Genomic DNA, 288,358 nt, shown 5'->3' on the forward strand with positions numbered 1-288,358 from the left:
TTTGCAGGGCCGGTTTCTGTTCCCAGTCCGGCCCTGAGTAGCGATAGCCTTTCAGGGGATAGCATGTTTGCCTCTTTGTATTGCTTATCAAAAGTACCTAATACAGAACTGCTTCACATGCAAATAATGTTGTTTCTTTCTACAGTTTTGCATCCTCAAAGTTCATGCCATCTCTAAAATAGCCTTTTCTGTATTGCCATGCAAATTGACCATGGCATAAAATTTCCAATTTTTGCTCCCGCCTTTGTTTCAAATCACCCTCTACTTACTTTCCATCCTCTGCATGGCCCCACTCTTGGAGCACAGCTTATTCTAAGTCACATATGTGTTTGCCTTAATATCTGTTATTGTATTTCTGCAAAATGGACTCACCTAATTTCAAAGAGCAGCAAGCTATCATTAAAAAGTCATAACCCTGCAACGTGAAATAGTCTCCTGTTAATTAATACTGCCAAAAATGTCATGAATTCACATACCGCCTTCACCCTGGAAAAAACCTAACTCCTATAGATTTAATTGAAAAGAAACAGGAATAAATACAGGAATGGTGTTTCTTAAGAGCACAAGACTAGTCTCAAAAACCAACATTAATCACAGAAAAAAAGAAACAAAAAATCCACTAACTTTAAGTTCTGAAGCAGCGTGTTGCCCATTTGCAATTACACTACAGTACACTATAAGACCCTCCTGACTCACACTAATACTAATACCAATTGGTCAGACAGTTAACTGTAGTTTATACAAACTGCATAATAATTCCTTTATACTGCTTGACACTCTTACACACTCATCAGACAAAACTGCCTTGGGTCATTTCTATTGCCCAGCAGTGTACTAGTCCATGGTAATAATCCACCCATAACTAATTGAGCAAGCATGAAATAGCTGAAAACATATGCCCCATGCCGCTGGCCAACGGACGTCTTTAATTTAGTCCACCACTGCAGGTTCCCACAAGCAACATAATATGACCACTTCTTAACATCTCACAATGACAATCAGATATGGGATGATATTGATTAGTATTAAGTCTGTCCTCCCTTCAATCTATGCCTGCTCAGGACCATCAACGTTAAACAAAATATCTCAGTATAGACAATCCAATGAGGTGACCAGCTAATTGGACTATGATCATAAACAATACCATAAAGTGACCTACAGACTGCAGCTTACTGAAAACAATAAACCGTGCACCTCTCTCTCACACTTCTTGATCCATCACATTTTTAAGCGCTGCAATAACAGCCTTGGTGGTCATCATGCATGACATGGAAACACCTCCCACACTGGGTCAAAACAAAGGCAACACACTGCTAACCACACGCCCTATGCAGTATAGATTGCTACCCATGTGGCAAGCGCTACAGCTCCCTACATTGGATAATAAGTGTTATGTAAATATTGCAATGCAATACATCTACCAGATATCACCATGTGGAGGCTCTGAGAATATGGTTTGGTAAAGTACACATCTTCACACTTAGCATTGCCAAAGACACTAGCTCACTCTTAAATAAAAAACAAGCATTGGCAAAGCCTATTGGTCTGGCTTCTGTCTGCCAGCCTTTTGTCTTTAGCAATGCTCATCTTTCAGTTGCTGATTTACCTAGTTAGGTGTTAAACTGATACTAACGAGGTGTAACTTTGGAGCAGATAATGTTAACTTGTGTAAAAATAAAAACAAAATAAAGTACTACTGCCACAAATTGTGCTGCACTAGGCCACATAATTTGCATTTTCTTGCAATATAATTGAGCCCTGCCACATAATTTGGACCTCCATGCCACATAAATCCAGTGGCCCTGTATATAGGCAACAAATACCCTTAAAAACACAGTACTGAATACAGGAATAATAGAATAAATGAGATATGTTTGCAGCACGTGTAAAAATCCACCTTATAAACTGGGGACATTTTAGTGACTTATGCCCCCAAATCTGAGTAGCAGCTGCACATGGGCTGTGGACAGTTGTTTTTCTGTGGTTCTATATAGGGTGAACGTGGCACAATGGCATTAAAGCATTTAGATGGGCACAAAGATATGTTACACGTGTGCTTCTTAGGCACAGAGATCAGGCGATTTGCCCAGAATTACAGGCTGTTGAGCTGAGGCTGGGATTCATTTCAAAGTCAGCAGCTTTAGTCACAAGGCCTCCTCTCCTCCCCGTGACAGTGATGTGGCAAAACAAGTTTCCCTCTGAGGAACCCTCTGAGAAACCCAGCTTTAGAGCTTGTGCAATTTGAAACAACGGGCTCACTGCATGCCTTTCTTTTAGATCAGCATTGTAGCAGTGCTTTCCAAAGCGGCACAGGCCAATTTCTGTTGATATAAAGTCAAGTGAATTATGCTTCTGACATAAAGCCTCGTTTGCAGTAGGACACCATTTCAAGACCACACATGAAACACATTCTTATTATGCATTCCAATGGTATGGTGACCATGTTGCCTATTTTTGGGACTCATTTGATCTTCTTTGAAAATGAAATGCATTATTTTAATTACCTTTAAATAAAGGTGGCAAACGTTAATAAAAAAGAACATTTTGGAACGTAAGTACCACGCGTTGCCACGTTCGCTGCAGTATGATAGCATCAATGGTAAACATAAAAGCATGTTGCACTAGTGAAGGCACATGCCCACAGAGGGCTAAGCCTTACTTGTGATAGGTCCCCATTAAAAAAAATCTGGATTAAACATACATCATAGTAGTGTATTTCAAAGCAATGCCGAACATCATGTTTAAGGACACTGAAAGCTTAAAAAGAAAGATAACTATATTTTTCGAAAAAATCAGAACACATTGCCAACCTCTATGTCATGTCAAGTCTCTCTCTTAATAGTCTGGTATTTTGAAGAACCACCATTCAAATTCATGTAACTAGACGTTCTAAAGCAGCTTCGGCCATTTTGCATCTGTCTAGTCGGAAAGTCAAAAAATACATTTGTGTAAGAAATCAATATTTAAAAAAAAAGGCAGGAAGTTTTGTCCCTCTGCAATCCACACATATTCATGAAATAAAATTGGTTCCCCAAAGTCCACACACTGATATGGACTGCTCTTTATGTGGATGTTAACATGCAATGGAGAAATGCTGTCACTAAGAGTGAGGTAAAACAGAACCAGAAGTGGGCTGATCCCTTACTTGATGCTGTAGTTTGTGTGAAAAAAATGTGAATACAAATAATAGATGGAGAGGGCTGGCTGAAAGCCGCTATATGTAAGTGTATTGTGTTAGAAATGGGGTTTCTAGCTGGCAGAGGTTTGCGCCCTATCTAAGTAGAGACCCTCACTCTAGTCAGGTAAGTAAGTTACACACCTAAGATAAACCTTGCTCACCTTCTTGGCAGCTTGGCACAGAGCAGTTATGCTTATCCCAGAGGCAAGGTGTAAAGTATATGTATCCACATAGTGAAAACACAACAAAAGGACTTCGCATCAGTTTAAAAACGATAACCAATATGTATCTGATTAAAACAAGACCAAAATGACAAAAATCCCACTTACACAAGTCCTGATATGAATTTTCAAAGATTAAATAAATGTGTAGTTCTTAAAACTCAATGGTTGTGCTTGATCAGGACAAAGCACCTTAGGCGCGTCAAAAATCAAAGGCAATGTGCTAGGCAGAGGAGGTGATGCGTCGTTTACAGACACGATACATCAGTTCCTTACTGTGGTGCAGTGCAGATGAAGAAATCGGCACCCTTGGACAATATGTCAAATGTCAAGTCACGCTGCGCTGAATCCACAGCGTTGAAGCATGCGCTGCGTCGGAGCGATGCATCACAGACTTCAGTGATGCAGTGCTCGAGACTCATGCAGCAGTGGTTCTTCGGACGCGCTGCTACAAAAAGCTAGGGCCTGCGTTGTAAGCCGCAGTCGTTGTATCAAGCGGAGACCACACTCTGGTGCAGGCAGCGGTGATTAATCGAGTTTTGGCAGTGATGCGTTAGTTCCGAACAACGCTTGGATTTGATGCATTCATTTTCTTCTTTGTGTCACCAGAACTCACTTCCAAGGGCCCAGGTACTGGTTTTGGCACCACTGGGCAGAGTAGAACTCACAGCAGCAGAGTTCAGGTGATTGCAGATTAAGTCTTTGAAGGAAATGATGCTTCTTAACAGGAGGCAAGCTCAACTCAAGCCCTTAGAGAACCTTGGAAGCCGTATGTAGAAAGCAAAGTCCAGTCCTTTCACTACCATGACAGAGCAGCAGGCCAACACAGCAAAGCAAACAGCAAAGCGGTAGTCCCTGCTGAAAGCAATTCAGCTCTTCTTCCTGGGATTTTGTCATCAACCCAGAAGTGTTCTGAGTATATGGTGTCAGAAGTCCAGTACTTATACCCAATTCAGCTTTTAAAGTAGGCGCATTTCAAAGAAAGGTCTTTGTAGTGCACAAGAACCTACCCTTCCTTGCCCCGGCTCCAAACACACTACTGGGGGTGGAGACTTCTTTGTGTGGGGACAGGCAAAGCCCTATTCAGATGTCAGTGTTACCTCCTCCCATCGCTCTAGCTCAGGAAGGTCATCAGCCTGATGATGGGCCATCAGGATATGGAGGGCTCACCTCAGCTCCCTTTTTGCGACTGTCTAGAGTGAATTCACAAACAGCTCAACTGTCATCTTGACCCAGACATCTATTCAGAGTCAGGCAGAGGCACAGACTGGTTAAAGTAAGAAAAAGCCAAGGTTCTAAACTGGGGTGGCATGGTAAGCAAAAGAACAATGGATTTAACCTAGATCTATTGAGGGGGGGGAGAATGTTTGATTTGTTCTGTATTCCGTCCATCATCTGTGTGCCTTTTGCTTTTTCGCCCTAAGTGCGCCGGGTATGCCCAGACGTGGGTCCCGGACTCACTGTGCCACTAGATTGAAGCTAGCCTGGCTGATGAGGGGTGATGCCCCGAAACCGGTCCCAGAATGCTTGTTTGTTGTCCAGGGAGGACCTGGCTTAGAAGTTCGGTCTGGCCTGTTCCCATGAGGCACATGTTCAAGACTGGTTTGTATATGGCTGGGTCTAAACTGGGGTGGCATGGTGAGAAAAAGAATGATGGATTTAAACCAGATCTATTGACTGGGGAGAATGTTTGATTTGCTCTCCATTCCGTCCATCATCTGTATGTTTTGCTTTCTTGCCCTAAGTGTGCCGGGTATGCCCAGACGTGGGTCCCGGGCTCACTGTGCCACTACATTCAAGCTAGCCTGGCTGATGAGGGATGAGGCTCCGAAATCGGTCCCAGAATGCTTGTTTCTGGTCCACGGAGGATCTGGCTTGGCAGTTCAGTCTGGACTGTTCCCATGAGGCACAGGGTCAAGACTGATTTGCATATGGCTGGGTCTAAACTGGGATGGCATGGTGAGCAAAAGAACGATGGATTTAACCCAGATCTATTGACTGGGGGAGAATATATGATTTGCTCTGCATTCCGTCCATCATCTGTATGTCTTTTGCTTTCTTGCCCTAAGTGCGCCGGGTATGCCCAGACGTGGGCCCCATGCTCACTGTTCCACTAGATTCAAGCTAGCCTGGCTGATATGGGGTGATGCCCTGAAACCGGCCCCAGGATGCTTGTTTCTGGTCCAGGGAGGACATGGCTTGGCAGTTCAGTCTGGACTGTTCCCATCAGGCACAGGGTCAAGACTGATTTGCATATGGCTGGGCCTAAACTGGGGTGGCATGGTGAGCCAAAGAACAATGGATTTAACCCAGATCTATTGATTGTGGGAGAATATTTGATTTGCTCTGCATTCCATCCATCATCTGTGTGTCTTTTGCTTTCTTGCCCTAAGTGTGCCGGGTATGCCCAGACGTGGATCCCGGGCTTACTGTGCCAGTAGATTCAAGCTATCCTGCTGATGAGGGGTGATGCCACGAAACCGGGCCCAGGATGCTTGTTTCTGGTCCTGGGAGGACCTGGCTTGGCAGTTCAATCTGGACTGTTCCCATGAGGCATAGGGTCAAGACTGATTTGCATATGGTTGGGTCTAAACTGGGGTGCATGGTGAGCAAAAGAACAATGGATTTAACCCAGATCTATTGACTGGGGGAGAATGTTTGATTTGCTCTGCATTCCATCAATCATCTGTGTCATTAACTTTTTTAAAGTGGCATTTTTAGATCTGAAATATAAAAACCGTCACTAAAATATGTATTTTTAAATTGTGAGTACAGAGATACCAAACTCCAATTTTCTATGAGCTCCCAATTGAAAGATGCACATGTAAAATGTTACAAGGCAGCTCCAATGCTAACCGATGGGAGGGATAGGCCATGCTGTAGTAAAAAACAAATGTAGCACTTTTTCACTACTAGGACATGTAAAATAGAACAATACATGTCCTACCTTTTAAACACACTGCACCCTGCCCATGGGGCTACCTTGGGCCTACTTTATGGGTGCCTTACATGTAATAAAAGGGAAGGTTTGGGCCTGGGAAGTGGGTGCAGGGGGCCAGGTTGAAATGCCAGTTTAAAACTGCACACACAGTAACTGCAGGGGCAGGTCTGAGACATGTTTGCACGGCTACTCTTGTGGGGCACAATCAGTGCTGGAGGCCTACTAGTAGCATTTGATTTACAGAACTGTTTAACGGTAAAAAATGTATTCTGTTAAGTTAGCCTCTACTCCTCTTCCATTTGTCTACCAGCCCCCATTTTTGTGTTTCTGCTGGGACTTTCATCAAGTCAGAAGTTACGTGTTCACTGAAAGCTGGTTGTACTGATAATTCTCACGTGTCAGAGTAAGCAGCCCTCCCCAGCCGAAGGGCCTATGTGCACAGATGTCTAATCTGTTTGCCCACCAATGCCTGTAACCTCCCTTGCCTATCTACAAAGATGATGTGGGTAGGGGTTTATCAGGATTCAACAGTTCAGCATGTAAGCATTATACAAAGGGGTTGTGTAAGCATTATGTAACAATGACGAAGTGGTTTCAATGTGTTTAACGAGGCACCGAAAAGTATAAATGCCATGTGTGAACCTGTACTTGTTAGCCCCCTCCCTCCGGCACTTGCAGTGTCTGAGTGATGAGTCTCATCTCATGAGATATAATAAACCTGTGTTTTGTTCCACTCCAGTGTTGATCCTCATTTTGTGAACCCGTAGACTAAAGGGTGTCCCTACACCAGTGAGACTGATAGGAATCTCACTTCTACAGTCCCCGAGCAGACCTTATGCACTGTATACTAGGGGCCTACTAGTAAACCAAATACGCCAATCATGGAGAAACCAATTACGATTACCTTTTAGACAGAGAGCACATGAATTTTAGCATTGGTCAGTAATGGTAAAGTGCCCAGAGTCCTAAAGCTAACAAAAAGATGATCAGAAAAATAGGAGGAAGAAGGCAAAACGTGTGGGGCTAACCCTGCAAAAAGGGGCAGGTCCAACATACTGTATATATAAAACAAAGTTTAAAGTGATGTTATGGTTAGGCCTTGTAGTAAAAAAAACCTGAAAATTGCCATGTTTTGGGATTGAACTATAACTATCACTCCTGTCACACACTGCTTTTAATCCCACGTATTACATCGCTCATGATATGATAAAATGGCTTCACTGATGACATCTCAAAAGACATCATGCTGTTATTGTGACAGTGTATTATAGGGTCCTTAAACTTGATGAATTTCTGGGCATTTTTTTAAATGTAAGCTAAGATCTTATTACCATACCTAAGTATAACGTCACTTTAACAATTGTTTTTTCAGTGAATGACAGTTTTTTTTTTTTGTTTAAATCTCTATTATTGGATTTATAATCAAAGAGAAAATATGAACAAACACCAGGCAATAAGCAGTAATAGTCAGGCAAATATGCAGGGGGTACATCAGCGGAGACATAAAAGATACAACACTCCACTTAGCCCTCAAATACAAAAAACAACAGAAAAATTTGACATGGCCAGATGGATGGACGAAGCCCCCTTGCCACTCAGAAATGCCAAAGCCAAGCGAACATAGGGGAGTCCCACAAGTGCCCAGATCTAGGACACCGGAGCGATTGTAATCATGCCTGCTATAAACCTGTGGAGAGCGTGGTGTACTGTTGGCGAAGTCTGAAGAGACAACAGTGCATCACCAAGCAATAGGTACAACAAGTGAATTGGAGCATGGAGAACAATACCAATCATAACAAGAAAGGGAGGAGGATCAATCTGACTGTGGAGTATCACTGCAAACCCTAATGGTGAGTAACATGTCATCAACATCATCCTAAGCTTGACGCATTCCAGTAGTAACCAGCTTACCAGGGGCCAACAGCTGCTAGCGGCCCAAAAAGGCAGCCTGTAACAAGTTATCGGGGGGAAACCACCCCTGTCTGCTTGCCTGCGAAGAGAGGAAAGAACAAAAAACGAAACCCAAACAAGAAATGGAGACTGTTTCTTTAAAAACAAAATTCCATGATTAACGTACTCCCACCCCCCTCTGGCAACCAAAGGCCAACCCCCTGCTGCATAAGCAGGCCTTGAAAAATCCACTCACAATTGCCAGTAGCATTTTATTAGGTTGAGCTATTTTTAGCAGCTACTAGCCCCATCTGGTGAGTAAACTCAGGCTGGAATGGAACGGTTGTTCTGTTTATTCAGAAAGAGAATGAGCAATACAATCTTGTTTTTATCTTTACACAATTGCTGTCTGTTCAAGGAAAGAAGTCAAATGTCAGTTTGTCTTTTAACTAATTGCTGCTTGAAAAATTAGGTTTATTTTTCTCTCACTAGAGTTAGAGAAAAATAACTGACATTTTCAGACTGCTCCCTTGACAAAAACACATAACTTTTAAATAAATAGCCTGTTAATTAATATTACAAATATTTCAAAATATATCAGGATTTGTGATTAGTTAGAAAAATGATTCATGGACTATATTTAATAGTAATTCAAAATCCAACATAATGGCCGAGTTGGATTTAAAATTACTATTTTCAAAACGCCACTTTCAGAAGAAAATTGATGGACGGAATGCTTGAATTGATCTCAGCCACTGATAATGACTTGAGCTGCAACCCAATCGATCATTATTTTGCACACCACAAACCTTAGGGACCCAGCCATATGCAAATCAGTCTTGACCCTGCTCCAATGAAAACAGTCCAGTCCAAACTGCCAGGCCAGGCCCTCTCCTCTCTGATCTGGAACAGAAACAACCTATGACCGGTTTTGCCCTAGTTAGGGCTCATCAGCCAGTTATAGCATGGCCTGTATTACACCACCAACATAGAACCAGAATTCCCCTTCTGGTCATTTCTTGAGCTACTGGCACAGTATTTCAAAACTGGAGTCCTCTGGAAAGGAGTTAAATATGTCTGCCGGAGGCACTGTAAACCAACATAGATATATCAGCTTACATCACTGTATTTAGACACTTATTTACCCATGTCTTCTTCCATTAATCTTTAGCTATACATATATTACAAATATTTATTTTTCATAAAGACACATATGTCATCAGTGATGTAATATCTGACGTCATCAGCAGAGGATTGCGGTCGCGTGAGTTATAGTTGCCTACAGTAACAATAACGGGGGAATTTCATAGGTTTCTTACGAGTGAAATGTCCAGCTAACTATAACATGTGTGAAACCTATGTTTTTTTAAGTGAATTTGCAAGGTTTTTTAAATGCTAATTCGTAACTATAACATGTGTGAAACCTATGGTTTTTTCAGTGAATTTGTACGTTTTTTTAAATGCTAAGTTATGTATACATTTTTTTTTTTTCAGGTTTTTCACCGTGCGCGCACCGTGAAATGTATTATTTTTTTTTAAATCATGACGTGCGCGCACCCTGCGCGCACGGTGCGCATCACGCACCGTGCGCCCGCTGTGGGCGCTCGGTGCGCTTCGTGCACCGAGCACCCACGGTTCGCAGTGTGTGCCGTGCACGCGCGGTGCGCGCACCTCGCGATTTTTCAAAAAAAAAAAAAAGTGTTTTTCTCCCTTGGGGGTCCTTCTGTGACCCCCTGACCAAGGCTAGGGGGTCAGGAACTGTCCACTCTGCCCCCTTTTCACGTTCTCCTCCTTTTTTTTTCACCCCCTCAGACTGCGAAAGACAAAATGGCGGCCGACACTTCCTGGTTTCGACCGATTCGAATGTTTACCGACATCTAACAACCAATCAGAATTGCGCTCGCGCACGGCAGGGTGCGCGCACAGTGCGCGCACGGTGCGCGCGTATATATATTGACATGCTTTTAAATGCTATTTTCTCAGGAAATACTGAACAGATTTACACCAGACCTGCAAAAGGCACTTCCTTGACCTTATGGCTACCTTTCTGCCAAATTTCACGTAATTCTGTTCAGCCGTTCGGGCTGTAGCTGTGTCTAAAAGTCCTATGGAAAAATGCATGGGGAAAACGTGTTTTGGGACCCCCCTTTTTCTCGGCCCCCGCTTGACGAATCACCCCGAGACTTTCAGGGTAGGAGCTGAGCGGAGCGCCCCATTAGTTTTAAAAATTTCGCGAGGATTCGTCTACCGGCCCCAAAGTTATTCAAAATAGAATTTTGAGATTTCCTATGGAAACCAGGTTGTAACTATAACTATCTACTGGCGACCGCCAGTAGATAATATATATATATATATATATGTATATATATATATAGAGCACAACGACACCCGAAATGTGTGCTTAGGGGCCCTAAATCAATATAAAATCTGTGGTAACAACATCAAAATCCAGCTTTACAAGAGTGGTGAATCAGATACTGCACGGAGGCAAATGCAATTCATGACTCAAGGAAACCAGACGACTGGGCTTGGATCTCAGCAACACTGCAAACAAACGGGCGGGCACACTCCTAGCATAGGAAAGCACCCGACCCCTTATGGACATCAACCTCACCGGATCGTGAGGGAAACTCAAACAACCCTATTGAAGGACCAAAGAACCAGCCTACAAGATCAAGGATTAGAATAATAAGCTGGAATGTCGCTGGGCCCAAAACGATCACAGCTAACAAAGATGCTATGGAACTCCTCCAAACAAGAGACATCCTATGCTTACAGGAAACATGACTGACATCACCAAGCTTGATCAAAGGCTTACAGGCGTTTCATACATTGGCTCACAGGGAAAACCTTTTTGGAAGACCCACCGGTGGGATCTCGATCTTCATAAAACTAAACCTGCAAGTACGAGCTAAGGAACGGCCCACGCATTCACCCTATGTCCAGATTCTAAATATAAAAGGATTGGCCCTAAATGGAATACCAATTACCATCGCAGTAATTAACCTTTACGTTAATCCAAAAAAGAAGAATATCAAGACAATCACAGACCTGATTAGAGAATATCTCTAAAAACACCCGGACCATGAGTTCATCGTGAATGGGGACTTTAACCTGAGAGATCTTTTCTGCCTAGAACAAAACAAAGGTGCGAGTGGGCGGAGAATCATGGAGGCCTGCATCAACAAATTTAAGCTGGGGAGCATGAGCCAAACAGGACTGCCGAATTGTAAAACACAACCCACCTTTAAAAATATTTCCACGCTAGATTACATCTTTATGAGTAAAGCCTTATTGAGGAGGCACGAAGAATATAGAGTGCAACACTCTACCGCGAGTGATCATCATCCACTATCTATCCTTGTGAACGTAAGCTATAAAACGCATAAGGTGCATCTTCCAGCCGGCCAAATACTCGCTGCATCCAGCGACTCAATATCAATAAAAAGAATCAAATGGGGACTCTCCTGGCGGGTCAGTTATAGCCAATGGAAGCAGGTTACATCCACAACTGGTATTGAGACAAGCTGGACAGAAACAATAGATTCGCTATTCAATGATCTGAGTGCAGGAAGTGCATCCTCACATAAGGAAGACTCATAGGAAAGGGGCCCATCCCCCACTTTGAGAACAAAGAATTCAATGAGAGGAAAAAGGGGTGCCGTCAGGCAGAGTCACAGCATAGGATCAAAAAGTGTGCATGGACAAAACAAAATCTACAAACTGTTAGAAAATCGCAAAAAAGAATTATCTGGTAGCTGAAACACACTTATATAGAGGAGAGATGGAAACACATCTACGCCCTACTAACACCCTACAAAAACTGGGAATTTTGGAGATATGTGAAAAGCCTGCACGGCGTAGTCCACACAGAGAATGCTGTACCCACCAGGGAATGGGCAGCCCATGCAACAAAGCTCTATGTCGATCCAAATCAAATCATTAGATAATCCTATGGAGGCGGAGGGCAATCACCCAGGTGAACCCAAGGTAGACTATATGGTGACAAAAGAAAAATAAACCCTTTCCATCCTGAAGGGCATCCGGAAGGATGGGGCTCCAGGACCAAATGGCCTACCGGGTAGTATCTTCAATGAAAACTGAGAATTCTGGGCCCCTCACATGCACAGTTTGTTTAATCAATGCTTTTTCACATCGGCAGTCCCGGAATCATGGAAAGGCTCCATCTTGCACCCCATCTACAAAAAGAGGGATGCATCACAACCAGAGAACTACAAACTGATCGCCTTGATGGATATTGATGGTAAAGCGTTTGAACAATTGCTCGTGAAAGAACTAGAGGTCTGGATAAATAGAAATCACATTATACCTCAATACCAGACAGGATTCCGGCCCAATTCATCTATGCTGGACAATGCCATCGCCCTGTCATATCTGGCAACACGAGCCACAGAGGTTGCCTCCCCACCGCTCTACGCCTGCTGTGTAGATTACAGCGCCGCTTTCGACGGCATCGACCACAACATACTCTGGGCCAAACTTGCAAAGTGTGGCATCCTGAGGAAGCTTTTGGCAGCCATCATGACACTCCAAGTGGGCACATGGGTTTGGACCCAGCTCATGCAGACTCATGTGACAGCCAAGATCTATACCAACAAAAGGCTAAAACAGGCTGTGTGATAGCTCCTACCTTGTTTAACCTATACACTGCGGACCTGGGAGAGGCGCTATTGAAAGTCAACATCTTTCCACCCAAATTAGACCATCTTAGAATCCCCATCATGCAATACGCGGATGACCTGGTACTACTGGATCATACCAGAATTGGTATGAAAAGGGCATTGGAGGTATTACATCTATACAACATGGAAAACAAACTCCAAGCCAATGCCACAAAAACAAAGGTCCTGGTCTTCGGCCACACACCTAAAAAGCACCTGCTGGAATGGCATCTTGGCTTGCTAAGGAGCACCACTACGTAGAAATACAATTACCTGGGAATACAATTTATAGGCAATGGCAGGCCGAATTTGCAGGCTAAGGCACTTGAAGCAGAGGAAGCCAAGGTTACATATGGGCTATGCAAATTAAAATATAAGCTCCAAAGTCATTCTGCAGAGGGTATTCAACGGGTCATGCAAGCAAAACTAATTCCTACACTGAGCTACGGCCACCTCGTCTTTCCGGGTCAACTCACTGAAAATCTGGAGCGACTGCACTTAACGGCCTACCGAAAGGTATTTAATCGTCCTTACTCAACTAGGCGCACACTGATTTGGTTGGAGTTTAATATTTCAACGATGGACATCGACTGTAAAAACGATATCATCAAATTGCACTACCGGGTGACCAAGGCAGGTCCTGATATAATTAGGGAAGTTCTAAAAGCAGTTTTTTAGGACAACAGCAGCCATTGGGCTAGGTTCCTCTCAAAGGCAAGTGAGCCACTGGGCTGGCCCCAGACACCATAACCAACACATCTTTAACAATGGCCAGCCTGAAAAGCTTGCTAAAGAAACAGGGCAAACGCATCTCAAGGCTACAGGACCTCGAACGAATCTGGCATGTCCCTGGTGCAGAGGGCCTCGCCTACTCATACAAAATTACAGTAAGTCAACCATATCTGAAAGCAGGGCTGGGAAGGACAGCCCTATAGAACATACTGAGACCTAGGCTCCTTACACTGCCAATATGGGACTACAGGACCCACTGGAAACATAGATTGCATGAATATAAGGGATGTCGCCAGGGTCAATATCACACAGAATTAGCCAAGCACATCATCTGCTGCTGCCCAGTTCTGCTGGGACAAAGGCGACTATATCTAAAAACACTGCTTTTGCAAAATGGCATGCAAAGAACATGCAAAGAAGCCCTAAAACTTATCCTTACCATCACGGCACTGAAGGCCCTCGCACAAATCAGCAAATTCTACACAGAAGCAGCAAGGATTTTAAGAACAACCTAAGTAACAACCTAAGTAACGGAGACAAAAGTCTGCAACTTACAAGCTGCTGATCATCAATCAACGCAGTTACATCTTCTGGACAACCATCCCATAGGAACTGGCTACAATGATCTCACTCATGCACCGCACACTTTTGATCTTCAAGGTGCACAGTGGCACGCATGAAGGACGCACCACTCTAGGGACCTGTATACGGTTCTGACTCTCCATCTAGCACCCTATTTATTTCTGGGATAATCCTCTAGTGGGGCCCTTTGCACTTCCATGCACCACATAGACCCATACCTTATGTAGCATGCAATCGGCAGTTCTAATATCAGACTTTTATTGACCCAGGTGCAGTATCACTTTCTATCTGTCACAAATGTTGTACTAATCTTGACACTTGCCCATGCATAACTTAACCCCAGGCATGCTTGCGCGACACAATATTGCACGCCAGCGCACTCCACAACCTTAGCCTTGCGTAGTGTCGTCTCACCCTGTAATCGCTATACAAATCACTATTGACCCCACATCTTGGGTGGCAGCACCTCCTGGTGCTGTTATCCTTGCTTGGCGATCAACGCTGCTACACATCAAACGTTTATATGGACGTCATTTTACGGCACAATTTATATTGTCTTTTTATATTTAGTGACTTTTTATGCGAAGAATGTATTTTATGTCATGGTGGTTTAATAAACTCACCGTCAGAGCCCGTACATTTTGTGGAGCAGGTTGTGGAGGTTATATGTTGGGAGCAGCCGGCGCTTTAAACTGGCACGCCTCTTGGTCTGGTGCACTGCGTCTGCTGCCAATACGTGGAAGGTGTATGAAGCTACACAACGCAGTGTCCCCCCAGCGGTGACGATCATGGTGCAGTGGAGAGAGAGAAAGGCAGTATCATTTCTTTAACGGGACACGGCCGATGTGAGTATGGCCACCATAGACAATGCCCCAAGTGTGGTTTTGTGACAGAACTGATACCGAAAGTCAGGGCATTATTATGTGCACGAGCGGGGGCTACTGAACCCATGCTAGCAGATTTGGATTGCCAAACACAAATTTTGTGGCTTAATACGAGGCGCATCAAGTTGTTTTATGTGGGACGAGTGACTGTTATAGACTGAGAGGACTATATTTAAGATGCTGATTGATTTAGTATTTTACTTGACACCGCACTCCTCTCTCTATGACGTTTAACATCCTCCAATGGGAGTCACCAGTGAGACTTTTGAAATTCCCACAGCTGTCAAACTGCCCACTGGAAACTGGCATTGAAAAAGGCATTCCACCGAAACACGTCTACCAGGTGGTTTAGCGAACTGCGCACTGAGAAGAATGTATTTTATGTCATGGTGGTTTAATAAACTCACCGTCTGTGTACCTGTAGTGTCAGAGCCCGTTCATATTGTGGAGCAGGTTGTGGAGGTTATATGTTGGGAGCAGCCGGAGCTTCAAACTGATACTCCTCTCGGTCTGGTGCACTGCGTCTGCTGGCAACAGGTGGAAGGTGTATGAAGCTACACAACGCAGTGCCCCCGCAGCAGTGAGAATCATGGTTGCAGTGGGAAGAGAGAAAGGCAGTATCACTGCTTTAACGGGACACGGCAGATGTGAGTATGAACACCATAAACTTTGCTGCAAGTGTGGTTTGGCAACAGAACTGCTGACGAAAGTCGGGGCATTATAATGTGCATGAGTGGGGGTTACTTAACCCATGCTCGCAGATTTGGACTGCAAAACACCCATTTTGTGGCTTAATACGAGGCGTATCAAGCTGTTTTATATGGGACGAGGGACTGTTACGGACTGAGAGGACTATATTTAAGATGCCGATTGATTCAGTATGTTGCTTGACACCGCAATCCTCGCTCTATGACGTTTAACATCCTCCAATGGGAGTCACCAGTGAGACTTTAAAATTCCCACAGCTGTCAAACTTCCCACAGGAAACTGGCATTGAAAAAGGCATTCCGACGAAATGCGTCTGCCAGGTGGTTTTTACGAACAGCGCACTGAGAAGAATGTATTTTATGTCATGGTGGTTTAATAAACTTACCGTCTGTGTACCCATAGTGTCAGAGCCTGTTCATATTGTGGAGCAGGTCATGGAGGTTAGATGATGGGAGCAGCCGGCGCTTCAAACTGACACACCTCTTGGTCTGATGCACTGCTTCTGCTGGCAACAGGTGGAAGGTGTATAAAGCTACACAACGCAGTGCCCTCCCTGCAGTGACGATCATGGTTGCAGTGGGAAGAGAGACAGGCAGTATTACTGCTTTAACGGGACACGGCAGATGTGAGTATGAACACCATAAACTTTGCCGCAAGTGTGGTTGTGCAACAGAACAGCTGAAAAAAGTCGAGGCATTATTATGTACACGTGCAGGGGTTACTTAACGAATGCTCGCAGATTTGGACTACCAATCACACATTTTGTTGCTTAATACGAGGTGCATCAAGCTGTTTTTTATGGGACGAGTGACTGTTATGGACTGAGAGGACCATATTTAAGATGCCTATTGATTCAGTATTTTACTTGACACCACAGTCCTCTCTCTATGACGTTTAACATCCTGCAATCGGAGTCACCAATGAGACTTTAGAATTCCCACAGCTATCAAACTGCCGACAGGAAACTGGCATTGAAAAAGGCATTCCGCCGAAACACGTCTACCAGGTGGTTTTGCGAACAGCGCACTGAGAAGAATGTGTTTTATGTCATGGTGGTTTAATAAACTCACCGTCTGTGTACCTGTAGTGTCAGATCCTGTTCATATTGTGGAGCAGGTTGTGGAGGTTATATGTTGGGAGCAGCTGGCGCTTCAAACTGACACGCCTCTCGGTCTAGTACACTGCGTCTGCTGGCAACAGGTCGAAGATGTATGAAGCTACACAACTCAGTGCCCCCCCCCCCAGCGGTGACAATCCGATCATGGTTGCAGTGGGGAGAAAGAAAGGCAGTATCACTACTTTCACGGGATACGGCCGATGTGAGTATGACCACCATAGATTCTGCCACAAGTGTGGTTTTGCAACAGAACTGCTGACGAAAGTTGGGGCATTATTATGTGCACGAGCGGGGGTTACTTAACCAATGCTCGCAGATTTGGACTGCAAAACACCCATTTTGTGGCTTAATACGAGGCGTATCAAGCTGTTTTATATGGGACGAGGGACTGTTATGGACTGAGAGGACTATATTTAAGATGCCGATTGATTCAGTATGTTGCTTGACACCGCAATCCTCGCTCTATGACGTTTAACATCCTCCAATGGGAGTCACCAGTGAGACTTTTGAAATTCCCACAGCTGTCAAACTGCCCACTGGAAACTGGCATTGAAAAAGGCATTCCACCGAAACACGTCTACCAGGTGGTTTAGCGAACTGCGCACTGAGAAGAATGTATTTTATGTCATGGTGGTTTAATAAACTCACCGTCTGTGTACCTGTAGTGTCAGAGCCCGTTCATATTGTGGAGCAGGTTGTGGAGGTTATATGTTGGGAGCAGCCGGAGCTTCAAACTGATACTCCTCTCGGTCTGGTGCACTGCGTCTGCTGGCAACAGGTGGAAGGTGTATGAAGCTACACAACGCAGTGCCCCCGCAGCAGTGAGAATCATGGTTGCAGTGGGAAGAGAGAAAGGCAGTATCACTGCTTTAACGGGACACGGCAGATGTGAGTATGAACACCATAAACTTTGCTGCAAGTGTGGTTTGGCAACAGAACTGCTGACGAAAGTCGGGGCATTATAATGTGCATGAGTGGGGGTTACTTAACCCATGCTCGCAGATTTGGACTGCAAAACACCCATTTTGTGGCTTAATACGAGGCGTATCAAGCTGTTTTATATGGGACGAGGGACTGTTACGGACTGAGAGGACTATATTTAAGATGCCGATTGATTCAGTATGTTGCTTGACACCGCAATCCTCGCTCTATGACGTTTAACATCCTCCAATGGGAGTCACCAGTGAGACTTTAAAATTCCCACAGCTGTCAAACTTCCCACAGGAAACTGGCATTGAAAAAGGCATTCCGACGAAATGCGTCTGCCAGGTGGTTTTTACGAACAGCGCACTGAGAAGAATGTATTTTATGTCATGGTGGTTTAATAAACTTACCGTCTGTGTACCCATAGTGTCAGAGCCTGTTCATATTGTGGAGCAGGTCATGGAGGTTAGATGATGGGAGCAGCCGGCGCTTCAAACTGACACACCTCTTGGTCTGATGCACTGCTTCTGCTGGCAACAGGTGGAAGGTGTATAAAGCTACACAACGCAGTGCCCTCCCTGCAGTGACGATCATGGTTGCAGTGGGAAGAGAGACAGGCAGTATTACTGCTTTAACGGGACACGGCAGATGTGAGTATGAACACCATAAACTTTGCCGCAAGTGTGGTTGTGCAACAGAACAGCTGAAAAAAGTCGAGGCATTATTATGTACACGTGCAGGGGTTACTTAACGAATGCTCGCAGATTTGGACTACCAATCACACATTTTGTTGCTTAATACGAGGTGCATCAAGCTGTTTTTTATGGGACGAGTGACTGTTATGGACTGAGAGGACCATATTTAAGATGCCTATTGATTCAGTATTTTACTTGACACCACAGTCCTCTCTCTATGACGTTTAACATCCTGCAATCGGAGTCACCAATGAGACTTTAGAATTCCCACAGCTATCAAACTGCCGACAGGAAACTGGCATTGAAAAAGGCATTCCGCCGAAACACGTCTACCAGGTGGTTTTGCGAACAGCGCACTGAGAAGAATGTGTTTTATGTCATGGTGGTTTAATAAACTCACCGTCTGTGTACCTGTAGTGTCAGATCCTGTTCATATTGTGGAGCAGGTTGTGGAGGTTATATGTTGGGAGCAGCTGGCGCTTCAAACTGACACGCCTCTCGGTCTAGTACACTGCGTCTGCTGGCAACAGGTCGAAGATGTATGAAGCTACACAACTCAGTGCCCCCCCCCCAGCGGTGACAATCCGATCATGGTTGCAGTGGGGAGAAAGAAAGGCAGTATCACTACTTTCACGGGATACGGCCGATGTGAGTATGACCACCATAGACTTTGCCACAAGTGTGGTTTTGCAACAGAACTGCTGACGAAAGTTGGGGCATTATTATGTGCACGAGCGGGGGTTACTTAACCAATGCTCGCAGATTTGGACTGCAAAACACCCATTTTGTGGCTTAATACGAGGCGTATCAAGCTGTTTTATATGGGACGAGGGACTGTTATGGACTGAGAGGACTATATTTAAGATGCCGATTGATTCAGTATGTTGCTTGACACCGCAATCCTCGCTCTATGACGTTTAACATCCTCCAATGGGAGTCACCAATGAGACTTTAAAATTCCCACAGCTGTCAAACTTCCCACAGGAAACTGGCATTGAAAAAGGCATTCCGACGAAACGCGTCTGCCAGGTGGTTTTTACGAACAGCGCACTGAGAAGAATGTATTTTATGTCATGGTGGTTTAATAAACTTACCGTCTGTGTACCCGTAGTGTCAGAGCCTGTTCATATTGTGGAGCAGGTCATGGAGGTTAGATGATGGTAGCAGCCGGCGCTTCAAACTGACACACCTCTTGGTCTGATGCACTGCTTCTGCTGGCAACAGGTGGAAGGTGTATAAAGCTACACAACGCAGTGCCCTCCCTGCAGTGACGATCATGGTTGCAGTGGGAAGAGAGAAAGGCAGTATTACTGCTTTAACGGGACACGGCAGATGTGAGTATGAACACCATAAACTTTGCCGCAAGTGTGGTTGTGCAACAGAACAGCTGACAAAAGTCGAGGCATTATTATGTACACGTGCAGGGGTTACTTAACGAATGCTCGCAGATTTGGACTACCAATCACACATTTTGTTGCTTAATACGAGGTGCATCAAGCTGTTTTTTATGGGACGAGTGACTGTTATGGACTGAGAGGACCATATTTAAGATGCCTATTGATTCAGTATTTTACTTGACACCACAGTCCTCTCTCTATGACGTTTAACATCCTGCAATCGGAGTCACCAGTGAGACTTTAGAATTCCCACAGCTATCAAACTGCCGACAGGAAACTGGCATTGAAAAAGACATTCCGCCGAAACACGTCTACCAGGTGGTTTTGCGAACAGCGCACTGAGAAGAATGTGTTTTATGTCATGGTGGTTTAATAAACTCACCGTCTGTGTACCTGTAGTGTCAGATCCTGTTCATATTGTGGAGCAGGTTGTGGAGGTTATATGTTGGGAGCAGCTGGCGCTTCAAACTGACACGCCTCTCGGTCTAGTACACTGCGTCTGCTGGCAACAGGTCGAAGATGTATGAAGCTACACAACTCAGTGCCCCCCCCCCCCAGCGGTGACAATCCGATCATGGTTGCAGTGGGGAGAAAGAAAGGCAGTATCACTACTTTCACGGGATACGGCCGATGTGAGTATGACCACCATAGACTTTGCCACAAGTGTGGTTTTGCAACAGAACTGCTGACGAAAGTTGGGGCATTATTATGTGCACGAGCGGGGGTTACTTAACCAATGCTCGCTGATTTGGACTGCCAAACACACATTTTGTGGCTTAATATGAGGCGCATCAAGCTGTTGTATCTGGGACAATTGACTGTTATGGACTGAGAGGACTATATTTAAGATGCCGATTGATTCAGTATATTACTTGACACCACAGTCCTCTCTCTATGACGTTTAACATCCTCCAATGGGAGTCACCAGTGAGACTTTAAAATTCCCACAACTGTCAGACTTCCCACAGGAAACTGGGATTGAAATAGCAAATTCTGCCGAAACGCGTCTGCCAGGTGGTTTTACGAACAGCGCACTGAGAAAAAATTATTTTCTGTCCCGTCTGTGTACCCGTAGTGTCATAGCCCATTCATATTGTGGAGCCGGTTGCGGAGGTTATATGTTGGGAGCAGCCGGCGCTTCAATCTGACAGGCCTCTCGATCTGGTGCACGTCGTCTGCTGGCAACAGGTGGAAGGTGTATAAAGCTACACAACGCAGATCCCCCCAGCTGTGACGATCATGGTTGCAGTGGGGAGAGAGAAAGGCAGTATCACTGCTTTAACGGGACACAGCCGATGTGAGTATGACCACCATAGACTTTGACGCAAGTGTGGTTTTGTAACAGAACAGCTGACGAAAGTCAGGGCATTATTATGTGCACGAGCGGGGTTACTTAACCCATGCTCGCAGATTTGGACTTCCACACTCACATTTTCTGGCTTAATACGAGACGCATCATGCTGTTTTATATGGGACGAATGACTGTAATGGACTGAGAGGACTATATTTAAGATGTTGATTGATTCAGTATTTTACTTGACACCGCAGTCCTCTCTCTATGACGTTTTACATCCTCCAATGGGAGTCACTAGTGAGACTTTAAAATTCCCACAGCTGGGGGGAGGAGCCTAGCGCTTGACCAAGATGGCCGCGTGAGCCTTGAGCTCCCGCTACCCTCGCGCCCTCCTGCAATTATCTTCTCCTAAATCCTGATTTTCATGCACGGCATCCTGCAGATGAGTCACAGCTGGGGCGACTGACGTTATCCGGGCTAAGATCGCCCACCGGGGACCGAAGTTGTGCGTGGCGGAAGATTGCGGCCTACCTCCGAAGGATGCCAGGGGCTTGCGGTGGCAGGATGCCCGGCCACTAATTGAACAACAACGGCCTTGGGAGGAGTGAACTGACGGACGGACGCCGCTGCACTTTCACTTTCGCTTTCTCGCCCTTTGTTCGCTCAGGGTGGGGAGTGCTGCGTGCAGGCCCTCTATTGTCTGGAGGACCTCCACACGGTCCTGACTAGCTGCTGCAGTCCTAGTTGACCCTGTTTCCTCTAGCGGAGTGAGGGACGTCCTTTTGCGACTGACCGTCCTGCTACTCGAGATGTCGACCAAATCAGAGGCGGACAGGTCGAAGTCTAAGACTACCAGGCGAGGTGGCTATACCCAATCCAATAATATGGATCGTTATGCCCAGCAGAAGGGGTCGCCTAGTGGATCGGGACAGTCGCTGGAAGCACAGAAGGCCGATTCATCCCCGGCCTCGGAGTTATCATTGCAGGATATCAAGGGGGCGATAGATGGGATGCAATCTTCGATTGGCCGGCAGTTCGAGACCCTGGCGCACAAGGTGGACATGATCTTGGTTGATGTCAACCTGATTCGCGTGGACCTGGGCAAAACCAACGAGCGGGTCAAGTCCCTGGACCTCCAGACCACTGGCCTCGCGGACGATGTCTCGGAGCTTCAGGCCGAGGTTCGCAAGTTACGAACCGCGAATGACCTCTCCGCCCGCCGGCTCGAAGACTTTGAAGGTCGGGCCCGGCGCAACAATGTGCGCCTTATTGGGGTCCCGGAAACTTCAGAGGAGCTCTCCGTGGATTTACTCGTCGAAGACTTGGTGGTGAACCATCTTGCGCCTAAGGGCCTCGGCAAGTTTTTTGCGGTGGAGCGGGCTCACCGAGTGCCTGGCGGACGGCCTAAGGTGGGAACCCTCCCGCGGCCGATTGTCGCCCGGATTTTCCATTTTCGGGATCGGGACGCTATCCTGCAAGCATCGAGGGTGACAGGCCCGGTGCCTTTTCAGAATGCCTCTGTGAGCTTTTACCCTGACTTCACCCAGATGGTGCAGAAACAGAGGCAAAGTTTCCTGGGGGTGAAGCGGCGGCTTAGGGATATGGACCTGAAGTATGCCATGCTTTTCCCCGCCAGGCTGCGTGTGGTATATGAGGATCGGACTTTCTTCTTCGAATCACCGGACATGGCAGGGGACTGGTTGGATGCACTCCCTCGGCGACAGCCCGGCCGGGACAGCGTGGATGGGGCGGAAGGCGACCGGGATGGACAGAAGTGATACCTCTGGTGTCGGCCTGTTTTGATTCAGCCCCGGACAGTGACTCGCACCTTATTGCAGTAATGGGAGGGCGGCGGGGGGAAGATAGGGGCTCTTTCCTCCCTTGGGGTACTTTTTGTAGATTTGTTTTTGATAGGGCGACAGGCACACTGCAAGTTGGGGGGGCTTTGTAAGCTGACGCAGGGGTGCAGGGTGGGGGGGGGGGATTCAGGATGTTGGGGTTGTTGTTTGGGGCTGTTTTTTTCTTGCAAGGCGTAGCAATGACTGTCAGAATTGTCCGATTGTGGTTCTCCGGGGGGGGGGGAGGTCTCTTTGTGTTCAGGGATGGGGGATAGGGGCTTAAACATAATTAGCTGGAATGTTAATGGCCTAGGGGATCGTATCAAACGGGGGATAGTCCTGCAATTTTTGAAACGGACCTCACCAGATGTGGTCCTCCTGCAGGAGACCCACCTTATAGGGAGTATGTGTTATGCACTTAACAGAAAGGGCTATAAATTCATTGCTCACTCGGGGTTTTCCTCGGGATCCAGGGGTGCGGGCATACTTGTCAGAGCTTCCCTACCATTTGAGGTTGACTCCACCATTGCTGATGATAGGGGGCGCTTTGTGGCCGTGGCGGGGAGGTGGGAGGGCAGAACGTTGGTATTGGTTTCTGTTTATGTCCCTCCTGCCCTGCAGGCCTCCACGTTTGCTGATCTGGGCAAGGCCTTGTTGGAACTCCCCGAAGGGATGCTAGTGGTGGGAGGAGACTTCAATGCTGTTGGTTCTGGAATGCTCGATAGGTACCCGCCCAGAGACACCGGGGGTGCTCAGAAGTGGCTTCCCGACTTTATTGATACTTTTGGTCTGGTAGATTGTTGGAGGCTGCGGCACCCCACTCAGAGACAATATACCTTTCATTCCGGGGCCCACGGGAGTCTCTCTCGTATTGATTATTTGCTCACTCTGGCGGCACACGCCTCTTTGGTATCTGAGGCTAGACACATGGCACGGGTCATATCTGATCATTCACCGGTGTGGGCCCGTCTGGACATTGGCCGGGTGGTGGGGGGCAGGGTGGCTCCCATTAACCCCTGGTACTTTCGTGACCCCAAGCTGCGCAGCGCGTTACTGAAGACAGTTGACCACTATTTTCGAGATAATCAGGGCTCAGTTGAATCTGCGGTGTCCTTGTGGGAAGCTTCTAAGACTGTACTGAGAGGGGAGGCTTTGTCCTTGGTAGTGGCCGCCAAGCGGCGGAGAGACGCAGAGGTGATACAAGTAGAGGACGAGATAGCGGCTTTAGAAGTGGCCTTGGAGGGGGATGTTGCGACGTCCACACTGCATAATTTGAGCCTGAAGCAATTGGAATATAGGGACCTGGTGACAAACGCCGCCAAGACCCTCAATAGGGAGCAGCAGGGTCGGTTGTATGACGTTGGTGATAAGGCCGGGAAATTGCTGGCATGGCTGGATAAAAAAGAGCGTGTTAATCGTGTGGTGCCGGAGTTGTTGACGGATGGGGGAGAGGTTGTCACTGATCCCGACGGGATAGTTCGGTGTTTCTCGGACTATTTTCGTACGGTATACACCTCGGTCTCGGATAGGCCAACTGAGGACTCGTGTGATCTTCTGCGTGACATCGCTCTGCCCTGCCTTTCTGCCATTGATAGGGAGGACCTCGATGGTGATATCACTGTAGACGAAGTGGCGTGTGCTATCCGTGCGTTGCGCTCCGGTAAGGCTTCGGGCCCAAATGGTCTGCCGATAGAGCTGTACAAGCTTTGTCCGGATAAGTTGGCTCCCCACCTGCGCGCCATGTTCGTGGAGGCGCGGGGGAATGGGTTTCTTCCGCTCGATCAACGGCTGGCGACGATTGTAGTAATTCATAAAGACGGAAAGCCCCGGGATAAGTGTGGCTCCTATCGGCCGATCTCACTTCTCAACGCCGAACCGAAAATCCTTGCTAAGATCCTCGCTAACCGCCTGGTCCGGGTGCTTGGCGACTTGGTCCACCCGGATCAGTCGGGCTTCATCCCGCACCGTAACACTGCACTGAATCTTAGACGCCTCCATGGAGTGATTGCTAGGACGGGCACGATGCGAGAGCCGGCTATTGTGGCGTCTCTCGATGCCACGATGGCCTTTGACACGGTGGAGTGGGCATACCTGTGGGCTGTGCTAGCCAAGTTCGGCTTCGGGCCTGGATTTGTGGGATGGGTGAGGTTGCTATATGAGGGGCCTCTTGCAAGCGTCGTGGTGAACGGGCGGGCGTCGGCACCGTTCGAGCTCGGGAGAGGCACCCGGCAGGGTTGTCCCCTGTCGCCGTTGCTGTTCGCCCTTGCTCTTGAGCCGTTAGCGGCGTGGATACGATGGCACCCGGACATACGTGGAATTCGTTGGTCGCCTGACCACGAAGACCGTATTTCACTCTACGCTGACAATATTCTGCTATACCTTGCCTCGCCCAAGAAATCTCTGATAGTGGTTTGCGACGTCTTGACCTCTTTCGGTAGAAACTCTGGCCTAGTCATTAATTGGGGGAAGTCATACTTGTATGTCCTGTGTGGGGATGTCCCGCCCGTCCCGCGCAACTGCTCGATCCAGATAGCCCAGCAGGGCTTTTTGTATTTGGGATCTATATTTCCACCGACCCCATTTTACGCTACGAGAAGAACTTGTTCCCTCCCTTGGCGCGTTTGCGGCGGGATGTGGCGGGCTGGCGGCGATTGCCGCTTTCCCTCCTTGGCCGTGCCGCACTGTTCAAAATGATGTCCCTTCCCCGTTTCCTCTATGCTCTGCAGAATACCCTTGACTTGGTCCCGGCCAGCTATTTCCGTGAGGTCGAAAGCCACCAGCGCGCGCTCTTGTGGGACGGGCGTCCGTGTATAGCGATCGCTAAGTTGACGCTTCCGTGGTACGACGGTGGTATCGCGCTTCCAGACATTCGACGTTATTACTGGGCCACCCAGTTGAGCTCGATAAACCATGGTGTATATGGTCCGGCGCTTAGCCCCGGCTTCGCCATGGACCGATGGTTGCTCCGTGGGGGTAATTACCACAGAGCGTTGTACTCGAAGTCGTCGGACTTCACCCTTACGGGGCCCACCAGAGTGGCCGTTCATGTATGGAAGGTGGCGACGGACTCATTGGGTTGGAAGGGTAAGCTTACCCTTGCCACCCCTCTGTTTGATTCCGATATTCTGGGGAAGCTTTGGCATACAAAAGGGTTTGAGAAATGGGACCTGATCGGCATATCCAGGGTTGGAGACCTTCTGGTTAAGGGTAGGATAAAGTCATTCGAGGAGTTGCAGAAGGAATACGAGCTGGGGAACTCGGAGTTCTTCCGATATGCTCAAGTGCGCCACGCCTTGCGGTCAGTCCTTGTAGAAGGGGAGAAGGTGCCCGAGTCCTCTCCATTGGAGGACCGGATCCTGGATGGCCATATGCCAGAGAGCACGATTTCGCTCATTTATAAGAAACGTATTAATGTTCGGGCGGATCTTCTTCTAGGGTTGCGCGATCAATGGACCAGGGATGGCCTTGAACTAGATGATGAGGATTGGCAGTATGCAGTTTCTTCTCCCAAAGAGGTCGCTATCCCCGCGCGCCTGCGGCTGGTGCAGCTTAAAATACTCCATAGGGTCTATGTGACGGGGCCAAGGTTGGTCCATATGGGTTTCTCTGAGGAGGGCTTATGTAAGAGAGGCTGTGGTATGGTGGGCACCTTCCTACATATTATTTGGGAATGCGGTGCGATTATGGAGTTTTGGAGGCGAGTCCACGAGGTGATGGGGGAGGTGATGGGAATTGCCATGCAGCCTGAGGCGCGATGTTGTCTCCTGAATGTCTGGAGTCCTACTGACCACAACGCGGCACAGACTCAGTGGGTGACCCTAGGGAACATGGTAGCCAAGCGCGACATTGCTCGGCTGTGGGGCTCTGATAGGCCTCCCACATTGACAGCGTGGATGGAAAACATGGATTGGAGCATGTTTAGGGAGAAGACAGTGTATTGTGCTCGAGGGCGCCCTCGGAAATGGCACTCTGTATGGGGGCCATGGAACCAGTACAGAGGGAACATATGCCTGCCCCCAGACCCGGACCCGCCTGAGGAGCAGCTTTCCCCTTAGCTTTCTTTCCGGCTTTGAATTCCTTGCTGGTATGTGTTTGTCTTCTTGAGTCTCTGCCTTTCCCTCCTTTCCCTTACTATAGATCTGTGTCTGTTGGACGGGATAGGGCTCGTCCCCCCTGATGGGAACCTCTTTTGGTGCTTACAGTACTTATCGCCTTGTTTGTGTTTAGGGTTGGATTTATGTTTATTTAAAACAGAACCTTTGACTCTCCTGTCGGTAAAATGTGGACGCAAGCATGTGTTGAGTCTCTAAAGCTGCCGTACCTCCGGGTTGTCGGCTGAATAGCTGTGTCACTGATTTAAAATAAAGGTTTTAAAAAAAAAAAATTTAAAAAAAAAAAAAATTCCCACAGCTGTCATACTTCCCACAGGAAACTTGGATTGAAAAAGCCATTCCGCCGAAATGCATCTGCCAGGTGGTTTTAGGAACAGGTCACTGAGAAGAAAGTATTTTATGTCATAGTGGTTTAATAAACTAACCATCTGTGTACCCCTAGTGTCAGAGCCTGTTCATATTGTAGAGCAGGTTGTGGTGGTTATATATTGGTAACAGCCAGCGCTTTAATCTGACACGCCTCTCGGTCTGGTGCACTGCGTCTGCTGGCAACAGGTGGAAGGTGTTGAAGCTACACAACGCAGTGCCCCCCAGCTGTGACGATCATGGTTACAATGGGGAGAAAGGCAATATCACTGCTTTAAAGGGACACTGCCGCTGTGAGTATGACCAGCATAGACTTTGCCGCAAGTGTGGTTTTGCAACAGAAAAGGTGACGAAAGTTGGAGCATTATCATATGCACGTGCGGGTTTTTTTTAACCCATAGTCGCAGATTTGGACTGCCAAGCACACATTTTGTGGCTTAATACGAGGCGCATCAAGCAGTTTTATATGAGACAAGTGATTGTTATGGACTGAGAAGTCTGTATTTAAGATGCCGATTGATTCAATATTTTACTTGACACTGCAGTCCTCTCTCGATGACGTTTAACATCCTCCAATGGGAGTCACCAGTGAGTCTTTAAAATTCCCACAGCTGTCAGACTTCCCACAGGAAACTAGGATTGAAAAAGCCATTCCGCTGAAACGCATCTGCCAGGTGGTTTTATGAACAGCTCACTGAGAAAAATGTATTTTTTGTCATGGTGGTTTAATAAACGTATCGTCTGTGTACCCGTAGTGTCAGAGCCCATTCATATGGCGGTCGCCAGTAGGTAGTTATAGTCAGGACCGCGCTTCTATTCAAAAAGCGTTTTTTATTTTGCCAATATCTTTGGTGCCGGTTGACGAATCTTTGCGAAATTTTCAAAACTAATGGGACGGACTGGTCAGCTCATGTGTTGAAAGTTTCGGTGTTGATTCGTCAAGCGGGAGCCGAGAAAAAAGGAGGGTTCCAAAGTGCATTTTCCCCCATGTTAATTTCCATAGGAGTTTTGAAACAGGTTACAGGCCGAACTGCTGAACGGAATTACACCAGATTTGACTAAAAGGTAGGTCTTGGTCTAGAAAGCGTGCTTTTTTAAAATGGTGTAAATCCGTTCAGTAGTGTCTAAGAAATTCAAAAATAAAAAAATATCGATATCTGGGCGGAGCCTAATCCCACATCTCATCGTGAGATCTGATTGGCTGTCAGCACTTTATCCTGGAATTGCTGGCAGCCATCTTGGGACCAATATACATTATAACACCCCATTGAAATGCATTGTAGTGAATAGAAGGTCTTCAGGGTCACCAAAAGGAGAACTATAAAGAGTGATAACAGACTTTAGTTACATTAGAATTCATATGTTGATGGTACCATACTAATTTTAGGAATTGTGGTGTGTTCTAAGGTGATTTTACCCTGTGAAAAACCTTCTGCTGGGGTATCATGAATCATGTTTGAGAGAAAATATTTTCTCATGCTTGTCCCATAGAGGTTTGGAAGGTGCTGCCCACCCTCCAGAAGTCACCACCAAGACCGCAGAGGGTTAGGAGTGTCTCGGAGCTGGCAGTACTTGACTCGTTCCTTGAGAGGACGTGGTGGCTGCTACCGATGTCAAACCACTCCATCATCTGGCATCAACAGATGTGGTGCTGTAACGAGCCTTTGTATTTGTAGCGATGCACCTTTCATATGCTGCTACACTTTTTATCTGTTGGCAGAGTGCTTATATCTGTTAATGGTGTACCTTGCATCTATATCTGTTAGCACAGTGCCTTGCATCTCTTTGGAGCCCCCTGCACTGAACATCTCCGAATTTATTATCCATTTTCAGCTCATACACACTCCTGGAAACTATGGTTGGATCTTTGTCAACCCTCTTCCTTGACCAGCCTCTATCAGGGCCCATTCCTGGAACAAACAGCCTCTCTGGTGGCAACAGAAAAGCCAAAAGACTAGGGGCCTTATGTAGGTGGGCTGGCATTTACCACTTCATAAATACCGAATCATACCGATTCGGTATTTAGGAAGTGGTAAATGCTATGTAGGTAATTGGTCGGTAAATATAACCGATTCGGAAAAATTCGGTAATTACCGAATCGGTATTTACCGATTCGGTAATGAGGCATACCTTCCCATTGATGGGAAGGTATGCCTCATTACCGAATCGGTAAATACCGAATCGGTAAATACCGATTCGGTAATGGGGGAGCACATGCAAGGGTGGCAGGGTGTCACATTGACACCCTGTTGCACCCCTGATTCGGCCATGTGTGCACATGTGGCACACATACATGCCCTGAGGGCATGTGTGTCTGCCACATTGCACACATCTACGGGCAAAATATTGCATTTACACACATATTCGTCATTTACCACCAACTATTAGTTGGTGGTAAATAACGAATCCCCACACACACCACACAGTCCCCCTACATCTCATTTCTGTATTCGGAATTTACCGATTCGGTAAAATTACCGAATCGGTAATTCTATCGATTCGGTAATTTTACCGAATCGGTAATTTTACCGATTCGGTAAATTCCGAATACAGAAATTCTCCCCCTACATCTCAAAAGCCAAAATACCGGTCGGTAACGGTATAATTACCGAAAATCGGCCGTTACCGACCGGTATTTGGCTACCTACATGAGGCCCCATATGTTTGAACAAGATAGCTGGTGCCTCACTTGTGGGCCTGTGCATAGAGTGAGTGTTTTTATGCTGACTGCAATCCTGTCTCAGCTCTATGAGGAACAAGGATTTTAAGTCAGGTGGAACTAGATTGTGATCGTACCAACCTAGTCATGGAGAGATCATATAATGTCGCTTTGCACAGTACTTTGACACTTCCCGTACCCTCGGGCCCTACATTGGCGATGTGGTCTCCAGCAGGAATGTGTCAGAAAAGCAGAAAGACTATTTATTTATTTATACAATTTATAGAGCGCACAACTACCCGTGGGTGTCAAGGCACTGTAGACTGAGCCTGCAGGCAAAAACAAATGGCTATTGGTTAAAGAGCAAAGTCTTTATTTGCTTCCTAAATGTAAGTAAGGAAGGGCTTGTCTTGATATGTTGCGGGAGACTGTTCCAAAGTTTGGTGGTGGCGACTAAAAAAGATCTGTCACCCCAGGATGCTTTCTTTGTCCGCGGTACCGTCAGGAGGTTTGCTGTTGAAGAGCGTAAGCATCTTAAGGGAGTGTAGGGTCATAGTGATTTTTTTGAAAGAACTGTGATCCGGTGGCATGAACTGCTTTGAAAGCGATGCAGAGGGCTTTGAACTTGGCTCTGTTTCTGACGGGCAACCAGTGGAGCTGTCGCACCACGTTGGAAATAGGTTTGAATTTGGGGGTGCCCGTCAGCAGTCTGGCGACTGCGTTCTGCACCAGCTGCAGTTTGTTTAAGACTCTTTCCTGGGCATTGATGAAGAGGCCATTGCATTAGTCAATCCTGGACATGACTAGGGTACTGATAAGGGTCTTAGCCGCAGTGGTGTGGAGGAAGGGGAGGAGTTTCTTTATCATTTTGATGATAAAAAAAGATGAGGAGACGACTGCATTTGCGTGGTGCATAAATGATAGCTTATTGTCAAAGATGACCCCAGGTTTCTTACCTTTGAGACGGGTAGCAGAGGTGATCCCAACTCTGATGGCCACCAGATAGGGGACCAGGTAGGGAGGAGATTGCCAAAAAATCATAACCTCCGGCTTGTTGGAATTTAATTTAAGGCAATTATCTGCCACCCATGTGCTAATTGCAAGCATTCCCTGTTGGAAGTTGTGTGCAATTTTGGCACCGTCATTGTGGACCGCTAGGACTAGTTGCGTGTCGTCTGCATAGGACGTTAGGCCCAGGTGGTGGAATTTAATGACCCTCATCAGGCATACATTGCTGATTGTTTTTTTTGCCTGCTGCACTCACTGAGCTGCCTGGGACTGCTATTCAGAGTCAGGTAGCACTACGCTGTGATCTTACCGGTCTGGCAGCAGCTCTACAAAGATGATGCAATCACAAAGTGAGCACAAAATGCCAATTTCCACTGAACATTAAGAGGCATATGCTGATATTGCTCTTACAAATTCAGCATGTCACTGCAATCGTGCTGCCATAGCGCTCGCCAACCTCTTGTAGAGGCCCCAAGATGCTTTCTTGTTGGTCGAGTAAGTAGCTACTCTGTTGTGTATGACCGCAGGGTTGGTAGAGGTGCATGCTGTAGACAGAACCTACTGAGGCCCTAATCTACAGTTGGGCGTTAACTTTGGGGGATAGGGCCCCCAGCAGTAATAATGTTACTGCAATCAAGAGGTGAATTGAGAATTCGGGAGCAAATACTTTTAGTAAAACATGCACAAGAGCTGTCGCTAGAGTAGGGCTGCCGTATGGTGCTCACTGAGGTCCTCTCCTTGCCTCTGCTGTGGATGAACCCTTCCCATGTGCCCTGGTATGAGCCATGATCTGGCCACAGCCTGCTGCGGCCCTGGTTCGATGGTTTGGAGCACAGGCTCCTTCCTGTGAAACAATCGTGCATCCGTAAATGTTGAGAGGGCCTTTTCACAGGTAAAAGTTTACATGGGAAGGAAAGAGTGAGTGTGCATGACCAAAGACTCACTGAAGAAGGTATTTTATGGTGTACTACAATAAGTTTGCTTTGTAAAAATGTATTTGGACCTCACATACACTGTGCGTACACTTTCTATATGTCATGCATTATCAGTGCAGAAAGCAAGCAATAATAAAAGCAAAATGTTCCATAAACACCGGAAAAACACTGTTTCTGTTGTTGTTAATGGCGCAAAAATGGGTAACCACTGATAACCACAGTTTTTTTAGGTATTGAAATCACTGGAAAACACAAAAAACACCACCAGAATTTACCAAAAATAGAAACTGAAAAAAGGAAAGCCTAATTATAATTAAATAGTTGTAGAATGGTTAAGCAGTAGCCTGAAAGTGAGGTTTGATATGCCTGTAGAGTTGTTATTTATTAGAGTAATTTGTATGATGTGAAAAAAGTTATATTTCATATATACCGCATACTTTTCAGTGTCTGTTTGAAAATTGAAGTGTACTCTGTACAGTTTTGAGCTGTGCATGGTGTTGTGACTGAGATATGTGTCTACATCAGAGGTCTTCAAACTTTTGGATGCCGAGACCCCCCTGTCAACATTTTGAGGCGTAAGGATCCCCTCCTGACAAAAATGTCTAAACCTGTTGACTAAATTGCGTGGGATGAAAATGTAAATGAGGTTATGTGATGCAGCGTATTTTGGGATAGCGTTGCTTCATTATTTTGACATTTGTTACACACAGTAGCCCTGAGGAAAGATTTCACCCAATCAGTACCCATTTATAACCAAAATACAGCAATTATCATCAGAAAGATTTCAAGTCAACCTTTGTTAAGGGCCTTCCACTCTGCAGCAATACGTGCTGCCACATTAGAAGCTCACCTGGCCCTGACCGGGAGAAGCAGGGGTCCCTTAAAAACCTGGCGGTTTTGTGCAGAGTTAAGCAGTTTACCCATGCAGCATTCCTCTCACCCCCTCCCTTCCAACCCTATCTCCTCTCCTAACCCGGATCCCTCTCTCACTTTGCAGGCCATTTTCTTTCACCCCTTTTTACAACTTTTGAATTCTCCCCATTCAACCTCTCACTTCACCTTTAATCACCTCTTGCCATTCTGTCTTTTCACTGCCCTCATCTCTAACAGTCTCTCACATTTATCTCATGGCCTCTCTGGCCCTGTCACCTCCCGTGCCCCTCAGCACTTCTCATTCACCTCGTCTCTCCATTCAAATTTTTGTCTATTTCTATCTTACACCTCTCCAGTCCCCCCATTCCTCTTTCACATCTCCCCTTGGTTCTAACAGAAGCCCTCACCTTTAGATCACACTCACTTCTTGTGTGTCCACACTTCTCTTCGGCAATTCACATTTCTCCTCATCCCTGACCTCTTCAATCAAATTCTCTCACTCCCTTGCTGTCCTCTCTCATCCTCTCATCACCAAGCATACGGGTCGGACCCGTATGCTCCTCTCGGCAGGTGCCACTCTGCTTATTGTTCCCTAATTCAAGAAGGCATGAATTGTCTGTCTCGCTCTTTTGGTGTAGGCCGCGCAGTTATGGATCGTGCACCCTCCTTTGCTTCGCTCCACCAAGAATCTATTATCCTTTAGGAAGATATAAAAACCTTTCTCTATGCTCTGTAGGTTACCCCATTTGGCTGGTTCTCCTTCTCCTTCTGTGTGTTTCTCATTTGCCTTCAGGCAGTAGATGGTTATTAGCCCCAGGACATCTTTTTGTAACAGTAGTGCACTACAAATGTAAATAATAATAGGCAGAAGCAGGGGAGCCACTAGACCAGAACTTCAGAGGGGGGGGCTAACACTCCCAGTCAGGGCTGGTCCTAACGCTGGTCGCACCCGGTGCATCAGTCTTTTTTGATGCCCCACCCCCGTTTCCTCCTTCTCCATGAATTCCTTCACTGCCACTCACCAACAATGCACTGCAACTCTCTATAGCACCTTTCTGACAAACATTTCATTTTTTATAGCACTACTCATAGTTTACTCACACTAATTTCTGGGATCTGCATGGTACATATTCTTTGTAGCAGGCACATTAACCCTCTGCACTGTGTGGGTGACAAGAGTGCCCATGTGAGTGTACGGTGAGCGATGCAACAGTGAGAGTAGGACAAGAGGAGTGACTGCAGGGTGAGTGAGGTGGTGTATGAATTTGGGTGCGGATGCAAGTTCAGAATGGGATGAATGAATGTATGATTACTGATGGGCTTGTTTGAGTGAGTTGCATATTGAGTAGTAGGGGGACAGGTGAGTGAAGTGTCACATGAGTGCAGGATGAGTAGTGTACTCATGTGACTGCATGTTGAGGTATAGGGTGAGCAGCACAAGGGCATTGTGAGTGCAGAGTGATCACTGTGAGTGCAAGGTGAGCGGGTGAATGGTGCGAGTGCATGGTGATCAGTGTGAGTGAATTGTGATCTCTGTGAGTGCAGGGTGAGCGTGTAAATGAAGGGCGTGAATGAGGAATGAGTTGTCTGAATGCAGGGTGCATTCCCAGACCCATGAAGTAACTCAGCATGTTATTGACGGCGGCGTAGAGTTTAAGATCTAAGTTAAACTATTGCGGCAGTAATCGAGGATCGAGGGTGAAGGAAATAAATAATGTGCTGATCCTGCAACAAACTTCCAGTCCTATGGTTAGGGTTGCCAGCAGATTATTTTGATGGCCCAGTCGGTACAAAAAAAAGCAGTCACCTAAAGCTGTATTTTCAGTATTTATCTGTGCATACTTCCAACAGCAAATATAAATAGAAAGCACTTTTAATTGTGTTCTAGGGCTGCCTCAATGATCCATGACTGATAATTAAAGAGAACAAAGACAGAAAAGCCACATAACGAATGCATACATACTTTTTTTTATTTCGAAGTCTATTTAGTACCAAGAGAAGATATTTGCAGGCTCTTTAAACAAAACACGGCAGGCATTTTTCTTTTGGCAAGCCTACTTTGTATTCCATTCCATGAAATGCATTCTCACACTACAGCAGTAAATGTAAAATACAAATGTAAGGAATAGGCTGAGTGGGGACCCAGGGGGTACTGGAACCAGGAAAACAAGCATTTGCAATGCAATAGGTCTCGCATTTATAAGAGTTTGAGCTATTGGCATTGTAAAATTACAATGCCTTTTATTTATGTTTTGGTTTTAAAACAAATAAAAGGCATTGTCATTTACAATGTCAGTAGCATAAACTCGCATAAAAGCAGTGTGTGGAGTGCAGCAGTGTGTGGAGTGCAGCAGTGTGCGGCGTGCAGCAGTGTGCGGCGTGCAGCAGTGTGTGGTGTGCAGCAGTGTGAGGCGTGCAGCGGTGTGCAGCAGTGTGCGGCGTGCAGCAGTGTGCGGCGTGCAGCAGTGTGTGGCGTGCAGCAGTGTGTGGAGTGCAGCAGTATGCGGCGTGCAGCAGTGTGTGGCGTGCAGCAGTGTGTGGCGTGCAGCAATGTGTGGTGTGCAGCAGTGTGAGGCGTGCAGCAGTGTGAGGCATGCAGCAGTGTGCAGCGTGCAGCAGTGTGTGGCGTGCAGCAGTGTGTGGCGTGCAGCAGTATGCGGCGTGCAGCAGTGTGTGGCGTGCAGCAGTGTGTGGCGTGCAGCAATGTGTGGCGTGCAGCAGTGTGAGGCGTGCAGCAGTGTGAGGCGTGCAGCGGTGTGCGGCGTGCAGCAGTGTGCGGCATGCAGCAGTGTGTGGCGTGCAGCAGTGTGTGGCGTGCAGCAGTGTGTGGCGTGCAGCAGTATGCGGCGTGCAGCAGTGTTTCGTGTAGCAGTGTTTCGTGTAGCAGTGTGAGGCATGCAGCACTGTGTGGCATGCAGCGGCATGCAGCAGTGTGCGGCGTGCAGCAGTGTGCGGTGTGCAGCAGTGTGCTGCGTGCAGCAGTGTGCTGCGTGCAGCAGTGTCGTGCAGCATGCAGCAGTGAGTAATGCAGCAGTGTGCAGCAGCGTGTGGCGTGCAGCAGTGTGCAGCATGCAGCAGTGTGTGCCATGCAGCAGTGTGTGGCGTGCAGCAGTGTTTCATGTAGCATTGTGCGGCATGCAGCAGTGTGTGGCGTGCAGCAGTGTGTGGCGTGCAGCAGTGTGTAGCGTGCAGCAGTGTTTCGTGTAGCAGTGTGCTGCGTGCAGCAGTGTGCTGCGTGCAGCAGTGTGTGGCGTGCAGCAGTGTGTGGCGTGCAGCGGCATGCAGCAGTGTGTGGCGTGCAGCAGTGTGCAGCGTGCAGCAGTGTGCGGCGTGCAGCTGTGTGCGGCGTGCAGCAGTGTGAGGCGTGCAGCGTGCAGCAGTGTGAGGCGTGCATCAGTGTGTGGCATGCAGCAGTGTGTGGCGTGCAGCAGTGTGTGGCGTGCAGCAGTGTGTGGCGTGCAGCAGTGTGAGGCGTGCAGCAGTGTGAGGCGTGCAGCAGTGTTTCGTGTAGCAGTGTGAGGCGTGCAGCAGTGTGCGGCGTGCAGCAGTGTGCGGCGTGCAGCAGTGTGTAATGCAGCAGTGTGTAATGCAGCAGTGTGCGCAGCAGTGTGTAGCGTGCGGTAGTGTGCGGCGTGCAGCAGTGTGCGGCATGCAGCAGTGTGCGGCGTGCATCAGTGTGTGGCGTGCAGCAGTGTGTGGCGTGCAGCAGTGTGTGGCGTGGTTTGTAAACAACAAGAAAAGCGGACATCAAAGGAAGCGTGGGAGGGAACGAGCATATGGGGTGTGAGTTATAACGAAAGTTAATTGTTGTAAGAGGGGATGCAGGAAGTGAGGCCGAGCGCGCGCTGGCGAAAGCAGTCTGCTGCTTTCAAGTCCGATGCCAGATGCTGCTTCGCGCTAGAATGCCTCACATGCACTGGCCATAAACCGCATTCCTAAGGTCTTGTGCCCCTTACTAAATCTCTCTGAATGCGTGAGGCGGCGCACACCCAGGAAGTAGCTGGTGGCAAATGGAATGCGCGTGGTTGTGCGCGTAACCACCACCCGATCCACCTGGGAAGCCTTTGGGAGCATTTTCTGAAGCCCCTACATAAGTCTCGCTGTGCGATCGCTTACGCGATAGCCAGGCGAGACCTAAAAACCTAAGCCTCTGTAACCAGTTTGCAAAGGTATGTAAAAATGCAAATGGTCTTTAAAGACCTGTGAAAAACACGGGGTTGCCGGAGATATGACTCCAGACACTACCCAGCTGAGCCCCCAGCAGCTCAAGTTTCACTGCAGCAGCCCAGGCTGAGACACAGGATGGGGGAAGACGGGGAGGGGGGTCGGGGCTGAAGCCCTTGGTCCTGGGCAGAAGTGTGACTGGGAAGGTGCGACCCCCTTTGCATCACTCCACGGACCCCCTGGGGGTCGCGCCCCACAGTTTGAAGAGCCCTGGTCTACATGCTCATACACTTATAGAATCACCCAGGCACTACCTTTGCACTCCTGTAATCACCCAGACAGTACCTTAGTACTTCTGTAATCACCCAGGCAGTACTCATGCACTTTTAAAATCACCCACTCACTTTTTATGTATTCCAGTAATCCCCCGATATTACCCCTGCAGTCATGCAATCACCAAGGCACTAGTTATGTACTACCCCTTCAGTTATGAAATCATGCAGGCTGTACCTATGTAGTCATATAATAACCCACACACTATCCTTGCAGCCATAGAATCCCCCAGGCCCTTCTGTTGCATTCATCTATTCACCTAGGTATTACTAAAAAACTAATCTATGCCTTCAGGTGCTATTTATACATTTATCTATGCACTCAACATGTATATTTGCACTCATGCAATTAGCCAGTCACTATCCATCTTTTCCTGCAATTATCCAGTGACTACCCTTCATCTCATTCAATCACCCAAGCACTACACATGCAGTTTTGGAATCACTCTGGCAGATCTATTACATTTCTGCTTTTAACAATATGGAGAGATTTATGGTTGAATCATGTAATAGTGTGCTGCTTTATATTTGGCTAGGCTCAACACTCATGCAGTTGTAAAAACACTCAAGTACTACCCATGCAGTCTTCGAATGATCCAGGCACTACATATGCACTACTGTAATCACTCAGGTATTACTGCTGCACTCATGCAATCATCTAGGCACTACCTATGCACTCATGCAATCACCAAGGTATTAGTCATGCACTCTTTCAGTCATGTAGTCAGTACTCATGCACTTATATAATCACCCAGGCACTACCTATGCACTCATGCAATCACCCAGATATTACTCATGCATTCTTTCAATCACCCAGCCACTATTCATGCACTTATATAATCACCAAGGCCCTACAGTTGCACTCCTTCAACCACTGAGGCACTACCCTTGTACTTATATAATCACTCAGCCAGTAGTCATGCTGTTATGAAATCACCCAGGCACTACCTTTGCACTTCTTTATTCACTCAGGCTCTACCTCAGTTGTCCTGCAATCACCCAAGAAGTACCCATGCACTTATAAAATCACCCAGTCTCTTTCTAAGTAGTCATGTAAATTCCCAGATATTATCCCTGTAGTCATGCAATAACCCAGGTGTTACCTATGTACTCCTTTAATTCCCCAGACGTTACTGCTGTACTCATGCAATCACCAATGCATTAGCTATACAGTGCTTCATATCACCCAGGCACTATCCTTGCAGTCTTTCAATCATGCACACACTACTCTTGTACTTATGTAATCACTCAGCTAGAACTCATGTACTTATAAAATCACCCAGGCACTATCTTTGCAGTCATGTAATCACTCATGCAGTACCTTAGTACTTCTGTAATCACCAAGGCAGTACTCATGGACTTATAAAATCACTCACTCACTTTTTATGTATTCCAATAATCTCCCAGATATTACCCCTGCAGTCATGCAATCACTCAGGCACGGGTTATGTACTACCTGTACAGTCAGGTAGTTATGCAGGCTGTACCTATGCAGTCATGTAATAACCCACACACTACCTTTGCAGTCATAGAAGCACCCGGGCCCTACTGTTGCAGTCATCTATTCACTTAGGCACTACTCCATGACTCATCTATGTCTTCAGGTGCTATTTATACACTTATCCATGCACTCAAACTCTATGTTTGCACTTATGCAATCAGCCAGTCACTATCCATCTTATTCTGCAATTACCCAGTGACTACCCTTGCAGTCATACAATCATCCAATCACTACCCATGGAGTTATGCAATCACTCAAGCAGATCTATTACATGTCTCAGTTTCTAGGTTTCACTATATTCCAGAAATATAGTATACATATTATTTTTAGGTATGATGGTGATTTGAAAAGGTAGATTCATATGTATGTGTGCTTGTAACAATATGGAGAGACTTATAGTTGAGTCATGTAATAGTCTGCTGCTTTATATTTGGCTGGGCCCAACACTCATGCAATTATAAAAACATCCAAGTACTCGCAATGCAGTCTTCCAATGATGCAGGCACTACATATGCAGTGCTGTAATGACTCAGGCATTACTGCTGCTCTGATGCAATCATCTAGGCACTATCTACGCACTCATACAATCAGCAAGGTATTACCCATGCACTCTTTCAAACAATTAGCCACTACTCATGCACTTATATAATCACCCAGGCACTATTGTTGCAGTCCTTCAATCATGGAGGCAGTACCTCAGTAGTCCTGCCATCAGCCAAGTACTCATGCACTTAGAAAATCACCCGGTCACTTCCTATGTAGTCATGTAAATCCCCAGAAATTACCCCTGTAGTCATGCACTCACCCAGGCATTAGCTATGTATTTCTTTAATCCCCCAGACATTACCCCTGTACTCATGCAATCATGAATGCGCTAGATATACAGTACTTCTATCAGTCAGCCACTATCCTTCCACACTTTCAAACATGGAGGTACTACCTTTGTACTCATGTAGTCACTCAGCCAGTAGTCATGGTGTTATGAAATCACCCAGGCACTACCTTTGCACTCCTTTATTCACTTAGGCAGTGCCGCAGTAGTCCTGTAATCAGCCAAGAAGTAACCATGCACTTATAAAATCACCCAGTCACTTCCTATGTAGTCATGTAAATCCCCAGATGTTACCCCTGTAGTCATGCAATCACCAACGCATTAGGTATACAGTGCTTCAATCAGGCAGCCACTATCTTTCCACTCTTTCAATCACGCAGGCACCACTCTTGTACTTATGTAATCACTCAGCCAGTAGTCATGTACTTATAAAACTACCCAGGCACTACCTTTGTACTCCTGTAATCACTCATGTAGTACCTTAGTACTTTTGTAATCACTCAGGCAGTATTCATGGACTTATAAAGTCACCCATTCTCTTTCTATGTATTCCAGTAATCCCTCAGATATTACCCCTGCAGTTATGCAATCGCCCAGGCACTACTTATGTACTATCCCTGCAGTCATGCAATCATGCAGGCTGTACCTATGTTGATAAGAATTTACCCAGGCAGTATGTTAACACTCCTTTATTCACTTAGGCTCTAACTCAGTAGTCGTTCAGTCACCCAAAAAGTACTCATGCCCTTATAAAATCACCCAGACATTACCTTTGCACTCCTGTAATCACTCAGGTAGTACTTTAGTACTTCTTTAATAATCTAGGCAGTACTCATAGAGTTATAAAATATTGTATACATATTTCTTTTAGATATGATGTTGGTTTGAAAACGTAGAGACATATGTATGCATGATTCTAAGAATATGGAGAGACTTGTATATCAGTGATGTAATAGTCTGCTGCTTTATATTTTGCTAGGTCCAACACTTATGCAGTTATAAAAACAGCCAAGTACTACCCATGCAGTCTTCTAATGATCCAGTACATATGCACTGTTGTAATCACTCAGGTATTACTGCTACACTCACGCAATCACCTAGACATTAACTATGCACTCATGCAATCACCAAGGTATTACCCATATCCAGCCACTACCGTCCTCTATTTCAATTACGGAGGTACTACCCTTGTACTTATGTAATCACTCAGCCAGTAGTCATGCTGTTAAGAAATCACTCAGGCACTACCTTTGCACTCCTTTATTCTCTCAGGAGCTACTTGAGTAGTTCTGCAATCATCTAAGAAGTACTCATGCAGTTATAAAATCACCCAGTCACTTCCTATGTAATCATGTAAATCCCCAGATATTACCCCTGTAGTCATGCAATCACCCAGGCGTTACCTATGTACTTCTTTAATCCCCTAGACGTTACTTTTGTACTCATGAAATCACCAATGCATTAACTATACATTGCTTCATTCAGCCACTCTTTTAATCATGCAGGTGCCACTCTTGTACTTATGTATTCACTCAGCCAGTAATCATGCACTTATAAAATCACCCAGGCACTACCTTTGCACTCCTGTAATCACTCAGGTAGTACCTGAGTACTTTTGTAATCACTCAGGCATTACCCATGCACTCTTCCAATCACCCAAGTATTACCGCTGCTCTCATGCAATCACACAGGCATTGACCGAGAATTTACAAAATCACCTAGGCTCTACCCATGCACTCCTCCAATCACCCAGGCACTACTCATCCACTCATGCAATAACCCAGGCACTACCCATGCACTGCTCCAATCACTTATGCACTACCCATGCACTATCCTTGCACTCATCCAATCACGCAGGCAGTACCCATGCACTCATGCAATCATCCAAGCATTACCCATTAACTCATGCAATCACTCAGGCAAAACCTATGTACTTACAAAACCATCCAAACAATACCTATCCACTTACAAAATCACCCAGTCACTACTGATACACTCAAGCATTAACCCAGGCCCTACCCATGCACTGCTCCAATCACCTGTGCACTACCCATGCACTCCTCCGATCACCCAGCCAGTACCTATGCACTTAGCCATTCACTCCACCAATACCCAAGCACTTATAGAATTACCACACACTACCTTCGAACTCTTATAATCACCCAGGTACTGCAGATGCACTCATGCAATCATCCAGGCATTATCCATAACCTAATTTAATCAGTCAAACACTACTCATGCACTCTTCAATCACGAATACATTACCTGTGCACTCATTCACTCACCAAGGCAGTAACCAATCACTTACAAAATCAGCCAGGCACTACCCAAGCACTCCTCCTATCACCCAGCCAGTACCTATGCACTTATCCAATCACTCTGCCAATACACAAGCACTTATAAAATCACCATGCACTATCCTCGCACTCTTACAATCACTTAGGCACTACCCATACACTCATGCATTCATCCAGGTATTACCCATAAACTCATGCAATCAGACAGGCATTACTCATGCACTTTTCCAATCACCCATACATTACCTCTGCACTCATGCAATCACCCAGGCATTAACCAAGAACTTACAAAATCCCATAGGCACTACCCATGCACTCCTCTAATTACCCAGGAACTACTCATCCACTCATGCAAGAACCCAGGCACTACCCATGCACTGATCCAATCACCTATGCACTACCAATGCACTCTTCTAATCACCCAGACAGTACTTATTTACTCCTTCGATTACCCAGCCAGCAGCCATGCACTCCTCCAATCACCCAGTCACTACCCATGCACTTATAAAATCACCATGCACTATCCTTGTACTCCTCCAATCACGCCGGCAGTACCCATGCACTCATGCAATCATCCAGGCACTACTCTTGCACTCATGCAATCATCCAGGCATTACCCATAAACTCATGCAATTATTAGGGCAAAACCTATGCACTTACAAAATCATCCAAACAATACCTATCCACTTATAAAATCACTCAGGCACTACCAATGCGCTTCTGCAATCACCCAGGCACTACTCATCCACTCTTGCAATAACCCAGGCACTACTCATGCACTGCTCCAATCACCCGTGCACTACCCATGCACTCTTCCAATCACCCAGCCAGTTACTATGCACTTATCTAATCACTCCACCAATATCCAACCACTTATAAAATTACCATGCACTATCCTTGCACTCTTACAATCTCCCAGGTACTACCGATGCACTCATGCAATCATCCAGGCATTACCCATAAACTAATGTAATCAGTCAAGCATTACCCAAGCACTCTTCAATCACCCATACATTACCAGTGCACTCATGCAATCACCCAGGCAGTAACCAAGCACTTACAAAATCAGCCAGGCACTACCCATGCACTCCTGCAATCACCCAGACACTACAATTGCAGTTATACAATCACTCAGCCATTATGTATACTCTCCTTCAATTAGTCACGCACCATAGGTTTCAGGGACGTTATACTTAGAAATCTGCATTTAAAAACCTTAGAAATTCACTGAAAAAAACATAGGTTTCAGGGACATTATAGCTAGAAATTAGCATTCAAAAAACCTTAGAAATTCACTGAAAAAAACACAGGTTTCAGGGACGTTATAGTTAGTTGGACATTTTACTTGTACAAAACCAGAGAAATCCGGCCGTTATAGTTAGTCGAGCTAACTATAACTCACACCCCCGTAATGCACTGTTGATGACATCACATATTACATCATTTATGACATGGTCAGTGACATCACTGATGACATCTCAAATGACATCACTGATGACATCACTGATGAGATCATCCACGTGAATATCTGATGTACCTCCTCACACCCTAATTTAACCTTTGATACACCCACTCTAAAATACAGACTACCATTTTCGAAACCATAGACACATCAATACCAGTTACTACATACCCACTCACTGATTCCTAGGTCTACACACACATCCACTCATTCACCCATAAAGTCACTCATACATGCAGTCACTCATCAATACAACACTATCATAAGCACTCATACACCTATATAGACACTCACACACCTCCACTCATCCATGGAGTTACCAACACAGCTAGTCAGTCATGCAAAGAATCAATCACACTTCCATTTACTGACCTATACGGTTATACACAGACCACATCACTTATTCAAACAGAAACAAACGCATACGTATTCTCTTATACAATCACTGATACAAGTACACACTCATCCATACAGCCACTCTCACAAACACTGACTCTCATGTATAGTGATTTATATACTCCAACTCTCACATACACTGCCTTTTACATATGTAGTTACTTGGACATGTACCACTGAGACATCCATTCTCTCACCAACACACCTATACACACACTCACCCACCCATACAGCTGTTTGCACATGCACTCTTGAACCCATACACCCAATGAATCAACCACTCACACATCTATGCACAGAGTCACATACCTCCCACCCACCCACACACACACTCAGGCACCCATACAAATACTCAGGCAACCAATCAGTAGCCCATATAGACACTCATGAAGCTACTCACCAACCCATGCAGCAACTTACACAACAACAGACAGACTGATACAGACATTCACACAGTTTAGTCACTAACCCATGCATTCAGTAAGACAACTTTAATCACTCACTTATACAACCAGTCATGCACCTACAAAATCCTCCATCCACACACTTATACACCCACTCATTCTTCAATACACCTTGGCTTATATATATATATATAAAACATATTTAAATTTTACAGAAACACACAGTCACTGGATGATGCCATCCGTGATGTCATCAGTGATGTCATTTGAGATGTCATCAGTGATGTCATCAGTGATGTCACTGACCATGTCATGAATGATGTAATATGTGACGTCATCAGAAGTGCATTGGGGGTGCGCGAGTTATATTGTCTTACCTTCATGATATTGTGGTGGTCGATATTTATATTTTGATATTTGGGAAGAAAAAATCAAATGAGCATCTGTAAATGTCTATTCATGCTAGACAAATGCATGCAAGGTCTTAGGCTCCTTTGCGCATTTATTGTACACTACTATGAAATGTGTTAGTGTTAAGTAAATGGAAATGTCGGTAATATTTAGAAAAATAGAGTTTATTTACAAAGATAATATACAGGCACATCAAAGTTTACTATGTTTCACCCATAAGATGATGAAGCCAACTACAAAAATTTCAGAAGCTTAAAAATACAGCAAACCATTCAGTGATAATCACCAATAATCAAAGTTTTCATACTGACAAGTATAGTCAAGCACAAAGAAACATTACGACCACTTGTAATTCACCCTATCTTCATATTATCATTCCCTTTTACTGTGGGTATATGGAGTGAAAACCTTAAGTTTTCTTCCCTTTTTAGTAATGTATATCTTTCACAACTTTAATTGGGCTCTCCCTGTTCACGCGTAACTTTAATAAAAAATAAGTCCTATGATTGGTTTTGGGAAATTATTCTGTGTTATTTGGTGCCAAGAACTCTTGACAGCAGGTAAAATAGGACATCCTTACATTGCTCACTTCACTGACTCCAAACAGAGCACGTGTTTATGACAACGGAGAATCATGTAGTTAGAGTTAAGCATAGCCGGCAATTAAGCTATTAACATTTTATGAATAATTTCTACACCTGAGTAAGGCTTATTAGAAGCTATCTCTATGTAATCAATAGAACAAATCTCCAACCTCCAGGTGGTTTCAACACGTTTTTGGGTCCCTGTCATTGGAAGGGGGATGCTCTGTCTTCATACTATCACTGGTGCTTACAATAATGTGGACTGCTGAAGAATGGAAATTTTGCCTATCGTTAGTTTAGTTGGACATATATATGCCCGTAAGGGTTTCTTGGCAGCATTGAGACTGCTGCAGAAAAGAGAAGAATGAAAAAGAATGAAAAAGAAAGGGATTATATAGGAAAAGATCTACACTTTCAGCAACTTCCTAAAAGGAAGATGGTCAGAGATGGTTCTCAGCTTGAGGGTGGAGGGGGGTTAGCCGAGTGGAGGGGTTTGGATATTCCAGAGGGAATGGTCATGCACCAGAAAGGCTAAATAATTTTCTCTAAGGTAAACTAATGCATCATTATCAACAAGTGTATACAAGTCATTGATAAAATTTTCCTCACACCCTGACAGCGAAGCAAAGCATCTGTTAAATAGCAATCTAAGAGCTGTGATATCAGAAAGGCAGGCTTTGTGTATTATTTGTAGTCTGAATCTTCCGAAAATGTTATTGAGTGTTCCCTAACTTTAAAACGTTTCCATGATGATTTGATGCTGTGAAAACCAATGTTCCACTTTTGTTTAACTACATATATTTATTTATTTCCGTTCAAACAGGATAGGCATTGTACTCAACACAGTGCTGACCAAGTAAAAAAATATGATAAAAAAGAACTGAATATGTGAACATCTTGACAGGAACGGTGAGTTTAATTGTCCAAAGCTACAGGATAAAACGTACGCTGCACTAGAAAGGCGGCAGGCTATTAAAAATATTGACATACAAAAATGTCAGGTTGGAGTATTCTGTGATGTCCTATCATTAAGTTTATGTTTCTTTGTATAAAAAAAATACAGGGTGTGTCCAGCAGTAACAAACAGGATAGAAATTATAACTAGCAATCCAAACTGTTGTGGCTGAGGGGCCATGATAACCATAATGAAATGAACAAGATCCATCAGGTAATTCAAAGAGCTCTGCACTCCGTTGACCACGCCACGTTCAGATTCTGGAATGTTCTCCTGAAGGAGCTGCGTGACAGTCAAGTCAAAGGACCAGAGGCCTACGAGTAAATAGAAATTAGAAAAATATAAGTATGTTTTTCTTTGTTTATATTGTCATCCTTTTCCATAGTTGGAAATTAGTTGATGTAATCATTTACAGAGTAGGGCAAAGAATCTGTTCCAAAGAGATTGGCCAAAAACAAAGGCAAGTTAATGATGCTGTTCTTAAAGTTTGCTTTTAAACGAACACTACTATGCAGATAAATGAGGTGTCCGTCTTCATAGGAACCACATAAATGAGCATAAACCACATCAGATGTACAAAACTGGACACTCTAGACAGTAAGTGAGTCTAACAACTTAGGAAGCACCCAATGTTGGGTAAACCACTTGTTGCCACTAGTCATCAACTGCTCGAAGGAGTTGATGTTTGCACGTTTACAAAACACTGAAAAACCTTTTTGCATCTTGCATCAAAAAGGCAAAGAATTCAATTGTTGTGCTCTGCAAGGAACTAATCATCATTGACCAAAATTCTACAAAAGACTGAAATGATATTCAGCATTTAAGGAGTCATCATTACATCTTTATTGCCAAACTTCCAGTCATAGAAATCATCATATTCCATTCTTAAAAATGCATTTAAGCTTCAATTTGGTATAACTGTATATGCACAAATTACCTATAGTGGAATAGGACCTAACTCAAAATGGTATCAGATCTTCTGCCTTAATGGTAATCTAAACCTATTTCGCTATTGCTTACATGCACAGTGGCACGATGGATCAGTATATATCCGTAAACAAATCAAATCTATTTTTATAGATCCCACTTTACTTTTGTTTGCACAGGTTCCCTTCGTGTATTCTATGTTTGCCAAATGAACATGAATATCAGTGATAGCTAAGTGAGTTGCCATCATCGATTATCAACTTGACATGACCTAGAGCAACAAAGAGTCAATTGCAAGATTACATCACTGGAATAGAGTGACATAGCATGCATAGTTACCAAAATGTACATTGCCATGCCAGTAAATATACTTCACGTGACTAACTGATTAATTATTATTATTAAAGTCTAGTATAGTTTCCAGCGCTTGGAGATGAATAGGGTGCAGCCAGATCCTACTAACTCAAAACATCCAGGTCTTCAACTGTTTCAGAAAAGTATTCAGTGATGTACAACTCTCAAGGTTTGTGACAGGTAGTTCCAGAGCTTAAGGCCATAGGATTATTGGATAGTTGGATAATTGAAGATAATATGAAATTAAGCACACCACCTGGTGTCTCTCTGGGAAGGGGGCAACCTCTAACTCCAAACCTGGGGGCTTTGTATAACATTCTTATCTATTTCATAAATGTTATACGTTTGCTTCTATTAATGGCCACTGTAATGAACATCTGATATATCGTTTTTGGGCTTTTTTAGGATGAAATCCCTCTAGAATGAAATCAGCCACATTCCTATGGACTTTGTCTATCACCCAAAAAATCTACATACATTTAAAGTGGTGTTTGTCAATCAGGCACCAACTAGGCTTGAGGTCAAATGCCAGGTTATGTCTTCTGACAGAATGATTGCTTATTCTTTCAACATGGGCAATGGCCTTTACTTTTCTTTCCTTGACTTCACAGTGAGACCAGTTTTTAAAGCAAACTATGTGACATCTTGCTGGGGTACAGGGAGTGTGAAAGGAAAGGCTGGAGGAGATAATGTTTGTGATAAACACAAAATAATGTGAATAACTGTTAATGAAGTATGAACATACTTCAGAATATATCAGTAGTTAGGTAAGTAAAATGTAAGCACTTTTTTGTAATTCTAAAGTGTAATGGATGTAAAGATTTTAATAGGATCAAAACAAAGTAAGACATTTTTTCTTGGTGATGCTCAAATGATAAATATTGACTGAAACCCGATTTCCACAAAGATCATTTGTGTGCTATATAGTTTTATCAGTACAACTCTTTGTGCAAATGTAGTGGTAATTTCAATGGAAAATGTGCTGTCTGCAAATGACAGTGCGCTACCGTACGATGCTTTAGTAATACATTAGTGACAGTGTGCTCCAAAATCCACCACCAGCTACATACTACACACGTACAACTCTGCTGCTGAATACATTTGCTATACTTTGTGTGAAGCTAGGATTTTTAACAATCCCTATGACTTCAGTTATGCTGAACTATGTTCTTAAGTCCAGTTTTAGAACTAATCCTTGTAAGTATTCCCAAGCATGACTCTGAGTGAACCTTCCAATATTTTATTGCTATTTTTTTACCTCATAAAACCGTTTCAAAAGAAAATTTGCTCACTATACCTGATCATACACAATCATCCCACTTGTGTATGACTTTTACATAACTTTATATAATGAAAGCTGGTGCTCATGTAAAGTGCTCCAATGCCCTTGGGCAATGTTTGTGCCATAAAAAACTGCATATTTTTATTCAGTTTTTTTCTTACATTTGATAAAATTAATCCTACCAACACCATGATTTTTCATAAGCCTTGAGATTTTAGTGAAAAGTTGCCACAGGTTAGCTTCTATTTTTACGTTATTTATTTATTTATAGAGTGCAAACTAATACCTGAATGCTTCTAGGCACTAGATGAAAAACTTAAGGTGATAGCCAGGTCATAGTATCTCACTTTGAAAAGTGTTCCTGCCCCAGTGCAGTTCACCATCTGCCACTTTTATGGGCAGATCAATATGTTGGCAGCAGTCCGATAAAATCATATTGGAGGAGGTTGTGACAGTTACAAGCAAGTGCTGCAACAATAGTAAAGAGTGTTATTTTTGTAATTCACAGCATTTGAAAGCATGTTTATTATTAAATAAAAAAATTGCCCCTTCTCATGTCCTTTAAAGCTAGGTAAGTTGCAAAGGTTTTCGTTCTAAAATTGGGTAGTCTCTTTAAAAGGTTTCGGAAGCACTTTTCTAGGCGATGCTTTCTTGTCTTCAAAAGTACAATTTTGAGAGACCACCCATATCAAGATCAGCAACTTCTTATTTCTAAGACTTATTTTGATAAGATTGATTAGTAGTTAAGAAGAGAGAGGGTTCATAAAGCTCACCAGGGAACGCCTCATACCCTCACACTGGTAGCAGCTGGCCCCCAGGACTATTCTTTACATTTAACATTGTAAGCCTTCTCTATGCGCCATACATGTTCAGTTAAATAGTTACGAATCTAGTATATAAAGAACAAAGAAACATGCATTTCTGATTAAGGTTCCCATCAGAAAATAAGCGGAAGCATAGGCAACAAATGACACACAGTTTGCCTATTGTGTGATTACATTATTAGGTTTCCATTAATTTATTATTAGCAAAGACTTTGGGCTTAGCAGGCAGGGTACTCTGTAAAAAAGGCAACAGAATACCTTGTCCACCCAGCCCTCGGTCCACCTGCTCAATTATTTACGAGCCTAGTGGACTGTCAGTTCCCCACTGGGTCTGTTGTCAGAAAACTTTCTTTGAACGCCCAATAGAGTGGGTGCCACTGGAGTAAGTCAACCCGCCCTATTAAGAGCAGACGTTCTGATTTCTTTTTTTCTGCCCATCACCACCACCAGGTTTTACCTGTGCTATGTTTTCATAGCACAGGTAAAACCTGGCAGTCACAAACAGAAAAAATAATGCCCTCCATAGTCTGAGAGAAACTTCCCAGGGTGTGGGGGGCCAGTAGTTGTTTTGTATGTTGAAAACTAATTCCTGCTTTGGGGGTTCGTTTCTGAAAAACAAAGTTTGGTGCATGGCTCCCTAAAAAATAGTAGCCACGTACCGAACTGTCAGTGCCTTCAGAGGAGATGTCATGGTCGCGGCTCCTGTGAAAGCACAGAGATCACAGTAGGGCTGGCAGTGATCTCTTAATCTGGTGGGCAGCAGACAGGCCGGGGTGACAGAGGAGATTACCTCTGCCACCCTAATCAACGTCAGGCCACCTGTCAAGGTCTAAATCAGGCCCTTTGTCTAGAAGCTGAATTGTAATGCAGCAATGAATACAGACAACTAATATGAGAAAAATAGACTCACCAACTCTTGCTAAAATGACTCCTGTGAACAGCAGGGCAATAGAAATGTAGGATTCAGGATTATCACCAGCACCTACATTTTCAAAAAGTAGGGTGTTGTTAGTCCAGTGGATCGAAGAGCGGTCTGACAGTATGGGTTGGTTGATATTTCCTTGGGATGGGTAAAAATGCATCTGCTTCTGTTGCTGGGTATCGTTGTGTATGGACAAGTTCTTGCTTGTGAAAACAGAGAAAATGCCCAAGTCAAAAGGGCTTCCAGGGGCGAAGACAGATAAAACACAAAGCATTAGACAGCTTACATGGAGGCAGCTGGATATGATTCCTGTGACTGCCAGTCCATAACGTCTCCTCAGCTTGGTGAAGAGAAATGTACCTACGAGACCTGAGATGGCGGAAATGGCCATGAGGATGCTGAGGAGAGAGCCACTTATCCCCTGAGTGTAGGCATAACCTGTGGTAATGCAGTCAAAGCCAAGGACTGTTGTGTACAAGAATGCTAAGCCCAACCCGCACAGGAATACCGATTGCCTGTAGTATGCTTTCCAGCCATCTCTGTATGTTCGAAGCATTCTGTGTCCATTCCGCAGGCAGACCGGAAGTTTACTATTAGCCTCTGGTTGCAGTTCGTTACAGGATCTATTTGGCTCCAATTGCATTTCCGGGTTGGAGGTCGGCTCCTTTGGTGTGTCAAAATGTCCGGAGATGTGGATAAACTCATCAACGGGTGAGCCAATGGGAAGATCCCCTGCAATATTAAACAATAAAATGCTTTAGGGATGTTAAAAAACATCAGACCTGTACACATCAGTTTCTTCTAAGTAACTTCAGTTTTTAAATTCAGGAACGAGGGCGTTTAACACAGGTAACAGAATACAATTAATGTTACCAAATAAACTAGGTGGCTGGCATTTCAACTAACACTGCCTCATCTCACTGCCCTTCTACACCCGTAACTCCCTGCCCATACCCCTGGTATAATACTACCACTCTCTTAATACAGATATCTTCATTCTTCCACAAAACCTTGCAAGAATAAAGAAATAATAAGAAATTGTAGATATTCCACTTCAAATTGAAGAGATTTTCAGTTTATGATTCACACCCTTGAATGCTGCAAAGGTTACCAGTTACTTCTAATTCAGCTATCGAAAAATCATTGCATGAAATGCATGGATTCTGACCTCACACGACATCACAGATAACTTCACAAGTGACACCACCTATGACATCACTGATGTTGTAACACATGGTATATCCTTTAGAATTGTTTTTAACGACTCTAACCATCCTAGATTCTTCTTCCAGCAGGTTCTACAATTGCTGTCTGCCTTCATGACCTATACCATTAACATATACGAGACATATGCTGCTGGTATTGTCTCTGACCTATATTTAGGTCCTGTGTGTGTCACATATACTGCTTTTGTGCAGCACACTGTTCATTGTTGTGCGCTGTATATAACTCTCAGGTGCACCTACCACTTTTCACGACCGTTGACTGCACACAATATTTATTCCGTGTTGGGTACTCATGTGCAATTTGGCTGTCCCTAGCACAATCTGCACCTGTCAGGTACTGTCTGTATGTACTGCATACTTGACGTGCATTGTGTGCTCAGCTTACAACCGTCCACTGTGGGTACCACTCACATACACCTACCACAACATATTACCTTTGACTGCAGAATCCATTTAGTGGCTGTAGGCGGTGTGCAGGTCAGCACACGTTACCCATTTCTGTAGTGCAGCCATTGGTACACATTAACATTTCCGGTATCAATCCATGTAGCAGGTTATACGTTTAGATAATTTCCCCATTGACACCCATCCCCAGTTTGCACACTGCACCGTTTGGTTCACAAAAACACCTTAACGACCCATAGAGCAAAAATTACCAGTTTCATTAATGTTTTAGTCAACACACATTTTTATTTTTCATAAGGCCCAACCAAGTCCAATATACTAACAGTGTCCATAATTCCGGAGATAGCACACATTATCATTTTCCATAATAATCGGGTTAAATGAATTACAAGTTAACGTTCTTTATCACTGCCCCTAAAAACCAGGTCCCAGGACTAACTGTACTTACTCTCAAACAGCTGCCAAAGCACACTGCACTTCAATTAAGTCTCCAATGTGGACGCTCCCCAGATGGGTCCCATTGCTCACTCTGTTATTGAGGTCTAATGATGCATCTCAAACTCCTCTTCCTGGCACATCTCAGTCTCAGCATCCTCTACCAGACTCCCCATTGCCCCCTCCCACATCAGAACATCAGTATTCTTTTTTCTCCATCACATCTCCTGAGCCTCCCCTCCCTTCTATGCCCATCATCCTCCATCAGGCCTTTCATGTGGCACCAAGCGCCCTCAGTATGAGAAATTGGATTGATATTTGGGGTGTGACTGCGCTATTCTAATACAAAAAGGGTATCCTCTTAACAAAAAGAGGAATGGTCAAGGAAAGAGGAAAAGGTTAATTCGTACTTCCACCGCACTCAGAGATGGGAAGAGGAAAACCTATTTTTTTATTTGTTGATAAGATACCTTTTTTGTATTAGACGTTTCCAGTAGGAGTATGTATCCCCTCGCCTTTCATATTGAAAGGATCTCTCTACCCTCCCTAGGCCTTTGAGGTTTCCTCTAAGCCTACTTGTTAGAAGGGTGTGACTGCACACCTCAAGAAATGAACACAAATCTTGTCAGGGTGAACTCTCAAAGTTATTAAGTTAACTTGAGCTCAACCTCCCGAGTAGCTATACCATAGGGCAGTCAGGCTTAACTTAGGGCAATGTGTAAAGTATTTATGCAGTGCCAAAACTGCAATAAAGTCAAAACACCAAGCAATAAAAATCCCAAATCAAACTGGTAAATGTTAATAAACAATATGACACCAAAACAACAGAAATACAATAGTAGAAATAGCTCCATAATGCACAAAGTGCCAATGATATTCAATGGTCGCAGTAGACCAGGAACTAGGCACGATTTGAAGTCATCCAGGATGGAGCGCAGATCGTAAACACTAACTAGGTTCACCCCCATTATAGATGTTATCTTCTGACTAAGGGCCTCATGTAGGTAAATAAATTTTACCGGTTCGTAAATACCGAGCCGTACCGAATCGGTAAATTAGAATCGGTAAGTTATATGTAGGTAAAAATTCGGTAACAGTTACCGATTCGGTAACATTCGGTAATCACGAATCGGAATTCACCGAATCGGTAAATACCGAGGTGGTATTTACCGAATCAGAAAATACCGAGGTGGAAGTTACCGAATCGCAAAATACCGAGGTGGTAGTTACCGATTCGGAAAATACAGATTCGGTATGTACGGAGTCGGTAAAGAAAATCACATGACTTGACGAAACAGCGAATCCAGTGCAACGACAGCCCACCCAACCTGGAACTGCCCACACCCAGGCAGGTGTACTCAATTAGCCGAAGTGGCCACACCCAGGCAGGTGGACATAATTAGCCGACCCTGGAGAGGCTTGGAGTGCAGAGGAGAGGCAGGGAGCAGTTGCATGTGCGAGCGGGTAAACGAACAGCATGTCCAGCCAGAGAACACAGAAAGACGGAGGGGAAAGGAGGAGGAAGCTGAAATTTAGCCCCAAGGAACTCCAGGTGCTGGTGGAGGAGGTCGTGAAGCAGCACCAGAAGCTGTTCGGCAGGCAATCCCTGCAAGTGCCTGAGGTGGAAAAGCGCAACATATGGCTGGCCATCCAGGCGCAGGTCAATGCTGTGGGAGTGACCCACAGGGACATTGAGGTCCTCAAAAAGCGCTGGTATGACCTGAGGATTGTAACCAAGAGGAAGATGGGCGACATCCAGAAGGAGGCCAGCCAGACCGGAGGTGGAACCAACAGGGCACCTGCCCTCACCGAACTGGAGGAGCTGGTGGCGGCCACAATCGAGCAAGAGAGCGTCGTGGGTCTTGGGGACGCCGACAGCTCTGCCAGAGCCGCAACACACCAAGGTAAGACGAAAGCACAGCAATGTATCCCCCCCTACCCCATCCCACATCCCCCAAATGTGAAACGAGAATCACACTGCAGTCCACACGTGTCAGTGCAGACAGGCAATGCATTTCGGGAGATGTAGTCAGGGCAACACTAACCATGACGTAAATGTTACAGGGCAACAAGGCATGTCACGCACTCGAGGCACAAGGAGACAGGGGACATGTTGGAATGTGAAATTATTTATTGTGCCGCTTGCAATGCAGCCCTTTGGGGACACTGAGCCAATGTTGTATTTCTGTCCACAGATGTGACATCATGCAGGACAGGGCATGCTGCAGGAGAGACGGCACCACGGCAACATCAAACACCTCCAGCCAGCACAAGTACAGACCGGGGAGCAGGCCCACTGGCAGCCGCACCACCAACACAGCCAGCATCGCCGCACACAGAGCCAGCATCACCTCACCGTGAGCCAGCATCACCACCACCAGAGCCAGCCTCGCCACTCATGTTCAATTCACCGGCCACATCTCCGCTTGCATGCGTGAGACAGAGGAGGCGTCCAGCAGCCAGGCTACGAGCCTTGGACACCTCGTCAGACGACAGCATGGGCCCTGAAGACCGCACCGGGCCCCAGGAAGGGAGCCATGCCACTGTGCCCCACACCTCACAGGCAGCACAGACGGAAACAAGAGGGCGCCGCAGGTCGCGTGTCCAGAGTCCACCAGCACCCACTGATGGCCATGGTGTCTTCTTTGGGCTCGAGGGCCAAATGTTAAAGCAACAGCGCCTGCAATCAAAGGCAGTCATGTCAGTCCAGAGGCACATGCGGGTGATGAAGACAAGCATAGTCAACATGGACACAAACATTGGCGGCATGGCTGCGGGCATTCGGGACATGTCCCAGTCTATCCAGCAGTTGTGCAGCAAATTAGATGCTGACATCGAAGCACGGCGCCGGGAACGCCAGAGAAGGGACACTACCAGCAGGGCACTCAACCGTCTGGCAACTGCCACTTCCCTACTGTGCCGGCGCTCTGTGACGATGCAGGAGGGCCTAACACAGTGCTGCAGCGACCTGTCTCGGGGGATGGTGCAGGTGACAAGTGCACTAGGGGTGCTATTGACGAGTCAGGCGTCGACAACTGCTGCAGGGGATCCTGCGGAGAGCATCGACACCACCAGCAGCATCACACCCCCCGTCCCAGAAACACGCAGGAGCAGCAGGCGGCTTGGGGTTGGCTCTAGTGAGGATGCACAGGCCGTGCAATCCACCACTGCAGCGCGTATGCGCAAACATTGATGTCGCCCTGCCTAGCCACTTCACAATGGGTGACGTAACCCTGGACATACTCCTTGTATAGATGATATATTGCCAGATTGGCCTGATCATGTGTTCATGGCGTGGTGCCACATTAAACTACGTCATGACTGCTCACAACTCGCTGTGTCCCCTTACTTACTCAGAAATAGTTGGATGTGATCTCTGCCCGTCTCTCTCTCCCATCGATTGCAGTTGGCACTCTAGCTGCGTTGCCCTCTGGCTGGCCTGACTCATCCTCGTTGTCCTCAAAATATGTTAGTTCCACATCTGTACCTTTTTTCGTGGCAAGGTTGTGCAGCATTGCACAAGTGGCAATGATCTTGCAGCAGGTGATGGGTTTGTACTGGCGTGCGCCTCCGCTCTTGTGCAGGCAGCGGAACCTGCTCTTCAGTAGTCCAAACGTGCGCTCCACCACATTGCGTGTTGTTTTGTGTGCCACGTTGTATCGTCTCTCACTCTGGGTAGCTGGGTGTAGGTAGGGAGTGAGGATGAATGACCGGCATGCATATGCACTGTCGCCTGGATGGGTGAAAGGGAACCATCAGTAACATGCCTCTATACACTATGTTTGCATGTTTCAAGGGGCGTCACTGTTACTTACCTAGCAGGTATCCCTCTCCGAATTCTCCGGCACTCAGTCGTGTGTAAATCCCACTATTCTGGAAGATGTAAGAGTCGTGGGTGCTCCCAGGAAACTTTGCAACAATATCTGTGATGATGTTCCCTGCATCACAGATCACCTGCACGTTGATGGAGTGGGTGGACTTCCTGTTCCTGTAGATGTGCTCTGTATCTGCTGGTGGACAGATTGGGATGTGGGTACCATCAATACAGCCGAGGACATGGGGGAACTGTGCCATGTGATAAAAGTCAGTTTTTGTTTTCTGCAGTGCAGCCTGTGAGTTCGGGAAGCTTATGTAGTGGTGCATTCTCTGCATCATGGCATCCAGGAACTTCCTGAAGAAACGGGACAGGCAACTTTGGGATACCCCACCCACCGCAGCTATCACCACCTGATAACTGCCAGATGCCAACAGATGTAGGCTGCAGAGCACCTGCACATGTGGGGGTATGGCATGCGCCCTTCTAACTGGCTGGTCCAGGAGTGGGTGTAGGTCCCTGATTAAGTCCATGATGGTTTCGGGGTGTAGCCTGTACCTCTCATGTATCTCTGCATCAGTCAGCTGGAATAGTGTGATGCGCTGTCTGTAGATTTGTTCCTCCCGTCGCCACACCCTCAGTCCTGCTGCCTGTAGACGTAGGCGCCTTGCAATGACGTACATAGCGGCCATGTTGTCCACGCTGTTGAATTTTGGGTTTGCTTTTATCCATTGTTGATGGTTACCACCTGCTTTTAGTCCATGTTAATTACCGACTCTTAATTACCGATTTTAATGGATTTCTTAATTACCGACTGCTCCTACATGTCATTTTAAATTTTTACCACTTCATATTTACCACTTCATGTTTACCGATTCGTTAATTCTGTATTCGGTAAGTATGAATCGGTATTTTAGAATTCGGTAACTATGAATCGGTATTTACCGCCTCATATTTACCGAAAAGTGGTTTTTGGACTCCTACATCTCACTTGTCTGTATACCGGTCGGTAACGGCATATTTACCGAAAATCGGCCGTTACCGACCGGTATTTCGCTACCTACATGAGGCCCTTAGTCTTTTAATTCCAAAATAATGATAATACGTGTCAAAGGTCCTCAGGACTTCAGGGGATGGCCCTTAGAGGCTCTCAGGGAGGCCAATTGAAAAGTCCAGTCCAAGTCCATCATATTCTGATACCCTTGTGGAATACCTCATGATATAATTCGATTCTACCTTTAGGGCCACAGTGGGAATATTGACATTGAAAAAATAAATTAGGGATATTTTTTTGCCATACATTTTAGAACACAAATTATTGAAACAGCAATGACAGCACCGCGAACTAAAGTTGCAATAGAAATACCTGAAAAAAATAAAATACCTTACTGTTTATTTTAAAGCTTTTTTATATAGCAAATCCAGCTTTTGTGTTTTGTTTGCCTTATGAGGTTTGATTTATCTGTGGTTGGGGCTTGGGGAGGACTAGATGAAGGTCAAATATATATTAATATGTAAAACCACAAGAATCCTGAGAGTGCAGTTTCTTTTTCACATCACTACATATTATGCTATATTCTATGCTGAAAAATGTGTCATTCCAGTCAGCTATTGGGTGAACATCAGAATTTAAAGGACTTTCTTCTGAGATGTTTTGGGAAGGAAAGCACTGCCACTTCTGCTTAGACCTACAGAGCTGTTACCTACCTTGGGGTTTCTTGAATCTTTGACTCACAAGAAGATAATGTCAAGTTTACTGCAGGGACCTTGAGAAATGGTAGAATGTGAACATGGTCTGTAGAAAGAGTGGTCCCTGTGAATAGGTAGCATATTGGTCTAGAAACAGGGCTCTGAAGGGGACTCTCTGCTAAATAGGGAGCCTTTTGTCAAAACCAACAGAGAGCTCCTACCATGGACTTGCACAGGAACAGAAGATGCTAGTTCCCAACTCCCTCTCAAGGATACTCCAGAGTCCGATTATAATCTAGACTCTAAAAGACCCCCAAGGGGGAAGGGGAAGTGGATAAAATAACAAACAACAGAAGAGACTGGTTCTGGAACTGTTCTTTCAGCTTCTCTTGGCTTTCATCCGTCCCGCAGACTGAAATTCCGAGAAGACCTGAGGACACTAAACACAGATACTACTGTACTTCCTATTCTACTCTAAACTAGTCTAAATACCTTTCCTAGCTCAACTACATACCTAACGTTCCAGGTATTAAGCTTCTCTTCTTTCCTTTTTCTTTTTTGAAACAATACTCAGGAGGTTTAACCTGTCAAGCAATAATATTATTACTATGTTTTCTACTCAATTCTACTCTAACTATATAATTTAAGTCTAATGCCATACCAACTTTCCTGTTAGACACTGTTTTATCTATTCTCATTAATTTCTCTTCTTATGGATAACTATATAACTATCTAAATGCTTATCTGAACAGTCTTTTCTACTGATAGAAACTTAACTTCTTCTGTATTTCTTTCTTACAGCATTCGTGAGTATACAACAAGATAAGTTACTCTCTTTATATTTTTAACCCATATACATGTTTCTTCTTTGAGTTTTCAAGTCTTAGTAAATATTGCTCGATAGAGAAACGTGCAGTCACTTAGCTTCTCTCCTCTCTTTTCCTTTTCTTGACTGCCGGTGACTGGAAACAGCAATTAACGGGTTAACTGACAATGAAGCCTGTCAGTATTCTGCTATGAAGGGAGCGCATCCCGGATAGGAACGCCTCCACACGCCCCTTTCTTCAGAAGACTGCCACTGGGAATCTTGCTCAACAAGACAAAAGGGGACTACTCCTGATGAGGATTTAACGGGCGCATTAACCGGGAGAATGCCCAACGCAATATTCTAAGGAAACTAGGATTGACATGGAGCTCATGCACTGAGGTACTAACTCAGGAATTTCTCTGGTGAAGTGCGCATTTGTTTTTGAGCGCAGGCTTCATCTAGATTCCAGGCACCTATGGGGAAATAAACTAGACTGCTAAGGTAGGTTTGGAATCGGCGGCCATCTTGGAATTCCGCTCGCGACATAACATCTTCCACTTGTTAATCAAAGGGTGTTTTCTCCTTTTAACCCAATGTCTTTTATTCCTTAATGCACACACTGCAGGTGCTAGGTGACCCAGAGGTCTGACAGTACCCCCCAACAAAGGAGGTCCTTCCAATCTTGGTTTCATAGGGAATCTTTGATGGAAAGATCTCACCAATCGGGGAGCATGAACATCTGACTCAAGCTCCCAAGATCGTTCCTCTGGACCATGACCCTTTCAGTCCACCAAAAAATACAGTTTTCCTTTAACCTTTTTAGAATCTAAGATTTCTTTTACTTCAAATTCTACTCCAGATTCTAATTGGATAGACCTTGAAGGTGAGTCTTTCAGTAACTCTGGTGATGCCTTTTTTAAGATGGAAGGCAGGATGGATCTTCAGCTTGGTAGGCAGTTTTAACCGATAGGTAACTTGATTCATTTTCTTCTCAATCAAGTAAGGCCCTATAAACCTAGATTGAAACTTTCTATTACCTTTAATCTCAGGTTCTTTGTACTTAGCCAAACGCTATCTCCTTCTTCTAAAAGGGAACCTTCTCTTCTCTTTCTATCTGCATAGACCTTATACTTCTTTTTGGCCTGCTCTAAGTTTTGTGATCAGTTTGATTAACTTGTTTCAAGTGGGTTACTAAATCTTTTACTGCTGGGACTGAGAATTCAGTTTGTCTTACTGTGGAATTTGGGTGTCTGCCATAGTTTAGGTAAAATGGAGAATATCCTGTGAAACCATTTCTAGCATTGTTGTGTGCAACCTCTGCTGCCCATAAATAGTCTGGCCAATCCCCATCTTGCTTCAAAAGGAACAACCTTAGATACTGCTCTAATTCTTGGTTCACCCTCTCTGTCTGCCCATCTGTCTCGTGGTGGTAACTCGTGGAATATCTGGCCTCAGTTCCTAAACCTTCAATTAAGGCCTTCCAAAAATGGGACAAGAACTGTGAACTCGATCTGAAACAATGATTTTGGGGATTCTGTGAATCTTAACTATATGAGTACTGAAGTGACTATCTAGTTGTTTCGCAGTTGGAACCCCTATTAGTGCAAAAAAGTGTGCCATTTTTGAAAATGCATCTACTACCACCAAAATCGTATTGTAACCCTGGCTGGAAGTAAGTCAACTATTAGATCTAGAGTGATTGTATGCCATGGAAAAGGGGGGTAGGCATTGGTTGCAACAGCCCTTTCGTAGCCTGCCATTCTGATTTTCCCTGAGCGCAGATTTCACAGGTTTTAACATATTTTTCTATATCTGTAGTCATTCGAGGCCACCAATAATGTCTCTTCACCAATTCTTCTGTCTTGTATTCTCCCTTGTGTCCTGCTAAAAGATTATCATGACATTCATACATTACTTGATTCTGTAATTCCTTGGTAGGTAGGTACAAGGCTCCTTTGTGGTAAGGTAACTGATGTCGAATTTCTCTTCCGGCTTCTTTCTTGACCCTTTCCTGCATATCTTCTGAGCTTATGGCTTGAGTGATTTGCTCTTCCAAATCATTGGGCGTAGTGGCACAAATTATTTTTGAGTTTGGTATTACTGTTTGAACTTCCATCTGACTCTTTTGGTTGTCAGTTCCTAATCTGGACAAGGCGTCTGCTTTTCCATTCTGAGCCCCTGGTCTGTAAGTGATTACGAAGTCATATTCAGCAAAATACAGTGACCACCTGAGTTGTCTTGCAATTAAGGTTTTAGCTGATTTAAAGAATTTCAGATTTCGATGATCAGTGAAAACTGTTACTTGATGCTGGGCTCCCATGAGGTAGTGTCGCCACTCTTTAAAGTCGTCCTTGATGGCCAACAATTCTTTCTCAGTTATTGTGTAGTTCACTTCAGCGGGTGTTAGTTTTCTCGATCTGTAGGCGACTGGATGTAGTTGACCTGTTTCTTTGTGTCTTTGGGATAGTACGCCACCAACCGCTTCATCTGAGGCATCAGTCTCAACGTGAAATGGTTCCGATGGATCAGCATGTAGGAGTACAGGTGCAGAAGTAAAACCTTTCTTTAAGGATTTAAAGGCTTCTTCTGCTTCTTCTATCCATTCAAAATGAATTCCATTTTTGAGTAACCTTGTAAGAGGAAGTATCTTTTGTGAGAACTCATTGATAAATCTTCCATAGAAGTTTGCAAACCCTATAAAGCTCTGAACCTCTTTAACACTTGCAGGAGACTTGCAATCAACAACAGCTTTTATCTTTCGCTCATCCATGTTCATGCCGGTTGGTCAAAGGATAAAACCCCAAAACTCCACCTTGGAAACATTTTCCAGTTTTACAAACAGTTTGTTCTCCTTGAGCTTCTGCAACACTCCTCTCACCTGTTCTTGGTGCTTGCTCTTGTCAGTGGAATAAATCAGAATTTCATCAATGTATACAATTGCACATTGATCTATGTATTCACTGAGAATGTCCTTAATAAAATGCTGGAAGGCAGCTGGGGCATTACACAGACCATACGGCATAACTTGTTATTCAAATAGCCCAAATCTTGTTCTGAAAGCTGTTTTCCATTCGTCACCCTCCTTCATTCTGATTAAATGGTAGGCCCCTCTTAGATCTAGTTTTGTATATATGTGCGTACCTTTGACTGGATCTAACAAGACTGAAATGAGGGGGAGCGGATAACGATTCTTCTTCGTGATTTTATTAATGGCACGATAATCTATGCAAGTCCTCAAATCTCCCTCTTTCTTCGGCATGAAAAACAGAGGCGACGATACTGGAGATTGGGATGGCCGTATAAAACCATTTGCCAGGTATTTGTCTAAATATTCCTTCAAGTGCTGATGTTCTTTTTGGTTAGAGCATAGACTCGACTGCATGGGTTTGAACCGGGCTCCAGATCTATTTTACAGTCTTATACTCGATGGGGAGGCCGCTGCTCAGCTCCCTTTTCATTGAAGACATCTTCAAAATCTTGGTATTCCTGGGGTATTTCCTGATAATTGATGATGCACACAGATGCTCCAGCCATGCACAAAGAGTGAGCAGGATTACTCTCACAGGTTCTTTCCTTTTCTTCAAAACAATTTTCTTTACAATAGTTGGAATCCATTACTATCGTTCTGGAGCTCCAATTGATGGTGGGGTCATGCTCTGTAACCCATGGTAGTCCTAAAATGAGCTGGAACTGGGGTACGTCAATTACATTAAATTGAATCACTTCTTCATGCCCATCACTCTAAATCATTTGAAGTGGTTCTGTATGGCTCACTATGGGCCCAGATGAAAGATTAGTGCCTTCCACCACTCGAACTGGCTCACTTTTGGATTTTTGTATAGCTCGCAACCCTACCTTAGCTGCAAATTTAAGATCACAAACATTTCCGGTGGCTCTGGAATCTATCATTACAGAATTAAGGTTTCTCTTCCTGAACTAAATGGTTGTCCCAATCTCAAGGCTAATTCTGCTATTTCTTTTCTTGAATTTACCATCTCCTGTCTAAGACTCTAATTATCCTCTCTAACAGCTACTAACTCCTTTTGAATCCCCTCTAGAACTGTTCCCAAGGTCTGCAAATTAATTTCTTCGGCCATTCTGTTCGGGTGCAAGTACAAAACGTGGGCACTTCACTCTGTCAAAACCAAAAGAGAGCTCCTACCATGAACTTGCACAGGAACAGGAGATGCTAGTTCCCAACTCCCTCTCAAGGATACACCAGAGTCCGATTATAATCTAGACTCTAAAAGACCCCCAAGGGGGAAGGGGGAGTGGATAAAATAACAAACAACAGAAGAGACTGGTTCTGGAACTGTTCTTTCAGCTTCTCTTGGCTTTCATCCGTCCCACAGACTGAAATTCCAAGAAGACCTGAGGACACTAAACACAGATATTACTGTACTTCCTATCCTACTCTAAACTAGTCTAAATACCTTTCCTAGCTCAACTACATACCTAATGTTCCAGGTATTAAGTTTCTCTTCTTTCTTCTTTTCTTTTTCATTTTTGAAACAATACAGGTTTAACCTGTCAAGCAATAATATTATTACTATGTTTTCTACTCAATTCTACTCTAACTATATAATTTAACTCTAATGCCTTACCAACGTTCCTGTTAGACACTGTTTTAACTCTTCTCATTAGTTTTTATTCTTCTTATGGATAACTATATAACTATCTACATCCTTATCTGAACAGCCTTTTCTACTGAAAGAAACTTAACTTCTTCTCTATTTCTTTCTTACAGCATTCATAAGTATACAACAAGGTAAGTTTCTTTCTTTATATTTTTAAACCATATACATGTTTCTTCTTTGAGTTTTCAAGTCTTGGTAAATATTGTTCTATAGAGAAACGTGCAGTCACTTAGCTTCTCTCCTCTCTTTTCCTTTTCTTGACTGCCGGTGACTGGAAACAGCGGTTAACGGGTTAACTGACAATGAAGCCTGTCAGTATTTTGCTACGAAGGGAGCGCGTCTCAGATAGGAACGCCTCCACACACCCCTTTCTTCAGAAGACTGCCGCTGGGAATCTTGCTCAACGAGACAAAAGAGGACTACTCCCGACGAGGATTTAACGGGTGCATTAACCAGGAGAATGCCCGACACGATATTCTAAGGAAACTAGGAGTGACATGGAGCTCATGCACTGAGGTACTATACTAACTCTGGAATTTCTCTGATGAAGTGCGCATTCATTTGGGAGCGCGCGCTTCATCTAGATTCCAGGCACCTGTGGGGAAATAAACTAGACCGCTAATGTAGGTTTGGAATCGGTGGCCGTCTTGGAATTACGTTCGCGACATAACATATTCCAATTGTTAATCAAAGGGTGACTTCTCCTTTTAACCCAATGTCTTTTATTCCTTAATGTACACACTGCATGTGCTAGGTGACCCAGAGGTCTGACACCTTTGCAGATATCTGATGAAATGCATTGCCCTTGCATTTTAGACCCAGTAGTAATCTGGTAGCAGCATTACATAGCCTTTGTAAAACCAACATGAGGCAGCTTTAGATATACAATGTTAGAATAAATTGCTGTGGGTGTGAAAATGACTGAACTGGCATGCACTCACTGAGACAAGTTCAGTAATGGGAGAACCTTCTTCAAAATCCTCAAATTGTTATCTTAATCACATTTGCTATTTACAGCACCTTTGAGAACTGGGCGTTCATGACTACCCCATATTCGTGGATTGTGACACGGCGGGAACCTGTAGTGCTATCAACAAGGACCTCAGTTTTAGTTGTGTAATTAAAAAAATATATATTCCTAGCTTATTCTGTGGTTGATCACCAAGACTTACTTTGCAAATTTAATATTTTCCTCTTCCTGCTACAACTCCATTTCTCTGCGTAATACCTGCCAACTGTTAGAAACACTATCGCTCATAATCTAGGTTTGGTACTTTCCGAGTTTTTTTATTTTGTTGCCTAGTAAAGAGAGTTTTGCTCATACACCAATGCCAATTACAGACAACCAAAGAACCTCTCCTTTATTTAGAAAAGGCCCTACTCTCAGTGCTGTAGATGCAAGCAGTTTCTCTCAATTACTGAGCTTGCAATTTGTTAGCTCTTAATTGGGGAGGACAGGGCATACAGGGCCTCCTTGGCCTCAACTGAGTTGGTTCAGGTTTTTGCCGTTGGTGTCCTGGGGTCCATCCTGCAATGATTCCACTAATTGGGCAAGGTACAACCCTTTCGGCACTTAGCTGCTGTCATTACTTATTAGGTTAATGTACTCGCTTAAGTGTCTGTGTGACTTGCACAGCAAAGGTTGGTGTTCCACCTGAGTAAAGTGATTCCCACCAAGTGAGTAATCTTAATGGATGTTATGCATAGATCTCTGAAGACATGAAGCCTTACTTCCATGGCAGCAAGCCTTTTAAGTAAAAATAGTTATTAGAAACCGAGAGCAGTTTATATTGGATAATACAGCAGAGCTATAAAACTAAGGTATTCTGAACTAATTTGAGTTTACGCTTTCCTCGTGTACGGACAAGTTCTCCTGACATTGTATGGAACTGTACTATCTTATTCATTTGTCTTTTGTCCCTGAAACTTCTGATACCTTTTTTGCTTTTTAGCTACTATAGAGTCCCTGATCCTGAGAGACCAATAATCCTGAAAACTGTTGCCCATCAAAGACACTTCCTTGAGTTCTTCCCTAAGAGGAAAACCCTCTATTTGTCCTTTCACCCTTTTGTCTCAAGGACAGAGCCCACATTAAACTGGGGAGGCATGGTGAGCAAATGTATGATGGATTTAACTCAGATCTCTTGACTGGGAGTGAATGTTTTGATTTGTTCTGCATTCAGTCCATCAAATGTGGGTCTTTCACATCAGGTATAAAGCATCACCTCAGGCTCTAAACACAAAGGCAACACTAAAGGAATTATAAAGTAAAAACAAAAACATTGGCACTGAAGGGAATCACCTTGCGTGCAGATGTGCTCATTGTGAGAGAGCAAAATACAGTCATTCAAAGTGAAGTTAACCAGTGGCTTAAGCAGGCTGACCCATTTCCCTATGCTGTATGCTGTAGTGGGTGATAGCAAAATGTGAAGAGTGGTGGTTGAAAGGACATTTAATTAAGTATATTATAAATATACGTTTTGTAAAATCAAAAGATCTTGGCTAATGCCAGACCTGAATAATATATATTTAGATATACCAAGCCAATTTAGTTTAAATTAATAACATCTAATTAATCAAATGACTTCAAAATAAAGGTAGCCGATGTAAGAATAGGGAATTATTAAATAAAAACAAAAAACTATCCATAGGAAACAATGTGATATAAAAATCAATGTAAGCAACTGGGCTGTGGTTGACTATGAGTTACGCTCCCTCCCAGCCAAGCAGCAATTGAGGAAGATCAAATAAAATCTTTTGGATCAAGACAGTCAAAAAATCATGAATGAATGAGAGAAACTGAGGAAGCCTTTGCAGTTGACTGTTGATGAAGCGAGGTTCGGGAAGGATTAATGTTTTTTCCTGTTAAAAGTTTTACTTTAGGACTTAAAAACTTTGCTGAAGGTTGCAAGGTTGCAAATTTTCAGCATGGCAAAGCTGGAGGCAGTAGCCAAACAGCGCTCCACAAGATAAAGTGCATGTTTTTCGCGGTCCCACAGTAGCCTAAAACCTAATGGACAAAAGTGTGGGTATGAAAACATAGACGATGCAATCGGTAAGTTAGATCTTTTAGGAAAGAATTCTTTGCAATTTGTCCAAGTTCTCTAGAAATTAGAGGTTTCTAAGCTCCAACTTTTAGTAAAAGCTCCGGACCTTCTTCCCTGGTACTCCAAAAGTCTCCATATGCCCATTAAAATGTAGGCTTAAGGCCAGAGGTCCAGGTTGTGGGAAAGTTCCCCATCTTTCCCACTCAAGTTCAAAGCAAAATGCCCCATTACAACTAGTTCCTGAGGGTTCTTTTCCTCCATTTGCAGGGCCTTCTCCATTCCAGAGCAGGGCCTTTTCAAGTCCCCAGAAGAAGCAAAAATATTCTACATGTGCTACCCAAGAGATGGTGCATTTCGACTCGTCTACTGGTTCTCTTTTTGGTAGGCACAACTTCTTCTGTATGCAGGACCTTTGTACTCACCCACTTCATCAGGAGAGGCTGTTCTAAACAGGACATTGATCACTTTTCCTACATCTGTAAACAAGAGGCTATCTATCTTAGTTGATAAAGCATCTCGGAGTTCCCAAGGTGCAAGATAAAGCTGGACACATTTCTCTCCATAAGATTCTCAGGCAGCTGAAAAGTCTTCCTTGTTTCTCCTGTTCCAGTCATGTCTTATCTTGAAAAAGTCTGTGCAGCGGTTTATAATACACAAACTAAAGCTCTTGCTGTATCTCTGCGTAATTTTACCGCAATGTGACCAGGTTCCTATAAACACTGCCTAATTTGTGAAAGAAAGAGTGTCGGTGCCCGAAGCTCTGCTCAAAAGTCTGCGGCCGCTGTAATTAAATGTCTGCACACGGAATACCCAGGCCGGTAGACTGTGATCTAGTACCTAACATTCCCTGACCCCTTTTCTCACTCTTGCAGGTTACGGCTTTCTGTTTGTGACTGGTTTGCCATCCTTTTTCCCTCTGTCTTTCCGATCTGTGTGTTTTTCCTTCTCTTGCACCCACAAATAAGTGATGTTGCCCCCCCCCCAGCATCCACCGGCTCAAATTTAGCAGTGCCTATATTTTTCAAAAGGTGCTTTGCTGCTAAGGTTTATTTAAATGATGGCTTCTATTGCGAGATGACAACCCCATATGTTCTCAAACTTATATGCCGCTCTCCCCAAACTCCACTCAAGGATAGCCTACTGTTGTCTCAAAAGATGAAGACAATTCCTGCCCCTCTAGGACACACCTGGTCCCTACACCATGAGAGGCCTAGGTTTGTGGTTTTACTTTCCTGGAGTCCATTATACTGCACGCGTTTGAATCTTAGGTTATTGACCACAGGGCTCCAGTGATAATGAAGTGTAAAGTAGGAAAATGTTAGTGGTTAAAGTATCTCCTCAATTCTTGCATTTCAAATTGAAATGCTACGCAGCTGCGCAAACTAGGGGCATTTTTAAAGCTGACTTATCAAAGTCTGAAATCTGGCATTTTAATTACAAATAAAATTTCTTTTTTGTTTGAACACAATCCTACATCTTGTTGCACCAACATGTGCTAGTAAGCGTGTTACATTTATATCTAAAACAGTGAGGAAACATCTCTTTCAGCCTTACTTATGATATTTGATCCTTGTGCAGCTGGTGCAAATTTTGGTGCACATTTTACAACTAACGTACTAAATATTACACTCTGGTCTCTGAATTGGGTACACGGCAGCAAGTAGGACCTGGCCATTTTCAAGTTACTGATCAGAAGGTAGAGACAGCCAGGCATCAGTTCCCTGCCAAAGGCAATCAGATAGTGTGTAACCTCCAGTGTTCCTGCAGCGTTCCTGCAGCAGGTTGCCTGGAGCCACAGTACAAGCCCTCTAGGGATCTCACTTACCAAGTGGCAGGGCCCTTTCCCTTGGTGGTGTCTCTGTTGTTCTTGACTGGCTTGTGCTGGTTTTCTGGGTGGAAGCCTGATGTCACCTACCTTGCACTGCTGGTTCTGAATAGTGGGGTATCTTCTCCTTGGTCTGCCTTTCACCAAAGAGGTTTTTTTCTGTAAATAATTTTTCTAACCAATGAAATTAAGTTTCTTTTCCAATTTGCTTTCTTAGCAATTCTATTCTAGTGGCCAAGTTGTTCTCTGAAGTGGAAAAGGAGAACAGCAGACCCTTTCTTAACGCAGAGAAATTCCTGCCTGCATCACCGAGGAGACTCCCTTGACGCCAAAGGGTCTTATATGGCAGGTAATGTATAGGCCCCGGCTGCTCAGAAGTTAAAATACTAGCTGTCCAGAAATCAAAAACATCAGAAGACTGAAAACAAAAGGAGAGATTGCCAACAATAATGCATAACTTAGGTGGGCAAATAACTTTGTGAATCTACAATGAGCAGTAGCATAGAACAACTTCTTGACCTCTAACAATATTGTCAAGCCACCCAAAGCAAAAAGTTTAAAAATACGTTCAGTTTTATGATACTTTAATTTCCGATTAAACACACCTTACCTTGCATATTGATATGTTCCAGCTGCCTTTCTATATAATGCTCCCCTATAGAGTGCGAAGCCTTTACAGCCAACTGAGGAACCATTTGATAGACTCTGGCCAAAAATATAAACTCCACCAGAAGAGAGACCACATTCCATCCAAGAATGAAACCACAACCAATGACATTGGATGCCCAGGTCATGACCTGGCCGACAGAAAGAGGTGCAAAGATATTGATGACTTGATCCATTCTTCTTACAGTTGCATTCATTCCTAGGTTGTAAGGACAAAAAAGTCTTAAACAAGCTATGTTGATAACATTAACCAGCTAAAAATGACAATCCCATACCCTGGGTAAACCATGCTGTTAGGATTCCTTGTTTGTCCTATTTATTTCTGGTAAATTAAGTATAGTTGTTTGCATTATTGATCATCGTGTTCTACCTCTGGTATTTATGACATTTTATTGTACTAAGTTTTAATTACATTTATGTAACTTATGAGGTCATGAAGATGTTATAAAGTGGCATCAAGTTTACAACATTACAATATATGTGGGAAAAGTAATTTGCCAACATTTCATCCTTACTAAGCAGTACGCACAAAGGTTATCTTAAAAACTAGTCTAACATGAGCCTAAAGCTGTAACTTGTGATTATCGCTGTTACCATTAACAGCTGGGGCTGGAATGAGGATAAAATAGAGCTTATGTCACTCTATCTGTTGATAAAGGCAAAACATTCCTCCATTTCACATTTTATTTTTCCTTGCTTACTTCTCACATTGTATACTCCAGTATATAATGTACTTGACACATTGTTACAGATGTGATGTAAGTTTATAGGATTTTACTTTTGTCGCACTATGTCTCTCCTCCCATTTCTTTTCTATTGTTCTATTAATAGTATAAATTTAATATAATATAATTACATTATGGGAGAGTATATAGCGTGACGGCCAGAGTTGCCAACTTTGGAACTACAGAACCAGGCTCTAGTCTTAACGGCAGCTCAACATCCTGTGATTCTGGGCAAATCACTTAATCTACCTGTGCCTAAAAAATAAATAAATGTGTCCATGTGTAATGTAACTGGTGCTCATGTACAGCACTCCAATATCTTCAGGGCAAGTTTACGCTATATAAAAGCTGCATAACAAAAACCCCACACATTATTAACCGCATTCCCCAGCCATCTGTGCACCGCCATATAATGTAGATGTGAGAATAGAAGCATGAACACGGGCAATATCCCAATCCTGTAGGGCAGTATGGGGCCTTGTATAGTCATGGGCATGAGAGTTATTATTTAACCTTTGAATCACTTAATTTCTTTTTAATTTGGATGATTTGTGCATGGTCTGTTATTTGCCTGTGACTTAGCGAAACTGATTGTATCGGATTTAATGTTTTCTGTTGTTTGTTTACCACAAGTGAAATAGATTATTTGCATCCTTACAATTAATGATTGCAATTTGTCTTCTTTAGTATGATAATTTAAGTAATTTTTTTGTATTAAGACTTATTCTGAAATCACTTAGTAAAATTATTTTAATGAGCATTCCTATTTCACAAAATCATAAATGGTGTGTTCTGCCTGTCATTACCAAATGTATTCACACTTACATTTTATCAATATGGCAGAGTTCCTGGTTGAGGGATATGTGAAAAAGGTGGTGAACAGCAAAAATGTTGTGGCTATAAATACATTTATTGCAAGTAGTGTCCCACCCTAAAATGGTTTGGAGATGTATTCCTGTCAAGTGCACGAGTAAATCTGTTTTTGGGGCCGGGAAGTAGCTAACACACCCCCATAATTGGTTTGCGTGAAAGGTAAATGATAGGCACACTAATTTCTGGAAGAGGATGGTGATCAAATCCCCTGTATCTTTCATCAAACCTAAATTGTACTCTGATGACTGAATTCTTCTGACACAACTTGGCAACAAGAATCGAGGCAAAAAATATGTAGTTTGTTGGGGGGGGCATTAAAATTTACATCAGGTATACAACAATAACACCTCAATTTAGATACAAATGTAATTGTGTGCATTCAACGTTCACATAACAATGAGACTGACATAAATGTGTCTATCTCTCAGTAACCTCCTGTTCTGGAAGTGAGTGATTGTGCCACCATGTTCTTCATACCAAACGGGTTACCTTTTGCAGTAGTGCAGAATTTTAAAAAAGCAGTGTGTAATGCTAGTGACTTACCGGCCAGTTGTCCTCTGTTGTCCCCAGTGATAACCACAATCCAGTCTTTCTGAATGGTAATTGTAAGTGCGGTACTTGCAAGATTTGCCATATTTGCCAAAATAATCACAACTCCATAGCAGAATACCTTGTGAGAAGACAGTAATAACAAAAGAGCCGATTGGTAACATTTTAAAGCACATATCAGAAATGTAAACATGATGTGATTCTCAGTAAATAGGTGGGGCTATTAAAATGATTCCTGATACGCTTTTGGGAGGTCAATGTAGCCCTACTGCAGTGACACACGCCTATTTCTGCTGACATGAATAATCACCTCTATGTTAAAATCAGGAAAATTATTTAGAAATGCTCAATCAGGATGCACCTTTTGCACTTTAACTAACCACTATGCTATAACTGGCTGGACAAGGGTGGAAAACCAGAAACCACTGCAGGGTGAATATAATTTGAATCACAGTTTGGCCCAAGGAAGCATTAGCCAGTGGCAACAGTCGATGGGTATTATCCTTCTGTTGGAAAGTGCATTATTTGTAGTGATAAGTAGTGACTTATCACCAGTAATAAGGCCACAAACACAATAAAAGGGTTAATCAAGTTGTCAATAAATTATTCACTTGCTCAGTCCTTGGTAGCTGTCAACGTGCAGGCAGGCGTAAATTAGGAAACAGGTGTGTAAAGCACTTAAGAACACCAATACATTACCTATGAAAGACACAACACACAATAAAACTCCAACTCTAATTTATAAAAAATGAATTATATTTTTATGAACAAATAGATACCAAAATGACAAAAGTCCAATGTAGGGAGCCTGAGGTATGAATTTTTAAAGAACAAACACTTTGTAGTGCTTAAAAACATATAGCCCCACTTTGGGACATCTGGTCGCGCTTTACCGGGACAAAGTCAAAGTTTGAGGTTGACCTCGATGGACCCTTGGCTGGACCCTTTACTGGACACACTAAGCGGGAGGCTACGGTCAAAATTTTACCTTCAGACTTTTCTCGAGGATTTTTCTCTTAACGTCCAGCGATCCCCTCCAGCAGGCTGATATCTATGCAACATCATCGGATTGCTTCTTTGCGGGACACCGATTTAATCCTGGAAGTCTAGACCTCCAGAGCTTTCAGCAGGACGAACCTGAAATCCAGGCCAGGTCGCGGTTGAAGATAGCCTGCTTGACTCTGGATGTGGTGCCAGTCCCCTTACGGAGCTTTTTTCCAAACGTTGCTCCAAACTTCTGGAATGTCTTCCTGAAGCTCCTCTTGAGGGTTCAAAGTGTCCAAAACCCAAATCCAAGTGTCTGGAACTTCCTAGATGTTCCTTGGGATGTCTAGACTACAATTCCTACAATGTACCTGGTCAAATCCTTAAAAGTCCACTGGACATACTCCAGGTTGAAGACTCTTGGTAGAGATGATGCAGGTGGGCTCTGTTAACCTGTAGCTTACAGGGAGTCCACTCCTCAATCCTTCTTATAGCAAGGCAAAGTCTTCAGGGCTGTAGTATCAGATTGTGGAGCAGGGGCAGTCCTTCAGAGAGCAGTCCTTTGGGTGCAAATCCAGATCCCAGCAGGACAGTCCTTCTTCTTCTTGTAGTTTCAGGCAGCAGATCTGAGGAGCTATGCAGCTCTTCCATATTTATCCAGTATTCCTGGGCGTCAATCTGGGGGGCAACCCTGACCAATGGGATGCAGGTTGCCACCCAGGTGTATGTCCACTTCCCCCAAAGTGTGGCATATTCTTGTCCCAGAAAGGGATTCTCTCTAAATCAAAAATGGAGAAAGTCTCTCCAGAGGAGCTGGATCAGGCCAACCCAACCTACTAATGTGGCTAATTTTCCTAAACACTCCCCACCCAACCCTCTCCCTAATCTAATTACAGAGGCTCCTGAGTGGCTTGGCGGCAGGATGTCGAGTGCAGTCCTTAAGTGTCATTCTCCCTTGGAAGACCAGTTTTGCTACGCCCCTCAACCCGTTCCTGCCATCTGCTCTGCAGCTTGTACTTCTGCGCCCACAGGAAACAAATTGTTTCTCTAGCAGGGCTTTTCACACCTTATTAGAGTAACATGGGCTGAGTCTGGACAACAGGAGAGAGCAGCTGAAACTCAGGATTTTTTCTCACAGAAAATAAAGTTTAATAACATATTTTCTGTCATGGTTATTATGAATCTAACAGTGGCAAATTGTTGAATTTATCTTCTGTATAAATTAGATACCTTGAAGTATATTTTTAGGTGGTTCCTGTCAATATTTATACTTAAATAAAATATTACAATGTTAGCCTATAGGGCTGTTCACTATATTGGAGAAAATGAAATGGGTCAGTTTTTCCCTCACCAGGGCTTATAACACATCGTTTATAATGTCCCTGTGTATAGTTACAAGGCACCCTACAACTGGGGCACCTTAGGGATGACATATGTAAAGATTAGGCAGATTAATACTTGGGAAGTACTTTTTTCAAATGTGCATATAATTTTAATTTAAAAGCAGCCTGCAAGGCAGGGATGGCTTTTAAAATGACAGCAGGCACTTCAGTAGTGCATACTCCAGTGCAGGAAATCTACTGGGCCTCTAAACCTCCATGTCCTATCATACACTAAGGAATTATAGGTAGTTTGAAACCCCCCTGCCATATTATATACTAGGGACTTACAGGGTCTGTCATTGCCAACAGTATTTATACCAAATTACCATGTACTTTTTAAACGGAGCACAGGCCCTGGGTCTCATTAGCCGAGCCTAAGGCACAGTCAGAGTCAGAAAACCAGCACCTAGTAGTCAAAATGGAGGCATAAAGTGGGTGGCGGGGGGAAATTGCAAACAGGTCCTGAACTCCTGATTTCTCACACCTTCCAGTACTCCCATGTTAGTCTCTGAAAAATTTCCGCATTCTATAGCAACCACTCTCTGTTTATTAAGCTGACTGATTAAAAGTATGAAGTTGGCCACCACTGCCAATTTATCTTGAACACACTATAGAGGCTGCAACAACTCATTTCTTTCTGATTTTCAACAACGTAGACATTGCTTTGAATTTGCACTGAACTCTTATCAATGAAACACATAAATAAACAATCATATTTAAAAAACACATACAGCAATTACATGGGGTAGGTTTATAAGATAAACATGCCTGTTTTCATCCTATCAAAGAAAGTGCATTTTTACAATAAAACAGTCCATAATAAATTGCTATAAAAAACCTGGAAGTATAATTGATAAAACACACAGATTACATTATTTGTAATTAAATTATATTTTGAAAAACATAGGAAATTCAGGGAAATATGGTGAGAAGTACTTTAGTTTGGATAGAAGGGTTTCACAGAACCATGCACAGAGGCATTGGTGGAATTTAAAGGGTGGGTTTGATTTAGATTGTATAGTATTACTTGTTAGTTCCCAGGCAAGCTAATGTGCTAATTGACTGTAATGAACATTTATTTATATAAGTATCACAATTGTTTAAAAGAAACTTAATTGAACAAGGTGCCTTTATTAAATTTGGGTTTTAGTTAGCTTACCTTTGCCAAATTGATTTAGTTGTCTTACAATGTCCACTTAGAGAAAAAAAACCTATGTAATAAGGAGTTACATTTGATAAAGAACACAGGGTTTAACAGTAAATAAAATGTAAGCGTTTGTCCATTTTTGAAATTGGCACATGATCCGCCTGCTGAATTATTTTCCTTCATTTCTGCGAAATCCAATCTTCTCGTTTCAAATTCAGAAATTCCTCGAGACTTGGCTGTTTATCCTGTAAAGCCTTTTTGGTGTCTCTGTCCTATGATTAATTATTTCCTTCTGCACCAAGAAGCCGTTGCATCAGCGCGCTCTACAAATATAAATTAACACAATGTAACATTATCATGCCCTGTTACTTCCTTAGTTCCTTGTCCAAGAACACGCTTGGTGGAGAGCAGCGGAGGTGGCCGGTGCACGTGATAACCCCCTAGCCTTGCGAAGGACTTTTAACATGTTACGAAGGACCCCAATAAGACATTTTAAAGCACAGGTGTTCAAGGCAGGATACATGCCGCGTTTTCAGGCTGACTGACTGTAAAGTCATGTATGCCTATTGATTCTATGTCAGGACCGGAGGCTCCGATTATGCTTCTCAATCTTTACTAGGAAGCTCACAGCAGCCAATAAAAACAGAGATAAAAACCACGTGACAACCATAGAGTCTCGTCCATATAAGGTCCCTGTCAGCACATAGAGTCCTCTTTCTTTGCTGCTCCGCAGCCAGTTAAGTACCTTATGTATATTATCTCTTACAGTGTGGTATTACTTGTTTAATTATTTTGATTGGTATTAATTGTTTGATTATTGAACGCTTGCACGCTGCGGCTGTTGTTTGTTTTATGATGCGCTGCCTTTGATGCGCGATCGCGGTTAACGCGATTTGTTGGGTACGAGGGTCTTCACCTCGTCGAGGTTACTTTGCCGGTTGCCTTTCACCTAAAAGGATCTTGAAGCGCTGCGAGCGCTTTCCGTGTAGCCCGTCGGTGAGTTTGTTTCCTCACGTCACTCGGGTTCGTGGAGCGGGAGGATTAAGGGAACGAGGACGCGCGTCTGTCTGACGCGCAGTCCTCTTTTACTGTGTGTGAGAGCCTGGGCCAGCGCGCATGCGCGGCGGCCATTTTTGCCCGCGAAAGTCATTCGGGCTTAAATTGAACACCGGAGCAGTGTGTTGACTGCTTAGGACCCGTATTTGTGCCGATTTTCGGCGAAAAAGGCTCGTTTTGGCTCCCCATACGCCCTTCTGTTCTACAGTCAGTGGGGCTGTATAATTCAGCATAGGCTTTGCCTAGAGTGGGGTTTTGTTGTGCAAGCCCTCCCTCCCTCCACATCTAAACATTATCATTTTGTGTCACCATTGGTGGCTGTATTGGGGGCTTGCCTGGGGTTACCACTCCCCCTGATCTCCTGTGTGGGACTATTGATTGTGAACTTGACGGACATCACAAGCAATCCTCAGGGTCGTTAATTGCTCACTGTGTGGCAACTATGTCTGAATACTATGAAGAGGATTATTATTATTATGATGATGAAGACCCTTCAGGGTCTATGGAATATGACCACGTAGAGGCATTGGACGCAGGTGTGCAGCATTCAGTCAATTCCGCGTTGGTGAGGGCGATTGCGCCATTGAAGCGCCATCTTTGCTCTTACGCAAAGAAACAAGGCTGGGTTCCAGCCTCAGCTTCCCGTCCTACACCTGGGGATAAGGGAAGAGCGAATCCCCATGCTGCAGATTTCGCTAAGCTCGCAAGATCGATGGCGGAGCAAGAGCGTTCTACTCCTAGTAGAGAGGCGACAATTACTGAAATCTCCCAGGAGGATGATGGTCAAGACACCACACCTGACCCTACTACGGACGAGGATGAATCCCCTCGCCCTTCCAAGAAAGCAAGGAAGGAAAAGCATTCTGGTCCGTCCACATCACCTAAGGTGCTCACGTTTGAGCCAGCGGACATTATCCACCCTAACTCCTCTTCCTGGCTGCCACCGCAAGAGGTGGCGGAATATGTCCAGACCCACCTACGTCAAGCGTTTGACACGGACGTGCGGGCACGACTGCGGTCGGAATGCCCTCGGCCGGAACTGGCAGATAAGGTGGCGGCTACCCCGGAGGTGGATCCGTCCATGTTGACTTACTTGAAAAAGTATTCGAAAGATCCTAAGAAAGGTTTGGACAGGTCCTGGCGATCCTGCCAGGATAAACTGCTGGACGTCATAGGCCCTCTGACCAAGATTCTCGAGATCGGCTTTAGGGCCAAAGAATCCTCCATTGCAATTAGCCCTGATGAGTTGATTGGCTGGGCGCAGCGGGCAGTGTGCCAGCTGGGCAATGGTAATTGTGCATTGTCAACGGAACGACGCAGGTCCATTCTCTTAAAGTTGGATCCCAGGCTGGCTGAATTATCTACGTCTGAATCGGGTCCGCTAGCCCCAGGCCTCCTGTTTGGTCAGCCTTTTCTCAAAGAGCTGACCAAGTTTGTAGCCACATTTAGTGGGCTTGACAAGGCCCAGGGTTCTTTAAAGCGGGCTTTCCGCCCGGTTTTTGGCAGGGCCGGACGCTTCCGGGGGCGCTCGTTCGGCCGGGGATATAACCAAGGCACCCAACGTGGTCAACAAAGAGGAGGTTATCAGGACAACTCAGCCAACACCTCCAACTTTTACCCCTCGCGACGTTCCAGAAACAGGTTCCGCAAAGGTGGCAGATTAGGAGGAAACTCCAACAACCAGCATGATGCCGGAAACTCAGGTGAGCCTCATTCCCGTTTCGGAGGTGACATTGGGGGGCAGAGTGGCATGTTTTCTAAACAAATGGCGCAAAATTTCGCAAGATGCATGGGTGTTGCAGACGGTACAGGGGTACAGGCTGGAGATGTACGCCTCCCCTTTGCAACACTCCCGCCCCCCCCTCTGTATTTTTCCCGACAAGATCAGAACTTTATCACGACAGAAATCAATTCCTTGTTGCAGAAGGGCGCGATTGCGCCCTCCGAGGTCCACCCTCACGGTTTCGTGAGCACTGTCTTTCTCGTAGACAAGAAAGGGGGCGGTTCCCGCTTGGTGTTAAACCTCAAAGAATTCAACTCGTGGATTGTTTACAGACACTTTAAGATGGAAGGGATCCATCTACTGCGCGACCTTCTCCAATGAAGGAGACTGGATGGTCCGTTTGGACCTGAAAGACGCGTACCTCTCCGTTCCCATTTTTCCCCCTCACAGGAGGTTCCTGCAGTTTGTCTGGGGAAAGGTATGCTACGAGTACAAGGTCCTCCCGTTCGGTCTGTCGTCGGCACCGTGGTGCTTCACGAAGCTCCTGAGACCAGTGGTGGAAACTCTCAGGGCCCGGGGAGTCCGCCTCATAATATACCTGGACGACATAATTGTTTTGGCGTCCTCCCCTCAGACGGTCCAAACGCACCTCAATTGGGCGATCAACCTATTGCAAGGCTTGGGGTTCATTGTCAACCCGCAGAAATCAGTGTTAACCCCCTCTCAGTCCATCGAATTTCTGGGGTTTACGATCAATTCAGTAACGTGTCAACTCTTGCTGCCAATGCCAAAGGTCAGGGCAATCAAGAAAGAGTTGCGGTCCACCCTGCGCAAGCAGACGACGTCCTTGAGATCTTTAGCCCGCATAGTGGGGCTCCTGGCTTCTTCCACCCAAGCGATCTTCCCGGGCCCCCTTCATTATCGGGCCCTTCAGAGGCTCAAGATCCGCCATCTCCGGAAAGGTCTCAGTTACTCAGAACAGATACCTCTCTCAGAGGAGGCGAGACTGGAGATGGATTGGTGGTTAAACCACATGGAGGCCTGGAACGGCCGGGCGCTATTCGGATCGACCCCGGATGTGGTAATTGAATCGGATGCCAGCCGGTGGGGTTGGGGAGCCCGGTGCGGCACGTTGTCCACGGGTGGTCGCTGGTCGCCGGAAGAACTTCTATTGCATATCAACTGCCTGGAACTGTTGGCTGGTTCTTTTGCGATCAGATGTCTTTCGCCTCAGAAAGCAGATTGTTGTATCCTCCTTCGGATGGACAATATCTCGGCGGTACGTTACGTCAACAAGCTGGGCGGTACCAGGTCGCGGATGTTGGCGGAGATCGCCAAGGACTTCTGGCACTTCTGTCTGCAGAACAGAATTTCGGTGGTTGCGGAATACCTGCCCGGTTCCAACAACCAAGTGGCCGATTGGAATTCCCGCCATCTGCAGGACTCCAGCGACTGGATGCTGTTGCCCACGGTGTTTCGGCGCCTGACCCATCTTTGGGGCCCTTGCCAGATAGACCTTTTTGCGTCCCGACTGAACAGACAGGTTCCCCAGTTTTTCAGTTGGAGGCCGGATCCGGAGGCGTTAGCCACGGATGCATTCCTGCAAGAATGGCCGAGGTCCCTCTGCTACGCGTTTCCTCCGTTTCTCATGATCCCACGGGTTCTAGCGCGAGCAAGAGCCTTTCAGGCGGAACTCATTTTGATCACTCCTTTATGGAGGGCTCAGGCTTGGTTTCCGGTGTTGCTGGACATGAGTTGCGCGATCCCGATCCTTCTTCCCCAGTTGCAGAACCTATTGCTGGACCCTCTTCAGAATCCTCACCCTTTGGTGGCGTCGGGCCAGCTTCCTCTCGTTGCTTGGCGGGTTTCAGGGACAGGTGGAGTGTCCCGGGCCTTTCACGGGAAGCTAGTAACTTCATCAAAGAAGCTTGGTCGGCCAATACCCACAAGCGATACTCCTCATCTTGGAAAAGGTGGTGTGATTGGTGCGCTCAACGGGACGTGGATCCCGCTAAGGCACATGTGTCTTTAGTGGTCAACTTTTTGGCTTCTATGGCGTCCTCCGGGTTGGCGTACAGGACGGTCAATAACTTTCGGTCAGCCATATCGGCGGGACATTTACCTGTAGAAGGTAAGCCCATTGGGGAACATCCTTTAGTATGTAAATTACTGAGGGGAGTCAGGATGGTGAAACCCCCTTGCCCAAAGTACTCTCATCTGTGGGATGTTTCTCTTGTCCTCCGATTCCTGGAATCCTGGCCATCCAATAGGTTCTTGTCTCGTAAACAACTCTCGGCCAAACTGACTATGCTCTTGTGTCTCGTTTCTTGCAAACGGGTTTCTGACGTCCGAGCGCTTGATTTAGCGGGGCGTAGATTTACCCCTGAGGGGGTGTCCTTCACTTTGTCCAGGAGAAAGAAGTGTAACACTACTTCAGTCACGAACCCGGTTTTTCCTAACAATCCTAAACTGTGTGTGGTGCAATGTATTAAGGATTACAAGGTGAGTACTGAGGAATTTCGTGCTAATATGCAGGGGCAATTACTTATTGCTTTGCAGAAGCCTTTTCGCCCAGTGACTCCAGCTACCTTATCGCGGTGGATGCGCTGGCTCATGGGCGAAGCAGGGATTGATATCTCCAAGTTTGGGGCACACTCTGCGCGCGGAGCCATGGCTTCCAAAGCATTTGTAACGGGTGTCAGCCTAGCAGATATCATGAGTGCGGCTGACTGGTCTAATGAGAATACTTTTAAAACGTTTTACTATAAGCCGATTGTCAATGTTGCTTCAATGGTGGTGGCTCAGCTTTGAACAAGCATAATCGGAGCCTCCGGTCCTGACATAGAATTAAAAATTTGCGAACATTCGTGACAAGAATTTTCAATTCTATTAAGGACAACGGAGGCGAGGATTATCCCACCCAGAGATACACATTGTTTGATGTACTGCTATAGATTGCATATTCGCATTCGAGATTATGATGCTGTATGTATTTGATCATGCTATATACTTGCATTGCTGTGTATTTTTCCCACCCAAATTTCTCGTGATGTACTGCTGTTGTTTTCACAACCTCAAACGGTTTTTACGGGGTGTTTCCTTTCTTTCAGGAAATGACAGCAAGTAACCCTGATTATGGTTTATCGGCGATGGGACGCTTCGCAGTTTGTTGTTCCGCTCTCAAGCAAGTTGTCTGGATCGGGATCCAGTGAGAAGTTCGGCCCCGTTGGGCGCACAGTTCGTTGGTGGGAGAAGGCCCTAGCTATCGGTGATCCTCAGGAACAGGTCGTGCATGGACTTATGTACTGTTACAAAGAAAGAGGACTCTATGTGCTGACAGGGACCTTATATGGACGAGACTCTATGGTTGTCACGTGGTTTTTATCTCTGTTTTTATTGGCTGCTGTGAGCTTCCTAGTAAAGATTGAGAAGCATAATCCTCGCCTCCGTTGTCCTTAATAGAATTGAAAATTCTTGTCACGAAGTTCGCAAATTTTTAATTGTAAATGAACAACACAACCACCGCTGGGAAAACCCTTCTTCAAATGCAGTTTTAATTGCATGTCAAAAATATTACAACACTGTAGTGCAGTCATCTCTCAAGTATAGACTGCAAAGCCTCTTTTGATGGTGAAATATCCTTCAAGCAAAAGCCACTTTCAGCACCAAAATATGCAAACTTTCGAAACATTTTAGGTAACTGCCAAGCATGCTTAATTCCACCCGCAAAATATCAAAGCAATTACAAGAACTCCACCTCCCGCTTATCATGGGACATTGATCCCATGATTTGACAAAATACAAGAAACTTAATACAAGAAACTTGATATTTTAATTACATTGTAAAAATGGCCTTTTACTGTACACATTTTATACACTATCTAGAGATAATAGATTGCCTTCCTTGTTACCACTCAAAGCCAGTAGATGTCACCCCATGGCCATGAGAAATCTTGAGAATTTTAACAAAGTGCATGACGTGTAACAATCCCTAAATTTATGCTCGCAAATACTAAGGGCCTGATTGTGAGTTTAGTTGATATTTATCGCACCTGACAAATAACGATACCATGAGATAAGTTATCTATTGGGTTCGATAAATAACACCTATTACAAATTAGGCCCTGATTATAAGTCAATGCGTTATTTATTTTGCCTTATAAAATAACAATAAGATACGTTATTTATCGGGTACTATAAATAGCACCTATTATGGGTCCGTGGGGAATAACATGCGGATTTTGGTGTTTAATGCACCAAAATCCACATGGTACGGTAAATACAGTACAATTTCCCCTGTTAAATTTCAGCAGGTTTAACCTGCTGAAGTATAACGACAGCTGAGGTATTTACCGTATCCAATAATTATTGGATGTGTTAAATACAGCCAAACTCATAATTCAGACCTGTGCATAAACAAGGGTTTGCACATGGGTCGGAATTTACGGGTCCATTCGTAATCAGGACCTAAATTTCGACAGGTTTGATCTGGCGAAATTTAACGAAGCTTGAGTTATTCAATGCGTCCGATACCTACAAACTCGTAATTCCCACCCATGTGAAAACAGTAGTTTCTTTACGCATGGTTCAGAATACTACGAGCAACTCGTAATCAGGCCCATTGTGTGGAATAACATACCAATAATATGATAAATGCCACATGTTTTTTCCCCATCTAATTTTGTCAGGTTTGACCTGCTGAAATCTAATGAACATTGAGGTATTTAACACATCCAGTGGCGTAGGTGTGGTGAGGGGATGTTGGTCTGCCCGGGCGGCACTGTTTTTAGGGGCAGCAGGAGTTGTGTCTGTCGACTACCACCATCCTCCCCACCCCGAGAACAAGTCGTCCATCACCCCCCTACATCCCCCCCAGAACAAGTTGTCCATCGGCCACCACCCCTTAGTGACAGCCCCGGATGGCAGTTCATCTAGCTATGCCACTGATCACATCCAATAATTATCGGATGTGTTAAACACCTATACACTCTTAACTTTGACCCATGAGTAAACAGTAGGGGTGGGCAAAATATTCTTTTCCTCCCACAGAATTGGCGGAATCTAGGCCAGTTCACATTACTCTTTAACACGGAGTTCTGGCCAAATTCTGCAAGCAGTCGCAGTTCAAGAGAGCTGCGGTTCAAATAGATTTGCTGTTGCTCAAACACATTTTCTACTCGGGCAGCAGCAAAATCAACTCGAATGGCCATGCGCTCTTGCGCAACGCATGGTGCCATAAACGCTGATTTTCAGCGCTACTGTTGATACCATTGCAGCTCGAGCTGCATACTTTCTGCCTGTTGGCAGAATTGTGCAGAATCTTGCAGAGTTTTTCTGTAACTCTATGAGTTCTGCCCATCCCTAGTAAACAGTAGTTTACGCTAGGGGTGGGAGATAAATTCCACTCTGTCAGCAGAGGTTTGCACACTCCACACGCTTATAAATTCAGAACGAGCAGCTCGACGTACAGATTTCTACCCACGTGTGGAACTCCATGGATTTTCACTGAGTTTTTATGTGACTCCACAGAATTTCACAGAGTGAAACTCTAGAATACACCAACCAACTTGTAATCAGGCCCTCATTCTATTTTCTCTTTTGCAGTGCAATGGAGGAAGCTCCGTCGTAATTGACATTAAGACATCAGAACTTTTGGCCTGATAGATTCCTCACTAATCTGGTTTGAAAATATTTATGTTGACTGACCACCAGGCTTGCGAGATGCTCCACTTTGCTTGTTGATTCATTTTTTTTCCCATTGGTATAAAGCAAACTGCTTTAGAGACATTTTATTAAATAGCAGCAAGTAGCCAACAACATCCTGTGATTCTAGGCAAATTACTTAATTTACCTATGGCTTTAAATTAATCTGACCTTGTGTAATGTAACTGGTGCTCATGTAAAGCGCTAAAATGCTCCTGGGTCGAGCTATATAAAACTGCAAAATAAAAATAACAAAATAAATAAATTCATCCCTTTCTAATATATATGGGTACGACCCCCGTCCCTTCTCTGATGTACCCTTAGGATTGTTCCCCCACCTTAGCCAACTAGGAACTTCGGCCTTCCACTGTCATTTATTTTGTGCGCTCTTACTTTTCCACAATAGCTCTTCTTGGAACCAATCAAACCCTGGCATTCCGGACAACCTCCACCTCGATGCCAGCTCTATAAGGGCATACATATCAGTCGGGAGTGAGTTTACGGAAGGACGCATCCAAAACATATGTATGAGGTCTGCCTCCGCTGCTCCATATCTAGGATACTCGTTTAGTTAGCTTTGTGTGAAATGTTTAGTCCATGCATCTTGGTGTTTGATATGTCTAGAGTAACACTTTCTTATGCATCAGTTTAAATCTGGCACTCTATGATGCTCTTTTTGGGTACCTTTTAGAGGAAATCATTTTATATCCTTTAATTTTGCCCCCACATCTACTGACCATTTAGCCCGCAATGCCTTCAGGTTAATATTCCACATCCTTAATACTGCTAAATACTGCAGTGTTACCGCTCTCCTACTCTCTCCCAAGATTAGCAGTGTCAAAAGCATGTCTAATGGAAGCCTGTAGACAAATCCCATGTATTTTTAAATATACATGTCAGCGCACTGAATACCGAAAATTTACCAGCGGGAAATGGGTTAATCAATCAAAGACTATGAAATGTGTATAACACCTCACCTATCATCACTTCTCTCAATATTACTACTCCCATCTGCGTCCATACCTTCATGTAGGTCCTGTTGCTTATGTTTCTAATTGTTGGCATTGCCCTGAGGATTAGATCTGACCCACACAGCATTCTTGTGTCTGTAATAACATAATCTCAAGCCAGCCACATCTAGCCAACTTTTAGACAAACATGGAGCTTCAGGTGTAGTTAGGCAGCTGCTCCAAGACCACTGTGGTTTCCAGCCTCATGCATGTATTTATACAGAAATGCTCAATTTTTAGACCCACTCAGCCACCATGCCACCCATTGTAACTGATTTGGCAGAAAGTACAATTCCATATCTGGGACACTCAGCCCACCTTCAGAGATAGACAGCTGCAGCTTTCACAGCGAGGTCTTACACTTCATTCCTCCCCCAAAAACATTTATATCACTTATGAAGCTCAACAAGAAAGCTTCAAGGCAACTGGAGCAGGGGGTTCCAAAATTAAGTAAGCGTGGCAAAGCCAACATTTTGATCTGAGCTATTCTATCCACCACCGACAGCCGCAGTCACTTTCAGAACCTCGCCAACATCCTCTCTGTACAGATTACCCAACATAAAATCAGCTTCTGAGTGGTAAGGCTTATCTACGTGTATTGGTGATAAAGGAACCAAAAAGATTTTTCCATTAAATAGTAAATGTATGTTCATATAACTCGGTGATGTACATGAACTTGGCATTGTGCCCTCCAGGAAAATGCTGTGTTGCTTTTTTGTGCTTTGCCTGCTTTAGGCATACAGTACATGCATACGACTCGTACAGCTGTTAACAGGATTTCTCTTAGAGTGTAAGGGTCTGATTTAGAGTTTGGCATTTACAAACGTGACAGATATCTCGTCCTCCATATTACAAATGACGTAGGATCTAATGTAAATCTGTGGATGGGATATCCAACACGTTTCTGCCGAACTTTAATTCAGGACCTTAGTCTAGAGAGCGGTCTAGTTGTTTTTTTAGACAAAGGAGGGGCTATAAAAAAAGAAAGGTGGTGCGACCGCGCCACACAAACTGCACCTTTTGCACAGCGGAACATGGGACAAATCTTTTTTTTTAGAAAACAACATTTTTTAAATAACAATCCATATTTTTAAGTATATTGACAAACGTATTTTTAGTGTGGCAGTAGGAAAAAGTAATACACCAAGGTGAGAGGTACTTGTTCGATTTTAGAGCCACTTGACAGCCACCATTACCGCCATTATTGTAGTGAACAGTCTAGTTGTTTTTTTGGTCGAAGGAGGGGCTATAAAGAAAGGAAGCTGGCACGACCGTGCCTCACATCTGGCAGCAGAAGTTGAGCAAGAGGTCGCTAAGCACCACCGGGAGCACACACCAGAAACCGAAGCTGCAAACATTGAGGAATACTCCACAGGCGAGTTATCGGCCCTGGTAAAGACACTAAAAAACGGCAAGGCACCAGGAAAGGACAGAATATTCAACCAAGCCATCAAGATGCTCCCAGACGCTGCAGTGGATCACCTTGCTGAGATATTCAGGCCTGTATGCAGCACCAGTATTTCCCTAATGCCTGGAAAGAAGCAAGAGTCATCGTATTCCCCAAGGCGGGGAAACCACTACGAGATCCTGCAAATTACCGCCCTATAAGTCTGCTATCTGGCCTATCAAAGCTCTTCGAAAAAGTTATCCTTGCCCGCCTTGTGGACTTTGCGACAAGCGAAAACCTCCTCGCCAAAGAACAGTTTGGGTTCCGGAAAGACCACTCGACAAATCACCAACTCCTCAGAGCCATGGATTCAACATCAACAAGTCCACTGGAGTAGTCTTTCTGGATGTAGCCAAAGCATTTGACCGAGTGTGGCATGAGGGACTGCTTTGCAAACTTATCAAGCTCAAGTTTCCAAGCTACCTGATTAAACGGCTGTCTAGCTACTTGTAAAAACGGACCTTTCTCGTGGTGGTACGAGACGAATGCTCAACGCCACGCCCAATCCTTGCTGGAGTGCCTCAGGGATCAATCCTAGGACCATTCCTCTTTAACATATTCACAAACGACATCCCCACGGACCTAAAGAAGACTGATCTGGCTCTTTACGCCGATGATGCAGCAGTCATCTCCCAATCCTTCAGCGAACAGGAAGTGGCTAAGAACCTTGAGTCATCACTCAGCAGACTCTCCGAATGGTACAGCGACTGGCAGATCACCCTGAACACTAGCAAAACCACAGCAACACTATTCACCAGGAAGCTGAACAGAAAACACCCAGCGATCCTCCTCAATGGGGATGAGATCAAATGGGAAAACAGCAGCTCCTACCTGGGGGTGACTCTGGACTCTAAACTCACATGGAGACACCACATAGAGAAGACCTGCCAGAAAGCAGCAACAAAACTGTCTGCACTATACCCACTCCTGAAGACCAAGTCGATGCCATTGCAGAGCAAGGTGCGAGTAATCACCGCAATAATTCGACCAACCATGACGTACGCTGCACCAGTTTGGAGTAGCTGCCGCCCGCAGCTTCGGAAAGACCTGCAGAGACTACAGAGCAGGGCCTTACGGATTGCAGCAGGTGCTCCAATCTTCACAGGAACAGCAGACCTCCACAGAGACCTAGGCGTTGAGATGTTGGACGACCATCTCCGCAAACTCAACAGGACATTCTACAAAGGACTGGATCAAAAAGATAACCCACTGATGAGGAAACTTGTAGACATTTCTACAAACCCATTTGACCGCTACCCGAGGCCCATCGAAGCGCTAAACTTGTGAAACTGAAACAGCAACACAGCATCCAAAAACCCATCACTGCCTGAGGGCAAATCGCCCTGGCAGGTACCCAAAACTCATCACTGTCAGAAGGCAACCGCCGCGGCAGCCATCAAAATCTCATCACCGCCAGAAGACATTTGGCAGACGAATACAAGACTCTGCGACAAAACTTGCTGACACTTCCGCAACCCAAATTGACCGCAACCCGCTGCCTATCACAGCGCTGACCTTGTGATCCACCCTCAACTGTGACAAAGCGTCACACATCAATAAGACAACCTAAACAGCGACTAAAAAAACTAAAAATGAATGTGGAGTAATGAGGCTATCGCCTCGGTATCCAAAAACTCACCACTGTCAGATGGAATCTGACAGGCGAAAACAAGACGCACGGACCGTGCCTCACTTGCCGGTAACACTGCACAAACTGCTCCGTTTGCACAGGGGACCTGAAAAATAATATTTTAAAATAACGTACCTTGTTTTTAAGTGTGTTAAGAAATTTATTTTTAGTGTGGCAGTAGGAAAAAGTAATACACTGCGGGATATCTACTTGTTTGATTTTAGTGCCACTTGAGAGCCACCATTACTGCAATTATTGTTGTGAGCTATAAAGAAAGGAAGCTGGCACAACCGTACTTGGTGTGCCAAAGGCAAGCACGTCTGCGACCGTCCATGTACAAAATGCACCCAGCACCAGCCCTGCTGACGGTTTGGATGCATAGTGGCTGAGGCAGCCAGAAAATATCACTTCCTCAAGTAAGTAGCTACAAAATCTTAGGGCAACAGTAATTAAGGAAAGGAGGAAGGTAGGAAATCTGGAGTACAAGGAGGACACCACAACAATTCAAATTAATATCAAGACAGGAGGGAAGGAGAGCAGGTGTGGTTTGTTAAACACACGCTCATTGGTAAAACACATACCTGAGCTAAGTGTCCTCCTGGAGTCGAATGCATGAGATATTCTGTTTGTCACAGATACATGGATCCCCCAGACCCCGATGCCGATGTGGGAATACCCTACCACCCAGGCTTTAAAGCTATTCAACAACAAAGAGTATGCAAAAGAGGACGAGTGATTATTTTAAAAGAAAAAGGGAGATAGCAATCATACAAACTGACAAAATACAGGGGTGGTACTGTTGGGCTTCTTCCTCAAAGTTTAAAGTGGGAAAGCCTTTTCAGGAGTCCTATGCTATCGGCCGCCAGGGATAATAAATCATTTTATACAACCATTCATGAAAATGATTATAACACACTCTAACTTCTTTGTGCTAGGTGATTTCAGTATATTGGCTGAAAATAGTACACTCACCCAGTGTAGAGAACTCTTAGGTTTGTGTGATATTATAGGACTGGAACAGCTCGTAAGTGGCCAAACTCATCCAGGGGGGCCACGATTTGATATTTGCATAAAAAGACCAGCTCTCAGTAAGAGACATGATCCCAGTAAGCTGGTCAGATCATGTACTGATAGTTTTCAAAATGAAAAGCTCAAAGTCACTAAGGAAGAGAAACTAGCCAAGAAAGCAGTTCTGGGTAGAGCATGTTATAAATTAAAGAAGTTTAAAGAAGAAAAGATATTTGAAACCACGGCGTGCTACCAGGAAGGGGCTTCAATCGGCTTCAATCGAGGAAAATTATGAATATCAACAGCAATCAATCAGTCAATGGAACCCTAGATAAAATAATAATTATTAAAAAAATTAATACAGCGGCACAAACCTTAAGCATATTGATACATGGAAACTCTAAAAGAGATTAAAACTAAATGTAAGAAACTTGAGAGGTAGTGGTGGAAGCCATACTCAAAAATGATGCAACTGAAACATACACTCAATAAATGTAAAAATGAAATTAGAAAAGCCAAAGAAAATCACTACACTAAAACAATCACAGAAGCTACGAACAGGCAGAGAAAAAAATTCAGCATGATAAGGGATCTAGCAAACCCAGACTGCATGAAACAAACAATAAAACCCTTGCAAGAACTATGCGACAATCGGTTGGAATTCTTTTGTAAAAAAAAGTAGAGCTAATCTTAGAAGACATTAACTCATATACATTAGTGAAAGACCCACTCTTAGAAGAGGAGACCACTAAAGTGATACTAACAGAAGCGGTTAGCACAAAAATGGGAAATATAGAGATAATGAAAGAGAAGAAATTTAAATCTATGGCCCTGACGATCTCCTTATGCTCCCTACTGAAACCAATACCACCTAATATGTGGAAAGAATGTGCGGATTAATTAGATCTGCAATCAATCCCTGGTAACAGGCATAGTACCACAAGCCTGGAAGAAAGATTTAATCACCCTGCTACTAAAAATGCAAACAGCAGACTTAAACGATCTCAGTAATTATCACCCAATCTCACAACTACCCTGTCCAGTAAAAATAGTGGAGAAATATGTTAGCAAAAAATTAGCAAGCTACCTGGAAAACCACAACATCCTCGAGAATTAACAAACAGGCTTCAGACCAGCGCATGGCACAGAATCAGTGCTGATTCTGGCCATGGATGTGCTGAGGATGACGGTGGACACAAGGCAAACAGCAGTTCTGATATCATTAGATCTGTCGGCTGCGTTTGACACTGTCAACAGCCAAATAATGATTTTAGACTGAGAGATAAAGGGGTGGAAGGAACACTATTGGAGTGGATTGAATTCTATCTATCAAACAGGTACTAAGCAATCTCCCTCCCTCCATTCCACTCAGAGTTTAAGAAAACAGAATGCGGTGTACCCCAGAGATCAGCATTGAGCCCTATCCTCTTCAATATATATTTGCACTGACTGCTGACCCTCATTAGATCATAGGCGATCACTTTTGTAAACTAGGTAGATGATACACATTTTATTTTGTCCCTGGATAACAATAGTCACACACCAGTAGAATGGTTTCACACATGCTTAAAAGAGATAGCAAGCTGGCTGAAAAAGAACCCATTAAAGTTCAATGGAGGAAAAAATGAATTTCTATGTTGCTCACTCTCCAAAAGCCTTTTTCACTCCCAAATAACTTCTGGCCATGGACGAGTACAGTTAATCTACAGATATCTCAAGTAGTACGAAACCTAGGAGTGTATATGGATGATAAGTTATCCATGGAGACACATATTAATAAAACTGCCACCACATGCTTCGGAATACTCCGGAACCTCAGAAAAATTGTACCACTATTACCCCAGCCATCAAGAAAGCTAGTAGTTCAGTGTAATGTTCGTAGTAGAATTGACTACTGCAATGCACTGTTACTGGGTGCACCAGATTATCTCATTAAATGACTATATATAGTGCAAATAATGGCAGCAAATCTCGCACTGGATAAACCCAGATATGACTCATCTTCAAGCTCCCTGAGAGAGCTTCACTGGCTTCCAGTAAAAGAGAGAATAGTTTTTAAATCAATGTGCGTGGTCTACAAAGCTCTAAATAACACAGGACCTTTGTTGTTACAAAAACAAAATTCAGATATTACAGGCCACAGAGGTACCTGCGGTCCTCCTCTGCTAACTTAGTCTGTGTTCCGATATTCAGGAAAATGAGGTCTGGAGATTGGACCTTCCAGATAAGAGCAGCTCAATTGTGGAATAAGCTCCCAGCTCCCCTCAGAGCCAGAGCAAATCTCACCTACTTTAGGAAAAACTTAAAGACCTGGCTCTTTCAGAAAGACTAGCAAGAGTTATAGCTATGACTGGTCAGGAAAGATGATGCAGAAGTAAATGTATTTTTGGTTGAGGATCTGGCAAGGTTGTCATAGCGCCAAGGTACCTGCAAGGTGTCACTGTGCTTTATAAATATTTGTTATTTACTTATTTACTCTATCTCTGCATGTAAGCAGCCATTGTGCAGCAGCAGCTAAACAGCTAAGGGGAAGAGGAGATGGTGATGTAAATCCACGTCAACCCCAGATTAACAATTTTTACTAACGGTTGGGATAAAGGAGAGGCCATCAATGTACCAGACAGATAACTTAATCTACCTCAGTCAATGTATAACACCATCAGAGAGGAGTGGTGGCACAAAAACCACACATATTCTTTCCTGGTGGTTGAGCTTTATACCAGGGAATGAAACTAAGCCTCAGGGCTGCTATTATATTATACATTGAAGGATGTGTTTGAACTGAATCCAGAATATGCCCCATAGAGTCACTGTTTTGAATTTCTCAGCATTTTATACTTCATAGGGTTATTGTTCTACTTTTATCTAAAATCAACTGCTGTTATCAGTGTATTGTGATCTCAGTTTATTGTAAAGCACACTGATGTGTTATTGGGCAGGAGTACCACATACACCCAATAAAATATAAAATACACAAATAAATAATAAAAACGATGTGGGTATTATGTTAATGCTGGAGACATTATGACAGGCCAGTAACTCCAAGTACTTGTTTCCTTTCATGGTATGGTTCTGTTTGCTAACGCAGACTCTTTGCAATGCAAGAACAGAATCTAACCATGATCCCTATTGAAGACAGATCATTCAAAAGCAGAACCAAATGAGTTAAGGGTGTATGCACATTCTCAACTAATCCAGTCGTGAATTTGATTTCTTCTCACTAATAAACATGGGGATAACTTGTATTTTCTTGCCTGCTTTTACAGCATGTACAGTTTTCTCTGAGTTATAACCCGAAGAGCTTTGCAGACTTTCAGTAACTTTTTGAAACAATTTTTTGTTGGATTAGCAGGAGCTGCAGGTCAGGGCTGAGTTTTTTTAGGAGCCATCATACCCTTCCCGTAGGCTTGTAATACTAAGGAGCATAGGAGACACTGGAGAGTTTGTGTGGCATAATGGCTATAGAATCTGACTTTAAAACTGGGGAACCAGGTTCAAGTCCCATCATCGGCTCAACATCCTGTGATTCTGTGCAAATCACTTAGGGCCCGATTACAAGTTTGGCTGTCTGTGATGATGCTCCCTGGACCATCAGAATACGGCAGTGGGACCACCACAGGACTCCTGCTACCTCCAGGATCCTTGATACCCTGGCTGTGGTGCAGCTGCTGCACCATAAAGCATATTATGATTTTCCTCACCTCCACAGTTTTTATGGCGGTGAGCCTGAAATGAAAACTGTGTCGATGGGGAAAGGGCTTCCTAATACCTCAGGACAACGGGGATGCATGCCCATTTCCTGCACGGCAGGGACTTAGCAGTCCATGCCATGCAGGACCTTGCTTTGGCATTCCCATTGCTGTGTCTTTCTAAGGCTCACTGCCTGGGACAGCCAAAGCACTGCACACCAGACCAGGAGAAAACTCATAACCTGGCGGGTGGTGTCAGCATGACTTTGGCAGTGTGGGAGCAGGGCGGTGGCATGGTGGCCCACTCCCACACCACCAAAGTGATAATTAGGCCCTTAATGTCCCCATGCCCCAAAAATGACCTTGTGTAATGTGACCTGGTGCATATGTAAAGCACTCTAATGCAAGTAATGTAAGTTTGTGCTATTTAAAATATATTCAATTCCTCTTTCTGTTCATTGGCAGTCGGCAGCAGAGTTGGCCAAAAAGAGCTTTGGAGTAACTAGCCTCATATTCACATATAATCACACAATGGAGTTAAAAACAGTTTCAAAACAAAATAGTTCTAAAGATCCCCTTTTGAAGGTTAAATGTTGTATGTAGTGTGTCAAATGTTGGATACCATTTAGCCATCATACCACAATAGACTGATGTAGTTTATATCCAAGCTATTCCAATGTTTTCAAAATAGATTTTCTATGTAGCTTAATGTGTGGATTGTACCAGATGGGTGCCGAATTATAAAGAAAAAAATCACATTCTTTGTTTTTTTTATGTTCTCCAGCAAACTTGGTTGGTGATGCTAATAGTGGTATGTAGTATGGGATTATCTTTGAGGATAAAAAGAGTTGAGCGTTTGATCCGAGACAGAGTGTATGTGCTGTATGTGAAACCACTGGAGAGATTCTTCAGGTGCATCTAGATTCAAATACTAGGATTGGTGCTGAATAAAATGTCATGGTATTTTCGATTCTGTACAGAGAGATAGGCCAAATCATGTTAGGACTAGATTTTGTGACCTCACTCTAAAGGAACTTCCCAGATGCACTAGTTAAACTATAATCCACATATAATATATATATAATGCCACATATTAAAAATAGAATAGAATAATAATGGAGTCAGCACGTACCCCTACTTTAATCCGCGGTCAGTGGCAATTTTTTCAGTGGGTGACTCCCTGATGAGTTTGACACTAGCCCAGGTTTTGGAGCATAGTACTTGATGGCACGCAGTAGTTTCGTGCAGATGTTCCACCCCTCCAGTTTCTGTCAAATGTTGGGGGGGGGGAGAACGTGTGACAGCTTGTTGGGCAAGGTGTGGAAGGACCGTGATGTCGTCGACTGTCGAGCCCCCTGTGCGAAAACCTGTCTGATAGAATGGTAGGAGGCCCTCGCTGTTTGCTCAAGCCTCTAGTTCCAGCAGAAGGGTGCTGGCATAAGCCTTCCCCTTGATGTCCAATAGGGCAATCATGCGATAGTTTTTTGGGTCGATGGATGCCCCTTTCTTAAAAATAGGTTGTAACAAAGAGCCCCTCCATAAGTCTTGTACTTCTTCTGGTAGCCTGCATTCTGCTTAAAACGGTGTATGGGTTGCTGTCCAGAAATTTGTGTCCGCTCTTAATAGGGGCACCATCTGTTCGGATCTTTTTTAGAACGGTGCACACTGTTGCTTTGCTTGGTCCAGCGTGTGACTCAGTTCACATATCTTTCGATGTTCTCCATGGTCGATGTTCCTTTAGGCCTGTGTTTTTCTAATTTCTGACATAGAGTGACTTTCTTTTGATGGGTAGTTACAAGTTTATTATTTTTGCTTCTGTCGATAATTTTATTACTAATCAACTGTTTCAGCTTATGCACTTGGTGTTTTCCTCTTCTCCAAAATCCTTCCTAATGCTCTTGGTCCACCATGATGGTAGCATCTTTGGCTTTTATTTAATCCATTAATTTAAGGGTGTATTCACAAATGTCTGAAATTTAGATTCAGCCTCAAATCCCTCCACTTTCTTTCATATGAGGCTAATTTCCCTGTCTCAATCTCTCCTGATCTCTCACTTGATCTCTCTCTCTCTCTCTCTCTCTCTCTCTCTCTCTCTCTCTCTTTCTATAGCATTATATTTTCACTGAAAAAACAAAAGTTGAAGTGAATTATGGTTTGCTTTAGATATAGCATCTCAACATACTTTTTTAAACAACCTTAGAAAGGCAACTTAAACAAACACAGTTAAAGTGTAGAAATGGCTAAGAATTGAAACCAAAGAACACTGAATTTCACAACTTATGGTTAAAAGCACAAACCACAACGTGCACAACAGCCATACAACTAATACCTAATGCACAAAATGCACCCAACTACTGAATGTTGAGTCACAGAATCTAGCCATTTGCCAGGTCCAGCACCCAACACTTAGGGCCATATGTAGTTAACATACTATTTACCGATTCATAACTACCGAATTTTACCGATTCGGTATTTATGAATTGGTAAATAGTATGTAGGTAAACAATCGGTAATTATTACCGATTCGGTAAATATCGGTATTTATGAATAGGTATTTCCCGAATCGGTAATAATGCATCCCTTCCCATTCCGGAATCGGTAATAGGGGAAGCATAATCATGGGTGGCAGGGTGTCACATTGACACCCTGTTGCACCCCTGATTCGTGCATGTGTGCACATGTGGTGCACATACATGCCCTAAGGGCATGTATGTCTGCCACATGGCACTTTTAAAGCAGCCAAATTTAGCTTTTTGAAAGGTATTCGTCATTTAACATCAACCTGTAGTTGGTGTTAAATACCGAATCCTTACTACTGAAATTCACTCACTTGAGTGCTCCCTACATATGATTTAAGAATTCGGTAATTTACCGAATCTGTATTTTACCGATTCGGTATTTTACCGATCCCTTACCGATTCGGTAAATTACCGAATCCTTAAATCATGCCTCCTACATCTCAAATGCCTAAATACCGGTCGGTAACGGGATATTTACCGAATTTCGGCCGTTACCGACCAGTATTTAGCTACCTACATGAGGCCCTTAGCGAGCAGCCAACCCCTGATGCGCACAGTCTTGCTCCCACCTCCTTGTGTGCAGCCAACCCTCACATGAAGTCATTGGCCAAGTGCAGAATTAGTGAACTGAATAGATTTTTACATCATTTACAAGGCTGGATTTGGGCCTCCTGAGGCCCATGAGAATAAAAGTAGATGTACTTATGTTGTTTTGAAAATTTCATACAGATTCATTGAGCAGCACCAATCTCATTAAGAAAACAAAAAAATATTTTTCAAGGAAAATTATTAGATAGTGCTACCTCTGTAATATATAACATCACATAAACCAAATGTTGAAGTGAATTTATGGTTAGGCTTGGTTATAACACATCACCATATTTAAATAAACCTAAAAAAATCACTGAAAAATATTCAGTTAAAGTAGAGTTATGGTTGTGAACTAAAACCGGAAATCCATTAAAATTCACTAATTATGGGTAGGACTGCACATAACTCACATAACAGACATGCATACTATAACTTGCAATTTATTAAAAATATGTATCAATTGAAAGTATGACTTAATCACAACAATTGCCACTTCCATAATATAGAATGGACATAAACCAAAGGTTAAGTGAAGTTATGGTTCTCTTTTTTTGATAAGATGCTATCATATGTTTACAAAAGACACATAGAAATTCACAAATTAATTGTTAGGACCACAATCCACACAGCAGACATGCTAACCACAGTTGACACTTCATTAAATTGTGTATTTATCGCATTAAACACTTTTTTCATTTCTGGGCCATTTTTCCATGCCTCTGAGTGCCCCTCAGCACTCACCTGTGTCAGGCACCTCTCATGGCGTTCCCCCATTACTCTGGAAAAGTATTTCCCCTGCGCAAATTGAAAATGTGAAATAACCAGAATAAACTGAATCCTCTTTATCAACTAATCATATTTGATTAAAAAGAATTCTATGTGATTGACAGGATTTGTGATTTTTCCATATCACAGTTTTAAATGGGACAGATATATATGTGTTAAACATTTAAAGCCAACTTTCGACTTTTTTATACACTTAACTCTCAAAAACTACTGAACATATTTACATCAAACCAATTAAAGCAAATTTTCTGAATAAATTTCTATTTTCATGTCGCCCGAACAGGGACACTTTCTCATCTCACGCGCCGGAGGTGCGTTGCAGGCCCGGTCTCCTGCCACAGCTGGACGGACAACAACGCGTACCCACAGGATTTCCTGTATCTCCCTCCTGCCGAGCGGGGGTAACTGAGGCTGCGATCAACACCCAGACGAGGCGGTGAGAAGTGCGAAGTATCGCGACCAGAGCCTAGCTGAGAGAGCAAGATCCGAGGTATACAGAGGCCCACCAGGTTCCGAAGTTTCGAGTCGAGTCCAGTCCGGTCCGAGTCCAGTTCAGTTCAGTTCCGAGGCCTTCCGTTCCGAGCTACCAGGTGAGTACCATTGTCGGGGAGGCGTTCTGATGTGCACATAGGTTGTGCCGGTCAAGACGGGTTTGGGTACACAAATCCGGTCTGCACTGTTTCAGCAGTGTATCTGTACTGTTCAGCAGTATATCTAGTATGTCTAGTATATAATTCAGAATTACCTAGTTAGTGCCGAGTATTATGCTTAGTGACTAGTTCCCTAAATGGCCATCATTGTTGTTCATTAAATGTTAAATGTTAAAATGTTTTAAATACGTTCTGCATATTGTGGTGTGAATGACTGTTCATTATTGTGTTTTGTTGTATTAAAACGTGTTCAGAATTAGGTATCAGATCAGTTCTCAATATGCCGCTCTTTTCGAAATTAAGACAGATCAAAACTAGAAAAGGGGTACTCGAAGAAGCTGTTCCCATTCCTCCTAGGGACACTCCAGGGTACTTCATGTATCATAAACATGGCCTAGACGCCATATTATTTCTTGATTTATGGGCAGACTACACCAAGGAATTACCAGAAAGTCAGAGGTGGCCCGCAGCTGGGACCTGGGATGCAGATTGCATCATGAAAGTAGAGGAAGAATTATGGAAAAAGAAAGCTAGACAATCACAGAAAGATGCCATTGAATTATGGCGTAAAGAATAGTATAGACGTACAGAAAAAGCACGCAGACAGGAAGAGAAGAGTAAGGAGAATTCAAATAAAGTTCGAGAAAATCTATTAATTGAAGAAGGTACCAGAGCAAAAGCAGAACAAGTAGACAGACAAAGAAATGCCCTTATGAATGGTATGTATCCTCTTCTGGCCGAAGGGTTACCTAAGGCTACTCTGGAGATACCCAAAGACTTGCCACCCCCATTGTTTCCGATAAAAGCACATCCCAAAGGGCATCCCAGAACCGCAGAAGATGTTTTCCTTTCCTCTTATTTAGACGACGCAGCTCCCGAGTATGCTAATACTGCACCACATAGACCGCCTGCCGAGGGGGTTCAACGCCAAGACCATCTGTCTATACCTCCACAACAACAAACTCCGATACAAGTTCCGGCAAGCACATCTGTTTCTACAGCTGTACCCACAACTATGGTTGCTATATCACGTTCAACGAATCCTTTCACATTCAGCACCCCAGGCGGTGCTACAGGAGGTACAACAAACATTTTTTCCACGCCACCCAGAGTAAATAAACTTTCCTTTCAAGAATTAGCTCTCCAACGTACGCCCAAACTAGTAACTACCGACATGCTTAAGGAACTTCTAATAGATTGTAGATATGATCCTGTGCCCGGCAAAGAGGACGAAATGCTGCTGGCATCATTACGTATCCGACGAGCTGCAATATATTTAGGGAGGCTACCAGGAATGACTACACATTTAGAAAATATATATCATTTTGTCCAGTCAGGGCGAGATTCTGAAAGTATTAATAGAGCCATGGAGTACCAGAAAGTGGAGATACAGGGGGAACTGTTACGTTTCCTCATAAATTGTGTGGTCAGAAATAAAGACCGACCAGGAGTAAATCCGGAAGAAATGCAAATTCTTACCACATGGAGTCGGAATATATCAGAAGGGAGACATGATAAACGATTAAGTATAATAGCTATGTGCCGAAAAATCAGCAAAGAAGTAGAACGAATACACGAAGAAAGATTAGCAGTAGACCAGCCTGAACAAACCGAAGAGGAGGAAGAATTAGAACTGCCCACAGGACAGTTAGAAACAATGGCCTATGTAGGTAGAGGAAGATCTTGCAATAATACTAGATGCTTTACTGATCCGATATGTCCGATACGTCCAGATAATAACAGAAATTTCCAAACACCTATAATAAATATAAGGTCCCCCGAACATTCGTTCCAAGCAGCTGACAAATTACTCCGAGAACGAAGGGGTTATCATATACTCGATTCTATGGACGAACAAGAATTAGCCAGGTCAGCCGTTCACTGGGTTGACAGTCCCGGAAAATATAGTGATGATACACTAGCACACACGTTTTTGAACCTCAACCCAGATGAACAGCGTTTAGCTGGTATCTATATGATTCAACAACTCCTCGTATTATATAAAAGCCAACACTCCGATCCTGGTCCCTTACCTGATATATTGACTGAATTACTCACGAATAAATGGAGAGGTTCAGGTACTGAGTTAATTAGAGAAATACTAGAATCCAGAAAGCAGTACATTCTTTTTGTATGCCCCGAACATGTCTCACTGCCCATCAAGGAAAGAACGACGTATTATATGGATAGACAGAATCCCTTACGCGAAGTGCACCCGATAAAAGGTGATGACAATCGGTTTAAACGTGTGTTTGTATACACACCCATATCCAAAATGGAACTATTAGAAATTAAGAAAGTGGTACCCAGTCATGACAAAGACCAAGCGGGTTTCCACCGTGAAATTAAAGATATGTTGCTCATGGGAGAGTATACCTATCCCGACATTATGAAAATATTAAAGGTATTAATGCCTGCGGGCATTTACGAAAAACTAAAAGAAAAGGATTGGGAGGTGGGAGACCAAAAGATAGATTGGACAGCATTAGAAAACGAAGAAACAGCTCGAGGTCCAGGTTTAGGGCTTGGGGAAAAGACCAAAATACTACCAGGTTTATTAGTACAGGTACTGCCACGTTTATTAACTACGAAAAAGGAAGAGTGGGGTGCAATCTCAGCCTGTAAACAAAAGCAAGATGAAGACACTAGTGATTTTTATGCCCGATTCGAAAAATGTTTTGGTATAAATAGTGGAATAAAAGCAAGTAGCGAATCATATCCACATCTGTTTGTGACAAAATTAGTTGAAAATGCCCTGCCCCAAGTTAAGAATAGAGTATTGAAATTCGAGAGTACCTGGCAAGGTAACACTCCGTCACAAATGTTACAAATGCTACAGTACCATCACAATAGAATTAGAGAGGAACAAGAACATGAACAAAGACGCATGAAAGACACGAAAATGAAAATGCTAGTTTCCCAGACAGTTCCAGCTGACGGTCATAAAAAGGGTATGACACAGTCCAGTGTTTCAGCAGTTTCTGTAAAAGGGACATGCAACTATTGTAAACAGCCAGGTCATTATGTACACGATTGTCCAGTTTTAAAACATAATATCGCCATAGGTAATACAAAAGAAAGACCACGACCACTTAGACAGGATCAGAACCAACAAGGAGCTCCGCAGCATGCACAGGCCATGCCAGCTCCGCAACAGTCTATGCCAGCTCCACCACCGCAGCCTATTGCTGCCACACCAACAACGACACGACAGATGTACCAGACCGCACAGTATGACTATCCTGATTATCAACGATACTCATGAAACAGCCTAGAGAGGGAAGTTGGCTTACCCCTTATCGAGGTCCCTGTAGATCAAGAAGGACCTTATGTACACAGTGAACTATTAGGCCAAGATAGAAAAATTTTACTTGATACAGGGGCAAGCCGAACAACCATAAAACGTAGTGAAGTTCCAGGGGCACCCCTCTCAGGCTCACAGAATATTTCCCTTGGTTTTTCAGGAAAACCTATCATTAATGAGGTATCACAGCCTCTTCCCCTTACGATTGGTCCTTTGACACGAACTACAGATTTATTGCTTACTAAATCATGTCCAGAAAACCTGTTAGGTATAAAAACATTGAAAGCTCTAGGAGCTATAATATGTTGTTCTCCGGAAGGAGTAAGATTGTTTTTACGTGATTTCAAAGGACACTACGTGTCCCGAGACATGGATCACCGACTGCAGACTTTACCCGCACATTTATGGGCACAAGGCCCTACAGATGTTGGTTGCATGAACATTACACCATATCGAGTCACACTAAAGACAGGAGTGGTACTACCACGTATGCGACAATACAAGTTACCACCAGATGCTGTAGTGGCTTTACTGCAAATCATTGACGAGCTCATTGCACAAGGAGTGGTTGTGGAAATCGACTCCAATGTATGTAATTCCCCGATAATTCCGATTCTTAAACGAACTGATCCAAAAGCACCGCCAGTATATCGATTGGTTATTGATCTGCGCGAATTAAATAAATGTATTGTACCACAATACCCCGTAGTTCCAGATATTTCTTCATTACTGACAGCCATTGATTCCGAAGCAACATTCTTTACTGTAATTGATCTCAAGAATGCCTTTTTCAGCGTCCCAATAGATCCGGAAAGCCAATACTTGTTCGGATTTAGTTTAAATGGACGAAGCTTTAAATTCACACGCGCACCTCAAGGATTCACAGAAAGCCCCAGCATCTATAGCCAAGCACTGAAACGAGAACTTGACAGTATCCACATGCCAGTCAACACTGCCCTGCTTCAATATGTCGATGATCTGCTGATCACCGCTAGAAGCGAACCTGAATGTGAAAAAGCTTCACTGACGGTTTTACAATTTTTGGCCGAAAAGGGGCACAAGGTGTCCCCTTCTAAGCTGCAATTCTGTGTTCAGCGAGTTATTTACCTTGGTCACTCGCTGTCCAAGGAGGGAAGGCAGCTTACACCCGATCGCATCCAGTTAATTGCTAACATGTCAGTACCCAAGACACAAAAGGAGGTGCGAGCTTTTATAGGCCTCACTTCATATTGTAGGCAGTGGATCCCTCAGTATGCATTTCTAGCAAAACCACTCATTCAGTTGACAACACAGGAGGCGGCCACATCGACTGTCCTCCCTTGGACTCAGGAACATACACACGCCTTTGAAAGCTTAAAGAAAGCTTTATGTCAAGCACCTGTCCTAGCAACACCATGTTACAGTAAACAGTTTACACTCTTTGTTACAGAACGCGAAGGTACTGCTTTGTCAGTACTCACACAGGAACAAGCAGGAGCACACAAACGATGTGCTTATTTTTCTAGTACATTAGATCCCGTAGCTCAGGCTCTGCCTGCGTGCCTGAAATCAGTGGCAGCGACAGCTTTAGCAATCAGACAAAGCGATGCCATAGTGTTAGGACATCCATTGACAGTACAAGTACCACATGCAGTAGAGGTTCTTTTGAACCGCACGCAAACACAACACTTGACTATAGCAAGACTCACCGGTTACGAATTAACATTGTTCCAGCCACACATAGAAATCAGACGTTGTAGTACATTGAATCCTGCCACACTTTTGCCAGTAAACGGAACAGACCCACTAGCACATGATTGTATTGAAGTTATTACTATCACGACGAAACCCAGACAAGACTTGACAGACGTCCCATTGACAGATCCAGACCTGACGTTGTATGTAGATGGTTCATGTATGAGAACAAGTACAGGAGAGCTAGTGGCTGCGTATGCAGTCACAACAGACACTGAAGTCATTGAAACAAATCGTATTAATACCTTGTCAGCTCAAGCAGCAGAGCTCATCGCTCTGACACAAGCCTGTATTCAAGCAACAAATAAGAAAGTCAACATATACACTGATTCACGTTATGCATTCGGAGTTGGTCATGACTTCGGCGTGCTGTGGCGAGAGAGAGGTTATTTAACTTCTCACGGTGCCCACATTCAGCACGGACCCCTCATTCATGCCTTATTAGATGCAATACATCTACCAGCTGCAATATCAATTATGAAATGTAAAGCTCATACGAAAGTTACTGATATCATTTCCCAAGGCAATGATCTAGCTGACAGAACAGCTAAACAGACTGCTCAAACTCACACATCTGACAAGACAAAGACAATAGTTCCGACACCAACACATTGCATGATGGTTAAGGATCCCGCTCTTGACGTAATTGACATACAGACACATGCTACACCAGAAGAAATAAAGAAATGGACTGAATTAGGAGGGATCCAAACCGATCAGGGATGGATGACGAAGGAAAAATATATATATTTTCTTCCCGACTCAATGGTCCAAGTTATCATTAATACAATACATAGTCCAGCGCACCTAGGAGAAAAGGCTATGCTAGACAGCATTCAACACATTTACGAGCAGCAGCTAACCAAAAAGTTCGTACCTGTATGATCTGTTGTCAGTTTAACCCAGGTAAAAGCATTCCCGTAGAACAGGGTGGATTTCAGCCTCCTGATCACCCTTTTGAAGTCCTCCAGATGGATTATATCCAGATGGAACGATGTCGAGGATTCAAATATGTTCTTGTAGTTGTTTGTGCTCTTTCCCGTTGGACAGAAGCATACCCGGTCTCAGATTACACTGCCCCGACTACTGCCAAACAGTTAGTTCGAGAATTCTTCCCACGGTACGGTTTACCACGTGTTGTCTACTCAGATAACGGCCAGCCGTTCTCATCCGAACTAATGAGACACGTTTCACTTTTGTTAGGCTATCAATGGAGATTTCACTGTGTCCGACACCCCGAGGCAGCAGGTCTCGTGGAACGACATAATCAAACTCTGAAAATTAGATTGTGCAAAATATGTAGAGAGAAAGGTGTCGACTGGGTAGTAGCCTTACCAGTTGCACTCTTTTACATGAGAATGGTAGCACATTCTCGAACAGGGCTATCCCCTTATGAGGTGATCTTCGGTAGACCACCAAATATGTGGGGGACGCCTATACCACGCAAAATCACTGACGTTGTTTTGATTCTAAATGCAATATAAGTGAGGTTGTTGTCATCAAATTGTCACCATTATCAGAACTGAGAAACACCTTTAAGTAAATGGGTCTAATCCTCATATTGTTATCAGGATGAAAAACAAAGGAACTATTGGAATGTATTTCAATTTTGAGTTGGACAATTTGTGCAATATAAATGAGGTTTTGGTGAAGTACATATGAGTTAAAATATGATGGCAGGAATGCAAAACAGAAAGTATCCAGGCCGGAGGGGAGTGTCATCATTAACAATAAGAGGGAATTGAAAATAACAGAACTTGAACATTTTCATCAAACATGTTTGAATTGAATGAATATACATATAAAATAATGAAATGCTGAAAGCATTAAATATAGATGCAATGAAATAATGAAGACGATGGTCACACAACTGGTGAGCTAAACAGCTATGGTCTAGTTGTTAAATCATAATTGAAAATGTAAGGAAGGACTCTTTTTAAGGAAAGACACTTGTGGGTCTTGTGGTTCAATGGAAGGCAGTCATGCCAAAACCCGTCTGCCATTTTTCCATGCTTTCAGTCATTTTAAAATATATATTTTGTGATGACAAGGATGTAAAATAAAGTTTTGTCTTTTTTGTACCCCAGAGTGCTATAGACATTAATTCTTAAAAATGCCTGGGGTAGCTGAAGTGACATCACACGCCTTTAGACCTGAATGGCATCACAGGTTTTGATATCATTTCACCTCTGACACTGAATTTTCCTGGTTAGTCATGTTACATGACCTTAACCCGGATGTCATCACAATAAGTGACATTGCTAAAGTTCCATTATAACTGTATGATTAATATGACACAACACAGACAAATGTGTTTTAGATAACACCTATAATAGGGTGCTGACATAATCTTTGAAAGTCCTGAGGGGTATACTACTAGCCACTGAATTGTAGGGACGACTCAAGCCAGTGAGTCAGGCCGTTTCCAAGAGATGTGGGGGTCCATTCCCTGAGAGCATTTTGAAACAATGTAGTCAAATAGTGTATTTTAAAGGACAAGTTTTGCATAAACAGGCTAATCAGCCATGGGCTCTGAAGAGAAACTCATTAAATATGCCTTTCATGGTGTGCCAAGCCAGTGAAACCTGATGCTCCCCAGGAGTTGACCCAATTCTTTAACAACAAATGATTTGGATGCCCCCATGTGCTAAAAAGTACATCCATTTTGCCAGGGCCTGCTTTGTGTCATGGGTGGTCCTCTAAGGCCAAAATGTACATGCACTGTACCAGAGACAGCATTTTGCTGGTAATTACATCCATATACCTTGATGACACTTATGTCAAAAATTTTCTCAGTTTGACAGGGACAGCATTTGTCATGGGTGGCCCTCAAATACGCAATGATTGCCTTCTCTCATACCAATAATTACCTCCAATGTGCTAGTGCCAGCATTTTGTCATGTGTCCACCATGCCAAGAATGTCCTCAAGTGGGCCAGCTCAAGTATTGTTCCAGGGGTGCCCATAATGCCAAGAATTAACTCCAGAGTGACAGTGCCAGTATTTATTGACAGGTGCTTGTCATAGTAGAGGCAATTATTATGAATGAATGAATAATGAATGAATAAGACACTTATAGGACGCATGGCTACCAAAGGCCTCCCAGCGCTAAAAGAGACACCTAAAACTGCAAATCTAAAAATGCTCAAGAAAACAAGAAGGTTTTAAGATGCTTGCGGAAAAGAATATGATTGACCTCAAGACGAATAACATCAGGCAACTGATTCCAACTTTTAGCAGCAATGAATTAGAAGAGACGGCCCCCGCTCCGGGCTCACTTGAATCTAGGAACAATAGCAAGATGTTTCGACTCAGAGCGTAGAGGTCTTCTAGGGACATACAGAGAAATAATAGATTGAAGGATCAGGGGAGAGCTAGCCACCAGAGATTTATGAGCAATACACAAGGCCTTAAATTTAATTCTTTTATCAACTGGCAACAAATGGAGTGCCTTAATGTACGGTTTAGCGCATTCTCTATTATGAACCTGCCTATGAAGTTGTGCTGCACAATTTTGGACCGTTTGAAGTTTTTTTTATAGTCGAACAAGGGGAGCCCAAATAAAGCAAAACACACAAGATGATGGACGGAATGTTGCACATTGGCAAAACATTCACCCCCAGTCACAGATCTGGGTTTAATCCATCGTTATTTTGCTCAACGCGTCACCCCAGTTCAGACATCCCCATATGCAAATCAGTCTTGACCCTGTGACTCATGGGAAAACACAAGCAAAACACACAAGATGATGGACGGAATGCTTGTTTCCAGTCCAGGGAGGACCTGGCTTGGCAGTTCGGGCTGGACTGTTCCCATGAGGCACAGGGTCAAGACTGATTTGCATATGGCTGTGTTCGAACTGGAATGGCATGGTGAGCAAAAAAACGATGGATTTAAGCCCAGATTTCTGTACTGGGGTGAATGTATAACACTGTTCTGCCTTCTGTCCATCAACTGTTGTTTTTGCATTTGTCACAAACGTTACTAAACGCGGGGAGATACAATTTGCGACTCATTGATGTACTCGTCATGAGAGCGACATCGGCTTAACGTCGACGTACTGGTCAAGATAAACTTCCTCATATTCTCTTTTCAACAATTACTCTGGAACGATTGATTTGTTAGGACCCACTGGGTCGGAAATATAACCAGGCGTAAGGTCTGACGTGTTTGACTTACAAAGTGAAGCCCTGAAGAAGTCAGGGGTTACTGTGCCCCGTGACGAAACACGTGTTGGCTGGCTGTTAATCCGGACATATCATAAACAGAAGGATAAAACAAAAATCAGAACATTGTGGTCCTTCATTGTCTTTTATTGCTTAATCAAATGGATTTGTTGTTAAACTAAACGCGATTACGCTTGTTACACAGTTTTGTGAACGTGTGCACAGTTTTGATTTGTTTGTACAGTGGGCCTTGGTCCACTACTAGAGGGTTTAGGGGTTTTTTCCCTCTCATGTAGCACCGTTTCGGATATACACCGAGCTAATACCATACACATTAACGTATTATAAAGAGAGCGCCCTGTACAACCTGGCAGGTAAATAATACCCCCCCCCACTTTTTTTGAATGTATGACATTGTTCTGCATTCTGTCCTTCAACTGTTGTTTTTGCATTTGTCACCCCGAGTGGGACGGGTATGCTCAGACGTGAGACCCGTGCTCTCCATGCCACTGGAATCAAGCTATCCTGGCTGAAGAGAGGTGAAACCCCGAAACCGGTCCTAGGATGCTTGTTTCCAGTCCAGGGAGGACATGGCTTGGCAGTTCGGGCTGGACTGTTCCCATGAGGCACAGGGTCAAGACTGATTTGCATATGGCTGGGTTCGAACTGGAATGGCATGGTGAGCAAAAAAACGATGGATTTAGGCCCAGATTTCTGTACTGGGGTGAATGTATGACATTGTTCTGCATTCTGTCCTTCAACTGTTGTTTTTGCATTTGTCACCCCGAGTGGGACAGGTATGCTCAGACGTGAGACCCGTGCTCTCCATGCCACTGGAATCAAGCTATCCTGGCTGAAGAGGTGTGAAACCCCGAAATGGTCCTAGGATGCTTGTTTCCAGTCCAGGGAGGACCTGGCTTGGCAGTTCGGGCTGGACTGTTCCCATGAGGCACAGGGTCAAGACTGATTTACATATGGCTGGGTTCGAACTGGAATGGCATGGTGAGCAAAAAAACTATCGATTTAGGCCCAGATCTCTGTACTGGGGTGAATGTATGACATTGTTCTGCATTCTGTCCATCAACTGTTGTTTTTGCATTTGTCACCCCGAGTGGGACGGGTATGCTCAGACGTGAGTCCCGTGCTCTCCATGCAACTGGAATCAAGCTATCCTGGCTGAAGAGGAGTGAAACCCCGAAACCGGTCCTAGGATGATTGTTTCCAGTCCAGGGAGGACCTGGCTTGGCAGTTCAGGCTGGACTGTTCCCATGAGGCACAGGGTCAAGACTGATTTGCATATGGCTGGGTTCGAACTGGAATGGCATGGTGAGCAAAAAAACGATGGATTTAGGCCCAGATCTCTGTACTGGGGTGAATGTATGACATTGTTCTGCATTCTGTCCATCAACAGTTGTTTTTGCATTTGTCACCCCGAGTGGGACGGGTATGCTCAGACGTGAGTCCCGTGCTCTCCATGCCACTGGAATCAAGCTATCCTGGCTGCAGAGGGGTGAAACCCCGAAACCGGTCCTAGGATGCTTGTTTCCAGTCCAGGGAGGACCTGGCTTGGCAGTTCGGGCTGGACTGTTCCCATGAGGCACAGGGTCAAGACTGATTTGCATATGGCTGGGTTTGAACTGGAATGGCATGGTGAGCAAAAAAATGATGGATTTAGGCCCAGATCTCTTTACTAGGGTGAATGTATGACATTGTTCTGCATTCTGTCCATCAACTGTCGTTTTTGCATTTGTCACCCCGAGTGGGACGGGTATGCTCAGACGTGAGACCCATGCTCTCCATGCCACTGGAATCAAGCTATCCTGGCTGAAGAGGGGTGAAACTCCGAAACCGGTCCTAGGATGCTTGTTTCCAGTCCAGGGAGGACCTGGCTTGGCAGTTCGGGCTGGAATGTTCCCATGAGGCACAGGGTCAAGACTGATTTACATATGGCTGGGTTCGAACTGGAATGGCATGGTGAGCAAAAAAACGATGGATTTAGGCCCAGATCTCTGTACTGGGGTGAATGTATGACATTGTTCTGCATTCTGTCCATCAACTGTTGTTTTTGCATTTGTCACCCCGAGTGGGACGGGTATGCTCAGACGTGAGTCCCGTGCTCTCCATGCCACTGGAATCAAGCTATCCTGGCTGAAGAGGAGTGAAACCCCGAAACCGGTCCTAGGATGCTTGTTTCCAGTCCAGGGAGGACCTGGCTTGGCAGTTCAGGCTGGACTGTTCCCATGAGGCACAGGGTCAAGACTGATTTGCATATGGCTGGGTTCGAACTGGAATAGCATGGTGAGCAAAAAAACGATGGATTTAGGCCCAGATCTCTGTACTGGGGTGAATGTATGACATTGTTGTGCATTCTGTCCATCAACAGTTGTTTTTGCATTTGTCACCCCGAGTGGGACGGGTATGCTCAGACGTGAGTCCCGTGCTCTCCATGCCACTGGAATCAAGCTATCCTGGCTGCAGAGGGGTGAAACCCCGAAACCGGTCCTAGGATGCTTGTTTCCAGTCCAGGGAGGACCTGGCTTGGCAGTTCGGGCTGGACTGTTCCCATGAGGCACAGGGTCAAGACTGATTTGCATATGGCTGGGTTTGAACTGGAATGGCATGGTGAGCAAAAAAATGATGGATTTAGGCCCAGATCTCTTTACTGGGGTGAATGTATGACATTGTTCTGCATTCTGTCCATCAACTGTTGTTTTTGCATTTGTCACCCCGCGTGGGACGGGTATGCTCAGACGTGAGTCCCGTGCTCTCCATGCCACTGGAATCAAGCTATCCTGGCTGAAGAGGAGTGAATTCCCGAAACCGGTCCTTGGATGCTTGTTTCCAGTCCAGGGAGGACCTGGCTTGGCAGTTCGGGCTGGACTGTTCCCATGCGGCACAGGGTCAAGACTGATTTACATACGGCTGGGTTCGAACTGGAATGGCATGGTGAGCAAAAAAACGATGGATTTAGGCCCAGATCTCTGTACTGGGGTGAATGTATGACATTGTTCTGCATTCTGTCCCTCAACTGTTGTTTTTGCATTTGTCACCCCGAGTGGGACGGGTATGCTCAGACGTGAGTCCCGTGCTCTCCATGCCACTGGAATCAAGCTATCCTGGCTGAAGAGGAGTGAAACCCCGAAACCGGTCCTAGGATGCTTGTTTCCTGTCCAGAGAGGACCTGGCTTGGCAGTTCGGGCTGGACTGTTCCCATGAGGCACAGGGTCAAGACTGATTTGCATATGGCTGGGTTCGAACTGGAATGGCATGGTGAGCAAAAAAACTATGGATTTAGGCCCAGATCTCTGTACTGGGGTGAATGTATGATGTTGTTCTGCATTCTGTCCATCAACTGTTGTTTTTGCATTTGTCACCCCGAGTGGGACGGCTATGCTCAGACGCGAGTCCCGTGCTCTCCATGCCACTGGAATCAAGCTATCCTGGCTGAAGAGGGGTGAAAACCCAAAACCGGTCCTAGGATTCTTGTTTCCAGTCCAGGGAGGACCTGGCTTGGCAGTTCGGGCTGGACTGTTCCCATGAGGCACAGGGTCAAGACTGATTTGCATATGGCTGGGTTCGAACTGGAATGGCATGGTGAGCAAAAAAACGATGGATTTAGGCCCAGATCTCTGTACTGGGGTGAATGTATGACATTGTTCTGCATTCTGTCCATCAACTGTTGTTTTGGCATTTGTCACCCCGAGTGGGACGGGTATGCTCAGACGTGAGTCCCGTGCTCTCCATGCCACTGGAATCAAGCTATCCTGGCTGAAGAGGGGGGAAACCCCGAAATCGGTCCTAGGACGCTTGTTTCCAGTCCCGGGAGGACCTGGCTTAGCAGTTCGGGCTGGACTGCTCCCATGAGGCACAGGGTCAAGACTGATTTGCATATGGCTGGGTTCGAACTGGAGTGACCACAACACCGGTCGCCCAAACCTCCGTGTGCCAGTTGGGGTGAGGAGTGGAGCTGCAAGCTGTTCCCTAGTTCAGCACAGAGGTTTGCCTCAGTCCAGTTTCTACTTCGAGGTGTTGTGTCAAAGAGCCTCCTTGTGGATGTCTTCACGACCAAGATTGGTGTCTTTTGAAGGCTGCTGGCCCCTGTGACAGTCGTGTAGGAGAAGTACCTGCAGTCTCTTTGTGTTGGACTGTGGAGGGCCACTTGATGATCGTGAAGTGAGTGTTTGGGGAGCTGTCACCGGAAGAGGTGTTTCTGGTGAGGAGTGCTACTAACCCCAGATCCCTGTGTGGTACTGTTTGTCCTATATTGCAGACAGCCCCAACAACAGCGTGCTGTACCGTGTGGTTGTGCGTACACCTACAAGTCCAGCACCTGCATGGAAAGTCTAGTACTTGGATATGGCTTTCTACATGTCTGCAAGCTACATGGGTGCAGCACACGTCAAGATTCACATGGACAGCTGTCCTGCGATAAACCTGTCTACTGCCAGGTGTTGGCGCGACTTTGGAGGTGCCTGAAGAATGACTGTGTATGATACAGGTTTTTACAGGCTGCGCAAGGTATTATTTCCGGATGTGTGCACAACGTAGAAAATGTCTACATATTGTCTCTTTCTGCTTCCTCTCATCAAGGTGTGGTGTATGTCTACTTCAGGCGCAGAGATTATTAAACATGGCCCTGCACTTCAAGTGAAGCAAGTCTGGTGTGGTAACTGTTTGGTGTATTTTTGTCACTCAACCATTCTTGTTGCGGTTGTATTAGTGGACTTCTGCGGTAAGTTTATTTTTTTTACCCATATTTTGGGCCCCAGCCGTCTCCTACACTTTTGGAAGTTCAACCGCCCTGTTGTTGTTTAAAATAACAAAGTGCGCCATGCTCAGCGCGCGCACTTACCTTCTTGTGGATTCTCTGACTTTCAGTGTTCAGTGACGCATAAGAATTTTCCTAGTAGTATCTTCATGTAAGGTTAATACTGTTCTCCTGTATCTTCTAACTAGCTGCTCAGCCAGTGTGAGAGTTCCATGTGGAATGTTGACGAGACTGGAATGTTGGAGGTTGGTGTGGTGTGAGACAGTTGAGAGGATGGGCTGAGCAGCTAGCAGGCTGCTCCTGGTGGGGCTATTCTATGGACTTTACTAACTTAATAAATACGCTTAAGATCTATCCTGGCTACGTCTGCTGTGTCACATCAACCTATGGAACCAGGTCACTTCAATTGGCGACGATTTGGAGACTAAAGAAACCATGCGTGTAACCTGAATAGACTGGTGTGTAACTAAAATTGTGTGACTTGAAGAAATTTGACTTAAAGAAAAGAAATTCCTCATTTGGTGAAACTACCTGGCACCGTGAGCCCCACCAGTGACCACAACACCGGTCGCCCAAACCTCCGTGTGCCAGTTGGGGTGAGGAGTGGAGCTGCAAGCTGTTCCCTAGTTCAACACAGAGGTTTGCCTCAGTCCAGTTTCTACTTCGAGGTGTTGTGTCAAAGAGCCTCCTTGTGGATGTCTTCACGACCAAGATTGGTGTCTTTTGAAGGCTGCTGGCCCCTGTGACAGTCGTGTAGGAGAAGTACCTGCAGTCTCTTTGTGTTGGACTGTGGAGGGCCACTTGATGATCGTGAAGTGAGTGTTTGGGGAGCTGTCACCGGAAGAGGTGTTTCTGGTGAGGAGTGCTACTAACCCCAGATCCCTGTGTGGTACTGTTTGTCCTATATTGCAGACAGCCCCAACAACAGCGTGCTGTACCGTGTGGTTGTGCGTACACCTACAAGTCCAGCACCTGCATGGAAAGTCTAGTACTTGGATATGGCTTTCTACATGTCTGCAAGCTACATGGGTGCAGCACACGTCAAGATTCACATGGACAGCTGTCCTGCGATAAACCTGTCTACTGCCAGGTGTTGGCGCGACTTTGGAGGTGCCTGAAGAATGACTGTGTATGATACAGGTTTTTACAGGCTGCGCAAGGTATTATTTTCCAGATGTGTGCACAACGTAGAAAATGTCTACATATTGTCTCTTTCTGCTTCCTCTCATCAAGGTGTGGTGTATGTCTACTTCAGGCGCAGAGATTATTAAACATGGCCCTGCACTTCAAGTGAAGCAAGTCTGGTGTGGTAACTGTTTGGTGTATTTTTGTCACTCAACCATTCTTGTTGCGGTTGTATTAGTGGACTTCTGCGGTAAGTTTATTTTTTTTACCCATATTTTGGGCCCCAGCCGTCTCCTACACTTTTGGAAGTTCAACCGCCCTGTTGGTGTTTAAAATAACAAAGTGCGCCATGCTCAGCGCGCGCACTTACCTTCTTGTGGATTCTCTGACTTTCAGTGTTCAGTGACGCATAAGAATTTTCCTAGTAGTATCTTCATGTAAGGTTAATACTGTTCTCCTGTATCTTCTAACTAGCTGCTCAGCCAGTGTGAGAGTTCCATGTGGAATGTTGACGAGACTGGAATGTTGGAGGTTGGTGTGGTGTGAGACAGTTGAGAGGATGGGCTGAGCAGCTAGCAGGCTGCTCCTGGTGGGGCTATTCTATGGACTTTACTAACTTAAAAAATACGCTTAAGATCTATCCTGGCTACGTCTGCTGTGTCACATCAACCTATGGAACCAGGTCACTTCAATTGGCGACGATTTGGAGACTAAAGAAACCATGCGTGTAACCTGAATAGACTGGTGTGTAACTAAAATTGTGTGACTTGAAGAAATTTGACTTAAAGAAAAGAAATTCCTCATTTGGTGAAACTACCTAGCACCGTGAGCCCCACCAGTGACCACAACACCGGTCGCCCAAACCTCTGTGTGCCAGTTGGGGTGAGGAGTGGAGCTGCAAGCTGTTCCCTAGTTCAGCACAGAGATTTGCCTCAGTCCAGTTTCTACTTCGAGGTGTTGTGTCAAAGAGCCTCCTTGTGGATGTCTTCACGACCAAGATTGGTGTCTTTTGAAGGCTGCTGGCCCCTGTGACAGTCGTGTAGGAGAAGTACCTGCAGTCTCTTTGTGTTGGACTGTGGAGGGCCACTTGATGATCGTGAAATGAGTGTTTGGGGAGCTGTCACCGGAAGAGGTGTTTCTGGTGAGGAGTGCTACTAACCCCAGATCCCTGTGTGGTACTGTTTGTCCTATATTGCGGACAGCCCCAACAACAGCGTGCTGTACCGTGTGGTTGTGCGTACACCCACAAGTCCTGCGCCTGCATGGAAAGTCTAGTACTTGGATATGGCTTTCTACATGTCTGCAAGCTACATGGGTGCAGCACACGTCAAGATTCACATGGACAGCTGTCCTGCGATAAACCTGTCTACTGCCAGGTGTTGGCGCGACTTTGGAGGTGCCTGAAGAATGACTGTGTATGATTTTTACAGGCTGCGCAAGGTATTATTTCCAGATGTGTGCACAACGTAGAAAATGTCTACATATTGTCTCTTTCTGCTTCCTCTCATCAAGGTGTGGTGTATGTCTACTTCAGGCGCAGAGATTATTAAACATGGCCCTGCACTTCAAGTGAAGCAAGTCTGGTGTGGTAACTGTTTCGTGTATTTTTGTCACTCAACCATTCTTGTTGCGGTTGTATTAGTGGACTTCTGGGGTAAGTTTTTTGTTTTTTACTCATATTTTGGGCCCCAGCCGTCTCCTACACTTTTGGAAGTTCAACCGCCCTGTTGGTGTTTAAAATAACAAAGTGCGCCATGCTCAGCGCGCGCACTTACCTTCTTGAGGATTCTCTGACTTTCAGTGTTCAGTGACGCATAAGAATTTTCCTCCGTCTCTGCCTTACTAAGCAGCAATGTTGGGCGCACATTCTCGCCTACAACCACCCAGCACGGCGTCACCTAACGTCGTCTGCAACAGAGTTATTTGGAGCCTGAAGCCTGACGAGAATGTCGTGTTCAAAGTGAATGAGGATGAGGCTGTTTTTTTTTCTACACCGGCGGTGAGTGAAAGTTGTTTTATTTTCAAAGTGACTACCATCTGGTTCCAGGATATTATTTTTCTTCTTCACGTTCCACACCAGGATTTCAAGAAACTGCCAAATGAAACTGCCACATGAAGAAATCTCTTTATCGAAATGGGGAGAACAAACTTGGAAGGGTTATCGGAGCTCTTATTTTCTCGAGTGCAGCGTAGGATTGTTCTTAATGGTGTAATCTTGTTTTCAGGTATTTTCTTGTATTCATTCACTGCCCAGTGTTACGCTGCCACCTAGTGCCAAGTTTGATTTTGACTGCAATGTTCTTATGTTTTCAGTCCGAGTGAAGTTTATCCACACCTTTCTGTTCCTGTACTTGGAGTTTGATGGTGGAAGTTTCGTTTTTTTATTGTCTTACTATGCAATATGTGTGTGTCAATTTTTAATTTTCGTGTGTACATTTAACTGTGGGTGTGCATTTTTGCAATGCTTTTTATGCTTTCCTTGTTTACAGAGCCTGTTTGTTGTCATCTGGAACCAATTTACTGTCAGTTAAATATGTATGCAAAGTTTTTTACTTTGATGCTATCTAATGGAAAATTCATGTTGGGGTGCACTATGTGAGAGTGTATCCAGTGTCTCACTACTCGGGTGAGAGATCGCTCACCGGCAGGTCACAGTTTATTATTGCATTACTAGTGAGAATGTTTTTGCATACTTATGTTGGTGTTCTGATTTAGTACCACTTTCATTTGGTGTAGTGTGTATCAGTCACTTTGTGCTGCACGTTCTCTACTATTCTGTGTGTTGGTCATGCTGTGACTCACTTGTCGGTGTATAGGGGGTGTTAGTCCCACCTAATAAATTAGTAATGGGTGTTAGTCCCATATACTTAGTGTTTAGGGGGTGTTAGTCCCACCTATGTTATTGTTAATGGGTGTTAGTCCCATATACTCTGTGTTTAGGGGGTGTTAGTCCTACCTACGCTATTGGTAATGGGTGTTAGTCCCATCTACTCTGTGTATAGGGGGTGTTAGTCCCACCTATGCAATTTGTAATGGGTTTCAGTCCCATTTACAGTATGCTTTATGGGTTTGTGTCCCATTTTGGTATGGTTTTTTGTTGTCTTACTTACATAGGAATACCTAGGTGGGTGCAGTCCACCCATAGTTTGGAGTACATACACGGGTGAGATCCACCAATTGTATATTTGTTCTGGGAGTGATTATTCCTGTATGTTTTTTCAATTTTTAGAGTACCTGTAGTCGTTTTCTATTGTGATTCTCTGTGTTATTTTCATACGTGTCTTATGTGGTGTCTTTTCAATTTCTGTTTGGGAGTTTATGGTTTTTTTCGTGTCTTATTAAAAGAGGAGGTTGGTGATAATGAGTGAGTTTAATGTTCTCTTTTGTGTCTTATTATAAGAGGAGGATGGTGATAGTTTATTCTCATCTTTTCATCCTTTTTCTTATCCTTTTTCTGCCGTTTTAGAGTCTGGGTCCCTTTCGTGGTATAGTTTATGCATCTTACCCTTGGGTTTTGGACTATTTATCTCTTGTTTATATTTTGTGTTTAGTTGCTTTGAACTTTTAGTATTGTTTGTTGTATTTTCAATTGTAAAGAAGGGAGATATTGTAGTATCTTCATGTAAGGTTAATACTGTTCTCCTGTATCTTCTAACTAGCTGCTCAGCCAGTGTGAGAGTTCCATGTGGAATGTTGACGTGACTGGAATGTTGGAGGTTGGTGTGGTGTGAGACAGTTGAGAGGATGGGCTGAGCAGCTAGCAGGCTGCTCCTGGTGGGGCTATTCTATGGACTTTACTAACTTAATAAATACGCTTAAGATCTATTCTGGCTACGTCTGCTGTGTCACATCAACCTATGGAACCAGGTCACTTCAGTATGCTCAGACATGAATCCCGTGCTCTCCATGCCACTGGAATCAAGCTATCCTGGCTGAAGAGGGGTGAAACCCCGAAATCGGTCCTAGGACGCTTGTTTCCAGTCCAGGGAGGACATGGCTTGGCAGTTCGGGCTGGACTGCTCCCATGAGGCACAGGGTCAAGACTGATTTGCATATGGCTGGGTTCAAACTGGAATGGCATGGTGAGCAAAAAAATGATGGATTTAGGCCCAGATCTCTGTAGTGGGGTGAATGTATGACATTGTTCTGTATTCTGTCCATCAACTGTTGTTTTTGCATTTGTCACCCCGAGTGGGACGGGTACGCTTAGACGTGAGTCCCGTGCTCTCCATGCCACTGGAATCAAGCTATCCTGGCTGAAGAGGGGTGAAACCCCGAAACTGGTCCTAGGATGTTTGTTTCCAGTCCAGGGAGGACCTGGCCTGGCAGTTCAGGCTGGACTGTTCCCATGAGGCACAGGGTCAAGACTGATATGCATATGGCTGGGTTCGAACTGGAATGGCATAGTGAGCAAAAAAACGATGGATTTAGTCCCAGGTCTCTGTACTGGGGTGAATGTATGACATTGTTCTGCTTTCTGTCCATCAACTGTTGATTTTGCATTTGTCACCCCGAGTGGGACGGGTATGCTCAGACGTGAGTCCCGTGCTCTCCATGCCACAGGAATCAAGCTATCCTGGCTGAAGAGGAGTGAAACCCCGAAAACGGTCCTAGGATGCTTGTTTCCAGTGCAGGGAGGACCTGGCTTCGCAGATCAGGCTGGACTGTTCCCATGAGGCACAGGGTCAAGATTGATTTGCATATGGCTGGGTTCGAACTGGAATGGCATGGTGAGCAAAAAAACGATGGATTTAGGGCCAGATCTCAATAATCGGGGTGAATGTATGACATTGTTCTGCATTCTGTCCATCAACTTTTGTTTTTGCATTTGTCACCCCGAGTGGGACGGGTATGCTCAGACATGAGTCCCGTGCTCTCCATGCCACTGGAATCAAGCTATCCTGGCTGAAGAGGGGTTAAACCCCGAAACCGGTCCTAGGATGCTTGTTTCCAGTCCAGTGAGGACCTGGCTTGGCAGTTCGGGCTGGACTGTTCCCATGAGGCACAGGGTCAAGACTGATTTGCATATGGCTGGGTTCGAACTGAAATGGCATGGTGAGCAAAAAAATGATGGATTTAGGCCCAGATTTCTGTACTGGGGTGAATGTATGACATTGTTCTGCATTCTGTCCTTCAACTGTTGTTTTTGCATTTGTCACCCCGAGTGGGACGGGTATGCTCAGACGTGAGACCCGTGCTCTCCATGCCACTGGAATCAAGCTATCCTGGCTGAAGAGGGGTGAAACCCCGAAACCGGTCCTAGGATGCTTGTTTCCAGTCCAGGGAGGACCTGCCTTGGCAGTTCGGGCTGGACTGTTCCCATGAGGCACAGGGTCAAGACTGATTTGCATATGGCTGGGTTCGAACTGGAATGGCATGGGGAGCAAAAAACGATGGATTTAGGCCCAGATCTCTGTACTGGGGTGAATGTATGACATTGTTCTGCATTCTGTCCAGCAACTGTTGTTTTTGCATTTGTCACCCCGAGTGGGACGGGTATGCTCAGACGTGAGTCCCGTGCTCTCCATGCCACTAGAATCAAGCTATCCTGGCTGAAGAGGGGTGAAACCCCGAAACCGGTCCTAGGATGCTTGTTTCCAGTCCAGGGAGGACCTGGCTTGGCAGTTCGGGCTGGACTGTTCCCATGAGGCAAAGGGTCAAGACTGATTTACATATGGCTGGGTTTGAACTGGAATGGCATGGTGAGCAAAAAAACGATGGATTTAGGCCCAGATTTTTGTACTGGGGTGAGTGTATGACATTGTTCTGCATTCTGTCCATCAACTGTTGTTTTTGCATTTGTCACCCCGAGTGGGACGGGTATGGTCAGACGTGAGTCCCTTGCTCTCCATGCCACTGGAATCAAGCTATCCTGGCTGAAGAGGGGTGAAACCCCGAAATGGTCCTAGGATGCTTGTTTCCAGTCCAGGGAGGACCTGGCTTGGCAGTTCGGGCTGGACTGTTCCCATGAGGCACAGGGTCAAGACTGATTTGCATATGGCTGGGTTCGAACTGGAATGGCATGGTGAGCAAAAAAACGATGGATTTAGGCCCAGATCTCTGTACTGGGGTGAATGTATGACGTTGTTCTGCAGTCTGTCCATCAACTGTTGTGTTTGCATTTGTCACCCTGAGTGGGACGGGTATGCTCAGCCGTGAGTCCCGTGCTCTCCATGCCACTGGAATCAAGCTATCCTGGCTGAAGAGGGGTGAAACCCCAAAACCGGTCCTAGGATGCTTGTTTCCAGTCCAGGGAGGACCTGGCTTGGCAGCTCGGGCTGGACTGTTCCCATGAGGCACAGGGTCAAGACTGATTTGCATATGGCTGGGTTCGAACTGGAATGGCATGGTGAGCAAAAAAACTATGGATTTAGGCCCAGATCTCTGTACTGGGGTGAATGTATGACATTGTTCTGCAGTCTGTCCATCAACTGTTGTTTTTGCATTTGTCACCCTGAGTGGGACGGGTATGCTCAGCCGTGAGTCCCATGCTCTCCATGCCACTGGAATCAAGCTATCCTGGCTGAAGAGGGGTGAAACCCCAAAATGGTCCTAGGATGCTTGTTTCCAGTCCAGGGAGGACCTGGCTTGGCAGCTCGGGCTGGACTGTTCCCATGAGGCACAGGGTCAAGACTGATTTGCATATGGCTGGGTTCGAACTGGAATGGCATGGTGAGCAAGAAAACTATGGATTTAGGCCCAGATCTCTGTACTGGGGTGAATGTATGACATTGTTCTGCATTCTGTCCATCAACTGTTGTTTTTGCATTTGTCACCCTGAGTGGGACGGGTATGCTCAGCCGTGAGTCCCATGCTCTCCATGCCACTGGAATCAAGCTATCCTGGCTGAAGAGGGGTGAAACCCCAAAACCGGTCCTAGGATGCTTGTTTCCAGTCCAGGGAGGACCTGGCTTGGCAGTTCGGGCAGCAGCACGACATCACGTAAGCAGGATCGAGGAATTTGTGCCGTTATCTCGGAATGGATTGGGATCCTTTCCTATAACCCAGAATATTTGGAAAGGTCGTTTATTTTAAAAAAAAAGCAGATATCAACGGATTTCACTGTGGCGACCAGGATCCATTAGCATCAGTCATCACTTGATGTCAAGCATTCTGCTTCAACTCGTCGGGAGAAGTTCGGGCGCTCACCAGAAATAATATAAGATTGATCTATCATTCAACTTCTATCTGATTGCACTTTAGAACTTCAGCATATCAAAATGAAAACTACATGATATTGTAATTTCATCAATTCGTGACCTTTGCCTCAACTTATCTTAAATCATTCCTCTTTTTGTGGGCCCTCAGATTAAGCTACCTCCCACTACTTGAAAGGCTTATCAGAGTTTAGTAACCACTGACAAGAACATTCTGAAGAAGGCTCTGCCGAAACGCGTCAAACTTCATACTCTTGTCAAACTTCATACTCTTGTCATACTGGTTCAGTGTGAAATTACATATTTTTGTCATATCTGTTCTGTGTTTTAAATTCATCCATGTATTGATATCATAATTTCATGTAAATCGAACAGAGCTAAACGATGAATGTTTATGTTTTTTTTTAAAAAGAAAAAAACTTTTGATCAATATAAAAAGTATAATTAACAACCAAAATAATAAAAGCAATTTATAATAATTTTTGCATTGAATTGGGTTTGTTTCTGAAGTTACAACACACTTTGTATTTGTATCATTGCACTGAGCCTGGTGCTTTTTCGTTTTCCAATATACTGGGGTGAATGTATGACATTGTTCTGCATTCTGTCCATCAACTGTTGTTTTTGCATTTGTCACCCCGAGTGGGACGGGTATGCTCAGACGTGAGTCCTGTGCTCTCCATGCCACTGAAATCAAGCTATCCTGACTGAAGAGGGGTGAAACCCCGAAACCGGTCCTAGGATGCTTGTTTCCAGTCCAGGGAGGACCTGGCTTGGCAGTTCGGGCTGGACTGTTCCCATGAGGCACAGGGTCAAGACTGATTTGCATATGGCTGGGTTCGAACTGGAATGGCATCGTGAGCAAAAAAACGATGGATTTAGGCCCAGATCTCTGTACTGGGGTGAATGTATGACATTGTTCTGCATTCTGTCCATCAACTGTTGTTTTGGCATTTGTCACCCCGAGTGGGACGGGTATGTGTAGTATCTTCATGTAAGGTTAATACTGTTCTCCTGTATCTTCTAACTAGCTGCTCAGCCAGTGTGAGAGTTCCATGTGGAATGTTGACGTGACTGGAATGCTGGAGGTTGGTGTGGTGTGAGACAGTTGAGAGGATGGGCTGAGCAGCTAGCAGGCCGCTCCTGGTGGGGCTATTCTATGGACTTTACTAACTTAATAAATACGCTTAAGATCTATCCTGGCTACGTCTGCTGTGTCACATCAACCTATGGAACCAGGTCACTTCAATTGGCGACGATTTGGAGACTAAAGAAACCATGCGTGTAACCTGAATAGACTGGTGTGTAACTAAACTTGTGTGACTTGAAGAAATTTGACTTAAAGAAAAGAAATTCCTCATTTGGTGAAACTACCTGGCACCGTGAGCCCCACCAGTGACCACAACACCGGTCGCCCAAACCTCCGTGTGCCAGTTGGGGTGAGGAGTGGAGCTGCAAGCTGTTCCCTAGTTCAGCACAGAGGTTTGCCTCAGTCCAGTTTCTACTTCGAGGTGTTGTGTCAAAGAGCCTCCTTGTGGATGTCTTCACGACCAAGATTGGTGTCTTTTGAAGGCTGCTGGCCCCTGTGACAGTCGTGTAGGAGAAGTACCTGCAGTCTCTTTGTGTTGGACTGTGGAGGGCCACTTGATGATCGTGAAGTGAGTGTTTGGGGAGCTGTCACCGGAAGAGGTGTTTCTGGTGAGGAGTGCTACTAACCCCAGATCCCTGTGTGGTACTGTTTGTCCTATATTGCAGACAGCCCCAACAACAGCGTGCTGTACCGTGTGGTTGTGCGTACACCTACAAGTCCAGCACCTGCATGGAAAGTCTAGTACTTGAATATGGCTTTCTACATGTCTGCAAGCTACATGGGTGCAGCACACATCAAGATTCACATGGACAGCTGTCCTGCGATAAACCTGTCTACTGCCAGGTGTTGGCGCGACTTTGGAGGTGCCTGAAGAATGACTATGTATGATACAGGTTTTTACAGGCTGCGCAAGGTATTATTTCCAGATGTGTGCACAACGTAGAAAATGTCTACATATTGTCTCTTTCTGCTTCCTCTCATCAAGGTGTGGTGTATGTCTACTTCAGGCGCAGAGATTATTAAACATGGCCCTGCACTTCAAGTGAAGCAAGTCTGGTGTGGTAACTGTTTGGTGTATTTTTGTCACTCAACCATTCTTGTTGCGGTTGTATTAGTGGACTTCTGCGGTAAGTTTATTTTTTTTACCCATATTTTGGGCCCCAGCCGTCTCCTACACTTTTGGAAGTTCAACCGCCCTGTTGTTGTTTAAAATACCAAAGTGCGCCATGCTCAGCGCGCGCACTTACCTTCTTGTGGATTCTCTGACTTTCAGTGTTCAGTGACGCATAAGAATTTTCCTAGTAGTATCTTCATGTAAGGTTAATACTGTTCTCCTGTATCTTCTAACTAGCTGCTCAGCCAGTGTGAGAGTTCCATGTGGAATGTTGACGAGACTGGAATGTTGGAGGTTGGTGTGGTGTGAGACAGTTGAGAGGATGGGCTGAGCAGCTAGCAGGCTGCTCCTGGTGGGGCTATTCTATGGACTTTACTAACTTAATAAATACGCTTAAGATCTATCCTGGCTACGTCTGCTGTGTCACATCAACCTATGGAACCAGGTCACTTCAATTGGCGACGATTTGGAGACTAAAGAAACCATGCGTGTAACCTGAATAGACTGGTGTGTAACTAAAATTGTGTGACTTGAAGAAATTTGACTTAAAGAAAAGAAATTCCTCATTTGGTGAAACTACCTGGCACCGTGAGCCCCACCAGTGACCACAACACCGGTCGCCCAAACCTCCGTGTGCCAGTTGGGGTGAGGAGTGGAGCTGCAAGCTGTTCCCTAGTTCAGCACAGAGGTTTGCCTCAGTCCAGTTTCTACTTCGAGGTGTTGTGTCAAAGAGCCTCCTTGTGGATGTCTTCACGACCAAGATTGGTGTCTTTTGAAGGCTGCTGGCCCCTGTGACAGTCGTGTAGGAGAAGTACCTGCAGTCTCTTTGTGTTGGACTGTGGAGGGCCACTTGATGATCGTGAAGTGAGTGTTTGGGGAGCTGTCACCGGAAGAGGTGTTTCTGGTGAGGAGTGCTACTAACCCCAGATCCCTGTGTGGTACTGTTTGTCCTATATTGCAGACAGCCCCAACAACAGCGTGCTGTACCGTGTGGTTGTGCGTACACCTACAAGTCCAGCACCTGCATGGAAAGTCTAGTACTTGGATATGGCTTTCTACATGTCTGCAAGCTACATGGGTGCAGCACACGTCAAGATTCACATGGACAGCTGTCCTGCGATAAACCTGTCTACTGCCAGGTGTTGGCGCGACTTTGGAGGTGCCTGAAGAATGACTGTGTATGATACAGGTTTTTACAGGCTGCGCAAGGTATTATTTCCAGATGTGTGCACAACGTAGAAAATGTCTACATATTGTCTCTTTCTGCTTCCTCTCATCAAGGTGTGGTGTATGTCTACTTCAGGCGCAGAGATTATTAAACATGGCCCTGCACTTCAAGTGAAGCAAGTCTGGTGTGGTAACTGTTTGGTGTATTTTTGTCACTCAACCATTCTTGTTGCGGTTGTATTAGTGGACTTCTGCGGTAAGTTTATTTTTTTTACCCATATTTTGGGCCCCAGCTGTCTCCTACACTTTTGGAAGTTCAACCGCCCTGTTGGTGTTTAAAATAACAAAGTGCGCCATGCTCAGCGCGCGCACTTACCTTCTTGTGGATTCTCTGACTTTCAGTGTTCAGTGACGCATAAGAATTTTCCTAGTAGTATCTTCATGTAAGGTTAATACTGTTCTCCTGTATCTTCTAACTAGCTGCTCAGCCAGTGTGAGAGTTCCATGTGGAATGTTGACGAGACTGGAATGTTGGAGGTTGGTGTGGTGTGAGACAGTTGAGAGGATGGGCTGAGCAGCTAGCAGGCTGCTCCTGGTGGGGCTATTCTATGGACTTTACTAACTTAATAAATACGCTTAAGATCTATCCTGGCTACGTCTGCTGTCTCACATCAACCTATGGAACCAGGTCACTTCAATTGGCGACGATTTGGAGACTAAAGAAACCATGCGTGTAACCTGAATAGACTGGTGTGTAACTAAAATTGTGTGACTTGAAGAAATTTGACTTAAAGAAAAGAAATTCCTCATTTGGTGAAACTACCTAGCACCGTGAGCCCCACCAGTGACCACAACACCGGTCGCCCAAACCTCCGTGTGCCAGTTGGGGTGAGGAGTGGAGCTGCAAGCTGTTCCCTAGTTCAGCACAGAGGTTTGCCTCAGTCCAGTTTCTACTTCGAGGTGTTGTGTCAAAGAGCCTCCTTGTGGATGTCTTCACGACCAAGATTGGTGTCTTTTGAAGGCTGCTGGCCCCTGTGACAGTCGTGTAGGAGAAGTACCTGCAGTCTCTTTGTGTTGGACTGTGGAGGGCCACTTGATGATCGTGAAATGAGTGTTTGGGGAGCTGTCACCGGAAGAGGTGTTTCTGGTGAGGAGTGCTACTAACCCCAGATCCCTGTGTGGTACTGTTTGTCCTATATTGCGGACAGCCCCAACAACAGCGTGCTGTACCGTGTGGTTGTGCGTACACCCACAAGTCCTGCGCCTGCATGGAAAGTCTAGTACTTGGATATGGCTTTCTACATGTCTGCAAGCTACATGGGTGCAGCACACGTCAAGATTCACATGGACAGCTGTCCTGCGATAAACCTGTCTACTGCCAGGTGTTGGCGCGACTTTGGAGGTGCCTGAAGAATGACTGTGTATGATTTTTACAGGCTGCGCAAGGTATTATTTCCAGATGTGTGCACAACGTAGAAAATGTCTACATATTGTCTCTTTCTGCTTCCTCTCATCAAGGTGTGGTGTATGTCTACTTCAGGCGCAGAGATTATTAAACATGGCCCTGCACTTCAAGTGAAGCAAGTCTGGTGTGGTAACTGTTTGGTGTATTTTTGTCACTCAACCATTCTTGTTGCGGTTGTATTAGTGGACTTCTGGGGTAAGTTTTTTGTTTTTTACTCATATTTTGGGCCCCAGCCGTCTCCTACACTTTTGGAAGTTCAACCGCCCTGTTGGTGTTTAAAATAACAAAGTGCGCCATGCTCAGCGCGCGCACTTACCTTCTTGAGGATTCTCTGACTTTCAGTGTTCAGTGACGCATAAGAATTTTCCTCCGTCTCTGCCTTACTAAGCAGCAATGTTGGGCGCACATTCTCGCCTACAACCACCCAGCACGGCGTCACCTAACGTCGTCTGCAACAGAGTTATTTGGAGCCTGAAGCCTGACGAGAATGTCGTGTTCAAAGTGAATGAGGATGAGGCTGGTTTTTTTTCTACACCGGCGGTGAGTGAAAGTTGTTTTATTTTCAAAGTGACTACCATCTGGTTCCAGGATATTATTTTTCTTCTTCACGTTCCACACCAGGATTTCAAGAAACTGCCAAATGAAACTGCCACATGAAGAAATCTCTTTATCGAAATGGGGAGAACAAACTTGGAAGGGTTATCGGAGCTCTTATTTTCTCGAGTGCAGCGTAGGATTGTTCTTAATGGTGTAATCTTGTTTTCAGGTATTTTCTTGTATTCATTCACTGCCCAGTGTTACGCTGCCACCTAGTGCCAAGTTTGATTTTGACTGCAATGTTCTTATGTTTTCAGTCCGAGTGAAGTTTATCCACACCTTTCTGTTCCTGTACTTGGAGTCTGATGGTGGAAGTTTTGTTTTTTTATTGTCTTACTATGCAATATGTGTGTGTCAATTTTTAATTTTCGTGTGTACATTTAACTGTGGGTGTGCATTTTTGCAATGCTTTTTATGCTTTCCTTGTTTACAGAGCCTGTTTGTTGTCATCTGGAACCAATTTACTGTCAGTTAAATATGTATGCAAAGTTTTTTACTTTGATGCTATTTAATGGAAAATTCATGTTGGGGTGCACTATGTGAGAGTGTATCCAGTGTCTCACTACTCGGGTGAGAGATCGCTCACCGGCAGGTCACAGTTTATTATTGCACTACTAGTGAGAATGTTTTTGCATACTTATGTTGGTGTTCTGATTTAGTACCACTTTCATTTGGTGTAGTGTGTATCAGTCACTTTGTGCTGCACGTTCTCTACTATTCTGTGTGTTGGTCATGCTGTGACTCACTTGTCGGTGTATAGGGGGTGTTAGTCCCACCTAATAAATTAGTAATGGGTGTTAGTCCCATATACTTAGTGTTTAGGGGGTGTTAGTCCCACCTATGTTATTGTTAATGGGTGTTAGTCCCATATACTCTGTGTTTAGGGGGTGTTAGTCCTACCTACGCTATTGGTAATGGGTGTTAGTCCCATCTACTCTGTGTATAGGGGGTGTTAGTCCCACCTATGTAATTTGTAATGGGTTTCAGTCCCATTTACAGTATGCTTTATGGGTTTGTGTCCCATTTTGGTATGGTTTTTTGTTGTCTTACTTACATAGGAATACCTAGGTGGGTGCAGTCCACCCATAGTTTGGAGTACATACACGGGTGAGATCCACCCATTGTATATTTGTTCTGGGAGTGATTATTCCTGTATGTTTTTTCAATTTTTAGAGTACCTGTAGTCGTTTTCTATTGTGATTCTCTGTGTTATTTTCATACGTGTCTTATGTGGTGTCTTTTCAATTTCTGTTTGGGAGTTTATGATTTTTTTCGTGTCTTATTAAAAGAGGAGGTTGGTGATAATGAGTGAGTTTAATGTTCTCTTTTGTGTCTTATTATAAGAGGAGGATGGTGATAGTTTATTCTCATCTTTTCATCCTTTTTCTTATCCTTTTTCTGCCGTTTTAGAGTCTGGGTCCCTTTCGTGGTATAGTTTATGCATCTTACCCTTGGGTTTTGGACTATTTATCTCTTGTTTATATTTTGTGTTTAGTTGCTTTGAACTTTTAGTATTGTTTGTTGTATTTTCAATTGTAAAGAAGGGAGATATTGTAGTATCTTCATGTAATGTTAATACTGTTCTCCTGTATCTTCTAACTAGCTGCTCAGCCAGTGTGAGAGTTCCATGTGGAATGTTGACGTGACTGGAATGTTGGAGGTTGGTGTGGTGTGAGACAGTTGAGAGGATGGGCTGAGCAGCTAGCAGGCTGCTCCTGGTGGGGCTATTCTATGGACTTTACTAACTTAATAAATACGCTTAAGATCTATTCTGGCTACGTCTGCTGTGTCACATCAACCTATGGAACCAGGTCACTTCAGTATGCTCAGACGTGAATCCCGTGCTCTCCATGCCACTGGAATCAAGCTATCCTGGCTGAAGAGGGGTGAAACCCCGAAATCGGTCCTAGGACGCTTGTTTCCAGTCCAGGGAGGACCTGGCTTGGCAGTTCGGGCTGGACTGCTCCCATGAGGCACAGGGTCAAGACTGATTTGCATATGGCTGGGTTCGAACTGGAATGGCATGGTGAGCAAAAAAATGATGGATTTAGGCCCAGATCTCTGTAGTGGGGTGAATGTATGACATTGTTCTGTATTCTGTCCATCAACTGTTGTTTTTGCATTTGTCACCCCGAGTGGGACGGGTACGCTTAGACGTGAGTCCCGTGCTCTCCATGCCACTGGAATCAAGCTATCCTGGCTGAAGAGGGGTGAAACCCCGAAACTGGTCCTAGGATGTTTGTTTCCAGTCCAGGGAGGACCTGGCTTGGCAGTTCAGGCTGGACTGTTCCCATGAGGCACAGGGTCAAGACTGATATGCATATGGCTGGGTTCGAACTGGAATGGCATAGTGAGCAAAAAAACGATGGATTTAGTCCCAGATCTCTGTACTGGGGTGAATGTATGACATTGTTCTGCTTTCTGTCCATCAACTGTTGATTTTGCATTTGTCACCCCGAGTGGGACGGGTATGCTCAGACGTGAGTCCCGTGCTCTCCATGCCACTGGAATCAAGCTATCCTGGCTGAAGAGGAGTGAAACCCCGAAAACGGTCCTAGGATGCTTGTTTCCAGTCCAGGGAGGACCTGGCTTCGCAGATCAGGCTGGACTGTTCCCATGAGGCACAGGGTCAAGATTGATTTGCATATGGCTGGGTTCGAACTGGAATGGCATGGTGAGCAAAAAAACGATGGATTTAGGGCCAGATCTCAATACTGGGGTGAATGCATGACATTGTTCTGCATTCTGTCCATCAACTTTTGTTTTTGCATTTGTCACCCCGAGTGGGACGGGTATGCTCAGACATGAGTTCCGTGCTCTCCATGCCACTGGAATCAAGCTATCCTGGCTGAAGAGGGGTTAAACCCCGAAACCGGTCCTAGGATGCTTGTTTCCAGTCCAGGGAGGACCTGGCTTGGCAGTTCGGGCTGGACTGTTCCCATGAGGCACAGGGTCAAGACTGATTTGCACATGGCTGGGTTCGAACTGAAATGGCATGGTGAGCAAAAAAATGATGGATTTAGGCCCAGATTTCTGTACTGGGGTGAATGTATGACATTGTTCTGCATTCTGTCCTTCAACTGTTGTTTTTGCATTTGTCACCCCGAGTGGGACGGGTATGCTCAGACGTGAGACCCGTGCTCTCCATGCCACTGGAATCAAGCTATCCTGGCTGAAGAGGGGTGAAACCCCGAAACCGGTCCTAGGATGCTTGTTTCCAGTCCAGGGAGGACCTGCCTTGGCAGTTCGGGCTGGACTGTTCCCATGAGGCACAGGGTCAAGACTGATTTGCATATGGCTGGGTTCGAACTGGAATGGCATGGGGAGCAAAAAACGATGGATTTAGGCCCAGATCTCTGTACTGGGGTGAATGTATGACATTGTTCTGCATTCTGTCCAGCAACTGTTGTTTTTGCATTTGTCACCCCGAGTGGGACGGGTATGCTCAGACGTGAGTCCCGTGCTCTCCATGCCACTAGAATCAAGCTATCCTGGCTGAAGAGGGGTGAAACCCCGAAACCGGTCCTAGGATGCTTGTTTCCAGTCCAGGGAGGACCTGGCTTGGCAGTTCGGGCTGGACTGTTCCCATGAGGCACAGGGTCAAGACTGATTTGCATATGGCTGGGTTCAAACTGGAATAGCATGGTGAGCAAAAAAACGATGGATTTAGGCCCAGATCTCAGTACTGGGGTGAATGTATGACATTGTTCTGCATTCTGTCCATCAACAGTTGTTTTTGCATTTGTCACCCCGAGTGGGACGGGTATGCTCAGACGTGAGTCCTGTGCTCTGCATGCCACTGGAATCAAGCTATCCTGGCTGAAGAGGGGTGAAACCCCGGAAACCGGTCCTAGGATACATGCTTCCTGTCCAGGGAGGACCTGGCTGAGCAGTTCGGGCTGGACTGTTCCCATGAGGCACAGGGTCAGGACTGATTTGCATATGGCTGGGTTCGAACTGGAATGGCATGGTGAGCATAAAAACAATGGATTTATGCCCAGATCTCTGTACCGGGGGGAATGTATGACATTGTTCTGCATTCTGTCCATCAACTGTTGTTTTTGCATTTGTCACCCCGTGTGGGACGGGTATGCTCAGACGTGAGTTCCGTGCTCTCCATGCCACTGGAATCAAGCTATCCGGGCTGAAGAGGGGTGAAACCCCAAAACCGGTCCTAGGATGCTTGTTTCCAGTCCAGGGAGGACCTGGCTTGGCAGTTCGGGCTGGACTGTTCCCATGAGGCACAGGGTCAAGACTGATTTGCATATGGCTGGGTTCGAACTGGAATGGCATGGTGAGCAAGAAAAACGATGGATTTAGGCCCAGATCTCTGTACTGGGGTGAATGTATGACATTGTTCTGCATTCTGTCCATCAACTGTTGTTTTTGCATTTGTCACCCCGAGTGGGACGGGTATGCTCAGACGTGAGTCCCGTGCTCTCCATGCCACTGGAATCAAGCTATCCTGGCTGAAGAGGGTTGAAACCCCGAAACTGGTCCTAGGATGCTTGTTTCCAGTCCAGGGAGGACCTGGCTTGGCAGTTCAGGCTGGACTGTTCCCATGAGGCACAGGGTCAAGACTGATTTGCATATGGCTGGGTTCGAACTGGAATGGCATGGTGAGCAAAAAAACGATAGATTTAGGCCCAGATCTCTGTAATGGGGTGAATGTATGACATTGTTCTGCATTCTGTCCATCAACTGTTGTTTTTGCATTTGTTACCCCGAGTGGGCCGGGTATGCTCAGACGTGAGTCCCGTGCTCTCCATGCCACTGGAATCAAGCTATCCTGGCTGAAGAGGGGTGGAACCCTGCAACCGGTCCTAGGATGCTTATTTCCAGTCCAGGGAGGACCTGGCTTGGCAATTCGGGCTGGACTGTTCCCAAGAGGCACTGGGTCAAGATTGATTTGCATATGGCTGGGTTCAAACTCGAATGGCATGGTGAGCAAAAAACTACGGATTTAGGCCCAGATCTCTGTACTGGGGTGAATGTATGACATTGTTCTGCATTCTATCCATCAACTGTTGTTTTTGCATTTGTCACCCCGAGTGGGACGGGTATGCTCAGACGTGAGTCCCGTGCTCTCCATGCCACTGGAATCAAGCTATCCTGGCTGAAGAGGAGTGAAACCCCGAAACCGGTCCTAGGATGCTTGTTTCCAGTCCAGGGAGGACCTGGCTTGGCAGTTCAGGCTGGACTGTTCCCATGAGGCACAGGGTCAAGACTGATTTGCATATGGCTGGGTTCTAACTGGAATGGCATGGTGAGCAAAAAAACGATGGATTTAGGCCCAGATTTCTGTATTGGGGTGAATGTATGACATTGTTCTGCATTCTGTCCTTCAACTGTTGTTTTTGCATTTGTCACCCCGAGTGGGACGGGTATGCTCAGATGTGAGACCCGTGCTCTCCATGCCACTGGAATCAAGCTATCCTGGCTGAAGAGGAAACCGGTCCTCGGATGCTTGTTTCCAGTCCAGGGAGGACCTGGCATGGCAGTTCGGGATGGACTGTTCCCATGAAGCACAGGGTCAAGACTGATTTGCATATGGCTGGGTTTGAACTGGAATGGCATGGGGAGCAGAAAACAATGGATTTATGCCCAGATCTCTGTACGGGGGTGAATGTATGACATTGTTCTGCAGTCTGTCCAGCAACTGTTGTTTTTGCATTTGTCACCCCGAGTGGGACGGGTATGCTCAGACGTCAGTCCCGTGCTCTCCATGCCACTGGAATCAAGCTATCCTGGCTGAAGAGGGGTGAAACCCCGAAACCAGTCCTAGGATGCTTGTTTCCAGTCCAGGGAGGACCTGGCTTGGCAGTTCGGGCTGGACTGTTCCCATGAGGCACAGGGTCAAGACTGATTTGCATATGGCTGGGTTCGAACTGGAATAGCATGGTGAGCAAAAAAACGATGGATTTAGGCCCAGATCTCTGTACTGGGGTGAATGTATGACATTGTTATGCATTCTGTCCATCAACTGTTGTTTTCGCATTTGTCACCCCGAGTGGGACGGGTATGCTCAGACGTGAGTCCTGTGCTCTCCATGCCACTGGAATCAAGCTATCCTGGCTGAAGAGGGGTGAAACCCCGAAACCGGTCCTAGGATACTTGCTTCCTGTCCAGGGAGGACCTGGCTTGGCAGTTCGGGCTGGACTGTTCCCATGAGGCACAGGGTCAGGACTGATTTGCATACGGCTGGGTTCTAACTGGAATGGCATGGTGAGCAAAAAAATGATGGATTTATGCCCAGATCTCTGTAACGGGGTGAATGTATGACATTGTTCTGCATTCTGTCCATCAACTGTTGTTTTTGCATTTGTCACCCCGAGTGGGACGGGTATGCTCAGACGTGACTCCCGTGCTCTCCATGCCACCTGAATCAAGCTATCCTGGCTTAAGAGGGGTGAAACCCCAAAACCGGTCCTAGGATGCTTGTTTCCAGTCCAGGGAGGACCTGGCTTGGCAGTTCGGGCTGGACTGTTCCCATGAGGCACAGGGTCAAGACTGATTTGCATATGGCTGGGTTCGAACTGGAATGGCATGGTGAGCAAGAAAAACGATGGATTTAGGCCCAGATCTCTGTACTGGGGTGAATGTATGACATTGTTCTGCATTATGTCCATTAACTGTTGTTTTTGCATTTGTCACCCCGAGTTGGACGGGTATGCTCAGACGTGAGTCCCGTGCTCTCCATGCCACTGGAATCAAGCTATCCAGGCTGAAGAGGAGTGAAACCCCGAAACCGGTCCTAGGATGCTTGTTTCCAGTCCAGGGAGGACCTGGCTTGGCAGTTCGGGCTGGACTGTTCCCATGAAGCACAGGGTCAAGACTGATTTGCATATGGCTGGGTTCGAACTGGAATGGCATGGGGAGCAAAAATCAATGGATTTATGCCCAGATCTCTGTACTGGGGTGAATGTATGACATTGTTCTGCATTCTGTCCAGCAACTGTTGTTTTTGCATTTGTCACCCCGAGTGGGACGGGTATGCTCAGACGTGAGTCCCGTGCTCTCCATGCCACTGGAATCAAGCTATCCTGGCTGAAGAGGGGTGTAACCCCGAAACCAGTCCTAGGATGCTTGTTTCCAGTCCAGGGAGGACCTGGCTTGGCAGTTCGGGCTGGACTGTTCCCATGAAGCACAGGGTCAAGACTGATTTGCATATGGCTGGGTTCGAACTGGAATAGCATGGTGAGCAAGAAAAACGATGGATTTAGGCCCAGATCTCTGTACTGGGGTGAATGTATGACATTGTTCTGCATTATGTCCATTAACTGTTGTTTTTGCATTTGTCACCCCGAGTTGGACGGGTATGCTCAGACGTGAGTCCCGTGCTCTCCATGCCACTGGAATCAAGCTATCCAGGCTGAAGAGGAGTGAAACCCCGAAACCGGTCCTAGGATGCTTGTTTCCAGTCCAGGGAGGACCTGGCTTGGCAGTTCGGGCTGGACTGTTCCCATGAAGCACAGGGTCAAGACTGATTTGCATATGGCTGGGTTCGAACTGGAATGGCATGGGGAGCAAAAAACAATGGATTTATGCCCGGATCTCTGTACTGGGGTGAATGTATGACATTGTTCTGCATTCTGTCCAGCAACTGTTGTTTTTGCATTTGTCACCCCGAGTGGGACGGGTATGCTCAGACGTGAGTCCCGTGCTCTCCATGCCACTGGAATCAAGCTATCCTGGCTGAAGAGGGGTGTAACCCCGAAACCAGTCCTAGGATGCTTGTTTCCAGTCCAGGGAGGACCTGGCTTGGCAGTTCGGGCTGGACTGTTCCCATGAAGCACAGGGTCAAGACTGATTTGCATATGGCTGGGTTCGAACTGGAATAGCATGGTGAGCAAAAAAACGATGGATTTAGGCCCAGATCTCTGTACTGGGGTGAATGTATGACATTGTTCTGCATTCTGTCCATCAACTGTTGTTTTCGCATTTGTCACCCCGAGTGGGACGGGTATGCTCAGACGTGAGTCCTGTGCTCTCCATGCCACTGGAATCAAGCTATCCTGGCTGAAGAGGGGTGAAACCCCGAAACTGGTCCTAGGATACTTGCTTCCTGTCCAGGGAGGACCTGGCTTGGCAGTTCGGGCTGGACTGTTCCCATGAGGCACAGGGTCAGGACTGATTTGCATATGGCTGGGTTCTAACTGGAATGGCATGGTGAGCAAAAAAATGATGGATTTATGCCCAGATCTCTGTAACGGGGTGAATGTATGACATTGTTCTGCATTCTGTCCATCAACTGTTGTTTTTGCATTTGTCACCCCGAGTGGGACGGGTATGCTCAGACGTGACTCCCGTGCTCTCCATGCCACCTGAATCAAGCTATCCTGGCTTAAGAGGGGTGAAACCCCAAAACCGGTCCTAGGATGCTTGTTTCCAGTCCAGGGAGGACCTGGCTTGGCAGTTCGGGCTGGACTGTTCCCATGAGGCACAGGGTCAAGACTGATTTGCATATGGCTGGGTTCGAACTGGAATGGCATGGTGAGCAAGAAAAACGATGGATTTAGGCCCAGATCTCTGTACTGGGGTGAATGTATGACATTGTTCTGCATTATGTCCATTAACTGTTGTTTTTGCATTTGTCACCCCGAGTGAGATGGGTATGCTCAGACGTGAGTCCCGTGCTCTCCATGCCACTGGAATCAAGCTATCCAGGCTGAAGAGGAGTGAAACCCCGAAACCGGTCCTAGGATGCTTGTTTCCAGTCCAGGGAGGACCTGGCTTGGCAGTTCGGGCTGGACTGTTCCCATGAAGCACAGGGTCAAGACTGATTTGCATATGGCTGGGTTCGAACTGGAATGGCATGGGGAGCAAAAAACAATGGATTTATGCCCAGATCTCTGTACTGGGGTGAATGTATGACATTGTTCTGCATTCTGTCCAGCAACTGTTGTTTTTGCATTTGTCACCCCGAGTGGGACGGGTATGCTCAGACGTGAGTCCCGTGCTCTCCATGCCACTGGAATCAAGCTATCCTGGCTGAAGAGGGGTGTAACCCCGAAACCAGTCCTAGGATGCTTGTTTCCAGTCCAGGGAGGACCTGGCTTGGCAGTTCGGGCTGGACTGTTCCCATGAAGCACAGGGTCAAGACTGATTTGCATATGGCTGGGTTCGAACTGGAATAGCATGGTGAGCAAAAAAACGATGGATTTAGGCCCAGATCTCTGTACTGGGGTGAATGTATGACATTGTTCTGCATTCTGTCCATCAACTGTTGTTTTCGCATTTGTCACCCCGAGTGGGACGGGTATGCTCAGACGTGAGTCCTGTGCTCTCCATGCCACTGGAATCAAGCTATCCTGGCTGAAGAGGGGTGAAACCCCGAAACTGGTCCTAGGATACTTGCTTCCTGTCCAGGGAGGACCTGGCTTGGCAGTTCGGGATGGACTGTTCCCATAAGCCACAGGGTCAGGACTGATTTGCATATGGCTGGGTTCTAACTGGAATGGCATGGTGAGCAAAAAAACGATGGATTTATGCCCAGATCTCTGTAACGGGGTGAATGTATGACATTGTTCTGCATTCTGTCCATCAACTGTTGTTTTTGCATTTGTCACCCCGAGTGGGACGGGTATGCTCAGACGTGAGTCCCGTGCTCTCCATGCCACTGGAATCAAGCTATCCTGGCTTAAGAGGGGTGAAACCCCAAAACCGGTCCTAGGATGCTTGTTTCCAGTCCAGGGAGGACCTGGCTTGGCAGTTCGGGCTGGACTGTTCCCATGAGGCACAGGGTCAAGACTGATTTGCATATGGCTAGGTTCGAACTGGAATGGCATGGTGAGCAAAAAAACGATGGATCTAGGCCCAGATATCTGTACTGGGGTGAATGTATGACATTGTTCTGAATTCTGTCCATCAACTTTTGTTTTTGCATTTGTCACCCCGAGTGGGACGGATATGCTCAGACGTGAGTCCCGTGCTCTCCATGCCACTTGAATCAAGCTATCCTGGCTGAAGAGGGGTGAAACCCCGAAACCAGTCCTAGGATACTTATTTCCAGTCCAGGGAGGACCTGGCTTGGCAGTTCGGGCTGGACTGTTCCCATGAGGCACTGGGTCAAGACTGATTTGTATATGGCTGGGTTCGAACTGGAATGGCATGGTGAGCAAAAAAACGATGGATTTAGGCCCAGATCTCTGTACTGGGGTGAATGTATGACATTGTTCTGCATTCTGTCCATTAACTGTTGTTTTTGCATTTGTCACCCCGAGTGGGATGGGTATGCTCAGACGTGAGTCCCGTGCTCTCCATGCCACTGGAATCAAGCTATCCTGGCTGAAGAGGGTTGAAACCCCTAAACCGGTCCTAGGATGCTTGTTTCCAGTCCAGGGAGGACCTGGCTTGGCAGTTCGGGCTGGACTGTTCCCATGAGGCACAGGGTCAAGACTGATTTGCATATGGCTGGGTTCGAACTGGAATGGCATGGTGAGCAAAAAAACAATGGATTTAGGTCCCGATCTCTGGACTGGGGTGAATGTTTGACATTGTTCTGCATTATGTCCATCAACTGTTGTTTTTGCATTTGTCACCCCGAGTGGGACGGGTATGCTCAGACGTGGGTCCCGTGCTCTCCATGCCACTGGAATCAAGCTATCCTGGATGAAGAGGGGTGAAACCCCGAAACCGGTCCTAGGATGCTTGTTTCCAGTCCAGGGAGGACCTGGCTTGGCAGTTCGGGCTGGACTGCTCCCATGAGGCACAGGGTCAAGACTGATTTGCATATGGCTGGGTTCGAACTGGAACGGCATGGTGAGCAAGAAAACGATGGATTTAGGCCCAGATCTCTGTACTGGGGTGAATGTATGACATTGTTCTGCATTCTGTCCATCAACTGTTGTTTTTACATTTGTCACCCCGAGTGGGACGGGTATGCTCAGACGTGAGTCCCGTTCTCTCCATGCCACTGGAATCAAGCTATCCTGGCTGAAGAGGGGTGACACCCAGAAACGGTCCTAGGATGCTTGTTTCCAGTCTAGGGAGGACCTGGCTTGGCAGTTCAGGCTGGACTGTTCCCATGAGGCACAGGGTCAAGACTGATTTGCATATCTCTGTGTTCGAACTGGAATGGCATGGTGAGCAAAAAGACGATGGATTTAGGCCCATATCTCTGTACTGGGGTGAATGTATGACATTGTTCTGCATTCTGTCCATCAACTTTTGTTTTTGCATTTGTCACCCCCGAGTGGGAAGGGTATGCTCAGACGTGAGTCCCGTGCTCTCCATGCCACTGGAATCAAGCTATCCTGGCTGAAGAGGGGTGAAACCCCGAAACCGGTCCTAGGATGCTTGTTTCCAGTCCAGGGAGGACCTGGCTTGGCAGTTCAGGCTGGACTGTTCCCATGAGGCACAGGGTCAAGACTGATTTGCATATGGCTGGGTTCGAACTGGAATGGCATGGTGAGCAAAAAAACAATGGATTTAGGCCCAGATCTCTGTACTGGGGTGAATGAATGACATTGTTCTGCATTCTGTCCATCAACTGTTGTTTTTGCATTTGTCACCCCGGGTGGGACGGGTATGCTCAGACGTGAGTCCCGTGCTCTCCATGCCTCTGGAATCAAGCTATCCTGGCTGAAGAGGGGTGAAACCCCGAAACTGGTCCTAGGATGCTTGTTTCCAGTCCAGAGAGGACCTGGCTTGGCAGTTCATGCTGGACTGTTCCCATGAGGCACAGGGTCAAGACTGATTTGCATATGGCTGGGTTCGAACTGGAATGGCATGGTGAGCAAAAAAACGATGGATTTAGCCCCAGATCTCTGTACTGGGGTGAATGTATGACATTGTTCTGCATTCTGTCCATCAACTGTTGTTTTTGCATTTGTCACCCCGAGTGGGATGGGTATGCTCAGACGTGAGTCCCGTGCTCTCCATTTCACTGGAATCAAGCTATCCTGGCTGAAGAGGGGTGAAACCCCAAAACCGGTCCTAGGATGCTTGTTTCCAGTCCCGGGAGGACCTGGCTTGGCAGTTCGGGCTGGACTTTTCCCATGAGGCACAGGGTCAAGACTGATTTGCATATGCCTGGGTTCTAACTGGAATGGCATGGTGAGCAAAAAAACGATGGATTTAGGCCCAGATCTCTGTACTGGGGTGAATGTATGACATTGTTCTGCATCAACTGTTGTTTTTGCAAATAAAGCACATTGGGCATAATCAAGCCTTGATAAATTCAGTGCTTGAACCAGCAGCTTCCTAGCATTAAAAGGCAAAAGGGGCAAGATCCTTCTAATCATTTTAAGAATGGCGTAACAGGAGCTAGCAACCCTAGACGCCTGAGTTTTAAAACTAACGTTGTGATCCAAGCAGGCTCCCAGGCTTTTTACTTGGTCTTTGGGCGCCCGCATATCTCCCATACATTTGGGCCAGAGAGTACCAATCTCTAGGCTGGTCGTTTTTCCCATAAACATCAATTCTGTTTTTGCCGCTTTCAGCTTAAGGAAAGAAGAGTCGATACATGCCGAAACTTTTTCCCAAAAATTGTCCAAGATGGACTTGTTATTGTCTAAACGGTTGAGGGACACAATAAGCTGAGTATCGTCGGCGTACGTAATGATCTTAACCTCGAACGGCTCGACAATCTCGGCCAGAGGACGCATATAAACATTAAAAAGTGTGGGGCTAAGAGAGGAGCCCTGCGGCACCCCACACTGCAGTGGCATCCAATTGGAGGTGGAATTGTTCTCAAATACTAAAAAAGGAGCGATCTGAGAGGTAGGACTCAAGCCATTTGTGTAAAATACCAGTCACCCCACTTTCTTTAAGTCTCGCCAATAGCAGTTGGTGATTTACCGTGTCGAAGGCCCGCTGAGATCAAGTAAGATACTCGCAGCGGAGCCTCCGGCATCCAAGATTTTCCTCGACACCTCAACAACTGCTAGCAAGGCAGTTTCAGTGTCCTGCTGGGGCCTAAAGCCCATTTGAGAGAGATGAAGGCATTGATTTCTTTCCAAAAAAGCAGAAAGACTAGAATTAACGTGCCTTTCGCATATTTTGGCAATCCCAGGAAGTAACGAAATAGGACGGTATTGGCAAGAACTCTGGGATCCAAGGTGGGCTTCTTCAGAAGGGCTCTAACCCTAGCCTGTTTCCAAAGGGAGGGGATAATTCCCGAGGAAAAAGAGCTATTTACTAGCTCAAGGATAACAGGAGCGGTCGATTCAAATACCTGGTTAAGGATGCGGGGGGGGGGGGTGCCGCGTCACTGGGGGAGCCAGATTTCAGGCGCTCCAATTGCAGTTTTAAATTTTCCAGGTCCGTAGGTGGAATAGAGTCAATGAAAAGGTTTTAAAAGAGGGATTCATCTCTAATCAGAGGGGGATTAGCCCCACCTCCTAAAAGAGAAAAAGTGGGAAAGGCCAAATAAATATCTTGAATTTTGTGATAGAAAAAGAGAGCCAATTCGTTGCAACGACCTGCAGCATTTTCAGGGGGTAAGGAAGGCTCAGGAGGTTGCGTACGAGATTTGGTAATTTTAAAAATTTCGCGGGGGGAGTTAGCTGCTAATAAAATTTTATTTGCAAAATAATTAGATTGGGCAGATATAATTTCAGCTTTGTAAACTGTAACGGCATCTCTATATTTAATTTTCTCAGGGATTGAAAAATCCTTTCTCCAGGTTCTTTCATGGCGCTTACAAAGCTGTTTCAACTCCCTAAGTTTAGGGGAGTACCAGGCAGCATCATGATCAACTTTTTTCCTAAATGACCACTTTTTGGGAATATGGCTGTCTAAAGACGTCTCAACCCATTGATTGATTTTAATGTTATCAGATTCAGGGTCATTACTAAGCACCGGCCTACCACTATCAAGAGTGGACGCCAAAGCGTCAGTAGAGAGTTTCGCCAGGCTACGGTTCCAGGATTTTACCCTTTCCCTTGGCCGTCCACCCTCCTGAGGAGTCCAAGCAAAAGGGACCATGAAGTGATCTGACCAAGGTAGTGGAATACGTTTATCCACTATAAGATCCTTGATATTAGAAAATAGTCGGTCCAAAAGATGACCTTTTTGATGAGTCGATCCAGACACTTTTTGCTTCAGGGCCAATACGTCTAAGATGTCAGTTAGCACCTCAGATTCAGGGTCCAGAGCCTGGTCAAAACGAATATTTAAGTCACCTAGAACTGAGAAATTAGAGGTGGAGCTTACTAATTTGGCTATACTGTCTGGGAAGCTCTTTACTAAAATTGACACTGGGGCCAGGTGGGCGATAGATAAGAGTACCCGAGAAGGTACACGTGGGGGAGAAACCTATCACAAAGAAGCAACCCTCACAGTCAGAAATCAAACTGTCAGTGATTTGACAGTGAAAAGTATCCTTATATATGATAGCTAACCCCCCTCCTCTTCCTCCTACACGGTCTTGTCTCTGAATTAAGTAAGAGTACGAACTACCGCTGGATCTGCGGTACTAGATAGCCATGTTTCCGTAAGGAACAAGGCATCAGGTTCGTACTCCTCCATGAGTAACCTCAATTCCGTAGAATGTTTGGGAAGGGAGTGACAATTCAGCATGGACATTGTAAAAGTCCTATTGGCATGAGGGGAGATAGTAACACTAGGCTTAAAAGAAGACTGAAATCCAAAAGAACAGTGCCCACATTTATGATAGCAGGTGTCAGGAGCCATAGAATGGCTACATGTCAGGGAGACACTGTCTCTAAGGCGGAGTAATTGGTAATAAGAATATGAAAGCTTACCTCTAGTAAGAGAACCAGGGGTCCTGGCCCCTGGGCCCATTCGGGCGCGGACGGGCGCAGACGGGCTTGCCTTAGGCACGCTGTGTGCGTCCACTGCGCGGCCGTGTCATCCGCCCCTTAAGAGGAGTGGTGAACGCCGGTACCGCCGCAGCTGGGAGGCTAACCTTCGTTGCTACCTCCCGCCTAAAAGTCCCCCGGAGCATTGAACGCATCGCCTATTCCCCTTTCCCAGAGTCTGTGCAAAAAGGCAAGTCAGTGCAAATCACAAGCAAAACAATAATACACAGCACAATATAAAGGATTTAATACTTTTAAAATGAGCAAAGTTCCACCCACAGCGCGATAAATGAATATATATTTTTTTAAAAGACAGAAGATAAACGGCAGCGGCAGTAGCCACAGAGTCCTAACCGATCCTCTAATGCAAGATTAGGTAGTGTCTATGCTGCGCGGCTGCGTCATCCGCCCCTTAAGAGGAGTGGTGAACGCCGGTACCGCCGCAGCTGGAAGGCTAACCTTCGTTGCTATCTCCCGCCTAAAAGTCCCCCCGGAGCATTGAACGCAGCTACTTCTCCCCGTTCACAGAGTCTGTGCAAAAAGGCAAGTCAGTGCAAATCACAAGCAAAACAATAATACACAGCTCAATATAAAGGATTTAATACTTTTAAAATGAGCAAAGTTCCCCCCACAGCGCTATAAATGAATATATATTTTTTTAAAAGACAGAAGAAAAACGGCAGAGGCAGCAGCCTCAGAGTCCTAACCGAGCCCCTAATGCAAGATTAGGTAGTGTCTAGGTTGTGTCATTATAATGGCAGTGCAGGATTACCAGGGAATCTCTGTAGGGGGGAGTTAGTGGGACTCGGACTGGATGACTCGCTGTTCGGTGTCTCACAGGGATTTTGTGATTATCACTGTGTATGCTTACAGTTCAGCTTTAGGTTTCACTCTGGCCTGTGTTCATATTTTTCTAGTTGTTGTTTTAGTCTTCTCAATACCTGTAAAAATGTAACGAAGTGCACTGCTTGTAGCTCTTTCTTTGAGAAAATCCCAATAAAAGTTCGGGAAACAAAAGACAAGAATTACTTTCAGTATGCCAGGGCAAACTGAAGACTTCCATGCATAATACTGCATTCTCACTCACACTCACTTACAATCACTCTCTCACACGCATTCTCACTCACACTCACTCACACTTATTCATTTTCACTCACTTAATCATTGTCACTCACTCCCTTAAACCCACTCTTATTCACACTCACTCATTAACACTCACTCATTTGAACTCTGCCTCACACACTCAATCTTACTGTCACTTCCTCATTCTCACTAGCTTTCAATGATTCATTCATTCTCGTTCATTCACACTCACTCTCATTTACTTATTTTGACTCGCTTTCACTCTTACTCTCACTAATTCTTTTTTCTCACTCACTCTTATTAACAGTTTCACTCGCTCACTGACATTGATTCTCACTTTCTAATGGTCTCTCACATTCCTTCATTCTCACTGACTAACTTGCAGTCACTGTTGTGCTCACTTAACCTCATTCACTCAGTCTTTCATAGACACTGACAATTTCTGTCAGAACCTCATTCAGAGGGCCACAGGGCAAGCAGGCATTACCGGGGCCAACTGGGATGGTTGAGGCCATTCACCCCTGATGTTCCAGGATTCGGCCTACTATGGACTCTGAGCAACTGGGCCAAGTAATCCTTCAGCACCTGATTCTTAGTTGTAGCCCAGATCGAGCAGTCCAAGGCTTCTCGAGAAGAAGTAGGCATTGGGATCACAAAGGCTCAGACCTCAAACTACATTCAGCAACCTCAATTAATGATTGTCCAGTCCAATACTTGCCCTGAGCGCCCCAGCTGCAATGATATCTGAATCATACGGAACAATTTCTGGCCATGGGTGAACATGGATCATGCGTGTACACAAATGATCACAGAAAATATGAACTTTTTCTACTCGCCAACATGAACCCCATTAAATATATAACTGTTTTAGATGTATATACACACCTGAAAGGGTTTGAAATGACATGGATTCATGCCTGAGTTATGAATGACTCCATCAGTAACAATCTTTAACTTAGTTTTACTTACTGTTAAGAATACATTGGATATGCCCCTCCAGGAGCTTAAGTGTTACTTCCAGCTCGTGTGCAGAGAAAAGGTCCTAGCTGATACTTTTAGAAACACAGTTGTGTCAAAGTGCATAAAATGAGTAATAGAGACTGAAACACAGAAATGCGCGTGGCCATGCATGGCCTGATAAATACAGAGTAGCGCAGTGCAAATTGCTGCATTGCGTTACTCTGCCCTGAGAAGGCATTCCATGGGTGGAGCGTGGGTGTTCCCACACATCCACCCATGAAATTTGGAGCATTCCCACATTTACCAACGCTGGTAAACCTGGGAATGTATCAAAATGCTACACTCTCCGGAGGGAAATGTAATGAGGAGAAATATCTTTATTTCTTCTTGTTGCTTCCTCTATGTGTGCTGCTCTGGGCCTGGTTACCAGAGGGTGAGCACAGCTTAATGTATGGTGTGTATCTGACTTACCCTGACTAGGATTGTGGTTCCTGCTTGGATAGGGGGCATACATCTGCAAATCAGAAACCCAATTTCTAATAATTTATGTAGAGTATTCTGACATCGAGAGTGGTGTGGGATTCACTATATAAAACTTGAAAAACAAATAGGCCAGGGACAACCAGGGCCTGATTCACAAAGATGAACTTGCACTTTTGTGTAATGTTATGATTTTTTGGAATTCATAAAGGAATTTTACAAGTAGTATCTTTACGACGGCCTATGTTTCTGTGTCCGGAATCTCCGCCACAAGAGCGGAGACTCCTCAGTCATAAAGATACTACTCATAAAATTCCTTTGCGAATCCCAAAAAATGATAAATTTACACAAATGTGTAAGTTTACCTTTGAAAATAAGGCCTCCAATCTACACAGAAAGAAGTACAAGACACATCTCTATGTAAGGCACACAGGAGAGGTGTGTTAAACGTGGCTTGTTCCAGACACTAATATAGCAATGGGCATATAGAGGAAGACCTGTGGCCAAGTCCTCTGTATTGCATGCACAAGGATTGGCCTTCTATATGGCCTTTGTGAAGGACACACACATACCTCTGGGGCTTCAGCATATAGCATTTTAAGGGCATATCTTGGCAAAAACTAAGCCTCCAACTGTAGTTGAAATATATGAGCCTTGAGGAAGCCTTGTGTGGACGAAACATGTATTGACTGTTTTAGGATCATGCATGTTGTGGAAATACAGAAAGGTTTAGTATATGCTGTGAAGACTGCAGACTGCATGATATTGTGTGCTGCCTCGAAAGTAGTCTAATTTAATGCTTCATTTCCGTGAAAATCTCCCCCCAACAGTTTCTTTAAATCTCCAAAACATGAACTGACCACGTAGTTGGAAGGACCAGGTTCAGTTTCTGATGTCATGTTGGTTACAGGACAGGATGAACATCCAGGTCCAACGGAGGACCAGGATACGCCCCAAAGTGTGGCAAATGCTCCTAAATATAAAAATGAATGCTGATTTTTTACATAAAGGTTTCACACACCAGTTTTTGGAGCACAGTTCTCAGACTGTGGACCAAATGCTTGAATAGTTTGTCCCCCTATCATACTTTAGGGGGCCTGAAAAATGGTATGCCTATTAACACATTTATAGATTTTGGCACACCACAGTTAAGGCCTGCAAAACAGAATAAAGCTAACAAAAGATACAATAATGTAGATATATTAGGCACAGGGCATTAGCCAAAGAATCCACAGGATATAGATGACGTACATGGCTTAGTACATGCCATTTTGATATTGTAAGAATGGTTACTTTGCACAACACGTTTCTTAATAACAATCGCTGTGCATGCAAGGCGTGCCTTCAAGCCATGCCATGTCTCTACTGCATGGGTTCTGGACACGTAATATCACCTGCAGGCTATGACTCTGGATACCTTTTATTGGTGTTTGTGCAAAGTAAATGCAGGTCTTAATCTGTGGCCATGTGCTCTCTGTACGTCTCAGGTCCAACACCATCTGCAATTGACCTTGTTTAATGGGCATTCAGGACATCCGGCGTATCATTCAGATACTTTGAAAATTGACGACTGCCACTGACCGTGCACTGTGATTAGTGAATTTCTGTGTGGGGTACATGGCCCATTACTAGTACATGTGCAATATGGTTTTAAGAAACACTGGCCATGGCCTTTGAATGTGGAATGGGTTTAGTGCACATGTATACAACATAAATTACATACACAGATTTGAAAAAAACAGATGTCAGCACAACATTGACTCAAATAATTAAAGGAATATGAACTCACAGTCAGCCAGCCTTGCCATATTTGTTCAATCTCACTTTTGTATGAGAATACCAGCATCAACACAATGCAGCAGGCAGTAACGGATGAGTTCTGAATGAAGAGCGATGCGTGAGCCACTGTAAAATAAGGCATAGATATTGAATAAGACTAGGTGATATGTATATATATATTATATATATATATATATATATATATATATATATATATATACAACCTCCATACAAAGTCTGTGTATACATTTCACATTGTAGTCTTAGTTTACCAGTCATTTAATACCACTCATTATATTTCTGGTTCACTACATTTAAAATTCTCCAATTAATTTCCACCTCAGGCGAGACAACTTTGAAATCAAATCATTGTATACATATAACCCCACTGATGGGACTTAATTCTCAGTCCTTACACGGCCATTAAAGTAACTTAGATGAATGTCTTTGGTACGGTATTACTGGATCCATCATAGAACACTAAGGTGGATTTTAAAGTTTCTAGACCTTCCCCAGAAGTGACAGTAATGTCTTTGGTACAGTCTGACCGGATCCATTGTAGAACATGAAGGTATATTTTAACATTTCTAGACCTCTCCCATGAAGTGACAGCAATGTCTTTGGTACCCTCTTACTGAATCCATACTAGAATTTTAAGGTGGATATTAAAGTTTAAAGACTTCCCCCAAGAAGTAACAGCAGCATTGGCTCTTGGAGGATACAGGTTAAATTTTAGCATATGTGCTGATTTCCAGTTTACCCAAATACTCCTGTATGCAACTGAAAAGTGTACAATCTACAGCCACAGACATTTTGTCGAATCAGTCTTGATATTCCACTCTCTACAGCTCTTTGTACTCTCCAATAGATGCCTATTGTCCAGAGGACCTAGAGAGATTAGGTGTTCTAATATGCCCTCGCCTTTTTGACAAACTTGTTCCAACATTATTGCCCAATACAAAACCTCTGTCCCACTGCTTTAAGAGCCTATTGCGAAATGTACCTTAAAACAGAAATGTCTAGACAAGAGGGAATTATCTGTGGACACAATTGCGGAATTTAAAATTGAGGAGCACTTCGCATCTACCATAACATTTGAAACATTGTATTTTCTGCAGACCAATTAACAGAACTGCTCTAGAGCACTGAGCCTTCATAAGGTACTCAAAGCACCAAGACACTTGCTTTGTCACTTTAAACCTAGCTAAAATAACATTACGTACCGTAACTTAAGGGTGGACAAATTAAACTACCCTTGTGAAGTTGGGCAACATGGAGAAACTTTGTCCTTTGCTAAGACAGAACTTCATTATGCAGGGTACTGTTTCCCCTCGGTCACAATGAGTTTCCCTTCGCCTTGAGAAGCAGCAGGGAAACACAAGAGCCACAACAACAGCCACTCTGCAGCCACTTTCTCCCATTTCCTAGGACTTCTGGAAGCAACCAGTGGGATGTTTGTTGCTGAGGATGAATGGGCAAAGATAAGTGTCTGCTGATTGGTACTCTTGCACTCCTGATTGGCAGCCGAAAAGCCCCCTCTGTCATGCATGGTCCCATTATCCTTCCCTTGAATTTTTATGGTCTGGCTCAATAGTGCAGCTGTCACCATACAATTATATAAGAACCACCAGGAAAGGGGCTTTGGCTCTGGACACGTCGGGAGCCAGGAGTACCTGCTTTGATTAAGAAGAAGTTGTGTGCTTCCATAAAAATGTGCTTGCTCTCCACACAGCTGTGTTCATTTTGTTTATTTTTCCAGCTGCCTGAGCTTGAACTCTGAGGGGCACACACATGCTAATAAAGTATATTAGATTACTATTAATTGATGTTGTTTTTCTCTTCTAGCAGCACAGATGAGAGAAGGTCATTAACCTACATGGATTAGATCTGGATTGACAGTGCATAAATCACCTGACCAGTTAACCTGGAACAAAATTATTCCACATTTCTTTGCTTCCACATAAATGCATATCCATTCTCATTCTCTATTTACTTGTAGTGCTTTACATTACCATACAACATTCTATTAAGGCCAGACCTATTGGTTTTGCCAATGCTTATTTCTTCGGGTTTGTGAGCTAAGTATTATGAGACGATGACAAAGTTTCTAAATAAAATTACACAATATTGTGATTTGTTTAGCATCACATCTTCACACATCCCTAAAAAACATTGCATCACATATTCGTATTGTACACTTGGAGTAAGATGATTATAGGAGACAAATTAAGAAAATCAAATCTAATTTTCACAACTGGCAGCTTATATATGGGCAAATATGTTACATGTCAACAAGTAAGTTCAAACCTCCAGCCCTGGGAATCAGTCTTTTGCACTCAATGAGTAACACACAATTGATAATTACATGTGTTATGTTTCCATAAAGGGGTTATTGATCTTTTTAGGTAATAATACATCGTTGTATATCACAAAGAAAATAAACGATTTGAAATTAAATGAATATCATTTAGTTCAATTAATTGTTTTTCTGCTGTAGCTCGTAGATACAGTCCACTGCAACTGTGTGCCACAAATCAATCAAATATACCTGTATTTCTTGGTTTCCTGTCAATCCAGTCACCAATTAATGGCCCAAACACCAACACGGAGCCAGCTACCACGAGACCAAACACAGCTGTCAAAAGTAGGTTGTGTCCATATAACTCAATCAGGAACACTGATATGGCAAAATGCCACATTCGATCTCCCTGCAAAGCAGAACAAAATTACTTTATTCCTACATAAAATAAGCAAAATACATGGTTTATGATGTGTCTACTGAGTATACTAACAAAGTACATGGTACGATAAAGTAATGCTAGCTAATAAATGAGAATATTTCTTTTTATGGTTTATTTTATTACACTTATTAACAACAAAAGGAATTTTAGAAGGGTTTTTTTCTATGGTGACTTAAGACAATATATTGTCTAACTTGACTAGGTTAGGTTTGTGCATCAAGCTTACAAATAGACCACACCCACTTCACATTGTTAGCATCAGGTTGTTTACAGTAGTATACCTTGCCACAGTTCACTGTCATTCTCCGCCGACATGCTATTTAGCATTTCAAAACAACACCAATACTTGCAACAATCACAGTCTGTGTGGTGAGGTAAAATCCCTGTGTAATTGCAGCATGTCAGCGCCTCAACCTATAGAATAGTATGTATAGTATATGTATGCACGAAGCGTCAATTGGTTACTCATAAATACCTATGAGAAATGAAGGGTGGGTAGTTGTCGCACATAAACATGCCTACGCCTAATAGTCAACTGAGGCCCAGATGTAGAAAGGATTTTGCATTTCTTAACAGACCGAATCACCATTTTGGGCCGTTAAGAAATGCAAAACCTACTTTCGGTATGCAACAAGGCATATGCGGTGTTGGAAAATGTGATTTCTACCCAGTAGAAATTGCATTTTGGGAAGCGCAAAATAGGAAATGGCAAATACGGTTTTTCTATTTGCCATTCGGTAACCACATGTACAGCGGATTTCCTAATTGCGAGTAGTCACAAAAAGGGAATTTAGGAAATGCAATTACCATCAATTCGGATCTTATGGTAACCAGGTGCAAACTTAAAAAAGGCACCTAAAATGCATCAAATAAGGCCCCTAATATGTCCTGATGTACCTTCCAGTGAATTGATCTTGGCTCAAATGTATCTAGATGTCATCCAATTACCAAAAGAAAATTGGTATTCGTGAGATATTAGGGCAAAATCCTCATGCTGGACACTTTCAACATGATACAAAATGGTTAGGGCCTGATAAGCATAGTGTTTCTATAAGAAGGTGTGTCTTACTCATGTGTTACGTCTAAATAAACACTTACATTTCTAAGTCTGTTTTACACTCATCATCAGAGACTTATTCCCCAATTATTGAAGCCGTTTGTGTTTTTTTTTCCTTGCCATGTTTCCAGCACAGTTATTTTTTATTCAAATACCCATATTAAGTCAACAATATAATATTATCCTGCTAAAGCTGACCCTTGTTTATGGTCTAACCCAGCATACTCATTTCAGTTATACCTAAACATTTAATTATATTACATTCCTCTCATTATTTCTGTCATTTTTACTTTGTGAACATTCAGGGGAAATCAATGGTGGGTGACGCATATTTATGTTGGAGTGTGATCACATGCACACACTTTAAAATAAATCGCACATGACATACACCTGCATGCTTCAGTACACACAAACATGAAAAGAAGGCATGTTTTTTATGTGTAAGCAATGATATGTAAGGGCAGTGTGGGGTGGGTCTTGTGCAATATGAGTCTGATGGGAGTGCAGACCACATCTGTGGTGTGTGCAGAGACCATACGTGCGTTGCTAGTGTGATTCATATAGCCTATTCAACTGTTGGGTGGGTATTTATTTACTCTTCCTGTCCTTGATTGGGCAGCATATGGTTAGGATTTAGCAGCAAAGTGTGGCACCTTTTTGGCGTCTCCATAATCTCTCAGTGTTGCTGCAGCATGCCTTCTTGCATTTGTTTTGGGTCACAATGATGGGTCTCCATGAAGTTGCAAACTTCAAGCTGAGTTGTATAATGTGGACTAAGGCATCAGGGTCCATATGTGTATATTTGGCATGCTCCTATTAGGAAATCACACTTTTAGATTTCCTAATAGCGAATGCGATTCCATAGGCATTGCTATTGGGAAACTGCAGGTTACATATATTCCGTTTTGCGATTCCCAAATAGCGATATCTAGGAATTAGCTATTTGGCAATTGCAAATTCAGAATTTGTACATTTGGGCCCGAATGTGAAAACATGAAAACATACTACTATGGTGGCAAATGGTGGACACAAAAATGGAAGCTATCTCTTCCATAGTGGGTGTAGTAAGAGGAAGATCAGGGAGGAACAGAAGGAGTGCAATACAAATGCAAATCCACGAATGGTACCCCTAGTCCTACATAAGGACTACTACAGGCTAACCAGACACAGTCTTACACTCTTACCCATGAAGTGAGTCACACCATGTCACTCAGAGAAACAACAATGACATTTCACAGAAATGAGTAGGCAGTGGGAATAATACCACCAGGACAAAAGATAAATGGTAAATGAAAAGGCTAAAGGTACAGCAGTGTAGGCACGCCCACATTCAACACCATTATAACAACTACACAAGCGGGTTGAGAAAAATAAACATTTAAAACAAGGAAATTAGAATGCATAGTCACTGGGCACATACCCCATGTGTCTTACATCACAAATAAACACAAGTTATTGGCCACATGAAGAGGATAAACAGAGAAATCACAGTATCACACTTTAGTAGTAGTATTACTTTATTTTTATGTAAAATGTAAAATTGATTTCAATAAATTTTGCAAATCACATGAAACATTTAACATTTATAGAAGGAAAGTAGTTGTGTATTGCATCTAGATTTTTTATGTGCATTGTGAAATTTATTCTAATGAATTTAAAATTTTACATAAAAATAAAGTAAAAATATTAACACCATAGTAAGACATATAATAAAACTGCCAAACATATGCTGAAAAATCAGAAATGCAGAAAAATGCACATTTAATGATACATGCAATGACTGTTTGTTAAAAATTGGATTCTTGGTTGGCTGAGGTATGCACCCAGGCCAGACAGGAACCACCACTTTATTTAGGGTAAGCTAGGTACACACTAAAAGATAACCTGTGCTCACCCTCTGGTAACTTGCACAGATCAGTCAGGCTTATTTAAAAAGGAGTATTTGTGAAACACACACACAGAGTAACACAATGAATGCACCGAAAAATGACACCATACAGGTTTAAGAAAAATAGAGAATATTTATCTGAGCCAATTGACATAAAAACAACAAAAATCCAATCAGCACAAGTTGAGATATGAATGTTTAAAGATTAAATGCAAAAGCAGTGCTTAGAAGTTACTAGTGGTTAAAAGGTTACTTGAGGTTGCGAGGTACCGGTGCAAATCCAAAGTTCAGATTTACTGCGATGGAGGGCAGGCTGGCTACAGGACCCATGCAGGGCCCACTGAGAAACTCGCATGAATAGAGCTAAGCGGCGGCACTGATCTCTGCCGAAGAGAAGGCAATGCGTAGTTGTCGAGCTGCAGAGAGCGTCGTCGTTGGGCCAACCAGGCTGTAGAACCGCTGTTGTCGAACAGCCTCTGCGTCGGAGTCGAAGGGAGATGCATCATTTCTGATTGGAGCAAAGGTGATGATGCATTGGTTTTGTAGCAAACAGCTACAGAACAGCTGCAGAACACACTTCTGTGGCACAGAACTTGGAAAGGGCACCTCAGGCAAGGGTAGGACTCACAGAAGGCAGAGTCAAGCAGCACCAGCAGAATTGCAGGAAGATTTTTTGGTCCCTGAGACTTCAGAAAACAGGAGACAAGCCAGCAAGCCCTTGGAGATGATTCGGAGGAAAGGCAATGTCCAGCTCTCCTTCAACAGAGTCAAGGAGCAGCAGGGAGCATGGCAACACGCAGAAAAGCAGTCCCTCCAGAAAAGCAGTCCAGATGAGTCTTTTAAGCAGCACAGCAGTCCTTCTGACAGAGGTGCAGTTAAAGATTCATAAGTGTCTGATTTCAGGGGGTCAGAGACCCACTACTTATACCCAAAAGTGCCTTTAATATAGGGGGTGACTTCAAAGCAACTGTCTCAGAAGTGCACAAGGATTGCTATCAACCCAGTACTGCTGGACGGGCTACTTTTAGGGGTAAATCAGTACTTTGTGTGTGGACAGGACACCACCAATTGAAGTGTGCCAGCCCCTCCCATTCCTCCCTGCCCAGGAAGACCTATCAGAATGCAGATGAGCATCACCTTCCTGTGTTTTTGGCTGTTTAGAGGGAATGTGCAAAGGGTAGCTGTCACCCAACTCAGACGTGTATTAGAGACAGGCTGTTAGGCACAAAGAGCAATACACAGAGAGAAATATCCACATTCTAAACATAGCATTTCCAAATTAGTTATGATAAATCCAACTTCACCAGTATAGAGGATTTATCATTACCATTCCAAACATATAAATATGAAAATGCCACTCGTCTCTGAACAGGAATTACAGCTTAAAAGCGTATTAAGGAATTCCCAATGCTGGTCTATGAGCAGGGTAGGCCTCACAGTAGTGAAAAATGAAATAGGCTATTTGTCACTCCCGGGACATGCAAAACATACAAGTACATGTCCTAACTTTTTATTAACATGGCACCCTGCCTTCAGGGTTACTAAGGGCCTACCTTAGGGGTGACTTATATGTAATAAAAGGGGAGTTTAAGGCTTGGCAAGAAGTTTTAACTGCCAAGTCGCAGTGGCAGTCAACTGTACGCACCTGCACTGCAGTGGCAGGCCTGAGACAGGTTTGAAAGGCTACTTCTGCGTATGACATATTCAGTGCTGCAGCCCACTGGTAGAATTTGAAGTACAGGCCCTGGGTCTATAGTATTCCACTTTACAAGGAACTTAACAGTACAAGAAATATGCCAATCAGGTATACACCAATGTCATAATTTTAGGGGAGAAGCACTGATTAGCAGTGGTAAAGTGCTCAGGACCAGATGTAAGACCCTTACAATTCGCAAATTGCATCATTTTGCGGCTCGCAATTTGCGATTCGCAAATTGGGATTTACAACAGTGTCTCAGACACTGTTTGCGATTCCTAATGTGGTCGCAAATTGCCTGCCTCATTAATATTCATGAGGCAGGTGCAATTTGAGACCCCATTGGGAATGGCTAGCACTCCCATGGATGATGGCTTGCTGCGGTCAGCAGACCACCATGTCTGTGACTGCTTTTCAATAAAGCAGTTTTTTTTAAAAATGCGACCCCTTTTCGTTAAAGGAAAACGGAATGCATTTAAAGAATATAAATGAAATGTTACTGTTTCATTTTTTAAGAGTAGCAGTTACAAAGAAGAAAGGGTCCCTGGGGACCCCTTCCCGTTTGCAAGTGGCTTACCACCCATTTGAAATGGGTGGTAAACTGCGAGTGTTTTGCAGTTGCGGACGCAAAACAATCTTACATTGCAGTGCGAGTTGCTATTCGGAAAGGACACCCTTGGCACGCCCCTTCCTAATAGGAAGTTGCAAACCCTATTTTGCGAGTCGATAATACGTTACAGACTCGTAAAATTGGGTTTGTAAATAGGACAGACCTATTTTGCGGTCGCAAACGGGCCAATTTCCCGTTTGCGACCACAAAAAATGGTTGTACATCTGGCCCTCAAAGTCCTAAGGCCAACAAAAAGAATCAGCAAAACGTGGTGGCAAAAGGCAAAAAGTCTAGTGGAAGACCACCCTAAGGATGCAAGGTCTAACACAAATCCACAGAAGGGGTCCATTAACAACACTTAAACCACACAGGCTCAGGTGTTTGTCATCAACTCACCAATTGATCACACACAGATCAGTGCATTAAGTAAGTCAGTCACTCTCACATTTTTTTTCCAGATTTTGGATATCAGTGTTTGTTGTTCTGCCTCTCTTCCTCATCAGAAGAGAGAAGATATACAGGCAGAGGATCAGTCTGTTGGCTGTAAATGATAAAGCTACCTTGGAAGATACTATTTCTGTCCAGATGCAATCCTGATCCTGATCATGGTTGTAGAACGGGAAAAGGAGCTGACTTCACTGACAGCCACCTACTGGGTCATTCCAGAAGAGTAGCAAGGTCATGGTTGGCCTCATACAAGCAATTCATTTCCCTGTGATTGCACCAGGTATTGACATGCATTATGTATTTTTTTTTATATAACTTTGTTTATTGGTTTTAGACATATCCATATAGTAGCAGAAGTGGACGACATTTTAGGGTTGTCAATATAAAATACTCAAATATCACTTTGTTTTTGGTTACATATTAAACATTTATACAGTGCTTACTGGTCTATGCATCTCCATTTCCACCATAGGTGGCACACAAGGCTCTCCACGATATGTATTCCATTGAGACCATTTCTTATCCCACTTCTTGGGGCACCCCCGCGCCTTAAAAACCGCAGTCTCCGCCAGCATACATCTATCCATTTCTTTGGCCCACACAGTGGTAAGTGGTGGGTTCACTCCCCCCAACCCTCTAGCTATCTCCCGTTTCACCAGCGTATACCCCAGGGTCGTGAATTGTTGTTCCACCTCCGTAAGGTCAGTCGCCTCCCACACATTCAACAGTCCCAATCGTGGCGTCAGTATTACTTCCTTCCCTAAAGCTATACCCATGTGGTCTGAAGCTCCCTCCCAGAGGGCACGTATCTTTGGTCAGTCCCACAGGGTGTGATAACATGCATTATGTATTGAATGCAGAAGTATATCATTATGCCACAGTCACTGCAGGATAGTTAATGGGTGACAATGCAGTTCTATGCTATTTCCCATGTCCTTCCTCTTCTTGGAGTTATTAACTGCATACATTTGTCACTTCCACCACTCTGGCATACCTCATGTCATTGACACTATACCATCTTTGCACAATCTGTCTACACTGCTAGGAGCAGTTTCACAAGTTCGTGCTGATTTTCTTTGTGCTTTAAAATCAAATAAATCAGCATGGGATATTCAAGAAGTGATGAATGGTTGTCTTTCCACCATATCTTACTGGGTGGATCTTAGCTTCCTTAAACCTAACGCCTCCAAAACAGACATATTAGTGCTTGGACATGAGTCACTTTGGTTCTAAGAACTGTGATTTCCCTGTTTGGGAGATGTGACACTACTGTTTGAAAAGGTAAAAAGTCTGGGTTTTGGCTAAATAGTAAACTTGATAAGTCCTCTCAAGTCAGCTCAGTAGTCTCATCCTTTTACCATCAGATGAGGAAGTTGAAGAGGATCCCCCCTTTCATTCCAGCCCATTACAAAGCATGTGTTAGGAATACGCTTATTGTCTCTAGATTTGATTATGCAAATGCCTGCAGTTTAAGCCTTCTGGCCTCATCTATCCACAGGATGCAATGTGTGCAGAATATGACAGTCAAGATTATTTTCAACTTCAGCAGTGTTTCTCAGGACTGTTGTAAATTTCACTAGTTTTCAATTTCCTGGAGGATCCAAATCAGAGATTTGTATGTGACTGGTCCTATCTTCCTTCAGAAGTTATTGCCCAGACGTTCTCCTGACTATCCTTTACGCTCTGCATCCATTCCGCTATTAAGTTTACCACATTAAAAAAAATATCAACAAGGCAGTCAGGCCTTTTCTGTGGTTGCGTCCTCCCCCTGAAATACTCTTCCTTTTTGTCTGTCTCAAATTAAATGCCATGAAACATTTTGGAAAGCGCTTAAAAACCAGCAAATCCATAAAGTCACCCTGATTAAATAGATTCAGTTCTAGCACTATAAAGGCTTCGGGCATAAGTCTTGTGCTTTATAAACACCTATTCATTCATTTATTCATCTTCCACTTGTCTCTGAATGTGTGTTAGATCATTTCCTGGGTTTATGGGGACATGTGGCTTTTTTGTAAGTACATCAAACTCATGTCAAATTGTAGCATCACATCACTGGGACGACCACACCTCACAACACTCTTCCCTACATAATCCCTGTTGTAAGTTATGAATATATTCAGAAGGGAAATGTAACTGGAGAATACTACTCCATTTATCCACATAGTTTAATGCAGGTGAACCTGCTGATGGCATCTTCCCATCTTATCATCCCCTTCAGAAGTCCAAACACTTTGCTTGAACAGGTAGTCCTGACCATGTGAAAACCCAACCTGAATGACCATATTGAGTGTACTTAGCCCTACTTTTATTGCATCGTAGGACACCAGTGTAATGACTGTGTGTGACCATTTGAAACTTTTTAAATAGTACAACTACTGTGTGCCTTCTTGCATATACTATGTGAAGTATTCCAAATCAAGTTATCTTGTGGGATTGGCACATGTTGTGGTTTTAAAAGTTTGAATGGCATCATAGTGAATTCTCAGTAGGTCTCTTCCCACTTCTATCAACGACTTGTTTTTTGTGTAATATTATTCCAGCTGCACATACCTGGACATGAACAATACAGAAGTTAAAATTGGCCATTCCTAATCCCATCAAATGACAGAGTGACATCCATCCCCAGCCTTCTGTTGCTCAATTTGCGACTGCCCCCGAAATGACTGAGGAGATGACAAAAGAGCCACTATTTACTCAGTAGGAGGTGGAGATTATGGGGCAGCCTCCACAGGTTCACTCAGATTTATGGGGGCTCTGAAGGCCAGCTGAGCCAAAGCACTTTCAAGAACGATACTTGATGTAGGTCTTTTGACTACCCTTTGAGGTTAACTGATGAAAGGAAGACTCCTCACAGTAGCCACAGTGCCACCCTGCACAGAATAATACAGATGAAAGGTGGCAGGTGTCTGCCTTAGAGAGTAACTGCAAAGAGGTGTAAGAAATTGTGTTTATGGTTGATTTGGGTGAAACCCTACTCAAGCACCAACCGCAGATCTTGTCAGGGTGAAGTCACAAGCAAAACTTCAATTAACCTGTATTTAACTCTCTGGCAGCTTGACACAAAAGCAGTCAGGCTTAACCTAGAGGCAATGTGTAAAGTATTTATGTTTAAACAGTAATACAAAATAAACACAACACAACATTGTTGTCTCCCTTCCTAGGAAGGGTTCCGACGTAAATGAGACATTCCAGAACTGCATGCGGGAGGTCGTTGCTTGAATGAATGAAAATTGACTCAGACTGAACTCTGCAAAAACAGAGGTCAACTTATTTGGGAAAAACCTCCTTTTGGAATCCCTCATGGTGGCCAGATGAATTGGGTTTGCTCCCGGTTCCAGTAAAAAAGGTGAAAAACGTGGGTATCCTGATTGATGATAAATTGACATATACAGAACAAGTCAACAAGGTAACTTCTAAAGCCTTCTTTATGCTTCGGGCGGTCAGGAAAATTGCACCGTTTCTTCCCCCAAACATGTTGAAAACAGTGGTCCTTTGCCTTGTAATGTCCAAGTTTAACTGTTGCAATGGACTATATGCTAATTAACCTAAAGCTCCCTTGAAAAAGCTGCAGACTTTACAGAATACAGAGCCGAGACTGCTGATGAAAACCACGAGGTACCAGTCAGCCCCACAAGCCTTGGTAAGCCTTCATTGGCTCCCTGTGCATCAAAGGATGTGTTTTAAAATGCTTTGCATTGCATATAAGGCGCTTCTGGGACAAGGTCTTAACCAGTGTGTCAGGCGACATTTGTCCAGGCCATTAAGACCCTATAAATCTACCTCATTATGCATTGAATGCCCTATACAAAATTGTGTTTTGTGAGGGCAAAGAAAAGTTGACATGAGTATACAAAACCTGTACACCAGTGAAATACAGGATTAGCGTGTTCCTCAATAATTCTCCACCGCTGAGCATATCGACTTATTTTAGGTCTGAGGTGTGTTAGGCTTTTTTTTTTTAATTCTTCTCTGCTTTTGTTGGGTAGCTGATCGGATTCCCACTGTTTTCCACTCTCCCAGTCCGAGTGACAGTGGAGACCAGTGGATTTAGAATATCAACCATGAATCACTGCTTTGTCTATCCGTACACGTTTCTAAATGAGATTAAATATTGAAAGCTGATAAGAAAAAATCACGTTGTAAGGCAGTGCTTCCAGGTAATCTTGTTTTAAAGTCCTTTTGACATAAAAGATGTTGAAGGGAAAGCCACTGTCCCTATTTTAGAGCATGACTATAGCTTGCAAGTTTAATTAGCATGCTCCAGGATTCAGAATTATTCATAATTCTTCTCTCAGAAGAAGTTCAGACAAAATAAGCAAAGCTGGTGACCTTATGGTCACCAACTGGGGCAGCGCTGCCATCACTTGCACAGTACGGGCCAGAGCCGAAGTTGTAGTTATGTGGCCAGATGTCTTTAAACCGACTTATGGTTCTCTTTCCTGCCCAGCCCTCATGCAGTGATAGGAAGAGCTCTGTATTGAAACAGTGGCATAGCAAAGGATGGCGGTATACCCCTGGTGGCATGAGTTTTGGGGTCGGCGGCCTCCCCTCCTTACGTGCGGCCGTCGCGGGAATCACCTACACCCACCGCCCCCGCACTCTTACCTACGGTCATCGCAGGAATTACCACCCAATCCCCACCTGCTCTTACATGCTGCCGCGGGCGGCAAACGCAGAGACCACCACGGGCGCAAGCTACGCCACTGTATTGAAATACCCCAAAACCTAGTCGGGCCTCTAATTGTGTCTACCAAAGAAGCACACAGTTGGTCAAAACGGACAAATCCAGGAGAAATATCCTGTGGTAATACCATTTCTGTATTTGAGAAGTGTGGTCATAATAGCAATGCATTCAAAGATTACTGCAGGTGCAGCACTAACAATATGGTAAACTAAGCAGTAAACAGGCAGCAATACTTCTGTGGTTTTGCCATTTGTATTAATACATCTCAGGACTGCTCGTGTATCATCAGAAAGGCCATCAATACTTGTGTTGCATTTGTATAACAAATATTACGATGTGTTCATTGTTGAGTGATGCTTTATTTTGAACAGATTTATTGAAATCCCCAATAAAAATAATTTGAAACATAAGAAAGGCCATCAATTGTTGCACAGACTGAATAACCCATCTAATTTTAATGTCATTTTTAAATGTTCCTTAAACACATTTTATATAGTTTTAAACAAGGAATAAATAGGGCACACATCACAAGAGCAGTGATAGCTTGTCAAATTAATCTCCTGACCTTGTTTATGGCTGCCTGTGCCTTGCAATAGTCCTAACAAGTACAGAAAGTTCTTACATGAAATATGGATACTATCAATCAGCAACAAATAGCAAGGTCGAACGATGAACACCAAGAGGTCTCTGGAGAAGTCTATTCTCCTTTAAAGTTGAACCGACTGGTATTAAGATTATCACACTCCAGGTTAAGGATGAGGAAGCGAGCAGCATAATTCTGAGCTGTTCGTAATTTGATCAAGATACTGGTTGGGTGGCCAAAGTGGACTCCATTACAATCTTTGTTGTGAGAGAGGGGAATAGCTATGGTAATAGAAATTCAACATAAAGTTTGTAGTAATGTGATGGGCCTCTCAAAGACAGATGAAGTCGAACAACACGTTGTTGACAACATAGGTGACTTTAGTGCCTCATTTTCTTGTTGCGAGCATTGTTGATAAATTAATAATTATCACTTCAATGTTTACATTTTTTCTAATAATTTAATTTATGTTTAATTTGAAGTGTTGATGTGCTGCTCATTTTTATATTATTAGTAGGAGATTAATAATTATTTTAAATTGACATTAAAAATGATTCAAATATTTTTTATATAAATAGATTTTATTAATTTCAGGGATCTCCACCAAGAGGTGAACAGTTTCTAGTAGAAGCATTACCACCCATTTATTATTTCAAAGGAGGGGCCACCCTCTCCTTAGACGCGCTGGAGATATGTAAGTCTTCACCTCGGTGTAAATCTCCACCCCAAAATAGAGAAAATAAAGAAAAAGTGGAGAGTTACATGTAAGTGTAGGAACAGATCTACAAGTGTAAAGGTACCTTTGTAAATCAGGCCCTCAATGTGTTTCCTATTCTAATGATACAATTTTTCCATATCTAAGGATCAAAATGCTGTCTTCAGTTTTCATTTTTTTGATTTTGACTACGTTTGGTAGGGCAACAGAATGTCATCTGGGTCTGCTAATAGAGAACACAACAGTGAGGATACAAGTAGTAAAAGAATGTGCTTAAATTATTAACATATCCAGCTAGGTGCCTTCATTACCATTGCAAAGGTCTTAGTTCATTTTAATATAGAGTTACTTCACTCTATATAATTAAACTGAACTCTAGGTTTCCTACATTCCATTGGAATCCAAGAATCTTCCTTTAACCAAAATCCTTTTCTGGTCTTTAAGTTGCCATAATCAGAAAAGATTCAATTTTGCAGAGAATGTGCAATGACCTTATTCATTTTTTCTGCAGGAAATAAATCCTCCAGGACCATACTGTGAAAAGCTGGTATATGATGTGCACTAATGTAAGTGGGCACCTTGCACCAGTCCAGACAAACCTTATGGTGATTTAAGAGGTCTCAGACAACCTTAGAAAGCTATCCAAGTGGTAGCTGTGGAGAGCAGCCTTCAGGCTTAGTCTTGAAGGAGTGTAAAGCACAAAGTATTTATAAAAATATGTATTTAATATATAATACTATCTAGTACGTAACAGTATCTCCCAAACGGAGATAGACACAAAGCACACAATACATTAGCAAAGAAATCACACAGTAAATAGCACTAATACACGGTGAGACCCAGGGTGGGACTAAACCATATACTAAGAAAGTGGTATAAGAACCATGACTCGAGTCAAGACAATGTCGAGAGGACGTAGAATTGCTGGGACTCCACGAATCACCCAAGGTGAGTAGATCGGGACCCCACGTAGAGCGTGTGCAGTGTGAGAACATGACAGCGTGCTCCGTACAAGTCTATGTGCAAGTCGCGGGTGGATTTTAAAAAATGAGGGATACTTCCCAGTGGATCCTGAAGAAAACCCATTCAGGGCAGAAGGTTGGAGTCACCCCACCCATGGATACCGTAGTACCCAAGTTACCTATCCCAGGGAAGCTGTGTACATAGGTGTGAAGTGGTGTCGGAAACCGCTGTCAAACCCAATGGAGGACTTCAGGAAAGTTAACTGAAAAAATCAAGGACCCCCTGAAAATACTAGGAGTTCCTAGGACAGGGAAACAATTCTTATTGAAATAACATTCCCATACAACCTGAGACCAAGCGAAAATCAAGTCCTATACATTTTAATTAATATCAACTCAGGCTCAGTGTACTACCATAAATTAGTTAAAAACAATTCATTTTATTCATACAACTTTTTTTTTTACATAAGCAGCCATAGTGAAACATAAACAACATCACAAACAATATCACAATACATGTACTAAAATAATCACTTTCCATAGATTATATTCTCTATATAATCTACATCTACAAAATCTAGCCACTTGTGGTTTATACCACATGAATATTAATTTTGTCTTACATGCTGTTGAGCTATCTGTTCTATAATTGTATGATTTATGGTAGTACACTGAGCCTGTGTTGATATTAATTAAAATGTATAGAACTTGATTTTCGCTTGGTCTCTAGTTGCCTAGGAATGTTATTTCAATAAGGACTTCATGAAAGTGCCACTGCTGGAAGAGGAGAAAGTGTCCTTGGGAATCCAAACGTGGATTCTTGGAGAAGCGTACCTGAAAGCAGAGGGGAAGGTGTCTAGGTCACTCGGAGGTGACCAGGAGACTTGGAAGACGGATACCCTCTGATGTCGAGTGCTTCAGGGATAATGTTGATGACCTTGACTCTGCAGCTGTAGGGACCAGGCGATGCTGAGTATGACCAGGAGCCAGATGCAAGCTGTCCCACGAAGGATGTCGAGTGCTGAGTGTCTGGCGGGAGCACCAACCAACCTTGGCAAATGCAACCCACGCAGGAAGTCAAAAGGTGTACGGTTGGGACCAGCAAGGTCCAGGAGACTCACCACAAGCAGGGGAGTCAGGGCAGGCCTGGACAATCAGGTGAGTCCAAGGAAACAAAGGTGACCCTCCAATGGACCCACAGGCTCAAGGCACAAGAGTCGCAAGAGGACCTCAAGCTGCTCACCAAAAGATGCAGGCCAGGATGCACATGATGCGGTGTGGCCAAAGATTCTGGTCCCTGGAGGTGCTCGAGATTGGGGCTACTCGGAGCCCGTAGATCTTCTTGCCAAGATGTCAACAAACCTTTGCAACTGCAAAGGGACGCGATACCCAGGGGTTCGGTTAGTACAACCCCCACAAGAACCACTGGCCTCTAACTTGGTGAGAGGGTAGAGCAGGCCTTGGGAGCTGAGGAAAACCACCACCTGAGTTGCAGAGCCTACGGAATCCAGAGGAGCTCGGGATCTGCAGACCAGTCGTCTTCATTGCGGTGCCTGCGAATGCAGGTGTTGACTCCTTCACTCAAAGGGAGATTACTTTGGTTGTCCTTGATGCTTCACAGGCCTAGGAAGGTTCCTGTATGATGCACAGGCACAGACAATGCAGCAGACTGGAAGGGATACTAGTCAGGCCCAAACAAAGTCCAACAAAGTCCAGAGTGCCCAGTCGGTAGAAGCTCAGTGGTTTCAGTTCTGAATCTTGTCCACAACGAATCTAGGGACCTACACCCAGGTAAGCCCTTAAGTACCCTAGGGAGAGGGTTGGGAAGATTCAGGGGATCCTCCCAGGGAAGGGTCTGGACAGGGGGAGGTTACTCCCATGTCCTTTGTCCAGTTTCACGCCAGAGCGGGAGCCAACGACTCCCAGGACTGGTTTGAACTGGACTATGCACAGGGACACCAAATTTGCCCCTCATGCAGACTCTCAGGCGCTGGCAAGCGCACCCATCCAGCCCTAATAAACTAAATCCTGTCTGGGAGGTAGTCATACCTTCCTGTGATAGGATGCCTATTGTTCTGCCTTCCCCTGCTCGAGTTTGACTCAGCAGCAGGAGGGCAGAAATGTGTCTCTGGTCAGCAGCAACCATTTTGTGCTGTCCGGGACTAGAAGGCTAGTACCGTGAACACCGAGAGCATAACGGAGGGCTGTTCCAGTGCTTGGAATCATACTTCCCACACCGTTTCGTAGTGAAGACAGGGTTCTGCTTGCACACATTGTTATCTTAGCATGAGCGTATTAGAAATTAAACGCCATCTTGCCACTTTGCCGCCTTTGCACACGACACTACAAGTAACTTTTATTATAACTAAAACTGCTTTCTTGCTTTTTCTTCACATGAGAACGGTCTGTTTTTCACATCCCTAGACTTACACTGCGATCTTAGTTTGAACACTGTGTGCAAAAGCCTTCAAGGTCAAATAACAATGTATGCTGTTTATTCGGGTTGATCGGCCCACGCTTTAGACACAACAAGCACACAGCTGCAAATATCTGAAACTCGGTTGCCTTTAATATTGCATTGCATGCATGATGCTGGCACTTGGAGAAAACCTTTCCATCTACAGAGAGCGTTGCTGATCCTGTGATGTGATTCACCTAAGCTGATCTTGGAGGTATGGGGTTCCCCATTCGAACCTAGAGACCTTCTATTATTATAAAACTTGCTTCTAGCCAGGGGAGGGTGGTACACAAGGCGCTATAAGACCTGTTTCCACTATCATTATAATATGATTTCCCCTTTTGTGCTTTATTGAATTGTAACAATGCTGATTGTTTTATTTCTAATCATTTGCCTGCTAATGTTAGTCAAAATACTGCATCTTAGAGCACGTAGTTAAAAATAAACATTTTAAACTTTTCCGTGTCTCTAATTACTCACGTTGTGGACTTGTATGAGAATAAAGACGAAAGAGTGTTTTTGATTTCCACTATTCCTGAGAGTATCCTAAGTCGCTTGTTCTGGGTTGTCTAATCATTGGTAGCTTCGCTGTAGTAGGGAGAACGAATGAGACACTGATGCTAGTTGGATAGGGGTTCTGGGTACTGAGGTGAGTTTTTGGTACACCACAATTCCCTGAGGTCCTAGTTTTCTGCGCATAGTTCTGTGCATGAGCAGAATCCTCGCAACATGGCGCACCTAACTTTTGGTCTTTTATTCGAGGCGCTTTAGTAGTAGTGCTTATATTTGTCCACAATATCCTCATTCCTGTTTCCAGTTGACAGAAGTGACGGATTAACCTACCTATGTGGGTAAATTATAGGTTCTTTCAAGCTTGACAATTAAAAAGGTTTCATTTTTAATTACTGCCCCTTTTGTGCTACAGTTTCATGTAGATTGTTTTTCTTCTCTGTGTCCTCATGGGCGATGTTAATATAGCACTGCCTAGTCGCGCACCACTCTGGTGTCATCTGATGCAGTTTGGGGTGCCCGACGATGGTATGTCAGTTATCTTTGTGGTGAGTGCTGATGCAGCGTTCCCTTATGAGCTTTTCTACTCTTGGGTTACATTTCCTGCAGTGGATGCGGATGATGAAACATTCCATTCTTACACTCCCACTGCTGTACCTGCAAATTACACATCATATAGGACACAGGAAATTCCGATTTCCACATGGCAGCATCGTATTTGGTTCAATGGCGCCCTCCCCCACACCATAACTCCGGTTCGGTTAGGTCCCTTGTCTATCCCTGGGGCCACTTGGCCAGTCTTGGCTGGGTTCACACCACATCCACGTTATTTGCAAGCCCCAGTGGAAGACATACGTCAGCCACATACCACTTTGATAGCGGTGCATAGGGCTATAGTACAATACGTCTCACGCAACCTCCAGGTGGGGGCACCTGGAGTTGCGACGCAAGCATTGGACTGGCCGGGATTTCTATTAGTCCCATCATGGTTAATTCGGTAATGGGCAAGCGCCCCCAGAATAAGGACGATATGCCTTATTGGCTTGCTGAGAAATTTGACCAGCTGGAAGCAGTATTTCCTAATATGACTCATGTGGAGAAACACAGGATTCTCACGATTAGTACCTGAGGTGACAGATTGTGAGAACTGGGGTAAAGTATTTGCAGCAGTCTACGCGAAGTGCTTCGGCACACCGTCTATGACTGTACTGTCCTCCGTGATTAAGCGTGTTCAGGATGAGCACAGTCCGGAGGTGGCGGTCGAGTTGGGAATGAGGCTTGTTGGCGTGTTTGTGGTACTTGCTGATCTCACCCTTGCTAACATATAGGGAGATGCAGTTAACTTTCAAGTGTCGAATAAGCTACGCCATGTCGCCGACGCTGATAAACCCCAGCAGTTAGCGAAGATTATTGTGGAGGGTTATAAGACCATTGCCCGCAATAGTTTGGGTGTTAAGCCTTTTGCTAAAATAGCAGCACAACCGCAAACTCAGACGGTTAAGTCTACTAAAGACGACCGCCCTGTGTTTCCTAAACAAAATTTGAAAAATAAAAAACAGGGGAAGCAGCAACAGAAACAAGGGTCACGTCCTGTATCACCAATACCAGTGTCTACTGAACGCACATATGAGTTGCGCAATCAAGCGAGAATTACGTCTCCTGATAGATTTCAGGTTCCTGATCAACATTCTCCTCGTTCTTCACAGGAAACATCGGTCTCACAAGCCGGTGGAGGAGAGCGCGGTAGAGGTCGGGGTGCCCCGCAAGGACGTGAGCAGCCCCGCCAAGCGGATGGTAAAGGCAAGCAGGACGACTTTCCACATCAACGGCCTCCATTTCAGAAAAAGAAAGTTGCTGCATTAACCCCAAGGTATGCCACAGATAGTGAGAACACAGCTTCGGAACCTGACATGGGCGCTAACGCTGCTAGACAGCGCAGTGGAGGTTACAATAGTGCGGCAAGCACTGCGTCCGTATCTGAAGGCGAGAGCAACTGACACTTTCATTACCATAGAAACTGCTGACACTAGAGTGGCTCCCGCTGACAGACTATGATATAGTCCTTTTAATTGACGGTGACATACAACGTACAATAAAAGAGATTTTGGGGGAAAATCTGACCTCTACATACGACATTTTGTTAGCGGAGGCAGACTGGCCCCCACCTTTTGATTTGGCTGCTCCGAGAGGGGAGGAGGTAATCCTCCCCTCTTTCACACATACTGTGCCTAAGGAGCAAGCGCACATCTTTGCTGAGGAGTGGGTAGAGGTGCTTGCACCGGTGTTATACCGTACTCAGGTCGGATGGGATAAACTATCGCCCAGCCATGAGATTCCATTGCGGTCGATGCCACAATCACAACCCCAATATCCCATGTGCCCAGAAGCGAAGGCTTTTGTCGCAAAAATACTAGAACAATTAGAATATCAAGGTGTAATTGAAACGAGTGTCACCCATGAATAATCCTCTTTTCATTGTAACCAAACCTGATGGGTCGTACCGCCTAGTTTTTGATTATCAGCATTTGAACTCTCATTGTCGGACTTGCGTGGTACAGAATACCCACAGTTCTGCCCTCGTTGATAGTCTCATAAGAAAAAGGTTTAAGACCACACTTGACATTTCCAATGGCTTTTATACTCATAACCTGTCCTCTATTAGTAGTCAATGGACAGCCTTTACTTATGGCGGCAAATAAAAAGTTTCAAAGATTAGCCATGGGCTATAAAAACAGCCCAGGTGTCTTTGCGGCACTTGTTGTCTCTCTGTTAGAGAGCATTGACCCTGATTCGCACTCGTATGTGGATGATAATTGTCTCACGGATGACGAATTATGGCCGCATCTCTGTTGCGTTGACCGCATCATTGTTATGTTTGCGGACTTTCGGTTACAAATTTAACTTTGCAAAATGACACATTGCAGAGTACACAGTGTTGTTTTTGGGCTATGAGCTCAACAACGAAGGACAAGGTTTAGCACCTCACTTCCTGGAGGAATGCGCATGTTTGCACGCTTCGACAACTCTGAAAAAACTACAATCCTTACTGGGTTTTTTTAATTTCGGGCATACTTACATTCCCGATTATGCCCAGCGTATCAAGCCGCTATATGCCTTGGTACAACCTACTTTTACCAAATCTTGCTGGCTTCCAGAACATTTAGCTATACTGCACTCTTTGCAGGTTGATCGTCTTGCATCTAAATACTTATTGACACGTGATAACCACACAAACCTGGTAATAAGAATTGTGCCAGGCGCAGTGGGTTTCACGTATTTGACATTTAATCAGGGCGACACAGTCCATATTGCTTACAAGTCACACCTGTACACTTCGGCTGAAATGCTCTTTTCCACCATCGAGAAAGTGTTGACTGCTGTACAGATGGCGATTCTAAAAGAGAGAGCGCTGTCGCAGAGAAAACGCTTGTCGGTTGTCAGACTGTATCCTGCCCTTGAGGCATTAACGAGAGCCAGTGTTCCAAATTCTAAAGCTTTGCATCCACGTTGGATACAATGGGCCACTTCCTTGACGTCTCCGGATGTCACGTTTATCTTTGATTCCTCATTGAAAGCTCAGGAGTATTTGCAGAATGAATTTGTTCATCCAGCTCCTCAGTCCATGCGCCCGCTTAAAGATTACCATTGTATCATTTACACTGACGGTTTGGCGCAACCGGCGACGGAATCTAAGCATGCTTATTCAGCGGCCTGCGCAATAGTGGCTGGTACCATTGTGAATGGAGTATTCAAGTCCGATGTCGTGCACACGCAGACATTAGGGGACTGTACCGCCCAGTTGGCAGAGCTACGTGCTCTAGTGCTTGAACTAGAGTTTGCTGATCCCTGTGTGACTACTCTTATTGTGTTCAGTCTTACAACGACAATTTATTCTTTTGGACTCAGAATGAATATCGAGATTCCAAAGGTAGCACAATCAAACATAAAATGCTTTGGGTTCGGGTCGCAGAACCTAAAGAATGTCTGCCTCTCGTGAATGCAATTCATTCTCTTGGTCACCAGTGCGTAGTAGTACATGCTGTTGGTGACAGTTTAGCTGACGAAGCAGCGAAAACCGCAGTGGCAACATATCTTGTAGCAGCAGTTACAAGATCCAAAAGTAAGATTGATGATGACATCTTGGCAGCTATTGCTGCAAATGAAAAAGGAGATAATTACCCTAGAGGTTTCCATTCTAAATACTCTTATCATTTAAGTCCTGATAAAGTTCCCTATGTGAGAATTAACGATGTTGGTGACAAATTGATTCCCAACGCGGACCGCAGGTATTTCTTTGATAACAGCCGCTTACAAAGGTATGGCCTCGGCTCATGCAGGCGTCTCAGCGACTGTCACTATCTTGCAACAACGTTACTGGTGGGGCGGATTATATAAACAGACTCATGATTATGGCCTTACTTGTGACATTTGCCAGTAGATTAAGCCTTCGACAGCTGCGCGTCCACCTCAAACACAGTTGTACATATCTAATAAACCACTTGGGTGTGTTTATTTAGATCACTGCGGTCCTTTCTCCTCTGATACTGCTTATAAGTTCATCTTAGTTGCATTGGATTTGTGCACACGCTTTCTATGGGTTTGGCCACAAAGGAGTGCTGATGCTCGAACTGTCATCAGGGATTTGTGTGTCTTTGTGGGAACCCTCCATTCGGACCAAGGTCCGGCATTCGCCTCTAAGGCATACAAAGAAGCCATGAGGTCTTTGGGGGTCCAAGTCAAATTTTCGTCTCCATACCGGCCTGAGGGCAATTCTGTTGTGGAACGAATGAACCATGACTTAAAGCAATTCTTGACAGCTAGGGTTTTAGGTACTGGCAGAAACTGGTTGGCCCATTTGTATAGCATGCAAGGTGCACTTTATAATCTCCCTAGAAGGTCTCAGGGTGGGTGGACCCTATACGAAATGCTCTTTGGCATAAAAATGTTTGTCCCGGACCTTGATGGTCTAGACATGGCGGCGGCCGCCGCATTCTTTGACGTAGATGATCATTCTGCTGTGTTACAGAATCTACAAGAGGCTCGAGACAGTCTTGCAAAGGAACACTTGCTCCCCACAACTGATGCACTTCAGATTCTGGTAGTTGGATGGCTACCTCGAGTCGGTGACCTGGTCCGTGAGAAGGTGGAGAACAAGAAGGAGTTCGGCCCCTCTTATCGTGCACCTGTTCCAGTGCTTGGCGTGCAGGTACAAGAACAGTCATTTTACCTCCACTTCCTGGACGCAAGCTTAACAGGTACATCTCCATTGACAATGTCAAACTACAACGAGTGGCCGATTCTTCTTAGTATGACTTCAGCGGTCTCTTGTCCAGCAATGCTGAGAAATTCTGTTTTGGCTCCGGCAAAAACGAACAGCCCTGACATTTTGCCATCGAGATGCATACAGATACAAATCCTTTATTGACTCCACTGTCTGGTGACCTCCATGAACATACTGAGTATACCTATCCCACAGATGTGTTGTTGCCTGGTGTGCAGACAAGTGCAGTTGACCAGTCACGTTTTTCATTTGACATTAACTCTACAGCATCGAGTGCCCCATTGAAAATTTCTATTTTTGCTGTTTGGTTTATATATTTTTGGTTTTGATATTTTTTAATTCCCCCTTGGACTTACATTTGGCTGGTGCTCATATCTATTTTTTTGTTCATGTCGATTGGATTTGTGGTTGTCTTTTTTCGTCTAGTGAATGAACATTATCTTACTGAAAGATCTGCAATTAGATTAATTGATGGAACTTTGGCACCTCACTCCTCATCACACATCATGAAGAGGGACCAGACTTTTGTTAATATTACTGCCTGGCCTGTGTTAGATGGGATTGTATGGGATGCTGTAAAATTTCAAATTCATGGCCCTACAGAGGTGATTAATGTCCCCAATGTACTTCATGTTTTTATGGGGGGGGGGGGTGTTGTAAAACAAAGCATACGCTCTGATGATTGGGATGTCCAAGCCATTGAGGCTCTTTTTTCTGATTTGAAATATTATGCTGCTTTTGATGCTGAAGATTTGGACTTAGACTCAGCGAATTATGGAGAGTTGTTTTGTTACCAGCACTATGGCAATCATTTCTTGCATAAAGCAAATGCATTTAGAAATGTTGTTAATTATACACAATGGGAACATTGCCCAGCTCCCACTGAAGGTAGTTCGAAAACTCTATTGAACATTTTTACATATTTTACAGATTTCAGTGAATCCAATTCTGAAGCCTTTTATTTAGAAATATCTGCTAAATCCACTGCCAAAGTGAGACTTACGCACGCTAAATTACTGTATTCAAAGTCCTTTATGGATGAATTAGCTAAAGGGGGCTATAAGCTGTGGAAGGATACCATTGATCTTAAATCTGTTTGGGGTTCTAAAGGCTGGCAGTGCAGGGCATTGAAGCTTTGCATCATGCATGCCTTATCCGGAAACATATGTTGTTTTTTAATTCTACTGTTTTTCAAACCACATGCTTTGGATTGGCTACTTCAAAAAAAATGTATGCCCCTACCATTCCTGATCTGGGTGCGTATCCTACCGGGGGCAATCACCCAGATCTGTCTCTTGATGAATTGCAGTCACTAATTACTAATACATCCTTCAATGTTTCCAACTTAGATCCCCAAGGATGGTTATTATGGCAAAAAACTTCAGATTCAGGTCAACATCGTTTTCTGGGTCTGAGATCAGGCTATACACAGGTTAGGGTTGACCCCCGGTTTGAAACTTCCCATTCTGTTACTACCTATTCAGTAGGTAAATTATGTAAAAACTGGCTTAAACATTCCACCTTAGCATCAGTTAAACCTCATTTGTCCCAATTGACTGACGATGTTGATTTGAATGATTTTGTTAAAGGTCCTGTAGGAGGCAGGTCCAAGAGATGGGTATATGCTATTTACAACGAAGTTCGGAAATTATCTCAAATTGAAGCTGCTTCTAGGTTGAGGGCTATTATCAAGCTAATTTGGAAAAAGGGCTTGCTGTGATTGACAATAGTATTAATACTCTTTCTTCCAGAATTTACACATTAGATAATATTGTTTCATCTGTTGTGGATATTGTACAGGATGACGTGTCTGTTTTATACCATGGTCAAAATCAATTGCGTTTAATCTGACTGACAAACAACAGTTCATGTCCATGAAGTATGCTACATATTTGCTATTGCATATTGAAAAGTTGGAACCTTTATCATTTTCTGTGGCCGAATCGAACTCGGCTGTATGGCTTATTCATGGGTTAATTAGACTACCTTTTCCTCTCTTTAAATTCAGTTCATGTATGAAACACTATGCCTTAGGCAGATATGAACCATTGGGTAGCACTTTTCTCCATGAAGTTTGGTTACTCCCATTCACATACAGGTGCCTGAGAGAGGGTAAAGAGGTTTATTTAAAAGGAGAGGAATGCACTTCTACACCTGATCACTCATTGGTTTGCAAAAATATACAATTGCACAGCGCGTGTAACATTAAAGCTCCGAATTTAGCTTGCATTTTAAAGAGAAATCCTGTGCCAGCTATTACACCTACTTTCACATTACTAGCTAACGGTAGTTCTTTGCTTTTAAATAATGAAGCGTGTTGCGGGATGCTAGCAGGGATTCCGTACATTGTAACTGTCTACCAACGTGTAGTTTGTTGTAAAAATTTGCTTTTCCCGTCCCCGCATGGGAGACTCGACATATCCATCTGGCCTTCCATACCAACCTTGAAAGCAGAGTTCAACAAGATGAGCAGAATAAGGGCTCTATTGTCCCAAAAAGAAGTCACCCTAACTTCCTCTCGTGAAACATTTGTCCTTCACGCAGCTAACACCCGCACCCGAGGTGCATGCGCTTTTGAATACTGATCTCCCACTTCATTTCGGTGCTCTGATTCACACTATATTTAATGCCTCGTCAACAACTGGCTTGGCGCATTTTTTCAAAGTTGTGGGCTCCGGCCTTGTGACCTCGTTCCAAACTATATTTGGTGTGATACCAGCATTTTTTCATTCTATTTTTTCCAGCATCTTCGGCAGGCTACCAATCTCGCTCAACAGAGTAGAGCTAAAAAAAGGATTGTTCTGTTCCCAAGACTGAGCGACAGGGAGATACTAAAAATCATACACCTACCCACATTCTTGGTATGTCTCACATCCAACCCTACAAAAAACAAGTCAAGGGAAAACAAAAAATGTTTTAATACTGCCCTCACACACTTTACAGTGGCATGCTTCATCATAGGGCCGCATCATACATCCAGGTGCAGACCAACACACTGGATGGAGCGCAAGTTTTTTTATGAAGAGTGGTGGTGAGGGTAGAGTAAATGTGAAGAGACACAAAACAAAACACAAAGGCGTGACACAACTAATCTCCCTGTCCCTCAATCTGGGGAACAGAACAATCTTTTTTTAGCTCTTCTCTGTTGAGTGAGATTTAGATGTTGGTAAGGGAGTCAGAAAAGGCTCAGTCCCTTGTCTCTTCCCATTTGTGATATCCACCATTAATTCTCGCCTTGACTGCCGGTGTGCTGCTGTTGATTTGTTTGCTCCGCAATGGCTGCACAAGCTGTGTCACAAGACAGCCTACCGCGGCTACTCCAGCTTCACAACCGGAGGCTTAAATACTATGGAACACTACCTCTGGCCACTTTAAGTGTAGCCTATGGATTGTCCTTCCGGTTCCCATACTTTACTTGCGTGAACCTGTTTTCCATTTCCTAGATTATTCATTTGAATGGGCCCTGGATTTGTGCCTCTCCAACACGGCATCTCCTGCCCCGGATTATGATCGACTAATGGGTCCCTTAGTGGCTCATGAGTTGGACTATTCTAGTATCGGGATTATGGCCTGCGCAGCTGCCATGGAATCCTAGAGAACTGGGATATATGTGCAGCGGCCCATGACTTCCTGGCACAAAGTTGTCTTGAAGAACACGCAAGTTGTCCTCTGATGGTGCTTGAGGCTCCGGCTGTCGAAGAACATGCATGTTCATTTACTTTATTGAATTAGATGGCTGGATCCTTTACTGACAATTACAATGACTTCCTCTTGGAGGCTGTTGCAACATACTGTGCCTATACGCTGATGGATTAAATTGGCAATTGTCCGACTTCAACACGTACTAACTCAATTTCTTTTACTATTTTTTGCTCCAGAATGGGCAGTATATCGCCCCTTCTTGGTCTTTTTTTTTTTTTTTAACCTCACAACTTCGAGCTTATCACTACCAATTATCTGGTTTGGCAAAATATGAACTTGGTTCTGTCTTACTCAAACTTGAACTCTGCATTCCTACATTGCTTACCTATTTTGTTTGTGGTTCGATCAAGGGAGGGTGTAGTGAAGACAGGGTTCTGCTTGCACACATTGCTATGTTAGCATGAGCGTATTAGAAGTTAAATGCCAACTTGCCACTTTGCCGCCTTTGCACACGACACTACGGGTAACTGTTATTATAAGTAAAACTGCTTGCTTGCTTTTTCTTCACATGAGAACGGTCTGTTTTTCACATCCCTAGACTTACACCGCGACCTTAGTCTGAACACTGTGTGCAGAAGCCTTCAAGGTCAAATAACAATGTATGCTGTTGATTCGGGTTGATCGGCCCATGCTCTAGACACAACAAGCACACAGCTGCAAATATCTGAAACTCAGGTGCCTTTAATATTGCATTACATGCATGATGCTGGCACTTGGAGAAAACCTTTCATCTGCAGAGAGCGTTGCTGTTCCTGTGATGTGATTCACCTAAGCTGATCTTGGAGGTATGGGTTTCCCCATTCAAACCTAGAGACCTTCGATTATTATAAAACTAGCTTCTAGCCAGGGGAGGGTGGTACACAAGGCGCGATAAGATCTGTTTCCACTATCATTAAATATGATTTCCCCTTTTGTGCTTTATGGAATTGTAACAATGCTGATTGTTTTATTTCTAATCATTTGCCTGCTAATGTTAGCCCAAATACTCCATCTTAGAGCATGTAGTTAAAAATAAACATTTTAAACTTTTCCGTGTCTCTGATTACTCACGTTGTGGACTTGTATGAGAATAAAGACGAAAGAGTGTTCTTGATTCCCACCATTCCTGAGAGTATCCTAAGTCACTTGTTCTGGGTTGTCTAATCCTTGGTAGCTTCGCTGTAGTATGGAGAACGAATGAGACACTGATGCTAGTCGGACAGGGGTTCTGGGTACTGAGGTGAGATTTTGGTACACCACAATTCACTGAGATCCTGGTTTCTTACGCATAGTTCTGAGCATGAGCAGAATCCCTGCAACAGTTTATGGTGTGGGGGTATGATTCCAACATGTTTGATACCAAACATGATAGGATTCGTTGCAGCCATTTTCGAGATGGTCATCGTGCAGTCACGCGATGCCCCTCTATCATGCAGGGGCACCCTCTCACTTAGAACCAAGCACCCTGCCCTCAGAATTGTAAAGGCCTACTATAGGGGTGACCTATAGTTTTTAAGTGCAGTGACCCTTAGATATAGTAAACCTATATCTTTAGTAAGTGGTGCATGCACCAACTTACACAGTCTGCAATGGCAGGCCTGTAGTTACATTTTGAATGGTCTCTCATGGGTGGCATAATACATGCTGCAGCCCATGGGTGACCTCTGGGGTACCTATGCCCTGGATACCATATACTAGGGAAGGACAAGGGCGCCCCAGTATCCAACCTGGGGTGTACCTAAGTACATAACACAACAGTTTAGGGAGAAAGCAGATTGACTGGGGAACCTGATTAGCGGGATCCCAGTCAGACGAATCAAAACACAGCTTAGTACCAGGCAAAAAGTGTAGGTACCTAGGCAGAAGGATCCTACCTTCCTACATATACAAATCGGGATATATTTTGCAAAATAACAACAGTCTTCAAACATATCCTGGTGAGTAAACAGAAAAAAGCCACCAACGACAGACAAAGGTTAAGCACTTAAATTCCTAAGTTCAATTTATCAAAAACGGTGCATCCACTTCCAGCATCCGCCGTTGATTGATGCTACAGAGTCCAAGGCTTTCACAAAAGAAGGAAGGTGCACTCAAACAGGAGTCATTCAAGACCACAAGTATTGTCCATTATTGTCTTATATTTATTCCAAATAGTTAAACACAAACGGCAAACAGCCAACGCGTTTCGCCCCTTTTGCCAAGGAACTTCTTCAGGGCTGTGATAATTACATAAAAAAAACACACAAAAACACACAATTATAATACAACAACCAACGTAAGCACATGACAAACTAAAAATATATAAATATACATTATTTAAAGACAGAACATAATATTGTTAGGGACATCATATATATTAAAACCAAACAGACAAATTACATGCATCATAATGCCGAAACAAGTAACACATCTGTTTCTTTTGACAATGTTGTCAATTAAAATACATTTTTATACAAACAAACAAACACACCCAATAATGCAATTGCATGAATATTGAAACTCATTGTTTATCTTATTCTAATATTTTTCTTTGTACAGCGAATTTGTACATAATTATGTACAAATTGATAGATCAATTCACAATACGCATACATCCCCAAAAAATATCCCAAAAAAAAGGGAAAGAAATTGTATCTAACATAGAGAGTCAAACACATAGGGATAGAACATTTAGGAATTTGAACAAAGATTCCAAAGAGAAAGGGAAAACGAAAAAGACGAAAGACGAAAGAAAAACCTAAAAACAGATAAGATCACTGTCAATCCGTACTACATAGTAAGAAGAAAATGTCTCACCTAAAGTTCAAATGACACAATTATTATTGAAAGGACAATTTCCACAATATCCATAGGTGAGAAATCCGATTGCTGCAAAGTATTCAGCACAAATGTATCCAGATCTAATAATCAAGAAAAGGGGGGGGGGAGGGGGGAATGCGTGTCATATGACATCTTTCAAATGACTAAATAAATGTCAATAACATACTCAAAACACAACCGATAACGTCAAACGAAAACACGAAAACTAATACTATTAGACCTCGAAGCATACATCAGGAAAGTATAGTACTGTAGACACATTTAAACATCAATTCATCACATATGTCATGCCACTATACACTTAAATCCCAAAGATATCAAAGAAACACATCAATTATACTCCTTGTACATCCTATATTCGGATAATAAATAGATAAATAAACAACGTGGCGTCTCACCGGATAAAAATACAGAGATAACTTCCATATTCAGGATGGACCATAGCAGCATGAAAAATGGTATCTTGAAAAGTTTCTAGAGCAATATCATGAGAGATGTCTTGATGATTGTAATCCCGATCTATAAACATAAAACAAGAAAAAGAAAGGCTGGCATAGCGTGTCTCGACATATTAGAGGCTAATTATACGTCTTGTACAATGTTTGTTTCTCTTATTTTTTTCTTTCTTATTGATCACTCTTAATTCTTGGTATTATTTTTCTGATTATTTTAAAAGCAATTTGTGTTTGTATTCAAACAAATCCGTTGTAAGCCCAACTTCCTTTTTGGATCTTGCATGAATATCTTGTATCGTTCAGTCACAGAAAGATGGCGACCGTGTGCGTAAGAGTTTTACATAGGCCATTTTTCTATGTTTCTATGGCGCGTCATTACGTAAGATGCGTCATTTACGCTGCATTTGTGATGCCTTTAAAATCTGCCGTGAATTGCGGGTTACGTTGGTTTGCCAGTTATTATGCTGCGGACACGGTCTTTCCCTTATAAGTAAGTGACTGTAACTCGGGTGTCTAGGGAGAATGCGTTGTTTTGTCCTAGGGGAAGCCAATGATGTTATGCCTCTCGGTGGGTGCTGCTCGGTCCATCTATACGTTAGAGACCCTTGCGAATGTTTGTCCCTGTCTCTTTTGATATGTGGTTAGTCGGGACAACATGATGATTATATGTCAATTTTGAATGAACGTACGATACTTCACTAACGATATGGCCGATTAATCACTTTTTTTAAAACCCCTATACGGTACTAGATTGGTTATATATATGGAACACATTTCCTAGTGTTCTCTAGGGACAGTGCCCCCTGTGTACGCGGTTGTGAAGATACCGGAGTCAAGTACAATGTCTATTGATATATGGGGAACCAAATTTGGGGTTTATTTACTATCTACAATGGGCTATTATATTTTATATAGCCCTTTTCTCTTTCTTTTTCTTGTTTTATGTTTATAGATCGGGATTACAATCATCAAGACATCTCTCATGATATTACTCTAGAAACTTTTCACGATACCATTTTTCATGCTGCTATGGTCCATCCTGAATACGGAAGTTATCTCTGTATTTTTATCCGGTGAGAAGCCACGTTGTTTATTTATCTATTTATTATCCGAATATAGGATGTACAAGGAGTATAATTGATGTGTTTCTTTGATATCTTTGGGATTTAAGTGTATAGTGGCATGACATGTGTGATGAATTAATGTTTAAATGTGTCTACAGTACTATACTTTCCTGATGTATGCTTCGAGGTCTAATAGTATTAGTTTTCGTGTTTTCGTTTGACGTTATCGGTTGTGTTTTGAGAATGTTATTGACATTTATTTAGTCATTTGAAGGATGTCATATGACACTCATTCCCCCCTCTCCTCCCTCCCCCTTTTCTTGATTATTAGATCTGGATACATTTGTGCTGAATACTTTGCAGCAATCGGATTTCTCACCTATGGATATTGTGCAAATTGTCCTTTCAATAATAATTGTGTCATTTGAACTTTAGGTGAGACATTTTCTTCTTACTATGTAGTACGGATTGACAGTGATCTTATCTGTTTTTAGGTTTTTCTTTCGTCTTTCGTCTTTTTCGTTTTCCCTTTCTCTTTGGAATCTTTGTTCAAATTCCTAAATGTTCTATCCCTATGTGTTTGACTCTCTATGTTAGATACAATTTCTTTCCCCTTTTTTTTGGATATTTTTTTGGGATGTATGCGTATTGCGAATTGATCTATCAATTTGTACATAATTATGTACAAATTCGCTGTAAAAAGAAAAATATTAGAATAAGATAAACAATGAGTTTCAATATTCATGCAATTGCATTATTGGGTGTGTTTGTTTGTTTGTATAAAAATGTATTTTAATTGACAACATTGTCAAAAGAAACAGATGTGTTACTTGTTTCGGCATTATGATGCATGTAATTTGTCTGTTTGGTTTTAATATATATGATGTCCCTAACAATATTATGTTCTGTCTTTAAATAATGTATATTTATATATTTTTAGTTTGTCATGTGCTTACGTTGGTTGTTGTATTATAATTGTGTGTTTTTTTGTGTTTTTTTTAATGTAATTATCACAGCCCTAAAGAAGTTCCTTGGCAAAAGGGACGAAACGCGTTGGCTGTTTGCCGTTTGTGTTTAACTATCTGGAATAAATATAAGACAATAATGGACAATACTTGTGGTCTTGAATGACTCCTGTTTGAGTGCACCTTCCTTCTTTTGTGATCTCCTGGCGAGTAATAGAGACTAAAGAAGAGCCCCAAATGCAAAGAATATCAGGGGCCAGATTAAAGCTGACTTACCTGGTTGCAAATGCAGATTCATTGCAAACTTCTGCAGATGGGTGTGGTCTACATGAACTGTCAGACCTAACTTGGGCACAACATTATGTGACAAAAGAGGTTCTTAAAGGTTATTATGGGAGGTCTGAAATAATGTGTAAAAACACTGCAAACTCAGAGGAACCTTCAAAAATCCACAGGAGTGCCGCAAAACCCACAAATAAATCCATTGTTCTAAATTGCATCAATGAAGTTTAGAGTTGCCACAGGAAGTAAAGGGAGAGTGCTAAAAACTTGATGCGATGCCACAGTAGAACTGAGTAGGATTAAAATTCGTAAATAGGCAAACAAATATGCACTCATTAAATAAATGCACGTGGCCACGGAGTGAGCGCTAGAGAGGACCCTCACAGTACACTTCTTCAAGAAATGTCCGATGAGATACGGATTTTTGGATACATGTTGTAGAGCAGGTGCAGTAATATTGGTGCATGGAGATGTACAGCTGGTCACCAGGAAAAAGTATTCTTTCTAGGACCCCCATATGCAAAACATTTCCACTCTTCTTGAGTCCAAAATGGAGCATACCTCAACTTAATCATTTCCATGTAATTGGATTAGTGTCAGTGGTTGGACACTTCAGGTATGAATATAATATGAAATTTAAATGTAGTCGTAAGGTGCTGAGTAAGATGAGTTTCATGGCTAATGGGTTTACTTTGGCTCAATTTTGTACGTGCCTAGGAAACAGCCAGGATGACATTTCTTGGCATGTTTGAGATGGAAGGACTTGCAGCTAACTATCTTTATCTCCTCCTTAATTTTTCAGACGTGATAAGAGATGCCAGTGTTGATGCTATTTTATCAGATAATCTTAGATACATTGCCTATGAAGGATCAGGGACAGTCATGTCCTCAAGAACATATGAGGCAATGAGTCCCTAAGGAGATTAGATAACAAATACATGGGCATAATCAATTAAATAAGCCTTCTTAAGGCAAATAACAGTTAGAAACCATGAAGGTTTATTAAATAATTAAAAGTTCAATACAGAAGTCAAAAATAATGGTTAGTCTAAATGCATAGTAAATTAAATATTAGCATAAGGATCAATCAAATGCAGAAGAAGTATAATTCAAGTCTCAGAAAAAATATTATAAGACTCAAGTAAGAGACGGACTGACAAGGGTCTGTTCCCTGAAGAGTCAGAAAGCAACCTAATGCTCACACCCAAACTGGGCTCCTTTTATAATAAAATGCACAGCAAAAAGTCACAAAGTCATCATGAAATAAACTAAATATCGCAGGGCTCAGTGAATCACAATACAGCACTATTCATCGATATCGCACAAAATAAAATAATAATCAATCTTCATTGGCCTAATTCCCAAGGATTTGACAGCACACATCAAGTTACATGCAAAACAATGACAAGCTTATGAATGAAAAGGCTTAAAGTTGCAGAGACACTAAAGGCCTTGAATGGTTAAATTCTGAAGGAAATCTTCCGGTGTAGCTCTTCGAGAACAGCATGTCAATACAGAGCATTTCAGTTGTGCACATTTTGCTACTTGCAAAGAGACACACCTATCATTGCAGCATTGTGATTCAAGATAAAGTAAGACATAGTTTGGGCTTTGTTTGGCCAATCACAGGAAAATACAGTTTTGTGAAATGCAGCTTTTTTGTTTTTAATTAAAAACATTCATGATGTTATGCACACATTATTCATTATTTAGAAATATCTTCTTCACTTGTCTTAATTTCATTGTATGCCTGTTTCACTGCCAAAAGCATTTTCTGTGCACTGTTCTGAATTTCTCTAGGGAATCAGGATACTAATCTATGACAGGCACTGAGCAATGCTGTGTTGATCAGAAATGATCATACAAGATTGATGACTCAACAAGCAACATAGGCGAACATGAGAAGCACCGGTGTATTTGAATTCACCCATCCACAAATAAACTACCCAATACCAATTAGTAGACAGTTAATTATATGCTTAATACTTTTCTACAGACCGATTAAATCTTTCTGTTTGGAAATCTATCAGGGTGCACACTACAGGCTAGGCGAATGTTGATTGTACAGTGTATACCTAAAAAGCAAACTGAACTGCGATCCTTTTCAACAAGAACAGATGGAAGTCCACACAAATGGAAAACATGTTGCAAGAATATCTCCAGTAAAGGTGAAGCACTGGTAGCACTTCAGAAGTATGAAATTAGCATGCTCAAACAAATGATTGGCTACTTGCAACCCTTTGGTAAAACCTGTGTGGATATTCAGGTAGCATCAAAAGAAAATCTAAAGAGACTGTAAGCCATGGAGTATCGGGCACATGAATTTGTTGCAAAGGGCAAGACATATGACAGAAGATCAGTTTTTCTTGTGCACAAATAATGATTATTGACATTTTTACAGTTTAGTTCATGGCTGGCCACTGCATGATTCACTGTAATTACTGTATGGTCTTCGTATCACCAATGTGTCCTTCTTGTGATGTCACGGCATTGTGTCAGAGCTTGCAACAAAACAGATGTCTGATACAACAAGCCATATGTGATATCATACCACTGAGCAATCATTCTGTTTAGCAATATCTCAGAGGGTTTCAAGGAAATCAGGACTGTGAGTGCATCTAATTATACTTTTTGGTGCATAAATATGCTGCTGACTGGGAGATTCTGTAACCAATGATTCTAAATATGCAATCCGAGACAATAAATCCAAATTTTCATTTTATTCTACATTGTTAATATGTAATAGTGAAATTGTAAGTGCCAGACATTTAGTCTAACATAACTGCTATGCGGTAAAAGCCTTGGTCAATTTGAGGAAATGTAAATCCCTATGATTTGTATTAATCATACCTCTATCTTTTTCCCACAAAGAAGAGGATCAATGCCTCAAAGTCGGTCTTGATTTCTAAAAGCCTTTCATCAATGAATAAACAGTTTACTTCTGCAGTGCTCAATTTTTTTTCACAGTACAGCCACATATACTTCTGTGACAGGAATTCTTCAATGTGGCTTAGAAAGCATTGGGTTAGACAAGAAATTGCAGTACTGTATGTAGCTAGTGTGATACATGAGCTGTTATAAAGCTCTTTTTTCAATGTGTTTTCAATGTGTTTTTCAGACGTGTGGTCCAAACTTGAAAAACATTGATGGGCGTAATGTTGGTTGGGAAATGAATGAAGAACCTTTCCTAAACATTGTGAGCTTCTGCTAAAAATGCTAAAACTTCAGAGTGCTTGACATCTAATTGGCAGAATTGGACAATAATAATTGTCCTGGGTCTTTCTTGGATTTATTATTGATTGTCCTGTGTAACATGCCTTGAGCTAAAAATTATTACTTGCACACCAGTGCATTTCTGCATCTTATATCCAATTCTACAGACTTAAAGGGGAGGAACTTGTGATCACCAAGAAATATTAGCACCCAGTATTTCTTAGTATCATTATTAGACATCAGCTTATCCATGGTACTATTGTGGACCAAGCCGATAAATGTCTCACTCTCTCAAGAAGCTGGGCCAGACAGACAAAATATTGATCAAATCACTCCTCTTCTAAACATAAAACCAAGAGCACACCAGGAAGACATGAATAACGTCTGGTTTATTTAAACACCTTTCTTAGCGAATATCCTGGAAATCTGAATCACCCACAGCACTGAGACTGCTATTCTACCAATCATAAACAATGCCCTAAGCACCTTGGCTGACGGACTCCCCTGCCTTCTCGTCATCCTTGACCTGTCTTTATCATTTGACACAATCATCAATCACATTTTTTTTTAAAATAGTCAATGAAAGAATTGGAATAAAGAACCTGGTCTTAGACGGGTTTGTCTCTTACCTGGTCAGTTTACAAATATCTTTCCTTCCCCTCCCAACAGAAAGTTCCACAAGGATGGATTCTTTCTCTGACTCTAATCGACTTAGACATGGAATCTCTGGGATCTTTTCCTAAAAACAGAATTGCTACAGAAGTTTCTTCCCAAATGCCACTCTCCTGTTCAAAGCTGGCTGAATCCCTTAGTTACACTGGTGAACAGCCCTTCTGTCAATGAAAGTGCTAAATTCCTTGGTGTCATACTGGACAGAAACCACCGCCGCAAAGCCCACGTCATTGCCATTGTAAGAGAAGCACAGTTATAAATGAGGCTGCTTCGAGGGAGGGAGACAAATAATTTGTCCAAGCATTAGTTTTATCTAAACTATACTATGGTAACTCTGTCCTCACTGGAACTAAAACAATTTACCCCTCTCAAAGCAGCCATAAACACAGCAGCGAAACTGATCACTGGCTCCAGACAGTGTGATTACATTACCCCAAAACTGAGATCTCTAAATTGGCTTCCAATCCACTCGAGTGGGCTTGCGTCATCCACAAAACCATGCATAGTGGAATAGCAAACTACCCAGCCCATAAACTGACCATCTCCGGTGGCCAGCATCAGTGGCAGAGCTCATACTTGAATTCCCTACATCCAAAAGAAGAGAACACTCTCAAAATATTTTTCAGGTTTTGCACCAAGGGTGTGAAACTCTATCCCTCCCATTAAGTTTGTAACTCTCACTTTCATCATCAAAACAAAACGCTCATGTGAAGTCTTAAAAAACTTATTTTGAGAGGCTACTGCAGCCACAGCACTGTGAAAATTAAGGAGTCTCCATTCCTACTCTGTAATGTGGTTCATGTAAACTATATTTTCTGGCAAATTGAACTTCATTTATGTCACCTTTTGGCAAAACCCTTGTAATAGTCACAAGACTTTAAATGCTCTTACCCCTTACCCCCAACCTACTTGCTTCAAGTGCAATTATTTGTGGTATCTATTGCTGTAACTAATTGTGCACTGTAAGATGCTTGGTTCTGTGTCGAATCCTTGCTTTATAAAGGTTTCAGTAATATCATGTCTTGTATTACTGCTCAGGAATACCCAGAAGCACATAAAGGTGGCTGAAGACTATAAATGATAAGAGAGGGTGTTGTGATTTATAGACTCAACACTGATGATCAAGTGAACTACCAGCATTTCAAGAAAGATATTAGTAGAAGTAAATGTTAATGTTACATTGGGTATGCAGCGAGAGAGCTCTGCTTTACAGTAAACATTAAATAAAATGACCCCAGTGGTAAATAGAAGTGCAATGATATCTTTGCTGAATTATAGACTAAAAAACACCAAAAGAATGGCCCTGTTTATTTCCAAACGTAACAGTCAATAATGTACACAGAGACTAGATGTGCTCTGTGAGTCTCCAAATGCTTCGGTAAAGCCAAAAGATATCTTGGGTCACTATAATGGTGCAAAGGAAGCAAAACATGGTATAATATAGGATGCAGTTCTCAGATACCAAATTTATTAGGTGAAACAAGGCCTAAATACAAGGATGTGAACAATTGTATGTAGACAGTGAGAATATATATGTATTGGCATGACTGAAAATTCTACAACAGAGAGACTGCAACATCACACTCACTTTGTAAAATAAGGTAATAAAGTCCACTATTATAGATTAGGTTATGAGATCACATCAGATGCTGCCATACATTGGAGAAGTTGTCATGGGAGTGAGGAGAATTGTTTGAGTAAACTAATGGTTTTCAAAGATTAAAAATATAACAACTACATGTTAAATTTGGAAGAGGATTCTCTGGTGGGATGTCAACCACCATACTGTCCCCATGGTTGAGCAAATTCCACCAATTGATAACCTTATGGATTCAGTACTTTTTCTAGGAAAGGCAAGATTGTCCTTTATCACCAAACTATAAATCAGGCCCCAAATGTGGTAGATTATTAACCTATGATGGTTTGCGTTCAGTGTATTGTGTATGTGATTAAGAGGACCATCGGAAATCACACAATATGGATAGAGCAATGATTTAGAAACTGATTCTTCTTGGTGATCGTAACATTGTGATCAACCTACTCAAGGCCTACATCCATAGGAGGAGTGTATGTTACGGATGCAGTCTCTGACATTCTTCTGCTCACTTTGAGATCCTTGATGTCAGTGCTGGCATTTGGGCCCTTTAGCCCTTTTCTAAGTCGAGGAAATACTCCACTTACAATAAAAATAATCAGAAAACATTGGTCCTGCTACTCATTATTTTATGTGGAGTACATTCTAGATCTGCTTGTTAGTTCCTTGTTCCCTGGCCCAGGGCTAATCGGATACCCTGGCACTGAGCAATTTTGACTCAAAGCTGCAAACTGGAAAAGCTAAAACAAAGAATTGTGGGCACAGAACTGGGGCTGGATTCTTCTGCCCGGACTCCTGCAGCCAACCAAATCTCTTGGAATCAGAGAAAAGGATGGACAGGGAGGCAGATATTTGTATGTTTAATAAAGAATTGTTCTGAATAAGGAGTTCATATCAATAAATACTTTCTGAATTGCCACCTAAAAGAAAAAGGAAAAGGAGAGAAGGCAGCCCGCAAGACTCCCTGCGGTATTTCTGACCTTTTTTCTTTAGTTACTGTACCTGTCATCCCTCAAATTCCTCAGAGTCCCATAAAAAAGTCACTGGCTTGTGAAGTAGAAAGACAGCAGTTAGAATACATTGTTGTACTTCAGAGCAGTTGTGATACCTTCTCTGAGAATTGCCTTTATATAGGGAATCTGAGAGGTAGTATGTTTCAAAAGCCTGCCTCCCTTCTTCTGATTTGTTCTTCCTGTACGAAGTGTGTTTTAAAGGTACCTAAGAAGAGTTGTATTGGTAAAGGTTACCCTCACACTTTTCTGTGGGTTGTCAAGCAGTTTGCCTAGCCTTGCTCTTTCACCGTGTCAATATCTCCCAATGAAATCTGTCTCCGTAAACCCCTTGTAAGAGCCTGACTCATGGCACTGGGAATTGGACCTACCACTGAAGGAGATTCTGCAGTAGTGTGCTGACAGTAAGCCACATCTAAGCAACCACATAGCCTAGCTGAACTCACAGACCTGCTGTATGCATTGTGTTGCACCTGTTTACTGCTGTCATTCTAGAGGTAAACAGGTGTACTATAGTCAGGCAGCAGATCAAGACAAGCATTGGAAATACAATATGTCTCGCATTTGTTTGAGTTAGACCTATTGGCATTGTTAAAGGCAATGCCTTTTACCTATGTGTTATGGAGTGTATGTATGTGCTGTGTATTGGAATTATGTGGATTGTAATTTAATTAGTTGTGTAATTATGTGGTGTGGAGTGGATTTGTGTAGTGGAATTATGTGGCATGGTGTGCTGTGGAATTTTATGGATAGTAAATATGTGGTATTGAGTGATCTGGAAATATGTGGAGTGGGATTGTGTGTTATGGAGTTGAATTAAGTGGAATGGTATTTTGTGTCGTGGAGTGGTATGTAGTGGAGTTTAATCTTTATATGGTGTGCTGTTGAATTTTGTAGCATGATGTGGAATTGTGTGGTGTGGATTGGATGTATGTGGTGTGTTGTGTAATTCTGTGGTTGGGTTGTATTAATGTGGTTTGGATTGAAAATGTGTGGAGTTGAATTGTGTGGTGTGAAACTCTGCTTAGCTCATCCTTTTTGTTGATGAAAAAGAACTAATAGGTAGGAGCTAAGCTCCAGATGTGTGTTTGGGTGTTTAAAAAAAGAAAGAATTAGAGCTATTGGTGTTGTAAATATAAATGTTTCTTAACTATGTGTTATGGAGTGGAGTGGATGTATGTGGTGTGTATTGGAATTATGTGGGTTGGATTGGAATTGTTAGCTGTGGCATTGAACTGTGTGGTGTGGAGTGGATTTGTGTAGTGGAATTATGTGGCATGGTGTGCAGTGGTGTTATGTGGATAGTAATTATGTGTTTTTCAGTGTATTGCACAGGACTGACAGATAAACAGGCCAGTGACATCTTTGGCACGTCACTGATAAACAAGTCTGTCCTGCAACTATAATCAGCCAAGTAAGCTCACAGTAGTGATACTTGGTAAAGGAGGGTGCATGCGGTTTCCCCATTAAAGACCAAAGAGTGCCATTCTAGATTGCATTTCATGTCACAGTGTGCATTTGAGTATACAAGCATGAATGTTGTGCAGGCGGAAGTCAAATATGCAAAATAAATCAGGACTTTCATAGGGAAAGGCAGTCGAGTATATATTTAAGATCTTGTATAACATGATTGAATTGAGTTTGCCGCCTGTGTTGTCTGGCATAGATCTTGGGAGGCAGGTGTAGTACCTAAAAGTTAAAGAACTACATATAAATTATTCTACTGATTTTGTTCTGTTGAAACAACCAGTATTTGCATGCTTACCTTCACAAAGTCTGTCAAGTATAAAATGGCGATGTTGCAAACACTTGCAAGCAGGCGAAATGCTTGGGTATTGCTGGGAGATTATTTTTGTCAATGTTTACCTTGTTAATACAAGCGTGAGTCTAGATCACAGTTCAATTACAGGCTAACTTAGGATATACACTCACATTATTCTGTTGATGACATAAAACGTACCAAAGTAATGCTGCAAATTTTATAAATCGCATTCCTGAACTTACTCTTCAAGGTTGAGGTATGAACAGGCTCCAACTGATCAAAGGTATAGTTAAAGTTATAAAAATAGTGCGGATGCAGTGACAGGGATCTCTGTGGTTTCGAGACAACTCTGAGAGCCGAATAAAAGGAGGAGGAGACCACGGACAGTGTCACCGACGCGTAGTGGAACACTAACACTTTGTGCCTGTGTCACAGGCGTAACCTTTTTATTGACAGGCCCTGAGAGAGCTGTTAAAACACCAGAACCAGTTTTAATGATTCCTCTCCAGTCATGCACCTATATGACGTGAAATAAATGTGGATTCTCTAACCCCAGCAGACAGGATCTAAAGCTTGGAAGAGAATCTACATAATGAATATTATAAACAGGTAAAAAGACATCTTAATTACGATAATATCTCTAGTCATGATAGTCATGCTCCCTTTTTACCTGTTATGGGCTAGTAACTTCTATCTACTATGTGTGGGAGTTTAAAGTGGAAGTGTACATTGAAGGCATACCTCGGTTGATCAGAGTGGGAGTGAAAAATAAATGTTGAAGCAACACAAACATATGTGGAGCCCCTCACAAGGGCTTTTACAAGTACAGTTGAATATGCAGGGTGGAAGAGTCCTGCCATCACACACAGAAACCACTCGACTGGTGGTGTAACACAAATGATGGAAGGCCACTGCAAAATATGATGAGAGCCCCATATCCTTCCATATCTTACTGATATAAGTAGGTTTTAGAGTGAATGGGGCCTGGGAACCCTGAAGGGCGGACTGCCCTCGTGCTACAGAGGGTGCAGAGTCCTGCATTATGGCGCTGCATGAGACAAGCAGCACTAGCCCCAGACTTCATTTAAAATGCTGATGGAGAAACCTTAAAAGTGAATTCTGGATGAAGGCACTTGATAAGTGTTGGTACTAAGGTGAGAAAGATACTGGGTGATCTCCTTATAGTCACCAACGTAACCAATATTGACAAAACCAGGGTATCCACTAGTGGTGTAACACAAAATGATGGGGTCCCTGCAAAATGTAATGCAGGACCCTGCCCAAAGAGTCATGTGTCAAAGGTGTTCAAAGGCTTTAGTTTAAATCAGGGACCCCCTGTTGTGGGGGATGCAAAGTACTATAGCCTGTGTTATGCCCAGAGTTTTAAGTGGGATGAATAAACTGGGGGTCTCTCAAAGGGGCATGGTCGATATCAATATTTGCATGGCTTAAAACACCCAAGCTAAAAATCTTTGCTGAGCACTGGTATTTTGCTGCTTCTGACATTGCATCCAGACATAAAATACAACATGTAACATTACACCCACAACAATCTAGGATTATTGGCTTTGTCAATCGTTATTTGCATAAGTTAAATAAGCAACATCTTTGGCATAACTATATATAATATTGAAAATGATTTGTTTCGACATGATGAGACTGTGACAGTACTATAATGCGTTTCTTTGAAGTTACCTCAAATGCAATAAAGGGTGGTACTGCTGCTGAGTTAAAATGTGTTTTTCACCTTGAGGGTGAGGGCAAAAACGGAGAGCCTGAGAGGGAACCGTCTCAGCTCCAGTTATTAAAAATTGCAGGGCTGAGCACCGGCAGGACCCGGCCCACTTAAAGGCCTGGTTATGCCTCTGTTGCGATCCAGAAGCAAAAGCTCAACTTTTGCAGTATTATAAACGCGCCCTACGCCCCCATATAACATGGATTCTGTTTGTATAGCTTTCAGGCTTATTTGTAAAAAAAATGTAAACATATTTTGAATTATTCAAAAGTGTGCTCTCGTAAGTTAGATGAAATGAAACGGAACCGAGAGCGAGGACTTGAGCAAGGAAATGGCAGTGTGCAAAACTGATTCTCACCACTGCACACCATATTTCTCTCTCTCGTGGTCGAAGTGGGTGGGAACGGCAGGGCACGGCGTGCCCCTACTTATTTAATTCTAAAGATTCCTTTCCCCTACTTTTTTATTTTGAACTTGCGTCCCTGGACGTCAGAAATATCCAAGACCTGCAGAGAAGGCTCGGCATTAGTGGCTGTTCGGGGGCGGGCGGGGAGCAGGGAAGGAAAAGGTCTCCGTCTCTTGCTTCCTGCCCCGACAAGACAAGGAAGGTGTTCGCTTCTGCTCTGCCCCCCCCCGCCTCTTTCTTATCCTTATTCCCTCTCTCTGTCTAACTAATCCTCACTTACCGTGACTCAAGAAATGGTTCTCACCCTCTCTTTCTTCCTGTCGTTAATTTGTTCCCCTGTGAAATGGATGCAAAAAAGAAAACAACTTTTGCTGGAAATGCCGTTTAGACATTTTTATATTCCAAAGTGCATCCTCGGAAATAAAAGGGTTCATAATATGAAAAATCAATAACTAAATAAAGCAAGATGGAGTGTTCTTAAAGTGGCCAGATTGGTTTTATTTATTTCAAACCCCAAAAACATTAGAGTCACTTTACGAGTTTGCCATTCCTGGTTGATGGGTGGATTGGAAAACAAAATGTGTACGGCGGCTTTGTGTTCACGAATGTGGTCTTTTTAAACCATACTACTTACATTTTGTAAGCATATAAGCAGTGGACATTGAAATGAGTCCTTTATGGGCCCTGTAGTTTTCAGGCAAAAATACTCCTTGATTTCTGCATAAATGGAAAAGCGTTAAGTTCACCATGTTGTTTCTGCTTACATGTCACATGCTTTATTTAATCTTTCATTCCCTATGAGTGTTTGCTTTTTCCAGGATGTTGTTACTTTTTCCTTTAGGCAGCATATTGCTCTTGCCTAGTGCGTAATTTGAATTGAGTCACATCCAGTTGTTTATAGCAGGTCAAATTGGATTGTAGTTGAAGGCAGTGTGAATTTCTCTCAGTGGGGCAGTATGGTGTTCAGTGAGGGAGCGGATGTAGCACTTGGGGCAGAGCTGCCAATTTTAGAACTAGGGAACCAGGTTCAGCCTTCATTGTACAATCCCCCAGACCACTCTCCTGAGGTAGCACATTCCCATGTTAGACCTTAGAAGGCCCCGGAAAAGCCCTAGTGTCTTAGCACCAGCAGGTGGACCCTAGCAGCGGCAAGTGTGGGTCCACCTTGAAGGCTTGCTCACCACAATCCATACTGAAGTTCACCTCAAGTCTTCCGGTCAGGCCTACGAAGTAGCAGACCCTAGAGCAACAGTGACTCTGTAACTGAGGTCACAGGACCTCTGAGAAGAGCCGGCTCTAGGGCGGTGCGACCGGTGTGACTGCAACGGGTGCTGACTTTGAGGGGGAGGGTTGTAAATTATGGTTTTAAAAGCACTTGCTGCCTCCTTCTTGGCCTACAGCAATTTTCGGGAATAATAAAAATGTCATGATAACTCCGGTGAATAAACTTCTTCCTAGAGCGAGATCAGAGTTTTGTCTAGTGGAAGTTTTGACTCATGGAAAGATAGCGCAGAGGATTAATGTGCCTGCTGCAAAGAAAATGTACCATGCCCATCACAAAGTGCACATATTTAAAATGTCAGTGGGTTACTGCTTTTGTCAGTAAGATCCTTTTGCTACTTGCAGTATATAAGTTAAAATCCTAACAAAGAACAGTGAGCTATTAACTTTCATCTAAGAGCTGCATACAAACTGCAAGGTATAAACTAGAGCTTTATGTTTTTTTCCCTAAGCCTTTGATTACCCTAATGTTGCAAAAAGTGTTTATTTGGATAGGAATCAATAATGATTATTAAAGAGAAACACCAATCATCTTATTAAGTTGTAAATTCTGAGTTTGTGTTTCTACAGATCAATCACTATTAAACTATACTGCCTACTAATATGGTTGTCATGTGACTCCTACACCTTGTAGTCCTTTGTCTTATGTAACATTTCCTATACAGTGATTTACACACGTAAAATTGATTGTCTCTGTGTATATTGCTGACGACAGAAACTCCATGGCTCGGAAACAAATGGCTTGTGCTTCCAGTTTTAAGCATATTTGGGACATTCTGTAATTAGAAACATATCCCACTTTGTGAATTTATTTTAATGTCAATAACTCATATTAATCATTAAATAATCATGTGTATCCATTGGTTGTATTACATAACATAATAAGCTGTAACTGGTCAGTGAAATGCCAAACAAATACTAAAAATTGGGATGTTTTGCCAATCCTGGCCACACCTCTAACTCCGCCCACTGATACAATCCTCAGGTTATTCCCGCCCTCTGGTTCTCTGCCCACAGTTCCCCTACTTTTTTCCCCCCACTTCGACCACTCAGAGAGGCGTAGAGTCGCTGCTGGCGGCCTCAGGCAACCTAGCCTAGCAAACACTTTACCTGCCTCCAAACAGAGTGCCAGGTCTCAAGGATGCACCAAGTACGGATTTTTCTTTCTACAGTCAGTCCAGCGGGTACAATGGCGTGGCCAGTATCAGGGACATGCAGCAATTGGCCCGGGTGCTTTTTCAAAGTGTGTTTGGAAAAGGAGAGAGGGCATAACCAACTAAGGAAATGGCAAACTCAGCAGCGCCGACACAGACATCTGTATTAAAATCTAGGATGGCTTGAAGAGAATCTGACCTCCTACTCGCTTCCCCTCTGACCCTACTGCCAGCAGGGCTTCGCTACTCACTGGAATTTACTGTACAGAGCACATCCGGTCATGCATTTCGCTTCTGCCAGGCCTGCTGTAGTGGATGTTGAAACAAGCAGTGCAAGAGGTAGGGCAGAGAGCGCACGCCGGCTGCGAGGCGGCAGAGATACTGAAACCTCTATTTCAATGGTTGGGTTTCACGGAAGGGCGCGCCATCCACGCTAAGTGACCTTTGTGGAAAGGCGGGATTGTCCAAATTGAAAGGAAGCGATCCAGTGTCTGTGTTAAATTAAACATTAAAACAAAACATGAAATTCGCTCCACGTGCGCCTTTGTTGCACAGAAGCCGGCCGAGCTGTCCAGCCGTGCTGGCAGTGAAAATACGAACACATATAGTCAAAACCTGAAGAAAGCTACAGAAAAGCACATTTGCTGTTTGCAGGATCTGGAGGGGAAAGTAACAAAATTAATGGGAGGGGAAAGTAACTAAATTAATGTAGTCCCCAAAGGAACACAAAACCACCTACAGCACAAGGAAACTGTAGTTGGCTGGTGCGCCTGATGGAAAAATGGAAGTGATGTATGGGAGTGCCAACCAACGAGGAGCCAGCAAAGAAGAGCGATGGAGGAGTCAACCTATGGTGAGTAGCGGGTGGAATTTCACCACTCATAGTAATTACACCAGGTCTTGCAAACAGCGCATGCGCTGATTCTTGACCTAAAAAAGGGTTAGAAGCAAAGGCACAGATCACAGAAAGAACAGCTTGGTGCATTTAAACACCTTAAATTGTCTTGTGTTGGACAGTAATCTTGAGCCCTGTACTGATAGGAGGACCGACACTTGACAAGCCTTGATTTTGGTATTCAGGTAACAAGGAAGGTCGAAGCTGCAGTGTCAAATTTCAGATTTAGAGTGATGCATTTAAGGATGTACAACAAAGATGTTTCCAACTCAGATCTTATTCTAGCTATGCAACTATAATTGATAAGAGGTTTTAAGCGGCTTGTGAAGTTTGAAAGTCTGAATCCTCCTTGTGAGTTATCCAGAGTATTTAATTTCAAAGGAGAGGCGTGTGCAGATGATGCACTGGTTGTTTCAAATATCTGGATGTTCTTCACGCTCTAATTGAGGGGAATTGGGCCGATAACTGCTAAGAGCTGATTCAGATGTTTTCTTCTCTTCATGTGCTTGCATTTAAAAGATCCAATGTTTTCCTGCTAGAGTACTGTATGATAAAGATCCAATAGTTTCTGCTTACTAGAACTCTTACAGTACTTCGTAAGTTGTCTGACAATTACTAGAACTTTCACAGTACTTTGTGAGTTATCATACAACACTTTGTGAGTACTCTTACAATTACTCTTCTGTCACAATCCTCTTATGCACCCTCCGTGTAGTGGACCTGGTGTGCAGGGCTCATGTTACGCTACCACTGTGGCCCTTATTTTGTCCTTATGGCACGCTATGATTCCATGTCCGAATTTCCCCCATTACCCTGATTCCATTACGCCTGAGCTTGCAAGCATTCCTTGAACATGTGATCCAATGGCTTGCCGTGCTCCCATTGTTGCTAGGGTCTTGGAGTGACTTCCCTTGTGCAGTTTAGACAAAATGAAACATTTGTTTCCTGTTAAGTGATTCCATACGTTAATTGTCACCTGCTCTTCCTGTAAGGTTAAAGCCAGTGAAGTAACACATGTTTCTTTCAGGATTCTTGGAGAACCTTCCAGATTGCCACATGCGCCACGTGCCTCACGTGATCCTGCTGTATCCATGGGACCCTGAACATGCTATATAAACTACACCCAAATCTGAGCCCCTTGCATGACCTACGATCCATTTGGAACACGGTTCCTGCCTACCCACTCACCTGAAGAATCAACTGGACCTGGGCCGTGCACTTCTCGGCTGTAGTTTAAAGCTCCTCTTGTAATTTCCTTGGCTCCAGTTCCCATGATGCATCCTTTGTGTCCTCCTCCTGCTCAGCTCCTCCATTTCCTCTGCGACTCCCTGAGTCAAGGCATCAAGACCTTCTTCGAACTTAGGACAAGTTGAAGTACAAGACTAAATACTTGATATCAGGTTATCCTTTAATAGTAGTAAGGAGGCTAGAGTATCGGCGTCTTCAAGAGTATAGACTCATATTCAAGTTTCCTCTCAGTGACGTATTCCAGTTCACCTTGTTTGTTCTTGTTCTAGACCCTTGCTGCAACCTTGGCTTTTGAACTGTGTTTATACAAGGACTAGAGACTTTGTTCTATATTTCTCTGATGAATAGTAGTGCCTAGAGAACTCTCCTCAGAGCTCTTGATTCATGCATGAACCCTGTACCAAGATCTATGTTTCAAATTTATCCTTGGTAGTGTCATAATGCCAATCTATGTTCTGAATGTTTCCTGGAGAGTGCCAGTAACTCCAATCTGTATTTCAACTTAATCCTTGGGAGTGTATAGCTCCAATCCATGGTTCCAGTTATTCAGTTTCTTTGCTGTGTTTCTGAAAGAGACTGTAAGTTTATGTTACTGAAGTATTTGCAAATCCATTGCTTGAGAGGCCTTTAATCTATTGATGGTAATTACCTCTTTTTGTTATTTGTAGTGCATAGCGACTTAGCAAAACCAGAGGTCATGGTCCTGTGCACATCTACCTAGCAGACTCAGAGGGTCTCCTGTTAATGCTATGCCGCACAGTTTCTGACCAGAACCAGTACCTCAAGTCTCTCTTTTGTTATTTTGTCCCAACCCTCCCTTACCCTAAGGGTCGCGCTTTGTTTAGGGAGATGCTATTTCTTCAACAGGCCAGGCTCTATGGGATAGGAGGTCCAGTATCAGTTCCAGTACCGTCTCCGTGGTTGGAACCAAGTAAGTGAGTGCATGACATCTTACAATACTTTGTGAGTACTGTGCCGAGCCTACTATTCTTTTCAAAGATAGAGAACAGAAATCAAGTTGGTTGCTTTAATATTTTTGTTTATATCTGAACCTGCCTTTTACTATATGGCTGTATGGAATGTGTGTTATGGTGCCTGCGTTTTGTTTATGGAATTAATAGTTAAGCATTTGTGCTTCATGCATGTTTATTTAACTGTCTAGTTCTGGCTCGGCGAGTCTTGGGCAACGTGGCCCATTGACACGGTATGGTGCTACTTATGGATGTTGTTAGATTCTCACAAATTTTAATTACTGATACTCTGTCCAGGAAGATTAACAAAACAATGTTATAAATGTTCTGCCTGTGAAGGGAAGCTGTATTCTTACAAATATTCTGACCAGGAGTCATAGACGTGATACAGATGTTGATCCCTTAATGGGGAAAAATGCTACTTATATATGTGGTGTTCTCATTGGATAATGCACTGCACATGGATAGGTGTGCTATTTGCCGTCTCGGTATTCCACCTAAGAGGGGTAGAGGTTAAACCTGCTTTGCTGATGTGCTGCTAAAGGAAAAGGTGGAGTGTTCCCTTACTTTACTGTTGTTGGTCTAAAGAGGATGTCTCCTAGGCAAAAGTGTGCAGCTACTGTTTCGAAGTGGTGTGTTTCAGCCAGATATTTTGTATCTGAAGTATGTGATGGGGTTGGACAACCTTTCTGGTAACTGTTGTCATTTGGATGCAGTTCTTGCCACCGTTTGTGTAGTTCTGTAGGCCGTTTGTTGTATTTGATTTTTTTTGTCCTTGTGACATGATGTGTTGCTCACTGTTCTATATAGGACAATGAAAGTGTGATGACAGTGGAATGTGAAGCATATCGGTTTTAATTGAAATAGGTATTGGGCCAGAATATAGAGGGTGCTTAGCTGGAAGGCATAGCTGATCCTGGTCTACCACTATTTCCTTCATACTTACAATCTTGTGGCCTAATAAACAAGATGGTATCTTGAGTATCCTGTTTCCCAGCTACTTTATGAGCACAAGAAACAGTTATACAATACAAGACAAACCATCCAAGGGCCCTCTGGAACACTTTATCCAATAATAAACAAAGCACTACCAGGCAACGTCAAAGCAAAAAACAACTCAAAAGAGAAGTGACTGTCCAACAGAAGAGGCCATAACAAAGCACTACATACTTACTGGATGACCTACCTAGGGCAACAAAATAATCTAAAATGCTGCAGAAACTGTAGGGAAACTTGAAGTTTGCGGAATACTTCCCAGTGGTCAAAAAATCCAACAAACACCCAAAACATATTGAGTGGATGACCAAAGGCTGGAAACCAAAATTTGGTGCCTTAAGAAGACCCACACACTCAGGGCTTTAAGTGTCTGGGTCCCTCCAGGTCTCAGACCTGGTGATAATTAAAAACAGACATTGAAACGGGTCTCTAAAGGGCCCCAAGTAAATGTCTTAAACTTTACTGCCAAAACGCTGATTTATTTGTGAAGAAGGAGTGTAAAAAAAGTTAAGGTAATTCATGTCAGCGATTTAGTTCCTGTTTATATTTGACGATTTGTAGGATGTTGTGTTTAGCATATTACTGTTGTATAGTGCATACATGGATCTGAGTGGCCTCCAGTTGTATATAATGCCCCACTTTTGAGAGCTCTGGAGTTGAGGCTGGAGGCAGTGCGAGTTTCTCACCTGGCCAGCCGGTGGCTCAGAATATATGGTTATTCAATCTTTGGTCTCTCTGCAGAGCGCACAGAGCAGTGGTCACTTATTCCAGCTGCATTTGTGTTTTTGTTTAAATGTATGTGTGATGGTGGTACGCAGCTATCAAAATATTGACAAGCCGAATGTAAACCAAAATGCAGTGCTGACAGCTTAGAGGGTGCATCGTGTGTTTGGGGATGGTGAAGGGAAGGAAATGCAAAGAAGTGCATTCAGGAGAGAGGAAAGGAGTGTGCTGAAGGGGAAGGAGATGAGCTGTAAGATATTCAGATTGACAAGATGTTGAGTGAAAGAGGGTGAACATTTCTAATACAGAGTGGACATAACAGGAATGATTGAGGCACTCTGAAGACCACTACCCCTTCTACCAGCCCTAGTATTGTTTAATTCACCATCTCACAATATCAGAATTGAAACATTTTCAATTATATTTATAACAAAGTCACTGCTGGTAATCATTTATCTTAAACAGCTAACAAACATTGACAAAGCCAATTGTCTTATTTGGCTTTACGTGTACATCACTTGTTGTGTTATGTTTCTGGATTCAATAACAGAAAGCTCAAAGAGAAACCATAATACCAGTTGGGTGGCACACTATGGGAATCACAGACATTGTGTTTATGTGTTTCAGCCACACCCTTAATTACATTGGACACACACTTTTTAGAGATCCCCCCACTTTTGTCATGCCACTTAAAGCCTTGTACACACTGCATAAAACAAATACATCTCGAAATTGTAGCCTGAAAATTGTAATAATCCTTGTCAGGTACACTGTATTCTTTAATGAGTATCAATCAACTACATACTTTGGCAATATTTGCCATATCATAAAGTACATTGTTTTGAATGCATGGAGCTGCTGAAATCACATCAAAAGTCTCCTCATCGTGGAGCAACCGGACGATATGTAAATATGCAATCAACATGGTCAAAAAATATATTTGTTCCCAATTTCTTTATAATCAATACAGTGTTGAACCTCAACAATAGATCTGTTACTAATGATATTTTATAAAGTACCTCATCCCAATAAGATCATAATCCAGAATATGCTGCAAACACATGCACTCAGTTGGCTTCATCAGTACTCCATATGTCTGTCTAAGTTGGTGTAATATAAAAGTCAAATACATTTTGATAGTTATTTGGTTATTCAGCTTAGTGTATATCTATGACAACAGCTTAAGTAAACATTTCCTGAGTAATCTCTGCTTCTGACCAGATTGACCACTTTTGAGCCCTAGAGGTATCTGCTAGTCTTCTACCTCCAAAACAATATCCCTTGGGCGTTGTTCTCTATCAGGCTTACACAAATTTGTGGTATGTAGTCTGGTACGATTTCTTTACCCTTTTCATTGAACAATGCTCGATCTGTAGCTAAATAAGAAAGATTTTTCTGAGGAATATCAAACTCCTTGCTGATCTGCTGAAAAGTTTTCAAAATAACATCTGAGAATACCTGATATGGAAATTGTAGCTTAACCCAAGGAGAAGGTTTCGGTTACCAAACACAAGTACTGAGACTATCCTTAAGAGCAGTATATCGAATCCTGAAAATATTTTAAGATATCTGCCCATACTTTTCCAAGGTCTGTAGTACTCTTATGCAACGTGCTTGGAATGAGGTATTAGATGAGAGAATCATAGTAATAATAAATTGTGTAGTTCATCTAACACCGCCTTGACAAATACAGGAGTAATGTATTAGCCTACTCCCTCATCCATTTGGTAATTGAAGCCCAATAGTAAAATTGAAAGTTAAGGTGAGCCCACCATCCCCTAGACCTAAGAAAGTGTAGGTATCTCAGCATTCTTCTAGGTTTCAATATCCCCACGTAAAAGAAGCAACAAAAGTATCCTAATGCCTGTAAAAGGAAGGGAGAATTGGAATTGACAAGACCCTAAATGATACAATCAGCCGCGGTCGGTAGTAAGAGTAACTGCAGGGGGGTGACGTGGGGAGGGGGAGGGTCAGGGTGGGGGGTAGTAAACTATGGATTACGAAGGTTTACAGGTAGGTTAACATATAAATTAATAAAACGAATTTTGTTGCGTGCACTGCATCCCCAAATGCGATGCAGTGCACGCAACGAAATTCGTTTTATTAATTTATATGTTAACTTACCTGTAAACCTCTGTAATCCGTAGTTTAGTACCCCCCGCCCTGCCCCTCCCCACGTCACCGCCCTGCAGTTACTCCCACTACCGACCGTGGCTGGATACAATATTTTGGGTAGGATATCCATTTTAATATTTTTGGCGCTCCCTAAAATAGATACGGACTGACCCTCCCATTTATTGGGCAACTGAGGGATGTCTCAAAGGATTCTTGTACAGTTAGTGTACCTTAATGCTTCATACTTCATGGGAAGTCCAATTCCCAAATATTTGGGGTTGATTACTGCATATTATTTATATCTCTCATCAATTTCTATATGTAAAATCTCACTTTTATCCTGGATAAGGTTGTAGCATGCTGCCTCTCCAAACTGTACTGCTGCTTCCTAAATGATAGATAAGGCTTTATTGAGATCAGGTGTGACTATTAATGTGTTATCTGCATAGGCTTCTACCTGAACGTCTAGCTAAGGAACTCTTATTGGCTCAATACCAAGATGTTCTATCAACATTTTCACAAATGTTTTTATATATAATGAATATAACAAATGGGGATAACAAAGGGCACCCCTGTCTTGTCCCTCTTTTAATAGAAAATATATTAGTGCTAACCCCATTATTGGTTACCAGACCACCTGTGTTATGGTAAATACTGTATATCCACTGAATTGTTATACCAGGAAATCCAAACGGCTGCATAACTCTCCAGAAGAACAGCCATTCCACCTGATCTAAAGCCTTCTGTTTATCTAAGGTGATTTACAATAGGGGGTGTTGTATGACATCTGCCTATTCGATCAAAACTGTGACTAGGTTAGTATGTGCTGCAGTGTCCCTAATAAGAACAAAACTATGTTGCTGAGTGATGTCAGTGAGTGACTAAACTTGTTAATACTTGGTTGATTCTAACCACTATAATTCTTGAATATATTTGTGGTATCCAGAATTAATGCCTGCTATATTTCACTAAGTATCACATATGTAACAATTGTCTTCCGTAAGGGGGCGTTCTTAATAATATCAATGAGTTCTTACAAAGAAATAGATCTGGTGTGGTCTTCCTGATGTCAAGTTGAAAGTCTGGGAATGAGTGGTCTGAGACAGTGTTCTCCTCAAGATGCCAACCTTTTAGTTGGGGATTTAATATCACCATTACTCATTTGCACTTATAGTTACCATTCAAAATTATTTAAATTTCCCTACTTATTAGCGTTAGTTGCCATTTCCAAGGCAGCCTGATTAGACTGTGCTAAAGGATCGTTGTTTAAAGAAGGATTTAAGAGGGTTCTGCTGGGAATTGACATGTTGTCTATTTCGACAATTTCAGGATGATTTTTGCAATTGCCTCTTCCTTTATTTCTGCATTTGAAATAGACATAGATCCCTCCGCACAACCCTTTTGACTAGACTGGCTGTCTGGGCTAGTTACCAGTTTACTTTTGGCCAACTATGCCAGCTATCCCGGTGGAATACTGGTACACTCTTTTCTGCCTCTGCCTCTCTATCCTCAAATCCTAGCTCCTTTAAAAACTAGGTTAAACCTGTTAATCCCCTTAGAGGTCCCTTTATAAGACTTCTTCTTTGTAGACTTAATCACTACATTCATATATGCGAGCTTCCACTATGGTGTGATAAAGACCATATAGTAATTTGCTTAATTAATACAGTATGTCAAATTCTGTGTCTTTTAAATTTTATTTAATTTTTTTAGAGTTTTGTATAAGGCGAACTAGACCTGAGGATACAGGTATCAGAGCGCTTTACATGAGCACCAGTTTCGTTACAGATAGACACATTCATTTTTGTTAGGCACGGGGAGATTAAGTGATTTGCCAAGAATCACAGGATGTTGAGCGTCGTTGCCAAGACTCTAAGCAGGTACCCATCTCCGCGGTCGACCGCTCTAGCCGCTAGGCTACATCCTATCCTCTCTTCAATATACCACATCAGTAACGCCAGTCACAGCAAATATCTAGACTCGTTTTCCCAGTTTAGATAGTTTAACCAATATGCTTGACTCATGTTGTACAGTTCAAAGTCAGCAGCGCTGACCATGACTCCACACCCTCTTACTGTTGTACAGGTTTGTCTCCTGAAGAACATGAGTCTTCAGAAAAGGCACTTTTCCTCAGTGCAGTTTTTATATAGCATGATCCGACCCAAAGGTCCTGGAGTGCTTTCAAAGGAGCAGCACTTACAACAGACAAGGTCATGGTCATTGTGTTTTTTTAAAGTACGGGGCGATTACATTCTTTGCACAGAATGTCGAGCCAACGATGAGACTCAAACCTAGTTTCCCCACTCCAAAGTCAGCAACTCTGGCCATGATGCCACATGCTCTTATTGATGTACAGGTTCGTCTCCTGAAGTACACGAGGCTTCAGAAAAGGCACTTTACCTCAGTGCAGTTTTGTTATTGCGCGACTATCCCCAAAGGTATTGGAGCCCTTTAAAGGAGCACCAGTTACAACAGACAGGGTCACTTTCATTGTTTTTCTTAAGGTACGGGGAGATTACATTATTTGCAAAGAATCACAGAATCTCGAGCCGATGCTGAGACTAAAACCTAGATCCCCCACTCCAAAGTCAGCAGCTCTGATCATTACGCCACATCCTCTTATTGTTGTACAGGTTTGTCTCCAAAAACACAAGGCTTTATAAAAGACACTTTACCTCATTATAATTTCCAATTGGATTTTGAGCACAAGGGCCGTTGTAAGTTGCCAGCAAGCACCTCTCTAGTCCATATCTTCCAAAATGCTACCAGGAAGGAAACCTGGGCAAAGGATAATCAACACAGCCAATCCTTGTGTGTTTTCAAATAAAGTGGCACCATAATTGGCCATGTTGCATGATCAACCCACCCTGCGCTTTCTCTGGATCTACCATGTGAGAGTTTTGGGGTTCCTTAGCGCTCAAAGTCGGGAGCCTATACCGAAGCAGCTGTTATGAAGTTTAATATGTTATATTGCATAAGGGAGTTGCAAGGATTGGCTAGGCAAGTCAACACAGCGCCCCAATGAAGACATGGGGCCATATGTAGGTAGCTAAATACCGGTCGGTAGCGGCCGAAATTCGGTAAATATCCCGTTACCGACCGGTATTTAGCCAATTGAGATGTAGGAGTCCAAAAAGAAGGATTCGGTAATTATGAATCGGTAATTACCGATTCATCTTTACCGAATTCTAAATTACCGATTCATATATACCGAATTCTAAATTACCGATTCATATTTACCGAATTCTAATTTACCGATTCGGTAAATATGAAATGGTAAAACGAGAAAAGAGATGTAGGTAAAATCGGTATTAACGAATTCCATGAAATTCGGTATTTAAGAGTCGGTAATTAACACAGAGTGAAAGCAGGTGGTAATCAGCCACAGTGCATATAAGCAATCCCAAAATGCAACAGCGTGAACACCATGGCGGCTCTGTATGTGATTGCAAGGCGCCTACGTCTACAGGCAGCAGGTCTGAGGATTTGGAGACGGGAGGAACGCATTTACAGACAGCGCATCACACTCTTTCAACAGACTGAGGCTGAGATACATGAAAGGTACAGGCTACACCCCCAAACCATCATGGACCTGATAAGGGACCTGCACCCACTCCTGGACCAGCCAACAACAAGGGCGCATGCCATACCACCACATGTGCAGGTGCTCTGTAGCTTACATCTACTGGCATCCGGCAGTTACCAGGGGGTGATAGCTGCGGTAGGCGGGGTATCCCAGAGTTGCCTGTCCCGTTTCTTCAGGAAGTTCCTGGATGCCATGATGCTGAGAATGCAACACTACATTAGCTTCCCAAACACACAGGCTGAACTGCTCAAAACAAAGACCGACTTTTACCAGATGGCACAGTTCCCGCATGCCATAGGCTGTATTGATGGCACACACATTCCAATCTGCCCACCAGCAGCCACTGAGCACATCTACAGGAACAGAAAGTCCACCCACTCCATAAATGTGCAGGTAATCTGCGATGCAGGCAACATAATCACTGATATCGTAGCAAAGTTTCCTGGGAGCACCCACGACTCCTACATCTTCCAGAACAGTGGGATCTACACACGCCTGGTTGCCGGAGAATTTGGAGAAGGATACCTGCTAGGTAAATCACTGTGACACTCCCTAATACTTACCGCATATCAATGTGTATTGAGGTATGTGACTAATGTTACTCTCTTACTCACCTAGGCGATAGTGCATATGCCGTGCTGTCATTCATCCTCACTCCCTACCTACACCCATCAACCCTGAGTGAGAGACGATATAACGTGGCACACAAATCCACACGCAACGTGGTGGAGCGCACGTTTGGACTATTGAAAAGCAGGTTCCGCTGCCTCCACAAAAGCAGAGGCGCACGCCAGTACACACCCATCATCTGCTGCAAGATCATTGCCACTTGTGCAATGCTGCACAACCTTGCTACAAAGACAGGTACAGAGGTGGAATTCACAGATTTTGAGGACAATGATGATGAGTTTGCACAGCCAGAGCCCAACGCAGCAGGAGTGGCAGCAGCAACAGATGGGAGAGAGAGACGGTCAGAGATCACATGCAACTATTTCTAAGTAAGTAAGGGGACACAGACAGTAGTTGGATGCTATGACGTAGTTTTATTTTTGCGTCACTACGCCACAACACAACGGCAAAACTGGCCTAACAAATTGGTAACATCCATAGTTGGAAGTCAAGGGTTCCTTCACCCAACTGTGTCCTGTGATTGTGTGCTGCATCAGCGTCTGCGCCCACGCACTACAGTATGGGATTCCAGTGATTGGGTGTCCTCACTGGCTGTGGGACCAGTGGCAGCCCCATGCCGTCTGATGCTCCTCCGTGTGCATGTGACAGGGGGGGTAATGCTGCTCTTACTGGTGGTGTCCTCGCTGTCCCCAGCATCCACAGCACCAGTGGTGGCGGAGTGGCTTGTAAGCAGCACCTCCAGTGCACTGGTCACCCTCACCAGCCCCCTTGACACATCATTGCTGCAGTGCGCAAGCCCCTTCTGCATTGCCACGAAGCGCCTGCAGAGCAGAGAAGTGGCCGTGTTGCTCTGTCCTCATCGAGTTTTGTGCACAGCAGCATGACGGACTGGGACATGTCCCGCATGCCAGCAGCCATCTCCCTCATTCCCTCAGCCATTGAGCTTATGCCCCTGTCAATGTTGCCCATTGTGTCATTTAGGCCCTTCATCTGGCGCTGTACTGACTGGATTGCCTTGCCTTGTAGGCGCTGCACCTTCACCATGGTGGCCTCCAGCCCTAAGAACACACCATGGCTCTCACCCTGTGGAGGTGGACTGTGCACCTGAGCCCTGCGGCGGCGTCTGGCCCCTGTGTGTGCACCCTCAGAGGCAGAGGGCAAACCGGCATTGCTACCATCCAGTGGCACAGTGGATGTGTCCTCCCCCCTCGAGTCTTCTGATGAGGACTCTGACACCTGCAGTCTGGCAACTGCACGCCTCCTAGACCTCACCAATGCAGGTGGTGTTGTTTTGGGTGAGGCCAGCAGGAGTGGCGAGGGTGGATGTGGTGGCGAGGCTGGCTGTGGTGGCGTGGCTGGCTGTGGTGGTGATGCTGGCTATGGTGCTGTTGTCTGCCCAGCACTCGTGGTGGCCTTCTCTGTCCTGTCCTTCCAGGGTGCCCTCTCTCCCTTCTCCTGAGCAGTCCTGCGCGAAGTATCGCCTGTCATCAGCTCAGTGTACCTGCAGCCCTGCATTGCTTACATCATAATACATTTCTGCATCACTATCTCATTGTCCTCTGCCTGCTTATCGCTTATGTGTGTCACATGCCTTGTTGTTCTGTGCAAATCTTGTCATGATAGGGGTTTCACAGACTACATCTCCCATAATGCATTGCTGGTATGCACAAACCCCCTGTACTGGAGAGGGATTCACATTGCACAATTGGGAATTTGGGATAGGGGAAGGGGGGGCACAATGCTGTGCACGCGTCTTACCTTGTTTGGTAGCAGCTCTGGCAGAGCTGTCTGCATCCCCAATCCCAACGACACTTTCGGGCTCAATCGTGGTCTCCACGAGCTCCTCAAGTTCAGTCAGGGCAGGTGCCCTGTTCCTGCCTCCTCCTGTCCTACTGGCCTCTTTCTTCAAATCTGCCATCTTCCTCTTTGTGATGATACGGATATCGTACCACCGCTTCTTCAGCACATCACTGTCCCGGGGGGTCACTCCGATGGCATTTACCTGCGCCTGGATTCCAAGCCAGATCCGTCTTTTCTCGGATTCACCCACTTGCAGGGACTGCTTTCCAAACAGCTTATTGTGCTGCTTCACCACCTCCTCCACAAGTACCTGCAGTTCCTTTGGGCTGAATTTGAGTTTCCTCTTTCTTTCCCCTCCATCTCCCTCTGTGTCCTGGCTGGCCATTGTGTCAGTTTTCCTGTGCAAGTTTAGCCACTGGCTCTGTTGCTCTCCTCTGCACTCCCAGCCTCTCCAGAGTCTGCTGATTGTGTGCACCTGCCTGGGTGTGGCCACTTCCTGGTTGGGTGGGGTGTGGGTTGCACGGGATTGGCTGATTCCTCAATTGCTGTTCATTTGAATTACCGATTCGGTAAATTCCGATTCGGTATTTACCGAATCGGAAAATACCTAATCGGTATTTACCGATTCGGTAAATACCGATTCAGAAACACCGGTCGGTATTGTAGATTCGGTAAACATTTACCGATTTTTACCGAATCGGTAAGTGTTACCGAAAATTTAGGTACATAGCAAATACCGATTTCTAAATACCGATTCGGTAAAATTTGGTATTTAGGAATCGGTATTTCTAGGCTACCTACATATGGCCCATGGAGAGGTGCTTTTACTGCCCCAGGCCATGGCCTCAACACAGAGTGGATTTGGAGTGAGTAGCCTGAAGTACGCATGTCAGTCTGGCCGAGTCCACAGCCCCCTCGCTTCGTTATGCTATTTAAAAGCAACCCAGTCCTGCTGCGGTATGAAGCCCCACCAACCATGTGTTTGATATATGCCAGGTGGGTGACAGATCAAAGAAGTGGGTCAACGCCCTTCCTCCCCATGCAGGAACTGCCTCTGTGAGGCTGACGGGATATCTCCCAGGCTGGGACAGACTAACCCGTCCGCCATACTCTAAATTAGGCCCTCTGTATCTTCAGCCTCTTGCCGGGATGCAAACATGGACCATTTCGGATTCTGCTATTCAAATTAGTTTGTTTACCTAAACCAGGTTGCAAAGTTTCAACTCTCTCACGTTTCCGGCTGTGGAAAGGCGATTGAAACAATGTATCTCGTTATGCACGAAACAATTAATCAAAGACAGAGGCGGCAGGTTCAAATCCCACAATCGGCACGAGCACGCTGGAGGGTTTATTAGCAGAGACAGGAGTTCGCATGCTCAGAAGTGTTTAAAAAAATGTTGTGCAAAGGTATTTGTCGGATCGACCGAACTCCTAAGTTGCAAAGTTGTTACTTTAAGTTATCGAGCAGGGGAAGTGGCCTCGGGGAGTTTGGGCAGCATGTTTCTTCCCGCCTGCCATGTTTTTCAATGAGTATGGGGAATTATATATAAAACAGACAGACTATAGGTAAACAGCAGCCCTAAAGAAATGTTTTAGTGATTATTTAGAAAAATACCAAAGTAGCAAAATGTCATATGATCTGTTTTCATTATGCAACTGGATCTAAAAATAAATCACACATTTCTCTCATTTCTACATTCTAGCTATAGCCCTTAGGTGACTTTGCATTCTGGCGTGATATTCTGTAGAATATCTGCCATAGGGTTTGTTCACGAGTTCCAAAACCCTAACTTCTTGTGAGATGAGCACAGGGTGATTGAGGTTTGATCTGAACACATTTATTGGCGTTCTTGATGACAGTTTTAGGGCAGCACAACCAACAGTGAGGTAGATGGCCATGGGTCCTCTTCTCTGGCACTGCGTGTTCACCAGTGCTTAATTTGAGACGGTTACCAGTGCTTGGCACCGACACTTAATTGTCAGCACCAGTGCTTGTGACAGTCTGCCACAAGGTGTCCTGTCTGGCCAATTTAGAGATGATCACAACAACAGTTATTTATTATTTCAATATACATCAAAAATTACTATTACCTGCCGACAAAGTCATTCTTATAGCTTTGGAGGCCTGAAATACTCGAAATTGTCACACTTGTAGGAGTTTGATGGTTAGTAGTTGTGTTGTTACCATCATTGGCAGCATGGCAGGGCCAACCTGTGGTGCAAGCAGTAGTAGCCTCCTGAGTCCTGACGAGAGCCCTGGCACTTAATTTTTCTTTACAAATTAAGCACTGGTGTTCACGAGATGTTGAGCACCTTGCTTGCGCCTTACAGTTGCATTAGAGTTGCTTATCATGAAAGTCAGCTCTAAAGGAGGCTAACTGGTGCTGACCAGCTCTACAACCTAGAGTGCTGAGCACCTCCCAGCAACAGCAGACTCCTCCTGCCTATTGGCATTATGACTGCTCTGTGCGTGCACACTATTGCAGCTCACAGGAGAAGTGGACGTGCCTTGAACTTTAGGAATCACTCTGCTTTTCAACACTGCCTGTCCTGAGGCGTAGCTTTGGAGCCATCGATGGCGGACATGTGAGTCTGCTGCTCCGCGCAGGCCCGTTTATTATCCTGCAGTATCTAACCCCGGCCTGCAAACTGCATCTGCTTTACAGGAGACACACATCCTGAACAAACAAGCTGAGGGGGGCCCCCTTCATATATAGTAGAGTGGGCACCCCCTGCACTACGGGGGCTGCGAGGGTGTCCTTTACGCCACTGAGCGTGGAGGATCTATGGCCCGTGAATCGTTATTGCGGGAGGCGGTGCGATCCACACAACACTGGGGGCTCTGGGGGTGTGGCCAACCTCCCCCCACCGATGTCGTAGCTCCAAGATGATGGCTGAGGCCCAGGCGGGGCAGAGATTTGCAAGTGCTGTAGCCACCGGGCGGACCTTCCTAGGTGATGACAGTAGCGGTGCGGTGCTGGTAGTGGCAGGGTACTGGACCGGGCTCACCTGTGCCGGAGGGGGAGTTGGACGCCGACCCCAGGCCCACCAGAGGGAGAGGTGGTGGAGCGGTGGGCAGCCTTGGTGGAAGCTAGTGAGCTGGGTGCCGATGCCAGGAGCCGAGCGGCGCACAAAGGACCCCCATGTGCAGCGGTGGCTAGGGCCTGGCCCAGGGCGAGGTGCCTGGTTATCTGGTTGGTGGGCCCTGGGAGGCAGCCCTTACTGGCTTGGCTCCTCCCTTCGCCTGCGTCAGCTCCACTCCTGCCTGCAGGAGAAATGGAAAAGCGGTGGATAGCACTGACAAGTGTCGGGGAGCTGGGGGCTGCTGTCTGGGTTCGTGGGAGGTGCAAGGATGACCCATCGGTGGAGCAGACACCCAAAGCCCAGCTCAGGGCTTGGTGTCTGGCTAGCTGATTGGAGCGGCTAGGGAGGCCCATTGCCCGCATGCCCTCCCCACACCCTCCTGAGAGTGACTTGGGCCCCCTCATGGTACTGCTTAGAATCCTGTGGTGGCCCGGGGCCTGGTACCGATCTCCCATAGCCTGTGTGAGGCTGTGGCTCAGGTGGGGGTCCCTACTCCCTGATGACTCCTATCGATTGCCTGATCCCAACTCCCCTGCCACAAGTCTGCAGCCTGTGTGGCGGGCAGTAGATGTTGCTTGGAGGTGGTGTGAGTTGTTCACCCCACAGTCAAGGGTCCTGGGGGTCTTGTATGCGGTGGTGGCACTTTCCCAGCTGTTGGAGCGCGGTGGACTACTGTCACTCATTTCCCCTTAACTAAGGATTTGGAATTCGTTCAGTATAGCGCACTCTGTAATTTAATGCACAGATGGTTATTTGTTGATTAGGTAGGTGGTGCAGTCAGGTTAATCCTCCTGAGTATGAGGATACAATCTAGAAAGTGGGTTAATGCAGATCTCTATCACAGAGGTGCATACCTTTATGCACTCGATAAGATTGTGAATCATGTAAATACTGTTTAATCCGTTTGTTCAGAAAATTCTTTCCTTATTCAATAGTTCAATTTTGTTTTTTTTTGGGTGATTTACATCCAATGGGTATAATCATCTGTTATTGCATCATAACATTAATCATTCATGATTGGACATTTAACTCTGCCCAATACATTTCGGGCGGGTGGCCCTTCTTCAGGGACTTTCACACTCAGGACCATCAAACATGAGATATTAACTCCTTCAGAGATTGACAGAACGGCTACGGGCTTGGCAAGCACGTTTAAACAACAGGCCCACGGAACCCCTGAAGAAGGGCCACCCGCCCGAAATGCATTGGGCAGAGTTAAATGTCCAGTCATGACTGATTAATGTTATGATGCAATAACAGACAATTATACCCATTGAATGTAAATCACCAAAAAATTGAAAAATTGAAATATTGAATAAAGAAAGAATTTTCTGAACAAACAGATTAAACAGTATTTACATGATTCACAATCTTATTGAGTGCATAAAGGTACGCACCTCTGTGACAGAGATCTGCATTAACCCCATAACTAAGGAGCCATCCTGGGAGGGTGTGATCTGAGGACACCCTGTTGCCATTTGCAGAGGGCCCTACTTCATCAGCATGGGTAAAGCAAGGGCGAAGACAATGGGAGCCCCACCTGATCAGGACGATGTCACCCCTGAGCAGCAACAAGGGGGACTGGAATCGACGCCGCCAAAGGACCCCGTGCATCAGCAGTTAATGAAAATACTCAATGCTATTGCGAATACTAAGGCTAGCTTGCACCAGAATATCAGCAATGCGTTGGTGAGGCTGGGACTGGTTAGAACAGAAAATCAGAAGTTAGCAGAGAGAGTGAAAGTAGAGGAGTCCTTGCTCGTCGACCTACATCCTGTGCAACAGACACTGTCACTTCAAGTTGCAGAGCTCTCTGAAAGGGTCTGTACGCTGGAAAGTAGGACCAATGACACCAAAGGGCATAACAGAAGGAACAACATCAGGGTGGTTGGACTGCCTGAGTGGGTGGAGGGCAGCAACATGATTGCCTTCCTTGAGCAGTGGCTCAGCAAAGTGGGCATGCCAGATGGCCTATCAGTCAGTGGCGTCTCCTCGAGGGAGTGCTGCGGGGCAGTGGGGCGGGGCGGGCAGGGGAGGGGCAGGGTGTGGGGTAGTAAACTCTGGCATACGCCGATTGGGTTTGCAGCTCGCGCACTGTAATTCGTTTTATTTATTTATTTATTTACTTAACTCCGTTCGGCCGTCTGGCAGAGTTTACTACCCCCACCCTGCCACTCCCCTGCCCACCCCACCACCCCGCAGCAGTCCCTCGAGGAGCTGCCACTGCTGTCAGCCTTCTACACCCTTGAGAGAGCACACCATGTGCCAGCTCACCCTCTGGTGCCAGGGTGTCCGCCAAGCCTGGTGGTGGCAAAGCTCCTGCATTATAAGGCCAGAGATACGCTACTACAGAAGGCAAGAGGTGAGGGCCCATTTGTAGTGGAGAAGAGCAGGGTCTCGATATTCCCTGACTACACAGTGGAAGTTCACTGCAGATGGGCTTCATTTTTCTAGGTTTAGGAGGCTCTTCGGGAAAAAGGCCTGCAGTATTCCTTAATGTTCCCTGCCCAGCTCCAGATACTGTTAAAGGGGAAGACTCATTTTTGTGATGACCCCAACACGGCTTGGGAATGGCTTGAAGCCTATAAATCTGGGAACCCAGCCATGAGGAATGAACTTACCACCACATTAGGTGGCTTAAAATTAAGGAAAATGACCCAGAAGAGGCCCAAAAGGGGACAGTCAAAGAAACCAAGCATGTCCTAAACTTCATTGAGATCATGAAGGAGAGAGAGGTTGGTTCCCCTTCTGTCAAAGGGTCGGGTGACTCATATTCAGACGCCTCACGGGCAGACAGTATCCCACTACCGATAGTCACTCAGGGGACAGCAAATGATCTTATTTAAACAGAAGAATGCCTCTAAGCTGTACCGACCCTCTCTAGTGTTATGAAACACTTGCTCTTGTGTTGTGTTTACAGAATGGGAATTATAGATGCTCCGGGTTGGCGTGGCAACATGGAGGACTGCTGCCCTTACACTGTAGCCTACCCGCCCCTTGAAAGGCGACACCTATGGCTGGTTAGGGCCTTCGGCTGAAGTTGATGGTTTGCTTACAGTTGGGAGGCTGGTTGTTGCCAGATTACTCTGGGAAAGGGGAGTTTATATTTATGGGTGTTCTTTATTTGTTTTGATTTGTTTTGACTGCAGGAGTGGTTATGGATCCTTTACCTGGGGACGGGACAAGGCGTGGTCCAGAGGGTGTGTTTTCAGACATGGCACCCACACAGCACATGCTGAAGTTCTTGACATGGAATGTTAGGGGGATGGGCTCAGTTAATAAGCAGCATAATGTGCACAGATATTTAAGGCGGCGGGCAGTGCAGATAGCCCTGCCATAGGAGACACATCTTATACAGAGCGAGGTAAAGAAACTGCACTGGAGAGGGAGGGGACAGATATTTGCCACTTCCTTTTCAGCGTATGCCAGGGTTATGCTCATTTGGGTGAGGGTGGAGGTCCCCTTTCAACCTCTGCATATATTGATGGATCAGGAGGGGCGATCTATGTTACTGACCGGAAGATTGTTTGGCCAAGATATCACGCTCGGTTGCGTGTATGCCTCCAATCAGGATCTTAGTATCCTTCTGCCATAGCCTCTCGGCCCTCGTGGCTGAATTGATAACGGCGGAAGTGATACTTGGGGGAGACTTCAATTGTGTGGCTGATGTTACACTAGATCTCTCACTCCCCCCGCTACCCAGGGCACCAGGCCCATCGCAGTGCCATGGGGTTCTGTGCCAGGATCTGGAACTAGGGGTTGGAGGATATCTGGAGGACACACAATATGGGGGGAGAGACTACTCCTTCTACTCCCCCTTACCCCGCATGCATATGCGACTGGATGTCTTTCTGTGCTCCCATAATCTCAGCCATTCAGTCGGTCACACTGAATATTAGAGGAGGGGCTACCCAGGCATTTGTTGGCGTGGCTAGTTAGACCGGATACCCGCAGATCCCCGATTACACATGTCAAGTCCGGGACTGGTGAGTCCGGTTATAGTCCGGAGGCAATTAATGCTCTGTTCTGGGACTACTACAGGGACCTGTATAATGCACTGACCCCGGTCACTCCAATGGGACAGAGAGAATTTTTGAGTGCATTATCGCTTCCAGTGCTGGACCGTCAGGCAAGAGAGACACTGGGGGGACCGGTGACAATCCAGGAGATTCTTGTAGCTATTAAGAGCATGGCCTCGGATGAAACTCTGCAGAATTCTACTCTGCATATACCTCAACGCTGGCCCCCGACTGGAGACTCTATATGCAGAGTCTCTGAGGCTTGGGCAGCTCCTTGAGTCCACACACGATGAAGTTGCGATCCCCACGGTAAATAGACATAATATCGAAAAAAAAATATCGAGTGGACAGAATATCGAGTTTTAAATATAGAATGGACAGAATATCGAATTGCCAAAATATAGTGGTGAAGAATATCGAAAAACAGGTAAGAAATATCGATTGCAATAATATAGAAGTAAGTAATATCGACAGTCATAATATAGTTGTTAAAAATATCGAATTTTTTATAGTGTTTTAAGTGTTAGTATATGTGTTAAAAGTATGTATTAATATTGTAATGTATGTTAGAATATTTTTAAAGTAATGAATTTTATGTTATTTTATTTTTGTGTGATTTAATTCCGTAGCGGGTTGTGGGTTTATAGGGGAGTAGGGTGGGAAGTAATTTAATTATAGTACATTAAATAATAATTTATAGGAATTATTAATTATTTTTATTTTAATTTTGCGTTTTACTTCTGTAGCGGGTTGTGGGTTTATAGGGGAATAGGGTGGGAAGTAATTTAATTGTTATTAGTTAATTATTAATTGGTATCGAAAATTAATTGGTTGTTGATTAATTATTAATTGGTAAATAATTTGTATTAATTGGTAATTAATTTGTATTAATTGTTTAATTGATAATTATGTTAATTGTATTCATTTAATATTTGTAGCGGGTAGTGTGTTTATAGGGGAATATGGTGGGAAGTAATATAATTGTAAATAATTAATTATTTAATTGATGTGTGTATATTGTTAATTAATATATCTTTAATTTAATTTAGCGTTTTACTTCTGTAGCGGGTTGTGGGTTTATAGGGGAATAGGGTGGGAAGTAATTTAATTGCTATTAGTTAATTATTAATTGGTATTGAAAATTAATTGGTTGTTGATTAATTATTCATTGGTAAATATTTTGTATTAATTGGTAATTAATTTGTATTAATTGTTTAATTGATAATTATGTTAATTGTATTCATTTAATATTTGTAGCGGGTAGTGTGTTTATAGGGGAATATGGTGGGAAGTAATATAATTGTAAAAAATTAATTATTCAAATAATTTGTGTATATCGTTAATCAATATATTATTAATTAATGATTAATTGGTATTATTAGCATTTATTAATGTTTGTTATTGAAAAACAATTGGTTGTTAATTCATTATTAATAGGTAATTAATTAAACAAAAATATATTGGTATTTATAAATAATCAATTATTAAATCTTGTGTGATTGGTAATTAATTGTAATACTTGTTTTGGTATTAATAATTAATTCATTTTTAAAAAAATATTAATTTATTATTTTCCCTACTTTTGCACTTACTTGAGTGGGAATAGTAATTTTTACCCCTACGCTATCCAATGCTTTCCCTATTATTGCACTCTCTGGAGTGGGAATAGTAATTTTTACCCTACCGCTATCCAACGCTTTCCCTACTGTTGCACTCTCTGGAGTGGGAATAGTAATTTTTACCCTACCGCTATCCAACGCTTTCCCTACTGTTGCACTCTCTGGAGTGGGAATAGTAATTTTTATCCCTACGCTATCCAATGCTTTCCCTACTGTTGCACTCTCTGGAGTGGGAATAGTAATTTTTACCCCTACGCTATCCAACGCTTTCCCTACTGTTGCACTCACTGGAGTGGGAATAGTAAATTTTACCCTCCCGCTATCCAACGCTTTCTCTACTGTTGCACTCTCTGGAGTGGGAATAGTAATTTTTATCCCTACGCTATCCAACGCTTTCCCTACTGTTGCACTCTTTGGAGTGGGAATAGTAATTTTTACCCCTACGCCATTTGACGTTTTCTCTACTGTTGTAATCACTGGAGTGGTAATAGTACATTTTGAACTCCCGCTATCCAACGCTTTCCCTACTGTTGCACTCTCTGGAGTGGGAATAGTAATTTTTATCCCTACGCTATCCAACGCTTTCCCTACTGTTGCACTCTCTGGAGTGGGAATAGTAATTTTTACCCCTACGCTATCCAATGCTTTCCCTACTGTTGCACTCACTGGAGTGGGAATAGTAATTTTTACCCCTACGCTATCCAACGCTTTCCCTACTGTTGCATTCACTGGAGTGGGAATAGTAAATTTTACTCTCCCACTATCCAACGCTTTCCCTACTGTTGCACTCTCTGGAGTGGGAATAGTAATTTTTACCCCTACGCTATCCAATACTTTCCCTATTATTGCACTCTCTGGAGTGGGAATAGTAATTTTTACCCTACCGCTATCCAACGCTTTCCCTACTGTTGCACTCACTGGAGTGGGAATAGTAAATTTTACACTCCCGCTATCCAACGCTTTCCCTACTGTTGCACTCACTGGAGTGGGAATAGTAAATTTTACTCTCCCGCTATCCAACGCTTTCCGTACTGTTGCATTCTCTGGAGTGGGAATAGTAATTTTTACCCTCCCGCTATCCAACGCTTTCCCTACTGTTGCATTCTCTGGAGTGGGAATAGTAATTTTTACCCTACCGCTATCCAACGCTTTCCCTACTGTTGCACTCACTGGAGTGGGAATAGTAAATTTTACACTCCCGCTATCCAACGCTTTCCCTACTGTTGCACTCTCTGGAGTGGGAATAGTAATTTTTATCCCTACGCTATCCAATGCTTTCCCTACTGTTGCACTCTCTGGAGTGGGAATAGTAATTTTTACCCCTACGCTATCCAACGCTTTCCCTACTGTTGCACTCACTGGAGTGGGAATAGTAAATTTTACCCTCCCGCTATCCAACGCTTTCCCTACTGTTGCACTCTCTGGACTGGGAATAGTAATTTTTACCCCTACGCTATCCAATGATTTCCCTATTATTGCACTCTCTGGAGTGCGAATAGTAATTTTTACTCTCCCGCTATCCAACGCTTTCCCTACTGTTGCATTCTCTGAAGTGGGAATAGTAATTTTTACCCTCCCGCTATCCAATGCTTTCCCTACTATTGCACTTACTGGAGTGGTAATAGTAAATTTTACCCGCCCGCTAGCCTACGCAGAAAACATTGAATATTTTTAATAAATATTACGTTAATATATATGTATTAATTATTTTTTTTACTTACATTAACTATTTATTAATTTTAATGTTATTTAAGTATTTTTAAGTATGTGTCAGTTAATTATATGTATTATTTCATTAATTTTACATTACTTTTAAAACATTTAAAAAATTCGATATATTGACTAACTATATTATTTACAACGATATTTTGGATTCTATATTTTTGTACTTTCCTGTTTGGAGATAGGGAGTCGATATTTTGGTATTCTATATTTTGGCATCGATATTTTTGTAAGTCTATATTTTTGTAGTCGATATTATGTCAGTGATCCGATCCCACACCCTAAGACGAGTGCATAGGGGGCCAATGCTGTGGACTACTGACCACTCTCCATGCTCAACATAGATTTTTAAATACTTAGTATAATCCTTGCACTCCGCCTGCTCCCATACATGTCTACCTTAAATCACACTGATCAGAATGGGTTAACTCCATCGCGGACAACTTCATATAACTTGCGTAGATTATATCTGGTGTTGTCCCATCCCGAGGTGCGCCTTCTTCCGCAGGCAACACACATGTCGGTAGATATGGAAAAAGCTTTTGATACACTATGGTGGGATTACTTGTTTGGGGCCATTGTACGTATGGGTCTTGGAGATGGTTGGGTACGGCGGGTGAAGTTGCTTTATGAACACCTCACAGCGCATGTTAAGACAGGTAAAATGGTGTCCTCAGAATACAGAATTTTTCGTGGCAACCGGCAGGGTTGCCCCTTATCACCACTCTTGTTCACTATAGTAATCGAGCCTTTGGCCGAACTGTTTAGACAGAGAGGTGGGGGTATGGGATTGACTGTGGGAGGTCACAAACACTTCCTCTCACTATACGAAGATGATCTCCTGATTTATTTGAAAAGATGATCTGGTGGGTTCGGACATGGCACTCCACCTCTTGGGTAAATTTGAATACCTGTCAGGCTTGAGGATAAACAGAACGAAAACCTATTTGTTCCCCATGTCTGTGGCACTACTCTGCCCATTGGACCTCCCTGCAGATCTTAATTGGGCACAATCCACCTTCAGATACTTGGGGATACATGTCTTTCACTCCCTTGAGGACCTAAGAGAGGGTAAACTCGGAAGGACTCTTCGGTCCCTTATATCCTGTGTCCCTTTCTGGTGTTCCACACGACTGCCGATTATGGCCAGGATCTCCCTGTCTAAGATGGTTATGCTGCTGCATCTACAGTATTTTTTTTATCAACCTCCTGACCAGGGTACCTACCTGTTGGTTTCGTCAATTGGACTCCTTACTGCGGAACCTTATATGGGACAGCGGACAGCAGAGGGTGTCTTTGGAAACGCTGCATCGCCCTGTGATGGAGGGTGGTTTAGGGGTACTAAATTTCAAACTATACTTCCTGGCCTCTCAAATACAGTGGATTGAACGGTGGCTCGAAGGGATAGGATTAGAAGAGACAGGTCTGGCGGGGTCTGAAGCTCACCCCACCTTACTGCTAGCCGAACTACTTGACCCGGTGGTGGCAGTTGCTGCTGACCATGGCTTTACAGTGTTGAAGGCACTGTGTGGCCAACGCGGCAAGGATCCCTGTATGCCCCGGTTCTGCCCCTGATTGGCTTCCCACATGGGAACCCACGGATGAAATTCACAGCTGCACAGATGATGGCCTGGATGGAGGTGCGCTCGAAATGGTGGGGGACTGCTACCAGCAAAATACTCTTGCTCCTTTTGAGGACCTGGTTGAGGGCTTTGGCCTCCCACCTGGCCAGTTCCTCCGGTACGAGGCCCTGGTCCACACCTTCAAGGGAATGTGGAGAGGGAGCCGAGAGGAACCTGCAATTCATGCAGTAGTATACCCTTTGCTTACCTGGGTACAGCGAAGCATTTGGTGAAGTAGTTCTATAGCTCACTTTCCGGTATGTCCCGCAGCCCTTTATTAAAGTTATGCGAACTGTGGGAAGCGATATTGGACAGGCAGCTTTCAGACTTAGAATGGAGTAGGATTTTAGCATACGTTATGCCTTGCATAATACGAGGCTGAAGTACACACAGTTTAACTACGTGCACATGACCTACATGCCACCCTATAGACTCAGTGTAGCCTATGGTGGCAAGGCTTGTGACTGCCCGAGGTGTTACCATAGCAATGCTGACTTTGTACACATGACCTGGGCCTGTACCACATTGCGCCGGTTTGGGGACAAGGTGTCGGCGGTCAAGGTTTGCCTGCCTGGGCTCTTTCCCTGACCACCCAAACGGAAGGTGGGAAAAAGGTTTGTGGACCTCGCCTGTGTCCTGGCCAAGAGGAGGATCGCAATGGCCTGGAAATCTAACGGTGGGCCCGCAGTGGGACCTGGAAACGTGATGTGACTCACTGGGCTGGGGTGGAGGAACGAGGTTTGATGAGAGAAGAGTCGAAGGGGCTGTGGCAGTGTCCCTTAACAGAACAGTGGTGGGAGGTCCTGGAGGATTGGGAACACCCAGAGTGAGACTATAGTGGTGAGGCGGGGAGTTGGAATAGGACTGGCCAGATGAGATGGGCATTCCTGCAGCCAGGGAGCCTGATATGAGAGACGACCCCCACTGAGTAGTTTGAGAGCAGAGGAGATACAGGAGTGGATAGTGGATGTACTTATGCAACAGAGCGGAGAGCGTCCAGGGTGGCCGTCCCCCTGGACTCCCCCATTTTCACCCAGGATGAAAAGACACATTGGCCTGTGGCCTGGTTGGGAGACACCCTGGTCCCCCGCCCTCCCTGTACGCTGTGTACCCCAGTCTATTTCTAGATGGTTGCATTATTTGGACCCCTTGCACAAGTTGGTTGATGGTTGTTTTTGTTATGTATTAGATAAGTGGCATCCCCTCAATGGCTCTTTCCCAAGCTGGTCCAATATAATAATTAACCCCCTAATTAAGCACTTATAGGTCTAGGTGCAGGGGGAAAGGAACACTATTAAAGAAGAAAAAGAAGCACCCACTAGACCTGTATTTCTTCAACTAAGCTAATTGATGCTGTTGGTTCTGTTCCATTTACAATGAAATATTAACATATGAATGTTTTTTCATAAGATCAAGTTTATTATGTCTTCTTTCCTCATATGTTTTGCCAAACTGCCTCTTGATCCATACAAGTTAATTGGAAAACAGCATGCTGGTTTGAACAGTCTACAGATACATTTCAACAATTCTTTCTATGTATTGTGACATAGCTGTTGTTTCAAAATCAAAAATACATGTTTCTTTTGTTTTGATAAAAACAGAGTATCACCATTACAAAAATAAGCCAACTCCCCTCATAACCAATCCTCTCACTCTAACATGCATTATGAATTGTTATCCGTTGTGGTGTTGTGGGCTGGGATCTGCTTTCAAACAATAGGTCTATTGTTGGAAAGCAGATCCCAGCCCACAACACCACAGCGGATAACAATTCCTACTGTTTTTCTGCTGAGGCTTGTTCTAATGTATGTGTAGCATGCTGGGACGCTAGTTTGAATGTTTAGTATGTTAGTGTCATAGTTTGAATGTATGTTACAGTGAGATGATTGGTAATGAGGGGAGTTGGCTGACCTTCTGGCCTAGCAATAAAAGTTGGTCAACTTAGTCTGGTAGTGTCAATATCAAAGCTTGCTACATTCCTGGGTACTGTGATGGACATGTGATGTTAACACTTCAAATAATGTATAGAAAACTCAGCTATTCATGTTAATCACTGTCCAATATGCTGGCTTTAATGTGCTAACACATGCAAATAGCATTTGTGCATACCTGTGTTTGCATGTGCTAAAACGTTAAAGCTAGACATAGTGGCTTGGCTAATGGTACTTTTTTAATGTAGGCATTCTGGGAGTCTTTTTTACATGTTAGTTTATAATGTAATTTGCTGAAAATACATAATTCAAAGCTACTGTTGTGATGTAGTGACTATTGTGACTACCTCAGTGCTCTTTAAATGTGGCTCATATGATATCAAACCTATAATAATCAAAAGAAAATACTATAGCTCAAGAACAATACTCACCCATATAGAAAGTGCACAGCTTACATATACCAGAAATCTTGGACCCATGAGATAGTTTATAGCTGGTCCTGAAACATAAAGACAAACAAGTTTCAGATTAATCAGAAGTACAGTAAGGAAGAGCTGCCAAGAGGTTTAAAAAATGACCCTTTCATAGCTACTATGAAAACATAAATCAAATGTAAGACAGATAATAAAGTTGAAAGTTGTAGGTTGTATTAAAACACAGCAAAATCCAATAGTGATGTTCAATATGGTTTTATAACTTAAACATGACTATTAGCCCTTTTTATTCTTCGATTATACAGCATTTTGAACACCAATGATAGTGCCAGGATATATTACTATTACGGTGAACTCACTTCGAATTTGTAAATGATCATCACTACACTGTGTACTATTGGGGTAAGTTATGGCAGGCTATGTTATGCCCATATGTAAAATACAGCTGGAACAACCATTTCCTATGTGACTAGGAACTTTGGGCCTTATTAGGATGTTGGATGGGCCCCCACCAACAGGCCGTCGGTGGCGGTCCATCCGACATTCAAGGCATTGGTCCATCGGGACTGACTGTCACCTCCAAAAGGATCAAGAATCTCGTTGGGGCATCGGTCGGAGGCCTAATCCCTACAATGGAGACGTGCCTTTGCGGGCATTGCTGGAGGGATTAGGATGTCCCTTTCTGACAGCTTTTCCAAGTCTGCCTTTCCGACATGCAAAGCATGTCTGCAAGTGACTTTGCGGGCCCCTAGCAGGGTCCCCATTCCCCCCTAGGCCTCCCCTGTGTGGCCTGGGGGTACATGTGGTGCCCTCCCAAATATCTATGCACACATGTGCCAGGCACCACATGGTGACTGGCACATGGTGCTTAGATGTTCAGAAACATACCGTTTATCATTGCAGCTTGTACTGCAGCCCTTTTCCGGGCCTCAGCACAAGCCGCATTGGGAAATGCTATGTTTCCAACCGCCTTGCTGGCGGCCAAATCATAATATCAGAAGTGAAACCGTTGACTACTTGTCAGGCAGTTCCACTCCCGAAACAATGTAAGTAGGACACTCATCTGACTGACATCGTAATAAGGCCATTTGTAGTGTTCAGGGAACAGGTAGTTAGACCAATGCAATATTACTACAAATGTCACAAACTTTATTTGAACCTGTTTTCGTACTAAAGATTTTAAGGATCAACAGCCATATCATGATGTGCTGGACTGTCTCAGTGCAGAGCTGAGAGACTATTGTTTTGCATGCAAGGAGTCTAAAGTTCAAACATATAACTCAAAATTTCTCTCAGAGGTTTGCCTCTCTCTATTTTCGGCGTGTTCTGTCTAAAGTTCATACATTAAGTCAGAGAAATTCTGCGCCCCAAAGTGTGATCATGATTTGCCCATACACTTGCATGAAACATGAGAATGGGCAAATAAATATGTGCAAATCACATACTAGCACAATTCAAAAACAAACAGCACAAACACAATTTGGACTGGAGAGTTTCAGTGCAGGGTACTGAGTTTTATGTGAGAGGGTGCCCATGCATGAGCAGAGCCCCTCTGCAGCTTCCAGAACCTCTATTCTGGGGTCGTTTGTGATGCAGCCTACCATATACTCTTAAGTGCATTATAACCTCGCGGTAAATGCTAACTTTAAAACGGCTGCATGGATACATGTCGTGTTTGGTGTCAAACACCTTGGAATCATACCTCCACACCAGTAACTGGTGTGGGAGGTATGATTCCACCCTACTAGAGGGAGAAACATGACAGCTCTGGTACACCCGGTACCAGCTTTACAGACCCTGGCATCATAAAATGGATGCTGCCAGCCAAAGACACGAGTCTGCCCTCCTGCTGCTGAATGAAACTCAGGCAGGGGACGGCTGGACAATAGGTTTCCTGTCAAAGGGAAGTGTGACCACCTCCCAGACAGGCTTTAGTGTATTGGGGCTTGGTGGGTGCACTCTGAGAGTGCTTTGATGTCTGCACTGGGGGCACATTTGGTGTCCCTGTGCATAGTCCAGCTCAAACCGGTTGCAGGGACTATCAGCCCCTGCTCTGGTGTGAAACTAGACAAAGGACATGGGTGTACCCACCCCTCTATCCTGACCCTCCCATAGGTGGGTCCCCAGAGTTTGTCACACCCTTGCTTGGGTATAAAGTATGAACCCCTGGCTACAGGACTTTGGATTTACCTGGATGAAACTCTGCTACAGAAACCAAGTACTTCAACTATCTACACTATGTTGGATGACCGAAGAATCTCCCTTGGAGTAAAGGAGTTACTCCCCTGCAAGGCAGGCACTAAAGACAAATCTGACCGGTTTGCATCTATGCAGCTCCTCCTGACGGACTCTAAAGATTTTGCAACACAGGAGGTGGGTTCCTAAGCTTCCCTGAGGCCGACCAGTGTTCTTAGCAAACCTGAGACCCACAGCCCTCGTGGGGACCGTGCAACTCAAACCCCTGAACACCGAGCACATTTGCAGCATCATCTGCTTTTTGCCGATCCCTGAGGCTGTGCTTTGGGCTACTTGTAGTCCAGACCCTGAGCAGTGATTCCACCAAAGATTACTGGCCTACACTCCACGAATGTTCCATGGGCTGGTATTTAGTGATTACTCTCGAGGTCCCTTCGCGATCCCTGGTCCATCGACCTGTGGGTCCCTGAGAAGGGTACTTTAACTTTCAGTGGACTTTCCTGGTTGCTCCATACGTGCCCTGACTCTCCATCATTGGGGAGTCCACATGACCTTGCTGGTCCACACCGAAGCATCTTTTCTCTGACCGCGTGGGTTGCAGTTGCCAAGGCTTGTTGGTCTCCAATCCGGACACTGAGCCCCCCAGCACTCGACATTCTTCGTGGGACAGCTTGCCAGTGGACTTTGGTCATCTTCAACGTCTCCTGGTCCCCGTGGCTGCAGAGTCAAGCTTCACCTCTTCGCACCTGAAACACCCGACATCGGTGGGCATTCGTCTATCTTGCCCCTGGTCACTGGCAAGTGACCCAGACTCTGTCTCCTCTGCTTTCAGGTTCTTCTCAGCTTCCTCTTCCTGGCAGCAGCACTTTGCAGCATCACGCCATTGAAAACGACAAAGGTTCCCGACACCATTTAACACCTATGCACCCGGCTTCCCTGGGTGAGGTAGCCTGAGTACTCCGGTGCTCCAGTGGGTGCTGGCTTTAGAACCTAAGTTTGAAAGGGTTTGCTCCAAGTCCTCTCCTACGTGTCCTTAAGCTTTAAAATTCCAACCACGACTTTCCCATAGGATTGTACGGAGCTCGCAGCTGTGTTCTCACACTGCACGCGTCCCCTGTGGGTCCCCTGTGTCACTACCTTGGGTGGTTCCTTGGGGTCGCAGTGATTCTACGTGCTCTAGGCACTGTGTCTAGTCAAGTCGTGGTTGTTATACCACTTTCTTAATATATGGTTGGGTCTCCCCCTGGAGCACCCTGTGTATTGTGCTATTTACTGTCGTTCTAGTGCTGTAATATTGTGTATCTTGTTCTCTAACCTAATCATTAATAAGGGTCGTTTGGACTGGTGCAAGGTGCCCACTATAACCAGTGGACAGCATATACCAGGCTAACTTCTCACACTGTTGTTATTTGCATAATGTTTTAGACTTGTTATTGTATATTTAGATGGCTCTATGATTTATATCTTGGAATGTAAAAGGTTTTGGATCACCCATAAAGTATCAAAGGGTTTTATCTCATGTTTCCTGTTTGAAAGGTGACTTTGTTTTATTACAAGAAATTCAAGTAACTGAGAAGGAAATATCTGAACTTAAGCATCAATGGGTTGGTCATATCTTTGCCTCTCCTGGTTCAGGGAAACATAATGGTGTAGCCATTCCTAGTCACAAATGCTTAGATATAAAAATTATAGGTCAATATGCTGATACTGAAGGTAGATGGGTTTCCGCTTCCATATTAGTCAACAAAATCCCTATGACTATTTTTAATTTATATTCCCCTGCTAATCCTGATAAAGTGTTTTGTCCCCAGATTTTATCTAAATTAATGATGTATAGTGATGATTATTTCTTAGTTGGTGGAGACTGTAACACGGTTTTTGACCCCATTATTGACAGATGTTCTAAATCTAAATGTATTCCTTTTCATGTACATTCTCAATTTACATCTGCTATATGTCAAAGATCCATTGTTGATGCCTGGAGATTATGTAACTCCACTCTTCAAGAATATACTTTTTTCTTTCCTGTTCATTCTTCTCAATCTCAAATTGATTACTTCTTTCTTTCTAACGCTCTTACACAACATGTATCTCATTCTGATATAGGTTCATATTAATTTTGAGGTCGTCCTCCTGTCTCATTGGACTTAGACTTACTTCCACCTATGGAGGGGATTAGGAGATGGAGATTCAATAACTCCCTTCTATTCGATCCCAGTTTCACCAATGGTTTTCACAAATTTGCAGACACGTTTTTTCTAAAAAATGAAACCCTACATAGTTCCCCTCAACTTATTTAGGACACCTTTAAAGCTGCCTCTACAGATTTAATTATTTCTTTTGTAGCCCAGAAAAGGAAATCCACGTCTAAGAACACACAATTACTAAACTCACGCATCAAACAATTAGAACATTCCTTTTATTCTACGAAATCTCAATCTGGCATTGAAGATCTTATCAAGGCCAAATTCGATTGTAATAAATTTTCCACTGAATCTGCCAATTCGTATTAGCTTAAATCCAGTGCTAAATACTATGGCGATCAAAATAAGGCAGGGAAGCTGGTTGCTATTTATTTTAAGATTAAAAAAGACCGTACTAAAATTCACTCGCTTCTAACTTCTGCAAACAATGTAGTTCATAAAAATGAAGATATTCTTTTAGAATTTACTGAGTTCTGTCAAAATCTATATACTCCTGAATCTCATCCTCTTCAAGAAGATATTCTTCAGTACTTATCCTCCATCGCTCCTCCTTCCTCTCTTAATGTGGATTTCTCTCCTTTAGAGGAGGACATTCAGGTTAATAATATTCTTTTTTTTTTGGTTTTTTTAAAATATTTATTTGTAATTTTAACATAGTACACAACAACGTATAGCATTACAATGTGCAGTGAGCCATAGCACAACCCCAGTGTTCTCTACCGTCCGGCCCCATATCGGTGACAGACTCAATAGAGCCATTCTTTAAGCCAATTAGTACAAGAAGAAAGCATATATAACACATAGAGCGAAAAAGTAACATTCTGTGTGGGTAGGGAGGAATTTACCAGTCACAAAACAACCAGAGGCAAGCAGTCCAAAACCCCGGCAACATTATTCAATATATATGTGCCCACCAGCATCAACAGTCCCAGCGAGCTGAGGTCATTGCCACTGAGATATCCTGCAAAACACCCCCACCAGTCTTTATGCCGTTGTATGTGGAGCAGCAATCCCATATGCGGAGCTGTGTAGGAGTAGGTATCCCTGGAGAGGTTTCTATATATCTCTGGGTCTGGAGGTAGTTGGCACCGTCTCAGCATAGATAGCAGTCTGTCCTTGACAATATGTTAGGTCTGTCAACCATTCTTTGAATTTCGGGGCCCGGCCCCTTCCCCATTTACATGCCACTCTCCGTTTAGCTAGCGGTAGTGATGTAGCCAAAAAATTCCTATAAGCGCTAGGTACCTTTGACGTGTACCCTAACAGTGCCGTCAGAGGATCTCTCTCGATTTCCCCACCTGTCATCTTCTCTAGTGGCCCTAACACCTGTTCCTAGTACTCATGTATTTTCGGGCACTCCCACGCCAAGTGCAGGAACCCTGCCTCCGATTGATGACACCGCTCGCATCTGTCAGTTGTGGCTAATTTAAATTTGTATTTCTTAAGTGGTGTATAGTAAAGACGATGCAAGTATTTATAATGTAGTACTCGCAGCCTACAGCTCGCTGAGATCTGTGCTGTCTGTAGGCAGCAATACTTCCACTGTTCGTCAGTGATTTCCCGCCCAAGATCCTCCCCCCACTGCACTCGCGCCGGGCAAGGAGCCCCCTCCCTGTTGGACCGTATGGTAGTGTATAAAGCAGATACTAGATGTTTTCCATCTTTGGAGCTAAGCAGATTGTGCAGCGGGACCAGACTTAAGGGTTCCCGCGGGAAGTCCGGGATAATTGAACGCATACCCTGTCTTAGTTGGACATAAAGGAATACATCCAATGGTGTGTTTTGCATACCTTGTAAGAATTGCTCTAATGTGCGAAATTCCCCAGCATGAAACAGGTCCCCCCATGTGGAGATCTTTACTCGCTGACATAACTCCAAAAATCCCCTCTCCGGCAGCAAGGACAGCTTAGGATGATATGTCAGCGGTAGTCGAGGGGAGTGCAGGACTGGCGCAGCCAACAAAGCCATTATCCTATTCCAGGCATCCACCGTCCTTGTAATAGTAGTTGGTGGCGTCGCGAGTGAGCGCGTAGCCCCATAAGTCAAGCCACTTAGTGGTACCGGGTCTGCCAGCCAGTCTTTCACAGCTATTTGCGGCATGTATCTGGGGGGATGTATCCAATAGTAGGCGTAATGCGCCTGTGCGCTTAGGAAATAAAGCTCAAAATCAGGGATATCAAATCCCCCCTGATCATATGGTCGTATTAAAGTCGACCATTTAAGTCTTGGTTGCTTCCCTCCCCAAACTAGTCTGAGCAATTCAGAGCGCAATGTCTGAAAGAAATCCTGTCCGGGATGGTATGGTATGTTGAGAAACAAGTAAAGTAATTGCGGTAGTACAATCATCTTTATGAGGGAAGCCCTCCCTGCCAACGAGAGCGGCAACGAGATCCAACGTGTAACGTTGGCTGTAAGTCGAGTGATAGCCGTACCATAATTTGCTCGTATTGTTTCCTCTTTATCTCTGGTAAACTGTATGCCAAGATATCGCAAATCATTATCACACCAGTCCAATGGGAAGTCCAAGGGAAATCTAGGTACCGCCGACGTGAGAGGAAAAAACTGCGACTTCCCCCAGTTAATATTGATGCCCGATAAGCTACCAAACCGAATGAACTCTCGTAAGACAGGGTTGATATTCTGCACGGGGTCCCTGATATATAGCGTCATATCGTCAGCATATAATGAGATTAGTAGCTGACGCATGCAGCAGCGAAATGCCTTATCTTGGTGGCTTTGGCGTAAGCTGGAAGCTAGAGGCTCCACAGCTATGGCAAACAATAGTGGGGATAGAGGGCATCCCTGTCGAGTGCCCCTCGAGATCACTATTGGCTGGGACAGCTGCCCATTAATTAAGATCTTGGCAGTAGGGCGGTGATATAGTAACTTGATCCAGGATAAATATATATGAGGGAAGCCCATTTTCTGTAGGACCCCAAATAAATAGTCCCACTCTACAGAATCAAATGCCTTGGTGGCATCTAAAAAAACTGCGGCAAGAGGAAACTCTGGGTCTACTGTTTGAATTAAGGAGAATAAGGTCCTAAGGTTATGGGATGTATTTCTACCCGGTACAAACCCTGATTGGTCTGGGAGTATTAACTTATCCATTAGTAAAGCCAACCGGTCAGCCAGCGTTTTCGCTAAGATTTTGGTGTCACAATTTAACAATGATAGAGGACGGTAAGAGTCACAGGACTCAGGGGGCTTGCCGGGTTTCAACAGAGACGTAACTATCGCTTCCCTCATCAAGGGGGGAAGGACACCCACCTCCAAGGATTCTGCATATACCTCCTTTAACACTGGCGCCATGATGTCAATGTAATGTTTATAAAATTCTGCCGGTAGGCCATCAGAACCTGGAGCTTTCCCGTTCTGCAGTTGCATGATGGCTTCCCTAATTTCATCCACCTCCAAGGGGTGCATGAAAAACTCTCTTTGCGCATCACTTAGCCATGCCAACACTATATCCCCCATAAAGTCATCCAATTCTGGAGTCCCTCGCCTCTGGGATGTGTATAGAGTTCCGTAATGTGCAAGGAACGTGTCTAAAATGGCCGGTGTGTCACGCTGCAACATTTCCCCAGGTCCCTGTATCTCTAGAATGTATGCATTAAATCGTGGGCTCCTTGTCACCGCAGCCAACGCCCTACCCGGCCTCTCCCCTTCCCTGTATTTGCGGGCTGTCCAGTACTTGCCTCTAAATTTGGACTCTCTAAGTGCCGTGTCCTCATAGTCAGTTAATTTTTCCCGAAACTGCGTTTGCACTTGTCCCACTTCTCCTCTCCCCATCCGCCTCTCCAGCTCTTGCAATTCTCGTTCTAATTTACGCAAAGTACTCTGTAAGTCCCTCAATACCCCAAAGCTTTTTGACATGCAGAAGCCCCTGATCGTTACTTTGAAAGCTTCCCATATCACTTCAACACTATCCACTGTCCCTTTATTCCTTATGAAGAAATCCTTAATCTCCTCTCCCAATTCTGTCTGAAATACCATATCCAACAACGCTGTGGGTTGCAACCTTCAACTCGCCCTAGGTCTATCATACCCCGGTGGAGTAAGCACCAGTTTCACCGGACAGTGATCTGAGAACGTCCTAGCTAAATGTGATACACTACAAATGGACGGCCCCAATCCCTTAGACAGCAGACAGTAGTCTATCCTCGCCCATGTCCCTCTATGGGACGTAAAGTGCGTGCCCTCCTGTCCCTGCGGATGTGTATATCTCCAACTGTCTATTAGCTCGCCTTCAGCGATGATCCCACAAAGCGCCTCTTGTGCCTGTGTATAATGATGTGTGGCCACATTAGATCTGTCACGAAGCGGGTCCAGAGCCACATTAAAATCTCCGCCCCAAATGATATGAGTGGAGCCAGCATTTAGTATCTTGCCCCATAGTATGGTGAAGAATTCAGGGCTGTCCGTATTGGGTCCATAACAATTCACAATCGTGACAGATTCCCTACCCAGCCTCCCCCATGTGATAACAAACCTACCCTGCGGATCCACCGCCGCTCCCGCCATTTCGAAAGGTGTTTGTTTTTTAAATAAAATGGCAGTGCCGCGAGCATATGAGGAGTATGATGAAAATAATCGGCAGCCTGCCCATTTACTGGCAAAGTTATTAGCCGCTTTTGGATTAATATGAGTTTCTTGCAGCAAGGCTATTTGTATATGCTGCCGGTCTAGGTAGGCTAGAACCTGCCTCCGCTTCCTCGGATCTCCTAGGCCCCTGACATTCCACGACATCACATTCAGAACAGCTCTATCCTTCAGTGTCATTGCACTCGTGCATCACCACCTGCCTTATGCATTGAGTAGACTTGTACATTGGCAATCCTACATATGGATCGAGAATTTGACCACCAGGTAATCGCACCCCTGACTCACCGCAAATGTTAGGTTCCCCCTCCCAGCCCTCCCCCGCCCACTGAAACATCCCAAACATGTCAGCCATAGATGAACCACCCCCCTCCCCTATACCCCTTTGCTCCTGTATCATAACCTCAGAACCTGTGGTTCCCCACTGAGCACTTAAAACGCAAATTAGAAGAAGCAAAAACCATACAAAGAACAACAAGGGGGATCTCCCATCTGGGTGACTCACGAAAACCTCCCCTCAGTCCAGATGGGACAAAGCGGTCAGCCTGTCCTTGGGCAGAGTTCGAGGGTGTCCGGCTGCAAAGTAGATTAACAGTTCCTGCGGCGTGCGTGACGTCTCTCAGATATCCCTACTGCCACTTTGTCTCTTTGGCGACCTGCTCGTGCCGCGTCAATCTTCTATCTGGGCTATGGTGTCCCTCCATGTGACAAGTCTAGGCAGCAGCGGCCTGCAAGCAACGTCATCGAGTAATGTATTGACTGCAAAGAGGATCAGGGGGAGTCCTCCTGTGCCCCTGTCTGTCGTCTTGACTTCTGGAGCCGCTTCAGAAACTCTTCTACCTGCTAAGGTTTTGTAAAAAAGGTTTGGGTTCCCTGATGCGTAATGCGCAGGCGAGCTGGGTATAATAAGGCGTAGTCAATCTGGGCTTGCTTCAGCTTCTGTTTCACGGCCATGAAACTTACGACGTTCCTCCTGCACATTTAGCGTGAAGTCTGGGTACATGGTGAATGACACTCCATCATAGGTCAGCTGTTGCTTCTCCCTGGCCACCCTCAATGCCGTATCTCTGTCTCTGTAGTTCAGCAGGCGAGCAATTATGGACCTGGGTGGGTTGCCAGGGGGCGGTCTCGGACCTAGCGACCGATGAGCCCTTTCCACTATGAAGTGGGGAGATAGGAGTTCAGGCCCCACTACTGCCACCAGTAACTTCTCAATATAGTCTTCCATCTTACCCGTATTTGTACTTTCTGGTATACCTAAAACGCGTATATTATTCCGCCTACTACGCGCTTCGATATCCTCGCTCTTAGCTGCTATGACTTTGAGAAGCTTATCCAGTTGCGCCGTCGTTTTTTGTACCTGAGTCGCGGTGTCTTCTACATCGGAAATGTGGTGTTCCGCTTCCTTGAGGCGCGTTTCGTGCCCCTCTATCGTACGGGCTATCGCGTCCATGCGGGTGCTTATCGTATCCATTTTATCCGCAATGGTCGCAAATCCCTGCCGCATTTCCAGTAGGACTGAGTGTAGATCCACTCCCGATTTTGGCTGAAGATCCATCTGTGAGGCCTCCACCGCCATCCCCCGTTCCGGCGACTGCTGTTTCATGGACTTCCTGCCTTCGAATTGTAGCCGGGACTGGCGGGCATCCGTTTTCCCCATCTTGGCACTGCCCCCCACATCGCCGACCACCTCCAATTCAGACACCGCGTCCGGCACAGAGGAGAAGTAGGCAACGAGTAACACCACCTCCTCCCCCTTTTCACACTGCTGCACGGGTCTGTCTTGCGCTACTCCACTGCCGCAGGTCTCAGGCCCACCTGCGCATCACGCTTAGTAGATGTAACTGTCCGCAGGGGGAGGTAAGGATATCAGTAGTGGACCTGACGATCTCTTAAGCCGCAATATGGTGTCTCCCAGTGCCGTCACCCCTCGATCCGTGCGCTATGAGACATACCCCATCAGCCAGGGAGAAGCATCCATCAACAAGTCCATCATCCACTTCACTTTTTACTCACAGTCATTAGCTATTTCCATTTGTGCTGCAGAGTCCTCCATTATCGGCAGCCTCAGTAGTTGTGGCCTCCTTCCCCCATCCACTCTCCAATGTGCACCGCCGTTCCAGCACCCACCAGCACCGGAGCATATGCCAACAATGCCAAGCTGCCCCCACCCTGCAGGGGCTCTCCTCCATTCCAGGCCCTTCCGCAGGATCACCAGCAGTTAGCTCGTACTCTGTATCAGGCGCTTGAGCCCTGATCTGGCTTCCAGCCGCAGGCTGTTGTGCCCCGCAAAATGCGTATACCTCGTGTTCTTCTCCGTCCCACAAATGATTTCAGCTCCCTCGCAGCCCACCTGCAGCCCACCTCTGTTTCTTGGCGGTCGGCGGTGGGGAACCGCTATCCACGCCTGTGCTCACCGTAATTTCAACAGACAGCACGTCTCACCATGGAGCGGCCCACTCAGTTTGCGAAAACCTCGGCCCTCGAGTGCTGTGTCCCGCCTCTCCGTCACTCCAGACTTCACGGCCAGCGCCGCCGACTGCTCCGCCGCGTCTCGATCTTCCGTGCCAGTGAGCTTCTCCGTATCTACGCTCCATGCCACCAAGTGCCCACTTCAACACGGGATATATTATCTGTGTTTTATGCAGTTTCTCCGCCTCGGAGCCAGGATAAATAACGGATTACGGAGCCGGACTGCGGGAGCCTCACGATGTGGCGGCCATACCGCACGCGCGCCACCTAGCGCCCCCAGGTTAATAATATTCTTAAGGCTATCCAAGCTATAAAAAAAAGGAAAGGCTCCAGGGCGTGATGTATTCACTGTAGAGTTTTATACACATTTTTCTAAAATTCATATTCCTAAACTGCTTCAATTGTTTCTTTACTTTATCTCTACCCAGAAATCTGGTGGGTCTTTTCAGGAAGCTTTAATATGTCTTCTTCCTAAAGGTAATAAAGATCATACCCTGTGCAAAAACTATAGGCCTATTTCTTTAATCAACTTGAACTATAAAATATTTGCGAAAATACTTGCCCTTCATTTAGATTCTTTATTAACTCATTTGATTGGGAAGGAGCAATGTGGTTTCAGAAAGGGTAGTAATTTATCTGACAATACTAGATTATTCTTCAATGTCCTAAGTAAATCTAAAACATATAAATCTTCATTGGCAGTAATTTTGTTAGATGCTGAGAAAGCTTTCAATATAGTTGCCCATTTATTTTCTCCACACTTTCTTGGTTTGGTTTTGGCTCAAAATGTATTAATTATATTTCTTTATTATATTCTTCTCCCAAATCCTCTACTTTAGCTAATGGACTTGTCTTTTCACAGTTTTCCCTTCATAGAGGTGTCTGACAAGATTGCCCGCTTTCTCCTTTATTGTATATTCTTGCACTAGAACCCTTTTTAATAAGTTTTGGCTGAACACAGATATTAAAGGTTTTCTCAATGGCGACAAACATTTTAAACTTTCAGTTTATGTGGATGACATCTTACTTTTTATCTCAAATCCGCAGACTTCCTTACCAGCATTTTGCTTTCGTCTCAGGTTACAAACTAAGTGCTGATCAGTGTGAAATTCTTCCTTTAAATAAATGATGTTTTTATACAGATTTCATCTCGTCTTCTTTTCATTGGAAATCAAATAAAATTAAATATCTTGAACAATGGCTCACTGCCTCTATTAAGGAAACTGTTACTCTAAATCTGAAAGAGTTACAATCAATATTAACCCCTTCCCTGCTCATGACGGAACCGTTCCGTCATGAGCCACGGTTGTCGTGTGCTCATGACGGAACGGTTCCGTCATGACAATCCTGCCGGCGGCCGCTCCGCCTGCGCGGCGCATTTTCCCCGCCTGTGCGGGGCGACAACGCAAATGGGCGGAGTCATGACGGAACCGTTCCGTCATGAGCACAGCTCAACTGTGGCTCATGACGGAGCGGCTCCGTCATGAGCACAGGCCCGCCGCGCTGCCCCCCTGCCCCCCCCAGCGCTGCAGCGGAATGTCCGCAGCAGCGAAGGGGTTAACTTTGTCTACATCTCGATGGCATCCCTTATATGTATCATGGTGGGGTCGCCTAGATATTATAAAAATGATGTTAGTTCACATAATATTGTTCTATTTATCCAATATTCTGATTAATATCCCTAGCTCTCACTATAAGAAAGTATACAGTATCTTATCAAAGGTTTTATGGCATAATAAAAAGCTAGAATATCTCTTTGCAAACTCAAAAGACCTAAGCACATGGGAGGGGTTAATTTTCCAGATTTTCATTCCTATCATACTGCTTTCTTTCTTAAACAATCCTCCTTTGTATTGTCAGAAAATTATTCTATAATCTATCCTTTGTGGGTAGACGTTGAAAAATCTTTTTTTCATCCTTTTTCTTTTGAGGAATATATTTCCTTTTCTTATACCCCCTTAACATTATCTTTTCCTATTCTTAAGAATGCTCGTAAAATTTTCCAGCCACTTTTCTTATCTTTTCAAGATGAACGAACACAGTTTTTAAATTCAGAAATTTGGTATAACAAACATATTAAGATCAATAACAAATTTGTTTTTGGGAAAGATTGGTTAGCCAATGGACATAGATGGACTCATCAACTTTTTTAAGATGGATTCTGTGTCCCTTTTTTGGTGGTTCAATCTTGTTTTTCTCTTCCCTCTTTATATCATTCCAAATACTTGTCCTTAATTGCAGTGGCTCAATCCTCTTATAATAAATTATCCTCTAATATTACACCTAATCTCTCACCACATGTAATAAAGTCGATTTTATGTAATTCTTCCTCTGCTTCTCAAATCTATACTTAACATCCGTTTTAATTCCTCAAGATAAGTCAGAGATAGAATGTTGTTGGGAGTCTGATTTGCAAACTTCTCTCCTGATTTCGGTGTGGAATAAAATTTGGATTAAAATAAGGAAGTCTTCTAGAGCAGCAAATATCACTCAAACTCTGTTTTTCATTTATAATAGACTTTTGATTACACCGGCCAAACTACATAGAATCAACCCCAATTTTTCTTCTACCTGTTGGTCATGTACTGTTTCTCCAGCAGATCTAAAACACATGCTATATGAAAGTCCCTCTGTTCATAGTTTTTGAATACGAATCTGGCAACAGATAAACACTATTTTTCACACGCATGTCCCTTTTTCTTTAACTCATATTTTCCTGGGGAGCATTTCAAAAGTTTGGTCATCTCAATACAGTGCTGTGCGTATTATTGATTTACTCCTTGCTATCGCATTTCAACAGATTACCAAGTCGTGGAAAGATGCATCTTCTGTATCTTTTCGGGCATGGTGGTATGGAGTCTGTCACAATCAGAGATTGGATAGAGCATATGTACATCCTATTACTCTTGCTATTAAAAGGGATCTTCTCTGGTTACCTATAACACATTTCTTAAATTCTTCTGCCAATAAGACATTTTCACATAACCCTTATATTGAAGAAGTACCCAAACCTCCATGAATTTTATAAATGTTGTTGTTTAACAATTATATTCTATTGGTTCATTCTTACATTTATGCATTTAGAAATTTCAATGTATGGCTGTTTTGCTTTGTTTGATGGTATATGATTCTCCTCCCCCTTTTTCCCCCTTTCTCTCTTCTTTTCAGTTTTTTTCTCTTCTATGCCTTAACATTATTATTATATGCGTAGTGACTATTTTCTATGTTATTGTATTATGTTCTGCATATGTATCAAATAAAAGTCTCTTTAAAACTTTTAAAGAAAAAAAAAACACTCGATGAAGTCAGTGCCTATCAAAAGAAACATGCACAGGTTGAACAGCATTAATAACAATTATGAGAATCCGACCATAAAATACACAAAAGAGTGTAGAGTTTTGTCTATTTTTTATTTGTAATCTTCAACCACAATTGATAACGTCCCAAGCTCAAACATAAATGCAGTTTCCCTTGTGCATATTTCATATCATAGAAGTTTGAGGGTATGAACATTTTTATTCTTTGCACAATTAATTAAAATCAATGCAAACCATACATTCAATGTACAACGTAAGCAAGAAAAGCAAAATTGAAACTAGGAAAAGAAATACAGATAAGTTAAAATATGCCACAACAACTAGAGTTAAAAAAGAGTCATCGAAACCTCAAATATAAACAGTTACGGGGTCTATGATTAAAATATGCATAATCATTTATCAACAAGAGCATTCTGTGTGAACATGTATGACGAACCCCAAAACAGGTCATAAGTCATAACCAGAGGCTCTGTAATAAATGTCTTGTGAATTCAAGGCCTAATTGAATAATTCCATAAAAATTGAAAACCTACATCTCAAAAAGTTGAAGTGTAAATGCTAATCAGTATATACCCTGCACCCCAGAGCGTTCAAGTAAGACCTATTGTTTTGTTTACAAAACATTACTGTGCAAATAAATTATCTGCATGGAAATAACTGCATACCACAAGAGATCTTAAGTGCCCAAGTGATTCTGTGCAATTCACATCAGGTGCTAAATGAAACTAATCTGGCAGTGGAATCCCTCCTAAAGTCTAAAGTGCAAATGCAGTTCAGTGCGAATCCAATCATGATCAAAGATGCAGTCAAGGACCTCCACTGCCTAAGATAAAATAGGGTGGACAACGTGTCTGGAGAGTGAGGCAAAGTTAATCAATATAGACCGTTAAAGCCCCATCCAATCCAAAAGAGAGAAGACAAGGGGAAGGGAGCACACTGTTTTTCATCCCACCACAGTTCACTCCACTGCATTCTGATAAATCCAGTACTCTTACATCAAAGTTGCTTTAGTGTCTTGCTTCACACTCCCAAATAAAAGAAATACAGCACTCACACACGGAGGAACACACATGGAAAAGAAAGAAAACACCTCAAAAGATGAGGCACATCAAAAGACAGTTTTCAGAATAAAGCGTGGGGTTTTATTAGTGGAACACTCCTTAGCAGAAAGGCTTTCCCAGATGTCAAATGAAACAATATATATATATATTCAACGAAAAAACCATAGGTTTCAGGCACGTAATAGTTAGAAATTAGCATTTAAAAACCATAGAAATTAACTGAAAAAACCATAGGTTTCAGGAACGTTATAGTTAGTTGGACATTTCACTCGTACAAAACCCAAAAAATCAGACGTTATAGTTAGTTCAGCTAACTGCAACTCACGCCCCCGCAATGCACTGCTGATGACATCACATATTACATCATTCATGACATGGTCAGTGACATCACTGATGACATCACTGATGACATCTCAAATGATATCACTGATGACATCACTGATGACATCATCCAGGGACTGTGTGTTTCTGTAAAGTTTAATTTTGTTTAATATATATGCCAAGATGTATTGAGGAATGAGTGGGTGTATAAGTGTCTGTAGGGAGGATTTAGTAGGTACGTGACTGACTGTATAAATGAGTGATTAAATGTGTCTTACTGAATGCATGGGTTAGTGACTAAACTGTGTGAAATTCTGTATCAGTCTGTCTGTTGTTTTGTAAGCTGCTGCATGGGTTGGTGAGTAGCTGCATTAGTGTCTATATGGGTTATTGATTGCTTGCCTGAGTATTTTTATGGCTGCCTGAGTGTGTGTGTGGGTGGGTGGGAGGTGTGTGACATCTGTGCATAGATGTGTGAGTGGTTGATTCACTGGGTGTATGGGTTCAAACGTGCATGTGGAAACAGCTGTATGGGTGGGTGAGTGAATGGATGTCTCAGTGGTACATGTGCAATTAACTACATATGTAAAAGGCAGTATATGTGAGTGATGGTGTATATAAATAACTATATGTGAGAGTCAGTAATTGTGAGAGTGTCTGCATGGGTGAGTGTGTATTTGTATCAGTGATTCTATAAGAGAGTAATTATGTGTTAGTATCTGTATGAATAAGTGAGGTGGTGTCTGTATAACTGTATAGGTGAGTAAATTGAAGAATTATTGATTCTTTGCATGACTGATTAAGTGTGTGAGTAACTCTGGATATGTGGCAGTGTGTGAGTGTCTGTATAGGTGTATGAGTGCATATGATAGTGTTGTATTGATGAGTGACTGTATGTATGAGTGACTGTATGGGTGAATGAGTGGATGTGTGTGTAGACCTAGGAATCAGTTAGTGCATATTTAGTAACTGGTATTGATGTGTCTATTTTTTCAAAAATGGTAGCCTATATTTTAGAGTGGGTGTATCAAAGGTTATATTCAGGTGTGAGGAGTTGCATCAGATTTCACATGGATGATGTCATCAGTGATGTCATTTGAGATGTCATCAGTGATGTCACTGACCATGTCATGAATGATGTAATATGTGACGTCATCCGCAGTGCATTGCGGGGGCGAAACTTATAGTTAGCTGAACTAACTATAACGCCAGAATTTCTATGGTTTTGTATGAGTGAAATGTCCAACTAACTATTACATTCCTGAAACCTACGGCTTTTTCAGTTAATTTCTATGGTTTTTTAAATGCTAATTTCTAACTATAACGTGCCTGAAACCTATAGTTTTTCCAGTGAATTTCAAAGGTTGTTTAAATGAAAATTTGTAAGTCTTATGTACCTCAATCCTACTTTTTTTATTTTATATATATATATATATATATATATATATATATATATATATATCCTCAAAGAATCCCTCCAAAGGAAGGAAAAACGGGACGCACTCCTTGCAACTTTCTTGCGCTTTTTTAAATTCTTGATATCTTTACTGCATGGGATACAGGCATGAGCAGATCTACGCGTTTCGGTATCACAGATACCGTGCTCACGATCAACTGTTTGTTTGGTACCGCCTCCTTTAAGTTTACTTAGTATTACATCATTTCCTGGCAGAGTCCAAGATTCCCTTTGCATTCTGGAGAGTGTAGTTCCCACCAAAAGTGTTTTTACTTTTCACGCTATGCTTTCACTTTTTTCGCATTATGCTCTAAAACAAGAATGATTTAAGGAAATTGAATCATCGTAATTTAAAGCAAATTAACACGAAGGTCAAAATCGAATAGTTATAATGTTTTATATTGATGTATTCTCCTTTTCTTCCCTCCAATGGGACTTTTCATCTTTATCCAATTTTTAATGCTGTACTCTGCGATAAAAAATTTCCTTCGTTTTTCCTTTTTTATCTTATTTGTTTTTCCTTTGTTATTACCCCTCTGGTGGGGCTAGATCTTATAACCGATGAATTACCAGTTCTTTTTTGGCCATTAATTTCCATCTTTGTCAACACCTTGTTCTTGATTTAGTGTATTGTTCTTTATTGTTATCATCCCTTCATTTTACTTTCTTGTCAGTTTTGATTTTCTTCTTTTTATTTGATTTTTTTAAAATTCCTTCTTTGTTTTCTTTATTGAAAGTTATAATTAATTACAGATGTATGTAGAGCTCTTCTGACTGATTGAGGCCGTGCGGTTGCAATGTTCGTAATTTCAAGATGTGACGTGACTCTTTCTGTCGCAATTGTTTTTCGCGATCTCCTCCACGTTCCTTTCTTGGAATGGTTTCAATTCCATAGAATTTCAGCAGCTGGTGGGGAACTACACTCTCCAGAATGCAAAGGGAATCTTGGACTCTGCCAGGAAATGATGTAATACTAAGTAAACTTAAAGGAGGCGGTACCAAACAAACAGTTGATCGTGAGCAAGGTATCTGTGATACCGAAATGCGTAGATCTGCTCATGCCTGTATCCCATGCAGTAAAGATATCAAGAAAAGAATAAAAAAAAGCGCAAAAAAGTTGCAAGGAGTGCGTCCCGTTTTTCCTTCCTTTGGAGGGATTCTTTGAGGATTTGAAGCGGTGTGGTTCTACCGCAGGGACTTGCACCCACGAAGAGCGCTGCAACTTCCCGGTGACTGGGAACCAGAGGAGTGGATATATATATATATATATTCACTGAAAAAACCATAGGCTTCACACATGTTATAGTTAGCGGAAATTTTACTGATAAAAAACCAATGAAATTGCCCCGTTATAGTTAGTGCTGGCAACTATAACTCACGCGACCGCAATCCTCTGCTGATGCTAATACTGTATTTAGACACTTATTTGCCCATGTCTTCTTCCATACATTTTTAGCTATACATATATTACAAATATTTTTTTTTATAAAGACACATATGTCATCAGCAGAAGATTGCGGTCGCGTGAGTTATAGTTGCCAGCACTAACTATAACGGGGCAATTTCATTGGTTTTTTATCAGTAAAATTTCCGCTAACTATAACATGTGTGAAACCTATGGTTTTTTCAGTGAATTTGCAAGGTTTTTTAAATGCTAATTCCTAACTATAACGTGTGTGAAACCTATGGTTTTTTCAGTGAATTTGTACGGTTTTTTAAATGCTAAGTTACTTTACGCCATTCGAGGCGTGCGTGCCCACTTAACGCAGTGCGTTCCGTGCACGGTTTTTATCAACTCTAATAAGCCCTGTACATTTGGTAGCTCTGTCTAAAGGTCCTATGGAAAAATGCATGGGAAAAACGCGTTTTGGGACCCCCCTTTTATGTCAGCCCCCGCTTGACGAATCCCCCCGAGACTTTCAGGGTAGGAGCGGAGCGTAGCGCCCCACCTATTTTGAGAAATTCGCGAGGATTCATCGACCGGCGCCAAAGTTATTCAAAATAGAATGTTGCGGATTTCCTATGGAAAAGGGGTCCTAACTATAACTACCTACTGGCGACCGCCAGTAGGTAATATATATATATATATATATATATATATATATATATATATATATATATATATATATATTACCTACTGGCGGTCGCCAGTAGGTAGTTATAGTTAGGACCACGTTTCCATAGGAAAACCTCAACATTCTATTTTGAATAACTTTGGCGCCGGTCGACGAATCCTCGCGAATTTCTCAAAATAGGTGGGGCGCTACGCTCCGCTCCTACCCTGAAATTCTCGGGGGGATTCGTCAAGCGGGGGCTGAGATAAAAGGGGGGTCCCAAAACGCGTTTTTCCCATGCATTTTTCCATAGGACCTTTAGAACGAGCTACAGCCCGAACGGCTGAACAGAATTACTAGAAATTTGGCAGAGAGGTAGTCCCTAGGTCAAGGAAGTGCCTTTTGTAGGTTTGGTGTAAATCTGTTCAGTAGATTCTGAGAAAATAGCCTTTAAATCAATATATATATCTGAGCCCGCTTACGGTACGCTTACGGTACGCTTACCGTACGCTTACCGTAAGCTTACGGTGGCGTGCGCGAGCGCGATTCTGATTGGCTCTTAGATCTTAGTAAACATTCGAATCGGCCGAAACCAGGAAGCGGCGTCCGCCATTTTGTCTCTCGCACTGAGTGTTGTTTATCAAACATGATGGCCAAAAACATGTTACGGGGCTGTTTTGACAACTCCCTCCCACATAGTCATGTTGAGGGATTCCCCAAACATCCCCCAAGAGCAAAAACGGTTTTATTTTTTTTTCGGCAATTTCGCACGGTATGCTTACCGTACGCTTACCGTACGCTTACCGTAAGCTTACCGTACGCTTACGGTAAAAAAATAAAAATAAAAAAAACACTATCCACACTTACCCCACCCCCTGTGCTTTTGGTGGCCGCAGGCCACCAAATGTGCAGGGCTTATTAATAGAGAAAAAAAAAGTAATTTTGGCAACATGAAATTATAAAATCGAAATAAAAAAAACACTATCCACATTGACCTCACCCCCTGTGCTTTTGGTAGCCGAAGGCCACCAAATGTACAGGGCTTATTAAAGTTGATAAAAACCGTGCACGGAACGAACTGCGTTAAGTGGGCGCGCACGCCACAAATGGCGTAAAGTAACTTAGCATTTAAAAAACGGTACAAATTCACTGAAAAAACCATAGGTTTCACACACGTTATAGTTAGGAAATAGCATTTAAAAAACCTTGCTAATTCACTGAAAAAACCATAGGTTTCACACATGTTATAGTTAGCTGGACATTTTACTGATAAAAAACCAATGAAATTCCCCCGTTATAGTTACTGTAGGCAACTATAACTCACGCGACCGTAATCCTCTGCTGATGACATATGTGTCTTTATGAAAAAAAAATATTTGTAATATATGTATAGCTAAAATTTAATGGAAGAAGATATGGGCAAATAAGTGTCTAAATACAGTATTAGCATCAGCAGAGGATTGCGGTCGCGTGAGTTATAGTTGCCTACAGTAACTATAACGGGGGAATTTCATTGGTTTTTTATCAGTAAAATGTCCAGCTAACTATAACATGTGTGAAACCTATGGTTTTTTCAGTGAATATATATATATATATATATATATATATATAAAAAAAAGATCACTCCTGTAGGGAAGACCAGAGGACACGGCGGGGAGTATCAAGGCAACCTTTATTCACCATTCTGCAGGGCATAATGCATTTTGGCACGTAAGCCTTCCTCAGATGCCTGTTGCAGTAGATTTCACTCAGTCCCTCCTTTAAATATGTTACGGCTCTCCCATTGGTGGGAGTCTAGCTGGCTCAGTTTGTTAATTGTTCACAGCTGCAGTCTTCATGTGAAAGACTCCAATTCCCAGCCTGCATCACTCCGGTAAGTATCGGTAACGGAGCCAGCTGATGCTTTAGTAAGCGTTCTTTATGTCTTTTTAATACGGGGAGGAAAGGGCTTAATATCAGCCGAGTGAGTCCCAAAATAGAAGTGTTATTTGCCGCCTCAAGTCCCCAACGCCTCAGCCACACATCCAGAAACTCAGTAGGGTCGTGACGCGAAGATGCAGTCATCAGACGTCCCTGTGCAGTCACGGACTGCCAGTAGCAGCGGCCTCTTTCCGGGCTCCCTTAGTGAGGCGGGCCTGTGATTCCCAATACCTTGGATAATTTTGCCACACTACCAGTTTTGTCACAGGCCACAAACGAGACGGGTCCTCTTGCACGCGCTTCTGGCCTGCACGTGGAAATATAGAAGAAAGATCACTCCTGTAGGAAAGACCAGAGGACACGATATATAGATATATATATATATTATATATAGATATATAGATCTATATTTATTTTTTCATTTGCGCCTTCTGCCGTTTAACAAATAAGGACATGAATATTCTTAAATATGTTTTTTTAGGTTGTATGTATTTTACACAATGGACTATAGTCTCTTTGACATACAAGTTTTACTATCTTTTATGTCTATGAAGCATGTGACACTTTGAATTATGCACTTGGCACTTTAAATACGATACCTCCTCATGAATGTGTCATGTGATCAAGGCCTCTTGCAGGCTAAAACGCCATGGCGTACAAACGGGTCCTTAAATAAAGATTTCACTTCAAGCACTGATTCTGGGTCCGCATCATCTTTGTGCTGAGGATTGCAGCGGCGAATACGTCCATTTGTTCTACCGAATTGTGCTTCTTCGGTAAAAAAGCGGACCCCTCCTTCGTTTGGGCCAAGTAGCAGGAAGCCAAGTTTTCGAGGTTTGCCAAGAAAATCAATCGACCGTCCTGTTAGGACTAGCTACAGCAGCCCCCGGATGGTGCCAGACTTCTCTTAATCCAATACGGAACAGACGCAGCGCGAGTTGGCTGACCCGAGCGACGTCTGTTTGCCCGCAGTTGGTGTGAGACTGTGCAACATTTCCGGTGAAGGAGTGTGCGAAATACAAGTTCCAGCATTCCCCTGGAGTACTTGTTACTTCATCTTGGATTTTACCCGTGTAAACTACAGAAACATGTCGGCCGACGCTTTGAGGAGCAGAGAGGAGGCTGCTAACGAGGTATTTGATGATTCACCGGCTGGTGAATCATCGCACGCTATGCTGTCCAATGTGGTGCCAGTAACTGTATCCAATTTGCGCAAATTGTTCAAACAACTTGAAAAACTTATGAGGGCGGAACAAGCAAAATGGTGGGAGCATCGCTCCCTATCCCGCTATTTGGAAGTTGGGCGCATACCTCGGGGCCTACGTATCATGCTGGCCCCGAGCTACGAAAATCCTGACCCGTCTATGCTCACGGAGTGGGCTGAGTGCAATCTGGAGTCGTCCCTCAAACTTATCATCACATTGGTTAAATATGCGGAAAGTGACCGCGCAGCACTCCAACATAAAATTGACGCTTTAAATACTACTATCAGTCAAATGGAAACAACTGAAAATGTAAAAAAGATTCACGAAGACATGCTAATTAGATTACAAAAAGAAGAGGAAATCATCAAAAAATGGAAAGCGTTTAAATTTCAAAGAGATAAAAATGACTATCAGCAGGGGCAGGTTTTTACCTGTGCTAAAAAATATGATGTCATCAAAGCTTCCTCCAAATCATTAGCAGTGTCAAACAGCAATTCCAATTCAAACACTCCAGTTGGTGCTATGAGCATGCAGGTTGCCTCTTCTGCATCTGATCTCAGCTCCATTCCAGACAGTGAATCAGAAAATGAGTCAATAAGACGCAATACCGAGCTGGGGTTTACAAGGTTTTCCCTGGCGCAGGGAGTGGATTGCCTGCGCCAGGACCGAAGGGCTACCCTAAGACCCCGGAGTATCAACAACAAAGGCGCCAACAAGCCAACAGACAGCGCCGTAAGAGAAGGCAATGTCGCCGCAAACAGCAACTCAAATACAAACAACAAGAGAGTGTTTACAAAGAAAAAATGGAATCGCAAGTAAGTCCACTGTCCAATTCTGTCATTAACCTTACAAATACACCTTTGAGTACATCCGAATTGCACGTTTTGTCATTAGGGCTATCGTATAGCCCAGTCAGCGATTTTGACTATGCACAAACTCGCATTGACCTCTTTAAGTTTAATAGAAAATTAAAATTATGTAAATTCCATCACTTAAGAGGCAATAAACCGTCTACAGTGGCCATTGTAGGAAATCCATCCCTGTCTCTTTCACCTGCATTATTGGTCAACGATCTGCCGTTACTAAAGGACTTACAATCTTTACATGTGGAAAGTACAGGTAGTGAGGAATCTAACATCTTGAACAAATCTGATACAACCAAATTCAAATCCAAATCAACATTCACTCCTGTTACACTTTATGATAATTTGGATATTTTTCATGAACTTGCCACTGTGGAACTAAAGAAACTATGCTCCAACACCAATCGGGTGCGTAACAAGTTAAATGCACAAAACAACAAATATATCCAACTAATGAAGAAGATCCAGTCCAATGATAACATGATCGTAAGACAAGCAGACAAGGGAGGCAATGTAGTACTATGGCCTTGTGACTTATATCTGGAAGAGGCTTACAGTCAATTGAATGATCGACAGTGCTACAAAATAAGTGACATTAGATCTGCCAAGCAATCTTGGTATGACTTCTATGCCAAACTGTTGGCTTGGAAAAGTGCGGGCTTGTTGAGCCAAGATGAGTTCAAATTTTTAAAAATAATCATCCGGTCATTCCGGCAATGTACTTTATCCCAAAAGTGCATAAAAATATTGAAAACCGCTGGGAAGGCCCATCATCTCTGCTAAACTCAGTCTTACAGAGAACACTTCCAAATATGTCAACGCCTTTCTACAGGAGCATGTCAAATCTTTGCCTTCTTTTATACAAGACACTGGGGATTTTCTACAAAAATTGAAATTGGTCGTGTGGCAAGAGGAATATCTACTAATGACATTGGATGTTACTTCATTGTATACGTGCATACACCACCAGGATGGTATCAAGGCAGTAGAACACTTTTTGGGTACCAGGTCCATGCATTTCTTCAACCACAACAAAATGCTTTTATCTATGATTTCAACCTGCCTCAATAACAACTTTTTTATGTTCTCAGGCCAGATATTTCAACAGATCAGAGGCGTGGCTATGGGGGCTTGCTTCTCCCCAAGTTATGCCTGTCTCCATATGGGACTTTGGGAGGAGAATGTCCTACGAGGTGATCTAGCTCAGGAATTTTCTGACAATGTGGTACAATGGTTTAGATACATTGACGATGTGTTTTTAATCTGGAGAGGTTCTAATCAGCAGGCCCTCCATTTTATTGACACTATCAATAACAACTGTATCAATTTACATTTCACAGGCAACACCAGCAGTACCAGGCTTTGTTTCTTAGATGTAGAAGTCTTCATGCTGAACAACAAATTGGAGACTAGACTCTGTAGAAAATCCACTGCAGGCAACACTGTGCTCCATGCCACTAGTCACCATCCTAGCCACCTTATACGCAGCATCCCTTTTGGGGAAATGCTGCGTATAAGACGCATTTGCAGCTCACAGTTTGAATGCAATAGGGCACAAGACTCCAGCAAAGAAAGGTTTCTGGCCAGAGGTTATTCCCAGCAATTGGTGAATAAAGCAATAAGTAAGGCAAATGGAAGAATTTTGGGTGTGGATCTTATGAATAAACAATCCATACCAGTCACTCAAGACAAAGAGGATCAGACAGTTACCAGACTAATATTAACATTCAATAGGCAGCACCAGGCGCTACGTAAAATTTTCAGAAAAAATTGGACCCTGGTGCGTAATGATCCTATCATTGGCATTCGCAGGATGATGCCTGCGACACCAGACATCGTTTTTCGCAAAGCTAGATCTATGAGCGATGCCTTGGTTAAATGCAGCCCTGAATTGTTGACTAATAGATCGTGGATCAATTTCAGGAAGGGGTTCTTCAAATGCACCACCTGCAAAGCTTGCAGGCAGGGGATGAACAAAACATCTGTGTCTATTCCGTTCAGAGATACCCCAGTTTCCATTCCAAAGCTGCTCACCTGCAAGACTGACTTTGCAGCTTATGTGCTGGAGTGTCCCTGTGGCCTGCGTTATGTTGGCAGCACCAAGTTGCAGGTTCACAAGAGGATACTCCAGCACATAAGGGCCATCAAAAGTAACAACACTACTTACCCGGTGGCTCGTCATTTCAAGGAGTTCCATAATAACAACTCGGAACTTCTTAGATACTTTGTGATTGATTCCATCATGCCACTGAGACGTCGCGGTGACCGTGAAGCTCGCCTTCGAGCATTGGAAACTCGTTACATTCTGATCTTAGATACCAAGACCCCCAATGGGCTCAACACCAGTGAGGATTTTTACACATGTCTATAACATAGTCTGTTTAACCATTGGAATTTTAACATAGCGCTTGAATTTTAGATCCATTACCCACAATGCAGCCTCCTCCCATGTGTAATTTTTTAGGCACATATAATTTTTCAATTTTTATTTTTTCAAATTATTTACACTAATCATTTAACATTCATAATCTTCAGTGTCACATTATAGATTTGTCATATTAGGCAGTGGTTGCACAAATTGTAAATAAATATGCGCAGTTTTATTCATTCGGATAGTGCTGGTAATGTCCATATATTGGGACAAGGTATAACTGCATTTTTGAATCTGATGTTGGATCTTATTTGATTTTTTTATACATGTATTTTCTGATATCCAACTGCAGTTATACAGAGATGTTGGCTATGTATTTATATATATATGTGTTTATTTATTTGTGTATATATATCAATTTGTTTTAGACACTTTTATATATATTTATATGGGCATATTACAATGTATATCATTTTAGCCGTCTCTTAGCCAGTCATCTTTGGTCTTAAGTTTTATTATAATATTTATATACCCACTGGGGTCCAATTATTTTATATCTATGATGTCAAACTTATTACGATTTGAACAAGGCCATATTGCTCAGTAATTTTTCGAATGAAAGATGACAATTAACATTTTGAAAAATTCTTGAAGCGCATCTAATGTATTTTACATCTATATTTATTTTTTCATTTGTGCCTTCTGCCGTTTAACAAATAAGGACATGAATATTCTTAAATATGTTTTTTTTAGGTTCATATGTATTTTACACAATGGACTATAGTCTCTTTGACATACAAGTTTTACTATCTTTTATGTCTATGAAGCATGTGACACTTTGAATTATGCACTTGGCACTTTAAATACGATACCTCCTCATGAATGCGTCATGTGATCAAGGCCTCTTGCAGGCTGAAACACGTCATGGCGGACAAATGGGTCCTTAAATAAAGATTTCACTTCAAGCACTGATTCTGGGTCCGCATCGTCTTTATGCTGAGGATTGCAGCGGCGAATACGTCCATATAGATATATATATAGATATACATTTTGAAAAATTGGGAATAATTTTTAGTTAGGAAAGCTATATTCATTCTTTTTTTTTATTTTTAGATTATACAGAAGTCCTGCACCCTTCGCACACCCTACACCTTGGCTGCGTGCATTCCGGTAGCCATTTTAAAAAGTCGCGCTGGAGTCACGACTTCGGCGTTATTTGTAAAGTATGAAATATCTTTAAATTAATTATAAATAAAAGTTTTCCTTTAAGTGTTTGTTTAACTTTATTAATAAAAGTATTTTTAAAGTATTATTTTCTATATAATTTCGACTAAAAATTACTCGATTATTATTGGATTCGGAGGTTAGGAGGGATGGCCATTTTGCTCAATCTGTTTTGCTAGATTTTTTGGTCTAGTCAGGTGGACACCCTTCTCCGGGTGAGGTACGGCTTGAGGATTCTATTCAAAAGGTGAGGAATCCACAGGCAGAAGTATCCATAAGAAGAGCAAGTTACTTACCTTCGGTAACGCTTTTTCTGGTGGATACAGTATCTGCCTGTGAATTCCTCACTGTCCCACCCACCTCCCCATTGTCTACCTCTTTCTACCAAAAAGATGCTTTTACTGTTTGGCATGAATGTTTTTAATATGTCTTAATCATGCTTATGTTTTAACAGTGGTGTTTGTGTAGTCCAGGGGGCCGTGCTGGTGGTAGTGTTTTAGGGTTTAGGGTAGTGCAGTGGTGTTTGTGTAGTGTAGGAGGTCGTGGTTGGGGTAGATTCAGGGTTTAGGGTAGTGCAGTGGTTTTTGTGTAGTGTAGGGGGTCGGGCTGGGGGTGATGTTTTAGGGTTTAGGGCAGTGTAGTGGTGTTTGTGTAGTGTAGGGGGTCGAGCTGGGGATAGTGTTTTAGGGTTTAGGGTAGTGCAATGGTGTTTGGGTAGTGTGGGGTTGTGCTGGGGTAGTGCTTTAGGGTTTAGGGTATTGCAGTGGTGTTTGGGTAGTGTAGGGGGTCGTGTTGAGGGTAGATTTAGGGTTTAGGTAGTGCAGTGGTGTTTGGGTAGTGTAGGGGGTCATGCTTGGGGTAGTGTTTTAGGGTTTAGGGTAGTGCAGTGGTGTTTGGGTAGTGTAGGGGGTCGTGCTGGGGTAGTGTTTTAGGGTTTAGGGCAGTGCAGTGGTGTTTGGGTACTGTAGGGGGTCGTGCTGGGGGTAATGTTTTAGGGTTTAGGGCAGTGCATTGGTGTTTGGGTAGTGAAGGGGGTCGTGCGGGGGTAGTGTTTTAGGGTTTAGGGCAGTGCATTGGTGTTTGGGTAGTGTAGGGGGTCATGCTGGGGGTAGTGTTTTAGGGTTTAGGGCAGAGCAGTGGTGTTTGGGTCGTGTAGGGGGTCATACTGGGGGTGGTGTTTCAGGGTTTAGGGCAGTGCAGTGGTCTTCGGGTAGTTTAGGGGGTCGTGCTGGGGGTGGTGTTTTAGGGTTTAGGGCAGTGCAGTGGTCTTTGGGTAGTGTAGGGGGTGGTGCTGGGGGTAGTGTTTTAGGGTTTAGGGTAGTGCAGTGGTGTTTGGGTAGTCTAGGGGGTCGTGCTGGGGGTAGATTTAGGGTTTAGGGTAGTGCAGTGGTGTTTGGGTAGTGTAGGGGGTTGTGCTGGGGTAGTGTTTTAGGGTGTGGGAGAATTGCAGTGGTGTTCGGGTAAGGTAGGGGGTCGTGCTGGGGGTAGTGTTTTAGGGTTTAGGGTAGTGCAGTGGTGTTTGGGTAGTGTAGGGGGTCGTGCTGGGGGTAGATTTAGGGTTTAGGGTAGTGCAGTGGTGTTTGGGTAGTGTAGGGGGTCCCTGCTGGGGGTAGTGTTTTTGAGTTTAGGGTAGTGCAGTGGTGTTTGGGTAGTGTAGGGGGTCATGCTGGGAGTAGGGTTTTAGGGTTTAGGGTAGTGCAGTGGTGTTTGGGCAGTGTAGGAGTGGTGCTGGGGGAGTGTTTTAGGGTTTAGGGTAGTGCAGTGGTGTTTGTGTAGAGTAGGGGGTTATCCTGGGGGTAGTGTATATGGTGTTTAGTGTAGTGCAGTGGTGTTTGGGTAGTGTAAGGGGTCATGCTAGGGGTAATGTGTTAGGGTTTAGGATAGTGCAGTGGTGTTTGGGTAGTGTAGGGGGTATTGCTGGGGGTAGTGTTTTAGGGTTTAGGGTAGTGCAGTGGTGTTTGGGTAGTGTAGGGGGTACTGCTAGGGGTAGTGTTTTAGGATTAGGGTAGTGCAGTGGTGTTTGGGTAGTGTAGGGGGTACTGCTGGGGGTAGTGTTTTATGGTTTTGGGTAGTGCAGTGGTGTTTGGGTAGTGTACGGGGTAATGCCGGGGGTAGTGTTTTAGGGTTTAGGGTAGTGCAGTGGTGTTTGTGTAGTGTAGGGGGAAGTGTTTTAGGGTTTAGGGTAGTGCAGTGGTGTTTCTGTAGTGTAGGGGGTCATGCTGGGGGTAGATTTTTAGGGTTTAGTGTAGTGCAGTGGTGTTTGCGTAGTGTACGGGGTAATGCCGGGGGTAGTGTTTTAGGGTTTAGGGTAGTGCAGTGGTGTTTGTGTAGTTTAGGGGGTCGTGTTTTAGGGTTTAGGGTAGTGCAGTGGTCTTTGGGTAGTGTATGGGTCGTGCTGGGGGTCGTGTTTTAGGGTTTAGGGTAGTGCAGTGGTCTTTGGGTAGTGTAGGGGGTCGTGCTGGGTTAGTGTTTAAGGGTTTATGGCAGTGCAGTGGTGTTCGGGTAGTGTAGAGGTTGTGCTGGGGTGGTGTTTTAGGGTTTAGGGCAGTGCAGTGGTGTTCGGGCAGTGTAGGGGGTCGTGCTGTGTGTGGTGTTTTAGGGTTTAGCCCAGAGCAGTCGTGTTCGGGCAGGGTAGGGGGTTTTGCAGGGGGTGGTGTTTTAGGGTTTAGAGCAGTGCAGTGGTGTTCGGGCAGTGTAGGGGGTCGTGCAGGGGGGTGGCGTTTTAGGGTTTAGGGCAGTGCAGTGGTGTTCGGGCAGTGTAGGGGATCATGCAGGGGGGTGGTGTTTTAGGGTTTAGGGCAGTGCAGTGATGTTCGGGCAGTGTAGGGGTTGTGCTGGGGTGGTGTTTTAGGGTTTAGGGTAGTGCAGTGGAGTTCGGGCAGTGTAGGGGGTTGTGCTGGGGTAGTGTTTTATGGTTTAGGGCAGTGCAGTGGAGTTCGGGCAGTGTAGGGGTAGTGCGGGTGGTGGTGTTTTAGGGTTTAGGGCAGTGCAGTGGTGTTCGGGTAGTGTACAGGGTCGTGCCGGGGGTGGTGTTTTAGGGTTCAGGGCAGTGCAGTGGTGATCAGGCAGTGTAGGGGGTCGTGCATGGGGTGGTGTTTTAGGGTTTAGGGCAGTGCAGTGGTGTTCGGGCAGTGTAGGGGGTCGTGCAGGGGGTGGTGATTTAGAGTTTAGGGCAGTACAGTGGTGTTTGGGCAGTGTAGGGAGTCATGGAGGGGGGTAGTGTTTTAGGGTTTATGGCAGTGCAGTGGTGTTCGGGCAGTGTAGGGGGTCGTGCTGGGGGTAGTGTTTTAGGGTTTAGGGCAGTGCAGTGGGGTCCGGGCAGTGTAGGGGGTCGTGCATGGGGCTGGTGTTTTAGGGTTTAGGGCAGTGCAGTGGTGTTCGGGCAGTGTAGGGGGTCGTGCAGGGGGTGGTGTTTTAGCGTTTAGGGCAGTGCAGTGGTGGTCAGGCAGTGTAGGGGATCGTGCAGGGGGTGGTGTTTTTGGGTTCAGGGCAGTGCAGTGGTGTTCGGGCAGTGTAGGGGGTCGTGCAGGGGGTGGTGTTTTAGGGTTCAGGGCAGTGCAGTGGTGTTCGGGCAGTGTAGGGGGTCATGCAGGGGGTGGTGTTTTAGGGTTCAGGGCAGTGCAGTGGTGTTCGGGCAGTGTAGGGGGTCGTGCTGGGGAGGTATTTTAAGATTCAGGGCAGTGCAGTGGTTTTCTGACAGTGTAGGGGTCGTGCAGTGGGTGGTGTTTTAGGGTTCAGGGCAGTGCAGTGGTGTTCGGGCAGTGTAGGGGGTCGTGCAGGTGGTGGTGTTTTAGGGTTCAGAGCAGTGGTGTTCAGGCAATGTAGGGGGTCATGCAGGGGGTGGTGTTTTAGGGTTCAGTGCAGTGGTGTTCGGGCAGTGTAGGGGGTCATGCAGGGGGTGGTGTTTTATGGTTTAGGGCTGTGCAGTGCAATGGTTTTTGGGCACTGTAGGAGGTTGTGCAGGGGTGGTGTTTTAGGGAGCAGGGCAGAGCAGTGGTGTTCGGGCAGTGTAGGGGGTTGTGCAGGGGGTGGTGTTTTAGGGTTCAGGGCAATGCAGTGGTGTTCTGGCAGTGTAGGTGGTCATGCAGGGGGTGGTGTTTTAGGGTTCAGGGCAGTGCAGTGGTGTTCTGGCAGTGTAGGGGGTCATGCAGGGGGGTGGTGATTTAGGGTTCAGGGCAGTGCAGTGGTGTTCGGGCAGTGCAGGGGGTTGTGCAGGTGGGTGGTGTTTTAGGGTTCAGGGCAGTGCAGTGGTGTTCGGCCAGTGCAGGCGGTCGTGCAGGGGGTGGTGTTTTAGGGTTCAGGGCAGTGCAGTGGTGTTCGGGCAATGCAGGGTGTGGTGTTTTAGGGTTGAGGGTAGTGCAGTGGTGTTCGGGCAGTCTAGGGGGTCGTGCAGGGGGTGGTGTTTTAGGGTTCAGGGCAGTGCAGTGGTGTTCAGGCAGTGTAGGGGGTCGTGCTGGGGTGGTGTTTTAGGGTTCAGGGCAGTGCAGTGGTGTTCGGGCAGTGTAGGGGGTCGTGCAGGGATGGTGTTTTAAGGTTCAGGGCAGTGCAGTGGTGTTCGGGCAGTGTAGGGGTTTGTGCAGGGGGTGGTGTTTTAGGGTTCAGGGCAGTGCAGTGGTGTTCGGGCAGTGTAGGGGGTCATGCAGGGGGTGGTGTTTTAGGGTTTAGTGTAGTGCAGTGGTGTTCGGGCAGTGTAGGGGGTCATGCAGGGGGTTGGTGTTTTAGGGTTTAGGGCAGTGCAGTGGTGTTCGGGCAGTGTAAGGGGTCATGCAGGGGGTAGTGTTTTAGGGTTTAGGGCAGTGCAGTCATTTTCGGGCAGTGTAGGGGGTCATGCAGGGGGTGGTATTTTAGGGATTAGGGCAGTGCAGTGGTGTTCAGGCAGTGTAAGGGGTCATGCAGGGGGTAGTGTTTTAGGGGTTAGGGCAGTGCAGTCATTTTCGGGCAGTGTAGGGGGTCTTGCAGGGGAAAGTGTTTTAGGGTTTAGGGTAGTGCAGTGGTGTTTGTGTAGTGAACAGCGCATGTGCTGCTTCGCTAGGCGAGATCTAAAAAGCATTGCACCAAGATGGTTGCCTACACTTCCTGGATTGAAGTGTTGGCAGCCAATTAGAACCAAGCTTGTGCTTGTGTAGTTAGGTCCCGCCCACATATATAAAGATTTTTTTCCTGTAATATCTCAAAAACTACTGAAAGGATTTCTACGATTTTAAAAAAAGGACACTTTCTGAACCAATCAGTACCTTTTTGGCAAATTTGGTGTAATTCCGTTAAGCAGTTTGAGCTGTAGCCGTGTCTAAAGATTCCTATGGGAAATTGATTTTCCGACCTCTATATTTTGAATTTCTCAGGAACTACTGAACGGATTTAAAACAAAAACACAGGTGCACCACTCAACAACAAATAGGTCAGTAGGAACAATTATAGAGTCCAAATCCAGTCGACAAAAAGAAGAGAATTCCTTAGTTTAATGTTGTTGAAGTTACTTTATTCGATATAAAAAAATATCATAAAAGTATATACAGTACATATAAAACAATTTAAAACCCACTACAACAATGACTTCAGTCTTTATACAAATAAAAAGAGTAAAAAAGCAATATATATATACATACAGCATTTACACACACCCCCGTTACATGATATAATAAACAGTGATATTCGTACAGGGTCAGGGGGATAGATGGTTAGCTTATGGTTGGTACGCCTTGAGGAGCTCACGTCTTATCCTCCAGGCCCAGACCAGATATTTAGCAATCCCACAAATAACACTAGGGACTGATGTTTCGTAGGTCAGGATGCGCAGCGCCACCCTAGAAGACCTAGTGCCCAGGTTATTACAAACCGGTTTCAGCCATCTTAATCTTGGTTGCCTGTACGCTTGACAGGCAAACATAAAATGGCCGATGGACTCTATGGGCGAGGCACAGCCTGGGCAGCCTTTTGGGCTCACGATTGCCTTACTCCAGCTGGATTGGAACTCGTGAAGTGGAAGGGTACCATATCTCATTTTTAGATATAGTGACCTATCTCCAGGAGATTCAATCAGGTCCATAAAGGATTCCATACTGGGAGCGGGTTTCACATCCAAAAAATTCACAGTTAGGACACCCCTCTGATTTCTTAGAGTGTCAATCGTGACCCATTCCCAATAGATCTTTTTTATCGTTGATTTGGGTGGAGGGAGCTGACTCTTCCAAGCCTCTTCCAGGCCTATCTTCTGCAACTGTTTTTTCAGATTCGATACCCAGGAGATCTTGTGCTCTGCTCCAAGTTTTAATAACTCGTCCAGAGCAGAAGCGTAATGATGAAGTTCAGGGGACCTTCTGAGCCTTGTCCAATATAATATAGGACGCAACCTAGCCACATTGCTGATGTTATGTCTACCGAGATCACTGCGAAGTGGAACTAGCGGGGTTGACAGAGGAAGCGAGACTAAGTCTCTAAAGAACTTATTCTCAGATTTAAGCAGCTGTTAGATTTTAAAATCCCCACAGTTCCGCCCCGTAGAGGGCCGCTGACATGGCCTTCCCCTCGTAGACCTTGACTGCCGCAGCTATTGGCCTACTATATGAGAGCCTGTGATGTTTCGCTATTGCCCCATAGGCTCTTTTGTGGGCAAGGAGCATTTTGGACAGATGGGGGGCCCATTTGAGCTTGTTGTTAACCCTCACTCCGAGGTAATCAAAAGCCTCCACTAGCTCCAGTGTGGTGTCATTTAGCTTGATGTTGTTCCTAAAGCTTTTTGAAGGTGATAGCGTCATCAGCTTGGTTTTTGTTGTATTTATTTCCAAGCCCCTGATGTCGCAAAACTGGGAGAAACGGGACAACAATCTTTGTAAGCCCATAGGGCTTTTTGATATCAACAAAGTGTCGTCAGCAAAGAGCAGGGTAGGTGCTTTTTCCCCGCACAGGGTTGGGGCATCAGCCATGTCGTCTCTCAAATGGTCTGCCACCCCATTTATGAAAAGAGAGAACAGGGTCGGGGCTAGGACACAACCCTGGCGCACCCCTTTCTCGACAGCTATCCTCTCCGTGAGCTGGCCCTGGTGTCCCCACCTGACTTTGGCAAAATTGCCTTAATGAAGGCATTTGAGGAGGTCCAGGATTAGGGGAGGGATGCCCAGATCGCACAGCACCTGCCACAGTTGTAATCGAGGGACCAGGTCAAAGGCTGTTTTTAAATCAATAAACGCCAAATACAGGTTGCCTTTTTCAATAATAACAGATTTCCAGTATATAGTACAGAATCTGAAAACCTGGTCAATGGTACCTACTCCTTCCCTAAATCCTGCTTGGAAGTGACTCAAAATGCCCTCCTCATCTATCCAGGCCTTGATCCTAGTCAGGATGACTCTGCCAACCACTTTTTGTATTACATCGATTAAACTAATCGGTCTGTAGTTGGCGGGGTCCTCCCTGTCCCCTTTCTTGTAGATAGCCACCTCCTCCGCCCCCTTCCATGAATCCGGAACTGGATAAATCTCTTTATTCCAATTTTCTGTTACGTCGAAATAGACACACAACACAGCCAACGCGTTTCGTCCTAGTACAGGACTTCTTCAGGGCCCTGGATGAGAATATTAAATTGCCTCCATAAGTAGAGGAGGATATAAGAGAGATGATGTTCCCAAGGTCATATTCCCAACCGGCAAAATAGCTAAGCAAGAATTTCGAGGTCGTCCAGTTGTAAACCACGATTAGATCTAAGTTATACACCTCTCGACCCACAGGTATAGCATCCAAATTCTCCACCGTTTAGTTGCTGATGAGGAATACAGTCAAACCTTGAAGGTATCAAATAAACGTCTGGATCTCGGTGGAATCATCAAATTCATAAGATGAACATATATAAGAATAAAAAATGTTACAACACGTCTTGTCAGAGGAAGTCTTGCTGCTGCTTTTTTTGCCGATCGTGACCATCGTATTGAAACCCTGGCTTTTCCATCTTATTCGACTTTTTGGAAAATACTGTTACTTTATATTCCGGTCATCTGGACATAGATTGGACATAGATTGGAGGTCCAGTAACATTTTTTATTCTTATATATGTTCATTTTATGAATTTGATGATTCCACCGAGATCCAGACGTTTATTTGATACCTTGAAGATTTGACTGTATTCCTTATGAAGCTTGTGAAAGTAGAAAACATCTCCAAAAGTACAGAAAACAATCTTGAACGTGAATAACCTAAATAACGTGAGTAACCTGGAGGCCTACATTTGTGTGCAGAGCTCAAGCTAGACAATGTCAGAATTTACGATGAAGTTTAGGGCATGTCAAAGCCAATAGCAGAAACTTCATAAAACTTCCCAAAGTACAACATAATACACATTTGGGCATCACTGCATATAACACTACACTCCGAAACAGAGAAGTACATTCCACATTTCTCTCTCTCATGCTTTCAAAAGAACATCCCACACATTTTGTTCCTGGCAAGACTAAGGCTATCTTACTCTGTGAAACACTCCAACGTTGAAGCTACAAAGAGACACAAAATGAGATCTCAATGCAAAATGTATGTGCAGAAAAAATGATGTCGTTCATTCAAGCTAGAGTAAATTAAAACACAAGGTCAATCAAAACAATGGAAGCAAAGGTCATCACGTGGTCCCTATACATGGGAATGCTTATAGCACTACATGTAGTTCTTCACCAAAGTTGGTGCAGTTAGTGCTGTTATCTCTAGACATATGTTTATGAGTTTAGCCCTTCATCAGAAGAGAGCAGAAGTAGTGAAGAGCAGAGAAAAGTCATCTGGGGTTGCCGAAATGCTGCGTAAGTCTTCACAGGTCACAGCACCACTTCACAGGCACACAGGTGCATCCCAGGTGAGCTTAGAGCTCAAGTGAGCCTTTTAAACACAAGGGGGGAGGGATCACACTGTCTCTCCTCCCAGCATAGTTCACCCAATTGCAAGAGATAAGAGAATGAAAAAGGATCGCCCTGCTAAGGTATTCAGCATCATTTGCGCAACCTTCATGAAATGTGAAATGCCCAAGTGCTTCAGTGCAGTTCATATCAAATTCTGCATGCAATAATATGTCCAAAAGGCTACTGTGCAAGTTAGCTACAGAGGGGAGATCCCTCCTTAAGTTTAAAGTGCAGATGCAGTTCAGTGCAATTCCCATTATAATCAGAGATTAAATCAGTTACCGCCACAGTCTAAGATAAAGTAGGAGGAACAACATGTCTGGGGAGTCCAGTAAGACTGTTCAATATACTCAGTGAAAGCACCAACCAGTCAAAAACAGGGAAGAGAATGAGAAAGGCATAAGCAGAGGATGTGTAAACAAGTTTCCTTTGTAGTACGACAGCCCCTGAAACAACACATCCTGATCGCCTGTGAAAAGCTTGAAGAGCAACTTGCAGAAGTTCTTTAGCAGCAAGTTGATTGAGTGCTGCCTGATAAAACGTGTGCATTTCTGAGGAGTTATCTTGGATGATGTCCCACCAGAGCTGCTTTAAGGACTATGGCTCGTCTACTGATAACGTAGCACAAAGAGAAAGAAAGCTTGCATTGAGCACGTTCTCTTGATGGTCCAGATTGAACTTCAAGCAAATCTATGCTAGCACTGTATAAACCGGTAGCTTAAATAGGCGCTTGTAACATTGGCATTTCACCTGGTCCAACCAGGTTGATAAGTGATTTTTATCAACAAAGGAGCCATATGTGAGAGTAGGATTCTGTTTACAATTGATAACTGCAAATTGCAGAGCGATTCGGGCCTGAGAGGTTCTAAAGCAGGAGCAGAAATGCGAAAGATCATTCGCTGTTGTTGCCAGAGCCTCAGTCCTGAGCAGTTGGAAGGCCCCGGTCGTTTCACCATACTGCCATTTATTTGATGTTGGGCGCTCTTCCACCTTTGGCTAGTTATGAACCAAGCCCCATATTTAATGTACTTTTTCCAAAGACTAAAATCTTGGTTTTGGTTGTGTTAATGCTGAGCTTGTTGTTTTTACAATAATCAGTCAGGCTGGTCAAGGATCTTTGGAGCCCGATTGCTGTTTGATCCAATAATATTGTGTCATCAGTGTACTGCAATAAATGCAAACTTCTGACTGCATTTTTTGGTGGAAAACGTTTGGCAGCACTTATATTTTTATTCAAATCAGTTAAGTATAAGTGGAAAAGTAAAAAGGCCACAATTCAGCTTTGCTTGTTTCTATTTGTGTAGACCACTTACCAAACACTCTCACTTTGACCCATGTTTTCGAGTAGAGACTCATGATGGCTAGATAAATGGCATGTTGGAATACCCCAAGCTGATAATTAAGCCTACAACAATCCTCTATTCACTTTATCGAAAGCTATGGTGACGTAAATAAATGCGTTATAAAGGGAACATGCACCCTTTTTTGTTGCACATTTGATCAGAGCTGATATGCATAGCAGATTGACCTCCATATCACTGCCCTTTTGAAATCCAGTGCCTGGGATACGTTTTTTTTATCCCATGGCTCCAATTCTTTGTACAAGAATTTTGCAAAGCACTTTCCCTCCACACCCAGAGGGGCAATAAGTCGAAAGTTTTCTGACTTGGTAAAATAGCCCTTCTAATGTATTGGGAGTAGGAGGGAACCCTGCCAGCTCTCCGGCACCTGATTTCTTAATTGACAGGAGTTAAACAGTGGGATCAGTCAAACAGCCCATTCTGATTTAGCTGCCTTGAAAATGCTAGCCGGTAGGCTATTTTAGCCAGCGGCGCCTGCCAAGTGCATCGTCACCCAAGTATTCAGAACCATCTCCTCCGTGATTAGGTGTAGATATTCACATGGGGCAGAAGCTCTATTCGTGTTGACCACTGGCACCACCGACGAAGGGAGAGGGTCCATGTAGAGCGAAGAAATGTATATCAACCATCTAGATGCAGATATGTTTCATACTTCTTTTTTTTCTGAGTCTCAGATAAGTTGTAGACCATTAGGCAAAATATTTTAGAGTCTCTGGCTTTGATTGCATTGAAAACCACCTTCCATTGTGTGTACTGAATGTGCTGCTTTTCTTCGTAGATGTGATTCCTATAATTTTTGACTAGCAATTTTATTTCCCCTTTCAAAGCTGCATTTGTTGAGTCCTTGTATACTGCCCTGATGCTTGTGTTTAGATGTCTTTATAACAATAACAGGTCTCAGCTGTTTGAAAAGCCTGAACAAAAGTTGCAGGGAGCATGGGGACCAGGCTGCAGTGTGGCTAAAGACTTTAACAAGCCATTGTTGAAATCCGACCATCCTTTGATTGGGAATAGAAGTTCTTTATCCACAGCCAACAAGTATGCTAGTATTTGCCTAATCATCGGAACATCTGATTTGCCATCCCACCTGATCCTATGGACCAGTTTCAAATCTGCTTGTTCACCTAGCAAGATTTATTTATGCAGAGGGCGGCATCCAAACGGAGACAACAAGACAATATGGCACGATAACTTATGAGGGTATGGTCTAGAAAAACCTTGCATCATTATCCACAGATAATCTAGTGTTGACAATCTTTGGTGGGATGTGTGCGTGTATGCAGCATCACGATCTGTGGTGCAGGAGATAAACTCACATAGACCTAGTTAAACTGGCTTCTAAGAGCTATCTACCTAAAATAAAGGAGCCAACTTAAACATGAAGATTTATGTTAACTGGCTTCCAATATGCAGTTTCTGTTATGGTCATCAACTCTGGCTATTCCATACAAAATTATGTGCCAGGGATCTTATCAGTGATTTAATGTACATGGTCCAGGGTAGGACATTCTGAATCTGGAGATGGCCAGATGTAGGGCCAGTCTAGATTACCAGGTCTTCATGGGTGATAAATGCAGATTTTGTTCAGAGTTCAGTGCAAGAATCGAAGATGAAAAGTGGCATGATGGGCATGTATTTTACCAAAGTGGAAGCCAAGTGTTAAAGGGAAGGGATGATATAATGACAGTGTTGGAGGTCGAGAATCTGTCTTGTACCCATGTTCTGGATGTGCCGGTGTTTGCAAAGGGTAAACACAGGGGTCACTAAGTATAATTCACTGATATAAACTAGGAAAGGATCAAGATAATGGTGGCATGTACTATGTGAGAGAACTAAAATATGTTGGAAAATATGACACAGGGTCCTCATTATGAGGAATGGACGCATGGCTTACTTGGGAAGAAGAACGAGGTCTGAATCACCGCCACTGGATTCTGCACCTTTCTGGCAATAATGGGAGTTGGTCCTATTTCCATTGGCAAAAATGCACTGGAGTAGTATGGAAGGAGAAAAATAGCTTCAGGAGTTTGCACAACATACATTGGTGGGAGTCAGCCATAGGTGATATTTTAGTGACCTCTGCTTGGCATCACTAGGGATCGTGTCAGCTCTCTTTGTTCTTAGGTTATAAAGAGTGTCAGTATTTTCTAGAATAAGAAGGGCTTCAGGGTGACACATTTGGCCCCTTCAAAGATGTGGTGATTGAATGAATGTTCTGAGTTGAACTGAGCTCCCAGTTTTGTGGTTGAGCACAGGTTTGGCAGCAGGTCAAAAGGCGTTGCGCAGGATTTCCACTTTGCAGTTTTTCTGGGTTGACTCTGTTCATACACCACAGGTTTTATTACGTTTGATGAAATGCCTGGAAAAGGCAGGACATGCTGGCTTAGTTTCTGGTGTACCTGAAGGAATCGGACATGAGTAACAAATACCTTGGTTTTTTCACAACAAAAGGAAAATCCTCAAAAAGTACATCTACATCCCAAACAACATCCACCTGGATCACCTTCACACTTATCACTGCAGAATAACTACAAAATTAGTAAGCACTTCAAACTCATGTACTATCATGAAGACATTCTTCCAGCTCACATCAAAAAGTGATATATTCACATCTTTGAAAAGGTCTAGCACCTAATGATCAATACACATCGCTCACTCACAGTGCTGTCTCCTTATCCTAACTCAGTGAAATGGGTCAGAGGTACCATATATTTTAAAAAGTGCCAAAGCTAAGTCCGAATATGTCAGCAAACTTTAGAGGCATCGCCTATCTACCATAGCTTGGCAAAGTCAATGAAGGCTGTGTGTCCGAATCATTAACTAAATCTCAATAAAAGTCACCTTCTCTCTGACTATCATAAGGTTTCTCGTCTGGGTTCAGCACAGGGACAACCACATTCCTCATCCTCATCGACATATACTACATATTGAATGAGGGTCATCCCTGCTCTCTTCATGTTGCTTGATTTATCAGCAGCATTTAGCACTGCGAGTCACCTGGGGATCCTAAAGTCACTAGGACTCAGAAATGCCTTCCGCAATCAGTTCCTTAAAAGGTTCTCAAATCTGACACTACTTTCCTTGACATATGCAATATGGATGATTGTCACCCTTCACTTTCCCTTTACACCTCCCTTCTTTACTAAGAACCCAGTATGAGAAACTGTCTCAGAAAAGTAGAACCACGCCTTTTCCGAATTCCTTTACAATTCTGTGTCCAGCAGTTTGAATTTCTTAATTTTACTCTCTTCCATGAACTCCTAAGGAGAGTGTTTGCACTTGTAATGTCTCTAATGCTCAATTGTTCAAAGTATAGCAAACTAAAGACTTCTAGGCACATCAGTGATTTAGAAAAGAGTTCAAATAAAACAAACTAGAAACAGGTGTCATCAGCACTCATTTAGATGTTCACTAGATACTACACAGGAAGCTGAGCCTGAGAGTGGATATACATGTTGAGCATCAGATGCAGATGACCTTTGTGCACCCCAAAAATGTGCACTTGCGTATGGAGGATTCCACTGACTCAAATCTCGACTACTTAGCTAGTATTGAGAATAAAGGATTGGACCCATTTCAAAGTTAATCTGGACAACCCTGTCCAGACTTGCAGCTGGAGCTTATATTGTCATAGACATGCAGTACAATGGCTGAGTTCTGAGAGGTGGAGGTTGTAAGAAATTGGGTTATTGGTTGAGGGGGGTGGAAGCCCCATTCAGGCAACAACCACAATCCTTGTCAGGGTGAAACAAAAAAGCCACTAACCTAACCTGTGCTTAACCCTCTGGTAGCTTGGCATATAAGCATTCAAACGTAACTAAGAGACACACAACTGTGCATCACACAAACAGTGATGAAGTGAAAACACAATGCAAGAAAAATCCCAAAACAATTAAGAGAAATACAGTAAAGTTTTATGAATACAATAACACCAAAACTAATTAAATCTAATCAGTAGTACCAGAGTTAATAATTTTTAAAGTTTTAGTGCAAAATAGTACCAGAAAGATCAAAGTGCCAATTGTGGGTATCTGGTTGTGCAAGACTGGGGCAAAGTCAAAAGTTAAGGTGAACCGCGATGGAGCACGTGTTGGATACACGAGGCGGTTATGGCTTACCATCGGACTTTGAAGACATTTTGAAGGAAACGGTCTGAGAACATGTCCTACTTTTCAAATATAGTGCTCCTGTCCGATGAGCCTTTAAGGCCTTCCGTAGCGGTGACTTCTATGTAATAAAAAGGAAGGTTTAGACCAGGCAAGAGGTGTATTTTGCCAGGTAAACTTGGCAGTGTAAAACTGTCCTAAAGGCTGCAATGGCAGGCCTGAGACATGTTTTAAAAGACTACTTTAGTGGTTGGTACAAGTAGTGCTACAGGCCCACTAGTACCATTCAATTGTCAGGCCTTGGGTACATGTAGTAACATATACTACAGACTTATAATTAAATTGAATAGGCCAATCAGGTGTAAGCATCACAGTGATGGATCAAACCCATATCTGTTGACTGGGTGTGAGTGTTTGATTGGTTCTGATGCTCTGTCCATCACCACCCCCTTTTGTAAGCTAATTCTTCCATGGTTTAGGGAGGCAGATTAGCACTTCAGCTTTGGTTAGCAGTGGTAAGGTGCACAGAGTACTAAAGCCAACAAAACAAATCCAGCAAAACAGGAGGGGTGAAAGTTAAAGTTTGGGGGTAGACCACCACAAGGATGACAGGTCAAATAGAGCTCTTCCCTCATGTCAGTGCCCATAGCACTTTTGAATCCAGGCTGATAATTGTGAAGAAGATGGTTTAATTAGAGATATTGCTGAAACTGTTTTCAGGCCAGGCATTTTTTTCCCATGTGGGACAGAGAGAAGAGGGATGTTGTGTATGGACCCCCCATTACTTCTCTGTACTCGTGTAGCAGTTGAAAGTAGGGGTAGATTATTTTGGGGGCCACATCTAACAAAAGAATAAATGGGTACAAAGTAAATAACTGGGATTCTTTTAATCTCAGAGCTCTGAGTGGAATCATAGACATCTCGAGCTTCGCTCTCGCTATTTGATGATATTGCAGAATACCTTAGCGAAAACTATCCCCATTATTGCCTGTTGGTCATCTGTAATTCTACATCTTATGTACACTGTAACAAATGGTATTTCCTGAATTGGTAAACATATATGTGTTCACATTTTAATATAAAAACCTAGTTCAATCTTTCACAGTGGCTCTTTGAATCATATTGTATCATACAGTGGATAGACAGTTTGAGGAGACACATGAACCAAAGTTAGATGTGGAGAAATACATTTCAATGTGAGCAAAAGATTGCCATGGTAAAAATATTCTTGGATTAACAAGTCATTATCAGACTCACGTAATATTCTTAATGATTGGTAATCAATTCATTGGAGGTGCTATTTCTGAGAGCAAACTATACACGTTAGCAGGAACTCGCAACTAAGGTAGTAATTGTTTGAACGCCAGAGTCAATTCTAGTCTAATCTTGTTGTAGAATACTGTGTAATCACGGTGACAGATCTCAATATCCACAGACAGTCATAATTGTTATTGGTTACAAGTTAGAATAACTATTTGTGTTTTCTTCGAGCAGGCATGCATCCAGTTATACAGGAAAAACCCAAAAAGTAACTTCAAAAAGAGGTGGTCAAAAAACTTTAAACACCTGCAAACTCAAAAAATGCTTATAGGGAAGTGACTGTCAGCAAAACCTTTGTGCCCAATCTTACTGAGTAACCTGCAAATTACAGCACAGAAAAATAGGGACTTAAAAACTACACTTACTAGCAAACACCTACAAATTCAAGCATGCTTTTGAAGAGAAGACTGATAGGAGTCAGTTGACTGCTGTCCAGTTACATAGATAATAGTTGAAAATGTAGGTACAAAAAGCAATGCTCCAAAAATTCAAATTTCGAAAAGCTTTTAAATGCAATTTCTGTGAAGGAGACTGTCAGAAAAACCTCTCTACATATCCTCTCCGAGATAGCTACAAATTACAGCACATAAAAATCAACCACCCGGAAACCAAGATATAGAACACTCAGGTTCAAATATTCACTCTTTCAGAGTATGGTGTAAAATACAGGAGTTACATACATAGATACATAGATACATACATACCTACATGAGTACATAAGCCTGTCATACCCAGACTCCATGAGAATGTTTGAACTGACAGCCTTTTGGTGGTATTTACCAAACTTTTTGCTTGCTTGTCTCATATTTTTGCTGATTTCTTTTTTTTGGCCTTAGGACTCTGAGCTCTTTACCTCTACCAACCAGTGCTAAAGTGCATGTGCTTCTCCCCTAAAACATAGTTTGATTGACTTATCCACAATTGGCATATTTAACTTATCAATAGGTCCCTAGTAGAGGGCACTACATGTGCCCAGGGCATGTAAATTAAATACTACTAGTGGGCCAGCAGCACTGATTGTGCGACTCACACCAGTAGCCCTTTAAACATGTCTCAGGCCTACCACTGAAGAGCTTGTATGTGCAGTTTTACTGCCATGGTGAACTGGCATTTAAAACCCCTAAGGTAGGCCCAAGGTAACCCATAGGGCAGGGTGCTCTGTACTTAAAAGGTAAGACATGTACTTTTAAGTTTTAAATGTCCTGGTAGTGAAAAACTCTCAAATTTGTTTTTCACTACGGAGACACCTACCCCTCTCATAGGTTAGCATTGGGAATTCCTTATTACACTTATAATTTGTAATTCCTGATGGAGGAGGAGTAGCTCAGTCATATTTCATATCATTGGAATGATAATGATAAATCCTCTTTAATGGTTAAGATGAATTTATCACTATCCTTCTAAAAATGTCACTTTTAGAAAGATAGCATTTTTCTCCTTTTAGCCCGTTGTGCCGGTAGCCTGTCTCCAATACACGTCCTAGGTGGGTGACACCTGGAATTGGCAACCATCCACAACCTGATGGCCCATCCACAATCTGATGGGCCATCCTGGGCAGGATGGGAGGGAGGAGCTGACATTTACACCTGAATAGACTATGTCCTGTTCCCACACAAAGGGCTGCATACCCCCCTGTAGTGAGTCTGGAGCCAGAGCTGGGAAGAACCACCTCTGTGCACTTCAAAGTCCCTCTTTGAAGTCATATCCACTTCAAAGGCACAACTGAGTAGAAGTACTGGGTCTCTGACCCCACCAAATCAGACACTTCTGGGCCTGTGAAGAACTCTGCCAGGAGGAAGGACTGCTATGCTGCTCTAAGTGCTGCCACTCTGCTGGACTGCTGCTCTGGAAGAATTGCTTTTCTGCTGTGCTGCCCTGCTGCCTGCTACCCTCTGACCTAATGAGGAAGAATGGACTAACTTACTTGAACCCACATTGATTTCCAATTGCATACTGACTTGCCTCCTGTTTTAACACTCTGGGATACAAAGTCTTAACCCATGTTCCTGTGCCTGGTCCATTGGAAATGGATCTAGGTGCTTGCCCCAGTGGAACTGATGGATCCTCTACTATGTGAGTAGAATCAACGCATAGACGCTGTTGCGGGAGCAGAACCGGCTCATTGCACTTGAAACTAGCGCATCACCATGGGAACCGATGCATCGCTGTCTCAGAAATGAGAGGCGATTGACACATTACCTCAGCTGTGTGGAGAAACCCAGCACATCGGCTTCAAAACCAATACATCTCTGTCCCGGCGGTTCATCTTCGGAACCGACGCATCGCCATTGTTGCATGGAGAAAATCAACGCATCAACTCGACAGTGGGATCGACACGGACTAATTGCTCTGCTGCACCCCGCATCATGGTACTGTTGTTCAGCGTGCCTTGCGTGGCTCCTGTATCGGGCCTGCACTCCATCACGGTGATCCTGAGATCTTTCCTTGCCCCAGTCCAGAGCGACCAGATAACCCCATAGGTGCTTACTACTTTTAAGTGCTATGTTTTACTTTTAATCTTTAAAAATTCATGTCTCGACTTATTGGGGCTTTGTCATTTTGGTCTTGTTTTATTTATAAAACAATAATCTATTTTTCTAAACTGGTGTGGAGTCTTTTCGTGGTGTTTTCATTGTGTTACTGTTTGAAGTGTTGCAGAAATACTTTACACATTGCCTCTTAAGTTATTCTGTCTGCTCTGTGCCAAGCTACCGGAGGGTGAGTACAGGTTAATTTTAAGTGCGTTTCTGACTTACCCTGACTAGGATTGAGGTTCCAGCTTGGACAGGGTGCATACCTCTGCCAACCAGAAACCCGATTTTTAAGAGGAGTGGAGAAGGAACACCAACAAATTCTGGGGTTGGGTGTGAACGTGAAGGACTTTATCCACAGGGAAACATCTCTTCATGGAGAAACAAATGTAAACAAGTTAGCAAATGCATGTGTGTGTTACATTTGAACACGTTAAGGTACTTACATATGCCATTCCAATAATACTTTAACTCTTCGTTGTTTTCCGTTATTAATTAGCGCTATTTTGCACAGGATTGTAATTACGGACTGCTTTTATCAATTCTCGTTAAGGAAAACGGTTTAAATGACTATGGAATTTATTTGTAATGCTAAAATGTATACTTTTGTATATTATCTTGCTGCCCAATATTTGTTTGATCCATACAGAGAAAACCAAAGCCACTACTTCTAGTACCATCGTTGACTGTTGGGCAATTACCCTAGTTGGGTTCCATTACAATTAGCTTATATTGGGGGCAGTAAGCTTTTTTAACTGTTGTGGTTTCCTCTACTAGTTAAATTTATCTGCAAGCACTAATTAAATAAAAGGTGTTCTAGCAGTCTTGCACCATTGGTCGCCATGGTAAACCGAATAGTGAATGACAAGGTACCCGACTTAGGAAAAGCACAAAAACAGCCAAGATATGCAGCTGAGAATTGCACTGTAGACTAAATAAATGTACTGTTAGATGTTGAATGCCTCTTAGCTACTATGGTTACTTATGCATATGCATGAGGCGTTTCCTTGAGAACTGTTGTTCTTCAAAGGTGTACCCTTTCAAAAAAGTAAGAAATGTGCCACAAACATCGACATAAGCTTGAGGAGCTAATACCCACTGATTTCTGTGCATTTGGAGAGAAAGAAATTGTGGGAGCATCTCTGTAAGGTCTTTTAGGTTTTAGTGTTAAACCAGGGGGTAGCAGAGAGGTGTGAAAATAAAAATATCACATGGTATTACTCCTAGATTAAAGTTTCTGCTGAAAATAATGGTGCATAGTAACAATATCACTGCATATTTTGCTACATAATTACCACCAGCCTTTTTCCGGATTTAATACCAAAAGGGAATTTGTATTCGTGAGGGTGTTTTATTGTATCACTTATAAACGTGTATCACATTAAGCAATATTTCTAAAGAAATAGGAATATATAGGAACACGTGTTGCTTATTGGCTTACCACACAATTTACCCATTATTTTAGCTTAATTTAGTAATCTAAATAATAACAAAGGAAGGGAGTAAATATTAAGCAAGCCCTGCATGAGTGTTAAGGGAGCACAGTCTATAAAAATTGATACATTTTGTGAGAATCACATTTGGAAAAAGAACAGTGAGGGTCATGTCAGATATAACTGCTGATAACAATTTCACTCCTGATGTTGGAGTGTGCTTACTGATCTCCATATTGAAAACTTATCTTGCAAAAATTGTCTCTTCCCTTTCATATGGGTCCTGGTCTGGAATAGGACTACTGAACTCAATATCCTGAACTATCGCTTGATGTTGTCAAAGCTAAAGTCAATACCTTATTAGCAAAAGACCAAGCAAAAACAGTAGTAAGTTTTTTTTATTAGAAACCATTGAGTATTGACATGATGTACCTGATCTAAATATGATCAAGCAGATCTAAATGTTAAGAGCTAAATGGTCTGGACATCCGATAAATGGGACCCATAAATAACATCAAAAATCATTGAGGATGTTGGTAAAAGGACCAGTGTAAATTCAAGGCAAACATCCTCACCGGCGTAGTTGATACCTTCCTTATTGTCTGCAGTGTGGTCTTCTCTGCTCTCCTAATGTCATCCTTGTCATCTGGGTCTGCAGTTTTAATCTTAGATCCAGATTACCTTTGGTTACAGTGTTCTTAGATAGCTGTCTAGGTAGGATCCTTAAAGATTCATGTTGATGCAGTTTGAGTACAATGAAGATGGATAATTTTTTTCAAATCTTTTTGAATGTTAGGGTGTAACAAATCTCATAACTAATGGCGTTTTGGGTACCGGTGTAAAGAGCCGTTTTGTTACCCCCTTTGAAATCATTCAGTTTTTGCTCAATTAACCAAATCAGAAGCTCATTTTGAAGTAATGTTTTTTAGATGATTTCAAAATAAATAGAAACTTTTTAATTTAGTTTAAAATGTTGTATCATGATCTTTAGCTTTTTTGTGTCGAATGTTCTTTAAACGAAACTGATCACTGCAATTGAAACCCGTGTTTATAGAGGAAAAGAGATAATTATGCCATGCCAGGAACCAATCACTGGGCTGAAAAGCAGAACAGGAAAACAACCTGTGAGCTAATCAGGATATAGGTCCCACAGAACATCTGGGTCCCAGCTACATAAAGAAAGAAATACAACATTGAGGGAAATTGGTGTCACAGCAATAAGTAACTAAGAGAGCAGGTTGGGGCAAAGCTTTAATGCACAGACCAGACTCGAGTGATATTACAATCACAGGACAGTGAAAACAACCACTTGTCCCAAGAAAGAAAGAGGACTATCTGCTTGAAAAGGCTACAGTTCAAGCATCAAAAAAGAAACAAACATGGCCTAAGACCATACTTAGGGCCTGATTACAATGATGGTATGGCTGCCACCGACAGCCCGTCTGTGGCGGTCCCACCGCCATCATAATGAAGATTCCTGCCCTCCACATTAGGATGGTGGGTGGATGGCTGGCGGTCGGGGAGACCGACGGCCACGGATCCGACGGGCTCAAGGAGCCTGTCGACCATCGGAGGGAACTCCAATCCCTACATTGGTGGCGGGGCCCGCCAGCCACTGCCGTAGGGATTATGATGTCCCTCCCTGCCGGCCGTTTCATGGCGGTCTACCCGCCATGAAAACGCTAGCGGAAAGGTACATTGGGGGCCCGTAGCAGGCCCCGATTTTCCCCAGGCCCTCAGCTTTGAGTTTTGGGGGGCACCATATCTCTGCAGGTACCTGGCGTGGTGGCGGTCACATCCTAATGCCTATGGTGGGACTGCCGACAGCCAGTCGAGCGATCCCATTTACAAAAGGATAGCGGTCGTACAAAAGTCTGACCGCATCATAACGAGGTCCTCAGTTAGGATTGCTTTATTTATGAGGCACTGCTATTATCCTGTGCTGTAAGAGAAAGAGACATGCTTAGGCATATCTCCAGAGAAAGTTTAAGCAGAGACAGCACATAGCCGAGTAGAGAGCCCATACAGCATCTAGGCAAGTAAATCCAAATTTTTACTACAGCTCTAGAGATGACTAACGTGGGCAGTGTGGAGGACCAGACATTACATAACAAGCGGATGGACAGGACAATCTCCAAATTTCTAATGGAACAGCCATACCAAAAAAGGCTGGGATCATTGATCCACTCAATAACATTCACTTGAGTTTTCAGAATTTACAGCAAATTCGCAAAACGTAACCAATTACCCACTGTATGCAAAATTATCCCATATACAGTTCAGTGAATATCATTAGTTTCTGCATTACAGTGGAAGCTGCAATGTTAGTGAGAGCAGAATGTGGGTGAGCGTGCATGGCTGAAGGACCTGGACAGCAGGGGCTGGCTGCTCGCTGGAAGTTTGGCACAGGGCTTAGCTGGAGGCAGGTGCCTCCGGGAGTTGGGCGCAGGGCCTGCAGCCAAACCCCAGCTACGCACAGCCAAAGGCATGTGCAACCAGGACATTGGTTGCAGAATGCCCCAAGGGTTTACACATATGCACATGATTGAAAATGATTTAAAAAAAACAGAAAGCCACTGAAAAAAACAAAGATTAAAGTGATGCTATAGTTAAGCTTATGTTACAAAAACAGAAATTAACTGACAAAAGCAAAGGTTAAAGTGATGTTTTAATTAGGTGCCGAAATGAGATAAAAACTAATGTTTAAAAAACAAAAAAATGAAATTCACAAGTTATAGTTTACTGAGATAATTATAACTTGTAACTCACCAATGCACTGCTAATGACCTCACATATTACATCCTTCATGACATGTTAGATGACATCATTGATGACATCTCAAATGGCATCATTGATGTCAGCACCCAGTGATTTTGACAGCGTTCTGTAGGAGCAGAACACCCTATACCTGCGGCCTATTAAAATGATACTGGACATAACATTTGACCACATGCTGGACACATTGTATATCTATTAAGTCACCTACATCTGCAGGATGTTACCCTCTTTTTACTGGTTTTCACCCAGCCAGAAAACAAAATGCCTCTATAGACTTTAATGGTGCTACCCCTTTTTTAAACCTTGGACACCCTGCAAAAAGAGTTTGTTCTCAACTCACCTTAACAGGATCACCCTTAGAAATACTTCACATGACCATCATTTTCTTTTTATCAAGAGGTTGCCAGTAGGCATTTGCCACTGAAAAGAAACCTTCTGCCAGGCCCTATTGTCAAGTGTCTGAAGTTTGGTAAACTACACTACACACATTCCTGAGATAAGTGCAATGGAATACTGCCTTATGGTCATGCTTACAACCCCAGAGTAAGTTAAACAACCTCTAAGTGTGTCACACATACATTCTAGATTATTCATGAATTTGCTACGCCTGCAAATTTTCAGCAAAGTTCCGGGAATAAACATCCACATTTTAGAAACATTCTTGTTGCATACAGTTTGTCTATAGCACTATATTACAACTATTTCATATTTGGCACATGCGCAGAAATCCACAGGTCAATAATCTGTGGTCAAGGCCCTCCACAACATAGGACCACAATACCTCAACAACTGTCTCCCCTTCCACGCCCCCAAGAGAAACCTCCGTTCAACCGACCTCTCCCTGGCCACCATCCAACGCTTCTACAGGAACAGAGTGGGTGGTAAGTCCTTCTCCTACCTCGCAGTCAAGTCCTGGATCGACCTCCACCTCCGGTAAAACCCTACACTGCTCCAGTTCAGGAAAGACCTCAAGACCTGGCTCTTCTTGATGACCCCAATGGAGTCGCACACCCCTCCCCCCCCCAGTGCCTTGAGACCTGAACGGGTGAGTAGTGCTCTTTACAAACCCCTGATTGATTGATTGAACAGGAGCTTTGGGCTTTCTCAAAGTTTTTTGTAAAAAGATTTAGCTTTAAGCCACAACCTACTTTGAACACACCTCTGCAACCCACATAAAATGCGCTCGGACCTTTCTTTGTTTAACATGGAGTACTACTTGCACCCCAAACTTTATTGGATTTTAAACAGTAAAGCATTTAACTTTCAACATACACAACCACATTTTCCCCAATGGCTTATGCTATTTGCATTATGAAACAAGTACATTGTGACTGACACATATTCTTGTTAACTAGATGTGACAAAAGGAGTGACACATTAATGATATTGTCATCCATCCAAGAACAATGACACTTGAACAACATGCTAAAATGAAACTACAAAAACAATAAAAGAAGGCATAATCATAATAATGAAAGTCAAAAATCTCAGAATGCAATATTAGGACAACAAAACAATGCACCGGAACTGATCAATATCATGAAGACAGAAATGAAACAACACTGTGTAAGAATATTAACAGAGAGATAGAACTGATTCCTTTTCCTGTGACCAAGGTCCCCTCATTGGGTTTGTCTGCTTTGCTTCAGTCTAACACCGGAGTGCTATTACATTACCTGAACTTGCTGAGTGGTTGTCAGTAAATCATTTTGGGACCACGGACTTCAGTATGTATGTGTGTGAAAATATGTGAATATATATATATATTTACATATATATATTACCTACTGGCGGTCGCCAGTAGGTAGTTATAGTTAGGACCCCTTTTCCATAGGAAATCCGCAACATTCTATTTTGAATAACTTTGGCGCCGGTCGACGAATCCTCGCGAATTTTTCAAAATAGGTGGGGCGCTACGCTCCGCTCCTACCCTGAAAGTCTCGGGGGGATTCGTCAAGCGGGGGCTGAGATAAAAGGGGGGTCCCAAAACGCGTTTTCCCATGCATTTTTCCATAGGACCTTTAGACAGGGCTACAGCCCGAACGGCTGAACAGAATTACTTGAAATTTGACAGAGAGGTAGTCCTCAGGTCAAGGAAGTGCCTTTTGTAGGTTTGGTGTAAATCTGTTTGGTAGATTCTGAGAAAATAGCCTTTAAATCAATATATATATCTGAGCCAGCTTACGGTGCGCTTACGGTACGCTTACCGTACGCGTACGGTGGCGTGCGCGAGCGCGATTCTGATTGGCTCTTTGATCTTAGTAAACATTCGAATCGGCCGAAACCCGGAAGCGGCGGCCGCCATTTTCTCTCTCGCACTGAGAGTTAGATTGTAAAATAAAGTGAAAAATCATATAAAGGGGCTGTTTAGACAACTCCCACACACATAGCCATGTTGAGGGAGTCCCCAAAGACCCCCCAAGGGCAAAAATGCAATTTTTATTTTTTCGCTAATTTCGCCGATTACGCTTACCGTACGCGTCCGGTAAAAAAATGGAAATAAAAAAAACACTATCCACACTCACCCCACCCCCTGTGCTTTTGGTGGCCGTAGGCCACCAAATGTACAGGGCTTTTTAGAGGTGACAAAAACTAAATATTTTAAACAAAAATAATAAAAGAAAAAATTATCCACACTCTCTCCACCCCGTGTGCAAATGGTGCCCGAAGGGCACCATTTGTGCATGGCTTATAAAAATTACGAAAAATTAAAATATTACCGTGCACGGAACGAACTGCGTTAAGTGGGCGCGCACGCCACGAATGGCGTAAAGTAACTTAGCATTTAAAAAACCGTACAAATTCACTGAAAAAACCATAGGTTTCACACACGTTATAGTTAGGAATTAGCATTTAAAAAACCTTGCAAATTCACTGAAAAAACCATAGGTTTCACACATGTTATAGTTAGCGGAAATTTTACTGATAAAAAACCAGTGAAATTCCCCCGTTATAGTTAGTGCTGGCAACTATAACTCACGCGACCGCAATCTTCTGCTGATGACATATGTGTCTTTATGAAAAAAAAATATTTGTAATATATGTATAGCTAAAAATGTATGGAAGAAGACATGGGCAAATAAGTGTCTAAATACAGTATTAGCATCAGCAGAGGATTGCGGTCGCGTGAGTTATAGTTGCCAGCACTAACTATAACGGGGGAATTTCACTGGTTTTTTATCAGTAAAATTTCTGCTAACTATAACATGTGTGAAACCTATGGTTTTTTCAGTGAATATATATATAAATACATATGTATATATATACACACACATATACATTCATATATATATATACATATATAAATACATCTATATACATAAATATAAATATGCATACATATATATCCCTAAGACGTAGTTGAAGAACAATACATTACATAAAATTGACAAGTTCTCAGCGTGAGTGAAATGTCTGTTAGATTCCATTCGAGGGGTATAATTGAAGAGCATTGCACACCACACTCTTATAACAATCTGAGCACTATGCACTTTAATTGTCTATAGAGAACTTCCAAAGACAATAATTGTCTGTATGTAATGTAACTTGTGTCGTGCGTGCACTTTTGCGACCAATGCAACACATTATGTGACTGCATTTGGTGACAAAAGGATTCAAGTCAAGGAATACTTAACTTGTCGCACCGAGTGTGTAATTTACAAGCTGTGCTCTACTTGTGGCCTTGTGAACATAGGGAGCACTAAGATCCCTGTGCATAAACGGATTCTACAACACGTGCGGGCAATTGTCAATTCCGACCCAAACTATCCTGTTGCCAGAAATTTTAAACTGGTACATCAGAACAAACTTAAAGACTTGGAGTATTCTGTGTGTTAGGGCAGTTCTCATTTCCGGACGGGGTGGGAACCGAGAGAGAAGCTTGCGCCAACTAGAAACTCATTTTATTCTGGCTCTTGATACTAAAATGCCTACCGGTCTCAATACTAGCGAGGACATGCACAACTTCCTATAGCTAGCTATAGCTGCATTTGAATCAGTATCGTTAGGCATCAGTACATCTATGTTTCTAGTTTTTCTAATATCGATTAAGTTACCTGTATTCTGTAAATAGTAAATCTTATTATCTTTCTGTGTACTTTAATATATTTTAGTAGCACTTGCACGTTAGTATTATTCAGGTTTGGATAATCAGTACCTACTGCTATGGAACTTGCAAGGTGCACAGCACGTTTTGCACGGGTTATTTAATTTTTGCACACAGCACCTTATTAATATAGACTGTTTAAATTAGAGTATTAGGTTTGACCATCACAATGACTAACTAGGATGTAGAAATATGTTCGTGTGAATAGTTGTGCACACAAAGTGCATTTAAAATTTGGCACAGATTGACGATGTTAACTTGAAGGTAAATTTCCTGGTTTTTCCGACAGATTAAGTGTATTATGGTATTTAGCATTTGCCTTTTTATTATTCTCTCAGTATAACATGGAAGAGAAATTAGAGAAACTAGCACTTGCACTTTATCGTATTCTTTTATTTCTCATTTTTATCTCTTATTTGTCTTGTCCAGGTTTTAGTGGTTCATAATACCTCATCGAATCCAGTATAATGGTATATATTATGCAAATCTTGGAATTTTAATGGGGGTACAATATACAGCACTAGCACTTTCATTCTATCTCTGAACTATATGACATTTTGAGATTTACTGCCAGAGTGTATAGGCTTTCCGTGTTGCCTTGTAATTAATTTTGCGTACTTGCACACTGAATAAGAATTGTTTCTCTTCTTATTGTAATATGTACATAGCTTTTTAAATCTTCAATGTGTATATCTTATTTGAACATTTACATGGTGATTTGTGATGGTAATTCAGGCACAGACACTGAGTTTACAGTCTGTTTTTTAGCTTCACAAACGTGGCAAATATGTTTGTAAAGCCATTAGTGCACACTCTGTATTTATTTTGTTCCCTGTCATGTGGCGCGTCATGTGATCAAGCTCGGGTGACACAAGCGAAACGCGTCATGGCGGGCACTATGCCTGAACAGCATCGGAGACAACTTCAATAAATTTTAGCACTGCATCCGCACAACATTGGAGTTGATTGAATTTATTGGAGGATTTCGTGAGGTCCGTGCCTGGGTGTCCTGTCACAAGGATTGGCAGGCCAGGAGTTGGAGTGAGTCATATATATATATATTACCTACTGGCGGTCGCCAGTATGTAGTTATAGTTAGGACCTTGTTTCTATTCAAAAAGCGTTTTATCTTTTCAGGTCCTATCCTGAAAGTTTCGGGGTGATTCGCCAAGCGGGGGCCGAGAAAAAAAGGGGGGTCCCAAAACACGTTTTCCCCATGTTATTTCCCATAGGAAACTTTAGACACGACTACAGCCCGAACTGCGGAACGGAGTTACACCAAATTTTGCAAAAAGGTAGCCCTTGGTTCAGAAAGAGACCTTTCTTTTAAATGGTGTGAATCCGTTCAGTAGTTGCTGAGAAATTCCAAAAATAAGAGTGAAAAAATCAATTTCCCATAGGAAACTTTATGCAAGGATACAGCCTAAACTACTGAACGGATTTACCCCAAATTTGGCAATAAAGGTACTGCTTGGCTCAGAAAGTGACTTTTTCAAAAATGGTGTAAATCAGTTCAGTAGATGCCGAGAAAATCAAAAATAAAAGTTTCGATGTTTAGAGGCATGGAGGATCCGCACACCCTCCCGATCAAGAGCTGCATTCTAATTAACTGTCAACACTTCAAACCAGGAAGTGTTGGCAGCCATCTTGTGCCTCGGTAGAACCGAGGCACAAGGAATCAGTAAAACTAAGGTGCAAAACAAGGAAAGGGGGAAGAAACACCCTGACCCCCTAGGCCTGCTTAGGGGGTCCCACAAGGACCCCCAAGGCCAAAAAAAGCATTTTTTTTTCTTTTTAGAACACGGGATGTGCGGAGGATCTGCGGATCCGGCTGCGAAAATAAAAAAACGAAGCGCGGGCTCCCGTGCTTCGTTATTAATTACCCCCCGGGTGGGCCAAGTCCCGGGGGCATGTTCAAAAATTTTTTGCGGGGGCCCAGGGGTACCCCCGCAGCCCCGGGGACCACCACCCCCCGGGGCTTTCTAAAAATATTTGCGGGTGGGGGCACACAGCCCCCCCGCAGCCCCAGGGACCACCATCCCCGGATCTTGTTTTTTAAATGGGTGGGGGGCATCCAAGGCCCCCCAAGCTCCAGGGACCGCCACCCCCAGAGCTTTTCTAAAATATTTGCGAGGGGCTCATGGCTCCCCGCAGTCCCGGGGACCTCCAACCCCCGGGCCTTGTTTTTTTTTTAAAAAGAGGACCTGTGTGGGGGGGCGCGAGCCCCCCACATGTCCCGGGGAACGCCACCTCCCCGGGGCACTAAACATGCAAATTTGGGGGTCTGTTACGGACCCCCAAGCCCCGAGGACCACCACCTCACCGGGGCTATGTTAAATGATGGGAGGGGGGCCATGCGGCCCCCATCCTGGAGCCAGTGATGGCCCACGGGACCGCCACCCCCCAGGGCCAGCTCCTGCAGTGTCCCAGGGTGCCCACCCCAGGACACTGCTGTTTGCAGTGACAGGGCGGGAGCCTCGCGGCTCCTGCCCTGTCACTGCAGACTCTGCTGTGCTTCATTGAAGCGAGAGAAGGGAAACCTGCTCTTGCTTCAATGAAGCAAAGCAGAATTGCTTTTCCATAAGGGGAGCTGCATGTCAGCAGCTCCCCTTGTGGAAAAGCAATGCCGGCTCCTGCAGGATGAGGGGAGCCGGCGGGACCGTGGGGGGATTGGGGACCCCCCCACGGTCCCCAACGAGAGGCCAGGCCCCCGGGGCCATGAGTGACCCGGGAGGGGGGCCACGTGGCCCTCCTCCCCCATAATAACAAAAAAAACAACACAAAACCATAGGTTTTAGGGAAAGTTATAGTTAGTTGGACATTTCACTCGTACAAAACCAGAGAAATTCCCCCGTTATAGTTAGTTCAGCTAACTATAACTCGCGCCCCCGCAATGCACTGCTGATGACGTCACATATTACATTACTCATGACATGGTCAATGACATCACTGATGACATCTCATATGACATCACTGATGACATCACTGATGACATCATCCAGTGACTGTGTGTTTCTATAAAGTTTAAATATGTTTAATATATATAGGGAAAGGCGTATAGAAGAATGAGTGGGTGTATAAGTGTCTGAATGGATGATTTAGTAGGTGCGTCACTGACTCTATAAGTGAGTGATTAAACTTATCCTACTGAATGCATGAGTAAACTGTGTGAATGTCTGTATCCGTCTGTCTGTTGGTGTGTAAGCGGCTGCATGGGTTTGCGAATAGCTACTTGAGTGTCTATATGGGTTATTGATTGGTTGTCTGAGTATCTGTATGAGTGCCTGAGTGTTTGTGTAGGTGGGGTGTGTGTGACTATGTACCTAGATGTGTGAGTGGGTGATTCACTGTGTGCATGGTTTCAAGAGTGCATCTGTGATGGACTGTATGGGTGGGTGAGTATGTGTATGGGTGTGTAAGTGAGTGAATATATATCTCAGTTGTATATGTGTGAGTAACTACATATGTGAAAGGCAGTATATATGTATGTTGGAGTATATAAATGACTATAAGTGAGAGCGTGTGATTGTGAAAGTGGCTGTATGGATGACTCTGTACCTTGTATCAGTGATTGTATGAGAGCGTAAGTATGTGCTAGTATTTGTATGGGTAAGTGAGCTGGTGTGTGTATAACAGTATAGGTGAGTAAATGGCAGTATGATTAATTATTTGCATGACTGACTAGATGTGTGAGTAACTCTATGGATGAGTGGCGGTGTGTGAGTTTCTATATAGGTGTATGAGTGCATATGATAGTCCTAAGTATGAGTGACTGTATGGGTGAGTTAGTTGATGTGTGTGTAAACCTAAGAATCAGTGCGTGGGTATGTAGTTATTGGTGTTGGAGTGTCTGGTTTTGCGAATGGCAGTCTGTAATTTAGAGTAGGTGTATGAAAGGTTATATTAGGGTGTGAGCATATGCATCAATTTATCACATGGATGATGTCATCAGTGATGTCATTTGAGATGTCATCAGTGATGTCATCGACCATGTCATGAGTGATGTAATATGTGACGTCATTAGCAGTGCAGTGCGGGGGCGCGAGTTATAGTTAGCTGAACTAACTATAACGGGGGAATTTCTCTGGTTTTGTACGAGTGAAATGTACAACTAACTATAACTTTCCCTAAAACCTATGGTTTTTTCAGTGAATTTCAAAGGTTTTTTAAATGCAAATTTCTAACTATAACGTACCTGAAACCTATGTTTTTTTCAGTGAATTTCAAAGGTTTTTTAAATGCTAATTTCTAACTATAACATAGCAGTCGCGTTTTCAGAGTGGTGGAGAAAGGTGAGCGTGGCCTCCAAACACCTTTTAGCAATCCCACTGTGTGGGATTTACTGAAGGTAACAGAAGGGGTAGCTAGCCCCCAACTTCAACCTTGGGGGCCAACTACTTTTATTACCTCCAGTAAGTCCCACACAGCAGGATTGCTAACTTGTTATATCAGGCCCCGCACCCTCCCTGCACCACTGTGCAAAACGCCCCCTGGCGCATTGTGAGTTGGGGGATTAAGTCCCCTTGAATCCTGAGGGTCCCTGGGAGCCAACTAGCCCACAAGGTACCGCCAGTAAGCGCCACAGAGCTGCGTTGCAGAGAGGTGTAAAAAGGGGCGTGACCTCAATGCCCTTTTCCTGTCTCCTCCTCTTTCACTCTTGGCTACCTGATCAATACAGAAGAATTTCGGATCACTTTTGGGCATAAGTTCGAAATGACGGTCCACTGAGTATATATTCGGCCGAGTTATGTGCACAAGGCCGAGAGGCCGAAACGCGTCATGATGGACAAGGTGGCTGAATAAAATTAAAATTGCAGCACGAATTTGTGGTCTCGTCGTCCGTTTTTCCCAGAGGAAGGCAAGTGCAAGGAGCGGTGCTGTGCGATATTTTTACCAAGAAGGCTTCCTTGGTACTGGTGAGACCCCCTGCCCGCTACTGGCTCAGCTACAAGAAGCTACACCCAGCCTATGCTGGGAATTGGTGTTTTTCTCTGAAACGAGCAAGTCGCAGACAGCCCCCGGATATCCGTGATGAGGCTCAGCATCCAGTGAAGTAACGGCGGACGAGTAGGAGGATGCGACACCGGCTACGGAGCAGGAGGTAGGAGCAATTGGAATTAATCCGGTAGGGGAGGTGTGCCAAACCGAATCACTGATATTGATCGAACGATTCAGCTTTAAAGTAGTTGACACAATTTAACCGCCATGACCACCAGCACGCTACAGAGCCGTAAAGCGGCAGTGGAAATTATGTTTGATGATGCCCCCACAACCACAACTCAAGGGCCGTTACAAAGCAGCATGAATAATGGGGGCAATTCTAATACACGGGATACATTTTAAAAACTGGAGAAATTAATGATAAGTGAACAGTCCAAGTGGTGGGAGCACAAATCCCTTGCTAGATATCTACAAGTAGGGCGCATTCCTCGGTGCCTGCGTATAATGATAGCCCCAAGTTATGAAAGCCTGGACCCACAAATGTTAAATGAATGGGCCGAGTGCAACTTGGACTTCTCAAGAAAACTGGTGGAAATTTTATTCAGATACGCAGAAAGCGACAGAGTGAAATATCAGCAACAAATTGATGAATTGGAAAGTGAGATTAACAAACTGGAAATCACACCAATAATAACCAAATATAGGAAGGAAATGTTGAGTAGATTAGCGAAAGAGGAAGAAATAATAAAAAAACGGAAAACATACAAATTTCAGAGGGACAAACAAGATTACGAATTGGGACAGATATTTACGTTTGCTAAAAAATTTGAACCCTTTAAAAAGTTTTTAAAAACCTCCACTCCTGGTAATGCCTAAATGAAAAAAGGAGAGCAAGCAACATCATCGACATCAGTGTCTGAGGCAAGCTCGGCACCCGAAAATGGATCAGAAACAGACCAAATAGAATTGTCGGCAAGACTGGGGTTTCACAAATTCACTATGGCAGAGGAGGTAGATTGCCTGAGAAAAGATCGGAAACAAACATTGCGCCCACGAAAGCAGAACCAACAAACAAACAAAGGCACAATATCAAGCGAAGGGAGAGACGGAAACACAGCAGAAGGAGAGAAAACAATCAAAAATCCTTACTTCAAGAAGAGATGGGACAGGAAGCAAACACAGTAAATGCAATTATCACCAATACAGTCGTAAACTTGTCGCCCATGGTTTTAAAGAAAGCTGAAATTCAATTGTTGGAACTTGGTCTGTCTTATTGTCCAGAGAAGAGCTTCAGTTATGCACAAACCCGTATGGACATATTCAGATTTATCCGCAAACTAAAACTAAAAAAGTATCCTGAAACCAATCGTAAAGAAAATAATGCAACCATGGACCTAGTGGCCGAGCCGCAATCAGGCGATTATAACCTTACTGCAGGGGATGCTGAATTACTGGCAGATCTACAAGGATTAAGACAAGAGAGCAGTAGTGAAAATGTTATGCCGACTAGCCCAAGCATCACATTTTACGCAACAGTAGCTACGAAATTCAAACTAAAATCCAAGTTCCAACCCCTAACAATATGAGACTCTTTAGACATCTTTAGTGAATCAATAACCGGGTGAAATTAAAAATCTCAAAATACAATCAGAGAGAAGTCGCAAAAAGTATAACTTTTTAAGACATAATAACGATTATGTTTGTCAACCAGATGATTTACTAATGTGTTTAGATGTAACATCGCTATACACAAGTATATGTCATAAAGATGGCGTACAGGCAGTGGAGCACTACCTGAATTCTAGACCAAAACAACTTGCCCAACATAACAAGATCCTAATAACAATGTTTATGTACTGTCTGAACAATGATTATTTTCTCTTTCAGAACCAAATCCTACAACAAACTAGAGGAGTAGCTATGGGGGCATGTTATATAGATGACTTATTTGTCATATGGTGTGGAACAAAAGAAACAGCAGAAGAGTTTGTCCAAAATATTAATCAAAATGATCTGAATCTCCATTTTACAGCCACTATAAGTGACTGTTCAGCATACTTCCTTGTCTTGCAAGTATACATAGAAAAACAGAGAATTGAAACCCGCCTATATCGTAAACCAACAGCGAGCAATAGTCTTCTACATGCCACTAGTCACCATCATCAGCATTTGATACGTAGTATACCATATGGAGAAATGCTGAGGATTAGGAGAGCATGCAGCAATGACAAAGATTTGAGGGAAGCCCAACAACAAAGTAAACAATGGTTTATAGAGAGAGGTTACAAAGCCAATATTGTTGATATAGCCAGAGACAAAGCAAATTCAATGAACAGACAAGTATTACTAGCAAAGAAAGTCAAAGAACCCAAGGACCAGGACAAGGAGAAAATGTATGAAACTAGGCTCATAATAACATATAGCCAACAGCATAACTCGCTGCGCAAGATTGTGAACAAAAATTGGTCAATAGTGCGCAGTGATCCAGTAATTGGTAGGATGATGTCAAAACATCCTAGCATCACCTTCAGAAAATCACAATCCATGAAAGATTCTATAGTGAGCAGCAGTCCTGAAATTAACCCATCTGCAAATTGGTTAACTGCTCACAAAGGGTTTGTGAAGTGCAACAATTGCCATGCATGTAAATGTGGGATTAATAAGACTGTGTACAATACACCATTTTCACAGCATTCCATCAAGATATCTAAATTCATGACTTGTCGTACGGAGTATGTGGTGTACGTGTTGGGTTGCCCTTGTGGGCTGCAGTATGTGGGCAGTACTAAACTACAGGCCCACAAACGTATACTGCAGCACATGAGGGCAATTACCAGCAGTGACCCCACATACCCAGTGGCACGACATTTTAAAGAGAAACATGACAACCAATTGAACTTATTAACGTACTTTTTGATTGACTGTATTCCAATGTCCAGACAAGGAGGTAACCAAGAGACTAAACTCCGTCTCTTGGAAACTAAATATATATTAGAGTTAGATACAAAAACTCTGAATGGACACAACTCCAGTGAAGACTTTCATACATGCTTATAAATAAATCAAAGTGGGCAGTATGATATAAAAAATATATATATGATAAGTAATATATATGAAATATTTTTCAAGCTTTTTTCACCGCCATGACAGTAGGTCATAAAAACAGTAAAGGAAACATTTTAACAGCACACGTTTTTTCTAAACACCATAATTTAGTGGTAGCACTAATTATTTATTTTTAGCACTTGCACTTTATTTCAGGACGTTCAACATATAGAGAAATGCAAGTACGTGGTGAAAACAAGAAATTAGTATCAATGTGCACATCTTTAATAAAAATGTCAAAGAAATCTGTAAAGCAATGTACAATACAACAGAATCAATATGCAGGACTAGTTGAGTGAAACAAATGAGGGATGGTCAGTTAAACATTCTTGAGTTGACGGTTGGGTAAAAATAAGAGATCCAACTGAGAAATGAAAGGCAAAGAAATAATAACACAACCCGTGGAAAGCTTGAAAGGATATTAATCCCAAAATTAGGGTATACAGCGGGTTGAGTAGTTATATGCCATTTTTTGCACACAATATGTATGTATATAATCAATGCGAGGTCTTCGTAATATGTTGTATGTACGAAATATAATTGTTTTATAAGAAGGGTTTTTAGTATAATGAGGTTGGTATTTTACCTAAATTATTCTATCAAATGAATTTTATTATTTAAATCTGTTTTTAAATAAGTTAAATTCTTATTTATGGCAGTATGTTGCATATTGAAAATGCGAAATTGCACAAACATTAGGAAGCATTCAAAATATGTTCTTTATGTCTATGAAAGTACGACATCACGTGTGGTTACACTGTCACTTTAAAAACAGCATGGTAACTCCTTAGCGCGTTATGTGAACAAGGCCGAGAGGCCGAAACGCGTCTTGATGGACAAGGAGGCTGAATAAAATTTATATTGCAGCAGGAAGTTGTGGTCTCACCGTCCGTTTTTCCCGGAGGAAGGGAAGTGCAAGGAGCGGCGCTGTGCGATTTTTTATATATATATATATATATATATATATATATATATATATATATATATATATATATATATATAATATATATATATATATATATATATATATATATATATATATATACATATCCAAAAGAAAACACGTACTCTTCAGTAACGTGAAACAGGCCACACCAACGATGCTCTATACATTCTGAATAGTTTCACTTTTACAAAGATGGTAAATACTGCTTTCAGATTTCATTCAGGCTAATACCTGCAAAATATAGTATTTTCGTAATTTATATTTCCCATCATTGCAGTCATTATTTCAATGTGTTTTGTAGTTACCTGGACCACAATAACCATAATGCCACATTACTGCCCTATATTTTCCCACTTGGTCATTCAATGTTGATTTTGGCAAAATTCAGGCTTGCTTTCACTGTATACCGGGTGCATCAATAGTGCCTTTGAAAGGAAAGTTCTATTTTATGACTGAGTCAAAAGGTCACAGTGTATTTCAAGCATAATTCCCCTACCACCAAGTTCTTATTTAGTTTGTTACTTGCCTTCAAAATGAATGTCCACAAGGAGGAAGTGCACTGGGAAATCCCTTTTGCAAACCCTGGCTCTTTGAAAGTTCACTTTCCCAGTCGAGGCGGGCCTTCCAAGCAGGCCCTTCCATGAGCCACGTTGTTTAAAAACTAACGAACCCACCAACAGAACATTTGCATATGACTAAGACTCGTAAGAGTTGAAACGCGTAATGCTTTTTCTGCCTCGGAATAAAGAATGTATGGAGCATCGTTGGTGTGGCCTATTTCACGTTACTGAGGAGTACGTGTTTTATTTTGGATATTTTGAGATGTCTGACACATCTGTGATGGGCCCCGACCCGAGAGGCTGAGGCACTCCTCTTGCCAGGTTTTAACTTGGAACTTATTTGTTAAAGGAGTGCCCGCCGGCTGCAATGTTAGACACCGACTGAGTAGTGATGGAAGGGCCTTATTGGAAGGCCCGCCTCGACTGGGAAAGTGAACTTTCAAAGAGACAAAGTTTGCAAAAGGGATTTTCCTGTGCACTTCGTGCTTGTGGACATTAATTTTGAAGGCAAGTAACAAACTAAATAAGAACTTGGTGGCAGGGGAATTTCGCTTGAAATACACTGTGACCTTTTGACTCAGTCATAAAATAGAACTTTCCTTTCAAAGGCACTATTGATGCACCCGGTATACAGTGAAAGCAAGCCTGAATTTTGCCAAAATCAACATTGAATGACCAAGTGGGAAAATATAGGGCAGTAATGCGGCATTATGGTTATTGTGGTCCAGGTGACTACCAAACACATTGAAATAATGACTGCAATGATGGGAAAAATAAATTTCGAAAATACTATATTTTACAGGTAGTAGCCTGAATGAAATCTGAAAGCAGTATTTACCATCTTTGTAAAAGTGGAACTATACAGAACTTTAATATTTGCTGTTTACTGTCACTTTAATTCAAACTTATGGGCAGTGGTCCTTCTTCATTGTTTTGAGCTACGCTGTTTACAAACTAACAAACCCACCCACAGAACATTTGCATCTGATTAAGACTCGTAAGAGTTGAAACGCATAATACTTTTTCTGCCTCGGAAAAAAGAAAGTATGGAGCATCATTGGTGTGGCCTGTTTCACGTTACTGAGGAGTACGTGTTTTCTTTTGGATATTTTGAGATGTCTGACACATCTGTGATGGGCCCCGACCCGAGAGGCTGAGGCACTCCTCTTGTCAGGTTTTCGCTTGGAATATATATATATATATATATATATATATATATATATATAGATAGATAGATAGATAGATAGATAGATAGATAGATAGATAGATATATATATATTACCTACTGGCGGTCGCCAGTAGGTAGATATAGTTAGGACCCTGTTTCCATAGGAAATCCGCAACATTCTATTTGGAATAACTTTGGCGCCGGTCGACGAATCCTCGCGAAATTTTCAAAATAGGTGGGGCGCTACGCTCCGCTCCTACCCTGAAAGTCTCGGGGGGATTCGTCAAGCAGGGGCCGAGAAAAAAGGGGGGTCCCAAAACGCGTTTTCCCCATGCATTTTTCCATAGGACCTTTAGACACAGCTACAGCCCGAACGGCTGAACAGAATTACTTGAAATTTGGCAGAGAGGTAGCCATAAGGTCAAGGAAGTGCCTTTTGCAGGTCTGGTGTAAATCTGTTCAGTATTTCCTGAGAAAATAGCATTTAAAAGCATATATATATGTGGGCGGAGCCTAACCACACATCTCATCCTGAGATCTGATTGGCTGTCAGCACTTCATCCAAGAAGTGTTGGCAGCCATCTTGGGACCAATATACATGATAGCACCTCATTAAAAAGCATTGCAGTTAATAGAAGGTTTTAAGACTTTAGTTACATTATAAATCATTTGTTGATGGTACCATACTCATTTTAGGAATTGTGGTATGTTCTAAGGTGATTTCACCATGTGAAAAAGCCTTCTGCTGGGATATCATGATTGAGAGAAAAATATTTTCTCATGCTTTTACCACAGAGGTTTGGAAGGTGATCTATAGGCTAAACTGAGAGCTTATTTTCTGTAAATTCACATTATCTTTCTCAGTCATGTGAGAATGAAGTCTGACATTCTCAGTAAAACATGTACATCCAACAAGGGCAGAGACTGTCAGTTGATTCCTTTGTGTTCTACTGCAGCTTCCCAGAGTGTTCCAAAGAACTACTAGAGCGCTAACAGTCCTACTTATGATAAACGTATGGCACACCTTAAGCCATCTTGCTTGGATTAAAGTGGTAACTCTTAAAACATTTAATTTAAAAAGGAACAAAATGAGGGGGTTCATTTTTCCATAAAAAGTATGATTAGTGCTGCAGAAAGAAAAATTAGGGCACATTTTGAGTGACTTCTCAAATCCTCTTCTATTTCATTAAAAAATTCTGACATGCAGACTGAAACATGCACTTTCAATACCAGCAGCAGTTTTCCCTGGTGAGCAGTAGCTTTACTACAGTGATCTAATGAGCAAAAAGAGTGCTAACATTCTGAATTTATGGCAAATGTGTGACACATCTGAATGCCTTCTTGATGGAATCAAAGTAAAAAACTGAAAGTATTTCCTACTGAGGAGACTGCAGTAAATGAGGAAATTAGGAAACTTCATAACAAATAAGTCTCCCAAGATGGCCACCAGAGACAAAAGAGCCCAAATGTAGCCCAAATATCACCCAGATGTAGCCCAAGTATAGCCCAATGACAGAATGTCCCAGAATGTTCTTAAAAACAACTAGAGCGCTTACTGTCTTCATTATGACAAAAGTAAGGCACACCTGAAGCCATCTTGATTGGAATAAACTGGTAACACTTAAAACATTTAATTTAAAAAGGAACACAATGAGGAGGTTCATTTTGCCATAGAAATTATGATTAATGCTGAAGAAAGAAAATGAGGGCACATTTTGAGTGACTTCTCAAATCCTCTTCTATTTCATTAAAAACTTCTGACATGCAGACTGAAACATGCACTTTTAATACCAGGAGCAGACTTCCATGGTGCAGTAGTTTTACTACAGTGATTTAATGAGCAACTAGAATGCTAACATTCAGAATTTATGGCAAATGTGTGACATATCTGAATACCTTCATGATGGAATCAAAGTAAAAAACTGAAAGCATTTCCTACTGAGGAGACTGCAGTACATGAGGAAATTAGGAAACTTCATAACAAATAAATCTCCCAAGATGGCCACCGGAGACAAAAGAGCCCAAATGTAGCCCAAAATCACCCAGATGTAGCCCAAATATAGCCCAATGACAGAAGTGTGCAAAACACTTATTATTTTGTGTTTTTGCAGTGTTATATAGTGCAGACTTGTCAGGTATTGGAGTGCTTTACATGAGCATTGGTTACATCACACAAGAACAAATTCATTTTGGTTGTAGACATGGGGAGACTAAGTGATTTGACCAGAATCACAGAATGTCGAGCTGAAGCAGAAACTTCAACCTGGTTCCCCAGTTGCAAAGTCTGCAGTTCTGGAAGTAACACCACATCCTCTCCCCTAAGTGCAACATTTAATCAAGTGGTCAACTGGATAAAAAAACATAAAGATAACAAATAATTTAAAAGTGCTTTGTCGCTATTTGAAAACTCAGAAAATATGTCCTTATTTTAGTCTTTTAGAGCACTAACCATAATTTTGATGCCAATAAGACCCTCTCATATATGTAATTTCTAAAGGAAATGCTCTAGGTATTACAGTTTTGATTACATCAAGATGATGTCAGGCGTTCCACACTTTTGTAATAAATATAGAATGTTAGCAATCTAGTTGTTCATTAGGATACTGTTGAGAGGCAGAGGCCAGGGGCACGGACTCTGAAAATTGAAGGCAGGTAGGAGGGTGCAAAGGCAACAATTTAACCACACTGAGCAGGCAGGAAGGGCCGTGGAAGCACAACAGACTATGGAGGGCAGTGGAAAGGGGGGCAGGGGCAACAAACCAACAATACAGGACTTGCAAGAGAGGCTGTTGGAGGGAAGATCTATTACGGGTCAAGGAAGCTAGGGGCGGTCCCCAGATCCCCGGGAGCCACCACAGAACTGAGCAGGAGAGTGAGTCAGGGACAAAAGGGGCACCTTAATTTGAGCCGGGGTGCCTAGGAACGCTTGCTCCAAAAATGAAGAAAACAGACATATGAGACATGGAATTGGAGGCAGAATACAATGGCAGTTTAATGAGAAGATGCAACTTCAAAGAAACCGCAGAATAGAGACATAAAGTACAAAATACAGAATCCAGATAATCATACAGCTGTCATAATATTCTCTGTATCTCAATTAATGTACTGACAGAGAGAGAGAGAAAACACATCTATAAATGCATCATGAGAAACAAGTTACACCAAGGAAAATGTTACCTAGGAACACTCACGTTTACTCTTAGAGCAAGCATTCCTGCAATTACAATACAAAATCTTTTAAATGCAAAAGTAAAGAGAACAATGGTTAAACATAACATGACATTTCATATAGGTAAAATAGAATAAGATACTTCAAGCAAAGCAGAGCAAGACATTTTAAGCAAAGGAAGACAAGAGCTCCCAGCTCTTGGGGAAAACCTGCACTGCCTGTTAACCTACATACAGACGGCGAGGTAGTCCGTCGATATCTGTGGGTGCTCCCTTTTTATATCATTTTGTGGGCTCCTTTGCACGCTACATCTACCTACGTATGCTACCCAAAAGCTTCGTCTGCAGATTTTACCAGACATTTCGTCATTTACCCACTTAATGCTGACAATGGACTGGGTGAAAAGGTCAGTCTCTCAGGCCAATCGCTTATCGTAAGTTCCATAGAGCAAGCAGAAAATAATGGGTATTGTACGGGAATTCAATATATTCATGTATAAAATCTCCTCAGTTCTCCTAACTTGACGCTCTGCGGTTGCCACTTCCTTAAAAGCGGGAAACCTGCCCAGGAAGCAAGTACCAGTCCAGGATGCAGCCTACTGTATGTCGACAGCTTCAGGGGGATGTTGAACTTTGATACCGAGCACGGAGCACTCGGGTAGGGTGCGGGCTACTAGTTTGGATCAGAAGGCCTCGCAGACCTGCCTTCAGACTGCTATACACTAAAATTGCAGAGCTATGGTCAATTTAACAAAGAGGCCTACATATTGAACAGAAGGGCCTACACAGGGGTTTTATGCTGGCTGAGTGGTAAGGATGTCTCAGGATAATTATATAGCAACACAGGACCCGCTGGTCAATTTAATACGGCCTACAAATGCAGCTGGCAGGGCAAGGACAAGGGTCTCATACTTCAGGTGTGGACAGAACGGGCCAGGGGCCCCCTGTGATACAAAATCTACCCTCCTTCAAGGCTGTGGCAATGTAATAGACCATTGTGGGCAGAAGGAAGAGGCAATGGTAGTACAACCATACATGCCAACAGACCCGATTCAGCCAGGAAACGTCCAATGTTTTTAAGCTCAAATGGGCTTTATTTGATCTGTCTCCTGTCTACAATATCCTCTTTTTCAATGTAACTCAAAGGGGAAAATCAATACCCCAGTTTTTTTTCAAAATCTCCCTCTTACCAAGTTCAAAATGTTCGCAAGTATGGTACATTGGATCATGGAAGGAAATGGGATAGGGACATGGACTTGGATAACAGAGGACAGGAGGGACATGGAGAGGTGCACCAAACTGACCCTGCAGGGCAGGCAACAGGGTTTGCAGCAGCACAATACACCACACAGGGCATGCAGGACGGGAGTGCAGCACAACAATCCATAGAAAGCAAGAGGGAGGGGACAGGACCATGCACATGGACAACAGAGAACAGAGGGGCAAGAGGCAATGGTAGCTAGCTGACCATAATGGACAGACAGGAGAGAAAGCTGCAGTATAACAGACCATAAAGGGCAGGAGGGACGGATCAGGGGCATTACAATGGAACAGACAAGCCAGGAGGGAGGGAGTAGGGCTGGGGGCAAGGGGGCAGGGCAGGAGCAGCAAGATAGCCATGGAGGTCAGGCAGGATGGGCACTAGAAGCAAGACACACCATGAAGAGCAACAGTGAGACTGTGATGGCATACACACAGACCATGGAGGGAAGGTGGGAGGGGGTCAGGGGCAGCTAACTGACCACACAGGGAAGGTGGGAGGGGCCATGGCAGCACAGAAGACCATGCATGGCAAGTGGGAGGGTTAGTGGCAGCACAATGGCTATGATGGGCAAGAAGGAGGGTGGAGGGGCATGCACAAAGGACGATGGAGGATAGAAGGAAGGGTCAGGACCTGTGCACAGACAAGAAAGTTCAGGGGAAGGGACCTCACAACAGACCACACGGGGCAGGCAGGAGGAGCAGTTGCAGCACAACAGACCAGGGAGGGCAGAAGGGTGTGGCAGTACAATGGACCATGTAGGACAGGAGGAAGAGGATAGGGGCATGGCATGTGGACAGGCAGGGTGGAGGTGGCAGGGACAGGTTACAGTCATCTGACAATGCTAGGCAGGTGGGAGGGGAGTGGCAGCTCAACAGAACACTCAGAGTAGATAGGAGTGGCAGGTCCATGGGACATGGTGGGCAAAAAGGATGGAGCAGGGGCATGCACAAAGACATCGGAGGGCAGGGGGAAGGAGAATAGGGGCAGCAAGCTAAGCACAGAGTTTAAGCAGGAGGTCAATGATGGGGCATAGAATTGGGCAATGGAGGGCAGGAGGAGTGGACTGGTACATCATACTAAATTGAGGGCAGTGGCAGCACATCAGACCATGCATGGCAGGAGGGAGGAGGCTAGTCCATGGATTCACACAACAGAGGATAGGGAGGAGGGGGATGGGGCAGCAAGCTAACTGTTCAGAGAAGGCGGGTATTAGGAACTTTATTGTTTTTAAAACATTGTGTCTGTGCGAACTACTTAAAATATGAACAAGTATGCAGCATAATCTCACTTTTATTCAGGAAGAAGAGGACGTTTGTGACTGTGACTCCGGGCTCACTTGGCAGAAACACCCCCTGACCCTCCACCCCCTATCGCAAAATGTAATGCCCGTGAAAAGGGTAGGTGAACACAGTGTTATATAGAACATAGTCCTGAGAGCACGATTGAAAATGAAAACTAGATATAGTGTATGGTATAAACTATGCACCAAAAAGTGTGATATAAGATGAACCGGGCGTGAAATATAATATGCAATACATTGTGCGCAATGACAGATTCATGGGAGAGCGCGAGATAGCACAGGCACTAGCGCGTGCTATGCGATATGCGCCTTGGAGTGTAATATGCACAGGGCAGTGTTGTGTAACCTAACTAGTCTCTAAAGTTGTAATATAAAATATGTGCTGGGGAGTGTAACGTTGCATATGCACTGTGACAAAGATATGGATCCCAGATTGTAATATGTATGGCATAGCACTGTGCGTTATAACATAGGCATCGAGAAAGGCACGTTAGATGGGGCAATATAACCCGTGCGAAGACAAGTGTGGCATGACATATTCACGGGGTGGTGTTACAGTGCACATGGGCTAGAGAGTGTCATAGCATATGCACTAGCTAGTGGAATACAACACAGAGGTGTGTGGCACTCGGCAGGCAATGGTGGGTGTAACACAGCATTGGGCTCTGTCAGGAGCACGCTGTGACTCTCAAGTGATGTTCGTCCCCTTTCCAGAGAGTAAAATAAAAAGTATTACACATCCGGCAGTGGATGTGTGTTTTATTAACCGTGAGGGGGGTTTCTTGCATAGTTTTGGTCGAATTTTTGTCGAATCCCCTTTGAATGGCTTGGTGTGCATGTGTATTAAATGTGCCCGTCAATAGCTACCCATGTTTGTATAAATAAACGACAAGGGTGTCTACCAGGATTAGGCACGGTAGGGCATCAGACATGTCAGAGCTTCACTAGTGGTGTAAATACATTCCACGTGGATTCATTGCATGCATAGTCGCCTTTTAATGAATATCACGCAAATCGGCATGGTGATAGGTACGTACGGTTTGTCCAGCATGTCCTAGGTGTGTCTATAAATATATATTTTTTTAAAATAATAAAAAACAGTGGCCGGCCCTGGGGATTGGGGTCAAAAAAATATAATTAGGAGACTGGCCCTGGGGGATGGGGTCATCAGGGCCAATAAATTAGAATAAGAAGGGGAACCAAACAGCCCCCCTTCTTAAAAAACTAAAATAAATAAAAGACTGGCATCGTGCCGGAGGCCATGCCCCCTCCGTGCAGCACTCTGCAAACGCGCCCCCAACAGGCATCTCCAGTATGCGCCAGGGAGCTGCGCTGCAGTCAGGTGTTCTGAGGCCAAGCCCCTTTTTACACCTCTCTGCAACGCAGCTCTGTGGCGCTTACTGGAGGTACCTAGTGGTCTAGTTTGACCCTAGTTAGGATTCAGGGGGACTTAATCTCTCAACTTAGAACAGCCACAGGGCGCGTTTACACAGTGGTGAAGGGAGGGGACGGGGCCTGAGGTGACGTGTGCAAACACGCACTATGGCACGTT

The 288,358-nt window shown here is 43.8% G+C and overlaps 1 protein-coding gene across 1 annotated transcript; it reads right to left on the minus strand.

Annotated features, from left to right (window-relative positions):
- Positions 1-45,187: 45,187 nt before the first annotated feature.
- On the minus strand, positions 45,188-224,977 carry LOC146789399 (ferroportin-like). Its single transcript, XM_085631087.1, has 9 exons — positions 224,252-224,977; positions 219,584-219,599; positions 216,579-216,646; positions 146,009-146,168; positions 143,471-143,586; positions 71,377-71,503; positions 69,180-69,434; positions 50,672-51,415; positions 45,188-46,688 (listed from the first exon to the last, which is right to left on the minus strand). The coding sequence occupies exons 1-9, from the start codon at positions 224,975-224,977 to the stop codon at positions 46,417-46,419; spliced, it is 2,484 nt and encodes an 827-aa protein (XP_085487213.1). The 3' UTR covers positions 45,188-46,416.
- Positions 224,978-288,358: the final 63,381 nt, after the last annotated feature.

The sequence above is a fragment of the Triturus cristatus genome, chromosome 10 (genome assembly GCF_964204655.1).
Source record: "Triturus cristatus chromosome 10, aTriCri1.1, whole genome shotgun sequence".
Lineage (NCBI taxonomy): Eukaryota > Metazoa > Chordata > Amphibia > Caudata > Salamandridae > Triturus > Triturus cristatus.

What these genes read in the sequence shown, in the direction of transcription:
- LOC146789399 (XM_085631087.1), bottom strand. Translation starts at nt 224,977, where the DNA reads ATGGTATTTCAGACAGAATTGGGAGAGGAGATTAAGGATTTCTTCATA. An exon ending in CAGGAAACCAAGAAATACAG is followed by an intron (nt 143,587 to 146,008) that starts GTATATTTGATT and finishes CTTATTTTACAG; the next exon opens with TGGCTCACGCATCGCTCTTC. An exon ending in AGTCATTTTAGCAAGAGTTG is followed by an intron (nt 46,689 to 50,671) that starts GTGAGTCTATTT and finishes ATTTACTCGTAG; the next exon opens with GCCTCTGGTCCTTTGACTTG.